Source organism: Balaenoptera musculus, chromosome 6 (genome assembly GCF_009873245.2).
Source record: "Balaenoptera musculus isolate JJ_BM4_2016_0621 chromosome 6, mBalMus1.pri.v3, whole genome shotgun sequence".
Classification (NCBI taxonomy): domain Eukaryota; kingdom Metazoa; phylum Chordata; class Mammalia; order Artiodactyla; family Balaenopteridae; genus Balaenoptera; species Balaenoptera musculus.
The window spans coordinates 70,907,971-71,171,223 of NC_045790.1; the positions used below are offsets into that span (position 1 = coordinate 70,907,971).

Genomic DNA, 263,253 nt, shown 5'->3' on the forward strand with positions numbered 1-263,253 from the left:
CAAAGATCTTCAGATGTCTGATCCTTTGTCAGTTTGCCTCAGTTCAAGTATCTACTCTGAGACCTTCAATGACCGCTTATCCTAAATCAGTATTCTGTTCTTCCTCCCCATCAACCCAGCCATTCTCTATCTGAAATCACCTTGTTCATTTGTTTCTACCACTAGACTGTAAGCACCTTGAGAACAGGGGCCTTATTTGTCTTGCTCCCCATTCCGTCAGTTAGGATAGGCTAAGTTTGGCTTCAGTGACACACAAGCCTCAAATCTCCCTAGCTTAAAACAATTAAAGTTTACTTCTCACTCATTGTGTATATCCATAACATCTCAGCTGATGGTTCACTAGTACTCAGGCTGGTGGAATAGCTACTATCTGGAACATTGGTAATCTTCCTGGGAGAAGAAAAAGAGCACTTGAGGATCGTAAACTGGCATTCAGTTGCTATGGCCCAGAAATGACTTTTATGAGTTTCACTGACAACCCATTGACCAGAAATAGTCCCAGTCCTTTCAAGCACCCGTGAGGTACGGAGAGGCAGAACGATTTGATTACTAGCACCAATGACCACAGCCCTCATATTCCCATTACCTATAATAGTACTTCAACATTGTAGACACTTAGTAAATATAGAATTAATTGATTAATATATTCTGATACTAAACAATTGTGCCAGTAACTGAGCTACTACATATTTGTCACTCAGAAGGACAGGTTTACCACAAACTATATGACTTTGTATAATTTTATAACTAGAAGAGACTAAAAGAGGTTTTTACCCAATCCCCTCAGTTTTATAGAAACTAAGGCCCAGAAGACTTAAGTGTTTTTTCCAAATTTCTACTGTTACTTTTCAACAGTGAAAATCTGACCAAAATATGGAGTGTTTACATCACATTGATGATCCCTAAACTCTAGTACACTATTTTGCCTCACCTTACAATGTTTTTAAATCTTCACAGCTCTGTAGAAGTTTTCAAAAGTCATGATCACTTTAACCAGTACTGGTCGATCTAAATCAAAGGCATTGTGGAAAACTCTCACACTGTTAAAACGGCATGTAAGACCCTTGCCACACACCAGGATATAGGATAAACAAGAGTGTTGGGTGTAAGCTTGATCTACTTTAATCTGAACTTTTTATGTCACAGTGAGTCATATTGTGCCTAACCACAAATATATTACTGGGCATAATTTGCTGAACATTCTTTTTCCAGTCCATTGAAAATTTATCAGATTTTCTTTTTCAAGGGTTATTAAGGAAATAAAAAGACTAAATTTATTATCACTGAACTAGTAAGCAGCTGAGCTTCAGCATGAACATTGTAGTGTAAGCTTTTGACTTCTTATTGTCCTAAAAATAGGCTGGAGGGTCCTTCATGGCCTGGTCTTTGTCTACTTCTCCCAGCTGGTTTTCTATGCCCACCATGGCCACCACCAAAATGTGCTTCAGTATTTCTCCAACAGGCAGTACTTTTCTTGATGCCACATGTTTGCTGATAATGGTTTTCTTTGCCTATGCAATGACTGCCTTCCTTCCTTCAAGTCCTGGCTGATGTGACATCTCTCAGAAAGCATGTCCTGATTCCCCGTGTCTGTGGAGATTGGGCATCTACTCTTTGTGCCCTTTTGCATGTCCCTTCTTAATTCAGACAAGCCAGAGCTATAGTATGTCTAGGATAATGCCTGGCCCATGAAAGAGTTTACAAAAATAAGAATTCATGGATGGATTAATGAATGAACGAATGACTTACTGACTCTGATATGCTATATCATATTGGATTTATCACCTAGTATTTTTCTCTCTCTTCCATTATGTAACATGTTCCTTAAAGGCAGGGACTGTATAGTATTTATTTGTCACTGAATCAGTACCTGTCGTGGCAGTCAGCACAAAGAAGGTGCTCTGTAAATATCTTCCAAAGGGCTCTTAATTTATGAAATCCTCACAGTAATATTTCAGAAGAAATAGAGTTGGAACCAAGACATATCTAAAAACCATTTGTGAAGCAAAACATCTGGTTCACCAAGGGAATTTAACAGTTCAAATGTGGTTTTGGTTGAAATGTTTACTAACAGGCTTTTCTAAAATGTGTTTTTGCCATTGAAGCTGAAAAGAAAAATTGTTTTAAAGGAATTAGGACATTGAGTGTTAAAAACATATCTAGCCCTTATTTAAACTAAGACAGTGATTGTCAGTGGAAATGTTTACAGGCAAGGTTTCAGCTTCACATGGTTTGAAAATGTTTCCTTAGGTGAAAAGTACTTAGAGATACTTTAAATGGAAGGAATTTTGTTTGCCAGCTTAGCTACTAACATCATTTCATTAATGTGAAAGTAAAGAACAATATTAATTTCATATAATAAAAAAAATTAAAATTAACTCAATGTAAGTATAAAAATAAAAAATGAAACAAACATATTAGTCCCCATTCTTTAAGCTTAATCATCAATCGTAAAGCACTGTAAAAGGCAGTTTTAAAAGAATCTGAAAAAGAATATGTGTATATATGTATAACTGAATCACTTTACACCAAAAACTAAACATTGTTAAGTCAACTATACTTCAATAAAAAATTATATTTTCAAATGCCACTTGATGAAACACCTTGTAGAATGATATATACAATATGATATAACTTACAGTTTCTACAGATATAAAGGCGTACATCTGTATGAATTAAAGGCCTTCAAAAGTATACAAAAGATACACCATACCACATATTGTTATACAAATCAACAGCCATGGGTCCCTCAGGGAGGGAGGAAAGGATGTGGAACTTCAGTTTTATTCATAATATTTACATTTTCACACAAATATTTATATTTGTATTATTAGTAAAATTATAAATTACTGTTTAAAATATCTTTCAATGATAAAGTTTTAATGGGAGTTAAAATATGAGATGAGTGATTACACTGGGTTTTAACATCCCTTCCATCCTAAGATTAAATAATTTTATTAATTTTGTACTTCTGGAGGGAATTTAAAGAGAATCCATATAGTTAGTTGAGTTAAAATAAAATGTTTCTTTTTATTTTTACATTTTTTTAAAGTGTCCAGATGCTTCCTCCAAACAAAAAACAAAGTATAATTCTGACATAATGATATTTTGTTCTAAAACTATTTTTATCTTATTTTGATCCACATTTTCTTATAGTATGAAAAATTGACTTCTTCAGTATACTTTCTTCTGTGTGTGTTTTTCCCAGTTTCTAAATGAACATCTGAAATATAGAAAATAAGATAATAAATCTCTAATTGTATTTTCAAAACATTTACCTAATTTAAAACTTTTGATCATTATAAATAGAGTAGCCATTATAAATAGAGTGGCATTAATGACTATCCATAAAGAAATATTTGCATGAATTATGATGAATCCCCACCAGGTAATATTATGCCACAATTAGAAAGAATGCATCAAACTTATATCAATTAATTTGAACAGACTTCCATGGTGTATTGTTAAGTGAGAAAAGTAATATTTAGAGAACAGTATTTATTGTCTATTGCTGTATAACAAAATACACCAAAACTTAGTAGTTTAAAGCAACAGCAATTATTATCTCAGAGCTTTTCTCTGTCCAGAAAAAATCCAGGCATATCTTAACAGGGTCCTCTGCACTAGGTCTCTCACAAGGTTACAGTGGAGACCTTGGCCTGGGTTGCAATTATCTGAAGGTTCAAATGGAGTGGGATCTGCTTCTAAGTCCACTTAGTAGTTATTGGCAGGATTCAATTTCTTGCAGGCTGTTGGACTGAGAACCTCAATTTCCCACTGTTACCCAAGGTCACCCTCAGTTCCTTGCCACTTGAATCTCTTCAGAAGGGAGCTCACAACATGGCACCTGGCTTCTTCAAAATGGGAAAGCAAGAGAGTGTGCCACAGATGTAGAGAACAAACGTATGGACACCAAGGGGGGAAAGTGGTGGGAGGTGGTGGTGTGATGAACTGGGAGATTGGGATTGACATGTATACACTGATGTGTATAAAATAGGTAACTAATAAGAACCTGCTCTATAAAAAATAAATTAAATTTAAAAATTAAAAAAAAAGAGAGTGTGCCAGTGAGACAGAAATCAGTCTTTTATGTTCTAATCTTGGAATTGATATGCCATAATGTTTGCCAGGTTCATTAGAAGCAAAGCACTAGTTCCAACCCACATGCAAGGGCAAGGGATTATTAGCCAAGGGTATGAATACCAGGGGGAGGGATCATTGCAAACCATTTTTGAAGGTTTTTCTCCCAAGTTTAATATGATACCACTTTTATTAAGCAAATAATACCAAAATCCACCTTTTATTATACACAATTATTCAAGTCACATATACATGGAGAAGATGAAGAAGGCTATTCCACAGGTTAACAGAGGAAATCTAAGTAAGAACTTATTGGGAAGAGGCAAGAAATAAGAAAAAAAGAGACTTCACTACAACCACAATAACAAACAAAAACCATGCATGATATGATCTATGTATGTAAAATTATATGTATATGTGTATATGTATATGTGTATCCATTATATATTGTTAGGTATTAAATTTTAAAACAAAGACTATCAGAGCTTTAAAAAAAAAAAAAAAAAAGCCTGAAGTCACCTTGTCAGCCAATGGAACACCCCACAGTGAATAAAATTTACTGAGTGGTTGTCTGAAGAAGAAAATCAGGACTTTCTAATATAAAGGTAGCGTTAATGGTGGTTATATCGATCAGGATTGAAAACTAAACTCTGAGAAGGACTAAATGAGTCCATAGGACCATACACAGTTGGTTACACATTTCCCATTGTTCCCTGGTCAGGAAAGAGGCTTTAGTTAGGTCCACTCAGGGCCCAGTATCCTGGAACTTCAGCTGGTTGGACCCAGTTGAGCTGAAATACAACATTCAGTTTTGTTACCTCAAAGCCCTGTAAAGGGAAAATTTTTCCTTATTTTTAATCAGGAAAAAAGAAGCTAGTTTGCAAAGAAATGTACATAGTATGATTCTATTTTAGTAAAAGCAGAAGACAACAAACCACCTATATTTGATGCATGTATGCTTATATATATTGGTATAAGCATAGTGCTTTGAAGGATGGGAAGGTAGCCCTAACTACCTACTACTAATAATAGGTGAAAGTACTAGTTTTTCATTTGTACTGTATTTTCCTATGTAGTGTGTTGTTTCCTGATGAGGTGACAAACAGTCCCAGTCTGCCTAGGACTGAGAAGTTTCTTGGGACATAAGACTTCCAGTGCTATAGCCAGGAAAGTCCCAGGCACCCGATTTCTTGGTAATGACAAACATGCGTTACTTTTGTACTTTGAAAACATCAAATAGAGACAAAGACACTTTCTTTGGCTGAATTTAATAATTTTGGAATGTTCTGAAAAAAGTTTTAGCTCCTTTAAAAACTTTTAATGGGCAGTGATGCCCTGTGGAAGTTCTTTTCTGACTGGAACAGGAAGCAAGGCCATCAGCTGAGTATCAGGATAGTGAGGCCATGCAGGTAGTTTGAAAGGAGAAAAAAATGGGCTGGTCATCTATGAGGGGAAAAGTGAGTTGATGAGGGAAGTGAGGTTGGCTTGCCGAGCTATATAAGGCCCTGTTGTAGTTCGAAATCATGGATTTGAAGTGAGATCGATCTGCAGAGGTATGTCCTTTTCCCCAGCTATGTCCAGCTACACAGGCAGAGCAACTGGGCCACCACAGTTGGGTTTATCTAGGGTTGGGGTTTTGTTAAGAGGGTGATAAAGAAAGAGAGGGACCAGGTGGTTGAAAATATGTACAAGGGAAAGAGCATGTTGATAGTCCATGGAGTGTAACCTGATATACAAGGAAACGAGGATGTGAATGGGGATGAGACACAGTGAAAAGGCGGTGGAATCAAAGAGGATCGTGGAGCAGAATCTGGGGAGGTGGAAAACCAGAGGGTGTGAGCCAGAAGGAGAAGCATGGTGATCAGAGAGAGAGTAAGAATTATGGTGTCTTGAAACAGAACACTTGGCTGGGCTTCTTTTCTGGAGGATCCAGCTGGGGCTCTAGGTTATAACCATTCTGATAACAGTTACAAATGTCAAATCACCAGTGCTGATCAGTTGAGAGGGAGATGATAAGTGATGCAATTGTTGGGGATGACAAGGACCCAGAGCAAATGAAGGTGAAGAGGCAAAGGAGCTGAGAGGCCACTCCTTATGTCAATAGTAAAGAATTTCACTGTCAAGATTAGAAGAGTGGTAAAGGCCACAGACAAACAAATAGAAAACAGTAGAAATATCACAAATAACAGAAGGAACGACATGAAGTGACTGAATGATTTAGAAATGATACAAGATACTATTTGAAAAGGACAGTTTTGAACCACCGGAAAATTAAAGCAAAATTAAGAGCAATTAGCACTCATCAAGGCAAAAAAGACATTTTATAGGTTATATGTACCCTTCATTTGAACGACTGTCAAAAAACAAATGCGCGTCCTATGTGGCCAGGAGTTATGAAGAAAACAGAGACTGCCTATAGATGATAGCAGCTAAAGTGGTAGATAAGTGGCATGAATATCACTAGGGTAAGCAAGGTCACCAAATATTTCCTTAGCTGTTACCTTTTAAACCTTTTTAGACACAAGACTTACTGGTTACAGAGAAATGAGGAATATACCAAGTACATAACAAATGCTGATATGCTGATTTCTCAGTGAAGTATAGTTTTGTAGGGAGAACGCATTTGGGTTCCTCTTCCTTGCTAAAGAACACATCTTTCCCTCTCTGTTAATTCATGTCTAAAGAAAACCTACTCCCTAAGTCTAAAAAGGGAATCTGCCCCATGGATGCTACCTACCCAAAGTGCCTATCTAAACCAATTAAGCCTCTAGCAGGCCTATTCTCATTTTTACTCTTTGTGTGTGTGAGTGATAAAACAGCACAGAACTATTGACCAAATTTATTAAATTTCTTTAAAAATTCTAAAAAATTGTGGTGTCTTAAAAAAGAACGCTTAGTTGGGCTTCTTTTCCAGAGAATCCCATGGGGACTGTAGGTTGTAGCCATTCTGATAACATGTCCAAATAATAACAGAGTGGTTCCTTACCCTGTCAAATCACCACTGCTAATTTTAGAGACCCAGATTTCCTACAGTGAACATTTAAAGACCCCCTAACATTTGGAGGCCTTCTGTAACATTGTATTTTTCTTGAAAGAAAAGGTACAAAGAGGAAAGATATATTAACCACAAAAAAAGATAATAATGTGCTCTGAAAAATACAAATTGTTATTTAACCAGAGGGTGTAAATCTCCAAGGAAGCTCCTTAAAGAAACTGTTTACATTTATTTTTTTTTTTATATAAAAAGATTCATCTAACAATGTATTACAAACAAAAACCACAACACTGTTGATGGTCTCAGCTGGCGTGAAAGGATAGAATGGGGACCAATTTATTACCAACTGGTTAAAGAAGTTATAGGGCCCAGTTCCAGGGAGAAAGGAGACAGGAGAGGTTGAGGGCATAGAAAGTAGGAAACATTTTCTAATCATCAAATATGAACAAGCTTTGTGCTTGGCACTTTACAGAAATTTTCTTATTTACTAACTAAGTTTATGGTAAAACTAACTTTACGGTAAATAAGCAGGTGTGCTGTCAAGGAAAATGAAGCTCGGTGAATTTAGCAGATTGTTCAAGGTGACACAGCTCATAAAAGGTAGGCCTTTGTTTTATCTGGCTTCAAGCCACTGAAAGACACATAAAGAATTCACCAGAGATTTTTACATCTTTATTTCAAAAACCAAGAAAACACAAATGGGAAGTAATTTTAAGGCTCTTTCCCCTGCCCCTGCATATTTACTTAGATAATAATTCACAAAGTCTAAATACACTAGCCATGTGATTTAACTTCAGTCAATTTAAGGTTGTTAGGCTAAGTGGTGCTTTCTATGACTCTTTCTGACCCTGAGCTATATGATGTTATTCCAACTCCCTGCAACAGGGGGAAATGCAGGATTAAATGCGCTGATAGTTAAAATTAAGGGATTACCTCAGTGTTTATAATAGTAGCTAGTGGACCAAACATAGCCCTCAGTCCTGTATTTATGGTCAGAATTGGCTTGAATTTGACAAGTTCTGCCACCTCTAGTTTGCTACAGGCTTTACTTCCTTCCTCCTCCCTACTATCTTAAACCCAGTCAGATTCACATATTTATGTTACCACCTGCCTGACCCTTGGAGGCATTTGAGTTTGTATCCCCGGACACAGTGCTGCAGAGTTCTTCCAGCTCTCATACTCTGTGATTGTTTGATTTAGAATTACTGAAATAGTACCCAGAGCCATCAAAACATTAAAGAAAAAAATTCTTAAAATTTGATATGAGAAAGGAATTTTTTTGTACGGCAACGACTTCTAATCTTCAGAAGACATCAGTACTTGCGGAAAAGGAAAATGTGAATGTGGTGTCTCCTTAGCATTTAACTGGAGTGAAATCTTTCTATTGTAATCACATACCAAGCAATCAGTGAATGTCTGTTAGAAATAAACGATGTGGATGGCACTAGGCTGGACCTTGAGAAAGAGACAAAGAGGCATAACATATGTCTGTCATCATCCAAAAGGAATAAATATATTTTTTGTTATAAATTAATAGTACATCAGCCTTTAAATATACTGTGTGACTCAGTTCCTGAAAAGTGGCAGATAGATTTTTTTTTTTTTTTTTTGGCAGATAGATTTTTAAATACTAAATCAAAATTATGGTTCCCTATAAAATGAATAAAATCAAGGAGATATATTTTGGGAAGTCAAGAAATTGCCGGGCATATCCCTTTTGGCCATACTGAATTAAATGAACAGCAAAATAAACGGTTTATGAGAAAAGCGGATGTTTTTAAGTTTATGAAATAAATTTATTCACCATGCCCCAGAGGCTCAATAGATGAGCATATAATCATTAGCTGTCTCATCCTTCATCTTCTCCTCTCTATTATGAGAATTCTTGCCCAGAAAGTCAGATTATCCTCTAGGTTCCAAACAGTACGCTTTTCTAATTTTGATGATACCAGGCAAAATTTGTCTATCTTGTCACAAAGGTGAAGCTTGTGACCAAGGCCTGTAATCTTTTGCTAATGTGCCTGATAACTGCTATCTGAAGAGTAAGCTTCTAGAACAATGACCCACCACATAGTAAGTGCTCAGTAAATACTAGATGTTTATAATTTTTATTATCATCATGTCATATTTTGGCTCTAAGAAACTACTTCTTCATTATGGGGTTCCTAGTGTTGTTAACTGATGTTTTCCAAATATATCATTTTACAGTTAAAATACTTGGGGAATCTCCAAGTTTACAGAGAAAAAAAAATCAGATTATTGATCAGTGTATACATGTCAAAAGAAGTGGATACTGGCCAAGAAGATGGTTTGCATTACTTACAGCTTAGCACTCTATGCTTTGCGGGTCTCTAGACGACTGATCTACACAGCCACCATATAGCCTTACATGTTACAGTACTCAGCTTAAACCCTGTCAATGTAAAGTTAGCAAATAGCTCACAAAAACATTAGAAAGTGCTAATGTCTTCATATATTCCTCAAAGAGGAATATTTCATCATAAATAAATTGGGAACGAGGTATAAGGATAGAAAGCGATAACAAATATGGAGTGAGGTAAGAGCAGGAGTTTAGAAGTGGAACTTTCCTGTGGACTGTAGTTGATATTTGTTGATTGTTCCCATAGCCGCATGTGCTTCCATATGTTATCACCGCTGTTGTTTTTCAAGTTCCTTGTCTGCGTTCGCCACCGTACTGTAAGCAGTTTGGCTATGATTTTGCTTACTCATAGGCCCTTAGGCCTTGCAGAGATCCTAGCACGCAATGGGCTAGTGGTACATCATTGTTGAATAAATAAATGAATTAAATTGCAAATATTATATTCGTTGTTTAACTGCGAAACTGATCTTGTGAAAATTCATTAAGACTGAAATTGAGCTTTATGATCTCAAATTCACTATTCAACAGGAAAACATTTTTGAGATCTCTCCTTTTACTCAAATCATCATTTATATACCCTGACTGTGAAATTCTCTACACTCTAATTTTTTGGAAATCATTTGTTACAGGAATTTCAGCTAGACATATTTGAATTATCACAGGCAATAAAACCTGTTGTAGACTCAGAGTCAGAAGGGAGCATCTGACACATGAAAGACCCTGGGCCAGCTGCTTCATGTATAACTTTTATTAATCCTCATAGCAATCCCATAAGGAAAGCACTGTGATCCCATTGTGCATATGAGTAAACTGAGGCTCAGCACAGTAAAGTTAGCCTGAGTTTAAACAGCTGGTATGTGGAGTGGTTAGACTTCAAACCAGATCTCCAGTTACAAAGTCCATCCTTTTTTCATGATAACTTGCTAAATAAACAAATAAAATTCCAGTGAAAATATGTCAATCAGGTTTATAAATACAAAAAAAAAAAATCGTAACAAATGTAATCTAATGATTTAAAATGAAGGCCCAGCCTTAGAGTACAAAATCCATTGGCTTTAATTCAAACTACTACTGCTAAATAACCTCACTGCAGGAGTGAAAGCATTTTTCCACCATCTGAAAAGTCCAATTCTGTAATGGACATTGATATGATGCATTGGTTTTTTGCTATCAGAACCTGAAAATTATTTTCCCATATTTTGAAAATAATCTCTTCATAAGGTTAGAAAAGAATATGACCTTGTACAATGTTTTCAGGTGTAGTTAATCAAGTATCATAATTTTTGACTACCAACATTTACTTCAAAATAAGGAAAGAAAGCTATTTCCAAAGTCATGCTTTCTCTAGAACCATTTCCATTTTCAAATTAGGAAGTAAAAGAGTTTTTAAAAGGTCGGAAGGAGGGACTTGAGGAATTACTAGGCATTAGTGTTAACTATATGCCCAGCACTTGACTGGATAAAGATGCTACATCTGTGGAAAGATGAGAGTTGCAACTATAATAATTACTGGGAAATGTCTATCATCCCTGAATTCTCTGTTGAAATCCTGTTCAGAGAATTGTCTGTGTTCAGCTCCCCGACCCTCGGGAATCCTACAGCTCTCCCTCTGCAGAAGGTAATATTGTGCTTATCCATGGAGAGGAGGAAGTTAATCTGCTGAGCTGTTGTCCTCTTCTTTAAAAACACCAAATCACTGACAGTATTGATTTTTGGCTCTTTATAAAACTTTAACTCTTCAAAATTTAATATGGAGAAACTAACGTTTAAAAAAAATGTTTTTAAGACCTTTCTTTTTGGACAACCTCAGTGCTTTAAGGGTAAACAAGTATTTTGTAAATCGGTCCACCAAATGACAAGCCAACAGATTTGAAGCCAGCTGTCACCTTTGATTAGTCACACCCATAAATCCAGCCTGGTACTGGTATCGTTCCCAGTGTCCCTGCATCACAGACAGGGTACTGAAGGGAGTCCATCGAGGGAGGGTGTCATTTCCCCCCTTTTTAGAGCATTTTATTTGGAAGTCTGAGGCATCACTGTGTTCTGTGGATTAAAATCTCCTTGCAAATTTTCATAAGAGGAAATTGATGACATGTATTCTTTTTTCCGTCCATATCTCAAATTGTTCACCTTTCAATCCTATATTTAGACACTAGCCCTAACTAACTCTTTAATTCTAAAATTCATCAATCCCCAACAGTATAATACTCCTGTTTTGTCCCTCCTCCCGCAAAAGAATTCTACCTTCTTGTTAATAGATCTCACAGGCTTGCAACATTACTAAATAAGGTATAATAACCAAAGCTGAGCCTTTATGTTTTACCATCAATATGAATTTTAAAACACTGTCATCAAGAAAATCATCTTCAAAGATATTTTCTTGCATGCTTAAGTACTACTGCTGAGATGAAACTAAAGTGACTGCAGCAGTTCTGCTATCCTGGGCTTTTTGGTGTTCTGATTCTTTCCTCACTAGCAGAGGCAGTGAATTTAACACTCAGATTTGCTCTGACAGGCTGACAACTGATATCACAAGACCACAGCTAAGAGTGGTTTATTACTTTTAGTGGGATTTATTTAATTCAGTCTCACAGCCTGAGGGTGGGGTGAAGATTTAACTTGAAATTAAATTCCAGCAGGAGACCTTTTAATATAAGAAAAATGGGCAGAAGGATAAATGACATGCTCAATTGCAGTGAATTAAAAAAAAAAAGCCTATATTTAACATGGAGAAAAAAAATTCCACAAAATCATTTCAGTTGTTTGACAGATATGGAGAGAAAAAGTGCAGATGAACCAGTAATGATGATATAACTTATAAGAGAATAATCTAAAGGAAAGTTTTTGACACACTAGAATTTCTTCAATCCATCCAGGGAAAAAAATTCCTGTTTATGAATGCTTTCCATCAGTGTCTGGATAAGTTGATAAGAAATCCCAAGTGTTCTTCTATTGTTTAATGTTAAACTATACAATAATTCTGGATAAAATAGTAGAGTTTAAGCAAAGCCATGGGTAGGAATTACTGTTTTTTAACCTGAACACAGGGAATACTTATACCCTAAAATTTGGTACATGAAAGTGATATTCATTTATATTAAGGGGCTGAGAAAAGTGGAGTTATATTGTAACAGGTAACCCAGACAGGGTCTGGCCAGTTTGGAATACTTAAGGCATATTGAATAGTTAAGATCATGATCCTCTGATATAAATATAACTTACATGGAGAAAAGGAGATACCTCATAGTCAGTAGATATTTGAATATCAGTGACGTATTCTGCTTTCTATGGTAATATCTTGGTGGCTTGGACCTCCTTTTATAAAGAAAAAAATGACTATTTCATAAGAGTATGTTAAAGGTATATCTAATTTTGAGGCAGGGGAAATCAATGCCAAAGAAAAAAGTAGAATATAATAAACAGAATGGCCATTTGCCTCACTCTGTGTTTAAAGACTTTCCAGTTTATTCAAGCTTCAGAAATATGTTCCAGATCACAAAAGACCTGGGTCCATCAGCACAGTAGCCAACCTGGCCCTGGACAAAATCACAAAGGCCATTTTTGTTCACTAACCACATTCTGCTTTTTTTGCCTCTCTATTCTCTTCTGGAACCTGAAGTTTTCATGGCTCTCCAGGAAGCCCTCTTCGAAACCCCACACCCATTTGCTAAGGAGGAGTTCTGCTTCCCTCTTCCTCATAAAAACCTGGGCTATATTCATTGGTTCTAAGTGGTTAAAATATCGTCAAATGATTAATAAGTGATAATAGGGGGTCCCCTATTTTCTTGGTTTATGGCATCCTTGATTGTCTCAGTAATTGTTTCACAGCATCCTTGCGCCAAAACAAATATCCTACAGTTCTGTTTATTAAATACTTAGGTCCAAGCACCTTAATAAGCATTTATGTCCTAAAAACTTAACACCTATTGGACACTTCACAAACTTCTCAAATTGTGGAATCGGATTGAACTGTACCACTCTCATTGAAAGGAACATAGCAATCGATGTTGAAAATGTTAACTACCTTGAGCTAGTAGTTCACATTATGTCCAGCAGATGTTACTGCATTTTTCCTGAATTTTAAAATAGCTTGCAGAACACCTCTTTGAATTTGCAGTGAGGCCTTACGTGACCTCAGTGATCAGTATGAAACTATGGGCTTAATGTGTTATCTCTATTAACAACTCTGCATTTCCACAGAGATGCTAATTGTTTATGAACTATCTGTTGGTGCCAATTTCACACAGTATGGTAGACTCAACTAGGAGAATATTTGGAGACAGTGATTCTTTTGGTAACTCTGATGTCACCACTCACCAGCTTCTTAATTCATGGAATGATGGTAAAACTCTAGTCAGAAGCCATCACATTCTTACTGGTTTATCCAAAGTCCTAAGACAGCAGGGGCAATTCTACTCACTCCAACCGACTTTCAAATTATTGACACATTTTTAATAATTCACTACAATTCCTTTTCTTTAGAAAGGGTCTGAGCAGTAACAGTCAAACCTCTGACCCAATGTAGGAATAAGCCCTCCTAAGTTAAGTAAACCACAAACAATGACCATGACCATTTGGAGAGCAAATATTTACCTATCTCTGGCTCCCAGCATTCCCCTTCCTCCTTTTGCCTACCCATCCAATATGGACATACAGGATACAGTGCATTGAGCATCTTTTCCTGTTAGGATCTGTGTTCCTGTGGGACTGTTTATCCCTCAAATTTGCCCTCAATATGTTTCCTCTACCAGAATCTTACTTGTATGAATTTGAATGCCTTCAGCTCTAAGTAACTTGATACAAAACTGCCTTAATCCAATGGCTCTTCATCCTTCCATGAGCTTTTGTCTTGTCTTCTTCCTAAGTGAGCTTCACCCTCATACTGGTATCTGAAATGCCTACTGTGGCTCTAGGACTTATGGCCATGATCGGTAATTCCCGTAAGAGAGAGAGGGTCATTTCCAAAAGCTCTTTCAGAAGAATGAGGAAGAACTTTCTCAAAAGCGCCTAGCAAACTTATTATATCTCACTCATTTTTGGTACAATGACTTTTTCACCCCAAAACTCATTAAGTAAATACACTTTAAGATGTGGTATTTCAGACAGAAGATGTTTTCCTGTTTACTAATATTATTCATAAGTGCACATTAAGTGCAGGATAACCATCAGCCAGCCCACAAACAGACTGAAGAAATAGTGCATAAAACGATGTAGAAAGAAAAATGCCCTTTCAAAGGATGACCCTTTCCACCTCTTCTCACCTACCACCAACCACTTGGAAGTCTCATTTCTTTGGTTAGTTATTATAATACATTGCATTTAAGATACAAACTGTATGTATTTGCACTTAAGTGATTATTTCCTACTTACATAAAATTGTTTCCATTGTTCAATGATGTTTGTTTGTTTCTATTTGTGGTATGGGATGGAACTGCTCATAAATTTCCCTATTAGAATTAATAGAGGTTTTGGTCATTTAACAGCTTTTTACTTAGTGGTAGGTTTTTCAGAAAAGAGTTAAAGTCATTGAACAAGGGATAGGTGTATACTCAAAGCAATTTACTTCTTAGGTGATTTGATAATTGAGATATCACCATATTTTTTTTCTACAGTGAAGTTAAACTGAAGGCCCATCTGCTGATGAATAGTATAACCAGATTTTAGGTTAATTAGCTCCCAAGTGCCCTGTATGTATTTATACCATCAAAAATTCAAAAGGTACACATTTGAGTGTATCTGAAACTAAAACTCCCTTATACTGAAATTAGGTGTGTGCGTTTTACAGAGCCCCTTCTCTGCCAAGTAAATAGTCAGATGGTAGAGGTGTGCTTTTACAGATATATTCTATGGAAATTTTTATGCTGAAAGTTACTTGTAAGGAATGTATTAAATATGTTTTCTTATCTTCAGATTCCTAATAATGATATAAATGTTTATTTCTTCTAAAAATCCTTATATTGAAACACCCTAGAACATAAGCTCCTTGAATGAGACAGTGCATCTTACAGAGAGAATCTGAGTCTCAGACCAAAGAGTATAATATGCAAAAAACTCATTCTTTTTGACTTGTAATTCAACTCAATTTCTATTGTATTTCAAGCCACCTTCCAAACAAGCTGGCAGGATATTTTAATCTCATTCTTGTCCCCAGGATTGTGTCAGGATTCTGAGGAATTTATTCAGTGCCAGAACATGAGAGGAAGGGACAGATTGTTTCCCTGAGTCATCTGACCACACATTTTCACTAACATAATCATTATCCCAATCCAGGAGCTCTTTACTGTGCCACACTGAGGGGCACAGAAATCTTTGTGCAAGGATGTGACATCCCTGAGTCCCCTTACTACTTACCCAAAAAGATCTCTTCCATCTGCTGAGTGATGCTGGAAAATGCCTCTGTGGAAGGTTCACCCACATGGCTTAAAGAGTGAACCCTGTTATAAAACAGATATACTAATCAGAAGAAAAGCTGTAAAGAGGCAGCCATTTTCTAATGGTGTGAATTAGTGCTAGATTTTTTTCTTAGGAGCATGTTGAGACAAGGAAAGATAACAGTGTAAGTTCCTAACCAAGAAAGGAAGCTGTTCCAAAGTGCTGGGCTCCCCACATACCATGCTTCTCATCCTCCTGTTTTTTCACACACAACTTATTGATTTTTATTTAAAGCCTAATAACCTGGTAGATGGGGGTTGTTTCCATTTCCTGTTGTCTTTATGTATGTTTTTAACAGAAAGTTCTTAAGTTAGAAGTTTTTAAATTTAATTCATGTGGGTACCTTGATATAATCAATTCTTTAAAAAACCCAGTCATTCAAATAATAAATAATAAGCTCATTATTACTAATTTCAGGAGAATGTTGTTTCTAGATTTTTCCAATGTTTAGGGTTTTCTTTCCTTATGAAAAGGCCTAATTCTCAGCGCGCGCGCACACACACACACACTCTTTCCCTTTCCCTCTCCCTCTGTTTCTCTCTCACTGAAGCCATAAACTAAGAGACTAAGAAGTCACCATGTGGAGATAAATGTGAACATATTGGCTTTTATAAAGGAACTGAAGCAAAGAGGATAAATAAGTTATGTATTTCAGTTTGCTTTCAGTAATGGAAGATTTTTGACTGAAAATGGAGAGTAAGTTGTCTAGGGTATTAGTTGCAATTGAAATACAGTAGAAATCTATTTTGAATAAGTCATGAGAAAAAGAACAATGTACAAAAATAATTTATGTTTTAATATAGTGTTTGCATTTATCTACCTTTTACAATTCATACCAGTTCTACAGATTTTTAATATACCCTGAAAAAACTAATTAGGTCACATGATTTCCTCTGCATAGGTTAGCTACCTGCAGAGCAGCACTTGGCAGGAGTGCATCAGCCAAAAGTCGGGGCAACCTCAGAGTTTGTAGCAAGGGAGATCTGTTTCATCACAGAGCTTTAAGTATTATTGCTTTCAATTTTTTTCTTCTCTTGCCTCACTTTTACAGCCCAAAGATTCTTTATACCTTCTAAGCTACTTGCCCATAAGTGGTAAATTTAAGTCAATAATTATTTTTCTATATTCCTCTTATAAATTTCCACTTGAATCTTATCTCAAATTCCTCTATTTTTCTTAAGATTGTTAAAAATGAATGAAGACTTTGGAACTATATTATAAACTAACCTGGAAAGTAGCCACTCTGATTTAGGCTCTAGTATGGTGCTGGCCAAGACCAGCCCTTGGTTGAACTAAAACCATAGGCAACATTCTCTAGTGATGGAGAGATTGGTTGAGAATCTTCGGGTTCAGACTCTTCTTGGGGGCACCAGGCATCGTAGCATTCCATTTACATGAGAGTATGCTTATTTCATTGGGCTAGAACTATAGCTTGAAAGGGTCATTACCTCACTGGTCAATTAAAATTCAAATATTCCAGGAACATAAATGCAATAATAAAGATTAGCAAAATTACTTTTGACATGATGGCTAAGTCAATGCAGGGCTCTCTCTACATAAATGTTAATGAAAGAAGGGGTGCTATAGCTTGAGGATCTGTTGAGGAAATACATGTTCAAATGTAATGCTGAAATGGAGAGCTGTGTAAATAGCAGCACACAGGGCACAAAGGTCAGGAATGGAGAGGCAGAAGAGAAAATGATGGATGAGCTTGACAGATGGCCTGTGGTACCACAAGATGAAAGTTGGTGTTTACCCCATTTCTTCATTGGATCACTTGTTCTTTCTGAGCATGACTGGTGTCATTGATGGTCTTCACTGGAACTTCTCCTATTAGTTGCATCCCTGATCCAGGCCTAGTTTGCCTCAGCTCACCATCTTGCCATATCAAATATAATGAATTAACTTCTCTCCCAATTATCTTCCCAGTGTATAATAGCTCGCCACTTCAAAGTGAGCCTACTACTGTAGTAAAATCAGACAGTGTAAATCCAAACTCACACAGGAGAGACAGGATTTAAAGACTAGAAAAGAGTTTACGGATGATGTTCTCTTTAATCTAACTGTTACTCAAAACTTTCCTAGTAATGATATTCTTCCAGTCACCTAGGGAAGAAACTTTAGTTTTCACTCTTCTTTCTATCTTATTTTCACATCCATCGCTAAGTCTCAAGCCTTTTTGAGTCTGATTTCCCAATATCTCTTACTTTTGTCATTGCTTTGCCATTCCCACTGAATCTACTCTGGTATAATTAACTAGCTCATCCCTAGATAGCATGGCTAGTTTCATGAAAGAGCAAGGTCTTTGGAATTAGGTAAATTGGAGTCAAATTCCAACTCTTTCACTTGCTAGGTACGTAATGTTGGGCAAGTTTGTTCATCCTTCCAAAGTTAAATTTCCTCATCTATAAAAAGGGACTAATATTTTCTGATAGAGTTGTTAAATTAAATAGTATATAAGAACTATTTGGGATATAGACAGTGTGCAATATATGTTAAATATCTTCTCAAGTTGATCTTAAAATAGTGCATTAATGTTATTACTTCCTTAGTCAAATTTATGTCGTTATTCCCAAATACCTTGAAATAACCTCCAAACTTCCTATTCTGACATCGTTAAGTCCTCCACAAAATGTTCCCCACTTTCCTATTCAGTGAGGGTGAAGTCCTTCTACTCTCCTACATCAGCCTTCAGCTGCAGCCAAGGTAGAGTTCTTGCTATCTGCTGTGTCAACAGCCTCAATCTGTGAAAGCCCAATTTTTTTTTTATTCCCAGAAGAAGAAAACTATTTTTCTCCCACTCCCCATTTCAGGCACATCTTACAAGTAACTTAGTACTTCTAGATTTAGCACTTCTAGTACTTGTAGACTAAAAGCTCCTCCAATCACGTTAGATGCAAGAATAATCTTTTTTAGTAATTAAGTATTCAGCCAAGTGCCATAATCATATAATGATATTCACTTTGATTATCTATTTGAAAAATTCTCCCCACTTACCTCCATTTCTAGCCAGACTAAAACTAAAAGAGAACAATTAAACAATATGGAAGAGGAGGCTCAATCATTCTGTCTGAACTTTGAGAAAGACTGAGTAGCTAGTCCCCAATCACTCCTCAACAGCTGAGAACAGTAGTGTATTCATTTGTAAGAAGAGATATAAGATTTCCTTCTTATACTATCATTAGAAATACAATTGCAGAGTTTCCAGGGGGGAAATCCACACTGAAGCCTAACGGAGCCCACGAGGGACTTCCAGTTCAAGGGAGAGTCCACTGCTGCCCAGAGGCAAAGTATTCATTCTCCACTGGAAGCTGAGTATAAGGATCTCCAGGGCTGTTAAATTGTACAAAAATGTGACCTGAGCACTTACTACAGCAGGGCAAGTAGGAATTGTGGGACATGTAGACTCTTGTACATTTGGAAGTGGGAGATGCCGCATAGATAACGGTTTAAAATTCTAGGTCACTCTATGACCTATGGTCACTCTATAGTTAGCAGATTAACCACCTTTGAATTTAATTTGCAATATGTCTGTAATCTTTCAGAAACACTAGTTTAAAAACCTTCAGTTTTTGCCCAGTTACTAATTTAGGTACATCTACATTCACAAACTCTGAATATCTTATCTAAAGGTGAACCATGAACTTTTTACTTAAGAGAGCAAGAAAACAAGCTTGTGAAAGGGCTGTGCAGTACTCCAGATAGTGCCCCAAAATACTGTTCCTCAAATACTGTAAAAAAAATCCATTCCTCTACCTAGAGCTTCCATGATACCAAACACTGAAAGAGAAGCCTTGATTTGCCTCATTCTGTGCCGCTGGGTCATTTCTAGATAATCAACTCCTATATTCCTTGCCTTATGTCCTTGTATGATACAGCCAGTGTCCAACATCCCTCAGAGAAGCTCTGAAAAATAGTTTAAACAATCTAAATCAAAGGGGAGAAAGTGTCACGTGGCATGTCACGTTTTCATTCATTTCTCCCTCAGAAGGGGTGCATTAGCTTAGACTTCATTTCTTTCAAGGAGTAAACACTCAGACTCCTAAGCTGGGTTCATCATCTCCCCGAGGGGTTTGCGTAGCCCACTGTGCAAAACTCTGACCTAGGAACACAATACTTCGGATTGTAAATATCTGTTTATTCATCTAAAGCTCTGAGACCCTCTACCTTTCCTCACTCCCGCCCTAAACTGTAATCTTTGGGGGACCATTCCAGTTATCTATTGTTGTATAAAAAAACCACACCAAAATTTAATAACTTAAAATAACTACCATTTTATTGTCTCACAATATCATGTGTCAGGAATTTGGACAGGGCTCGGCAATTTTCTCGTTCTGTGTGCCATCAATTGAAGTCTCGCTGGTATCAGCCAGTGGATGGGCTAGTCTGAAGAGTCCAAGCTGGCCTTTCATTTGTCTGGTGTCTTAGAGGGGTTGTTTAGAAGACTTAGTTCTGCTGATATCAACCTCTGGAGAGCCTGCAAATGGCCTATCTTCACAGTGGTCTCAGGATGGCAGGACTTCTTCAAGGGTGTCTCAGGGCTTTTAGAATAGTTGTTCAAACAGGCACAAGGAGAAACTGCATGGCTTGTTATGATCTACCCTCAGAAGTCCCAGACTACCAGTTCCGTCTTCATATTGTTCAAGCAAGTCACTAAGACCAGCCCAGGTTTGAGAGGAAGGAAGCCAGATGCTAACTCTCAGAGGTAGAAAACAAAAAATTTATTTTTAGTGTACTTTAGGGACTTTCTTTCATTTCTTGAATCCTTCTTATACTTAATTTTTTGAACACATATTTTTTGAACCCCACCCCCTAATGTGTGCCAGGCACTGTACTAAACAATGGAGATAGAGCAGTGAACAACTAAAAGGAAAAGACCTGCTTTCTTGTTGCTCCTCTTTCCATCCTCTGCACTCCAGCACCAAGCACAATGCATGGAACATTATAGATGCCCAATGCATATTTGAGGAACTCAACAGGTAGGGTTAGAGAGATGTAGGAACGCACAGCTCTTCCCTTCAGGAGTGTTGAGAGTGAGGTGACTGAGAGGGAATAAGGAACACTACTTTACTATTTTGACTCTTTCCAGGCAACTGTCATATCTTCTAGTGTGTTTAATGAGCATGTCTACACTGCCAACCCAACCAGGTCCAAGCTGAGAGTTTGCCACTCCCAATCTATCATCCATTTTAGTGTAATGTATACCCTAGAAAATGTCTTTGTGACTTAGACTGAAGAAACAATATTTAGGGTCCAATTCTACTTTTTCATTTTTCCAAGACTTAGATGCCTTTGTCTTATTGATTAAATATTAATGGTTATGCAACTTCCCCTCTTCATTACCAAAAATCCACTAGAGTATTAAATTATAATGATAGCATCTGTATACACCTCTGAGAATAAGCTGTGCACGTATAGCCTATCCAGGATATTCTTGGGTCTTTATTCATTTTATTTCTGTGAGCTTTGTCTTAAAATGACTTGGGGGAATTATATACAGTGTGGGGAATAACCTATCAGTACAGGTTCCTTTCATATTTTTCTAAATGGCATAATATATTTCAGTGTTCATGCATTCCCAAAAAAATGAATTGCTCTGACAACATGAACTTAAGACACAATTTTAATGATATATTTCACAAAGCGTGATGGGATGTTTAATATAATGTAAAGGTAAAAAACTTACGAAGTTTTTCAGAAAAGTCACACCATCTTTATAAGCGATTATTTTAAGCAAAACTCTGTTTCAAAGGAATTTACAAAGAGTGATCCTCTTTGTTGTTGTTGTTATTACAGTAAGGTTTCCTTAATATAGGCAGCTTTTTTTTGTCTATAGTGAACTATCACCACAAAAGGGAGTACTCAGTGTTGGAGAAATCCAGCTCCCTTATTAAAATAATTTAAGGCAACTTTGCAAATAATAAGGCATGTTGATAAGGTCCACTATATATACTTTTTTTAAAGTTGCTAGTAGATGCTGTCCAGAATGAGGGACATGTCTTTTTTAATTTCCTTTTTCTTCACAAAAACATGATTCTAACAAGATGAATCCTTCTAAGAACAAATTTTGGACATTTAAGTAATATGTCATGTAGTGATGTACCTTTCCAAGTGGAAATAACATTCTATTTTCTAAAAATTCTTCTTAGAGAATACAAAGAGAAAAATCTAGTGCTGAAAGCAAACTCTGCAAAAATGCATGTTCAAAGAGCTTTGATTTGTAAAAGGGTAAGAACAAGATTGCTCCAGAGCCCTTCACACTTGTAGTAAATCAAACTGCATATATATATATTTTTTTCTATGTAACAACTCCGTTTCACTTCTTTTTATCATCTTTATGAAAATATTTTTACACATGGTTAATAGAGAACTTCAAAGAAGAAAAAGTGATTATTTTCAGAAGTTATGATTTACTAGAACCAAATATAATGAAACAAATTAATATTAATATATCATTTTTAACCTCTATTTCTCTACCACTGAATAAAATGAAAGTAATATGAAGTTCTGTTCACTTCATTTCAGTTTTGCTTTATAAATTTGCAATGACCTAGTTGCCTCTTGTGTAAATACCGTGAATTATTAGGTTAATTATCCCTAGACATGTGGCATGAATATCATAGATGATAATAGATAAAATGGAAATAAATTTGGACTTTTGTGTAAGAAGAATTAAATGCTCATCTTTATAGAGATGCAAAGATTAATATCTTGTCATCCATAGACACTTTCTGAAAGAATCAATAAAGGATGTTCATCAGCAGAGTGAAAAATGAACACAAAGGAGTTAAATGAACAATGTATAATCACAGAACTTGCTAAAAATATGTTGGTAAATTTAATCATACATTCATTCAAAGGAACAAATATATTTGTAACTAAAAAATTTATTCTTGTGAAAGGTGTGGAAAAAAGTCTAAACAGCAAGAAGTGGTGTATTTTTCAGTGGGTAGTTAAAACATGAAACATTTCTTATATTTTTCAGAAGGATGGAGATACTGAATAATTTTGGACCTTGTTAGAAAATTTAATAGCTAATTGTGTAGTTAAAAAATTAGAGTAAACATTTAAATAAGAATGATGTATATGGTCTAATACCAATTTATATGAAATTTAAAAACCAAATAGTACAATATAGTACTATGGGCACACAAATATGCAGTAAAATATAAAAGACAGTCAAGAAGGACACATGCCAACTTCCTGATAGTGGTTATCTGAAGGAGAAAGTGCTATTTGGAGACAAGTTGAAAAATAGCTAAAGCTGATATGGCAAAAGTTAACATTTGCTAATACTGGATACAAAGGAGTTTGTTACATTCCTTCTCTGTGATTTTCTCCTCATTTGAAATGTGTCATCAAAAATAATTAAAAATACATAAACTGTTTTTTGAAAGAAAAATTTTATTCACAATTTACTTATTCATGTGTTTATACCTTATCCTGTTCAAAAGGGATATATATAATGGAGCTGATACATAACAAAAATTTATATTTGATATATTAATAGCAACGATTATTATATTTTGTAAAACAAATAATTATAAATCATGTGGAATCTTATCCATTTTAAAGGTAAAATCAGTAAAAAAGCCCTAACTGACAATTGACTTATTATTGAAATATTTACAACATATTTAAGTAATTGAAAATAATGATGATATTACCATTATTATTAATATTAATATTATTCATTATAACTAGTTACTCCTTTGAAGCAACTTCATAAAGTGGAGCAAGGATCACAGGTGGAATGCCTAAATTTCAGATTACATTATTAATACAGAGATAAGCTTAAAGAGTCTTTTAAAATGTGGAGTTGTGTGTAGGTTCCTTAAATCATTCATCTTAATGGCCAATTGACTGAATGGAAGCTCTAACAGCAGATAAGTCAAACTTGAAATCACTGACATATGCTTGAAACACACGTTTAGTTCAGTGATTGAAGGAAGACCTGCATGTTGTAGATGTCAGGTGTGTGGATGGTAAATGGAATTTTTTGTTTTAAAACTTTGTTATAATCTTACATTAATGCTGTGGATGGTGAGAAGGAAGGGGAACAAACCTCTGAAGAGATGGGGAAATTTGCCAATTTCACTAATGTTACTGAAGCCTTTAATATTTCTTTAAAAGTGTTTAGACATGCAAACTCCTTCTCCCTATGTAGTCTGTATCTTAGGAAACTAATCTAGATCAGTCCAATAATGGCCGTGACTCATTGCTGTGACACTAAAATGCATGTTCCGTTATTCATAGTCCTTTTTTAAAAATGAATAAGAGCTTATTAACTTTTTCAATTATAGCTATATCTATTGCGTTATACCAATCTAGTTTGAGAATACAATTTAGTGAACAGTTCTAGGCTGGCAGAATCAATAGTTCACCACAATGTGCTTAGTCATGTCTATTAAACAGTTTGTTTACTGGCATCCTCAAAACCTGGTCAATTAGAAATTTTTCAGCGTTAGGGATCTGCTTTTCCCACGGAAAAGAAAAAAAAATCTCATTAGACATGGTCTTTTAATTAAAAGCTATTAAGTACCAATTCCTTCTAACTGAAGCAATAATTTTCAGAGAAAGAAATCTTTATTAAGGGATGAGTCCTTACTTAGTTTGAAATGGAGTCAAATTCAGCTATTAATAATAAAAATTACTGTTAACGTCATTAAAGACCATTTACCTCCATGTTGTATTCTAAATCAATGCTACTAGTCTGTTTTATTTTGTTTTAAACATGTGTGATAGTGCTGGCAACATTCGTCAGCCAAATTTTTTCAGTGGATTTCACTGTTAATCATTGCCCCCTCTTTTTTTTTTTTCATCCAGAAACTAGTGGGACGTTTCTATTGCTTTTGCATTTCATTCCAAAATTCTAACTCAGCAGAAAGCAAGGCAGATCCACAGTGGATTATTTAACTCAACCTGGGGGTGAAGATGGGAGGGTAGCTTAGATTGAAAGTAAAAGTGTGAAAATGCTTCAATCGCTTGTATGTTTAACATCTCCATTAATTAAATCAGCCTATTTCTGTGAATTCATTTTCTCAGTGCAAGTGGCAGAGATATTACCAGACAGAAACTGGTATAAATCCCATGCAAATGATTTTTATTGAACATGTACTGTGCACATTTTAGGGACTGTATTCTACCTAAATAATGCAGGAGCATGTGACGCCTGCCAAATCCCACACAATGTTGAAACCCCAGTTAGTGTTTTATCTTTAAAGAGAGAGCTCTGCGTCCTTTTGGCAGCTGATGAGTTCAGATAGAAAACATGCCAGCAGTGTGGACCGATGCATTATCACACGCACACCCCTGCCTCATCATATGCCATAACATTGGCAAGCAGAGCCCAGAGCTCTTTAAGAACAAGAAGAAGCTCATAAATAATGGTTGAATCACACAAGGGATAATTAAATGAGACAACTGAATGCCAATGGACTTCCCAGCGGAAAATACTCCTCAGTAAGGAGCATTCCTGCGTCTCCTTTCTTTTTTTTTTTCTTTCTCAGTTTTAGTTTTGACTAGCAGTTCATTACTGTAGATACTTTTCAAATGGGAGTGTTTAAAAAAATTGTCAAACTCTGCAAAATATTTTGAGACATTTTCATATTTAGGAACATTTCTTCAATGTAAATAAACATATAGATATATTCTTATTCTTAAATATTTAAGCTTTAATCTCACCATTCTAATGACATATACCTGTTTGACAAACCAACCACAGATAACACTCCTGAAAAGCAAAATGAGAAAATTCTGTAATGTACAAAATCTCACTGAGTTGTGTGTTCTATAATGTGAGTAGAATTCATTCATTCTTTTCATTTAGGATAAATACACATCAATGTTATAGCTGCCTCCTCATTCTTAAAAAATGAGATTCACAATGAATTTCACTGTTTCTCCACCAACCTCCTCTGAATTCTTTTTCACAAATTCTTAATGTTTCTGGCTTGACAGCTTTGTGCTAAGGTTGACAGGATATTTTTAGTATCCCAAGTATTTTAAAGGCTTGGAAAAATGTAGCTCTGGTTTGCTTGTTTATGAAATAATATTTAGCAGACAATTACAGTTGGTTTAATATGCATTCATTGCTGTCTTAGGGAAAAAAATGCCTCCAGGTTTTTTGGCAAAACGAAGAGAAATATGCATGCTCTCACACTGAAGGCACTCAGAATGGGCCATGCTTGCTGATCACTGAAGATTGTGCATCTTGCAACAGTAAATGGAAGAAGCTATAAAAAGAAGTAAATCTAGTTTAGCTCTACTTCTTGATCAATAGAAGGAGCCTGGGATCCCAGTCCTGACCCATTTTAATTTAGTAGCAACAAGATAATCCAGCATAGCAGTGCAAAGTTGCACCTCAGTTTCAAGCAGGGCTCTGACAAGTTATGTGAAAATCCACTTTGTCACCTCAGTCAGTCATCCAATATTTATTTAGGATCTATAATGTGCTAGGCCCTGTAGTCAGTTCTGGAGCTAAAAATGTAAATAGAATGAAGCTTGTCACTGCCCTCTTGGTGATTACTATCCAGCAAGGAGAACAGACATAAAGAAATAATTAAGGGATCGATAGTATCATTAACAATATCAGTTATGCATTATTCTAGCTTGAAATATAGAACATAAATCTAACTATGATGAAACATCAGACAAAGCCAAAGTGTCATCAGTCTATTTAAAAGGAAAAAAGAGGACTATTTTTCAAAAATATAAAATTTTTAATAGACAAAAGAAAAGCTGTGGAAATTTTCTGAATTAATGAAGACTAAAGATATAATTAAATGAGCCTAGACTGCATCCTGTCCTAGAAAGTAAGTTAACAAAACTGACATAATGGAAAACCCTCAGCTTTCCACCATCTGTATAGAGAAAAACCTAGGTCTTCCCTACTATGTCTTTCTTTCCTGTGAGTCTCCTTTACTACTCACACAAAACACTTTACTTCCAGTCACCAAATGTGTGGAGGTTTTTCTCCATACCACCAAGAAATTCTCAGGTACCAGCAGGGTGTCCAAGAATTCAACTCAATTCTGACACTATCTACCCAGAGATAGCATCAGCTCCCACAGGTTAATAGTTCAGTCCCACAAGGCTGCCCCCGCCCCGCCACTTCAGATACCAGTCACAAATCTGTGACTTCTGACCAACTGGTTATAGATTGGGAGGTTCCAATGACCCCCTTCCTTGGGTCAAATTAGTTTCCTAGAGTGGCTCATAGAACTCAGGGAGACACTTACTTAGGTTTACCAGTTTATTAAAAGGTGTGATAAAGGATGCAGATGAACAGCCAGATGGAAGAGACATGTAGGGCAAGGTATGTGGGAAAGGGAGCAGGGCGTCCATGCCCTATCCAGTCACGCCACTCTCCCAGCACCTGCATGTGTTCACCAAGCCAGAAGCTCTCCAAACCCAATACTTTGGGGATTTTATAGAGTTTCATCATATAGGCATAATCGAACCTTAACTCAATTTTCAGCCCTTCTCCCTTCTCAAGAGAACGGGGAGTGGGGTTGAAAATCCCTAGCTTCTAACTGTTGCTTGGTCTTTCCAGTTATTAGCCCTCATCCAGGAGACCATCCAGAATCACCTCATTAGAACAAAAGACAGTCCCATCACCTAGGAAATTATAAGTGTTTCAGGAGCTCTGTGTCAGGAACAGAGATATAAGACCAATATTGGAACTAGAGAGCCTTCTACTGTTCTTATCACTTAGGAAATAAGGATTTTAGGAGCTCTGTGCCAAGAACTGGGAGCAGAAACCAACATATATTTTCTGTTATTTCATAAATGGTAATTAAATAAAAGTAATGAATTAATATTAAATTTACTGAAGCTAGTAAGTCCACTGTGGTTATGAAAGAGAATATCTCTAAAAAGATACACTCTGAAGTATTTAGGAATTAAAAGCTATGATGTATGCAACTTACACTCAAGTGGTTCAGAAAAATAATATTATGTATGTGTGTGTTGTGTGTTGTATGTTTGTGTGTGCGTGTAAGACAGAGAGAGAAAGAGAGAGAGAGAAAGGGAGAGAGAGAGAGAGAAGGGGAGGAGGGAAAGGATGCAAATGATAAAGCTAATGGGACAAAATATTAACAATAGGAGAAATCTGGGTTAAAAAAAGTTTTATTTACTATTCTTGCAACTTCTCTGTAAGTTGGAAATTATAAACTTATAATAAAAAAGTTAATTGACTGAGTTTATATTATGTGCCAGATACATAGCCTAATTCACTAATAGTACTTACCTTACCTTTCTATAGAAATAACAAAGATGTTTGTTTCAGTCCAAATTTACCTGATAGCCCCATGTCCAGAGAAGTACGTAGTTGGTAATTGCATTAGAGAGTTCAGAGTGTTTCCAAGAGTTTCCAGTTCTTTTGCAATAATCCAGCTAATTTTCACCCACTACTTCTTTCATTAATCTAAAATTAACTTTTTTCTTCTTAATATAATGAAAATTTGACAGAAACTTATCCAGGTAATCACCATTACATCTCATCACTATTTTTTAAAAGGTGTGTGTGTGTGTGTGTGTGTGTGTGTGTGTGTGTGTGTGTGTGGTGCTGGGGGTGTTGGGGGAAGGAGTTCATGTGTTTATGAATTCACTCAGTTCTTGAATGCCAACTTCTGTTTTGGTAAATGATACGATATTACAAACCACATCGAAACTTTGTGGTTTAAAGAAAAAACAACTTTTTATTATCTCTCACAATTCTGCAATATAAGCTGAGCTAAGTTGAATGGTTCTTCTGTCCCCATGGTATCAGCTAGGAGTGTAGTCATTATGCTCAATGTACCATGCTCAAGATAGCCCATTCACATGGCTAGCAGGACGTGTAGCTATGGACTGGAAGATCAGACTAAAGTGCCGCCATTCTCCTCCATTTGGACTCTCCACACAGTTTGGCTCATAGCATGATGGCTGACTCCAGCAAATTTCATAAGTCTAGCCTTGGATTGTACACACCGTCACTCTTGTCACATTCTATTAGTCAAAGCAAATCATAGGCATAGGCCAAATTAGATGGAGTCACAGAAGCAAAAAGCATAGTATTTACTATTTTACATATATATATTCTGTGTATATATCATTTATTATATGCTATTGTATATTTTATATATATATAAATATATAAGTGTATATATAGAAAAAGCACACTATTTACTATCATATATATTTATATTCCTTCTAACTTCCCTGGCCAGTAAAATAGGTAAATAAATAAATAAATAAAGCTAAAGACATTGGAAATAAAAATTTGTAATATTTGCAAACGGTTGGATGGTTTATGTAGAATATTTAAAGAAATCTACAGAAAATTATTAGAATTGTTACAAGAGTTTAGCAAGTCTCTAGGGTGCAAGGCCAATATCAAAAATCATCTTTATTCCTATGTACCAACTAAAGAATTTGAAAATTACATTTTATGAGTACAGCATTTAATGTAGCATCAAAAATATTAAATATCTGGGAATAATCTAACAAACGTGAATACCTCTAACAAAACTACAAAACATTATTTTAAAAGGCTAAAGAAGAACTGAGCAAATGGAGAAATATATCATGTTCATGGATTACAAAACAATAGTGTAAAGATACCAGTTCTCACCAAATTTATTTATAAATTCAATTCAATCACTGTATGTGTGTGGAAATTGACAAGTGAATCCTAAAATTTGTGTGTAAATGCAAAAAGCCAAGAATAGGTAAGTCCAAATTGAAAAAGAAGAAAATAGAAGTAAGTATTGCTGCACCAGGCATTAAGACTTATTTTAAAAGCTACAGTAAGAGTGTGGGGTTTTGTGCAAGGATAGCTAAATCCATAACAGAATAGAAAGCAGAGATCAGGAACAGATGCACACATACATGGATGCTTGAATTGTGATAAAAGTGGTAGTGGAGAGCAATAGAGGGCAGTCTTTTCAATAAATGGTGCTGGATCAATAGGCTATACATATGGGGAAAAAAACTTGATCTCTTCTTCATACCATATATAAAAATCAATTTCAGATTAATTGTAGAATTAAACATAAAAAACAGGAAAGCATCTAGAATATAATGTATTAAAATAGCTTCATGATCTCAAGATAAGCAATGATTCTTCTAATATGATACAATGATCACTATATCTAAAGAAGTATCTTGAAAATTGGCCCATATTAAGATTATGAACTTCTGGTTACCAGAAGTCACACAAAAAATGTGTATAGGCAAGCCACAGAATGGGACAAGATATTTGCATCACCAGGAAAAGGCTTGTATCCACAATGTATAAAGAACCACAAATCCTTCAGTAGAAGACAAACAACCAAAAAGAAAAAGTGAGCAAAAGACTGGAAGAGGTACTTCACAAAAGGGGATATAAAAACGACCTGTAAATATTTGAAAGGATGCTTAACTTTAGTAGTTATTATGGAAATACAAATTAAAGCCATAAAACAGATGACAGTACACCCCCACCAAAATAAATAAAATTAAGAAGATTGACAGTGCCAAGTGTTGTTGAGGAGGAGCACTGGGAACTATCATAAAAGGCTGATGGAAGATAAATTGATACAACTGGAAAATAATTTGACAGTATATGCTAAGGTTAAATGTAAGCATATCTAATGACACAGCAATTCCACTCCTAAATATATGTCCATATAAATGGATACATGTGTCCAGCAACAATAATTTCATAGCTGCATAATTTGTAATAGCCCCAAATGGAAAACAGCCCTAATGTCCATCAACAAAATTGTCATATAAATTGTGGCGTATTCATTTAATGGAATACAATATAGCAAAGGATATGAACAAACAAGTTAACACACCACTACATGGCAAATGTGATAAAAAGTTAAATAATAGGACTGTTAAAACATTAAAAGCAGATTAAATTAAATTATCCCTATGAAGTGCCCATTATTTGGACTCTAAGTATCTCAAGATACCAAATGCACTTCACTATACAAGTGTATCATGGTTACATTTCTTTTATTTCTCTCTTTTTTTTTTTACATCTTTATTGGAGTATAATTGCTTTACAATGGTGTGTTAGTTTCTGCTTTATAACAAAGTCAATCAGCTATACATATACATACATCCCCATATCTCCTCCTTCTTGCATCTCCCTCCCACCCTCCCTATCCCACCCCTCTAGGTGGTCACAAAGCACCGATCTGATCTCCCTGTGCTATGCGGCTGCTTCCAAATAGCTATCTATTTTACATTTGGTAGCATATGTAAGTCCATGCTACTCTCTCACTTCGTCCCAGCTTACCCTTCCCCCTCCCTGTGTCCTCAAGTCCATTCTCTACGTATGTGTCTTTATCCCTGTCCTGCCCCTAGGTTTTTCAGAACCTTATTTTTTTTTTTTTAGATTCCATATATATGTGTTAGCATACAGTATTTGTTTTCCTCTTTCTGACTTACTTCACTCTGTACGACAGACTCTAGGTCCATCCACCTCACTACAAATAACTCAATTTCGTTTCTTTTTATGGCTGAGTAATATTCCATTGTATATATGTGCCACATCTTCTTTATCCATTCATCTGTCACTTGACACTTAGGTTGCTTCCATGTCCTGGCTATTGTAAATAGAGCTGCAATGAACATTATGGTACATGACTTTTTTTGAATTATGGTTTTCTCAGGGTATATGCCCAGTAGTGGGATTGCTGGGTCATATGGTAGTTCTATTTTTAGCTTTTAAGGAACCTCCATACTGTTCTCCATAGTGGCTGTATCAGTTTGCATTCCCACCAACAGTGCAAGAGGGTTCCCTTTTCTCCACACCCTCTCCAGCATTTATTTGTAGATTTTTTTGATGATGGCCATTCTGACCGGTGTGAGGTGGTACCTCATTGTAGTTTTGATTTGCATTTCTCTAATGATTAGTGATATTGAGCATCCTGTCATGTGTTTGTTGGTAATCTGTATATCTTCTTTGGAGAAATGTCTATGTAGGTCTTCTGCCCATTTTTGGATTGGGTTGTTTGTTTTTCTGATATTGAGCTGCATGAGCTGCTTGTAAATTTTGGAGATTAATCCTTTGTCGGTTGCTGCATTTGCAAATATTTTCTCCCATTCTGAGGGTTGCTTTTCATCTTGTTTACATTTTCCTTTGCTGTGCAAAAGCTTTTAAGTTTCATTAGGTCCCATTTGTTTATTTTTGTTTTTATTTCCATTTCTCTAGGAGGTGAGTCAAAAAGGATCTTGCTGTGATTTATGTCATAGAGTGTTCTGCCTATGTTTTCCTCTAAGAGTATTACAGTGTCTGGTCATTTAGGTCTTAAATCCATTTTGAGTTTATTTTTGTGTATGGTGTTAGGAAGTGTTCTAATTTCATTCTTTTACATGTAGCTGTCCAGTTTTCACAGAACAACTTACTGAAGCGCTGTCTTTTCTCCATTGTATATTCTTGCCTCCTTTATCAAAAATAAGGTGACTGTAGGTGCGTGGGTTTATCTCTGGGCTTTCTATCCTGTTCCACTGATCTATATTTCTGTTTTTGTGCCAGTACCATACCGTCTTGATTATTGTAACTTTGTAGTATAGTCTGAAGTCTGGGAGCCTGATTCCTCCAGCTCTGTGTTTCTTTCTCAAGATTGCTTTGGCTATTCAGGGTCTTTTGTGTTTCCATACAAATAGTGAAAATGTTTGGTCTAGTTCTGTGAAAAATGCCATTGGTAGTTTGATAGGGATTGCATTGAATCTGTAGATTGCTTTGGGTAGTATAGTCATTTTCACAATATTCATTCTTCCAATCCAAGAACATGGTATATCTCTCCATCTGTTTGTATCATCTTTAATTTCTTTCATCAGTGTCTTATAGTTTTCTGCATACAGGTCTTTTGTCTCCTTAGGTAGGTGTATTCCTAGGTATTTTATTCTTTTTGTTGCAGTGGTAAATGGGAGTGTTTCCTTAATTTCTCTTTCAGATTTTTCATCTTTAGTGTATAGGAATGCAAGAGATTTCTGTGCATTAATTTTGTATCCTGCTACTTTCCCAAATTCATTGATTAGCTCTAGTAGTTTTCTGGTAGCATCTTTAGGATTCTCTAGGTATAGTATCATGTCATCTGCAAACAGTGACAGCTTTACTTCTTCTTTTCCGATTTGGATTCCTTTTATTTCTTTTTCTTCTCTGATTGCTGTGGCTAAAACTTCCACAACTATGTTGAATAATAGTGGTGAGAGTGGACAACCTTTTCTTTTTCCTGATCTTAGAGGAAATGGTTTCAGTTTTTCTCCACTGAGAACGATGTTGGCTCTGTGTTTGTCATATATGGCCTTTATTATGTTGAGGTAAGTTCACTGTATGCCTACTTTCTGGATGGTTTTTATCATAAATGGGTGTTGAATTTTGACGAAAGCTTTTTCCACATCTATTTAGATGATCATATGATTTTTCTCCTTCAATTTGTTAATATGGTTTATCACATTGAATGATTTGCATATATTGAAGAATCCTTGCATTCCTGGGATAAACCCCACTTGATCATGGTGTGCAGTTGGATTCTGTTTGCTAATATTTTGTTGAGGATTTTTGCATCTATGTTCATCAGTGATATTGGCCTGTAGTTTTCTTTCTTTGTGACATCTTGTCTGGTTTTGGTATTAGGGTGATGGTGGCCTCGTAGAATGAGTTTGGGAGTGCTCCTCCCTCTGCTATATTTTGGAAGACTTTGAGAAGGATAGGTTTTAGCTCTTCTTTAATTATTTGATGGAATTTCACCTGTGAAGACATCTGGTCCTGGGCTTTTGTTTGTTGGAAAATTTTTAGTCACAGTCTCAATTTCCTTGCTTGTGATTGGTCTGTTTATATCTTCTATTTCTTCCTGGTTCAGTCTCTGAAAGTTGTGCTTTTCTAAGAATTTGTCCATTTCTTCCAGGTTGTCCATTTTATTGGCATAGAGTTGCTTGTAGTAATCTCTCATGATCCTTTGTATTTCTGCAGTGTCAGTTGTTACTTCTTTTCCATTTCTAATTCTGTTGATTTGAGACTTCTCCCTTTTTTTCTTGATGAGTCTCCTAATTATTTATCAATTTTGTTTATCTTCTCAAAGAACCAGCTTTTAGTTTTATTGATCTTTGCTATTGTTTCCTTCCTTTCTTTTTCGTTTATTTCTGATATGATCTTTATGATTTCTTTCCTTCTCCTTGGCATTTTTTTGTTTTTGTTTTTTTTTCATCTTTCTCTAATTAGGTGTAAGGTTAGGTTGTTTACTTGAGATGTTTCTTGTTTCTTGAGGTAGGATTATACTGCTATAAACTTCCCTGTTAGAACTGCTTTTGCTGCATCCCATAGGTTTTGGGTCATTGTGTTTTCATTGTCATTTGTTTCTAGGTATCTTTTATTTCCTCTTTGATTTCTTCAGTGATCTCTTGGTTATTATAGTGTATTGTTTAGCCTCCATGTGTTTGTATTTTTTACAGATTTTTTCATGTAATTGCTATCTAGTCTCATAGCGTTGTGGTCAGAAAAGATACTTGATATGATTTCAATTTTCTTAAATTTACCAAGGCTTGATTTCTGACCCAAGATATGATGTATCCTGGAGAATGTTCCATGAGCACTTGAGAGGAAAGTGTATTTTGTTGTTTTTGGATGGAATGTCCTATAAATATCAATTAAGTCCATCTTGTTTAATTTGTCATTTAAAGCTTGTGTTTCCTTATTTATTTTAATTTTTCCTTATTTATTTTCATTTTGGATGATCTGTCCATGGGTGAAAGTGGGGTGTTAAAGTCCCCTACTATGATTGTTTTACTGTCGATTTCCCCTTTTATGCCTGGTAGCATTTGCCTTATGTATTGAGATGCTCCTATGTTGGGTGCATAAATATTTACAATTATTATATCTTCTAGGATTGATCCCTTGATCATTATGTAGTGTCCTTCTTTGTCTCTTATAATAGTCTTTTTTTTTTAAGTATATTTTATCTGATATGAGAATTGCTACTCCAGCTTTCTTTTGATTTCCATTTGCATGGAATATCTTTTTCCATCCCCTCACTTTCAGTCTGTATGTGTCCCTAGGTCTGAAGTGGGTCTCTTGTAGATAGCATATATACGGGTCTTGTTTTTGTATCCATTCAGCCAGTCTATGTCTTTTGGATGGAGCATTTAATCCATTTACATTTAAGGTAATTATCGATACGTATGTTACTATTACCATTTTCTTAATTGTTTTGGGTTTGTTTTTATAGGTCTTTTCCTCCTCTTGTGTTTCCTGCCTAGAGAAGTTCCTTTAGCATATGTTGTAAAGCTGGTTTGGTGGGGCTGAATTCTCTTAACTTTTGCTTGTCTGTAAAAGGTTTTAATTTTTCTGTCGAATCTGAATGAGATACTTGCTGGGTAGAGTAATGTTGGTTGTAGGATTTTCCCTTTCATCATTTAAAATATGTCCTGCCACTCCCTTCTGGCTTGCAGTGTTTCTGCTGCAAGATCAGTTGTTAACCTTATGGGGATTCCCTTTATGTTATTTGTTGTTTTTCCCTTTCTGCTTTTAATATTTTTTCTTTGTATTTAATTTTTGATAGTTTGATTAATATGTGCCTTGGCGTGTTTCTCCTTGGATTTATCCTGTATGGGACTCTCTGCACTTCCTGGACTTGATTGACTATTTCCTTTCCCGTGTTAGGGAAGTTTTCAACTATAATCTCTTCAAATATTTTCTCAGTCCCTTTCTTTTTCTCTTCTTCTTCTGGGACCCCTATAGTTCGAATGTTGGTGTGTTTAATGTTGTCCCAGAGGTCTCTGAGACTGTCCTTAATTCTTTTCATTGTTTTTTCTTTATTCTGCTCTGCAGTAGTTATTTCCACTATTTTATCTTCCAGGTCGCTTATCCGTTCTTCTGCCTCAGTTATTCTGCTATTGATTCCTTCTAGAGAATTTTTAATTTCATTTATTGTATTTTTCATCATTGTTTGTTTGCTCTTTAGTTCTTCTAGGTCCTTGTTAAACGTTTCTTGTATTTTCTTTGTTCTATTTCCAAGATTTTGGATCATCTTTACTATCATTACTCTGAATTCTTTTTCAGGTAGACTGCCTATTTCCTCTTCATTTGTTAGGTCTGGTGGGTTTTTACCTTTCTCTTCATCTCCTGTGTGTTTTTCTGTCTTCTCACTTTGCTTAACTCACGGTGTTTGGGATCTCCTTTTTTTAGGCTGCAGGTTTGTAGTTCCCATTGTTTTTGGTGTCTGCCCCCAGTGGGTAAGGTTGGTTCAGTGGGTTGTGTAGGCATCCTAGTGGAGGGGACTGGTGCCTGTGTTCTGGTGGATGAGGCTGGATCTTGTCTTTCTGGTGGGCAAGACCGCATCTGATGGTGTGTTTTGGGGTGTCTGTGACCTTATTATGATCTTATTATGATTTTAAGCAGCCTCTCTGCTAATGGGTGGGGTTGTGTTCCTGTCTTGCTAGTTGTTTGTCATAGGGTGTCCAGCACTGTAGTTTGCTGGTCATTGAGTGGAGCTGGGTCTTAGCATTGAGATGGAGATCTCTGCGAGAGTTTTCACTGTTTGATATTACATGGAGGCAGGAGGTCTCTGGTGGACCAATGTCCTAAACTCAGCTCTCCCACCTTAGAGGCACAAGCCTGACACCCAGCTGGAGCACCAAAACCCTGTCAGCCACATGGCTCAGAAGAAAAGGAAGAAAAAAAGAAAGAAAGAAAGAAAAAAATAAAATAAAATAAAATAATTAAAATTAAAAATAAAAAATTATTAAAAATTAAAAAAATTTAAAAATAATAACAAAAAGAAAGAAAGAGAGAAATCAAACCAGAAAAGAAATCCACTAATGATAACAAGCACTAAAAACTATACTAAAAAAAAAAAACAAAACAAAAACAGATATACAGACCCCTAGGACAAATGGTAAAATCAAAGCTATACAGAGAAAATCACACAAAGAATCATACATATACACACTCACAAAAAGAGAAAAAGGAAAAAATATATATATCTATATATATATAAAAAGAAGGAAGAGAGCAACCAAATCAATAAACAAATCTACCAATGATAATAAACTCTAAATGCTAAACTAAGATAAACATAAAACCAGAAACCAATTAGATGCAGAAAGCAAACCCCAAGCCTACAGTTGCTCCCAAAGTCCACCGCCTCAATTCTGGGATGATTCGTTGTCTACTCAGGTATTCCAGAGATGCAGGGTACATCAAGTTGATTGTGGAGGTTTAATCCGTTGCTCCTGAGGCTGCTGGGAGAGATTTCCCTTTCTCTTCTTTGTTTGCACAGCTCCTGGGGTTCAGCTTTGGATTTGGCCCTGCCTCTGTGTGTAGGTCACCTGAGGGCATCTGTTCTTCGCTCAGACAGGACGGGGTTAAAGTAGCAGCTGACTCGGGGGCTCTGGTTCACTCAGGCCGGGGGGAGGGAGGGGTACAGATGTGGGGCGAGCCTGCGGTGACAGAGGCCAGTGTGACAGTGCAACAGCCTGAGGTGTGCCATGTGTTCTCCTGGGGAAGTTGTCCCTGGATCACGGGACCCTGGCAGTGGCAGGCTGCACAGGCTCCCGGGAGGGGCAGTGTGGATAGTGACCTGTGCTCGCACACAGGCTTCTTGGTGGCGGCAGCAGCAGCCCTAGTGTCTCATGCCCGTCTCTGGGGTCCGCGCTGATAGCCACAGCTCGTGCCCGTCTCTGGAGCTAGTTTAGGTGGTGCTCTGAATCCCCTCTCCTCCCGCACCACAAAACAATGGTCTCTTGCCTCTTAGGCAGCTCCAGACTTTTTCCTGAACTCCCTCCCGGCTAGCTTTGGCACATTAGCCCCCTTCAGGCTGTCTTCACGCAGCCAACCCCACTCCTCTCCCTGGGATCCGACCTCCGAAGCCGGAGCCTCAGCTCCCAGCCCCCACCCGTCCCGGCGGGTGAGCAGACAAGCCTCTCAGGCTGGTGAGTGCTGGTTTGCACCGATCCCCTGTGTGGGAATCTCTCCCCTTTGCCCTCTGCACCCCTGTGGCTGCGCTCTCCTCCGTGGCTCCGAAGCTTCCCCCCGACCCCCGCTCACCCCCCCGTCTCCCCCAGTGAAGGGTCTTCCTAGTGTGTGGAAACTTTTCCTCCTTCACAGCTCCCTCCCAGTGGTGCAGGTACCGTCCCTATTCTTTTGTCTCTGTTTTTTCTATTTTCTTTTGCCCTACCCAGGTACATGGAGAGTTTCTTGCCTTTTGGGAAGTCTGAGGTCTTCTGCCAGAGTTCAGTAGGTGTTCTGTAGGAGTTGTTCCACATGTAGATGTATTTCTGATGTATTTGTGGGGAGGAAGGTGGTCTCCACATCTTACTCCTCTGCCATCTTGAAGGTCTCCTTCTTTACTTCTTTAGTAAAATGACCACTTTTATGCTCACTCAGTCTCTTGTCATTACTTTGAATCTATCTGATGCCCCTTTAATCCTCTGGCCTTAAAGAAAGGTGGTCTCAGGTAGGGACAAAAGACTCCATGAACACTGACTATGGGGCAAGTCTTAGTTAGGATCTGCAGACTAAAACCAATCAAAGAGCAGAGAAAGTTTCTTGGGGACTTAGGACTTAGCAAGAGAATTATCCATCCCGTCGAATAGCCAAAGGGCATAGGGTACAGGGCATGGGTGCCAGAGAGAACTCTGAGTAAAAAATGTGCAATACACACATGATAATGCTTTCCTATTTTGGAGTCTTGGGAAAGAAGACAAGCTTTTGGAAATGTACAGACAACTGGAAAAGGAGATAGAAGGTTCCTATGGGGTGTCAACAGTTTCATTATATGTGATTCAGACTGTGAATGACAACTCTAAATGTTCTTTCATCCACATCTGGGAAAGTAAGATTTGTACCCAAGAGATTTAAATACTGGTCAGCCTGTTTTAAAAAATAATCATTGATTATTTTGACATATAGTTAAGGCTATATGCCTTAGAGTCAGAGTTACATATGTTGTAATCTCAGCATTTTGTCAGCTGAGCATTTTTCTAGCTGTGATGTTGCTAGCTTAACTAATATTTTTTTAGGTCAAGTTTTATCATCTCTAAAATTAGTAAAATAGTATCTACCAAACGGAATTATTATAAAAATTAAAAGAGATAATATATGTAAAGTACATATTACAGTGTTTGCTAAAAAATAACTACTGAATAAAGGCAGCTATGATCCAAAAGATAAACATATTCATACACACACACACACACACACACACACACACACAAATTCAAGTAGCCCAAAGTCTCAGGAGACAAGTTAACACTTAGTCTTATGAGAAATGTAAGCAGAGGTTTAGATTTGTCATCCAACCAAGGCTAGGGGCTGGCCATCAAAGAAGAAATTGTTGTACTGAAGAAAATGGAAATTTTTGTGACTCCAGTGTGCCATATACATAATGGCATAATATACATAATACATATTACATATGCTATGTAATATCACAATGCTTTCCCAATGAGTTGTGCCAATCAACAATGCCACCAGCAATTTATAAGTACACGCATTTCACAAAAACCATGCTTACAAAAGTTATCATTTTTTTTAATCTTGGCTAGTTTTCAGTCTTTTAGGAGATGTTTAGTTAATTTTCATGACTTTAGGAGATCTTTGATTAATTTTCAAATCTTTAGGAGATATTTAACAAGCATTATAGAGCTGTTCAACTGAACCAATCACTTTTCATCACTGGCATAAGTTGATGAGGCTTATTAAGCAAAGAGGTGAGACAGCATAAGAAAAATTTTTGTCCTCTCAAATGGTATAAACTTAACCTACAAGCTCATAGAGTTCTGAAGCTCTTTCACAAAGCATTTGCAATTATCTACAAAATGTGCTTCCCAAGAACATTTTGAAAACTCAAAATTAGGGGTTATTTTCACACTTCCCAGTGTTTTTAGGCTTTCACTGGTTTTTAAATTAATGGAAAAAGTGTGACAAAACAAACAGAATTTTTTCTTATGAGAACCTGCTTGAAAGCCCATTGTGCTTTTTGACAGTAAACACCAGGTAGGAAATTCAAGGGTTCTTTGAGGTCCGCACACACAATTTCTTATTTACTCTTAAAGAATAGTTTGTTAGGAAGTTTCTTTATTTGTAGTAATGAAATATGTCTAATCATCTCAAAAGCAGAATAATCGTTATAAGTGACAGTTATCTGACAAAAAGGATTAGGCCTTAAGAGAGAAAAAAGCTGAATTTAAATAGTTCATGACAAACTGTTTTGCAAAGGAACACTGAATATATATTGAAATATTTATGTGTGTATGTGTGCACGTGTGTATGTGTCCACATACCTACACATACATATATATGTATTATTGCTACTGTCTGCCATCATTTCTGGCCACAATATCTGTGATTATGGTTTTGATATCACAGTCATGTATAAACATACTATGATAGTATTTTGTCATTTTTTCCATTGTGTAGAAGGGGTGTAACAAGGACCCCCTATGCAGCTAATAACTTCCAAGTATCTTAAGAAACCCATCACAACACTGAATTGCTCTTTCATTTTCTGTTTAAAAAGAGAGGAGAAAGAAGAAAGGGCACATGAAATCTATCATCATGCCCTCTACAATTTACGTGAAACAGCTCAATACTGTTGTCACCTGAATAATGTATGACCCTCTCTACGACTCTTAAAATAAGTCCATTTCTTGTACAGTTATTTCTATTCTGTGGTAACTTACCTATCATTCTTGAAAGAGTAGCAACAAGGATAAGTTTGGTTTTTAAGGCAACTCACATCTCTTGTACTTTAAGTATGGTGTTGAAGGTGTTACTTACTAGATCAAACAGAATCCCCCTTATGAAAACATCTTAGAAAAATGTCTTTCAAGTCCTGTGCCAGTAAGAACTGAGCTTCTTATCAATAACTTACTTATTTTCATCTCAAGAACCATGGTTGTATTGTAAATAAATGATTGTATCGCTCTCTTTGCCTTGTCTCGACACCGAATTCATGACCCACCTCTGACCAACTCTATTAGACCACACCTCACAGCTACTGTGAACAAAACATACATATGAATTCACTTTATTTTTCCTTTCTTTACACTTATTTCCTTTTTAAAATTTTACTGAAAAAAATTTTAAGGTCTCAAATCCTTCATGACAATGCAGGATAGACATAAGTGGAACAGAACCACTGAATATGTTACTAATATATTTCACTTGTGTATCTATATTGATTAAACATCTGTCTTTCCCAAATAACTATGAGAGATATCAAGATGAATTGAATATGACTCATGCCTCAGTTTTGTAAGAGACACATTTACATGAATAAGAAGAATATTAATGTGTAATAAGAATATAAGAATATTAATATCTTGTTATAAAATTAAATGGGATAGTATACTTGGCATAGAATCTAGCATAAATGCTCAATATATTTTAGCTGAATTCAATAGAAATTATATTAGAAATTGACTTTTTAAAAATTTTATTGAAGTATAGTTGATTTACAATGTTGTGTTAATTTCTGATGTACAACAAAGTGACTCAGTTATACATATATATATTCTTTTACATATTCTTTTCCATCTGGTTTATCACGGGATATTGAATATAGTTCCCTGTGCTATACAGTAGGACCTTGTTGTTTATCCATCCTATGTATACTAACTTTCATCTGCTAATCCCAAGCTCCCAACCCTTCCCTCTCCCATCCCCCACCCCCTTGGCAACCACAAGTCTGTCCTCTGTGAGTCTGTTTCTGTTTCATAGATATGTTCATTTGTGTCGTATATTAGATTCCACATATAAGTGATATCATATGGTATTTGTTTTTCTCTTTCTGACTTACTTTGCTTAGTATGTTAATCTCTAGGTCCATCCATGTTGCTGCAAATAGCATTATTTCATTCTTTTTATGGCTGAGTGATATTCCATTGTGTGTATATATATATATACACCACATCTTCTTTATGCATTCATCTGTCTATGGACATTTAGGTTGTTTCACTGTCTTGGCTATTGTAAATACTGCTGCTATGAACATAGGGTTGCATGTTTCTTTTTGAATTATAGTTTTGTCTGGGTATGTGCCCAAGAGTGGGATTGCTGCAACATATGGCATCTCTATTTTTAGTTTTTTGAGTAACCTCCATACTGTTTTCCATAGTGGCTGTACCAATTTACATTCCCACCAACAGGGTAAAAGGGTTCCCTTTTCTTCACACCCTCTCCAACATTTATTATCAGACTTTTTAATGATGGCCATTCTGACTGGTGTGAGGTGGTACCTCACTGTAGTTTTGATTTGTAAGAAATGGACTTTTATGGATAAGTATAATTTGGATATTTTGATATGGGAAGAAAAAATATCCGGCACTACAAAAAGTACACAAAGAAAAGGAACAGGGGCAGGAAATCATTGTAATGCACAGGGAAGGATGTGTAGAAGAGTTTGACTAGATCCTATGGCACCCAAAGAAAGTCAATTGGAAATAGATTTGGAGTGGTAAGTCTTGATGAAAGAGTCTGATGACCAATAATGTCTTCAGGCCTTATTCAAAAACTATGGGGAATATTTTAAGGTAAAACCTTAAAACCTTGTTTAAAAAACAAGGACATATAATCAAATTAATTGGAGGACAAATAAATTTTTAAATGAAAGTAAGTAAAAGATGCCAAGTGAGATGACTAGTACAGTGTTCCAAGTAAGAGGTAATGAGATCTAAACTACAGTAGTTACAGAAGGAATAGAAAGGAAAGAACGGCTGCAACATATTCACAGACTGTAGATACCTGAGAACTTGGCAACATTTTAGTTTCGGTGTAAAAATAATGGGAGAATTCAAAGTCTGTGGCTTTGAATGTAGTTGATAATCAGCATTCAGTGTCATCAAAGGTGATAGGAAATTAAGGAAGAAGAAAAGAGATGAGGTGAATTGATCAATTCAGATTGGATTAGTGGTATATGAGATACCAATAGGATATGAGAGCTGAGGTGCCAATGAAGTTGGAAATGGAAGCACTTAGAGGAGGGCTTAAAGTGGAGGTAAAGAATTGGTTGTCATTTGCATGGTTAAGCCATTAGATTAGGTGAGATTTATCATAGAGCAAATAATGAGAGAGAAAAGAAGAAAGATAAGGATAGACCCTTCTGGTTGAAGGGCAGAACAGCACCATAAAGAGAGCAAAAGAGCACCAAAAAGGAGCAGTTGAAGTAGGAGGAAAACCAAAGGAATTTGGTGCAGCCCAAAAGATGAGAGCACTCCATTCAAATGATACAATTTTCATTCATCTTTGGCTAGTATTATTTTAATTAGAGCTTGATGTAATTGGGGTAAATTGATCTTCCAGAAATAATGTCATTGGAATTTCCCCTGAATATAATAATTATTATGTCCTGAGATCATTTGTTTTTCTCTTTTTTTTCTTTTCAGCATGGAAAGTTCAACAGAAAGTATCTGACTCTCTAAAGTATGTTTCAGTTTCAGTAGTCATAAATAGTACTGCAATGATGAATTAAATTTTTTTCAAGAGAAACTAAATTAAATCATGGCATATACAGTGTAACTTTTAAAAAACAAGTTTTATGATATTACTTTTTATGATATTATTTCCAAATATTATGATATTACTCTCCCTCCACTAATTCATTCTCTAGATCATTTGTGACAAATAAGTACATTTTACATTTTATCTGACTATTTTTGCTTTAGTTTGTACATTTTGGCTTCAGATTTTCTTCACTTCCAAAAATCTATTGTTCTTGTTTAGCATTAGGTGAATCATTTTTATCAGTATCTTCCCTTTAAAAGTCTGTTTTTTCTTTCTTCGTACTTAACTTGTAGCAGACAGTTAAAAGAAAATTAAAAGGAGCATTGGTAGTAAATGATTAGTTATTACAGTAAGCTAAGATCTTTAGAATATACCAGCCAGTGGGGACCAAGAAGTTCATGTAAATATTAAAACTCTGATTTCACTATCTACCTCTCCCAACCAAGTCCCCCACTGTTATTTTTGTTACTCTTTGTATACACTTGGGCTCATAAACAGCCCTCTCAAGTCCTTTCCCCCACTCTCTTCCATTGCCTGTAACTCTACTTTAGGGTCACACCTTTCTGTTGCCACTCTGTGAATGCCCTTCACTATATCAGAGCCTCCTAGTGCATGAATCTCAAGTTGTCAAAACAGGGGCATATTCCTTTCACTCATCAATACACCAAAAATCAAATTATGTTCCACAGAAATGAGGAGAATGCCTATTGGGCTCACACATAGTCCATTACACCCAGCTTAAGAATGGACAATATGTTCTCCCCAGTTTTCACTTGAAGCACTCATTCCAAAATTCCTCATTATAACCTCTCTTCCTTCTAATTAAAATCAATCATCCAAATGTATGTTTATAATAACATCTTAAAGCTTATGATAAATATACCTTAAAGTCATAGTAATCAGATCAGAGGGAATTGACACAAAAAGATCAGTGAAACAGAATAGAGTCCAAAAACAGACCCATTTACATATGTAAATTACTGTAAATATGGTGTATCAATTCTCTAGAGAAGAGATTGGATTTGTTACTGTTTGAGGGGTTTTGTGTGTTTGGGGGATTTGGTGGGGGGTGTGCTAGCATATATTAAGAAAGTCTTACCATAATCCAGGCATTATTCTAAGTATTTTTCATGTAATAATTTATTTCATCTGTCTCGCAATCCTATGAAGTAGTCAAATTGTTATCCACATTTTGTGATGATGAAACAGGCACAGAGAGTCTAGTAATTTACAACTACAAGCAAATAGCAGAGCTGGAAAATGAACCCACACATTCTGACTCCATACACCACCTAGGAAGATAGATCAGACTGCTACCTACACCACAGCAAATAATAAGAGTTCAGATTCTGAGCCAAGCCTAAAGTCAAACTATAAAGTATGAAAATAAAATAGAGAATATTCATACAATCATGGGGATAAGGAAAACCTTCATTAAAAGATACAAAACCCAGAAGCTAAAAGGAAAATGTTTTTACAGTCATTACATAAAAATAAAATCTCTTACCAAAAAAAAAGACACCAAAATAGATTAAATGATAAGCTGCAGACAGAGAAAAAATGTTTACAACTTATTTGTTTGTAACAAAGGATTAATGTCCATACCATAAAAGGGGCCCCAACAAGTCAGCAAGGAAATGATAAAGATAAACACTACATAGAACAAGAATTCCTGAAAGCCTATAAACACATAGAAATTTCTTCAACATCAGTAGCAATCAAAGAAATGCAAATTAAAACAACAGTGGATTATAAGTGCTAAAAACTGAAGAATGACTCTAGATTGGTGAGGATAAGGGAAATAAATAGTTTCATAGATTATTTGTGGTAATCGAAATTGGAGAAGGACATTTTGGAGCCTGGCCATATCTACCAAATGTTAAATGTTAAGCTTTAGACCTAGTAGTTTTACTTGCTATGGGAAAAAAAGCAATTTGTAGAATATCATATACATTATATGTGTAAAATGTAATGTAATATAATATAATATATACACAGACACATTTATATAAACATATATAAAAGAAAACTAAAATTTATGAGTATGATATTTTGTATCTCTATGGTATCAGTTGTTATTTCTCCTCTTTCACTTCTTATTTTGTTTATTTGGGTCCTCTGTCTTTTCTTCTTGGTGAGCCTGGTTAAAGATTAATCAATTTTGTTTACCTTTCCAAAAAACTAGTTCTTGGTTTCATTGTTATTGTCTATTTTTTATTTCTATTGTATTTATCTCCTCTCTGCTTTTTATTATTTCCTTCCTTCTGCTGACTTTGGGCTTTGTTCTTCTTTTTCTAATATTTAGGTGGTAGGTTGGTTTGTTTATTTGAGATTTTTCTTGTTTCTTGAGGAAGGTGTGTATCACTATGGACTTCCCTCTTAGAACTGCTTTTGCTGCATTCCATAGGTTTTGGAAAGTTGTGTTTCCATTTTCATTTGTCTCGAGATATTTTCTGTTTTCCTATTTGATTTAATCATTTACCCATTGGATTTTTAGTAGCATGTTGTTTAATCTCCACATGTTTGTTCTGTTCCCGTTTTTCCTCCTGTAGTTGATTTCTGGTTTTATACCATTGTGGTCAGAAAAAAATGCTTGATATAACTTCTATCCTCTTTAATCTGTTGAAGCTTTTCTTGTGACCTAGTACATGATCGAGAACATTCCATGTGCACTTGAAAAGAATGTGTATTCTGCTGTTTTGGGATGTAATGTCCTGTAGATATCAATCAAGTACAACAGGTCTATGTGTCATTTAAAGCCACTGTTGCTGTATTTATTTTCTGTCTGGGTGACCTGTCCATTGATGTCAATAGGATGTTAAAGTCCCCTGCTATTAATGTATTATTGTCAATTTCTGCCTTTATGTCTCTTAGTGTTTGCTTTATATATTTAGGTGTGCCTCTCTTGGGTGTGTATATGTTAAAGTATGTAATATCCTCTTTTTGTATTGATCCCTTTATCATTACATAATTAATGTAATTAATATCATTACATAATTTCTTTGTCTTTTGTTATAGCCTTTGTTTTAAAATCTATTTTGTCTGACATGAGTATTGCTATCTCCACTTTCTTGTTTCCATTTGCATGAAATATCTTTTTCCATCCCCTCACTTTCAATCTGCATGTGTCTTTAGCCCTCAAGTGAGTTTCTTGTAGGCAGCATATTGACCAATCAGTCACCCTATGTCTTTTGAATGGAACATTTAGTCCACTGACATTTAAAGTGATTTTTAATAAGTATGTACTCATTGACATTTTATTACTTGTTTTCCGGTTGTTTTTGTAGTTCTTCTCTGTTTATTTCTTTTTCTTTTTGTTTCTCCCATTGTGGTTTGATGATTTTCTTTTGTAATGTGCTTGAGTTCCTTTTTTATGTTTGGTTGTGTATCTGATGTAGGTTTTTGATTTGTGGTTACCATGGGATTCATATATGTTGACCCCTAATAATATCAACTTGATTTAAACTGATAGTTGTTTAAGTTCTAACACATTCTAAAAGGTCTACATTTTTTACTCCCCTCCCCCACATTTTGTTTTTGATGGCATATATTACATATTCATGCTTATCCCTTTACTGTTTATTGTAGTTATAGTTACTTTTAAATTTTTTGTCTTTTAATCTAAGTGATCTTAATTAAGTTATCTTCAATCCTTACTATATATTTGCTTTTCCTGTTGGGATTTTCCCTTTCCTGTATATTCTTCTTTTCCATTTAGAGAAGATCCTTTAACATTTCTTATAGGGTAGGTTTAGTATTGATGAATTATTTTAGTTTTTGCTTGTCTGAGAAATTCTTTCTCTCTCCTTCTATTCTAAATGATTATCTTGCTGGGTAGAGTATCCTAGGTTGCAGATTTTCCCCTTTCAGGACTTTGAATAGATCATACCACTCTCTTATGGCCTGCAAAGTTTCTGCAAACAAATCAGCTGATAACCTTACGGAGATTCCCTTTTATAGGACTCTGTTTTTCTCTTGCTGCCTTTAGAATTTTCTCTTTATTTTTAACTTTTGCCATTTTAATTATGATATGTCTTGGTGTGGGATCGTTTGGGTTCATCTTGTTTGGGACCCTCTGTGCTCCTGTACCTGGATATCTGTTTCCTTCTTTAGGTCTGGGAAGTTTTTAGCCATAGTTTCTTCAAATACATTTTTGATACCCTTCTCTCTCTTCTCCTTCCAGAACCCCTGTAATGTGAATGGTGGCATGTTTGATGTTATCCAAGAGATCTTGTATGTTGCATTCATATATTTTTTTCTTTAGTCTTTCTATCTGCTGTTCTGATTGGGTGATTTCCATTATTCTATCTTCCAGGTCACGTATGCATTCTTCTGTGTCACAGTCTGATGTTCTTTGCTTCTAGAGTGATTTTTATCTCAGATATTGAATTACGTATTTTTGATTCGATCTTCTTTATATTTTCTAGTTCCTTGTTAAACTGATTTGTGTTTGGATCAATTCTCTTCCCTAATTCAGTTAGCATTTTTATTACCAATGTTTTGAATTCTTTATCTGGTAGATTGGTGTTTCTGTTTCATTATTTATTTTCTCAGGGGTTTTCTTTTGCTCTTTCAATTGAGAGTAGTTCCTCTGCCTTTTTATTTCACTTAACTTTCTCTGTCTCTATGAGTTTGGTTGAAACAGTTATCTACTGTGGTCTTGAAGGAGTGTTCTTATGTGGGAGCATCACTATGCAGGCTGTGCGTGCCCAGTGCCTTCAGTGGGAGAGCTGGATTTGATGTGGATGCCAGACACATCCTTCTTCAAGGTGTGCTGGCAGCTATCACCTTGGTAAGTGGTGTGGCTCGTCATGGAAGAGCTAAAGCCTGCACAGGGTGTGAGGCATGACTTCCTCTCTGCTCAGTGGCTGTCACCACCCTCTCAGGCTCCAGGGATGGGCTCAAGCTGGGTCTGTTCTCTTTAAGTGTGTGTTTTTCCTCCTCCCTGCACTGGGGCCTTTGCCCCAAAGGAGGGGAGTGCTGAAGCAAGTGGGGCTCCTGCACTTACACAGATCTGATGCTCCGCCTATGTAGGTGTCTGTGGCTCCACTCAGAAGCAGCCCATGGTTGCATCTTCACCCAGATCTAGTGCTAGGCTGTGGCATGGAGTAGGCAGGGCTGGAGTGTTCAATTAGCTGGGCCTGGGGAGCACAGCGAGGGAGCTGTGGGAATTCCAGCAGCTGCGCTGCCATCAGAAGTCTGGGCTGCTTCTGTGATGCTGTTTGAGTCGGCGCCAACAATGGTTGCCGCTCCTCCACCTGGGCTACACCCTGGGCCCCTGGGTTGCCTCTGTCCCTAGACTGAGTCTTTTCTCAGGTGCTGGCTGCCCCATGTCCAGTGCCAAGCTGTGGCATAGAGTGAGCAGGGCCAGCGTGTTTGCTCGGCTAGGGATGGGGAGCGCGACAAGGCAGCAGCCATTAGGGCAGGCCTCTCCCTGCCCTGCCTGGTGGCAAGCCAGCACCCGAGTGCTCCTCATGAGTGGAGTCTGGGCTTCTCTAGCTTTTCTGTGTGTCCCAGCAGTTCTCCAAGCAGCCAAGGGTGCTCATCCCCTACACGTAGGACCCCAGGACTGGGATGCCCACTCTGTGGCTCAGTCCACTCCCTGCCCAGGTCGAGTGCTCACCTGTGTACTTTCCCTTTTCCTCTGGTTCCCGTCCCGGGGCACAGGTCCCAACCTGATCGCTCTTCTTCCCTTCCTCCCCGATTACGTGTGTAACTTTCTTACAGCCTTGGTTGTACAGGGATCCTTCTGCCAGTTCCCAGGTGGTTTTCCATGAGAATTGTTCCATACGTAGATGTAATTTTGATGTGTTCATCGGAGAGGTGAGCGCCATGTCCTCTTACTCCGCCATCTTGATCTCACGTCTAAAATTTATGAGTATAAATGTAAAGTGAAGTGTTTTCTAATAAATGCACTAATATTTTAGCAGTGGTTCCTGCCGGTGAAAGGAGAGGATTGTGGAGGAAGGGAAAGGGGGTTGTAATTTTTACCCTCTACACTTTAAATTATTTGAATTTTTCATAATGCATATGTGTTTATATATCACTTGTGTTATTTAGATTTTTAAAGAATAAATCTTGGTTATTTAAGAAAATGTCAAAACTAGGTTCTCATGTTTGCAAATATAACTGTATTTCACAGTTTTGCCATTTGCTCTCTCAGTTTGCTTTCTCTGAGACTATTTACATAATCCAGACAGAGTTAATTTAATTTTTTCAGCCATATTTACAGTGGTCCACTTGGGTAGTACACTGTGGAGGAAGGTCAAATCTAGCCCAACTTGTGAATAGTCAGAGGTTTTATTTTCACTCCTTTTCTCTTCAACCCTGTCTATAATTCTGGTATCTCTAGTGCTGTGCCTTCAGTTGCCAAGGCCTAGCTGTGAGTGCCAGGCCAGCTCCTAGCAACACCAAGGCCCATTGATAGCACCAGGCCAGTTCCTCACTGCCAAGGGCCCCTTTTCTCTCTCTCAGAGAGGACAGTGAGCTGGCATGCACCTTTTACCCTCTTCTTTCCACTTGTTCCTGATGTAATGTAGGAGGTAGAAAAAATATCTTGAGGTCTCCAGGGAAAAAGCATGAGGACAAAAACTATACAGTATCCTATAATTCCTGGGAACAGATAAAAGACACCTATGTCCCTGATGGAATCATGGAGACACTGTACTGGCTGGCTTACCTCTGGCATTCTTATAATGTGAAACAAACAAACAAACAAAAAAAAACCTCCCTATTTAATTCATCCACAGTTAATGGTCTTTCTGTGATTTACAAACACCATCCTTACTTATATAGAGCTCCAAGTGGAAATTCAGGGAAATGGGGTGGAATTGGACCAGGCTCTGACAGCTCCTCTCTGTCCACAAGGGTGGCTCCCCTATAAATCATGTGGCAGCAGCAGTTGGTTCAGGAGTTCTTCCTCCTCTCAGGGGAGAGCAAATGGAAATAGCTGAGATTGTTTTACTCTCCTTCTGTTCTGCATTATCCCTTAGAAAGGGCTACAAAAGGAGTCCCTACAGGAATGTATAATATACTTGTGCTATTTTGCCTGCCAAACCCAGTTTTCATTTGGTGAAATTCTCCTCCCACATAATTCCAGTGGGAATTCCACAATTCCTTCACCCCCTTGAAGTTCTACAAGGACCTACTCCAGACCCACATCACTGATTCAAGGTTGGGAACATGATGCAAGCCAAGCCGGCTGGTGTCAGATCTGGGACTTTTGCTAAACTGTTAGAAGAGATACTCTATTTGCATTGAGTTCGCTCAGGTGGTAGAACATAGGCAAGAATATCTGGTAACTATCTTTACCACCTCCTGGGTACCTGAAAAGGAAGTTAACACATAATAAGGCAGATTTGAAAGATGGAAATGATATTATGTGAGGTCCTAAACCCAACTGTACTCAAGTTCTAGCCATAAGCTACTAAATTCTGTTTTTCTCAAACTAGTGCTATTTTCTTGAGTGTTTGAGTGATAATTGTATCACTTACAACCCACAGAATCCTGATCATGCAGATATACCACAGAATAGCCTTTCCTTGACAATTAGAATTTCAGTAAACCATGAACAGGGAGGAATGGGTGAGAGGAGTTGTGTCAAGAAACAGATTAAGACTCATCATAATTGAATATCGGGAGCTTTCACATCCAGGCATACCTTGGAGATACTGCAGGTTCGGTCCCTGACCACTGCAATAAAGTGAATATTGTGATCAAGTGAGTCACATGAAGTTCTTGGTTTCCCAATGCATATAAAACTTACATTTATACTTTTTTGTAGTCTACATGTGCAATAGCATTATGTCTAGGAAAAAGATGTATATACCTTAATTTTAAAATACTTTATTGCTAAAAAATGCAGACCATCGTCTGAGCCTTTAGCACATCATAATAATCTTTTTGCTGGTGGTGGGTCTTGCCTCGATGTTGATGGCTGCTGACTGATCGGGGTGGTGGTTGCTGAAGGTTGAGGTGGCTGTGGACATTTCTTCAAATTCTCAAAGTAAAGTGGTCAGTGGTTGCCATGGATTCAGAGTGGGGGGAAAGGGAGAGAGAGATGAATAGGTGGTGCACAGGGGATTTTTAGGATAATGAAACTATTCTGTATGATTTTTAGGATAGTGCAAGTGTTCTGTAATAATGAATACATGTAATTACACATTTGTTAAAACCCATAGAGTGTACAACACAAAGAGGAACCCTAATGTAAACTATGGATTTTAGCTCATAATAATGTATTAATATTGGCTCATTAGTTGTAAAAAAAATTACCACACAAATGCAAGATATTATTAAAAGGGGAAACTGTTATGAGAATGGGGGAAGAGAGACATATGAGAACTCTGTACTATCTCCTCATTTTTCTGTAAACCTAAAACTGCTCTAAAAAATAGTCTGTTAAAAATAATAATTTTAATGTGGTTCATGAAATCATCTTTTCAGTAAATTCAAGTTTTGTTTTTTATTTAGTTTGCTTAATTTTTTGATTTTAAAGTATTTTTGTAATATTCTTATAAATTTAAAAGCAAAATTATATAGAGCAATGATTTTGCAGGCTTATGTATATCTTAGAATATTTTATAGAAACATTCCTAGTTAAGTAAACATTTGAATTTTAGCAATTTTTATTGTCTTTGTAATAGAATTTACTCAAGGTTTGATCTCTGTTGAAATACATTGGTGAATGAAATGGCAGATTTTATTTAAATCTATATTCATTGAATTTTTAAATGCATGGAAAAACCTGTAAATGTAGTAATGGCTTCATAATGTCTGCTTTTTAAAAATAATTCCTTTTTTCCTCCCTAGAGTTTCATCTCATTCATTTGTAACTACATCATCCACATTTTTCTGTCAAGTCCAGTATCCTTGCAGGCACTGAGATCGCCCACTCACCAAAGTCCACAGGATCAAAACCTTTTTGCCTTTTCCTTAGGTATCTTAATGTTTCCATTTACTATCCTTTTGTCATTGCCAAGTTCTTCAGTCCTTTAGGGAAAAAAAAATTCTTCTTTGGAGACTGTAGATCTTTCTGAGAGCTAATGTAAGGATCTATTATTGCCCACAAGAGGTAGCCTACCAAGGCAAAAATATCAGTGTGCAGGCAGGTTGCTAAAGATCTAGCTATTTCAGCATTTAAAGGAAACAAACATAGAATGAACCAGGAAAAAAAAAAAATTGACTCTAGAGACAGGTAACACGTGAGAAATATGAGATATAAGGTAATAAACTACCCTTGATTGAAGGCAACTATGAAAAATTAATAGCTTATTGCTATTTCCTTGATAGCTCTTCATTCATACATGCTCTACTTTAATTTTAAAAATTAATTAAATAACAACTGTTAAGCCAGATGAGTATGGTTGGTTTTGTATAGTTAATTTTGAGCTCAGTGGGCTTGAAGTTAAAATATTTATTTGGTGGTCTGCAGTTAGCTCCCTAGGTAAGGGAAGGTGCTGGCACCTTTTAAATATTATCATCACCGCAGTGTAGTCAGGTTCTCTGGCTCCTTCTAACCAGTAGGTTTAAGGTGGTTGCTAAACCAGGTCCAGCACTCCTGACGCCAGCACTGCACCCTCTGCTGGACACTTGTTCTTCCATTTCTAAATCTGTTGGGACAGGAAATGAATGCAACCCACCCCTTGGAGTGGGGGGAAGAACACATAGTTTGTTGCCCTGAACCCCTCCACTTAACCATTTCATTTATATCCCTCCAGTATACCCAGAAGCAAAGATAGCAGATACAAGATTTCTAAGCAAATACCTACAACTGTTTATCAACTTACCTTGAGTTTAAATACATGAAATCATCCTAGCCTTCTCTGGGGACACACCTGCTCATGTGTTAAAATATGACATAACCAATTATGTTCAATGCCATACTTTTTTGCTCTATCTTGATTACACAGAGCTTTGAGACTTGTGACCAGCAAAAATTAATTCTTCTAAAAAACAACTTTTTTTCCTATTTCTACTACACTCTGAGCGGTAACAAACCGGTCAAATGAAAAAAAAAAAGTTTCACTTGAATGTTTCATAAGTTTTGTAAACTCACTGGTGTTTGAAATTTTTTGTCTTTTTTTAAGATAGTAGCTGTCTCATAGTATTAATTTTATTATTAAGTTTAAGTAATTCCCAAATGAACAATATTAACTTTACCAAAACCTAAAAGAAGAAAAAAAAGCTCATAAAACAACTTAATTAATGGCTATGTTTTACTTTGCAGTAAAGAAAAACAAAGTCCTTTGTGAAACTTTTTTTGGGGGACTGTGAATATTGCCCTGTAATATTAGTTTCATATTTACATGTTGTATATAAACATAAGCAGAAAAGCCCATCACTCCCTTTTCCCATGGTAGATCAAAGTGGTCAAAGATAGGGACTGGTAACTTAGGGGTGCCATTACGAGGAAACTCTTGGTACCGAATTGCCAAAATACAAACAAACAAACAAAAACCCAGGTACTACTCCTCAGGAAACCAGGCAGTCAACTCCAGTCCTAAGTAATCAGTTTCCCTTCACAGAAGCCAGTAAGCACAGCCAAACAAACAATGAAAGTTTCCACTGCCCTTGCCCTCCTCCCATTTTTTCCTCCCTTCTTCTTCCTTTTCTGCTCTCCGTCTTTATTCCAGCCCAACTTTTCCTTATTTTTCACAGACTGACTAATCTGAAATATGTCCCGCTAAATACAGAATAACTATTAGTTATCACTTTATTAAAGACACGTGTATACCTTCCCCCATTCTCTCAAAACTTTTTTAATCCCTGAATTCTCATTTCTTTTCTCACACTTTATTTTCACCTTCTATCTCACTCTCATATATTTTTCTCTCTCCCTCCTCTAAGTCCTGGCTGTTGATGTGAACAAAATTTACATTCAAATAAAACAGAAAGCTTTTTTTTCCAGATTTTCATACCAGCTGACTGAGATTGTAAGCGTACCACTTGGGAATTAAGATATACTTTCTTCGAGTTTTTAAAAGGCATATTGATTTCATGCCTTTACTCCCAGTATCCCTCCAGAGAGGAGGATGGACTTTTCGAAAATTGGTTTGGATTGATAAAGTACTTTGCCCTTATTTAAAGAGCTCATCTTGCATCAACCTCTCTTTTCATTCACTAAACAGATTCTGCAGCCCTCCTCATCTGAGAGAATTAGGCCTCCCTTGTCTGCTTTGATCCAGAAAATCATGCTTTCATTAACACAAACATCTCCTGATCTCTGCCAGTGCACTTTAGATTTTCAAATTATGTATGTGCATCATTTATCAAAATGCTGTCAGGCCCCAGGTCTGCCAGACATTCAAACTGGGAGATCCCATGGCATGTATGTGGATTCATTTTAAGGGAGGGGCGTGGTGATTGAAATCTTGGTCCCTAAAGTAGCTGTAGTTAGCTGCGTATTCTTTATTTCAAGGAAAGAAATGTGGTAGTAAGTACCAAGGATGAGCTCTCACATCAAAATGCAGATTCCCATCTACTCCTTTGAGCAATAGAAGAGATTAAAAACAGCATTTTGTATTGAGAAATGGTATGACTTTGGTGAGTAAGTCGGAAACAGCAGAAAATCATGAAAGGATCCAAAAAGAAGGGTACATTGTTTTTCAAGGAACAACCATGCGATTGAGAACTAACTCTTCAACAGAAAAGATGTTAAGACAGAAGACAATGGAATGATATGAATATGGTGTGAAAAAAATTTGGCAACCAGTGAAAATATCTTTCAAAAGTGAAGCAACATAGAAATTTCTGGATCATCAAAGACTAAGCACACTCATCAAGCAGCCTACATGAAAGGGCATGCTAAAAGCAGTTCTTCAGGCAGAAGGAAAATTATCCCAAAGGGAAACACAGCAATGCAGGAAAAAATTATATATGCTAAATTTGGGGCAAATCTGAAAGAATACTGACTATACAAAATAACAATAATATTTTAAGGGTGTTAAAATATAGGTAGAATTAAAATACATGACAATAATAACTAATGTCACCTGGAGGGTTGAGGACAGTTAATAGAGTTCAGTGTCCAAAAGTCTCAGCATTGACTGGAGTGTGGTAAGAGAACTAACTTATATTCATTCTAATGATCCAGGAACACATGTTTACTCTTTGTGGGAATTACTAAAAGAATAGTGAAAGGATGTGTAACAAGCATGCCAATAGAGGAAAAATAAATGGAATGTTCCAGAATTTCTTAATTCAAAATAAGGAAGGAGAAAAAAAAGGTATCATAAAGCAATTGGGAAGTATCAAATTGAAAATAACAAATAATGTGGTAAATATTAAATTAGTTTATATTTTGTGCATTCATTGATTGTTCAGAAGTAGCTGGGAAGTGTTATGGGCAAACAAAATCTAATTGACCTGAACTGAAAAATTTACTGTTGCTAATTCATGAAATAGTTTTTCTACAAGGAAATTTTTTAAAAAGGTATCAATAGTTGATGATTTTTGCATGATTATGATGCGAGAAGCGTTATGTTAATATATCCCATTTTATTCTTTTGAGTTTGTTTATAGGCCTATTATGTATATTTTTTTCAAGTGAGTTTCAGGCAGGTTAAATACCAACTCACACTGAAAACAGCAGATCTGGGAACAGAAAACAATTTTTGTTTATTTTTGTTGTTGTTTTATTTTACTCCAGAATTGATACCCTTAATCATCACTATATATGTCAATTTTCTTGAAAAGAAAAACTTAATGTTCCATGCATTTTTTAAATGCAGCCATAATGCAACATGGAGACATCACAGCAAATGTGTGAAACAAGTTTTCAAAGAGAAAAAAAAAGTATTGTTTACATTGGTGGGGAGTTGGTCCTTTTTTTTTTTTCCAGGGGGAGGGAGGAGAGGAAGGAGGGGAATCAAAGATTCTGTCCCAGAGAGGGGGAAAGGTGAGATTTGAGAAGGGAAGGAAAAGGTTGTACCTTCATAAGGTGGGGCGGTTTGGGGTCAGGCCCTAAACATCATCCTGCTTGAGAATCTGTCGGAGGAAAACAAGTCAAAGGGAGCAAAAAAAGGAGCCACTAGGGCCAGAGGCAGGACAAGAAATGGAATCTTAGGGGGCCAGGGTAAATGGGGGGGATTCAGGGACTAGACATGCTTCCTGGGGGTGGGGGGAATGCAGCCACAGTGTCTCTGCCTTCCCTCTTCCACCCCAGCTCCAGCCCCGGCCTTTTCTTTTCATACCTCCCCCCACGACAGAAGTTGTGGCCCTGGCCATGTCATCGTGTTCCTGTGTCCCTGCATGTTCCCCACCCTTCACCCCCTCCTTTTGCGCAGACCCCATTACAATAAATTTTAAATTAAAACCTGAAAAAAAAATCCCAATAATTAGTCCAAGGATCGGTTCATTGAACAAACTTTTCCTAAGCATGTGCTAAGTGTCAGGCACGTGCTAGGCCCTGATGACCTAATACAAAAACAGCAGAGATTTAGTCCCTGCCTCATGGGGCTAATAATAATATTAAATATAAATTAATGTACTTCCTTCATTAGATAATAATAAGAGAAGACAAGCAAATAATCATAAATTTGCTATGTGCTATAAAGACCACAAAGAGATGCTCTGATAAAGAATTATCAGTGAGGGCTCTTTTAAGTGATACAATGAAGGAGTATTTCTCTGAGGATGTAACCCTTAAGCCAGCAGAGCTTTATAATTCGGGTAACTATATTTTATATTGCTCAGACTGGAACACTTTTGAGAATGAAAGGGGGCACTTCTGATAATTATGCAGGATGCCATGGCAAACCAGAATATGTATGTACCCTCTTTCTAAACCAAAGAAAGAAGTATGGGTTATTTCCTAAATGCAATTGGAAGACACTAAAATGTCTTGGCAAGGGAATATTGATTGTTTGAGTTACATTTTTAAAAGTCCTCTCTAGATGCCAGATGGAAAACTGATGGACTAAGGGGCAAAAATGGAGGTAAAGAGACAAATTCTGAGAACATGGTACCCATCTAGGTAGGAGAGGGACAGTGGCTTGGATTGATAAAGCAGGAATATAGAGAGTAGTAGCAAACTGAAGATGAATTTTGCAGTGCATCAACAGCTAAGGTGAAGTTATATAACATATTATATTTGCATTTTAATTCATATTTTAATAAACACACAAGACATTTTAAATATGGTCAAGTGATCTGGAAATGGACTTTCTAACAGCATTGTGATATAAACATGAAAGAGAAATTGTTCACCTGTAGCAAAAAAAATCAAGTTAAAAAAAATTATCCACTAAGCAGCTTCCGTTTCTTCTCTATCAACTCCAGTTTTGAGTTTTTTGTCTAATTCATATCCATTTGTAAGTTTCTATACATTTGTTTATAAAGACTATTAATCATTTGTGCAGCAATATTTTTTCCAGCCTATTGTATGTATTTTCACTTTGTTTTGGGGGTCTTTTGTCATTTAAATTACTCATTTTCTTAATTTGTGTATAGGAAAAAAATCTAATTTTTCCCTTATAAAAGCTGAGTTTCCTAATTTAGAAAAGTTTGCCCCATACAAAACATTATATAAGTATATACAAAAATATAATTCTGTTATTTTATGTATTTGCTTATATATGTCATTTAAATTTTTAATTCATTTGAAATGTATTTTTGTATATGATCTGAGAAATCTGGCATTATCCATCACATTAAAATGCATCATATTTTTCAATCTGAACTGAAATTCTACCTTGGTTTTTATATAAAGTCCTCATAGTCTTAAATCAACTTCTGTATGCTCTGATAACGCTCCATTATGTATCTGTTTCTGTGCCAATATATTCTACTTTCATTGGAATGACTTTAGAGCAAGTTTGGTAAAGGAAATTCCGTGTACTCATCTTTTTTCCCCCTCTGGTCCTCTTGAAAAAACTTCTTCATTACACACATACACACACACACACACACACACACACATACACAGAGTATTATCTACTTCTTGTAAATAAATCACAGTACAAAATGTATGACACAAAATGTTTTAATCCCCATTCTCTCTCTAATTCCTCCAGTTAACCACTATTAAAATGTTAGTGTATCTCCTTCCAGTTTTTTGGCTAAGCATTTTTATACATCTAAATTCATTCTAGACTAATCTTTTTTTTTTTTCATTTTTACTGGTGCCAATTTAATTCAGGCCCACATTATCTATAACCTGAAATATTTATTGCAAAAGTATATCATAGACTCGATGGAACTGAATCAAGCATTAGATAATTATTACATAAATTTTTTCACAGTATCCTTTTATTTTCAAAGTCAAAATTCACTGATCTTTGCTTAATGGCATTTAGCAAATAACTAGTTTCAGCTCTGGAGTGTGTGAGCATATAGTACTGTACTGTGAATAAGAGTTCAAATGCTGATTTATTTATTTACAAGTATGCTTTAAGCATATACTATTTGCCAGGCAAGATTCGAGATTCTGTGGATTTGGCACTGAAAAAAATAAAATCAAGAAAGACCCTGCACTCAAGGAACTTATATTTTAGTGGCTATATCTAGGTTTGAATCCTGGATCCAGCATTTTTAGATTTGTGATCTTACACAAGTTACTTAACTTTTCTAAGCCTCTATTTCTTTATCTGTTTAAAAAAAAAAAATGCTGGGGGGGCAGTGATATAATATGTACCATGTAGGCTCTTTTAAGAAATAGAAATTAGATAGCCTGATAGATCATGAGACTCATCCAAAAATATTAGCTTTTTTTCCTGACCTGTATATTGGTCCTTTTTTAAACTTACCTCTTACCCCACGTATTGGGGTTCATTTTGTTTTGGTCCTTAACACTTTTTCCAATTTATTGTGAAAAGAACCAGCTAAACATTTTTAATATTTGCTCTTTTGTTTTTCATTCTGAAAACTTGTTGAATTTGCATCCATACTTAAAAATGAAGCAAAATTTAAAGTACTGAAAGATTATGAAGACTCTCCATCTGGGAATAAAATTGAAAATAGTAATAAATATGAAAACAACTAGATTTTGTTTGCTTTTATGATTATGTAACCAAACTCAAACATCATTTTTTTCTTCCCCAAATTAGGAGAATTTAAAATGAAAAAAAAATCTCTCCCCTTTCCCCTCTCTCCCTCTTCTTCTCTCTCTCCTATTCACTAGAGACTAAGAAAGAAGAGATCTTATTCAGGTCTTTGCTACATTTCTGGTTCACATCCAGTGGACAAAGAGTAGAAAGGATTCATTCAACCAGTAATTACCAAGCGCCTATAAAATACCAGGAGCTCTTCCAAACCTTAGGAAAATTCTGGCCCCTGCTCTCAAGGAGCCTACCTTCTCAGTGGGAAGCATAACTCTGCTGCATCTACTGGGGCAGAGGTTGCTGCCTACCTGTGAATACACTTAGAGTTACAGAACAAGCTGGAGGTAATCGGGACAATTTTCAGCCTAGTAGAAAAGTCTGTATACTTGAGCATCTTTGCCAGTCTTTCATTCAGTCTTTTCTCAGATTCCTTCAGCAACAGGGAACTCAGTACTTCACCTTTTCCATTTTTAATAGGTTCAAACTTTAAAAATTCTTATATTTTTCTGGCTTTTCCAACATTTAAAGGCAGCTTTATACCTGTCTTTCAACTTTCACAGCCACACAGCTTCCCTAAACTGGGCTAAAAACACCCAATCTTTAAGTCATTCTAAATGTAATATTATCAGTGTTGCCAATATCCCCCCAAGATTCATAGTTATTTAAAAGAGTTTTGGAACTTCCCTGGTAGTCCAGTGGTAAAGAATCCACTTTACAATGCAGGGGATGCAGCTTCTATCCCTGGTCAGGGAACTAAAATCCCACATGCCGCGGGGCAACTAAGCCCTCACGCCACAACTACTGAGCTCACGCCTCAACTAGAGAGCCCATGTGCCACAACTACAGAGCCCACGTGCCCTGGAGCCCACGTGCCACAACTAGAGAAGAGAAAACCTGCATGCCACAACTAGAGAGAAGCCCGCTTGCCGCAGCTAAGACCCGACGCAGCCAAAAATTAAAAAAATAAATAAATAATAAACCTTTAAAGAAACAAAACAAAACAAAAATAAAATAGTCTCTATATATAGACTGACCAGCTCAGAATATAATGAACCATTCCTTCCTATTTTGGTCCAAGCATTTTAGGATTGAAATACTGTAATCCTAAATGCCACGGTCACCCTAAGTGGTTGGCTCATATTAAACCTTTGGGTCTGTCAGGATACTTCTCGTCATTATTACTCCATGGGCATACAGCCTAACCTTAGGGGTAGTGATATGTGGGGAAAGCAGGTAAGCAGGCAAGCCTGAGTGAAACTATATCAGTTCTTGAGACTGAGTACAGTCTATGTGACTTACTGATTATCATTTAAACTTATCAAAATTTAGCTGTCAACTAAGAACATCCTTCAGGCCCAGAGCCAAAAGCAGAGTTTCAAGCTTATAGGAAACCAGACAGTTCCATAATTATTCAAATAAAATTACTGACACTGAACTTCATGTGATCAAGGATATTATATTAATATATTATTATTATGCCACTTGAAATATGGATATTTGCTGGCAGATGGGTTACAAAAACATAAGATTATAGATAAGTATTTCATGACTTCTTGAAAAATGCTGATTATTTTAATTTAAATCCTGAATATTTATTTTACATAAATAGGTTCCATTCAGTTGAAATAATTTGAAAGTTAATAGAAACACTCAAGACTAGGTTTTTTAATTTTTAGGAAGATCCAAAATGTCCCAGATCACCACATTATAACCAATGATCAACATTTATTCCACTCTAAAATAGATACTTTGCACCACCATATATGTAATACACATACAGTTTTGAAAAAAATGATGTAACATAATTGTCTTTATTTCAAATTAACAGTTTTTTCAAAAGTGTTCAGGAGAGATTAATAAATATGTGATATAGTTCTAAGGAAAAGTATGCTTGGTTAAACCCACAAAGCAAAGGATATATAAAAATATGTAGAAGGAGAAAAAAGTACTTTTAATATACATTTTGACTATCTTTTTAAATAATTACAGTTATTATAGCAGTAAAAGGAAATTTCAGTGTTCAGTAAATGTTTAGAAATTTAGGACTAGATGAAAGAGTTAAAATTCTTGAACTTTGAAATTCCTCTTTAATGAGAAATAGAAATCTAAAATAATGACAGCAATAATAATTATAATGTTTACAAAGGCTTTGGAATTTTCAATATTCCTGTGTCTCTGCTTGAAACATAAAATTAAAATGATGTAGTCACAATTTGTTTCTTGACTATTTTATATTCAGTAATTTTTAATGAAGCAACTAAATTAGGCATAACTTAGTTCAGTTTTAATGTAGTTATGATGAATATATTTTACTTGATTAAAATGATAAAACTAGGGAGGCTTAAATATTATCTTAAAAGGTTAACTACTGTGTCAATTACAAAATCTAGGGGAAAGGTAGTTATAAGGGAATAACTATTCTGAACAGTAACTTCCTTTTGTTCATTTCATTTCATTAAAGACTCAATCAACTTTCACTCTTAATACTAAAATTTTCCTAAATTACACATTGGCTTGCAAATGGAAGGGCATACAGCAGGGCTAAGTCAATTTAACACTAGTGAAGATTCAGAAAGTAATCCATTTTTATTTAATCGGGGTGGGGGGGTACTACTTGGCAGCATAGGGTGATCTAGTTAACTAAATAATCGCCAATTATACATTGCACTTTGTGTTACATGACGTAATATAAATAAATACCAGTAAAAATCAAGTTATTCAGGTATCTAAACAATGATGAGGCCTGCTCTGCCAACAGGTATGCTATAGAGTAGAAGCCTCAATGCCTTAAGACTGAGAAGATTAGGCAAATTTTTTCACCTGTCTGTCTGTTAGGGTGACCAAATTAATCAAAGTATTTACAAAGTTCCCTACGGGAAGTAAATGTGATCATCTATGTAGTATGTCCAAGTAGAGGAGGAAACTTGAAAAGGAACAGTTTTGATATATGCATTAGATTTTTACCACAATACAAATAAACGGTCATAGATGACAATTTTCACCTCAGGAATACAATAACTACCTACGTTTAATTGCCAGACCCCTCTAAATAGACAAATGTCTTCTAGTAGCAACTACAATAAACAGTTCCTCCCCGCTAAAGCCCTGCAACTTCATCAATAGCACCACACAATCATACCTTGTAGCCTCAGCCAGCCCTTTACCTTGCATCACTAAGGTAGCCACACTGCCATTGGGTCTGTTATCACTGAGTCGTATGGCTCCACGCCAGTTTATTAGCAACTCCAAATGCTGATAAAATCAATTTCGTCGATAAAAGAAAGCATTAAAATTTTGTAAAATAATTTTAAAAAGCAAAAGAGATCTCATTGTTTTGTTTATTTTGTTTTTAGGACTGGGGCAGGAAGCATCTAAAAGATGGTTTTAAAGGAAGAGGACGGCTGCTTGCATGGGACTGCATTTTAGTTGTGCTCAAAGTGATGAAAGTTGATTTGCATTATTCTGCCACTAAAACTGAAGCGTCCCGCCCGGGGAAAGCCCCGCCAGACACGCGAAGTTTTCCGAAAATGGACTCTGCGGAGAGCTGACATAAATTCACAACTAACTATTCGGGGCCCGCAGGTTTTGCGAGAGAGGGAAGCATCCAGGGACCCGGAGAGCCCCGCGTCCCTCCCTTCCAAGGACTCGTCAGTGCCCCCTCCCTCCTCCTGGAATGCGAAGTGAATGTCACCTGCAGATCTGCCCGACTCTATCGGTCCCTCTCCTCCTCCTCCGCCCAGTTCGGACAGTCTCTAATGCCCAGTTCCAGCCCCGGCCGCCTTCGGCTCCAGTGTCGTAATCCCCCGCCCTTCGCCTTCAAGCCTGTCCCCCGTCGTCCCAGCCCCTCCAAGAACTGCCAGGCGCTGATTGGCGGCGGCGCTGACAGGAGGCGGGGCCTGGAAGTCCCAGCCAAACCCGCCCTCGCGTATAAGCCCCTTCTCGGCTCTCTCCCCATCTCTCTCCTCTCTCTTTCTCTCTCGCTCCCTTCCTCCCTGTAACTGAACAGTGAAAATTCACATTGTGGATCCGCTAACAGGCACAGATGTCATGTGAAAACGCACATGCTCTGCCATCCACACCGCCTTTCTTCCTCTTCTTTCTGTTTCCTTTTTTTCCCCTTGCTCCTTCTCCCTCTTCTTTGTAACTAACAAAACCACCACCAACTCCTCCTCCTGCTGCTGCCCTTCCTCCTCCTCCTCAGTCCAAGTGATCACAAAAGAAACCTTCTGAGCCGGAGGCGGTGGCATTTTTAAAAAGCAAGTACATTGGAGAGAAAGAAAAAAAGAAAAACAAAAGCAAAACAAAACCCAGGCACCAGCCAGCCAGCACATTTTTTTCACCCCTCCTAAAAACAAACAACCAAACAACCATCAAAACAGTCACCACCACCATCATCAAAACTGTTAACATAGCAGCGGCGGCAGCAAACGTCACCCTCCGGCCACGGCGTCCACCTAAAGGGATGGTTTTCTCAGCAGAGCAGCTCTTCGCCGACTACCTTCCTCACTCGTGCTGAGCGGGATTTTTGGGCTCTCCGGGGTTCGGGCTGGGAGCAGCTTCATGACTACGCGGAGCGGGAGAGCGGCTACACCATGCGAGGTAAGCGAGCCCGCAGGCACCGTGTCTCCCCGGTCCGGCCAACTCCAGCCAGATGGGCGATGGGGGAGGGGAGCGCACCCAGCCGAAGAGGAAAGAGGTTGGCGGGGCGCAGTTACTGAGTTCGTGTTCGCAGTTGGGCTGCAAATGGCCTGGGCGTAGAAAGTTGTGGGAAGGTGTTGATGCCTCTCAGGAGTTCTGGAGGGACACGGGAGGGCGCTTTTTGGCGAAGGGGACGACGCTAGTTGCTTCCTCCCAGTCCTTGAGTTGTACTGTACCATTTTGGGGTGTCACTCTCGGGTGCGGATGCGAACGCCGGTTGGAGGGAGAGCCGGGAGAAGTATGCCTCTGGGCAGAAGCCGCTAGAAGCGCCGGGCGCGCGGCGGTCGCCGGCCCGGGTTGGGCGCGCGGGGCGCACGGGCAGGAGGCCAGGTGGCCAGGCGGGTACACACACTCTTCAGGTTATGAGGCCCACCAGCGTCCAGGTCAGCGGACAGTGTCCCTTCGTGGGAGTGGTAGGCAGAGGGGGCGGTGTCGTGGGACTAGACACAGATTCCGGGTTCGTCCCCTGCGCGCGTCCCTCGCGCCGGAGCTGCGCCCTGGCCAGGTCCGCGTGCCCGAGCCCGCGCGGCCCAGGGACGAGCGCCATCCTGAAAAAGTTGTGCGGAGAAAGTTCCAGAGGATAAAAGCCCGCGCTACCCGCGGCGGGGAAGGCTCCTTTGTCAAAGGACCGCTGCGGGAGGCGGTGCTGGGTGAACCTTCGGGCCAGGACCCCCAGCGGCGACTGCGGTGGCAGGTCCCCTGGGCTAGCTGGCGGCGGTGGGGTGACGCGCCGGGGACAGGGGCAACACACTTGTTCCGGCTGCACTTTGGGCTGCCCGGGCGGATGGCCTGGCCTGCTTTAGGGAATCACTTGGTCCGTCTCCTCCCCTGCGGTGCCAGGACCTTCACGTTTCCTGCGCGCTGTGCCCAGAGCCGCTTTCCTCCACTGTCTGCTTGGCCACAACTTCACTCTTCTCTCGGAGAGCGGGCCGGGTGCCCGCGTGCCATGGGGATAAGTGCGAGCCTCGGAGCACCCGCCGCCCCACACTCCCCAGTTTTTCTTTCTAGCCAATTCTGCGTTTCTTGCGGTGGGGCGGGGACGGGGGCTCTCCTCTCCTCCTCGTCTGTCCCTCTGGGTCCTGGCAACAGAAAGGTGGAAACGGCCAGCTCCGGACCTTCCTATATCCCTGAGCCCGCGTGACAGGTGGACTAGCAAAGAACTTGGGAGAGTTGGGCTGCAAACACTCATCGCCTTCCACTCGGCTGTGTTCACCTCCCATCCACATTCCCAATACCTATTGAGGAGCGTCGGGATGGGGCATCGGGCATGTTCCCCCTGCTCCGCTCGAAGTGAATCCCGAGCCTGGACGCTAGAGCAGAGACTGGGTTAGCCAGCTAGGCGCTGGGACGTGGCAAGAAAGGGAAGGAGGAGGAGGAACAGAGAGGCCGTCCATGGAGGTGGGTGGGAGGGAGGTAGCTGAAGCTAAGGGACAGAGACGTCCTGGTGAAATGGTCTTGATTGACCTGCATACTAGTGGGGGCCCCGTGAGTGCGAGCTGGTTCCAGTTTAGTGTCCCGGTTGGGAGATTGGTCACATGCTCCACTGCCCAAATTCTTTCAGGAAACTATACTTGGGTAATTGGCGAGTGCAGAACCTTTAAGTAAAGGACGCCCTACTCTTTGTTTTTGTTTTTCTGTCCCGTCGCACCACCATCCTCTCTCCTTTCAGTTTCCCCTGCTCCTTTCTGGGGTAGCTAGTTCGTCCAACCCCTACTTCTCCCTTTCCAATCAATATTCCTCCCGTGGCTGAGTTCTTATGTTCTGGAGGTCTGAAACCATGCGCCACGTCAGTTCCAACCCGGCACTAGGGCCTGGGGCCAAAAGCCATTCACTCTCCCCTTAAATTGTAGAAAACAGAGGAGTGTGGGACAAGAGTGGGTTGTAGCTTGATCGCACTGCTCCTGAAGGAGCAGTTTGCCAGCGACAGTCCAGATTCGCCAAGGCGCCCACTTCGGGGACTCGAGAAGCTTGACGCCAGGTGCTGCCTCTTACTCACCTTGAGAAAGAAGTCGAAGCCTACTCCCCCCACCCCCACCCCACAGTCCCAGAGGGTTCTAACTTAAGACAGCTCTCAGGGGGCCTGGGGGAACGCTCTGGAGAAAAATCAACCTTAAAAGGTGGCGGAGTCCTCTCTACCTCCTGGGCTCTCCGTTCTTGACCCTTTACTGTCCCTCCTCTGCCATCTCCGCGCATTTCCTACAGACCGTGCCCTCCCGCGTCATCAGAGGTGATTGTATAAGGATGGAGAAAACGTCCAGGCTACTCAGTCGTCTTACGGCAGTCAGGGGTTGAACTTGAGTGTGAACTTGAGAAGTGAGAGCGGAAACGAATCAACTTTCTCTTGTGCCTGGGCTACTAAGCAGTCTATATTGGGGGAGGGGGCAGTTTTTGAACTCAGCTTTACAGTGCGCCCACTCCCTTTCCCCCTACACACCATACACGCGCGCACGCACACACGCGCGCGCACACACACGTCCCCCATCCCCGGGTGGTCCCAGTCTGTTATTCAGCCTCGGCTCCACGGTTTGCATTTGGCAACTCCACTGAGTCAGGGCACTTGGCACAATGCAAACTTGGTCCAGGATCGAGTGGTCGCCCTGGGGACCAACACAGTAAACCCACCCCCGACCGCCGGACTCCACCCCGCCCCCGCCAGGTCTAGGATAGTTAAGAGACTTTATCCCGAGGGAAGCTCTGTGGTAAGAAAGGGGTTAAGAGGCTCTGATCCTTAGGTCATTGTCCTACCCCATGGCTGAACTGAGTCGGTCCCCAGCACTCGGGGATGGCCTGGGGCGGAGAAGGGTGTATTTGGTGGCGCACAAAGCCTTTCACCCTTTGTCTGCTACAGAGTACCTACCACATGAGGTCTAGAGATGCTACTTCGTAGATTGCATTATTGAAAAGGATAACTTATGAATGCGGAAGGGAGGACTTTTAATTGGGTCCGTCCATAGGTGAGAAACAAGTGAGCCGAGGTGTGGATTTCAAGACTCCTTCCTGGGAAGCCTGCCAGCTGTTTATTACACAGGAGCACCGAAATGGTCGGATTTTTCACCCTGCCTCCGCAGAAAACCCTGCTTCCAAAAACAGGGGCACAGATGTCGTTGCAATCAATAGGTGATTGTGGCTCCGGCGGATTAGAAATCTGGTTTTATCCTTGCTGTAAACAAGGATGGGGCTTGGCTTTTCTAAAGTCCGGTTTTCATCTATTATTTTCAGGTAGTTAATTTTTATGAACTGCTAACTTTAGAAAAGAAGCGGCTTGCTCTCAGAGGTATGGCAAACCTTGGGAAGTCTGGAGCTCTGAACGTCCTGCCGGCCAGGCCTTTAAATTTCCTAAACCTGTTCTAGATCTTAATTTCTTCCAAAAATTCCAATTAAATATTTCTAACCAACATTCCACCTCCCACAATTAAAAACATTGGTGGAAGGACATCCCTGTCAGTAGTCATTAGTAATTGTTCATTAAGTAATTATCAGTAAGCTGTCTTTATAATCCAAGAAAAGTAAACATTCAAACAGTTCAAAGAAAAATCCTAAAGCTATATTTCAAGTATTGTTGAAAAAATATATAGCCAGAAAATTGTTTTTCTTAGGTGGTTACATCTTGGGACTCTTTCCTCCCCCACCCTCAACATCCTGAGTGAATTTGTAACAAGTATTTTAACACAGAAGGGCTTGACATCCTGGACTTCCGGTATACATATTAGTACCATTAAGGCTTTTAACTTTTCTATATTTTCAGATAATCAGGAATTGGGAAACCAGGATGGAAATAGAAAGGGAGAACTTTGAGCAGCAGGCTTCATAAACATGGGGGTTACAAGATTAAAACTCCTTTGTAGCATTCATTTAAAACTCACAAGTCCTGGATGTTCCATCAACAGCAGTATAATTTGCTGTACTGTTTAGAAAAACGTTAAAGGATTTCTTGCATCATTATTAAAGGGGTTTGTGTGAAGTTTAACTTTAACATAACTAACATGTTTATTTTATATTCAATCAAAAGAAATGTCCACATTTAGTTATTTTGGTAACAATTTGTTAGACACTAAACTATTTACAACCATAAAAGCAACTATTCATGTGTGCATGCAATACAAATACACTGTATTTTAAATTTACATGTTTCATACTCATGAAACCTAATTTTACAGCAGCAAAAATTTTCCAGCACGAAGAAAATATTAAGTTTCAGGGTTGGTCTTCGTGAACATGGCATTCCAGCTGTGTAATAATTCCTACTTTTATTTTTCCCCTAAAAGTAGCATATGCAGAATTATCACCAGGATTTTTAAATGATTCAATACAGGCAGTTTTCCTAGATAAAAAGACAAGTAAAACTTTTTTTCAGCTTTATGTAGTTTTTATACTTTTTGATACAATAGTGTTAAGAAATAAAAGTGTGAATCACAAGGCATTAACTAGATTTTTTCACTGCTATGAATAACATACCTCTTATTTAAAGTACATATTATAGCATTCAGTTAATACAGAGATTAAAATATTCTAGTAAATTATTAAGTTTTTAAATTCTTTATATAAGCGTCTGCTAGTTTTCTGCAAATTTGTAAATAAAGTGAGGTTTTAAATTGTGAACAGTAACATCAGTGCCACTGTACCTTGGAGAAACCTAAGCCTTACAGGTAATTATATGAAGATATAGGAAAATTAATGCCGGAGTTAAAACCATCAAATTTTAGCCCGATTAAAACATATCAAAAGTTATGAACACATACGTTATTAGTGCAAATTTATTAGTGATTGAGATGACTTAAAATAGGTATATTTTTCTCATTCTAGTATTATGATGAGACTTTCTTAAGACTAAATCATTTCTGTGTCTCTTCCATAAAGACAAAAACAGGCTTTAAATTATATTGCCGTTAATTTTATGTAATTGACATTAACAAAGCATTTTATTGTGATAAACTATACAGAAAAGTAAATATTAGGAATGGAAATTTTGCTTAATAATTAATATAAGGTTTTTTAAATTCTAGATATAGTTTTACTATTCCAACCATTCTTACATAAAGGACAGAAATTAAGTAGACAAATGAAATAAATCTTTTGTAATGTAATGCATAATGACCTTTGATAAAATGAGCACTCTACACATAAAGTATTATTCCTGTAACTTTGTAATCGTCTTCCAATTACAGCTTCGTGCAAATATTTATCTTACTTTGACTAGAATCTGTGACTTAACAGAATCCCTAGCAGATATAATAGCAGTCTTTGGAGGCGTCTGTTGATACACACTGATACACAATATGTATATGTATGTGCCTATAACCACCCACTCAGACAAGAAGAATGAATATTTGAGAGAGAAAATCATTCTTATCGTTGCTTTCACAATCCACACTTCCAAATTCAAACATATATAGAGAAACAGAAGCAACTTTCCAGAGCCTTCAAAAAGAAGAAATGAATACATGTGGTACTTTAGTCCCATTAAAACAAAACAAAACAAAACAAACAAACAAAAAAACTCTTAACAGCATTTATTTATAAATAATCTACACAAAACTCCATTATACTACCTAATGATAATTAGAGGGAAAAGGAATCAAAGAATTTAGGACTGCCAAGTAAATAAAATATTCCGTCTCAAATTAAGCAACAAATTCATAGATAACAAGGCTTATGCCATGAATTTGAAGGATGTCTCCTTTGTAGCAAAAGACAAAGGGAGCATAGAGGAATAAATATTGATTGAACTAATCATCTGATGAATAGAAATGAGATTTACCAGTGCGCCAATATAATAGGCTATGTTAACTAGTTCTTTCATAGCGCATATGCTGCCCTTTCAACCCCTGACCCCATCCATTTCAGTTCTTAATGAGGGAAACCACAGGTGTTATAACGGCATTTATAGAGAATCAAGCTAAATATAATAACCATGTGGTTAACTAATGGCAGTGGGGAGTGAGTTCTTATGAAAGGAAATATTGAGATCGTAGTGTCACAAACAAAATTATTATGCATTGCAAGGCACTTAGAATTTTGGCTTCCTCTGTTCACCTTTAAAATATATCTACATGGCCATCAATATTTCAAGTCCTAGATTTGTTGTCTGCAACAAATAATAAGTGCAATTTCATTAATGGTTATCTGGAGAGTTAAAAATAATATTCAAAGTATATTTTATCTACGTTGTGTAATACCTTGCATAGCAAGCATTTAAAACATTTAAAAATAACTCTTAAAAGGTATAGTATTTTCTACTAAATGTAACATGCATTTTTCTTGGCTAGTCCTTATTTTATAACTATTAGAAATAGAATTTACTTTATGATAATTATTACAACGTTATGGTAAACTTTGTTTTAAAATTCAGTTGGGATGTTCTTGGCTTAGGCATGTTCCTAGAGAGGTCAAAATAAACATGTTACCTTTTGCCAAAACATGAAACTAAAAACTCGTTCAAAAACCTGTTCTTATAAAAGAACATAGGTAATTTGCTTTGACTTAAGCGTGTTCACCTCTGCATGTGAATATTTTATTAACTGGGTGGGTATGCTGACTTTGTAAATTACTTAACTAAAAAGGGTATTTATTGGTGTCATTTTTTATGTGTGATTAGTTTTCATATCATGTGGCCCTGGGTTATATTTCTCAAATTCAGTGGAATTACAGACATCAGCAAAAAAAAAAAAGAGAGAGGTGGGGACAAATAATCTGGTTGATCACCAAATTATGTTTTTTGTTACTAGTCTGCTTATTGCTTTGTACTCATGTAAACCCAATGTCCTGGTACCGTGGGACATATGAAAGATTTGGAATGCTTAAAGAAAACTTACATAGATTTTTATTTCATAGTAAAGCTTTTTTCCCAGTGAATGTTGTGACAAGTCAATTTTAAATTATATTTAAAAAATTTTTCATATGACTGTCTAATAAAGCATCCTTCTTTAAAGACTGTTACACCATTACCTGCATTTTATTAGGATTATGTTGTAATCATCGGACAATAGCAGATATACAGTATTTTAATATTGAATTAGAAGTACAAAAGGTCCTCTCTGAATTTGGGCACCAAGTTATCCTTTAAAAAAGAAACAGCAAAAGCTTTTTTAAAAGGCCTTGGCATTTGTAATCATTACTTAGCATGGAATAAATGAGTATTACTGGCTGCAATAAAAAGTAGAATATTATTTTATTTTAATCTTCCGACTAGTTTTTTAAAATATCATTTTTAAATACAAATTTCTCTCCCTATTTGGAACCAACCAAGCTTGATTCTCCCCTGTTCTGAAAACTTTGTCACACTCATTGATCATCTCATTTCTAGGAGTCCAAATTAAGATATTCTCTCAAGAATGGGAATAAGACCATCTTCCTGAATATTTCAATTTTCAGTTTTAATTTTAAAAGGGACAGACACAAAGATTTCATCTTCTGCAGCCACGTATATACTAATAGAAATGTATGTGACTCACATTCATTTATCCATGATTTATTGAGCATCTAGTCAAAGTGAGGCACAAAACTGAGCCCTAAGGATGCCCAAGTTGATAAAACATTAGACAACTGGTGAGGTCAAAGCTATGATCAAAGTGAGAGCAGAACAGAATACAGTAGGGATGCTATCAGAACATCAGAATAGCTCTCACAGGGGAAGTGATGTTTGAGATGGGCCTCTAAGGATGCATAGAAGTCTGTCTTTTGGTTAATTTATTCATCATAAATGAGGTTTATTAAATTATTGTTTCTTGTATTTCACAGTTGCCTTTTATAGTAGGTGCTAGGTGAAATTTAGTTTATGGAAGTAGAACTGTTCCAAAAAGAACATATCCTGATGTAGAATAACTAGTAGTATTGTTCCCAAATAAAACTCTTACTAGTAAAATAATTTTCAAGTGACAATTTAAAAAAGAAAACTCTAAAGTAATTCTTAAATTGCAAAAGGAAAATGTACAGAATTAGACAAATATCAGAGTGGGGAAGAATGTAACTTGCAAAAAAAGAATCACTAGGAAAAAAAATATGGGAAAATACAATGTTCTTATACATTTGTTTTTATAAGAGAAATTCTTATCTTTGTAAAATAAGGAATAAGGACATGGCTGATATATATTGAGTTTCATTTTCTTTAACATTTAAGGCATTACCTGAAAATAGTGATATCTACTCTAGAGAGTATCTTAGATTACTAGATATCAGGAAGAATAAAATCCATTGAAGTAATAGGACATGTCAGCAGTGTCTGAGGGCAATAGTGATATTCCTCAAACTTTTCCATTTCAAGAACTTGGATGTAAGATTGAACTCTGAAAATTAAACTATAAAATCAACAGATAATAGTCTTGCTGACTTTTGAGTTATTCTCTCCCTTAAGCATATTTAAAGATGGAGACATCCAGGACTCCTAGGTAGTAACAGAAATGTGAGTGTGAGAAGCAACTATTGGCCATGTCCATCCTAGCACCATCTATCTATAGGCAAATCGCTGATTAAGCTTAAAAAATAGTATCTACTGCAATTCACAAGTAGACTCTTCATTTTGAAGTGATAATTTGACTTTCTGGTCTTATACATTAGCTCTTGTGAGCTTAGTTAACTTGAATCCTCGTACTAAGGTCTAATCTACTCTGAAACACTGGTGAGATCAAGTTTCTGAGCCTACAAAACTGAAAACCGGACCCTAGACTGGGGAGAATTCACAAAGGTGAATGTCACCATTTGAGACTTCCAGGCAGCCAAATCGCCACTCTTGATCATAACCCTCCGCATTAGCATAAACCTCAGCTTCAAATTTCTATACAGTGAGCAAGACCACATAGCCATACATTTTCAGTCTTGAAAAATAGATACATTTTTTTTTAAATGCTATTCTTGTCTGCTTACATTCTTTTTTTTTTTTATTTATGTATGTATGTATGTATGTATGGCTGTGTTGGGTCTTCGTTTCTGTGCCAGGGCTTTCTCTAGTTGTGGCAAGTGGGGGCCACTCTTCATCGCCGTGCGCAGGCCTCTCACTATCGCGGCCTCTCGTTGCCGAGCACAGGCTCCAGACGCGCAGGCTCAGTAATTGTGGCTCACGGGCCCAGTTGCTCCGTGGCATGTGGGATCTTCCCAGACCAGGGCTCGAACCCGCGTCCCCTGCATTGGCAGGCAGATTCTCAACCACTGCGCCACCAGGGAAGCCCTAGATACATTTTTTAAAATGCAGATTATTAACTGGAATTTATTAGACTAAGGAATGGTACTTTTTTGTTGTTGCAACATATTCTGGTAACATAATGGCTACTGTACTTAATCTGTTTACTTCATGGAACTGGAAGAATTCAAGAAGTGGCTGACTGACCCCATTTTTTGAGGCTTTTCTAAAAAGGTGAAAGGTTGGAAGAGAGGGCACAGAACCGCCCCTCTAACTTTTAGGAGCTTTGACTGAACAGTTATTAAATAAGGCAACTGGTTTTCTGGACACTCCCTCCCTCGCTTCTTTTTTTTTTTATATTTAAAATATTTTAATTTATCTGTACCGTTATATTTAGACATCACAATACAGTACTCAGCTTCAGACCTAGTTAGGTTATCAGGTTAAACTGAAAAGTATACTTGTTGACAGTGCTTTCTATTTCAAAAGGTGAATATAATACAAAACAAAAGAAAAACAAAACTAAGATTAGTATCAAGTAGAAGTATGAAATGGGAATTATTTTTCTGAAAAATGGCATTGGAATGATATTACAATCTGTGATTCCATTCCTAACTCTGTAATAAAATCTGGCCTGTCATGTGATGGGTCACACCATTTATCTGAGCTTAAAAACAAATTTCTCTAAGTTTAGGTGATAATAAAAGGACAGTTGTGTAAAAGGACAGTGATATGATCAGATTGGTCAGAAACTGCAGTTAGTTAAAACACAAAAATCAACAACAAGAAAAAGCAGCCTTTAGAGAACTCTGAAAACCAAGAACATTTTAGCTTATATCTGCCTCCCTCACTTCTTATTGTGGTTTCTCTGGTGCTCATCTCTGGCACCATATGTTATATGACAGTGGACACATATACCCACTTCATGTTATGTCTGGGCCAATGTGTTTTTTCTTGGTGGTAAATATAGATTGAACCTTTGGAGAACAGTGGTTTACTTGAATGCCATATGTAATATGAATCTAGATTTTTTTACTCTGGCTTTTATGGAAATATATTTACTAAGTAAACACTAAACCACTATTTGATCTTTCCCTTAAAAAGGCTATTTAAAGACTGTCTTGTTAAATAGGATCAGAATGTGTTCTTGCCTATAACTGATTATGAGGTTATGAAATTCAAACAGTAGCACTATTTTATTTGCCTGAATAGTGAAATGAAAATAATTGAAACTATTTATCAAACCACATTTAAAATATGTTTAATTTCACCTGTCCAAGGAATGGATCGCACAAGTGCTTCATATGGGTTCCATAACACTGGATTAGCATAAAAACCCATATTCCAAGTTGCCAAAGTAAAAGTTTCATTATAGAGCTTGAGCCAGAATGAACACTCCAATCATAGTTCACCATCCAGCAGCTGCTGGCTGCTAGATTCCGGAATCAAACAGTAATGTGCAAGCTTAAAGAACTCAGGCATGTTCAGTTTCTAATGAGTAATTGGCTATTCTTATCATTGTCAGGTCAAATAATAAAATTATTACATACAGCATTTCCTATTAACTTGTACATAAGTTGTGCCTGGCACATAGCAAAGGGATTAGACTTTTTTTCTTTTTAAGAAGAAACCTTGTTCCAAATTTCCACAGTTGTTGAATATGAGCAAATGCCACACAGTCTGATTTGAAAAGAGGAACATTTGTTCGGGAAAAACACATCGTATCATTAAGGTGCAGTGCTTCTTGACAATAATTGTTTTAATATTTTGGATAAATTCATTTAGAAATTTTTAGGGTCCTATACTATTCATCAGTTTGCTCTAAAATTAAATTTAAAACAAATGGCCCAATATTCTGTTTTTTTTCTTTTAAATGCTGACTACTTTTGAAAGGCAATCCTAAGCACTTTCACCCTTGCATGTATATTTTCATTCCTGTCATTTGAAAAAATAAAAACCTAAGTACCAAAGGAACAGGGCTTTTGGAGTATCTTTCCAAGGACAGCTCAGAAATATCAATAATAAGAATGCTAATAAGGTAGCATTAATACCCTTCCAATTGTGTTTTTGTTTTATTTTGTTCTGTTAACTAATATCACTAAAAGTCATTTCTGGATGCCACCCGTGTCACAGTAAATTAAAGTTTATTTGATTGGTTTTAGAAAGTGTTGTTTTGTATTGAAATAAATTAATTCCTGAAATTTTTTCCACCGAAATTTCATTAATGATTTCTGAAAGGTTACCTAACATGGTTGACATGAGTGTTGATTTAGAGTCAGAGATAGACTTTCTTTTATCATAATACAATGACCAAAAAGTAAAAGAAAATATGTGACAGAGTTGTAGGTGACACTCCCAATAGTGGATCAGATTTAAATATGATTCAACAAATCCTGATTATTGAGTACTTACAATGTATAAGAAGCGATGCCCTCTAAGATAACAGTCTCAGGCACAACAAAAGTGGTTTTCTTATAAAATTCCTAAAGAATTCCTTAGATAATCTTTGTTTCATTTGAATTTCTGAAATGTCCAGTGTTGATTATACCCCTTTTTCTAAATATGAAAATATATGATTTGTCCATAATTATTTGTTAAAAGAAGTTGAGACCAGAGTTTGACTTCAATCAAGGGCTTTTGACGCTGAGTCCAGTTCTATTTTCATTACTCTGTGCTTTCTCTCTTAGGCTATGCTGTACTATTTTTTACCATCCCTGTACCCACAGCAGACATCACTCATCAATTATGGCATTAATACTTGTGAAGTCCAGATGCAGCCTGTACTACCATTTGACCAGTATTGGCCCTCAAGATAAAACTTGGTACCCAAACTCTCATGAGTGTTTTGGCCATATAAAGAATACATATTAATATAGTAAAACTATATATTTCATCCAATCACAGGATCCTCTTGGACAAACCATAGTTCTCCACAGTTCTCACTCCTAAAATAATGATCATGACATTTACCAATCTCAGGAAAAATTAAAATATGTATTATGGAAACATCTACAGATTCTGAATGGAAACTGTCCAGTAAAAATAATAGCAAGTCAAAGTATATATAGTAAAAATTTTTGTGAACATAATTATTGCCTTGAAGATTCTGAAATTTAATTTCATAAATTTAAATATGTCTCCTTTGACAGAGATTTCATATTTTTAGTGAAATTACATATTTATAGATGTTTCCTCCACTAAGATCCTAACCTAGCTGCCTCTAATTTAAGGAAAGAAACAACTTTATGGGAAGTAGCTCTAAAGACTGTTTATGTCTAAATACAAAATTCCTCTTTATTCAATAATCAACATACACTTGCCTAATAGTTTATGTTAATTCACTCATTTGTCCCTCAGCTTGTCAATTCTCTCCTCTGGTTTTTATGTTTGTTAAGAGGAGGGTTATCTATCTTTGGCCATAAGCATTTCAAACAAAGTAATGGGTTGAATAGCCAAGCATACCACCATTTATCTGAGTTTAATTAATTTTGTCTGATTGATTGGCTGGAATTGAAAGTCTCAGCAGCACACCATTTATATCAAAGCCCTGTTATCGTCCTATCCAACTCTGTGTCTTGTACAAGCATAAAGTATTTTCTTAAGGAAAAAACCTTGACAACATTAAGAGGGTGCCATGTCTAATTGTGCTCAGCAATATGAAGGAAAAAAAAACAATTAAATTTGACATTAATTCTGAATAAATGTAGAGTTCTGCTTCTCCGCAACAATATTGCAATTTAATGTGTTTTGCATTTTGGCTGAAACATAGTATCCCTTACATTGAGCTATCACTTATATGATTAATTTTTATGCTTTCACATTAAGCTCATTCACATTTCTTTAAAAGCATATTTATTAGTCCACTGTTACTGATTTTTCAGACCTCTTTTGTGTAAGCTGTGCTGTACAAACATAGCTTGAAACACCAACCCTACCCTGCCGTTTATTCTCCGGGACTCAAATTGATCTTATTATATAATGGTCCTGATTCCCACAACTCGACTAAATTTGACCACAGATACTATTAGAAAGAAAATGGACTGCATCAGAGTCTGCGCTGCGTTGTCTTCATCTTGCATCTAGCATCTAGTATGTTTGATAACATCACACTGGAAAAAACTGTAGGCTTATCTCAAGTGATTCTCTTTGTTTTACCTCATGTAAAATACCTTCTGTGCTTGCTCTTTTAGAAATAGTGGAATATTTCTTTCTACTCATTAATTCTGTCAGTCTTTGCACTGTAGCTGCTCTTAAGGAAAATTCTGAAAACAATTTTAAAGGGAATTCCGTAAACCTGGGAGGAGCTGACAGATGCAGTCTCATCTCTTTACAAATGTAATCGCAGGTAAAATTTATAATAATGTCTTGCCTGTGTTGAGTGCTCTATAGTTCTCAGCGAGCTTCTGTAGACACCGTCTGGGTGATGCACAAAGCATCTTGTGAGATAATGCAGGACAGGTATAAATAAGAATGTGCCCTGGTAGCTAAGGCAAAGAAAACCCAAAAACAGAGTGCTTTTTTAACAGTTTAAAAATGCAGTTTCAACACCTTAAAAACAGTCCCACAAAACATAAACAATTGTTTTATAAAAAGAAGAAATATAAATGGCTAACAAACAATTGGAAAGAAAGAGCTCAACTTCACTTATTAAAGAATTAAAACAATATTAGTGGCATCTTCACCTGTCAAATTGTAGAGGGTGTGATGAATTGGACACCCTCATATTCTATAGTGGGTGTTTATATTGGTACAGTCATTGAGCCTAAACCCTTAAAAATGATCATACTCTTTGGCCCAGTAATTCACTTTCTGGGAATTTTCCCAAAGGAAATAAAGTGTCAAAATAATTTATTCCTAAAGTCTTGTACCTAAAGATTTGTTATGGCCTCATTATGATATTTTCAACAATACAGGGAAACTTTTGTTGTAATACTCTTTACCAGCACACTTTCATTTAGTATGTACTCATTCTTATACTAGTATGTAGTCACCGTGTTTAATGTACTTCACTAGTATTAAATGTTTGTATGTATTCGACAATGTGTTTTAGGTTCTAGGGATAAAATGGTGAGTAAGAAAGACATCATCCCTGACATCACTGAACCTAAATACAAATAAAAAGTTAAAATGCAAAATTGCATATACTATATGATCCAAATTATATAAAATGCATAAAAAAGAAATTAAAGCAAATGTATAAAAATGTCAAAAGTTACCTTGAGATATTATCAGGTAATTATTTTCTTATTGCTTTTTCTGGACTTTCAAAAATTTCCACACATTCTCTGTAGATTAGTCTGTAGATAAGTGTCACAGTGAATGCTCAATTACTCTGGCATAGCAGTAAGGCTGTCCTTTATCTACGACTCATTGTATTTTAGCTCACGCATTTGCCTGAGGTCAACTTGTATGATAATAGGGTTAAGGTTGAAGGTTTAATGGCTCACTGAGAAAATTAACTTATTTAATACTTGTACAACTATTCACTCATTCATCACCAAACATTTATCAAGGGCCTATTATGCACCAGGCACTCTCCTAAGTGCTGAAGATACAAGGGTGATTAGAATTCAGTCCCTTCATCTGAAGAGCTTAGAGTCTAGTCTTCTTGAAAGCCATATGCTGTAATTTACAATAAGTACTGGAAATAATAATAATAATATTCAGTTAAAAAACTTTCTCCATCATTGGGAAACAAAGGGTTCTGCCATATTAAATTCTTATAAAGAATAGTATAACATTGCTGTTTTTGTCTCTGAAGGCTCATATTAATGTGAGAAATATATTACTTTAAATGTTCAAGGAAAGATCAGGATACTCATATTGAAAAATTAATCAACTTGCCTTCATTTTACCTTCATTAAACTAACCCATATTTATCTCCTGACAACACTGGTGAGCTCTGTAATCCCTAGAGATGTTAAAGAACACCAACACAGATATACTCAAGTCTCAAAATATAAGAGCTGGAGGATGAATTCATACCTACTGGTGGGGCTGTGGGAAGCTTTTTTAAATATTCCTATGCTCTGAGATAGATGAAGAATCTCCATTTGCCTTTATGACTGTTGGGAACTCATTGGTACTTGTAGGGCAGAATTCAAGTATGATATTCCCTGCTAAGGTAGTCTTCTTTCATGTGTACTCATCCCCCTGAGTCAGTGGTTCAAAACAGGTGGAAATTTTGCCCCCAGGAGATATTTGGCCATTTTTGGTTGTCACAATTGAAGAGGTGCTACTGGCCTCCAGTAGGTAAAGGTCAGGAACGCCGCTAAACATTCTACAATGTACTGGACAGCTCCCCAAAACAAAGAATTATTCTGCCGAAATGTCCGTAGAGCTAAGATTGAGAAACATATGAAGCCTTTCTAAATGGAATCACTTTACAGATCCTCAGTTTTCCTACTGTATCCTCTGAGAAAGCTGGCCCCTCTTTTCCTCCTCTGCTTTCACAGTGATCTCACTTCCATTCCACAAAAGAAAGACTGAGCTCTCACTTATTTCAAATTGTATTATGTGCATGGTTCCCAAGATGGCAAAACTTGCATTGCACTACAACAAAGGAACGATTTGAAAGTTTGATTTTGATGCTGAGAAAGTGAATAATTCTAATGAAAGGGCAAAACATCCTTTTAAAAGTCAGGTAGTTTCTATTTCTTTACTTCCAACAAAATTGAAGGAAAACCTAACCAAATTGTCAGTTGTAGATCATTAAAGATAGTTTTTGATGATAGAATGCTATGTGATTTGAGGCATAGATTTCAGAAGGAGTTTAAAGAAGTGATTAAACTGCTTTGGCAACATTTTTTCCACTTCCACCTACATATTTATGTGAATACGTTTTCAACACTTACATTTCTAGAAACAAAAATAGGAATAGAAGTGATTCTAAACCCCATTACATTCTAGTAGTAAATAATAGACAAGCATAGGTACCAGAAATAATTGGAAAGGAAAAAAAGCCTCATCTGGCTTATTAAGAGATGAATTTCCTTTAAATATTTAATTTTATGTTTAGTAAATATAAGATTTGTAATATAATTGTGTAATTTTTATTGACTGTGATTTAGTGACAATGATAACAATAAATCAATCCAGAAGGAAAGTTAAAACTCAGAACTTGTGTTCATAGAGGAAAAATGTTAAATTTAAATATATATATGTATATATATTTTTTGTTGCAGAGAAGTATTACCAGGTGATTAATAAAACACTTTCAAATATGAAAATTTTGACATTAGAATAAAATTCTGTGGGGAGAGTGAAATGAAAGTGTGAATTTAAGAAGAAAAAATAGATGTTGAAAAATTTCTAGGAAGAGCTTATTTATGATTTTCTTTTCAAATGTATGATACAGATATCAAAACATTTTGAGATTTAGATTCCATTAATATATTTAAAGAGCAATTCATCAGTTTCATTTTAAAATATAAAATCTAAAATGACTCAGAAACTACATCCCTTGCAGTGATATAGTATGCACTATATAGTCTACTTTTATAGTAATTCTAGGGTGAAGGGGAATGCTCCAGACCCTATGATTCCTAGTCTATGGTGCTCTGCCATGCTTTTTTTCAGGTCCATATTAACCTGGTATCATAATTGCTTAGGAACTTCATTAGATTGAGTACCTAGGCAACAACTATTTCAAACTCTAAGAAGAACCAAGAACAATAACCTGTTCTCCATTAACTTTTTCTTATATAACTAGGCACAATCATATCTGAGAGGCTTTGGACAATAACCGACTATTTATTCCACCCAAGTTTCTGAAGTGCCAGTTTTCTGTAGAAGTTCTGGATGACCACTAACCTCAAAATCAACGACCATGAGATAGAAAGAATACCCTACTCAAAAAAGAGGTACTTCAGTGCATTCTACTAGACCAGGGGTCTGAGAAGTTTTTCTTTAAAGCCCCAGATAGTAAATATTTTAGACTTTATGGCCCACACAATCTCTGTCACAACTATTCATCTTTGACATTGAGGCACAAAAGCAGCCATAGTCAGTATATAAATGGATGATCGTGGCTGTGTTCCAATGAAACTTTACTTACAAAAACAGGTGGTGGGCTAGATTTTGGTGGACAGTTGTTTTGCTGACCCCAACTCTGGACTCAAGTCCCTGAGGACAGGATCCATGTCTTATAGAACTTAGTATTCCCATCACCCAGCACAAAATCTGACATCCAATAAATGTTGAATAAATGAGTGAAAGTATTCAAGCCTTAAGGAGATAATAGTATATTAAAAATATGCTGAAATACAATGCAGTACCAGGCAGCTTGGCCACATTTTAATAGAATGAGTGTGTAGTACATTATTTATACACATTGCCAAATTGAATCATCAATTAATATTTAAGTATAACTCCTTATATATTTATTTTCTCTATATTTTAACCCCTTGGTGTCAGACATCTTTGAATCCCCAACTCCAAACTCAGTACTTTATCCATGCATAACAGGTAATTGAAACTTCAAATTAATTATGGATGAGGAAAGGTAACTCAAAAAATGACCAATTAACTAACTGACAAACCAATATTTTGCATATCTAGTATATTCTGAGAGTTATGTAATTGTTGGAAGCAATCCAATGAAGAAAATGTATTTATTTAAAAAATAAATACTATGTAGCACTTATTATGTGTCATGTTCCTGTCTAATTCCTAACAAATATTAACTTAGTTAATCCTCACAGCAACTTTATAATAAAATAGTGTTTATTATTTGGTTCTTTTGATAGGTGAGGAAACTGAGCTATAGAAAGGCTAAGTATTTGCCCAAGTCACACGTCTAGTAAATGGCAAAACTGAGATTCAGACCCAAGCGGGCTACCTCCTGAGCCTGTGTTCTTAACCATTGCAAAATGCTGTCTCTTTTCTTGAGAAGTGAACCCCTGAGGTTTCAAAAGGACAGATGTGAGTTGTTAACTAAGAATACAACAATATGGCATTGCCAAAGGACCCCTGTAACAGGTGAAAGCTAGATGAGTTCAGAAGTGAGGAAGGTCAGTGTTACAGTGATTAGGATGAACTTTATGGGAAGTCACTTGAACAGAACCTTCAAATTGTGTAGAATTTTATCAGTAAGGAATCACAAGAAGCTTTTCCGGTATAAAGACAGAGTAGACTAAAGCTTGGGGACAGAATTGTAAGGCACAAATTGTGTGTGTATACCACCCCAAATGAAACAGTGTAAGAGAAGAAACTAACATGTACTCTACTCTCACTATGTGTCAGATACTGCGTTAGGTCCTTGACCTCACAGGGTGCAATTTACAATCCCAGGCATTAAAGTGGGACAATCAGGTTCCAGTCCAACCTCTATTAATTACTGTGTGGCCTTGGGCAAGTTACTTAACTTCTCTGAGCCTCACATTATTTTGTAAAATGAAGATGAATACCTACCTCATGGGGTTATTGTAAGGGTTGAATTACATAAGTTAACATTATAAAGTACTTAGCATAGTGCCTTGGTATTTAGTCCTCATTGAGTGGTTTATTATTATCTTGAATTTTTATTGTCACAAAAATAGTGAAGTGCTGTTATCTCTATTTTGCAAATGAGAAAGCTGAGGCTCAGAGAATCTCAGATCAACATCTATAGCATATGTATAGTTTTCCAAGTACAGCAGGCTTTCCAGAGAGTTTTCATTAGGAAGTAGAGATTTGGTTAGATAGAGGAAAGAATTGAGAGATGCTGAAATATCAAATGAAGAGTTTTGTTGTACTGAGTTGAGAATGTTGCGGATCCATGTTTAAACATTTGGAAAACCCAAGTCTATGACGAATCCTTGTTTCAAATGTATCTTTTGATGATTTAGGGATCACTGGAGAAAAAGAGAAGTCAAGCGAAAAGCAGAGAGGCGGTCTGGAGACTTGGTCTGGCATATGCCAGTGTCAGCAGGCTTAGCTAACGTCTCAGTTGCCCCCCTAAAACCTGCCTCATAGTAAGTTTCCTCACTCTCACCTAAGAGGTCCTAATACACCTGGTGAACATGATTTCAAAACATTAACTGAGCACAGCATTGCCTCCAGTTGCAGAGAAGAAACTCAAAGATTGTTATGATGGTTAGATGGGTTTTTTTCCTTACACTCATTTATATTTGTTTAGCACGATCTCATTGAAAAACTTACAGACACAACAATTACCAGATACAAACTGCAATGTTTCCCCACATACCATCTCGCTGAATGTTATTATATCTATGGTGTTTTTTTCATAGCCGTGGAGGGTTGATCTGTTCTTGGGGGGGTTTATGAAGGAGCTCACCACTTTTTAAATGGGAGCAATCCAATATTTAGTTATATTTACCACGCAACCTTTAAAGATCCCACCAAGTATCTAAAATAGTTGGATCTTTCCTCTTCTTCCCAGTAAAAACTGTACTTTCCATTAGAAAAAAACTTCTGAAAAATTGCATCTGAATCTACTTTCAAATACACACCTGCAAAATGCATGTACAATCTTTAAAAAAAAAACCTCTAATTCTCCATTATTTCATCTTAAAACAAATGAATGCTTGTACTCATCATTTCGTTTTTAAGATTCCCATTAGGGGAGTCATAATTTCAGTGGTGTTTTCTGCCATAATGGAAGTTACTGACATCAAGAGATCTAAATTGTGAAACTTATGTAACTTGTACTATACTCAGCCCAACATCTTATGGTCTAATTAAATACAAACTGAGTCAGTTGGCAGAAAAGTACAGTGTTATGGTACAGATATTAGCACCTTGTTAGCAGTCCAAAACCTGCTTTTTCAGGCAGAACTTATTTCTGAATGTGAAGTTTTATACATACATATATATATAGATATAGATATAACCTGTAATGTTTGAAAGGCATTTGATGAACTTATATTTGAATCCAGAAAAAAAGTATTTTCTTTCTGGACATTTTTAATTGCAAAAAAAAAAAGAAAGAAAAAGCTAGCCTAGTACTCATAAACACAGTGGGCAGTTTCCAAACCATGATTTTAAGATAAGTGATTGTGTAACATGTATTATAAGTGTGTTATAAGGCTCATGTTCCCCTGGCATTTATCTGTATTTCTTCTTCATCATCATCATAGCTAATTCTTATTGATCCTTTACTACGTGCCAGGCACTGTTGTGAGCACTTTATACTAATTACCTTACTTACTCATCAGAATAAGTCCCTGAAATTAGTCGTATTTTTTAATCCTCATTTCACAGATGAAGAAAATGGAGCATAGAGAGGTTAAGTAACAAGGTCACCCAGTTAGCACCTGGAAGAGTGGGATTTGAATCCAGGTTTTAACAGCTGTGCTCTCCCTTCTCCCCCTCACTCACTTATGGCCACAGGATGCTGCAAGCTGATTTCCTTCTCTTGGTCTGTCTTGTCTGTCTCAGAGGCCCTTCCTAGGGTGCACGACCTTCAGATGCCCCCCTGGCCCTAACTAACACAAAGCGAGGTGAAAGGTCTGGGGAAGTGATCTGGTTCGTCTTCCTCTTACACAGTATCAAAACGTCTCTCCTCAGCACCATTACCAGAACATTGGGAATGAGAGGATGATCATTCAAAATCACTTGAAAACATGTCTTTCTACTGTAAACATGCATTTTTTAAATGGCCACCAATAATCATACGCCACACCTAGCCCTGAAGCAACCTGTCTTATGGCTCACACCCACGTGCAAGCAGTATGCAACACAATGACAATTTGCTGTCTCGCGAAAGACAGACTGTCTTCTGGGGATTCAGTGCAAAGAGTTCTAGAATTTATCCAGGAGGCATTTTGCTGCCCCTGACTGTGCACCCTTGGTAAGTCACTTCTTGGGCCCTGCCTCCTCATCTCTAAATAAGAGTGTCTCCAGGGTCCCTCCAGCTTTCAAAATCCATGGATAATACCTTGTTACATTGTTATCATTGTTGGTTCTCAGTTGTTTTATTTCTTGAGGGATCAGGGGCTTTTATAGATTAAGTAACCTTTTCCAAACCAAACACGTATGAGGTATGCATGCTGGGATTCCACTTCAGGACCATGTGATCCAGAATCCTGAATCGGGATGTTCTTTGTGATTCTGAAATCCAACAGATCTGTCTCCTACCCTATTCCTGGTCTCCAACTAATTAGAATTATAGTGAATTTTTACATAGTCCCATATCTTACACTGTACCAGTAATACAATATTCAGTATGGTAAGGGTCACAAATAACAAAAGAAGAGTCTGATTGTTCTTGAAGTCTATTATAAGGTGTATACCACTGAGAAATTTAGCCTCAGGAACACTGGTATCCTGGTAAATGAGTTTACCAAATCCTTTCCTAAGAATAGGTTTTCATAGGGATTTAAGGAGAGACCTCAAGGGCCTGAAAACTTGAACGATCCCTCCATCCCCTCTAGATGGAGTCGAGATGGGGTGAGCACAGAACAGTTGTGCTGAATTAAGATAAATATCCTACCTACTGCACAGTTTTGCTGAGGGCTAGTTGGAGTTTGTGCATGTGAGCGCGTGTGTGTGCACGCATGCGGGAAGTATTTAGAGAAGTCAGGGTGGGTAGCTTGTGTGGGAGACGGGGGAATTCAATGAAGGGAGATACTTTAGCCTTTCCTTCAAGTACATCTCCCTCCTGAGTACATTTACTTCCATCACAATGGACTAGAAGAGATCCTTGCTTAGTGGTGCAGAACCCTTGAGACCTAATTTAGCTTTTATAGAAAATTCAAAAAGAGAGACGGCACAAGAGCAAGAGAACAGAACAAAGATATGAGTTTGTACAGGGAATATTGATACTTCTGGACTGCCTCTGTAACTCTTTTAAAAGAAATTTTCTAAGTAAATGCTGACTTAGACTTTTCTGTTAGTGGAAAGCCTGAGCGCCTCCCGTGGAACAATGTGCTGCCCGAATCATCTTTACAATTCCCCACAGTCCGCCGTCTCGGAAGCTCGGGTTCATTGGTTTTTGTGCTGTGAAGGTCAGCAAACATTTTGGAAAAGTAAATTTTCCTTTTTAATTTTTTAAATGTGTCCTCACAGGGATGCCCAGAAATAGGAAAGTTACATAAATGCAAATTAAAAACATGCCCGACAAGCTGTGCCTGTTTGTCCCGTTGATCATTTTTTTATTCACGTTTCCCAGAAATTTCCAAAAGCATCACCACATCCTTTGTTAACTACATATCAATTAAAATACCTCTGAGACGCAGGTACAATAACACCCTATTTATTATCCTTCAACAGCGAAAGGCCTACTTATTATTAACTGCCACACATAGCACACGGAGACTTAGAAACAGGGAGAGAGGGAAAAAAAAGCCTGCCCTTGAGCATTTCACAGAAGATGAAGAAAGACATTTTTTCCAATGCTGTAGAAAAAAAAAAAGTCAGCCGCTTAACCAAGCAATCAGTGGGAGGATCAGACCAGAACCTAGACATTGTTATTCCTTCTCATCCACTACAGCCACAGAGTCTAATAAATTGTCGTTCACAAGCAATTTTGCTGCACAAACATAAAGTTATTAGTGCAAAGAGCCCAAATTGCTTTTGTGGATGGCTGTAGCAGTGTAGTACTGGAAGTCAGAATGATTTTAAAAAGAAAAAGAAAAACTGTAACCATTGAGCTTTGAAATTAAGAGTCTTTCTGCCCTACTTATTTCCCCAGTCAACTGGGATTATTTTCCTGCCCCTCTGAGTCTCAGTTTCCTCACCTGTCCAATAGAAGACTGAGACCTACTTCATTGGATTAGGAACAAGAAGTAAATGAGTCAATAAATATCAAATCTAGCAGGTACTTAATTAGCAGTATTATTATTATCTGACAGACAGCAATCATACACAATATTTGCACTTTAAAAAGTTGGTCCTAAGTAGCTACATTCCATTTAATATGTCGCTCACATTTCTAGGGCTGGCTTGCTTTTCTGCATACTATGAACCTCTCTGTTCTGTTGATCTTGCATCTTGTCTGATGACAAGCTAAAGCATGATCACTGACCCTAGAGTCTTTCACACTCTTTAGTCTATTTACTAACTATAGCACCACACCATTTAGGCTTGTTGTATATGAATACAAAATAAATGGTAAATTCTGTGCTTTAACAGCTTAATTAACCAGGTTGAGGTGTTAAATGGAAGCAATGACCTGTATGTGACTAACATATATTTAGTTTATTGGGCAACTGGATACTAAGTGGCATTTCCTACCAGCTAGAAAAATACATCAACATAAAAACTTCCCAGCTTCTAAATTCTGCCATTAACAAAAACTTGATTGTACCACTGCATTAATCACCAAGCTTGAGCTGAAACTCCTATTTTTATTCTGGGAAGATGATTTATTCAAAATAATATTTCATTTAGGGGTCTGATCATAAGCCCAAGATGATTCAGATGGTGAAGTCCAGCTGTAGCAACAACAGTATCATCCAGAAAAATAACCACATGTATATTGAATCCCTTGAAAGTTTTCCATAACAGATCTAGGGATGATAAATCTTGCAAACTCATTCTATAATTAACTAAAGTGTTCCTTTTCCCTTACCGTAATCCAAAAGGATTAGCCCATGGCCTTTTGTTGGATAAATCAGGGGGTCATAATTTACTCTGCTGTGCAAAATTAAATTCAGATTTTAAAATTTAATCCAAAAAAAATGCCAAACACACACAAAACTGAGCCTTTTCAGAAACTTTAAAAGAAATCTTCACAGCAGATTGACGTTTCACTAATGGACAATATCGTCATACTAAATAGCACAGGTTTCAATAGTCTATTTTAGAACTTTTTCATAGGAATCTGCTGAAACCTCATGATCATGTCATCCAATTATTGAGTCGGTAACATGGGTAAGCCAAGAGAGCCAGGTTTCTACAGTTTATCCCTAATCTTGGATTGTCACAAGGCTGATTTTTCACCATTTTATCCCTATTGCAGAATATAGTATCTGACACAAATGTTGAATAAATGCACTTAGGAAATGGAACCGTACCTCGTTTCCCTATCTGTAATAGTATTAAAGTACAGTTAACCCCCTTTGGATGGTTTACTATGAAATTATAAGGATGGTAAAGCGACATTGCTGCAATGCTCCAATCTTTCATAAATATGCTTCTTGTGTATTACCTCCTATATCTCCCAATTCCTGCTCCTGGCTGCAACAGACCTTGATTCTATTCCTGTCTGGCTTTTGTTTTCTGTTGTCACACCACTGATACATTCAATAAAAATTTATTGAGCAGTCACTTAAGACCATTTTGCCACAAAGCAGAAGATGGGTAGATGGGTAGATGCATGGATGGATGGACAGATAACTTTCTCTTCAGAGAACATTTATAGTTGCTGAATTTTAGCAGCTTGCCTTTAATTTCAATTTTACATTTTCAGCTCTCTAAAAAATGGATAATCTTTTGAGAATTGCATTGTGCTGAACTTATTGATTTCCACTGGGCATGTTGATTTCAACTGAGCCTGTTACTTGATACATCATTAATATAATAATTGAGATGAAGTATTTTTAGATCCAAAGTAAATGACATCAAAATTTTACAAGCATTAAAAAATAGAACTTAGAATTCACATTCTCTCTAGGAAATACTGAGCAAATTGATTCTGTACAGTGATTTTATTGCATTATTTTCTGAGTTATCTGTACATAGGTCAAATAAAGGCTGAGAAATTTATTTCACATTATTAACCCAAGTGCTGATCACAAGCTGGTAATACAGCAGTGGACAGGTGTTTGCCTCAGTAAGGATAAAGCCTAATTCTTTGATTTTGCTAAGATAAATCATTTAATGCAGTGCATTGTCTGTGACTTGCTTCCCTAGAGGATGGTGCTGATATTCAGTTCTTTAAACTGGTTACCAAAAAGAGAAACGACATAAATCAGAATCTGTGTAGGCTATTCTTCACAAGGAACAACCTGTAAGCTGAAGTCATTGTTTGGCTTTCCACTGTACCCAGATAATAAACGAAAGAATGGAGGGAAATGTTTTGATGAATAGGGGCTTCACTGAAAATCACTATTAACCTAAAAAAAAGGGAGAATGCAAAATTCATGTGAGTACCTCTTTTCTAGCTTTCAGCTCTATCTCTAATCCTTATTAACCTAGCACATCATGCTGATTTATAGGGTAGGGATGATGCCATTTAAGTTTAGGTGTTTAACAAGCAGTAAGCATTTGGTAGATATTTCTTGAGGTTTGACTCAGGTTGTTAGCTTTGATTCTCTCAAATTTTCTTCTCTGTAATAACCTTTTAATTTGCTAAAGTCTTATGTTTTCCCTTTGCATTCTCTTACATATTTATATCTTTTTGCTCCCTGTCATTTCTCAGTTTTTTCATCATTTCATAGCTTGCCCCCTTGGGATTCATACCTTTTCTCTCTTTTGTCATAGTCCTTTTCGTCTTTTCTACCTCTACCTTTGGCAAAAGTTTATCACAAGTGCTATTGGACTAAGGGAGAAACGATCTCAATATCTCCCTCTCATACTTTCATAAACTGGGTCAGATGCAAAGTATATTTGTCACACATCTGTGTTGTTTTACATATATAAACCTTTCACAACTAGAAAACTCTAGCCAGAGTGTTCAAAATAAAATCTTCAGCCTTATTGTTAGTGCCCCATAATCAAAAGTTAAAACAAAAAATCACCTGTGATGTGTTTCCAAACTAGCTTTCCAACTGGACTCTTTCTAGGAGACTGTTAAACCAAACACTTTTTTTTTTCTTTTTATAAATTTATTTATTTGTTTATTTTTGGCTGCGTTGGGTCTTCATTGCTGTGCGCGGGCTTTCTCTAGTTGTGGCGAGCGGGAGCTACTCTTCGTTGCGGTGCGAGGGCTTCTCATTGTGGTGGCTTCTCTTGTTGCGGATCACGGGCTCTAGGTGCGTGGGCTTCAGTAGTTGCGGCACGCGGGCTCAGTAGTTGTGGCTCACGGGCTTAGTTGCTCCGCGGCATGTGGGATCTTCCTGGATCAGGGCTCGAGCCCATGTCCCCTGCATTGGCAGGCGGATTCTTAACCACTGCACCACCAGGGAAGCCCCCAAACACTTTTTAAACTTAATTCTTTTAATAATAATAAGTAATCTTTTGTTTCCTGTTGAATCTTCCTTCTACAATCAGTATTAGTGTGGCAGAAAATTTTGATGAGTTGATTATGTAGCTGAAGCTGCTTGGGTTTATACTCAGTCTTTAATTCCTGAGCTAAGAAAAACTCTTGAGAATAACTCAATGGTACTACACACCAGAGTTTTCAATTGACAGCATGGAAATTATTGTCATGACTTCATTCATTGGGTCGACCACAAATTTTTTAGCAAATATTACATGCCAAGACCTGTGCTAGATTCTCAGGGAGAAAGCAGAATAAAGTAAAGATCATGTTATATGTAGAGAGTCAGAGATACTGCCAGCCAGTAATTACAGCACAGTGGGTATGCCATGGTGAGGTTTTACACATGGGGCTAAGCAGTCATAGGGGAGGGGACTTAATCTGCCTTGAGTCTGGAAAGGCCCGAAGAAAGGTACTATTCCTTCAGAGGGAGGAAGAGTTAAGACTCAACCCAAGCAAGAGCAATGTCTGAAAAGGGATTGAGTTTGACTAGATGTGATGGATAACGAAATTGGGGAAACACTTGCTAGAAATAATTGATACCACAGCTATATCATTATCATCTCCTAGATACTAAGTCTTAAGAGATCTTGAAGGAAATGTAAAGGTCTTGACTTCTGATGAAAAATGGATTAACTTTGTTTTTTGCTGACCTTTTTATTTCCTTCCCATAAGATCAGCTGGTGATTTGAATACATGCATGAAAACGTTCAACTAATTTATAGGAGAAGATAATGTTTCAATATTTATTCTATTGTTTGCTCAAACAACTCCTGTGGTCTCATCACTACTTGCATAATGGAAATACTTTCTTTTAACCACTACTGATTCTTTCCTTGTCTGGTAATCAAAGCTTGGATCAACCATCATAGCTCAAATATGGAAAGCCAAATTCAAAAAATTATAATATTTGTCTTTATCTTATATTCAAACAATGTAAAAGAAAAAAATAGTATTATATATCCTGCAAAGATCACATCTAGAAACCTAATGATCTCTCAAAAATATTTTTTCTCGGAAAATGTATCTTTGGTCCTGATTACATATAATAAAGAAGACTTTTAGAAAGAGAAATTATTACTTTTTACCTTGGATTTGCCGTAGCACAAAGCGAAAGGTATACAAGGTTTTCAAAAATTACTCACTAAGTTATATTTATTTTCACTTGAAGCTGAGTGTACTTAGTGATCTACATCCCAAATGCTGGTAAATAAACACAAAAGATAAACTCCTGATTTTCAGAAAACAAGCAATATTTCATTTTTGTCCACTGAGTGGAGAAAAAAGAGTGTACTTATGTGCCATAATCCCTGCTGTGACTGATTAAATCCTTTGTAAGTAAAATGTAGAAGTTATCAAGGGTTGGAGGTTATATTGATTTTTTCATTACTAGCTAAAGGCTTGCATGCCATATGAAAGGAATTTTAACATCAAGGCAGGGAGAAGTCGTGTTTCTGAGATCCCTTTTTAGAAATCAGTAGGAAACGAAACAGCTGTATAGTCTAGTTAATAAAGTCGGGCAATAGGGTGATAGAATTTTATTTTTATTCTTTTTTAGAGAAAACTAGAGATTTATCTTTATAATTGGTCAAATAATCTTTAGTTTCCCATCTTGCATTTCACATCTTATTAAACCAGCCAGGATTTTCTTCCTGGGTCCCTCTTAAAAGGAAAAGAGGATACCATACCCACACATTAGAATGTTTACTCTCAACACAGCAAGTGAGCAGGTATGTGGGAACCCTGATTTCAATTCATATGTTCCCATGGCAAGATGAGAAAATTTGAAGAATACTTGTTTTCAGCTTTTATAATAAATATAGAATTCTACTGTTTTGCTTTCCGTCCCCATTCTAGCAGCCCCCTGATGAATGTTCACCTTTGCTTCTTGAAATATGCAATGAAATTAGAATCTCTTACTAAAAGTATCCCAGGTGATTCCAATACAGACCTAGGGCTGAGAGACATTGAGAAAATAACTGCAAACAAATTGTAGTTGATCACTGAATTTTCAAAAGTAAAAGAAAAAAATTTGCAAAAGAACTAGTAAGAAAATACAAGATGCGGTACAGTGACTTTAAGAAAAAGTAGAGTTTGCTCCTATCTAATTTACAACTTCACACCTACTCATTTTCACAACAAGAAAACCAAAATGGACTATCGTAGACTTGCCTAATTCTTGGACTCACTCAAGTTGTGTTCAGCTCCTGGCTTGCATCAGAACTACCAGGGAATTCATTTAAAGTGCAGATTACTGAATCAGAATCTCTAACTTAGGGGCCCAATATCTTGACAACCATCCACTTTACCAAAGACCCCAAATGATTCTACACTATGGCTTGCAACTCATTACTCTAGTTAACTCACACACTTTCCCCTTAGGAAAACAAAGACCTTACTTTTAATTTCTCAATTCAAGCAACCAAAGAGAAAAAGCATGAAGACTTATTCAAACTCAGTTGGACAGTCTGCCATGGTGATCCCTGCAGGGAGCTCCAGTTTGTTCTGCATGGTGCATCTGCTTTCTCACCTCTGCAGACCAAGACTGCCACAATTCCATGGGTCCTTTTCTTCCAACACTTGTTTCTCAGAATTTCTCATGACTTTTTCATACAACTGAGGATGCACATGTGAGACATCCAATACATGTTTCCTGATGATTATCAAAAATTAAAGTTTGTGCCAGAAATTTGGGGAAGGTATATTTTCTTAGATGTGCAATGTGGTGGCAGCTGTGATCTGTGGTCTTGCTGCCATGATTTCTGTTTTTTTTAATTATGTAATTATAATTAATTTCAGAATTGCTATAATAAAAAAGAGACACTTAGGGCAAAGATGGGAGACTCATGACTGATCAGAAGAAAAAGCAGGCAAATATATATATTTCAGAATATGTATTTCAGAAATGTATGCTTTAAAACCCAAAAATCAAACTGGACAGTAAACAACAACAAATACCAATCAATCCCCACCTTCAAATAAAAGACAAAGACAGTAAAGATTAAATGTTAGAGAGGAGACATTCTGTGACACTCTGGTAGAACCAGGGCTGATGAGTTGAAGTGCCTAGAAAGCAAATTTCCATTCGTAATAAGGAATAATGGTCTAAGAGAGTTGTGTTGGGCTCTTTCATTGACATGCTCAAGCAGAGCTTGGAATGGTTGACTTTCCGGGCAGTTTAAAAACGTAAGCCTCACTGAATGGAAGACTGGGATTAAAGATCTAAATTCCATTTCCATGTTGACATATTTACAGCAATTCACAAAACACAATTTGGAAAAGACACTCTAATTAATTAAAGCTAACCATAAAACTCAGGAGAGTTTGGACCTAGAAACTGTAAGCATAGCAGTTGACCATTATTTGTTGCTAGTAATACAGTATGAAAGGACTTTGAGTATTATTCAAATTTTAAATTAGAAATTTATTCTCAAGCATTTTTTAGATAGAAGGCAAGGAAAACTTTGATTACAGTATGCTACTATGAAAAACAAGATGCTACATTGTGAACAGTTATAAGACTCATTCATTTCATAAGTATTTACTAAGCATCTATTATGTGCCAGTCATTGTTCCAAGATCTGGGAATACAGCAGTGAACAAAAGAGAGCAAAAATCCCTGCCCTAATGAAACCTACATTCCAGAAGAGAGAGACAGACAATTTTTTTAAGTAAAATCTATAGTATTTGTGATGGTAGTAATTTCTACAAAGAAAAATAAAGCAAGGAAGAGAGATAGAGGTGCTAGCATAAGAAATTTCAGAGAATCACTATTTTTCTGTCTATATAATGAAAGTATAGCCACATTTATTATTGCCAAGAATGATTTTAGAATTTACAAACTCAGTCATTTAGTTCAACCCCCTCCCCCCCGGTTTTGCAGAAGAGAGAACAGAGCCTGCAGAATCTCAAGCTTTGTCTAAGACTTCCAAGGCCTGAGTTCAAGTCTACTCACACAAATGCACAACATATCATGTGCATTTTTTACGAGTTTAGAAATTGTCCTTCAAATCCATTTTGTCACTGCAAACGAGGCCAGACTTTGACTAAGAATATTTTCACTCTTCCAAAATATTTCTCTGTGTGTATATCTCCCCAGCAGCATGTTTATAGGGTAACTGGTCGACTTCATGCACTTGAAGATAGATAGCTGTTAACACCATGTTGTGAGTGATGACGTAATTTCACATGATTTCCAAATGGAGTTTCAGAGCTACTCTTCCAAGACTGAGATCTATGTAGACTATCAACAGATGACCATAAATATAGTTTGCTATAATATATTTTTAAACTATCTATCTGCTTTTAAAAGACACTCCAAATCTGTCACTTCCTTTTCCCTAAACTTCAGTGACATAAAACAAGAGATCATTTTTCTATTGTGGCAAGCACCAGAGAGACCTTGAAGGAAAAGGTGAGCAGGAAATTACCCTGCTTGAGTAAAACTGTAATCTACATAAAGGGACTGGGATCTGTCCCTTATCGTCCAAGTGTTGAGAACACTTTGAAAGTGCAGTTATTACTACAAGTAACTGTGAAAATACTATTCTCCTAGTGCAGCTGCTCCCTTCATATTTGCTTTACTGAAAAAAGAAAAATGTTTATATGGTTAGTAATGCAGGCCTCAGGCATCAATGTCTCAAGTGTCTCCTAATCTCACCTTGCACAGACGTGTGTCTGGTAGTGGGGAAGCCGCAGCCCTAGATGTTTCAGTCCAGGATTTAGTGTGCCAGGCCAATGTCTTGTTACTCTTTCCACCTGTAAACTGTGAACAAATGAGAGCAAGACAGGGATTGGCTGTGGATACACCTGAAGCAGTTTCATACTCTGTGGGTATAATTGGGCTTTCAGTACCTTTTAGGGACAAACTGAAAATTATTTCTTCTGAATGTAATATGTTCTTCTTATGTAGTATTACTAAAATTATTTTCTTCTTCATAGGTAATGTTGCATTCACATTGATCTAAGAGCTACTAGGTACTAGTTCTGTGTGCTTTGTTCTAGGTTTTGTTGCACTGGTGAGAATACTAACATTTGTTGTGTGCCTACTCTATCCCAGGCATTCTGCTAGGAGATTTACATTTGTTATCTCATTTCATTCTCACAACAATCACATGAAGTGGATACAGTTATTACTGCCATGTTTTAGGTGAGGCTATGAGTATAAGAGAGGTTAAATAACATTCCCAAGGTTACCTACTTAGTGAGTGTTGGAGCTAGGATTTAGATCAGCAGTATTCAAATTCATGAAGCTTCTTTCATCAAAGTGTTGACTGAATTCTCTTTACGTGACCACTTTTTCCAGGGGAATTGCCATGTTTTCTATCCATGAAGATGGTTAAGAAATGGAGGAAGTATTTTTGCAAGTATCATATATTTCATAATTAAGAAAAAATTCTTCATGCTGTCATAGAATTTGAAATCATGGACTTTTACATGATAATATTTCTTTTCTTCATAAACGGAAGAAATATTGTAACCCAAGGACTTCTGAAAGTTGATTTTTCTTATTGGAAAAATGAGGAAAAAAGGAAAGAAGTGTAGTTTGTAGTGGCAAGAGGATTGAATAGAAGAATAAAGAGATAAATAAAGAACAAATAAGCTGAGAATAGGTAATACAGAGCTAGAAAAAATATAACGCTAAGATCACATTTAACAGTTTAGTCGTTAACCACAAAAAACAAAAACCTCTCCTTTGTCTCTGCTCCTTGTAGAATCCCTGCATATTTCTCCAATATTTAAATTCTTGACAGTTAAGCCTTTCTTTGCCTCAACTTCTCATCTTTAAAATGGGCATAATAATATCACCTGGCTCAATGCCTTATTGTGAGAATTAAAATAGTAAACGCATTTAAAAGAGCTAATACAAAGTATGTTTTAAAGTGTTTTGAATAGTGCCTAGTACATAGTAAGCACTCAATGTTGGATACTGTAAGTTTTATTATTACATTTCAGTATGTAAAAGAGCATGATTACCTAGAAGAATGAAAGCTAATTCCCTAGTTTCTATTTTAAATATGAGGATTTATTATTAAACTGGTATATCTTAATTTAGTAACACTTCAGAGCTGTATCAAATGAAAGTGTATGAGACTCATGGCATGCTTAGGCAACAGTTTAGTGTAAATACTCCGTCTCTCACCCTAAACTTATAGGCACTCCATGTTTCTTCTGAAAACTGATCTTCCCTTTCTGTTTCTACAAATCTCTAAGATATATCCAAATTCCAGCCCAAGTATGATGAAAGGTCATACACATAACCAAAATATTTTCCAAATAGAAGTAAAATCTTATCTTCATTAGATTTTAGTGGTTGGGGAAAAAAACATGATTCTATTCACTCCTTTTGAGAGTTGACTGTAAATTCTCCATCTTTACTTTGGGTTTAGCAAAATCAAAACTGTCACACCAGATATAGCCTGAATTTGAAGCCAACTAAAGCCCCAACAATAAAGTGAACCCCATATCTTTAAAGGTAACACCAACCAAGTTGTGGATGCTGCTATGAAATCTCATAGCTTTCTGCAGGTAAAATTGGCCATATGGCCACCTGAAGAGGAAATTTGTTCTTTCTTATTATGTAGATCCAGGGACGCTGGACCAAGCAGAGGAGAAATTGTCAAACCATGCTATTTATGCCGGTAATCAAAGTCAGACAGAAACACCAATGGCTTGTGGCCTGAAATCATTCATTTTCCTCTATCTCACTCCTCTCTGTAGAAAGAAATTAAGGACATCAGCCCTTCTTCCTGGCCTCAAGATGACTTTATTTCTAATATGGACTAATTGTTCATTTCCCAGTGAATACTTGAGACATTTTCAAATGACACCTTCCTTCTTATCATCCCCATTTATTAAATGTGATTCTTATCCCAGAAGTCAGTTTATTTATATCTTTTCCTTTTTCTTTGTTGTTTCATAAGGTACTAGACTATTCTACTGTTAATCTCAACATTTCTCCTGCAACATAAAAATAGTGCTCCCTTAAAGACACTATTTTTCTCATGAAGAGACTCCCAGTACATGGGAACACTTCGCTGGGCAGGACGTTTACTTTGAAGCAGAGTTGTCAGTCATCGTGAATGAGCTCACACTTTGTTGAAGGTATAAACTGACAGCCTAAACACTGGGATTTCACCGATTACTGTATGTGACAATGACTGATCAAGGTTAAATGCTAGTTTCAAGCTTTCTTCTTTTTGAGATGTAGCCATAACCCTGAAGCTGCCAGTTCTAATAGGTGCAGGACTCCACCTTCAGACTAGGGCCATATGCACAGCCGAATCAAAAGTGTCCCCAAAACTACCAGTTGTCTACGTATTACATCCAAATATAAAGTGAAGATCTGAAGGTACTGGGGAGACTGAATGTCTCTCCCTGAGGGAATGGTGTTCCCGTTTCAGAAATACCAAGATTGTAGTTTTATGCCATTTTATCCCCCTGTGAAATGCAGTTCTGTCACGAGATCAGTTTATAGGGCTCAGACATCTTAGGTTGAGACATCTGAGATACAGATATGTATAACCACTGCATAATTGCCTTCTTTAAATGAATGACGATCAAGTTTCATTGTTATTTGGCTTCTTTAGTATACAAAAGAAAAAACAAGCCCTACATCTTTTATGGTATCTTTTTTTGAAAGATAAATATATATAAGTCAACTCAGAAATGCTTTTCTCTCTCCACCCTTCCCCACTAAAATATGAGTGCAAACATGCTAAACCTTGCATGGGAATTTTTTTATAAAAACTGCTAAGTCTTCTTGCAGATGGGGTGCAGTTTATATGGAAGGGGTGATGAATTCCTCATCTTGAAATTCACGGTGTCAAAATTATTGCCATTTAAAGTCATGTCTTGAAAGTTTTTCATCGGAATTAATGCTATGTGATGTTTGAAGCCCATGAAAAACCTTCAGTGTTCCTTTTCATCTAAGCTGACACACTGTCACACTGAATAAAAATAAAAGAACATATAATGCTGCAGAATTGTTTGCAATCAGAAATTTTCTTTCAACCTTACCTATCCTTGATCAGCTATCCGTGACCTCTACAGTCAATATTAGTTTCTAAGAATCAAAACCTGAATATTTCTGTAATTCTTTCCTGTGCTTTTCTGCACATAAGGGAAATGACCAAATGTAAATGCAATCCTATTTCAACAGCAGTCACATTAGCTAGAAATGTATATCTGTGAAGATCACTCAAAAATCTAACCAGTTCTTCTCCCTCCCCCATTTTTTCCCTTTTTTTCAGTGATCATGTCTGATATTCCGCCCAAAACATCACTCTGAGCTTAGTTTTTATTTTCTCTCTCAAGTCTCATTCACTCCTCTTGGTCTTTACTCCTCAAAAAGTCTGATGAACTCATTATTACTAATTAGAAGGAAGAGTGCAATGTTATACTGTACTTTTCTAGGACTGTTGGAGGGCTGCTTTCATTACTTGGTTTCCCAGGTACACATCATATTCTTTAAGAGTAAAATTCTTGCCTTCAAGATATACAGTGTCCTTCAGAGCATCAGTATTGAACTTTATATTCAGGAGACTCTCAATAAACATGGATAGCATGATAACAAACTCCATAAATACAAATGGCAGCTGGTGTGATAAATCTCACTGGGTTTTTGTTGTTGTTGTTAGTTTATGGTTTGGGCTCATTTTGAATAAACTGTCCTCATTTTAAAAACAGGAAACTTCTGAAAAATCCAGGTGTCCAGTTTCTCTTTTAAAAAGTCAGGAGCTTTGGGCCTCCATTCTCACAGGGTGACCACTGGAACGGAGGAGTGGCTTCCCTCCTTAGATGGACATTCACTCTCTATTCCCGGGTCCCTCTGCACTTGCCTCACTTATTGCACTACCTGCCTAGCCATTTGAGTTTGGTACCTCTGCTCTGCACACATGTTGTTCAGAGTCTTTCTTTTTTTATTTATTTATTTATTTATTTATTTATTTTTGCTGTGTTGGGTCTTCGTTGCTGTGCGAGGGCTTTCTCCAGTTGCGGCAAGTGGGGGCCACTCCTCATCGCGGTGCGCGGGCCCCTCACTATCGCGGCCTCTCCGGCTGCGGAGCACAGGCTCCAGATGCGCAGGCTCAGTAGTTGTGGCTCACGGGCCTAGCCGCTCCGCGGCATGTGGGATCCTCCCAGACCAGGGCTCGAACCCATGTCCCCCGCATTGGCAGGCAGATCCTCAACCACTGCGCCACCTGGGAAGCCCGTTCAGAGTCTTTCTAATCAACTTTATAGAATTACCTCACAAATGCAATTTCCCCGTGAGGCAAAATGATAGATGCTTTCCTCCGATAGGATCCAGTCATTGTCAAAACGTTGTTCTTGTGGTTTTCCTCGTATTTATGCAAAATTTTGCAGGACTCTTCTTTATCGTTCTACAGGAGTCCTTATTCAGCTGTTCACACTCTGGGAATATGATGAGATCTGCACTTTTGAAATGTTCTGTAAAATGTCCTGAAAAATTACTAACAGTGACTGTGACAGCAACATCTCCACCTGGAATAGTGCTAATGGCAGTAAGATGGTAGTGGAGTCCTTTCAGCATCCCTGTTTTCATCACAGCACAGTTCTCCAAGGGTTAACAAGCTCTGATGCTTATTATTTTGTTGTTTTATTTTTTTTTAAAAATCCGCCCCCTAACTTTTAAACAATTCATTTAATCTGGATGGGCCTGTCAAGCTTATTTAAATTGATTGCAGGGCTGAATGTCAGTCGGGAAGGTAATGGCACCAGCTCTTACAAGATTGGCTTTGTTATTATATCCATGAGCTACAGTGGTTATGATTCTTCAATTAGGAGGAGCTTGGAGAAATGTTTTAAAAAATTTTAATGTGTGCATTGCTGCCAAAATTTCAGACTTTTAAGAATACTGATTTTTGTTTTCTTACTAAAAAAATTAGAAGGTGATAACATTCTTGAAAAAAAATGTTGCCCAGTGAGTTTGGTAGAGCGCCCATTAAAGATGGACACTTTGCCATTGACTCATTGTTTTGTCTTGTAGTGGATAGGACACCAATCCATCCAAAAATTTGGTGGCCACTATGGCACCTGCATTACTGATCTGTTGACAAAATTATTCATTTCTCCTCTGGGTGTTCTCCTGCAGACTGAATTTAAATGTGACTTTCCTGATGAAGTTCCTCCTTCTATTTCATAAGTATTCCTTTCCTGTGTTTGCTGTTTTCTTCCTGTTGTTAAAATGGCCAGGTTCATAAAGGGATAAAGAATAAACAAAATGCCTTTGAGCACTCTCTTAGGGAGTGAAGAGCATTCTAAGAAAGAAGTTTCCCTCAGATTTGGAATGCTGAATAGAGGTTGATTGTCAAAGGGCACCAGTTAAATATGATTGAGAATGGCTTGATATTATTTCTTTGATCTTATTTCTTTTTCCTCTCTTTAATCCACATGAATAGTAATGAACACAGCTGAGTGAATGAACACAAAGGCAGATAAGCTACTGTGCACATTTTATACCCTCCAATCTAATGAGCACATTGTCTTTAACATCATTAATGAGTTTTGCAAAATCTGTCATATTTTCATAGCACACTATTACAGCTTGTGTAAGGGTCATTTGACCATATTTTGCCCTTGGCACCAGAGTGCTGGCTTAATTTTTAATTACAAATGCTAATTCTAATTAGCAGGCCTGGAAAAAGTCAGAATGAGTTCTGTGTGACCCTGTCCACCCACTTCTGCCCCAGATGCTAACTTGAACCCCAAAGCCCCAATATATGAACTCTCCCTGTGGTGCCTGAGAAAAGATGCTGAAGTAGCTGCTGCACCCCCTGGGGTGAATATGGAGTCAGAGAAGACTTTGATGTAATGATGACAATAATCTTTTCACTCTGCTGTTACTGTACCCCAAGGTGGCTATGTCAGGACATCATTTCTTCTTTTTCGGTTTTTTCAACCACAAAACCAGACTCACGATTGGATTTGGCAGCTGCCAAGCTACCCTAATATAGCAGCAGACGAATCCAGGCAAAGAACAGATCTATCACTGTATCTGACTGATCTTTCTGCTTATGCACGGTGACAAATTCTCACCTCTCCATATAGATCAGGCTCTGTAACCAGTCAGTCACGCATAAGTTGCGACAGCACATCACAAGACTGGCAGTTCGGAGCCCTGGAGAACAAGGTGAAACATGCAGTTATTTTACACGAAAACGGCAGTCTTTCCCAAAGCAACATAGAAGTATGTGTGCGTGTGTGTACATCTTTTACAAAAAGAGACATATTGTTCTCTTCACTTTATTAAAATACATAGAGAAAGGAGATGAAAAAACAAATCTTTGTGCTGCAGAAGAGGGATTTACATTTTCCATTGGCTGAAGACTACCCAGATTTCTTTTCCCACCTGCTTCTAAGTTACTCGGAGTGGCTAAATCAAGGGAGCCTCTGGCTGATGAGGATCTGTGTTCATGTTGCTGGGATTCCAGTGCTGTGGTTAGGATGACAGATGAAAAAATCTTGGGATAAAATTTCCAGTCTTTGCCCTCCTATTTCCAGTGAAATGTACTCTCCAGAGGCTTCTGTTTACTCTCTTGAAATCAAAACCTCCCACTTTTATCTCTCCACTAATGAACTTTGAAAAGTGGCTTTGGTATTTACATGGATTTTAGAGAAACCCCCTTTGTTGTTTTATGGTAAACATATTCACAAAATAAAATGCCTGGCTGCGTCAGAAATGTTTCAAAGGATGAGGTGGAAATCATTCTCATGAGCTGTCCAAATTCAGAAGGCAGTAACTTGCTAATAAAAGAAATCTATTAATAATGTGTGTATGTTGGAATTTATAAATAGGAGGTGCACGGATTAAATGTATTTTAACATTAGTCATTTATAAGCAACTAAATCTAAAAACAAATGACTTGATAAATAAATATTATAAGATTTTAGGATTGTTGTTGATTATCTCAAAAGGAAGCAAAAAAAGAAAACTATATCTAAAAAATAAATTTACTGCACAGTCTCATAAAATATAACAAATTTCTCTGCTTACATAAAGTATTAAATTCTTCCATTAAATTTACTTCCACTAAGAGAAGACAAGACCTTATTCAGGTTTATTCCGGTTTAGATGGTTAAAATAACACCTTGTCTTTAGGTTTAGAAAAAGGGGGGAGTCAGCTGTTATAGTTACTGTGCTTAAAAGGAACTAAGACAGTACATTGAAATTGAGTAGGAATTCAGTATTTGATGATGATGATGATGATGATGATGATGATGATGATGATGATGATGATGATGATGATGATGATGATGATGATGATGATGATGGAGGAGGAGGAGGAGGAGGAGAAAAGTAGGAGGAGGTAAAAGAGGAAGAGGAGATGAGGGAAATTATTTTAACTCTGACATATTTCTATAGGATAATATACAGAGAGGACACTATGTTAGCAAACTAATTCTTTGAGTTCATCTAAGTTCTTGAAAATACATTAACTGAAATCCTTCACCTCTTTGGGGGACATTAAAATACGATTTGTTCAAATGCTTGGTCAATTAAGATTATAAACAACTCAAAATCTCCCTTTCTCTCACTTTCTGTAGCAAATCCAGTTGACTATCATTTCAATCCAATTGCTCACTCTGATCATCCTGCAGTAGTAGTAAGACTACATCAGTAACTTCAAGATTCCAAAAATGGATTGTATAGCTGGAGTCATTTATAAAATTGTTCCCATAGCATGAAAAAGAAAAAAAAAAAACTGAAATTCTTAAGGTGTAAAAACTACAAAGAGGAAGTATCAGCTGACCAACTAGCCCAAGGTCACCTGGTAAGACAGTGATAAAGATGGCAGTTTAATATCTGCCATTCAAAAAGCTTTTAACTTGCATAGAAAAGGAAGAATTTTTAAGCTTTCCTAAAATGTGTGAACATCCCCATGACCCACATAAGGAAGAATTCTCTGTTATATTGATATTGAACTTCTATCCTTCGCACATACAGTTTACTTATTTGAACTGATTCCCAGAAGTGTTGGGAGATACATATAAGACAGGTAAAAGACCCATTTTACAAATAAGGAAACTGAGCCCCAGAAGGTTAAATGACTTAAGTTATAGAACCAGTTAGGAACAGAGGTGAAAGAAGAATGCAGACCTTTATTCTCCTAATTGTTTTCTAGAACACCGCAATGCCTCCTTCATCATTACCTCTTCCACATGCTTCCTGGCACAAAAATCTGTTTTTGCTTAGGGGATATGAAAAATAAAGACTGTACATTCTCTTACTTACGTAGTAAACAGAGGTGAATGAAGCATTAATGTTTTAAGCCTCTGAAATCACAGACATTTTTCTGCACATGGCTTTCTAGTTCTTAAAGGGTTTATTTTTTTTCCTCTTACTTTTGTCTACTCAAAAGAATGTCCCCATAGAGTCTCCTAAAACTTGAAAAGGCTAATTTGTTTCCTCCACATGAAACCCTTGACTCTGGTTAAATATAAGAAATCTTCAAGCAGGTGTTTGTTTTCTTAAAAACAAGAATGACATTTTAACTTTATTCATCCTTCTTCAAAAGTAAGCATTTTATTCATTAGTTCAAAATGAAACATTTTCAAAGACCTTCATTGCTGACTAGTTTCATGCCATTTGGAGTTTTAAATGTCATTTGATGAGTTTTAGCAGTACAGACATGGAAATAATAAGATTTTTGTTAACTGGTGAAACACACGATATTCTTGTTCTCAAGAAGAACACTTGGATAATTTTAATTAGTGAAAAGAAATGTTATCACTGGAGAAATTTATCTGCATTTGCCCACTGTTCACCCTCTCAATTAAAAAATTAAAGATGAATAAAAGAAAACTCTAGGATTTGGAAAGCAGGGAAAACACTTTCAAGAGACCATCTATTTGGTATAATTTATTGTGAAAGTGCTTCCTCTGTTAGTGTTTGGCTTCAGCAATACTATTATAAATACTGTGTACTTCAATTATTTATTAATAATTATTAATTATTCAATTAGTATGCAAATAAAATGGGACTTTCGGAGGCATTTATAAATGTATGTATGTATTTATTGTGTGCAATCTACTTAATAAAATAATTTTTGAGTAGCTTACAATAGAAGACAAAGATGCAAACAATAAAAAACAAGGTTAAAAGGAAAAGTTAAATAGTAAAAGGGAAGTAATCCAGTCATGATTAAGAGTATAGACTTCAGAGTCAGCCAAACTGCGTTTGAATCCCAGCTTGGCTGATGACCTTGGACAATTTACCCAACCCTGATCCCCAACTCCTTAATCTATAAAGCAGAGATAATAATAACCACCTCAACGAACATAATGGTGGCTGCTATTGTTTTTATTCCTGAACTGTCTTTACTAATGGACTCTATTGCAATTAAACACAAAAATAAAATTCTGAGCTACACTCTCCTCCGCAACTCATGATTATATAGAAATATAAAAATAAATATGAACTAAAATTACTTTTCCTGTGAGATGAGAAAGATCAAGTCAAATTGTACAACAAATTCTGTAGAATGGTATCCATGAATACGTTTCATATGTTGTCAGTATCTATGAAAGTACACAATCAATTAAGAGCTACAGCAGAAAAATTTAAGCAAACATCACAGATAACCACATACATTTATTCTTAAAGTTCTAGTTTTGCATTAGATTTCATTTAGAGGTTGCTGGTTTCTCTTTGTAACACCCCTTGAAATGCAGTGTCCTTAGAGAAACTAACTCCATAATGCCATGAAAATGAATGCACAGCATTCCAAGATTGGTTGTGGTTTGGATGAGAATAAAAGAAACAAAAAACAATGTAAAAAAAAAAAAAAACCCTGCTCACTTTGAATGTATATATTTATATAGAGAGATTAAACTGGGACTTTCTATTAATAACTTCAATAAATATTTATTGAAAGGGAGCCACTGTTTCTAAGTGTACTGGGCTACAGCATCAATAAGCCAGTCAAAGTCCTCACCCTAACAAAGCATTTTATTCATTAGTTCAGTAAGGGAGACAGACCATGAACAAATAAACATGACAACAAAAATAATACAAATGGCATTTATTGATAAATGCCATGAACTAAAATAAAGCAGGGTAAAGGAATAAAATAAAGCACGGTAAAGGAAACCAGGGGTAGTGGGATGGAGCCACCTTTTACCATGAATTCCATATGTGGGTTAAAATAATATACCATTTTTCAAGCACAATTCCAGAAAAATCTTAAGTTTTTTGGTTAAATAATCAGATCACCTATCCACCCAACCCCTCAAAAAAAAAAAGTTTTTAACGAAAGCAAAGTAACTTTGCTTCTTGTTTCAGCCCTTAAATCATCTCCCAGACACAAAAGCAATCATCGTTCTCTAATTTAAAACGGTAAGGAGGGACTTCCCTGGTGGTCCAGTGGTTAAGACTTCCCCTTCCAATGCAGGGGGCGCAGGTTCGATCCCTGGTCAGGGAGCTAAGATACCACATGCCCCTCAGCCGAAAAACCAAAACATAAAACAGAGGCAATATTGTAACAAATTCAATAAAGACTTTAAAAACGATCCACATCAAAAAAAAAAAATCTTAAAAAAATTAAAAATAAAATGGTAAAGGAAAGAGTGTTTTATTTAAATGAGAAGATTTTTTTCATCTGGGTGTCAGAAAGGGAAGGCTGGAATAAAAAGGATTTACCAACTACCCTTGGAACTTCTTCTTCCAGCAATATGGCAACTAAATACCTTCCACTGTAAACAACTAAAAATGTTGGATACTTTTAAAAATTATATCATTGTTTGTTTGAATTATAATTCATCAACACAGTTTGAAAAAAATGTAAGAGGGTACCCACTGAGACCACCTTCTCCTACCTCTGCCCCATCTGCTCCCACTGTGCCCCATCCTGCCTCCTCCAGCTTATCATCTGCGTCTGTTTCTTGTGTATCCTTCTATTTCCTAGCTATGTGACATTGGGCATGGTATTTAACCTCTCTATGCTTCAATTTCTTTATCTACAAAAGTGGGGTTAGTAGTATCTGCCTAAAGGGTCTTAAATGAGGATAAATTGGTTTGATGGTCTTAAAAATATCTAGAAGAGTTCCTGACAAATCAAAGTGTTAGGTGCATGTTTGTTAAGTAAATAAATCAATACATACAGCAAATAAGAAAGTATATTAGTAATTTCCTCCTTTACTGTACAAAAGGTAGAATGTAATATACACTATTTCGTAACTTAGCTTTTTTTCACTTAATATATCTTAAGTATTTTGTGATTAGTACAGAGAACTTTCTGTATACTACCAGATCACCTATCCGTTCATTTTTACAGCTGCATAGTATTCCATTGAATAGATGTACCATACTTGGTTCAGTTATTCCTTCATTGATCATTTGAGATGCTTCCAGTCTTTTGCTTCTGCAAACAATGCTCAATGAACAGCCTCACAAATATATCATTTTGGAGGTGTTCTAGGAAAGGGGCTGTTATAATTTTGGAGTGTGTTTAAATCGTGAGAGAGATTTTCGAAGTTTAAATATAAAGTTTTGTGTGGAAAAATATGCTTTCCCTTCAATAAACTTATAAACATACCTAATCGAGAACAAGAGAGGGAAGGAAGCATGTAAGTTGTCTTTCATCCCCAAGCCATCTGCCACCCTTCACAGGCTTCCATTTTGAGGCCTATAAGGGGGTGGGTGGGGAGTTCAAAAGACAGTATTGTGATCTTAGGACCTTCCCCAAATGGGGAGTCTAATGAGACCCCCACGTAAAATTGGGAAGAGCCAGGAATGTCTCAACCTTGACATTAGAGGCAAAAATATCTTTCTTCAGAATTAATAACCATGAAGTAGTCCTCATGTGGATTTGCAGCCCAAATTTATACTGCTTACATGGGGGTTGAAGGGAAGCCCAATCTAATCCAAAAATGTATTTTAAATAATTAGTAGTACCCTCAGGTATCTAATAGAAGCAAATGAAATCCTCTCTGGAAAATGAAACTTCAGTCCAGACCTCAAAGAATTCACACAAAGTTCTAAGGAATGTAAGTTAAAAATCAAAAATAACCAAAACGCTGAAGGAAATAAGATACTCTGACAGAAACACTAGACAGAAAAACTATATTCACAGAGACTTCAGATATCGGAATTATAAGGTCCAAAATATAAAATCAGTGTGTTAACTATATTTCAGAAAATAAAAAGTGATATATGATATGTGAGTAATCAATGAGAGACAATAAATAAGACTGAGCATATTTGAAAAAAAAACTTGTAGACATAAAAAATATATTGATTCAGAAGTCCAAGGAATTTTAATTTAAAAATAAAAACCTTACATTGATGGAAGAGGAAGCAAAGGAGTTGGAACTGTTGAAATAACGTATATATGTTCAAATAAAAACAAATCGAGTCTGTAGATAGTATCTCCCGAATCGCTTGTAAAGTAATTATACTTCAATAAAGATGTTAAATAAATAAATAAATAAATTTTAAAAAAATAGCTAATATAATCCTCTATCAATGATCTTTAAAAGAGAGTTGGGAGATGTTTTCCTTTGTAGTAATGCAAAGAAAATTAATATCACTTCATCAGAGCATGAAAGGAAATTTCTGAGAAACACAGTCTCAGCTAAATGCATATAATATGAAGCCTAGTTTCATCTGTATGTATAAACTAGGATGTGATGTGAACTTGCAATTGAATAGAGCACCTTGAAGCTAGACTCAAACTGCTAGAGGATTTTGTTGCCAATCCCTTGACCTAGGGCTTAAATTGGATGGAATCTTTCAGGATATTGTGCTAGTGTCTCTCTTTGGTGGAGAAGAGCCAGTGAAATGTACTGTCAACGGACACAATACCTTTTCACTTTTCTTATTTTGTCTTCATTACTAGGCCTCTGCCCCCGCCTCCTCCAAACACTCTCAGGCTTGCCATTTACCTCGGTGCCTCTATTTGCTCCATTCTCTATCATTATCCTTCTGATTTGAGGACACAGCTATTGATGTTGATTGCTATCTGGTCACGTGAGGGAGACTGAAAAGGCCCACACCTGTACAGCAAGCCCTTTTTTCTTCACACATACACACACAGACACACATGAAGACTGTTCTTCAGTTTCCGTCCTGTAAATTGTTAAAGCGAAAGATGGGGGAAGAGATGTGCTCCCTTGATTGCATTATAATTTTCTAATTTGCATACTGTGGGTCTAAATAAGTAAATAAATACAGACACTGTGGGAGTGGTCCTGACTTTGAGGCCTAGTTCTGTGGTAAATTACCATTCATCTTCAGAGCCTGAACCTCTTCTCCCACCTCCCTCCATGCTTACTCTGCTCCCTCCAACCTCTGCCTCAATAGGCTCTCATGCAATACAGTAGCTCACAGAAGTCCTTGACTCGGGGCCGCATCACCATCAGCCCTCCCCTGGGTTTTTTTACCATGCACATCTTGGCAGGAACAGGTACAGAGATGCCTCTCTCCTCAATGTGCACAGGGGTCCTGAGGGTGGAAGGCTCCCCCCCACCCAGCCAGCTCCATCAGCTGAGTCCACCCCAGCCTGCAGAAGGATGGCAGATGTCACAGCTAGCTCCCCATCATTCAGAGGAATAAATATAAACTTTGAAAACAGATCTTTAGAAGTTGAATTCAGCATGGCCACTAACTAGTTGTATGCAATGGGGAGAGTGGGGGCGGGCAGCATTTAACTCCTCAGAAACTTATTCACTTCATCTTGAAACTGGGATTAGCCGTACAGGAAATTGTGACACTTAAATGTGGAAATGTACTAAAAATTCTTTGGAAATTATCATGTACTCCACAAAATGTGAATTCTCCTCTTCTCCTTCTACTAGGAGTAATACTGTAGTGACTTTTGCACCCATCCAATCTCTCCATTATTTTATACAAAAAGGAAATCTAGCCCAGTGGACTCTTTGAAACAACCCAAGTCAATGTTCACAGTCAATATATCTAACATGATCATGACTAAGTCATTCTCTGTTCCAATAGATGGACAAATCCAATTCTCCAATTTAGGTGATCAGAAGAGGTTTTGTAAAATGATAATGTCTGAGAAAACCCTTTGAAAATCAGAGAAAGAGGTAAAGTACCCTTAAGAAGAGGAACAAGCTAGGGTAAAGGCAGAGAGATGAGAAGTTGTAGAAAAATAGTCTGGTTAAGCTGGGCAGTTCCTCTAAAGAGAAGAAAGTTCCCAGCTCAAGTGTTTTGAAACACTTCATACATCCTTTTTGGAGATTTACAATGAACATGAGAATAAACAACCTGCAATATGGAAATTAGAGTTTACTTACTTGTATTTTACCTGAAAATCATTTTTTTCAGGGGATATATGTGTATTATCATTAGCATGAACCAATGATAAATAGATTATCGGTAGAGCTTTAAATCAGGGAGACAGCAAATTCAATATTTTGTTTCAGACATATTCATCTAACAGAACGTAAAGACATTAAAAAAAAAAAAGAGAGATACTAGGAACAGAAAGATATTTACAGGTTGTTGTATTAATCCAGGAGAATGGTAGTAATGAGAATTTTCCTACTTATAGGAAAAAAAAAAAAAAAAGACAGACACAAAGACATGGCAGAAGGAGAAAATGTGGGCTTTGGCCTCATAAATTTCAAACTGGGACTATGGAGAACAACAATGGGTTTGATTTTAGATATGGTAGATTTGATGTTACAGTGAGAAAATGGTAGAAATTTGGGTTTACACCTAGAAGGCGAGATATGCGAGTCTGAGGAATCATATTCAGGGCAGTCATTGTTGAAATTGCTGAAGCAGCTGCTATTTCTGATAAAGGATATAGTGAGATAGGAGATGAAGGCTGAGGTAGGAGCCGTGCAGGATTGTCTTCATTTAGGAGGCAGGAGGAAGAGGTGCTAACAAAGGATGCAGCAAGAAAGAAAAGAAATAGTGTAGTAGTCTGTCACAGAAGCAAGTGAAAAAAAAAGTGGGGGAGTGGTTAGAAAGAGGGCATAATCAGTGGCATCATAAATTGATGCAAGTTTCAGGGAAGAAGAGAGCTGAGAAAAAGCTACTGCCTTTAGTGATTAGAAGGTTAATCACTGACAAGCCTGGAGGGAAAATATTCTGAGACACAACAGACAGACTGCTGGGAGCTGAGACAGTGGTTCTCAGCCCAGTTGTGCGTTTGAATCACCTGTGGATTTGTTGATGGTGGTTGTTGTTTTTGTTTAATGCATGTAATCAGAACCCACAACCTAGAGATTCAGATTCAGATTCAGATGGTTTAGGATTGGACCTAAACCTCTTGTGAGTGAATTAGTGGTGATAAAAATAGAGGAAAAGGCTATGTTCTGAGAATTTTGACAATGAGAGTAAGCAAAGAAGAATATCAGGATCAAAATTTGTTGGATAGTCTTGGTTTATTTTAAGAGGAGAGATCTATGTATGTGTGTAGGTTGGTAGAAAGGATGAAAACCATAAGAAAATACGTATGAGAGGAGATCCCTGTGAAACATGGCCCAGAGGAAGGGAGGAAGAGATGGAATTTGAGCATGGGCATAGAGCATGGCTTTAAATAAGAAGTTTTTTTTTAATTTATTTTTTATGGCTGTGTTGGGTCTTCGTTTCTGTGCGAGGGCTTTCTCTAGTTGCGGCAAGCGGGGGCCACTCTTCATCACGGTGCGCGGGCCTCTCACTATCGCGGCCTCTCTTGTTGCGGAGCACAGGCTCCAGACGCGCAGGCTCAGTAATTGTGGCTCACGGGCCCAGTTGCTCCGCGCCGTGTGGGATCTTCCCGGACCAGGTCTCGAACCCGTGTCCCCTGCATTGGCAGGCAGATTCTCAACCACTGCGCCACCAGGGAAGCCCAAATAAGAAGTTTTTATCTTCCTTGGAAGAAAGAAGAATAGAAAGAAGAAGGGTAGGTGAGGCATATTAAGATTTAGAGGTAACAGAGGCAAGAAGATAGGTTAGCTAAGCTTTAATAATTACAAACGTTGAAATTAATTTCTAGACCCAAGATGGAGCCACTCATGCCAGGGGTACCAGGTCAGCAATCCAAAACCCTGATAACTTTCATGACCCTGTAAATGTTCCCCTTAACCAGAAACTCAGTATATCCAGTCAGCTAATCCCAAACACTCTGGGCTCTATACTTATTTCCTTGTTCCTTCTTACCCCAAAGGAGGTTGACTCTGAGGCCTCAGCCAATCAGATATTTTCTATTTTTCTCTTCCTTGTTCTTTATTCTTTATCCTATAAAAGACTCCTGCCTTCTTCCCCATCTTGCAGTTCTCCAAATGGAGACCATCCGCTTCATGAAGTATTAAGTAAAGTTTGTTTGTATCACCTAAATTGTCTTCTTTAATCATTTTTTAAACACAAACCTGTGAGTTAACAAAGGACAAAAGATCCTCTGCTGACAGTGAAGGAGATAAGATTAGGAGGGAAGAACCAAGATTAGAAAAGGTTTGTCACAGCTGATGTGGGAAATTCTAATAGTAGACCCTAGAGGCTTGTGATTTTAAATAGGATGGTCAGGGAGGCCTCACTGAAATGGTGAAATTTGTGCCAAGATCTCCAGTTGGTGAGGGAGTGAGGGATGTGGATATCTGCTGAAAAACATCCCAGCAGAAAGAATAGCAAAAGCCCTGAGGTGAGAGAACACCTGATGTGTTAAATGAACAGCAGTGAGCAAGGAGATAAGGTCAAAGAATTAATAGGGGGAGGAGAGGCAGTTATTCCTATAATCCAGGATTACATAGGACTTTGTACACCATTGTACAGGACTTAGTTTTATCTTGTGTAAAATGGGAATCCATTCCAGGGTGGTGCAGAGAGTTGATATGATCTGACCTACATTTTAAAAGCATCCCTCTGGATGCTGAGAATAGGCTGAAAGAAGGCAAGTAAGGAAGCAGGGTGACCAGCTAGCAGGCTAGTGCAATAATCCAGGTTACAGAGTAGAGTGACTTGGACCAAAAATGTAGCTTTGAAAATGGCTTAATTTTTTTTTAATGTTGAGTGTCCAATATACTTTTTATAGAAAGAACCAAGAGAATTGCTGGTGGATTGAATGTAGGCTGTGAGAGATCAGGCAAGGGTGACTCCTTATTTACTTAGCATGAGCACCCAGGGCAATAACATTACCAATAATGGGATGACCATGGTAGAGGGGGTTGGAGGAGGGGGCAATCAGCTGTTGTGTATGAGTTAGCTGTTGTTATTGTGACTTTTCTTGCCATCACCTTCCCTACTCCCAGACATTACTTTTTGCACTAAATGGTATTACCTTTATGAAGATAACAGGTTAGTTTTGTCTTTTTATATTTAGAAAGTATTTTCACAACTTCAGCTTCACTGAAAGAGCAATTTCTGTTGGCTGAGAAGTGTAAAAAATATGTAATTCCAGGATAACACAGGGAAACCATATACTGGAAATGAGCTTTCTGGTTAGAAAAGATTTTCTTTATCCCATGGAATTCAGTGTTTTTTGTCCAGATTAATTCTTTTTAGTGTTTCTTATTTTGCAATTTATTTTTTTAGAATAAGTGGATTTACAACATAATCTGAGCTGCTGCTTACAGCTATACAAACAGTGCACTGCACCACTCTGGGGCCACCATTGACACTGTGGCCTCCTCCTCCCTGGAGCGGCACATGGCAGCTACCCTGAAAGCAATGTCAGCTTTAAAAGTAATAACTAGTCATTGCAGAGAATGTGGACAATGCAGAAGTATTCGAAGAAAAAATTAACAAAAATTAATGAACACCTTGGTGAATTTTATATTGGTGAAATTTCTTCCAGCCTTCTTTTCTATGCATATGTTATATACTTTGTTTTTTAAAATTTGAGATTATACTGTAAACAAATTTAGTATCCTATTCACTATCCTACTTTTCCATTTAAAATATTCTAAGGATTTTTTTCCATGATCTTAGTTATTTTTCATAAACTTGTATCATAGCCCATACTATGGATAATGGAGACATCATATTTGTTTAATAATTGCACCATTATTAAATATTCATGTTCTTTCAAATAAAATCTGTTGTATATAGTGCTACTTAAGTCCTTTATTTAAATCTCAAATTCTTTAAGTCTTTGACTACACCAAAATGGCAATACTGGACTAAATGGCTTCAGTATTTAAAGACTTGAAGTTGTGCATGTTCACATTGTCAGCCACATCCTTTAAGACTGTTTGTCTCATCTTCCACTGTAAGAGCATGTGCTGTTTCTAATTCCCTTCCCTTCTGGCCACACTAAGTAATTTCACCGATTTGTTATATAACCGCCAATTCAAAAAACACAGTTATCAATATTTTCTTAAGTATTTTGAAATATTTTATATCTTCCCACTGTTAATTCCTTTGATGTTTTAAAGGTAGAATTTATTTTAGATCTTGAGTATTTTTTCCAAGTAGAAAAAAATATATATGCTTTTAAAACATGATAAAAAGAAAAGTACTTAGAACGACCCATGTAGATGGCAGTAAAGAACAGAACTCACTTTTGAGAAATATACCCTTTTCCAGCCCTAACCACTCCAGATCAGGGGTAGGGCTTGGGTAACTGTAAATTTTGAAAGCTCCACCAGTGGTCTTTTTGCCTAGCCAGGGTTGAGAACTACTTTTCTACTAGTTTCTAATGGAAGAGAAGTCGTTTTTATTTCTAGCTCTCTGCAATTTCCTCTTAATTGGACAATGCTAACTTTGGTCCCTTCCACCTTTCAATTACCACTTGATAGTACATTTGACAGAAAAGGCTGTCACTTCAAATTGTTTTCTCTTCTCTTCTTATATAACTACTCTGGAAGAAAGCAATTGTCGGGGCAGTCCCATATGCTGGTCATAAACGGCAAAATCTAAAGGGCAGCCTAAAGAATAAATACCTGTTAGACGTGATCTCTTCTATGAACATTTAGAGCTGCACTGTCCAACATGGCAGCCACTCCCACATGTGGCTGTTGAGCACTTAAATGTTGCTAGTACAAATTGACATGTTCTACAAGTCTAAGATGCACATGGATTTTGAAGACTACCCCAAAAATGTAAATTATCTCATAAATAAATTCATTAATAAATTTCACGTTGCTTGCATGTTAAAATGATGCTATTTTGGCTATGTTGGGTGAAATTAAATGTATTATTTAAATTTCACCTGTTTCCTTCTCCTTTTTTTTAAATGTGACTACTAGAAAATTTTGAATTACATGCGTGGCTTGTATACAATTCTGTTGTACAATGCTGATCTAGAGATAAAGCATGCCCACTGAGGCAAATTAAATTTATTTTCACATTGTGGAAAGTTTCCACATCTAAAAGTATACAATGTAATTAGAGACTTAGAGTAGATAATTTAGTTTGGTTTACTCTTAGGAGTATCCATGGTGTATATAAATATCTCTCAGAGGAATTGCAACACAAAAAGTTTGTCCTGAAAAAAAGTGTTAGTGGTTACCTGTTGTTTGATTTTCAAAAGTTTATTGTGGAGTGCTTTTCACAACATGAATATTTTTTAATTGATTTGATAGAACTACCGAAGATTTTTTCATGCACAGAATTTGGCTGTTATTCAAAATACATTTAAAATAAAACTTTATCTCTTTTTCTGTTTCTTGAAATACAGACTGGCCACGGGGTGGCCCAGTTGTAGCCTAGGAAGATAGAATACTGTTAAAGGCATATTAAAGTACTGTTTCCAGAATGGAATCTCTGGGAAGCCAGAGCAGGCAAATAAGCCAGCCTGGATGCAGTAAACCTGACAGGATTGTTACAAAACAAACTTTGGATGAAGCACAAGCCTGACAATTGGAGTTAGCAGCAGACTCTGCAAGCAGCGACAGCATGGCAGTGTGGGCAGGCTGTCTGTTGGACGCTCCAGGGCACACAGCAACACAATCACCATCGGTTGGATGTCCCCAAGCCCTGATTACTGTCTCAATCCACAGGATAATCCATGGTGCAACTCTGGAAGAAAGCAATGGTCTCTTTGAGGTATAAATCTCACAGCCAAGTTCAGGGCTATGCAGTTTGTTTTCTTCACAGGTATCTTTCTCCAATGAAAGCAATGCCTTTCCTGTATAAGAACGTTAACTTTTCAGTATCACATAAGGTGAGGCAACAGAATTATGTAGAACATTAGAACTGGAAGGGGCTTTACTAGATAACCCAAGGACATTGATTAGTGTCATGGAAAAAAAAAAAAAGTCCTGAGAAAAAGAACAGGTTTAAATATTTAAAAGAATAGGATTCTGTTCTTAAATGCTAATATGCATTATGAATCTTCAAGTTGAGGGAATGGTATATGGCATTTTCCAAACCTTTATACCACACCCAGTGGAGCCATTGTTCTGAGCTTCACAATTTGGAAAACTTGAGCTAGTTCCACCCACTTATCTTCCAGATGAGGTAACTAATGTGCAACAATTTGTCCACAATTACAAAGCGAGTGAACAGCAGAGTCCAGGGCTCATTCCCGCAAGATAAGCATGTGTCAGAACTATGCTCAGTAAGAGATTTTAGCATATTGGTAAATAATGTTGCTACATATCTAGAGCTGCCTTTTTAAACTTTTTTGACCAGGACCCACTGTTAAAAAAATTTTTCCTCATGACCCAGTATACACACACACACACACACACACACACACACACAAACTATGCATACAAATGAAACTGAAGTGTCATAAAATAGTGCTTACCTTTACTATGTGTGCTGTACTCTGATATTTTATTTTCAGTTTTTTAAATGTTGGTTGTACAGAGAATATATTTGTGAGAACATTGGAAATTTGAATAATCACTGTGATGACATTGAGGAATTTATTTTTAGATTTGATAATAATTTTGTAGTTGTATAAATAAAGAGTGCTTATATTTTCTTATTTTTAGATGAAATTATATGATGCATGGAATTTGTTTCACAGTAATTCAGGAGGAGAGAGATTAGGTGAGGTATAAAATGAGATGAGATTGGCCATAAAATGATAATTGTTGAAGCTGGGAGGTGTGCACATGTTGGTTCATTATGTTATTTTTGTCCACTATTCTATATTTTTGACATTCCTCATAGTAAGTTTTTAACTTGAGACAAAACATATGATCCACGGAGAAGATTTTACAACCCACTGATAGATAGTGACCCATAGTTTGAGGCAACACAATTTAGAAGAGGAAATCTTGTCCTGGGAGCCACTTTTCAATGACTAACTTGCTTGAGAAATTAATTTTATTTAAAAACTAAAGTATAGTCTTAACACAAAGTTACACAATAAAGAAAAGAGAATTTGCCACATTACAAAATAGAAATTTCAAGTGAATTAAATTTTTCAAATAAAAGTTGGAGTCACTAAGTGTTTTGGCTATCAATGAAGTTATTATTTTTTCTGTTAATCTCCATTTATAAATTCTGTTAATAACATTCATTAATGGAATTATTAATAATGATGGAGAAACTTTGTTCACTCTTTTATGTTGACCAGACCATAAGGAAAATATTGTATTCAATGCTGGGACCAAATTTTTAGAGGATATAAACTAGGAGAGCAACCAGTGTAGTAAGAGGGCCAAAGTCCCACTATGCAGGAGGCCATTGAAAGAACAAGGGATGGTCAGATTAGCAAAAAAAAGATTTGTGGAGGCAATGCTAAGTAGCTTCCAAAACTTGAAGGATTGCCATGTGGAAGAGAGATTAAACTTGTTCTATAGGCCTCAAGGAGTAGAACTGGGACCAAGGGGTGGAGGAAACATTGGGAGAAATTTGGGATCACAGAATAAGGCAGAAATCAGTGCTTTCAATATGGGCTGATTCTGAAGTAGTGAGAATCTCGTCAGTGGAAGTGATTAAGCATAAATGGGGTAGTCATTTGGCATGGATTTGAGGGGGGGTGGTGAGGGAGGAACTTATCTTAAGAGCCTCATCTTACTACCCATAACATAATGGTTAAGAGCACTTATTCTGAAAACAGACAACCTGGGTTTGAATCCTGACCATGTACTTACTGGCTTTCTGACTTTAAGCAAGTCAGTTAACTTCTCTCTGCTTCAATTTCCTCATTTGTAAAATGTGAAATATGATGATGTATTAATAAATAAGGCACTTAGAAAAGTGCCTAGCATGTAGTATATCCAATACACATGTTTAACTAGGTTAATGTAGGCTCACGTTTCTATACAGAGCAAAAGAATTTCTCCTATATCATGTTTATAATATCATTTATCCATGAATATATTGAGCATCTATCATGCACCATGCACCTTGCTAGGCTCTAAGGATAGGGTGACCATTATAGAGCGAGGATTCCCACCATCACAGAACTTACATTTTCCAGAGGAGATGGATACAGACACAGATAATGAAGATATAAATATCCAACAAGAAAATTAGCCAGTAACAAGTGCTGTACAGTTGACGTGAGATGATATGATTGGGCAGTCATGGACAGTCTCTCCAAAGATCTGAATCAAAGGAAGGACTCAACCCAGAGAGCATTTCAGACAGAAGGTGCTGTTGGTACAAAGGCCCTGAGGAGGAAACCAACTTGGCAAGTTCAAGGATCAGAAAGGTCACCGTAGAGTTTAGGAAGCCATGGGAACACAATCTAAAGCAGATGGGGTTGGTGAAGGGTAGGAACCTGAATACGGAATTTGGACTTTATTCTGAAAGAAGCAAGAAGCTGTTGGAGGATTTTACAGAGGGGTAGGGAGCAGAAACAGAAGCAATTGTGGGTAGTCCTGGTGAGAGAAAATGGCTTAAACAATTATTTTTTTATCCCTGAATCTACAGCTACCAGATGGAACTTAAGTAGTTTGTCTCTTTTTTCATTTATATTTCGGTTCTGAAACAGATCTACATTTCATGTACTTACATATGTGGAAATCCAGAATCATAAACAAATATTGTTCATTCTAGGCAAGAATGTTCTTATTTGACAGATGAGAATTTTGAGACCCAGAGTAGTGAAATGACTTCTCTATGGTCACATTTTGTCAACAAGAGAACTAGAACCAGAATTAACGTCACATGATTTACCAGCAACTACACAGACCAGCACTTATTTACCAAGAACTAGAGTCCCATTCAACAGTGATTATCAAATTTATGTACCAAACATGATTTTATTTTATTATTATTTTATTATCTTTATCTTTTCCAGCTTTATTGAGATATAATTGACACTGGGCAAGTTTGTGCACAGTTGTGCAACATCATGCAAATCAACATGTTGATTTGCTACACTTCTATATCGTAAAATGATTACCACTATAGCACTAGCTAACACCTGCATCACATCACTTAATCACTATTTTTCCATGGTGAGAATATTTAAGATCTACTCTCTTAGCAACTTTTAAGTCTATAATGCAGTATTATTAACTATAATCACTATGTTGAAATGTATGTAACAGACATGATTTTAAATGCAAGAAATAGATAAAAAGAGAGAGCACAGAGTCTATCAACATGGATTTATCAACAAATGAATTTCCAGCTGTGTCTTTGCAAGTCAATTTGTACAGCTATGATGGATACATTGCCAATTTTTAAAAAAATTCATCTTTCACTTTCAAGGGGACACTTGTCATCACCTTCTGTTTTAATTATCAAGCAAATGATTTCAATGAAAACTGGAATCTTGTGATTTTCTACTAAAAGCGCAGGAGGCTGAGTTATGACCACTCCTTAGTTCTCTTGACCCAGGCACAAACAACATGCAACTGCTTAGAGCTACCGTAAAATGATGTGTAGCCCTTCAGAACTTGCAGATCCTTTGGAATCATCTAGTTCAGTAGTTCTCAAGAGTGGTTCTCTGTCCCAAAACATTGGCATCACCTGGGAAATTGTTAGAAATGCAAATTCCCAGGCACACCAGCCCCCCCACCCTGAGACTTGCTGAATCAGAAACCTTGGAGATAAGGCCCAGCAATTTGTGCTTAATGTAAGACCTGTAGGTTATCCATCTTGACCTGTGCTTAAGTTTGAGAACTGCTGATCTGGATCAAATTCTTTATTGCAAAAGTGAGGCAACTGAGAACCAGAGAAGTTAAGTGATTTGCTCGAGATGACCCAGCTTGTTAGCATCTAAACCAGCACTAGAACCTGGGCCTCCTGACGCCTCGTGCGGTGCATTTGCATTTTGAACTGGACTTCCTTCCTTTCTCTACAGTTGCAACCCAAGAAGCTCAGGTTGGGCCCAATCGTCATTGCTTTTTGTGTGTGTCCTCCTATCCTACATCAGGGAAAGGTATGTTTCACTGAAGCACCTGGGCTCTTTCATTTCTTTTTGGACAGTTGCAGGCATTTGTTGTTTGGAAGCTGCATAAATAATGAGCAGGCACAGCCAGCCCTGTTTAGCCTCGGATAAACCTTAGAAGGGAGTGTAGAGCTACCTGAAGTCCAGCCTCTTCCAGATGCAATTTGAATAACTTTAAAAAAAAAAAAAAAGGAATAGTAATCCACTCTCTGTTTTCACAAGCATTTATCTGATCATAGCTTCAATACAAGCTTTCTGTTTGTTTGTTTGTTGAGGAATGAATTAATACAAAGGTCCCAGTAGAAGTGGAAAGATAGTTGAAATACTAGCCTGAAAATTCAGATGACCGGTGACTATTTGGTAGCACAAGGCCATAGCAGTGTACCCCCTGCTTTCTTTGCTAGTAAGATGGTATTACGAATTCAGTCCCCACTAAAAAGAGATCTTGTCATCCTAGAACTTTACCTGGCATCTCCTTTCTATAGTCGTTAATATAGCCAAATACGATACAGTTACCCCAGTGGTCGGGTGGTGTTTGTGGCAGGTGTGATGGCAAGTGCGTCTGTGTGCAAAAGAGGTGAGCAAAGAAGGAGTTTGACAGAAAAATGGGCAAAGGAGCAAACTGATGTTGGGAATTGGCTATCTGAGGAAATCAGTCATTAAAACTAGGCGCATGCTAATTGTACAGCTTGGTCCCCACTCGTCCTCCCTCATGGCCTCTTCCCAATCCTGTTTATTCTCCTAAGCACTGAGGCTACAGCCTCGCTGACCTCTTATGTAAGTTTGAAATCAGATCTGGCGTGTGGTTTGTTTTAGCCTGTCACAGACGCAGGGCACTGTGTTGCCCTGACAAGGCTGTTCAGCATAGCATATGACTGTAAATCTTCTTTTTTATGCACCACAGTGGGGACCTTTGTCCTAGCAGTGATTTAGCGGCTTTTATTAGCCTGAGAAGCAGCCAGTAATCAGGAAACGTTTAAAGTGGGAGCTTGCTCATGGAGAAGAATCCAGAAACCAACGGCTTTTTAAAAATTACTTTTGATCGAAGAGAAATAAAACCTTAATAAATACAAGTGTATTATACGTTTCCATTTTAAATCTGTTATCGCTCAAAAAGATCCACACGTGATTTAGCAAAGACTTGAACTCACAACTGTTAAAATTTCTTTAAAACTCTGCGTCTGTCAAGTCATGAAGCAGGGAGTTGTTATTTAATTTTGAGTTTTTAGAAGTATGTATTTTGAAAGAATTTGGGTCTTGGATGGCAGCTCTGTGTATGTTATTCAGATCCTGGAGTGGACGCAGCTTTCAAATTCACTGTAATTCCAATTAGAGCTTGGGCTCAGGGGTTGGCAGCAACTGCAAATAAGAACTAATAATGTTTCATTCCACTACTTATGTATTCTGCAAATGTGTTCTTGACACGGTAGTTTGCATATGATGTCAGCGTGGGAAAATAAGAAGGTATTAGCATCTGTAAGCCCAGCAGAAATTTCTCAAGAGAAGTCACCACACAAGCTCTTACACCTGATTCCACAATTTAGGCATTGTGTGTTTGCATTTTTTTAATGTATTTGGTGATTTTTTTTATTAGTTGAGTCATAAAATATCAATGGCTCTTTATTTGTGTGTATTTGCAAGTTTTTAATTCACTTTCATTGAGATCAAGTTTTCCATTACAAATTGGTGGTCTTATTACTTTCTGCCCTTGTAATTTTTATACAGATAAGAACGAATTATTCTTAGAAATTTAAACATATATGTAGAGTCATCAATGTGAAGGCTTTTGTTGAAATGATTTCTGTAGGTTCCTGAAGCTATTTGTGGGAAGACAGAAGCATTATATGAATTCAATTCACTTATATCTTATACTTATTTTATTGGTATATGCTATTGTAGAAACACAAGGGCCTCTGCTGTAGGTCTTAGAACCCTCTGGGTTAGTAAAAGAGTGTCATATGGCACTAAAAGAGTAAAATGAGCCTTTCAAAAGGAACTCTTGCTTTTAAAATGTGGCATAAATGATCTTATCTCCACAGCAAGGAGTTTGATCCTGATTCACAAAGAGCTGGAGTTATGTAGCCTAAGAAAAGTGGAGGCCTGTCCATTTATCTGAGGATTTGGGGACCATCACGGTGACCAGGCAGGTTGTTCGGGAAACAAAGCCCACCCTTCCCTGCATTATCTGATGGCATAGATGGTCTTATATTTCCCAGATAATTGCACCACACACTGTTTTGCTTTGCTGGGTCATAGCAATTGGCTGATCTGCCATGAGATAAATGGAAAAAAAATCACCAGGAAAGTCATTCCGTTAAAAGTATTTACCTATATGCTGTAGTGGGTGCTTTGTGTGGTGGAGAGCATGTGGCCAGGATGGGGGAAGGGAGGGAATCAGAATGAGTAACAATCTGATAATGGTGCTGAATGGGGCCCTAGAAATATTTTTGCAACAGATTGCTATTGCTACAATAGCTGAAACCCAGAAATTTTGTGACTTTCTTCCAGTGAAATGGTTTGTTAATGCCAAAACCTGGAATGGATTTTGGGGAGTTCTGACTCATATCTTGATTTTTTTTTTCTACCATGACTATACTACCATGTAGTAGATACTGTTCCTTGCCTACCCATTGCCCCCTTTTCTTCTGTCTGCTAGAACCCCAGCCTACCCCACCTTTTCCCCCCCCCTAGGGACAAGCTCTTACCCCATTAGTACAGAAGACTCAAGCATAGTTGATCTTATTCCCATCCAGAGTCTAAATCAATCAAACAAACCCCTCCCCTTTTCCTGAGTTTGGCCCCAGAAACTAGGCTTAAGCCAGTCATCACAGGGCACTCTCTAACGTCATTACTGGCCCAAATAAACTGATAGGAAGGACTTTTATCCCATACATGGGGGAGAGGTTCTCTTGTCCTTCCACAGACATGAGTAAGGAGGCAGGTGGCCCCAGTTGCTGCTGGCAGCCATCTTGAAACCATTCGGAACACCAACTTGAGAAAGAAGCCTTCCACACAGAAGAGGGCAATGCCAAGAGAACAGCCTCAATCCTAATGGTATTGTGCCTTGCACTTGGCCTGCCTTTGGATGTTTTAAGTGACTTAGTAAAATTTTTAATTGTTTCAGCCAATTTAAGACAAGGTTTCTGTAACTTGCAGTTGAAAACATCCCATCTAATCTACACTAATGTGTTCAGATATATGAATATACCTGATATATGTGATTTGTACTAGGGAAAGGATTGTGCTTTGACAGAAGGTCCCACTAATATTGTTAAGACAGCCTTCTAGAACTTTGTGCTTAATTATGGTAATGCCAGAGAACTCTTTGTGACATCCCTCACAACTCAAGTAGCTTTAGTGTACAAATTGCAACACATAGACGCATGGAGACCAGAATTCGCTCTTGCTCCTTACTTTTAGTTTTGGTGTTGATTTATTAACAAGAAGAAAACACCATGCTTGATATCTTTCAGATTACTCATATTAGGAACATTTATTGGTCCATGTTACATTTTCCTATAAACTTTAATTTTCTAGAACTTAAGATGTGATAACCATTATACAAAGTTTTAAAAATATTGAAACTCAAACAAAATAAAAATGACCTATTTTCACCTAGTTTCACCCTCCAGAGCAAACCATTGTTGGCAGAGGATCAGATATGCTTCTACTCTTTTATCAAGGGGTACATATTTTCCTTAATATTTACATAATTGCTATTTTTAACTAGTTTATTTTTCACATAATGTGGACATCTTGATTAATGTTATATTCCCTTTGAATTATAACATCCCACAAAGCTACCTTTTCTTTTGTGGCCACTCCTCAGGTAGCTGCATCCAGTTTGTGTGCCTACAGATTCAAAGGATATCCAGTTGAGCCTAAGCAGGAGCAGGTGACTGTGAGAGCTGGGAAATGCTATTCAGCATTGATAAGAAGATTCACTTTTTATCATAAGCTGCCTTCATTCCCTCACTCAGCACACCCTCGTATGGAGTGAATGGATAGGCATACAGGACCTCCAGGGTTCCCAGTCTACTGAGGGAGACAGACTGTGAAAATACCATGGCAGTACAATTGAAGTAGGTAAGAACGTAGTGCTGAAAAGAAATAGAAGGGGAAACAACTAGAATCTGCAAGCCACACTTCAGGAGCTGTGCAAGTTTGAGTTGTAATGTAGTTTTATGTAAGGCTTAATACTGGTACTTGCCAGTTTTCCAGGGAGTTGAGCTCTAGAAAGATAGAGACGGAGAAAGACAAATACCATATGATCTCACTTATATGTGGAATCTAAAGCAAAATGAAACAGACAAAAAAACAAGGTCATAGGTACAGCGGACAGAGTGATGGTGGCCAGAGGTAGGGTGTGGAGGCAGGCAAAATGGGTGAAGGGGGTCAAAACGTACAAACTTCCAGTTATGTTATGCATTATGTTATGCACCTGAAACTAATATGCTATGTGTCAACTGTACTCCACTAGAAAACAAAGACTTGTTACTTGCCAGTTATTCTGAGACTTTAGCTCTAGAAAGTATCTGAGCACTTGTCTGCTGTCCCCCTTGGAGGAAGTTCACTAAAAGCAGACACATGTAAGTGGTCATTATTAGTAACAATTATTAAAAGAAAATTTTGGGCAGAGTGTGGCTGACCCATTTAATTAAGACTTCAGCTTCTTGAATTGGAGCATGGTTGTCAACTTTAAAATGTAATATTTGGTAGTCATATTTTCCAAATTCAGGGCATGGGATTTGATAACCACCATGGGCTAGTGGGTCAGAATATATGAAATTACTACTAAGTTGAAAAACACAAGGCACAGGATCTCTATAAACTATATTTTCTGCATATTTATATATTTTGAGCAAACCATTTTATTTACCTTCTACACCAGAACACCAAGTAGTGGCTTCTAAAACCCTGAAAGAGACAGCATAAGTCTTCAGACGTGGGTTCCCCAGATCCAAGGTGCAGAAATTAATGATAGGCAGATACTTCAGAGCTGCTCCTGCCAGAATGTGAAAATGAGGCTGGTATTGTGTGGAGTGACTGGGTGCCAGCCTGCCTACCTGTGACCCATGAAGCCCGTTCCCAATATCCTTGGGCACCATCTTTCCTTGGCTCCTTTTCTCTCTGTGAGTTATTTTTTATTTTTAATATAGCCACAGTTTCACCTTTGACTTTGCACAGTATTGATAGAGTAGAAAGTTGTTAAAATTTAAAAACAAATCTAGATCTTTCAGACTGGAGTTATATATACAAAGACAGGACCTTTGGGCTAAAGTTCGCTCAGGCTAGATGGGATAATAATAGTAATATTCTGGTTTTCTATGTCATCTTCCCACTAAAGAGATGAATGCACCTTGATAGCAATATTGAAATATTCATAACATTTCCATAAAGTGGATTTAATACTGTTATCTTACCTTGTTTATGAGGAAACCAAGACCTGCTTCTTTAGAGGCATTGTTCAAGATCGTACAGAAAGCGGCTAAGTTGGGACTTTCAGGGACACTAAGGAAAGATTTAAGAATTCCATGTAAATTCCATACAACCACATTGCAAACCATTCACAAAATCCCATTTGAATGTATTAATATTGGATTGTCATATGGAGTGAATCCTGCTTGAAATTCACGTGTCTCAAAGAAAATTATAGCAGCAAAAGTATTTGAAAAATGTTAAGAGAATTGGAGCATTCGTTTTCTCTACAGTTCACCCATTTCTGTTCACTATTCTTCACTGACATATGGGAACCTCATGGTGTGTCATTTAAGGGTAAAAATCTATCTCTAGAAGTATCCTTTGGCTATTTCCCTTACAGGCTAGTCTACCAAGTTCAAATTCTACCAACTTCAGGTGCAAGATATTGTTAATCTATTGTGTACTTTTGAGTATGGTAATGAAAGCACTCAGAATCCAAGGTACAGTGTAAAGGATTGTGGCACCATCTCTTAAATTTTCTAGCAACATAAGAATGTTATCCTATACAAAGCATGTCAAAGAGCACTGTGGCTCCACATATTAACAATATTAACAATTGCTATTCCTTGATCACAGTCAACTCCAAAGCAGTTTATTGAACTGAAAATATTAGGGGGGAAATTATGATTAGGGTTGTTTATTCATAGATTTAAGAGTATATATATATATATATATATATATATATATATATGGGTAAATCTTAAAGTAGATTTAAAAGATCTTGGTCATCTTTTTGAAATGTGTCTAATAATATGTGAATTTAACCTAAATATGTTTCAATATTGCTAGGATGGTATCAATGATTACCAAAACTCACCTATAATTTTTAAATTACTTGCCCCACTAAAAATCAAAAGTAAGACACATAAATGATTCCTTCCTACATGCAGTCTTCAGTTTCTCTTACATGATCCTCTCAGAGCCATGGAAATGTGCACCGTTTGCCATGATGCTGTCTGAAAATACATCTGTTATCAGGATTAGGCCTGAAATCCAGTATGAGGCAATGGTCTTAGCTTTCAATCTGTGGAGCAGATATATGAAGCTATTATTCCTCAGCCCCTGAGTCAAATTAAAGATGATGTTGCCTACAATAGATGCAATTTCCTTTCCATTCTTGTATAAGAGAATAAACCATGCTCTTCTACATACTTCCAACGGATGGAACCAGAAGAAGAAACACTAGAATCAAATTACGGAAGTGGAAATCTCCAACTCCCTGGGATGCCTTCATTGAGTCTTTTCCAGAAATGTGAGAAATAGACTATTTTTGCTCAAATTACCCCTCCCAGCATTGTATGTCTTTCTATCTCTTGTTCTAAATGGCAATCAAAAAGAGGAATGAAATATCAGGTGAAACAGTGAATAAAGTACCACATTCCCTTGAGAGGTACTAAAAGTAAATATCTTATTTTCACATGAATACTATGAGCCTAAAGAATCATGCTTTGACTTCTGTCTGTAACTACCAACTAAATGAGTACGAGTTTAAAATCTGAAACCTTTTATGTCTGGTATAAAATAATATTTTAGACTTAACGTGCCATGTTTGTGCACAAAATTGGAAACACTCAAGATAGAATTGTAATAGTTTTATTAGGAAGAATGAATTCCTGGTAATATTTTCTTTTCTATTTTGAAATCATTTTAGACTTACAGAAAGGTGCAAAAATAGTACAGAAAGTTCACATACACCCTTTACCCAACTTCCTCTAGTGTTAACAATTTATATAAGTACAGTTTTGTGATCAAAACCAGGAAATTAACATTGATACAATACTATTAACTACATTACAGACCTTATTCAAATTTCACAGGCTTTTCCTCTATTGTCCTTTTTCTCTTCCAGGATCCTATCCAGAATCCCACATTTCATTTCGACGTGCCTCTCTATTCTGTGATAGTCTCTTAGTCTTTCTTGTCTTTTGACCTTAACACTTTTGATGATTGCTGGTCAGGTATTATGTAGAATGTCACTCAATTTGGGTTTACTGATGCTTCTTCATGAATAGATTGATGATATGCACTTTTGGCCAGAATATCACAAAAGTGATATTGTGTCATCGTCAGTTTATTATACCAGAGGCTAGTGCATGATGTCAATATGTCATATTGCTGATTGTATTCTCTTGGATCATTTGGTTAAGGCGGTGTCTTCCAAATCACTAGTAATCTTGATTCTGCTATCCTTGAGCCAGTGAAACCTACTGTACCCAAATTGTTTCGTATTCTAATCTGCTATCCTGTTGTACACCCAATTATATGTTAGGTGTGACTCTATATCTTATCTATAAGGATCTGCTAAAATATTACTCTTGGTATCTCAAAGTTAGATCCAGTGGAGTAGGAACTTAAGCGAAAGACTTCATTATGTGCTGTGACCCCTGCAATCTTTTATGTGTGTGTGTGAATAAATTTTTATGTACGTAATACATGGCATCACATGATACACTTTATGCCATGAATATCAAGAAATTTATAGATTTCCATTTGTTTGTGAATCCTATCTGAGAGCAGAGATAGGGTTCTGAATGCTTTGGGAAGTACCTCTACCACTCTCCTGCTGGTTTACCCCCTCTTAGACCTGATGAGCTAGGTGGCCATCTTTTCTTCTCACCATCCCTTCACCATGATGTTCATGTGGCTCTGAAGCAATGAAAGGTTGAATGGTGGGATCATCATTTCTTAGTAGACAACAGTTAACACGGAGATTAGAATCCTTATCAGTTAGGGTCCTGGAAGGAATGAGACTGTACACTCAGCTAGAATTCTTGAAATGAAAACTGATTTTAAAAGTTATTTTTTATTTTGAAAAAAATTCTGATTTACAGAAAAGTTGCAAGAATAGTACAAAGTACTCCTAATGTGCACTTCATCCAGATTTCCCAATGAATACTTCATCACGTTTGCTTTTCTATCCTCTCTCTCTCTCTTTCTCTCTCTCTCTCTCTCTCTCTCTGTGTATATATATATATACATATGCATTACTGATTTTCCCTATTCCATTTGAAAGTCAGGTGAAAACATAATGTTCCTTTACTTCCCTAAATATTTCAATGTGCATTTACTGACAAAAAGTACATTATCTCATATAACCACAGTAAAATCATCAAAATCAAGAAATTAACAATGATAGATTACCATTATGTAATGCACAGACCTTATTTATATTTCACCTATTTTCCCAGTTATGTTCTTATGGCAAAAAAAATAAAAATCTCCTCTGGAGTCCCATCCAGGATCACACAGTGCATTTAGTTGTCGTGTCTCTTTAGTCTCCTTTAATCGTGAATATTTCCCCCAATCTGCTTTTTTTTCTTTCACAGCATTGACATTTTGAAGTGTAAAGGCCAGTTATTTCGTAGAAGGTCCCTCAATTTGGTTTTGTCTGATGTTTCCTCATAATTAGATTGAAGTCGTGCATTTTTGACGGTAATGTGTCTTGAAGTAATGAAGAGACAATGTACACAGGCAAGGGCAGGGTTAAGGAAACCAGCAAGGGATGCAGAGGCATTTACAACTAGCAAGAGAGGAAGTGGTTATGCCCCTGGGGGAGTCTGTCATGAGCTAGAACTAGAACCTTGTGGGGATTGGAGTGGGGTGGGAGGCACTTGAGAAAAGCAGTCATCTTAGAGGAAGAGAGACACTGCCAAAGCCGTGCCAGAGCAAGGTGCCTCCCAATGGCCGAATACAAGGAGCAGCCAAAAGATGAGGAAGCCTGGTGATGTAGTTCATAAATGCCAGCCCTGCTGTGGCCCAAACAAGGCAAAGACAAGCAGAGAAATGGATCTGATAGGCAAATAGAGAATAGCCACTCCAGAATTTAAAACTCCCAATTTCTCATTCTTCCTCATAATCAACACAGACCATTAACCTACAATGCATCATGTTCTGTACAATAAAATACAAAGAATTCTAATCTATGAATCAGAAAACCTGGACTCAGTTGCTAGCATAACCTCTTTCTGGCCGTGTCATCTCAGGCCAAATGCTTAGCCCCTCTGAGTCTCTGTAAAGTCAGTGTCCTAGCATCTGTCCCTCTCCTTCACAGTGTAGTTGCGAAGATGATTATCATGCTGTATGATAGGTGTAGGGCTATGAAGTTAGCTGCAATTAGTTAACTTAGAGCAAAATAAGTGAAGCATAATAATCTGTGTTTATGCCTCGTGTTCAGTGACAATGCCTGTGCCTCTTTATTAGAATTGTTCTCCAAAGAAACCATTTTCTCATGTAGTGTGCCTTTCTTGCATCTACCATATTACTACTTCTGAGTTGCACAAATCATAAATAGCTATAACTTGCAAGCCCACCATTTTCTCTCATTTGGGGATACTACTGAAAAGAACTGAACTCTTTTAGACTGGTTTGTCCCTTGTTTTCTCTGTTTTCCTTGCCATTTTGCATTTCTGTTGTCATTACTTTGTATAGTTGACTACAGTTCTTTCAACAGTCAGTAGATATTTGGTTGGTGAAAGGCAGATAGAATGAATATAAACATGGTTTTTATGTATCATTTCTCTTTAAAAAATAGCATCCACCAGGATTCAAAAGGAGAACTTAGAAATGGAAAGAAAATTTTTAAAAATTGGATGAGACAAAGCACTGATATGTGGCGATTAAAAGGACCTCAATCTCAGTTCTAGTCCCTTTTTTTTTTTTTTTTTAAGAGTGTAAAGATACCAGGAGCTTAGGCTTGGATTCGTGGCTTTCTGGTTGGCAGCAAACATTCAGAACATCTTTCTACTTACATCTTCTCAGTGTGTTAACATTGGTTCACTAGCATCTTCAAGCAGTGGTGGCTCTCATAAAGAATGTATCTTTAACGTAATGGGCACTTACCAGATACAGGGCAAGAAAATAAGGCAACTCTTTAAAATTTCCTATGTTACTGATAAATCTCTTTCCATAGTGGTTCCTATTTTGTGTTACTTGAATCAGGTATTCAGGACCTAATGACATAAATACCAGATATCAGGATAACTCTCAGCTGAAAACACCCACCGTTTGCAAAGACACACCACAATATATTCACTCAGAAGAGAGCTTCCTCTGCAAAATCCATTTATTCAAGAAGTTGTACAAATAAAACTACTGCTTGAGAAGTACTAGAGAAAACCAACAGGTTTCTCTTAACTGTTCCTTCTTTGGTTTAACATTTAGCAACCTTGGGTGGGAGAAGAATGAATTGTTGAGACATATCCACATCAAAATCAAAATATTGATTAAAATCACATAAATGATGAATTTGGTCACTGTTCATTGCCCAGTTTTCACTTTAGCAGGCTAACATCAGCATCAGACTTCATCATAAGCAATCTGTATCTTTCGAGATCAGTGTGATTTTGTTTATTTTAAGACACTCCACTTTGTGGGCGTTCACATGACTTCTAAACAGTTAAATTTAGAGAATGTGAAGTCAAGTAAGATGAAGATTACATTTCTTCAATAAGTGACATGTAAAAACTTGTCTTAATATCTTTAAACATGACTTTCCTTAAAAAGCATTGTCTTTTTCATATTTGTTTAATTTATTGTCATTGTTGAAAACTCAAATATTTTGTTGCAGTGTTTTTTTAATATAAATTTATTTTATTTATTTTATTTTTGGCTGCGTTGGGTCTTCATTACTGCACACGGGCTTTCTCTAGTTGCTGTGCACGGGCTTCTCATTGCGGTGCGTTCTCTTGTTGCAGAGCACAGGCTCTAGGTGCACAGGCTTCGGTAGTTGTGGCTCGCAGGTTCTAGAGCGCAGGCTCAGTAGTTGTGGTGCACAGGCTTAGTTGCTCCGTGGCATGTGGGATCTTCCAGGACCAGGGCTCGAATCCATGTCCCCTGAATTGGCAGGCAGATTCTTAACCACTGCGCCACCAGGGAAGCCCTTTCATAATTTTCATTTAAGCTTTTCTGCTTGCATGTTGGCCAAATAAGTCTCTTTTGGGTTATATATGATTGACCTACGGACATTCTGTCTGTGAGATCTCCTAGTTTTATCCTTTATACTTAGACATAAGTCACAGTCCCCTACATGACATTCTCTTACACGAATATCAGAATTGCTTAATTTGAATGAAACTTCCCTGATTACTAACAAGTGCTCTTTGAATAAAATGTTCTGATGATCTCCAATCCCAAAATTCCCTGTTAAAAAAGTTCTGTAAAAATACTTCATGTGTCGTAATCTTGCTCTCAAGCACTGAAAAGCATTAATGAAAAAGACCGTCGCCATCTATGTACTTATCTGTTGAGGAGGGTGGAGTAGTATCCTACCCAGGGGTAAATCTGCATCCCTTCTTTTCTGTCCTTTACCAACCCCTATCACTTCAAACATTGAAGAGTGAGAAAATGGTAAAATTCAAGACCAGGGAAATGCATTAGCCAAAATATTCTCTTCATTAATGTCTTTCATCAAAAGGTTTTATGGCTCTTCAACTTTTCCCACCTTTATGAAATCTAAACTTTTTAAGTTAGAATCTCAAAATAATCCTACTTCATACAGCTGTTGCTTATGCATGTGCATTTCTTGTCATGTTTTAAGAACATTTTATGTCATTTTCCATTATTTTATTAGTAGTATTAGTTTTGTTATCTTCTCTATACTATCAATAGTTTTATATTTCTACCATCATTGCTTGTACCCCGCCCCGCCTCAAATCTTCATCTTCTATAAGTCTTTAAGGCTTCCTAAGTTAACTGGAGGAAGTGGGGAAGATATAAGGTTAACAACCCCAATGAAATCAGAGAAGTCATTAGTATTTCAGTAATTCATCCATATTGATGTTGTCACTTGATATGAATTATCTTTCTATGTGGAACCCAAAATAATCCAGAAGTTTCTGCTTGAAGGGGTGAGTCTGTGGTTTACTTTTGGTTTTCCAAAAGCTGTTACTTACCTGCCTCATTTGGGACAAGGGATTTCCTCTATTTGAGGAGACCCTCAAGTCCCAGGAAAGCTGGGTAGGTTCCAAAGAAGGTGAAGCAGAGATTAGTCTGAAACAAAATTGAATTGGACCCTCACATTTTCTTCTTAGTAACTGAGCTCTCATAACCAAGAGGTTAAAAGGAGAAGAAGTCAGAGCAGGTAATAGCAAGGAATGAAAAGTAGATTTCCCCAATATGTTGGCTCTCAGGAACAGGAACATGAGAAATGTGGGGGGAAAATGATGATGAAGGTCTCTACAGAAAATAGTTTTGATGTGTACCATCTTTTCCAAAGCAGTGACACATATCCAATTTAATTCAGCACCATAACTCCCCCTCTTTCTGAAAGTTTGCTGCCAGTCTTAAAGAAAACAACACCTCTCATAAAATATAAAGACTCAGCAGTCCTATTTTCAATACTCTGAAACAGCATATCCCTGTCCTTGAGTGAATGGGTGCTTTTATTCAAATGTATTGCAAGTATCTGTGCTTCCTTTGGAATGGAGTGTCATGAAAGAAAACACATTTTGGCCAATTACAGAGCAAATATCAAAAACTGTCAGATGACTTGTCATAAAGCTTTTAAGCTTAGTGTCATTTTATTTTTACAACCCAGGGTTTTAACAACGCAGAAGCTTTCTATGCGTTCATTAACCATAAATCTGTAATTTAAAGGTACGAATTCTCCTGTTTAATAATCTAACACATAATTTCCATTAAGTATTTTCCATTTCTTCCTGCTCTCAATACTCCAAATAGAGTCCAGCTATTCCAAACTCATATGACACTTTTCACATATTAAAAGCCTGCAGTTTTGCTGAATAAAACAAAATAAAATAAAATTCAGCACTGGACAGCACTGCCCAAAGCTGCTTGATTCAGGCGAAAAGTATTCTGTTTCCATATTGGCCTGTAGCATGTATTTATGTAAATTTTCTGAAAATAGGAACCCAACAAAATTATTGTGATTTTGTTTTTAGGTCATTACATTGGGGCTAGAGAGACATCACTTAATAATGGTAAAAATTAGCAAAATAAATATGACTATGAGAGTAGCAATCACTTATTTTTTCAAAAAAAGAAATAAACTGGAAAGTTGTGTTTAAAATGTTAGAGTGATTTGAATTAGCATTTTCACCTAGAGTGCATGAACACCTAAAATCTATATCTAAAATCATATTTCTAAATCTAAATATATATTTAATTAATTTGCAGTTGCCTCTGGATATTTATAGTATTGCAGTTCTCCAGCTATGAAAACCCCTCATCTTTTACCAAATAGTGAAAAAAAGAAATACTCTTTTAAGAACATATCAGAGATATACCCCCAGCTAGAGACATTCTGTTGGATGTATCACTGTTAAAGATTTTTGTTACCTGAAGACATTCTTAGAATGAATATAAACTATTGAGATGTTATTGTATGAATAAAGCACACATAAATCTACTTCAGTCACAACACACAAGTAGAAAAAAATTTAAGGGACCACAATAAAGTGAAATTATTATTATTGTCCAGTTTTTCTTGGTTTTATTAATGAATACAATGACATATTCGCCGTTATTTCAAGCATTGGCTTATAAAGTTCATATTTATTTTTCTTAGTTTTTATAAGTATATGAAATTAATTTTTTGATTTTGTCGTTAAAAGGACTGTATTCGAAGGTGTTAGGAATGTGTATATGGAGCAGTCACAGTCAAGGTTTATTAGAAATTTTGGTGCTGATTTTGCTAAAGTTTATTATGATGATAGTTTTAAAAATAGGGCCAATTGGAGAGTGTTTATTGCACAGAAAAAAAAGGTAATAACTACTTACATTTTATGGTGTCTGGGGATAAGATTATTTCATAAATTCGATGTGTTGCATTGAAATAGCATGGAGAGACCAGTCACCACAGATACTTTACCTCAATGGTAAAATGTGTGCTGTTTTTGTGAGCCGCCACTTACCCTGGAAACAACCTGGAGGCCTCAAAAATGATGTACAAAATTAAGAAATGTTGACATTTTTGTTTATAAATAATTTTTAAATACCTCAGGGAACAGATAAAAAAGAAAACTATATACTACATTTTGCACAAATATAGCTCTTTGACAACTATAATACAAATGCAAATTTCTCTTTTTTTGGATGGATATAAATAAAGCCAAACCTCCAGCATATTCTATCAAAAATTCAGCTATATGTCTTCTCTGCCAAATATTTGGAAACATTTGAAATTTTTATTCCTTTCTCAGCTCTCATTAAAGTATTTGATTAAGATTATCTTTTTTTATTCTCCCTCCCTCTCCCCCACACCTTAAAAGGCAGCAGCATATACATTCCAATAATATAAAACTTCAGTTGATATTTTTTAGCTAATAATAAATACTATGTCAATCTTTTTTTTTTTTTTTTTTTACATAAACATTTATTTACAGGAAGAAATGAGAGATGTGGGTGAAGGGGAATGAACTTGTCCCAGCTAGAGGGAGATAAGGAGGGTGAGTTAACTCTTGGAGAAGGTGCTGTCGGGAGAAGATATGTATCTTTTGCTGTAAGAGGAAAATCCAGAAAATTATCATTGAAGGGTTATTCCTTTTCCTTGCATTTCCGGAAAAACAAGCCTCTTAATATCCTATTTTCTAATCCACATTCATGTGACATCTTTTTCTGAAAGTGAATAAAATTGACTTCCAAAGAACTTTGCTTGCCCAGGGGTGACACACCTTCTATGTCAATCTTATACACTAAAATCCTTTCTTCCCTGGAATATTTTTTGGTAATGACATAGCGAACAATCAACAAAATAAATATAATTCCTTAGAAATTAGGGTTCTTTCTAATAAAAAGAATTTCTACATGAGCTTCTGTCAAATAGCTTTGCTCCACACTTTCTCACTTTTTAATGTGTCATTACATGCCATTATTTGTTAAATTAATAGAATTCTGCATACAGGCCTATATGTGCTGAATGTGGAAATGAATATGTATTTGTCATCATTAATGTATTTGAATTTGGCTGATATGCCCATAAAAAAGCCTACAGCGTATTTGCATAATTAATCATAATATTATGATAAACTCTTTCAAGGAAAAAGTTGGTCTTACCAACACAATATGTTTATTTTTTTAACCTTGTATATTCAGAATACATTTGTGAAAAGAACTGGAGGTAGAAAAGACTGACTTTGTCTTCATGAAGAGAGGTGAAATGTTATTTTAAATGTTATTTTAACATTTAAAACACTTTAACCTGGTGTTTTGCCAAAAAAGAGTATTTATGTAATAAACATTAAATATGACTGGTACAATTTTGAGGGGCAAGAGTATCCTATCCTTTCTAACTTTCACATAACAGATTTATAGAAGGCAGTGTTAATTGGGTCTACAGTGTACTATACATAGCCCATGTATTGTGTGTGTGTGTTATAAATGTGCCTATTTCTGTAACTCACCAAAGTGTTAATAAATAGTGTTCAATATATATTCTTTGCTTAACTCTTATTCTCCCTTCGAATTATATCACCATAACATACGTGAAGGTTAATAAGTAAATGGATCTTTGCAAAGAATATTTAAAATTTTTTACTAATATTTTAAAAATAAACTTAGAAATGTGTACATGCTGGGAATCATACTATAGGTATAAACGAATAATAAATAATGATATAATAATAAAGTAATAATAAATGTTTTTTAGATTGATGGATAGAAAGAAAATTCATGAACAAAATAGAAAATAACTTAACCTATAGGGAAATGCATGCATTAAAGTTCTTCCCCAAGGCAAGTCAGTACAGTACTGTAGTTACTGGTGACATCATGTGGTTGATGTTGGTATCGACAGCAAAATTAGAGTTTCCTAAAAACAGTTAAATTATTTAGCAAATTTCATGTTGTACACTTTAAATAATCTTACAATTTTATTCATCAATTAAACTTCAATAGAGCTGGAAAAAACTACTTTTCAACAAAATAAAAGACTTTAAATATATATAGCCTAAATGAAATTTGAAACAAAGTACTTCACCTATATCATGACTAATAATCTGTCCCTCAGATTATGCACTTCTTTTAGAATAACGTGGTATGCAAATAATTGTGAGAACTGATGAGTTACAGTACCACGTGCAGAGTACACTGGGGCAATATTTTTTTACTACGGCATTTGCTCCTTTCCATTAAAAAAAAACTGACATTTTTAATTACTAGAGTGGAGGAATAGTTGTTCTCTTCAAAAAAGGGTAGAATTCTTTATTCACTATCTCACATTTTTACTTGAAAAAATGCCACCATTATTAAAAGCATTAGAAAACTAAATTTGTATCTTTTTTTGCTTAAATTACCTATGATATTTTAATCGAATATTATTGTTTGTGTAGAGCACCTATCATCTCCCAAAGTTTAGAAGTGTTTAGTCATAATTCCCTTTTCAGTTCATAATAGAAAAAAAAGTGATTTTTGTTTAAACTTTGAACTTAAAAATTCCTTAAATGAGAGTGCTGGTCTCTACCTTTCAGTGTCATGCTCCTGTAGTTTGATGCAGTGGGAGGTTGCAGACATTGTTGTAGCCCTCTGTTCTCCTGGAGGAAAGGCAAGGCTGAAGCCCAGCCCCCTGTCGCACAGGTGTAGTAAGTACTCACTGAGCCATCTTCCTCCAGCAGAGCTAAGAAGTGATGGTTCCTTCAGTCAACATTCGCAGTCGTCCCCAGCTCTGTACCTCTCCCTCCCACCTGTGGCTCTTACCTGGTTCCCACCTACCAGTATGTTGCACAATACAGAGCCCTCTGGGGATCCTGCTCTCCCTACTTGGGGAAGGATCTTTAAGTTCTACCGTATCTCCATCAGAGATATCAATTTGCGACTTTTGCCAGGGTTCAATGAAAGCAGGTTCCCTGGAGGAACTCTCATTGTGCTATACGATCCTAAATGAAAAACTCCCTTTCTCTCTCTCTCTTTTTAAAATTCAAGCCGCTAAATTCAACGGGATGGGGAAGCACAGATAACATCTACTTATATAGGCAATTGTCCCCGGTTTTAAAGGAAAATGGGAGTGATGAGCGCCGGTATTAAAGAAAATGTTATTGTCAGTTGTGTCTCAAGACCAAAGTCGCAGGAAATGCAATCTTTAGTTGACTACAGAAGTGTCTTAAAGAAACCACAGGGATGAAAACTCTTTTTCCTGAGCCTAGATGACTGAGGAAATCTAGGATGTGCCAGGGACTGCAATGCAGGCTATTTTTGGAGAGAGCCAAGACGTGTAGTTGCTGCTCATCGAGAAAGATGCCCTACAGTGATAGCCGGTTATTGAACTAGTGGCATTGGCAATTGATGAGGCGATGGTATCATCCTTTAAGCGCAGGTCACAGGAGGAAAAAAGGGTGATCTTGAGGGCAATGAGATACAAAACCAACAGAATCACACTGCCTTTGCCCAGAGCTAAATTAAAACCAGTAAGGAAAAACCCCTTGGAATATTTTTCCTTCTGCACTTGGGGCCAATCTTGGGACTAATTAGCTAAATTCAGCTGAAATCCTCTTTTTTCTCAGTAGGTTTCACTTAAATTACCTCATATGTTTTCTCATCCAGGTGTGACATGACAATGTTAAGTTCAAAAGTGTTCCAATGCCACTTTCTAAAATACATTCTCAATTTTCCCATTCATGTACGTGGCACAAAGGACAAGAACTTCTAGAATGTGAGGAAACTGCTTATCGAGTGACTATTCAAAAATTAGCAAATTGTAGCTGAATTCGAAGGAGTAATTTTCACCCTTCAGAATCTTTTGATTGTAGATTACCAAGATCTCACCTCTTTGGTATTAAATTATTTTGGTAATTCAGTCAGAAGCCCCACTTTCCCAACCTATAAAACATATAATGTGAAATAAATGTAACGAAAGTTTCACATGTATTTTGATTACTGAAAAGATTGGCAAGTTTTTAAATGTGCTTTTTCCACAGCTTAACTCTATTGGTCTTTTACTTTTTTGAAGAGAGTACGTGGTGGCCATTTTGGACATTTAATTAACTGGTACATCTTGTAAAGAATTCAAGCGTGATCTGTAACTGTTTTAAAGGGGTCCCACGTCAGACACTGACGAGGGGCCAGTCAGCCACTTGTGAGTGTCATTTGTACAAGTGGATTTTCCCGTTCAATTTTGGTTCCACTCTAAATGATGACTTCAGCGCTTGAATTTATTCCACGGAAGGCCAGGAAAACACTGTATTCTCTGAGCTTCATGTGACAACCTTCAACCAAAGGCTGAGCTTTTGTTGTGAGAAAAACTGGGCCTAATGATTGCAGCAAACAGGGTTGGGATTTTTTTGGTGTACTGTATGTGACTGTGACAGTGTTGACATTAAATCAAATTCAATTAGCATGGGCTTGCTAATGACTCACACCACCTCAGAAAGTAGCAAGGACAAAGCACTTGGCAAAAAATTTCCAGGTTACAGTCAAGGTTCCAACTCCTTTTGGTGGCTTTTCAGCGCCACAGCTAACTGTCAGCTTGTCTCCATAGATGAATGTTAGAGAACTTCACTAATGAACCCCCTGACACTATCTGTGTGTGATGAGAGGGAAGGGGTAGGGAGGGCAGGGGTACATCTGTCCTCAGGTGCTCTCAAAGCAATTTCGAAAACCACTGTGGCTCGCATCGAAAGAAACAGCGACTGCGTCCCTAGAGGATAAGTTGGCTGGACAGGGTATCAAAGCTGCAAGGGGAAATAAGGTCTGTGGTCAGGATAGGGTTTCAGTAAAGCTAGAGGCACCCTCTCGGAATGCGTGGGAGGCCAGGCCATTATCTGAGCAGTATTTTAAAGGAACAGAGGAGCCATTATGATACCTGCACCACCCCAGCAAGACGAAGACGATGTCCATTCTAGATAGCCATGGCTTTGATTGACTGCCTCCCCATTTTTTCTTCTCCCTGATCGACTGGCAAGCTCATTTCATATGTACCCCCTCCCCCAGAAGGGGGCAGGCGGTATACACCTCTTGCTTTGCTATCAGCAAACGGTCCTAGCATTGAGCCAGTTTTAGGAGTCCTCTGTAAACACAATGTTGAATAAATAAAGTATGATCTTAATGTAGAGAATGAGTTTATGAGAGAAAAAGCCAATATCCTGCCGTATTGTTATCTCATTTTAATACTTCAAGGTGGTTTCCTTGAATGTTTAACCTCAAATTATCTTCTCCCTTTTATCTCATAGATATTTTCTGTTAATATCGTTTTTTTCTATCCATTTAAATATACTGTTAATAACAATGCATAAAGTAGCATTAAAGAGCTCCAAAAAGGAAATACAATAAAGCATGGTCTCTGGTGAGAACACCCGTGTTTGTTTAGTCTTTAGGCATATAGCATGGTCCACATTATAGTGCAACCAGATTATTGTAAAAGAACAAAGCCTTTCAAAGTCAGAATTGGGCAAAAGCTTCAGCCTTCCTGGATCGTCTATACTGATAGATAAACTTATCATGTAAAACTGGAACTTGGAAACACCACAAAAAAGCCCCAAAGTAGCCATACAGTTGAGAATCCAAGCCTACAGTGAGGTGATTGTGAAATTATCAAGAAAAGAAGAAATCTTCCAATTCTAGTGCCTTTGAGATTATAAACAAAGAAAAAGATAGGGAGCAGTGCTCTAGAAAGGAGTTTTCATGTTAGGGGGAGTTCCCCGCATATACTAGTGCCAATCACGCTTAGTACTAAGCTCATCCGGGACTGAAGCCTGGCACGAGTTGGGGGGCAAAGGAGTATTTGTTCAGAAGGAATACAAAGTAAAGAACTGAAACAAATTCAAATTACTCTAAGTGTGTCTGTGTCCTGATCCCTGTAGAAGTTGATTGAACCCTGTGGAAAATGGTGTGGACACCTCAAATACCTGGACTGGTGCAGAAATGCCTCTCTGTTAATAACAACTGCAAGATCACCTTCTTTATGCCTCTACTCTAAAACAATCACCTTGTTCGCTCTTTAAAATTACCCTGTAAAATAGGTATTATTCCCCTCATTTTACTAACGATCCCGAGGCTCAGTGGCAGTTCTAGAATTTCTCAGTGGACACGTCCCCCTGGAAGAGGCAGTTGAGGGACTTGTCGGGCTGTTTTCTTAGCAGGCACACTCCTTTACCTTGAACGGATTGTATATTCACATGGCACTTGCTTAGCACTGCTACTCCCTTAACCAGAGAAGGTGAGAAACTTTTTCAAAGTCCACCGGGTAGTATCATAAGTAGTAGAGCCAGGATGATTTGAATCCATCTGCCTGACACCAAAGTCTGTGCTCTTACAGGTGGCTTGCAGAATGTGCCATCAATGGTAACTTTATTCACTGTTCCAGGCTTCCAAAACCATTGTACACGTCTGGACATTCACCCAGAAATAGGCTAACTGTTCCAAAAGGCCCAATTTTTAAAGATCTGACTGCCCCAGCTCGCAAGGCAGTTGACACAGAAAAAACGTTACGCAGTTTCCTCTCTTCAAATGTGGGATGTGCCGCCTGAAGTATTGCACACATTAAAAGTCAGAAGGGGGAGGGATAAGGAGCAGTCTCCCTTCAGAATGGTACAGGGAATATTATATTCCACAGAGTAGGAAGGACAAGTTGGACACAGACTTTTGTGAGAATCAAATGAGATAATGAATGTGAAAGCACTTTGTAAATGAAAAGACACTGTGAAATGTAAGCTTGTGTTATTAATAATAATATGATTTCTCTGCCTCCATTCTTAATGAAATAATGGTCTCCTTCAAGGTCCCTAGAAGCAAAACCAAAGGCGTGTGTTTCCAGAGAAACAAAATGTAAAGGTAATTGTGGATGTTTGATAAATATTAAACAGCCTCACGATTTGTGGGAAGCTTCAAGTATGTGATTAAGTTGCAGGTGATAGTAAAGGAAACCAGCATGATCTTTAATTATAAAATACTTGTTAAGTTTGATTCCAGTAAAATGCAATTACCTTGAGACTTCCGGTTATATCTCACAAGAGGTTATGTTCTCAAGATGAAAGCTTTTGTGGATGGATGTTAGACTCCATTGTTTTGGACCATCTACACCGGTCTCGGCTCCTGTCTGTAACAGCTAATCACCATTAACTTGGCGAGCCTCGCAGGAATTCCCAGTTGTATGCCAGCCAGTCTGTGGCCCGCCCTGAAGTATGGAAACATCACAGAAGTGGGGATAAGGGCAACAGTGGCAGACCAGAGCATTAGCCAAGCTTAAGGAGAAAGGGACTTACAGGGAATTCAAGATTTCATAGTGGACAAAAGAAAGCTCAGTAGGAGGGAGAAAATGGAATTGTCCTTGTATGTGTCACCATGATTATAATACAAACATTTTTTTAAGTCTAGCAAGGAAACCTCTGGATTACATTTTGGAAAACTGCCCATCTGTCTGTGTAGCTTCGTTTTAAATTGAAAATTTTAATCAGTGTCTATTTTTTTGAACCTGCCAGTGGAAGCAATTGACAGGCTGAGAAAATGCTATTTTGAAAGCCTGTTTTTAGTTTCATACTGGTAGGGTTCCAAAAGCCTTTTAATAAGAACATTCGTATATAATAATAATAGCTAACATTTAACTAGTGCTTACTACATGCCTTGTACTAGCAAGTGCTTTATATGTCTTAACTCAATACTCATAATGAACCCCTGGGGAAACTGAGGCACACTAAAGCTATGTGATTAGTCTCACTAATGTGATTGTCTCTGGTCACATAGCCTATAATGCGAGAAGTCAGCTTCTATGTCCGGGTGCTCTAGATGCAGAATCTATGCTCTTATCAACCACATCTTACCACCTCCCAGGCTAGTGCCACAGACGTTTCTGGTGCATACAAGTTACAAGAAAGGCTACGTGTATGTGTATCTATGTGGTCTGTGTATATTATGTACTGAAATAATTGAATTTTGCTGGTTCGTTTCTATGTTCTTCAGTTTCTTCCTGTACAATTGACTCCATCACCTGGATTTAGTTTCTTCACTAATGTCACAATGGTTCTGTAGAAGAGTCCCATCTCCTTTTTAAATGGATTTGGTGTCTTTTCCCTTGCCTGCAAAATTATTACTGCCTTAAATTAGAATCGGGAGCTTAGATGCAGGGCGACCATCAGCCTGCTTTTAGGAAACCTCCTGGTTTTTTTTTCTCTTCATCCTACATTTGCTTTAGGGAGTAGTAGCAGGCTTCACAGGGCGTGAGTCTTCACGTGAACATGCAAGTCAACAGGCAGAGTAGTTTGTTTATTTCTGTTTGAGAGAAGCTGGGTGCTCTGGACTGTGAGGTGAGTGTTAGGTCACCTTCAAAACCAAGAGCAAACACTTCCTCAGGGGAAGTTATTAGAGGGTGATACCCGTTCTGGATACGAAGTGAAACTGAGCAGACTCATTAACCAGACAACCTGGTTTAAGTTCCAGCTCTCCTACTTTCCAGTTATTTAGCCTTGCTGGTCGCCAGTTTCCAACTCTGTAAAATGAGAGTCATAACACTGTAGGTTTGCTGTGAGAACTGAATGAGAACCTGCATCAGGTGCCTGTCACTTGGTAGCTGATTAATTAATTTATAGTGACAAGCAATCATTTGTTTCTCTTCAATTTGGTCCCTGGACTAAAGGGAACCTAGTAACCCTCCTTGGGGATGGCTCCACAGCTCCCCAGACTCCAAAGAATCTTAGCAATCCCAAAATATTATCTGGCCTGGCCAGAGAAGGTATTAATCCATACCCACTCTCCCATCATACAGATAAGGAAATTCAGGACCTGGGAGGGTATATGGCTTGTTCAAGATCAATACATCTACAAGTGATGAAGATAAAATTGGAACCAAATACTCTGCCTTCCTTCCGGGGGCATTTTTTTTAATACACTTGTTGTCTTTTCTGTACTGAAAGTCTAGGCCAGTAGGGGTCAGCCAAGAGCAATTCTCTTTCTAAACGTTTAGCTTTGATTCCCGTGACCACCAAGATCATAAGATAAAAATAGGGGTTCTAGGAAAAACAGGAAAAGTGTAGGTTATAAATAGGCCATCAGATGCTCACATGAAAAAGAGAACAGTAACAGTTTACAGAGAGCACACTTAAGACCCAAACTGAACGTATTCTTTGGGGATGATCCTTTCGCCACATTATGTGGTTCAGTGAAGTATATTCAGGTCCAGGGCATGAAGGACTCCGCGAAGTAAGCCAGTTATGAGAACCAGGTGATACAGGTGTCTTGCGAATGGATTCTTAAAATTGTTTGTGCCATAAAGTGCAGTAAAAAGATTTTATTTTGCATATTAAAAGTTTACTTAAAGTAGTAGATTCTCTTAAAGATACCATATTAATGCCATATACCATTGACTTAGCTGAAATGGGACAAGCCCTTAGTCCTTCTACACTATTTCCATGTGAACACTATTATGGTTAAAATCACATTGGGGTTCTCTCTTTCCTCTGAAGGCCACCTAACTCATTTGCACAAGTTCTGATCGCCAGTCAGGTCCCGGGCCAGTTGATGTTGTGTTTGAGCGTGTCCTCCTCCCTTTCCTTCTGCCTGCCCTGCCCAGCTTCAGCTCAGCAGTCAGCGATTGTCTGCATGTGAAAAGAGAGCAATCCCTGACCTTGATTTTATATACATGAGAAGATGGATACCTCTTCCCAACAAGCCAGTTTATACACTGTGTTCATTTTCTATATATAAATATATACATGTTATATAGAATATGAATATTTTTAGCTGATTAACTTATCTTTTGTGATTTTTCTAATGCTTATTCCACTATTTCCTCACTAGATTAAGAAACAACAATTTACATTTAGTACATAATACTTTAGTTTTATAAGGAATTTTCAATTTTGACTTTTAGCAAATCAAGCATGGAACTTAAAACTAAATAGTTGTAAAATGCCGAGCACTAGCAAAACTACTGTTTATTTATTTAAACATTAAAATAATGATTTACACATGGCAGAGTATACTTTACCTTTTTTCTTCTCTAGTTTCTTTCTTCCTTTGGTTTGTCTGTTTTAGGTTGCTGCCAGCATCTTTTAGCATTGTTAAAGGGTTGAATTTCCAAAGACTTTCCTCCCTAAATCACAGCACAGCTAACTGAACTCTGAGGGATGGGCCACTTCTTTTCTTATTAAAAGCTATAATGTGGCCATGTACAAGAGTTGAATTAAGGCACAAGATTAAAATGTTGATGGTAAATAAATCGGAGATAGAAAAGTAGATTTGTTTGCCTGAGAATGTAAATTGCAATCCTGAACTTGAGAAGCACTTTTCCTAACATGTCACATTCACTGAAGTGGAAGAGAGTATTTTATAAAACACCACCTGTAAGAATTTGAAAATGCTAGATTTTGATTTCAACTTGTGTCAGTCCGCCTTGGCTCGCTTCTGTCCGTGGGCAGTCCCTTTGGGTAGACTCATTTGCCCGAGGAACATTGGAAGGCATTTCAGAATAACTTTAAAAGGCTTTTATTTAAGAAGTGAAATTTGGAAATGGCACAGATGTAGTAAGCCTCAACAAGAGTATAACCAAAGGGATAAGGAAATCATCAATTTAAGATAAACTTCCCTGTGACACAAAAGAGTCTCCAAAAAATGCATGAAATACATGTGAATTTTTTTCTATGCTAATTTGCTAAGCCAGTGTCACCTGTTGCCAAGATTTGCATGAGTATTCAGAAAAGTGAAATTATTCTGGTCATCTTGCTCCTTTTTCCTCCCAGTTTTGAGATATAAGTGACACATATCATTGTGCAGGTTTAAGGTGTACAGTGTGATGATTTCATACACATATAAATTGTAAAATTATTACAATAAGGTTAGTTAACACATCCTTTACCTCACATAATTACTATTTTGTTGTTGTTATGGTGAAACTATTTAAGATCTATTCTGTTAGCAACTTTCAAGTATACAGTACAGTATTATTAACTATAGCCATCATGCTGTACATTAGAGCCCCAGAACTTATCCATCTTATAACTAGAAGTTTGTACCCTTTGAGCAACATCTCCTGCATGTCTCCAACTCCCCAGCCACTGACAACCACCATTCTACTCTGCTCCTGTGAGCTCGGCTTTTTTAGATTCCATATGTCAGTGAGATCATACAGTATTTGTCTTTTTCTGACTTATTTCACTGATCTTGCCCCTTGATTGGGATCCAGAATCATCTTTCCAAGAACTATTGCCTAGAAAACAGTGTAAAACCAACACTGAAGTCTAATTCATGGTGGCTCTGGGAAGATTAGAAAGAGAATGTCACTTGTCTTACCTGTTAACTGCTGTTCTTCCAAAAGAATTCTATAATAATTTTTAAGGAATATACTATTTTTCCAAGAAAGGAATTAAAGCCACCAAAATTTATCCATCAAGGGTGGTAAATCAAGCAGCTGGTTATATCTTCCTCTGGGGACCCAAGGAAACTGCTGGTCCCAGACAGTTCCCAGAAACAGCTCAGGAAGGTGGCAAGAACACTCTAGGTACCAGTGATTTATAAGGATATCACATTACCTTGGGGAAGTCACTGAAATAAATCATGCCTCAGTTACTTTGACTGCATAATGGGAATTTCTATAACAGCAAAAGTAGTAGAGAGGAAAATTTCTTTAGTAAGTCCACAGATAAGTAAGTGAAGGTCATGGCTCTTTTAGAATCAAATACTCCATTGAATCTCCAGATGTGAATGAAGTTTTGCTCCATCAAGCTGTGGAAAGGAGCCAGATGTTCAGGTGGCTGAACATCTCACTCCTTCCCTCTACACTAAAGGCTAAAGTCCCTGACCTTGGTAGCACAGAACCCCAGAGAACCTACATAACTCCTCTGGGTCCCTAAGTGGAAGTAAGGATGTATTACTAGCTTCTGTCTTCCCTCAGGAAAATTCACCAGCATCTTAAGAACTTCAGCTCATTCCTTCTTAAAGATCCAGAGTAAAGGCTTATGCAGTCTCAGGCATTTAAAATGTTACCATGCCATAAAAATCAACTATACTTCAATTAAAAAAAAAAAAAAATGGATCGTGGCCAAAGGTGGGGACAATGAAATAGGATCCAGGAGGTCTACTCTTTCTTGAGCTGTAAACAAACATTTTCTATGTGCTCCACTCCATCAGCTGATTAATAAAACTAAGACTAGTTTCAAGATAGAGCTGAGAAGAGGTGATTTACTAGGGAAACCAGATTTGTTTTGTTTTCTTATCTCCTATCCCAGGAACTTAAGATCAAAGGAAGGTTCCTATTAGCAAGTGAGGTTTGCCAGCAATAAATTGATTGCCTCTACAACCTCACCAGAATGACAAGAAATATCTCCATCTGCTTGAAAGGGAAAAGTTTGCAGACCTCAACCCAAAATGCAAAGGAGCAAGAGGCATTAACAATAAAATGTGAGCTCACATCCTCCTCTTTAAATATTCCACTCTCCCTTAAAGTGTATCTCTATTAATCTATTCAAAGGCCCCAGTCTGTGTAACTCACAGCGAAATTCTCTGAATGAAGTGATGCCCCTGAGAGCCAAACATCATTTGATACTGAATTCATGGCTACTGGTAGGCATTAGAACATGGGACATTCCTCTGATGGACTATTTGATTATATATTTTATGCCATTATTTCTCTAAAGCTTTAGAAACTCAAAGACACCTGCTATACACTTTATAAATGTGTAGATTGTTATTTTACATTTTAAAAAATAACATTGTTATTTTAGTTCTTAAAGTCTGTACTCATGAAGCAAAACAAAGAATTCTCACCCATGTCAATCAGTTCAAAGAAAAAATCAGATTCCTTGGATTTGTGGTGACAATATAAATATTCTATCATCTATTCAGTGTCTATTTATATCTCCTCTTGAACTTCCCAGCACGGATGAAATATTGCATTCCGTCCGAAGAAGTAACACTCAAAATAGCATTACATTTTAAGTAGAATGGGAAAAGTTTATGACTGGTTTGCTTAGGTTGTTAGGCCATGACATTAATACGACCAGGATTTAGGGTTAAAATTATGAGCCTGTTAGCCATCTGGGTTAATTTACTCCCTACTTGTTTTCTAAAATCAGTTTCCAGCTGGCTTTTGTTATGTGTACAAAAAAGAACTTAGCCAAAAGGGTAAATGGACCAGTGGAAATTGTCACTGATATTAGAAAAATGGCTCAGAGCCCATGCCCTAATAATGGCAGGTAAGGAATGACAGTGCCACTTAAAAATGTGAACAAATTATTAAATTGAAGAGACTCCTACAAAGGTTACAAATTGGCAGGCTGCTTGACAGATACCCCCAACAATATTGTTTTGTTTCACCCCTATAGTGTTTTTAAAACGCCTGAATCAGTTACCAACATTCAAAAATTAGAAGGTATCACACAAAATCCTGGGTTGCCCCTTGTGTCTATAGTCCTGCCTAGCAACAGTCAGCCGCATCTGAGCAGCAGCTGCTTCTTTGGACAGAGCGTGTGCTTACTAGTTCACCACAGTCCCCACCACACCCTACTGTCTTGTGCTCATCTCCCTTTAACCATGTATGTTACCTACCCAAGCCTCAGACGGTACTTGGGCTTGTAATCTCCTGAGGTCCTTATATACATAATACAGTATAAACAGTTGTAGGATCTGAGTAGTTTATCTTTGGGGGGAAAAAAGAAAGACCCACTCATTTAGTAGGTGTCAACATTTGCTTTGAAATTATAGAAAAGTGAGAGCTGCTGTATCGTCAAGAGAAGACTCAAGAGCTTGTACTACTATGGCTGTCTTGCTCATATCTCTGCCTGGGTTTGTATGTCCTACGGGCTCTATTCATGCATAAGCAGCTGTGTGACACATGGCTGGGCCCTAGTGTGTGCAAATGATGGGTAGAGAATGCATCTCTAGCTCCCTCTACCCATCCTCTTTCCCCAAAAGTCTGCAAGGCTTACCACTTCAAGAACGGACACAAACCTACTTTCCAGTCCATAGATGTGCATCTAGGGCTCGTGCCAATGTTTCTCTTTAGAAATTTACTGTTGCCTCAGAAGATGGCTAATAAAGCAGCTTATGGACTAAAGAACTAGCTTGCACCCACTCAGGCAATTCCCAAAGCTGCACATGCCCCAACTGTCTTCCCCAAACATCCTGACAGTCTCTGTGGATCTATTCATGTTTTCTGTACAGAGTCCTGAAATTGTTTATATTTCCAAATATTTATTATCTATTTTATTCGATTTACTAATTCTACAGATAATCATTTATCTGCCAAATAATTGTTTTGTCTAGTCAAATAGAATTCCAAAATTTACCCCCAGGTTAATGATCTGTCAGTTACCGAAGACAAGCAATGCAAACCACCACAAACCAGCTTCATCCTTCCTGGATGTGAGAACATTGGCCTATGGCTGAGGTATCACATCTAAGGAGCAAATACGATTTAGCTGTAAACCTCTCTGCTTTTTGAGACTCTGATGGCCGAATCGAAACACGCTCTATGTTAGTTCTGGTGAGCAGTCTACAAGTTAAAGATGTCACTTCCTTCGGTAAGGCAGAATTCAGCATTTGCCCAGCCAGAAAATAAACTCACTAGGAAACGGGTTGAGAACTTTGATGGCACTGCTCAAGTTTGATAGCATTGCAAATGTTGTCTTTGTGTAGAGCTGATTCAAACTGAAACTTATCTGTGAGGACTCTTATGATGGTGAGGCGGCATTTTGGAGGACTTAGCTTGTGCTGTCCCTCTTTGTGCCAGTCTCGATGACCGTAAACACTCTCTCCAACCTTGAGACTCTGGCTGGACAGGCTAAGAGTTGTAAACCACTAATTGCATTAAATGAGCTACTACTGGTAGGCTCAGTGTAGTGAATCATACAGAAGTTTATTCCCATCTTCTATGCAATCTTACTATTTATATAAGTTTTGTCTTATTTTTTTAGAAAATACTGCTGTGTCATTTCAGCAGCCTGTCCATCAGCAGTATGATGGAGTGGTGGAGAGTTTCTTTGGAGTCAGTCTGCCTGGGGTTGTACTGGCTATGTGATCTTAGGCAAGATATTTCTCTTCTCTATGCCTCAGTGTCCTCATGCAAAATAGGTTTAGGGAAATATAACCACTTAAAGGGTTATTGTGAGGATTAAATGAGACAATAAATGAAACAATGACTTACTTGGTACAATGACTGGCATATAGTAAGCACTCACTTAAATGTTGATTTCTTATTATTTCTCTGGGAAGCATAGTGTGCTAGGCTCTAAAGAGAGCAGCCTGGGACTTTCACGGTGCCATTCATTGCATTGGAAAGGTGGTCTGTTGATTCAAGAGTCTACTCTTCTTCATGTCAGCTCAGTATCACAGAGGACAGAAGCCATTAAGGACACACTCAGCTAGACATTAGTTTATTCCGTTTAAAGTCATTGTTCCTTGGTAGCGGAGACACGTGCTCTGCAACAGTTCTAATTCTCTCTTCAGTGACTGTGGTCACAGACCTTCAAACTAATGGAGCTTTAAGCAAAAGGGAAGCAGAAGCAGAATTAGTCTGGGGGCTGCCTTCAAAGTGAGATCGCCAGAAAGCTGCTTTCACTGGGACTGGCTATCAGTGGATATGAAGCTAGGTTGTTGCATATGAAACAGCCATACATAAAGTGTTTCATGTTGAAAATGACGATACACCCAGGGCTCTGGTGGACTAGGTTCCTATTCCCCTTTCAATCTCAGCGCTAATGCAATGGCCCAATCGGAGACCCTCAGGGTAAGAACGACAGTCACCCAACCTGTATATGCACAAAGTGTTACCCGAAGACTGAATAAATATTATCTTGTACAGATAAATGTAGACGCTTTATTCAGTGCATTGTAGCTGTGAATCCTCCCTATCAACAGAGTCCAAAAGTACAGCTTCGGATGGATCTGAAAACCTGCCTACCCTAAGCATGTCTTTTTATTCCAGATTTTGGAAACCACTCTCCTTAGCCTAATTTCAAAAAATACCAGGAACTAAAAGAGTAATATATGAAAATATAAAAGTGAATGGCATTCTCCAAAGGTTGAATAACCATATTCTATACAGAGCTTTTATAAAGACTATAAGCAAGTGTCTGCTCTAGGATTTTTTCAGCCAGATCATAAATTATTTGGGGTTTATCAAACTGAAGATCTCTTGCCTTTCAGTAATGTTGGTAAGCCTCTTTGCTCTCTCTGAATTCTAAGTGTTAGAGGGAACGCAGCTGACAGCTACAGACTACCCTTTGCTTGTCCTAACCATTAGACTATGAAGAATCGCCTCATGAGTACTATACTGTCAGTTAGTGCCTTCTTCTTCCAGCCCCGCCCCCTTAAGAAGCTATTCACGTTCAGCTTTCAACTAATACTCTTAGGTTTGTGCATATAATCACTCTATGGAAGTTTGTGAGCACTCGACTTAAAAAATCTACACATTACTCTTTATTAAAAAAAACAACAACTATTTTTAGAACACTTTTAGGTTTATAATAAAATTGAAAGGAAGGTACAGAGATTTCCCAAACACCCTCTTCCCACACACATGCCTAGCCTCCCCCATTACCAGCATCACTCCCCAGAATGTTACATGTTTTACCAAGGAAGAACCTACATTGACACATCATAATCACCCAAAGTCCATAGATTACCTTAGGGTTCACTCTTGGTGTTGTACACTCTATGAGTTTGGACAAATGTATAATGACATGTATTCATCACTATAATGTCATACAGAGTATTTTCACTGCCCTAAAAATTCTCATTCCCTCCCCGCCCTACAGACACAGCACTCTTTTTCACAGAGGATATTAGCACCGAAGAGGTCCATAATTTACCAAAGTGTCAATGATACACAGATGCCAATGGCATATGAAATTCTAGAACTAACAAGATAATTTATATTGTAGAGAAATATATTTCACTTATTTTTATTTGTATTAGTGATTCAGGGAAAATAAAATTGTATGTGTATGAGTGTGTGTGTTTGTGTGATATGTGTGCATTTTCCTAATATTTTATTTTAGAAATAATTATTCCTGCTTCTGTGTTATACCACTCCACATGGACAAATTTGGAATCTTTTATCTGCATCTGGCAAATGTTTTTATTTATGTTTTGCGATGTACTCAAATTTAGAGCAGAGATTGTGAGAGAAACTCTAATAATATGTACTAACATCACTCAGGAGATTGGTCAGAGTAAACAAAATTTTTAACTTTGGTTTAATCATGGAATTAACAACATAGCCCTCTCCTACCTATGTCAGTGGAGAGGCATTATTCTGTTTCTTTATCTATTGCTCCGTATTAAAAGTCTTATCTAGCATCCAGTGGGCTCCTAACCAATGTGTCCATTTTCTTGGTACCAACATTAGCTGCTAATACCTTGAGGAGCAGACTGTTTGACTTTGGGTTTCGCATTCCCCATCAATAAACTTATCAACAACTTCATCTAAGCTGACAGTGGTGTGATAAATGATAGGAATACTTTTAAATTAATAAAGATCAAATCATTGAAGGAGTTTAGCCTCGGTTGATTCACGGTGCTCTGAATGGGTGGTTTCAGGATTTGGGTTTGCACTGGTCAGAGCTTTAATGCCCAAATCAGATAAAACTCATATCAGCTCTCTCCTGACCACTTCCCAGTGGGACAGACCAAATTCTATATTAAAAGTTACGGTTACATGAGAACTTTTATCAACTCTGAAAATGAGAGAATTTGAATGGTTTTTATTTTTGGAATGATTCAAGAATTGCCAGACTACATGGATGAACTTGGAATGAGCCACTTGCCTACTTTATGTGTTATTGTTGCTTTCTGTGCTTTTCAGTCGTATATGCTTTAACTCCATCATAATAGATAACTGAGTGTGTCACTTAGCCTTACTGCCCATTCCGTGGGTCAGCTGGGTGGTTGTTTTTGTCTGAGCCAGTTTAGCTGATCTCTGAAGTCAGCTGACAGTTCAGCTGGGAATGACTGGTCCTGGATAGCCTTACATGTCTGGCATTTGGGAAGATGGGTGGTCAAAGGGGCCTCAGCTGGCATGACTCATCCTCCAGTACAGGCTAGCCTGGGCTCCTTCACATGTGGTCTTAGGGTTCCAAAAATCAGCAATAGAGAGCAAGTCCCAACACATGTCAAACCTCTGCTTCTGTCAGATTTGCTCTTGTCCCATTGGCCAAAGCAAGTAACATGGGCAAGACTAGAGTCATTGTGGGAGACACTCCCCAAGTGTGTGGATATAGAGAGATGTGAAACTTTGGGTGCCATTGCTGCTAATATTAGAATTCTGTTCAATCACTGGGCCTTTTCTTTTGAAAAATTATTCTAATATAATTCTGCATAAGTTGTCACTAGTTCTTATCATTTCTGCCCTTTCACGCAGGGCTCTTAGGTTACAGGATTCTATGTTGCTTGTAGAATTTTTATTGAAAATAAGGCTTCTTTGGATTTAGAAGACAACTTTCAAAATATTCAAGGAAAGCAGGAGGATACAGTGGCAAAAATATGGGACTAGATCTAAGTAGGCATGCTTTTTCACCAGCATGATGTGGGGTGAGTGAGATAATTAGGACAAGTCCCTCCCTTTCAGTGAGAATCAATTTCTTCACCTGGAAAATGAGGGATTTGGGCTAAGCTTCCTCCTGACTCTGATATTCTACAACTATAAGATATTCAGATATATATAACAGTACCAAAATTGATACTGTCCTTCAATAAACATATAGATATATTGCTCTATAAGGAAAATATTGACCTTGGCAAACTCATGTTAATAAATTTTGATATTTACCTCAAAAGAAATCAATACCCACTTTTTATCTACACATAAAATAATGCTTTTAAGATCCAAAGCTAGTGGTGGAAATGAGTTCACCTCTAATCCTAATGAATGCATTATAAACAATGTAATATTATTATAGATCATCATTCATTATGGTTGGATATTCTTTGATTTAGAACAAGGGTATTATACTCTTAATTCATCATTCAGTTAACTTTTCTTCTGAAGGAAAGATAAAAAACATTTCTCATTCTTTTTGGGCCATTAGTACATGAAATAGTATATTCATTACATAAGAACACTCAGAGCTTTTAAGCTATCAATGGAATCTTGTTTAGTCAGCTAAAGTACATGTATTACCTTGTTGTATGGGTACAAAGTGATTCAAAGCAAGATATCTTTTAATCCTCTGAGGAAAACAGTTGTATATTTCTCTGGCCTGCTTTCACTGTTAACGTTTCTTATTTCTTCTTGTTTTCCTTTGGATTTGGCACTGACCATTAGCTGAGATTTTTTTTTCTAAACAAGGAACCCAGAATGAAATGAAGGCTTTATGTGCCTGTTTGGCAAATGAATTATTCTACCTGTAATTTTTCTTTAAAATGAAATGCAGTGTTAACATTCACAGAGTAGTACAGGCAGGCCTCATTGGACATCTCATTATAGAGCATCTTAAAAACATCCCTTTTAAAAATTATCCATGTTTGAGGTCAGAATATTCCTTGGAATCATTTGTCCACAGTTAGATTCAATATAAGGATTTAGTAATTTTGCAAATAGACAGGAAGGGCAGAAATTGAAATTAAGGAAGTGGGGAATTTTAGTAGTCGGATGAAAGAATTTGTGGTCCTAATTTTAACTGGGTTTTTGTGTCTCTCTGCTGTTTCTTCCATTACTGGAACATAACTGCACAGGTCCCCTCTTACCCCATGACTTACAATTTTCTCTTCAAAACAGGGTCCCACACTCAGTAATAAAGCCCAGATGAGGACTGGATTCAAAACCTAATTTTGTCACCTACTAGCTATGGGACTTTGCACAATCACTTTGTGAGCCTCAATTTCTTTATTCTTAAAATGGTGTCAAGACCTAGCACACAGGACATTTGTGAGAATTAAAAATCATTTGTTGTATGGACTGCATCTAGCAAATGCCTAGTACTCAGTAAATATTAGTTTTCTTTTCCATGCTTTCCTTCTATTTCTCCACGTCTATGAAACCAAATTTTAAAGGAAAAGAAGAAACCATAGGACAAGGGCATCAGAGGGGCTTCTCGCACGCCCTCCTACATATCCCCACTCTCTCCTCTCTCAGGGACCTGCTGAGCGGGCACTCTCTGCAAGTATTTTCTAGCCCACAGACCAGAGTGGGTCTCCAGGTATGCACTCCCTGTTCTTCTTGGCTGTATTTTGCACACTTGCTATTCATTCATTCATTATAACGATTGGCTTTCTATGGTGGCTAAGAACATGGACTTTGATGTCAGACTGCCTAGATTCAAGTTCCACCTCCTCCACTTACTACCTGTGCGAACTTGGGCAAGTTACCTAATATTTCTGTGCCTCGGTTTCCTTATCTGTAACATGAAGATGACAATATTACCTGCCTCAACGAGGCAATAAAGTGAGAGCACTTAAGATCCTGCCTGGGACATGGTAAGCTCCAAGTAGTGGTAGCAGTGATAGTAGTAGACATAGTAGCACTAGTACTAGTACTAGTTCTAAGAGTACTAAGGAGTCCAAGTACTAGGAGTCCCTGCTGGACCAGAACAAACATCTCTTTTATTCACCACTGTATCCTCAGTGCCTAGGTTTCTCTCTGGCACATAGTAGGCACTCAAATACATTTGTTGACGACTGATTACTTATGGATCAATTACGAGTCCTTCTAAAATGTAATATTAATTATTTTATCAGTTACGTATAACAGTATTTGCTACTAGTCTAGGAGTTGTAATGCTTGAACCTCAGCTAGATCTTAGTTCAAGTCCTTATGCTACCACTTACATGTTACGTGACTCTGGGAAATTTTCTTAGCCTCCATAATCTTCTATCCCCTCACCTGTAAATGCTAATCATACTGACTTGCACACAGTAAGCTCTGTCCATGGTTTGCTGTCATGTTGCGTGAGACCTCTGGCCCATCCAGCTCTGTATTCTGTCCCTCACAAAACACCAAAGGGTATTTTGGAGAGTACAGTATTGCTCTTCAGGAGTTATTTGTAATTTCACTTTAGAAAGCTCCCTATTTGGAGAGATTTGGGTATTTTAAAGGAAATTCCAAAGCCAACTGAATGTCAGTGAAACAGGGGAACAATGAAGACACCTTCCACCAAACACTAGAAAGCACTGAAATTTCTAGCTGGATCCAGTTCTGGTAAAGTGGACTTTAATGTAGACTGAACTTCTAAAATTCAACTACCCTTATATTGCCTTTAAAAAATGGCCCAATCTTCAACTGGGACGATCTTATTTACAAAGCATAAGTAAGAGACACAGACGTAGAGAACAAACGTACGGAAACCAAAAGGGAAAGGTGGGGGGGATGAATTGGGAGATTGGGATTGACATATATACACTACTGATACTATGTGTAAAATAGATAACTAATGAGAACCTACTGTATAGTACAGGGAACTCTACTCAATGCTCTTTGGTGACCTAAATGAGAAGGAAATCCAAAAAAGGGGATATATGTATATGTATAGCTGATTCACTTTGCTCTACAGTGTAAATTAACACAATATTGTAAAGCAAATATACTCCAATAAAAAAAAATATCTACCATAAAAAAAATGGCCCAATCTTCAACTGGAACCATGATATTCAAGGCATGTGAATAAATGGCTTTCCATTGTGTGTCAATATTTATTGAACAGGCAAAACATCATGCCCTTCTTTTTGTTTTAATATTTATTTATTTATTTTATTTTATTTGGTTGTGCCGGGTCTTAGTTGTGGCAGGTGGGCTCCTTAGTGGCAACTCGCCAGCTCCTTAGTTGCGACAGGTGGGCTCCTGAGTTGCGTCATGCATGTGGGATCTAATTCCCCAAGGATCAAACCCGGGCCCCCTGCATTGGGAGCATGGAGTCTTGACCACTGGATCACCAGGGAAGTCCCCATGCCCTTCTTATTAATTTTCTCTTTAAGATGAAGAAGTCCCTTAGCTTTAAAAATGTTTTAAGAGAACACAAAAATTACACACACTCTAGTTACAAAGAAAAAGAAACTTCAGGTTTATGGCAAATATTGTAAAACCAAGCCCTAAAATTCTAATTTAATGTGGATTACTAAATGGACTTAGATCATAAATTCTTGATGACTAGTCTGATTATTCATTTTACTGCCCAAAAGTGTGATGGTTGAGATAATAAATAGGTGCTCTCATGGAATTTTAAATTGTTTTTCATATAAAGCATGTTTTTCTCAAAGCTGGATTTACCTAAATTCACTGACAGCTGGAAGCCAATTGTATTCACATTAAATTGTTTACATCACAGAATTCCAGTAGATAGATTAAGTACATTTCATTTATTAATGTAGAAGAGACCCTAACTCCTGTATTTAAGCAAATATGTTTCTCATCATTTCTAATGCTTAGAGAGGGTGTGTGTGTGTGTGTGTGTGTGTGTGTGTGTGTGTGTGTGTGTGTGTGTGTGATATAAGATGATAGTTGATTTTTTTCTTTTGACAGTGTGTCATTTTTTAGGTTTGTTTTCTGTTTGGTTTTGGAAAATAGGAAGTGGATTACTATCTACAATGGCCCAGATTTTGATAGTTCAGAAAGTGACCGTAGCCACATATTCACTTTCCCTGGACCTTCCATCTCCTGCTTCAGCGTTCACACATCCCTGGAAAATAAAGAGTAGGAATGCAAAACTTTAGGAATGATAGGACGAGGATTCATTTTCTTGCTAGAGAGAGTATAGTACCTAGAGTAGAAGAATTGATTAGAAATGCAGACTCTCAAGCCCCATCCCAGACCTACTGAACCAGAATCTGCATTTTAAAACGTGATTTGTGTGAACATTAAAGCTTAGGAAGCCCTGTCCTAGGAGGTCCCCACACTGTGGCCACCTCCAACCCCCAGGATCTTTGGAGTATCCCTGTGACATTACAGTAGAATTTGTAGAATTGGAGAGTAAGAAACAGCTGAGGGTGTCTAGAAAACGTTCGCCTTTCACTACTCATTGCCTGAACAAATTTTCTAGGGATAGGTGACTTAAGGGCTAGTGAAAGTGTGAAAGGGGAGGGCCCCAAGGGGGAAAGCAGATACTACCTGTTTGTAATCTGAGAAACCAGACCAAGGCTGGATAGTAATGGTCAGGAACATGTCTCAAAACCTGCAAGGGATGACAGGAGGCACTGCAAGCCTATCAAGGATGTTCCAAAATACACAATTCAGGGGTGAAGAGAGAGAGGAAACTGGGGGATGCTGTAGTGACAAGTCTGTGAGGTGCTTGCTGAACCTGAGGAAGGTTTTCCTTGTGTCTGTAGGCTGTTTCTTGAACTGACGACAGTCACAGCAGTTCTCTACCTCTGGTACCTTTAAAGGTCCACCCAGCTTCTTACAGTGACCAAGTATAGCCCTTTGTCCATCCATAACTCAACTATCTGGCAATGTCATTTCCCCTGATATACATCAGAAATTTAGCTTAATTCAATTCAATACATATTTATTGATTGCATGTTTTAGGCACCATAACTATGACTCAATTTTTTTAATTAAAAAAAAAGAACCTCCAAATAATCAAAATAGGTGACCAAGTTTATTACTAAAGCTCAGAATTCTTCCATGTAGAACCAGGATAAGCCTAATTCTGAGCCTATTTTTATTTATCTATTTTATTCTACTGTACACACAATTCCAGCAAGTTTGGTTATCTGATTTCCAAGTCCTCCACAGAAGGAGTGAAAGGACAGGGCAGTCAATGCTGTTCCTACAGGAAAATGCACTGATCCAGCCAAAAGAGCAACAGATTGTCCATAAATGCAGGAACAGAGACCTATTAAATAGAAGACACAAGAGCTCAGAAAGCACAGCCCTCTGGAGCCATTTTTGTGTAGATACAACATTTCCATGTACCTTGTAAGACCTGGGCCTTGATATGTTACACCAGTGCAATGGACTCTTAAAAGGGAACTGAGTCTTCACAGAAAGTTACATCATGTCCAGAACACTATTTTAAAGAAAAATGAAGGGAATTTCCTGGTGGTTCAGTGGTTAGGACTAGGACTCCACGCTTTCACTGCCGAGGGCCTGGGTTCAATCCCTGGTTGGGGAACTAAGATCCCGCAAGACGTGTGGCACGGCAGAAAAAAGAAAAGAAAGAAAGAAAAATGAAAATTATGTAACATATTTTAGAAAGTTCTCCATGCAAAGAGTCTCCAGTAGAAAAATCATGGTGCTTGAAAGAGTAACCCAGCACTTTAGGGGAATTTGCAAAGGCTCAAGCTATAAAATTCTGGATATGTGAGGCTTTAGTATGTTTTTAAAAGGATAACATTTACTTGATGTAATAACAATAAATTGAAATAAGGAACATTGTGTCTGATGGACCCTAATTTCTACTCTCTACCTTGTGCATGAATGAGACTTTTACACCAGTTGTACATTTGTGAACATCACATAGCATTTGCCTGTCACACTGAGGATGCAGAGCTGTCAGCACACTCTTCTCATATTTCAACCCTTATTTCTAAGTTCTTGAGTGTTATTTTCAATTAAGAAGCTGCAAACAAAAGGACCATGACCCTTATTTGTCTGCCCCTTAAGGAATATTCAAAAATAGAGATACCTAGGGGAAAATCTACTTTAGGTGAACAAAATATGAAACTATTAATTCTCACAGAAAAAAAATAGCGATATCTGAGTGTAAAGTATCATGGAAATTATATATACAATCAACACATAGTATGTATATTGATTTGGTGTATTTAATACAAATATATATATAATATCATGTTGCTATACCCACATACTAGAGAAACAGAGAACTGGGAAAATGTCAGGAAAAAGTTCATAAAAAATGCACTAAATATTTAACAGTGTTTTTTCTCTGGGAAATAGAATTACTTGCATCTTTACTTTCTTCTTTACATCTCTGCATTCTGTGAAGTTTTTGCAAACAACACGAACATGCACACACACACACACATATGCACAAAATACTAGTATTTCCATTTGGAAAGAAAGGAAGAAAAGGCAAGAAAGAGGGAGGGAGGAAGGAAGAATGGGAGGGAGGGATGGAGGACTTGGAGATTGAGGGAAACTGGTCCATTGATCCCCCAAGTGCCACTTAGCCTGTCAGCTTCCCTTCATCCTTCTCAGTACCAGGATGTCCTGCCCTTTTATTTATGAGGCTTCTCTGTCATTGCCATTGGTTATTCTACACACCAGTCTCTGAGACTGTTCCTTTTTGGTAGCTGATAAAACCCAGGTACTAAGAATAAAAACCAGCCTAAAGCCACAAAGCCAGCCTTGGGTACAGCCAGAGGCTGAGGAACCTTCACCAGTTGGGTCACTCTCCCAGCAACACAAGGTTCTCTGGGACTCTCTTCTGTTCCATATGTAGTCAGGTTGTTTTCCTATTTAGAAACACACCTGTGAACCAAAAAACAATCCTTGGCTCATACTGATGGTCACCCTGTCATGGGTTGGTGCAAATGAGGACAGGCTGGAGAAAGAGAAGGCTTGGGTGCAGGCAGCCTCTCGTTTGAAAAAGCTGCCCTGAAGCCCATTCATTGCTCACCAAAATAAGCAGGGCATTAGTCATCTAAAGAGGTAGTTTTATTTTTTCACTTTTAAACATACTCTTTCTTTATATGCTGTTTAAGACTAAACAGTATAAAACGGGATTGACATTATGTAATTACTTGCCTTTTACACTGTGCTAACTTAATTTGCTTTTCATTCTCAGGTATTTAAGAGACCATTATTTTCCCATCAGACTTTACTGTCTGTCAATTAAAGCGTTAGATGGATGAGGCAGAGAGAGAATATTGTTTGGAAAGGTTTCAGGTAGACATATTGAAAATAACAGCTTTATACCACTTTCCTTTCATCAAAGTCAGAATTTTTTTTGCCAGTTTACCAGTTCATGTGATACCCTCTGTGCATAATATGTTGTTTTTTGGTTCTGCTTACAAATCAAAATGGCATGGTCATTATATAAGTCCTAGCATTCACAACTACATACAAAGTAGGTCTCCTCTCTATGGGAAGAGTCAGCAGATGGGCATCAGGTTTAGCACCTCGGGTTGTTTGAAGGTCACACTTACACTCTTGGTGCACCTAAATTATAAAGCATGTTCTGATGGGGACCACTGGCTGTGCTGTCCCTCTGTTTTGCCAGGTAAATTTCATCAGGTGCCACATCCCAGCTCCACAGAGCCCATTTCAATCACATGATCAGAGATGATTCATGTCCAGGGAAACATGGGTTTTGAGTTGCTTTAAGAAAGGTGTAATGACCCGAACAAAAAATGCAAGTCACTTTTCTTCTTATCCACTCTCATTTTACATAATAGGAGTCATGACACTGAGGTTTTTCCACCTCGTACCTTGAAACCCAGTCATTTTCTTTTTCTCTGTGTCATTATGGAAAACATCTGTACTTTTAAAGTACAGGGAAATCATAGTAATTTGCTCAAGAACTGTGGAAAGAGAAAGGATCCAGGACAAAAGTAGAGACATTTGTCAGTTCCAGAAAGCATTTTTCAGAAAAGAGAACTAACAAACCAAAAAGGTCACGATAAGCACAGCCAGATAGCCTGCACCATTAAAAAATTAATAGACTGTCAGTAATGATAACTCAGGGGCCAAAGCAAGAGAACAGCTTGTGCAGTTGTTAATTGCAAAATATGATTATTGTGTGTCATGGCCTGCTTGTCAGAATTCATGGTTCTACTTCTGACCTGGAAAAGTAAGTCCCTGGGTCTTGAGCAGGCAGTAGGCTACAGGTTGTTTCAATTACCCTAATCCTGGGCTTAGAGCACACAGCGGTTCAGTGAATCCTTCTCCTCTCTGTTCTGAGAGAGTAGCCCTGGAGAAGACAGGACTGTCGCCGATCAGATTCTACCTCCAGGTTAACGCTGAGCTCACTCCAGATTCGGATCAACAGTCCCTGCACAGTTACTGAGCCCCATGCCTGTTTGTAAGAGAGGCGTGTGAGATAACCACATGCGGCTGTGTGAATTTAAAGGTAAGGTAACTAAAGAGAATTTAAAACTTACTTCCTTATTTGCATTAATCACATTTCAAGCCCATATTGTATGGTACAGATATAGAATATTTCCATTGTCACAGAACGTTCTACTGGACAGCACTATAAAATTAGAAACTCTTGCCGTCTTAGCATCCCCCCCCAACCCAAGGAAAAGCTGAGGAAAACAGGACTCCTTTAGACCCCATAGCATTAGTTCTCAAACTTCAGCATGCATCAGAATCACTTGGAGAGCTTGTTAAAACACAGTTTGCTGGGCCTCACCCCCAGGGTTTCTGACTCAGTAGATCTACGAAGGGTCTCTCAGATTTGCATTTCTAACAAGTTCCAGGTGATGACAGATGCTCCCGTCACGGGTCCACACTTTGAAAACCACTGGTCTGTAAGAAGTAGGAGTAATACCAGGAGGGTAACTGGCATGCAAAATGCACTTGACTAATAAATTAGAATACTCAAATTTGTCTCAGTTCAGTCAACACACATTTACGGAGTACCTCCTATATGCCAGGTACCAGGTTAATTACAGAACTACAAATATCAAGACTGATTCTATAACGGAAAAGGAGTATTACCTAGAACTACACTGTCCATTACAGTAGCCACTGCATGTGGCTGATGAGCACTAGAATTATGCACCTAAGAAACTGAATATTTAATTTTTATTCATTATAATTTAAGTTTAAATATTAAAGCAGTGTAAAGTATTTTTCCATTAATCACAGCGATATAGTTTTGGCAGGACTATATTTTACTTGAACCATTGAAAATTTGACATCCAAATTGACACATAGGCGTTCAGAGACTTACTATGGATAAAAAAGTTAAATATCTCATTAGTAATTTTTATGTTGATTACATATGATAATATTGGGGATATATTAGGTTAAAGAAAACATTTATTGAAGTAGTTTTCACCTGTTTCTTGTTACTTTTTCAATGGGGCTACTAGAAAAACGTTAAATCACACATGTGGTTTGCATTATATTTTTATTGGACTGTGCTGATCTAGAACTTAACTTCAATCTCTTGGACTATTAATTGCCCATCAATCAATTGGGATCCTGGGTTAGAGGGGAGGTGTGGTAGGTTAGTGATCTCTAAAAGCCCTGTAAGGCTCCAAAATCTGTGATTCTTGCCAAGACTAACTGCTAGGAGATGATCTTTCTTCTCTGCTTTTCCTCCAACATTGGATAAACCTGCCAAATATCTCCCTTTGAATGCCATGACAGCCCATTCTCCATCTGCAGTTGAGAGAAAAAGATGATGATTGAATCTCCTTAAGCCACAGAGGACTACATGTCAGGCCCACCTACCAATACCATATACTTTCTAACTGGGCTGCACTTCTTCAACATATCCCTACAAAACCAAGTGAGAACAGGCTTGTTTTTGTTGTGCATAGCAAAGCGCTGGCCTCCCTCCCAACTCTAAGCATCCTTTCTATCAGACACAAAAATGCCATGAATTGAAATGCCAACTATTTATTAAATGGCCTCCAAGGTCAAAAACATGGATTTGCTTTTGCCATGTACAAATGAAATTTTTAAAAATTAAAACAATATACCCATGTTCATTGTAGCATTATTCACAGTAGCCAAGATGTGGAAGCAATGCAAGTGTCCATCTATGGATGAACGGATAAACAAAGTGTGGTATATACATACAGTGGAATATATTCAACTTTAAAAAAAGAAGGAAATTCTGACACATGCTACAGCATGAATGGATCTTGAAAACGTTATGCTGAGTGAAATAAGCCAGTCACAAAAGGACAAATGGTGTATGATTCTACTTGTATAAGGTTGTCAATTTTTTTTAATAGCTCTTTATTGGAGTATAATTGCTTCACAGTACTGTGTTAGTTTCTGTTGTACAACAAAGCGAATCAGTCATATGCATACATATATCCCCATATCCCCTCCCTCTTGAGCCTCCCTCCCACCCTCCCTATCCTACCCCTCTAGGTCATCGCAAAGCACCGAGCTGATCTCCCTGTGCTATGCTGCTGCTTCCCACTAGCTAACTATTTTACGTTCGGTAGTGTGTATATGTCAATGCTACTCTCACTTCGCCCCAGCTTCCCCCTTCCCCACCGTGTCCTCAAGTCCATTCTCTATGTCTGTGTCTTTATTCCTGCCCTGCCACTAGGTTCATCAGTACCATTTATTTTTTTGCTCTATCTCCATGCTCTGGCTCTGCATCATATCTGATCTTCATCTTGGGTCCTAACGACTGAGCCAGACCATGGGGTAAACTTCAAACACCCCAGAAACCCAAGCTATTTTAGAAACAGCTAGCTGTAGAACAGTTTTGAACCAACTAAGGACAAGGACCGGCCCCAGACAAATTGTGGAGGGGTTGAAAATTTTCTTTAGCAAATTTCTAACTTCCCTTCTTATCCTGCCATCTCCTGCCTGGTCTTATGTCATCTCCTAAGATAGCCAACACTTCCACTGCTTCAAAAAGACTGCTTTCCAGTAATGGCACTCAGGGCAGCTCTAGACATATCCCTCTCCCCTTCTCCATTAAAACTTACCCATTCCATGTCTCCTTTACTTATTACAGCTTTGCTAAGCTTCTGACCTCTGAACAACTAATTCACATTCAGAAGAGCAGTGGCCCCCTAGAGGTGGTTTTATTCTTAAAAGTAATTCCTTAGAGATAGCATTGTCTTAAAGGAGTAAATGATCAAAGGGGAAATTACAGACACAGGGCAGATCAGAAATGAGATAGTTTCAGACTTGTTGTCTTTAGTCAGATTATGAGAACAACTGTCTGTACATCTATAGGTGAAGGTCATATTCAAAGTGAATAAAAGGAAACCTTAAAAAAAAAAAAAAAGGAAACCTTAATTTTACCACTGAGATGCTTTGGCCACAGTGCTGAAACTTGGGATGTAGAAACCTTCACAGAGTCCCTTCTGAGGGCAGTGGGTATCCCTCGGATCACTAATGGGCCACATGGCCTGTCATCTGTAGTCACCATTTCAGGTCATCCTCTGAGCCACCGCTGGTCCCAGACCTGTCATTTGGTGCAACGTGAGGTGAACCGAGTTGAGGGTCTTATGCTGGCTTTGGTACAGTTTTCTTACTGAAATAGAGTCAGATATCAAGATAGTAAAAGATTTCAAAGATGACTTTCAGAACTAGAAACATTAATAAATTGAAATCTTTTTTAATATATTTATTTATTTATTTATTTATTTATTTATTTATTTATTTATTTATTTATTGGCTGCGTTGGGTCTTTGTTGCTGCACACGGGCTTTCTCTAGTTGCGGCGAGTGGGGACTCCTCTTCATTGCGGTGCACGGGCTTCTCATTGCGGTGGCTTCTCTTGTTGCAGAGCACGGGCTCTAGGTGCAAGGGCTTCAGTAGTTGTGGCACGCAGGCTCAGTAGTTGTGGCATGCAGGCTCAGCAATTGTGGCTCACAGGCTCTAGAGCGCAGGCTCGGTAGTTGTGGCACACAGGCTTAGTTGCTCTGCAGCATGTGGGATCTTCCCAGACCAGGGCTCGAACCCGTGTCCCCTGCATTGGCAGGCGGATTCTTAACCACTGCACCACAAGGGGAGCCTGAAGTCTTACATTGAAGTACAAATCTTATTTTATGTACAGTATCTTCTTCATTGACCGTAACTCTATCGTCCATCCAGTACAGAATTAAAATAGTGCAGACTTTACCAAAATCATGGGAAACCCTGAAGACTATTTCCACCTAGGGTTGAGCAGATTTCCCTTCAAAATTATAATTTTCTTAGAGTAATGCTTTTGGTAATTTTCATTCTGCAGATACAAAACAAATAAGGGCTAAAAATTCATGTTAAGTGGCAGGTAGAAGCCAATGTGGGTTAAGTATGTTATTGTATTATAACATAGAGGTATCAAGAGGCCATTTTTTACTTAGCTTTTGCTATTTTGAGAAAATAATAATAATCAGTGTCAGAAAGAGTATAATGAGATAGGGATGCTCATAACATGTCAATGTTTCGAAGAACCTTTAAAATAATTATACCCTTTCTCTTAGCTATATCTTTTGTAGGAATCTAAGAGAAGTAAACAGATGTGCATTTTATAATAGAGAAAAGAATGTTAGAAACAACTTAAATATACACTTACGATGAAATTGAATATATTAAGGCAAACCACATGCGGAAGTATTACATATCCACTAAAAGTAATGTTTCTTTGAGAAATTTTAACAACTTTTATTTTTTTTAATTTAATTTAATTTTGCATAGAGAATATTTGAATAATACACATACAATACTTTAATGGTTCAAAAAGTATTCAATTAAATGTTCCCTTCTCACCTCTAATCATCTCCTTAGAGATAAACAGTATTATATTACCAGTTTCTTCTTTATCATGCCAGAGATATTTTATGCATATACAAGTTCTAACATATGTGAATAAAATGTTTGTTTTCCCTTGAGGGCACTCATATTAAATTTGTAGCTTTAAAAGAAAGTAGCACTCAATTCCAAGTATCTCAATTCTTACAATAAAGCTTCCTATGAGATTTCCAAAATTTTCATTGTAGAAGAAGGTCTTAATACCATGTGACATTGCTAGAAATCCTATTTGCCCACCTGTCTTTAGAAACATTCTGATTAAGAGCAAAAGAAGTAAGGAATTGTAGTTATGCAGGCACTTTCCCTCCAAACTCCTAATAACCTGTTATAGTTTGGTGGGTGAATGGGAATGAATTAGTTTTCTTCTCTCTCAGCCTAGACTATAGCCACTAGAAGACTATACTTCTGGTATAAATGTGCAGAACAAGCAAAGTAACCCTCCAGTCTTGGCACAGTGACAAGGAGGAACCATATTCTCATCTAAAAAGCAAGACTAGATCTTGAACTTAGCTCATGGTCAGCAGAACTGTCTGCTGGCCACCCCAGCGCCAACTATTCCCACTCTCCATCATGCTGAGGCCAGAGGTCCAGCTAGCCCATCACAGTGCATCCAACTCCCATCCTGGCCCTCCATCAGCACCACTACCCTCCGTGTGCTTAGAGGAAGCTTCACAAGCCCTGGAGAGCAACCTTCACCCACTGTCCCCCCAGGCAGACTAAAATGTCTTCCACTATGGCTTTTTGGTTGAGATTTTGTACTTTTTCCTCAGATAAAAATCATAAAATGTAAAACTTGTTATATAAACTATTTATCGAGTTTCTGGATCCAGCACATATTAAGCACTCAATAATTTTTCAAAGAGCTGCCTAAATGAATGAATTTTGTATTGTTTCAAAGGCTATTTTTTAAAGATGTATGAATGATGCCTTTTGGCACTGCATATTGTATTAAATAAAAACAGCGCAGGTGGAAGTTCTTGTGGTGAGAAGAGAATTTGGGAGTGGTGCTTAAGAAAGGTTTGATGCAGCATTTGATTCTAAAGCGCTAATGATGACAGGATACAGAACATGCCAAGTGGTGGTCTATCCTTTGCGACTGACCTTACTAACAGACTGTTATGTCTCTAAGCCATTTTGTCTGAACTGAACCAGACATGCAGAGTGGAAAAAAAATTAATGATGCTTGAATTACATAGCACCTTTTCTTTTTCCTGAAGAACCCCAGTGTTTAGCCAGCAATTCCTTTCCTTGTATCTGGTTATTTAATACCTTTCCTTCTGTTTTATTAAGAAATTCTTCACTATGTAAATTGGTTTCATTTATAAATGGTGAACATTTAAAAATTTTTAAATGTGCATGGTAATGTACATAAAAATGTGTCATATAAAGTATTATTATTTATGATTATTATTGCTGTTATAATTAGTATAAAAATGACAATGTTTATAATGTTCTCCTGAAATAACAGGCAACTTGTTAGCTGGATAACTATGAGTATAAATGAGCAGTGGCCTGGGCAGTGAGTGTGCATTTGATAATTTATTGCTGAATTAATTGGTAGGTGTAATTTTCCGTCACGAAATCATAAGGAATAAGTAAGAAATAGCTTGGGAGATGAGGTCCCTTATGCAAGTAAGAATGCATGCTCTGTGGGACAGCTCTTCTTGACATCTGTGCCAAGTCATAAGAGTTTCAGTACTGAGCCCCAAAACATATATGTGGGTCTCTGGGAGGACTCTCAAACTCTAGTAATGAGGACAATGCAGGTACACAGCATGCCTGGGTATGTGGCTCTTTTCTGGCTCAGGGGCAACAACCTCAGCTATGGGATAGGCAGTTGTCATGCTTAATAATGACCACCATTTGCTGACCACTTTTTATGTGCCAAGCATGGGCCAATTACCATACAACAGAATTTCATTTTATTCTTTCAGCAACCCTATGAGGAATCATCACACTCGTTTGATAGATGGGGAAACTTAGATGCAGACAGGTGTATCATCTTGACCAAGTACGCATCTCTTAAGTGGACTAGAGCATGAGCACAGGTCTAAAGCCCATGCCACAAACCGGTATTTCTCAAAGTGTGGTCCGCAGTCCACTGAGAGGGCCATCAATTCCTCCAGACCAGCCTTGAAATAAACATGACATGCCCTTTTTTACAGTTCTTGAAATAGGCAAATGAGAATTCCACACAGTTTCATTTTTACATAAGACTAAGGACAGAGTTCGCTAGTAACTTATTTGGTGGGTTACAAGGAGTTATTAAAGTGTTGATATTCAGAAACTAAAATTAACATGTTATTATGTAGTTTACAGATGGCTCTAGTTTATTATTCTGTATTTTCATAAGATTTCAGACTAAGATCAGATTGTAAATTTGCTACTTTATGTATATTAGTCAGGGTTCTCCAGAGACACAGGACCAATTGGATATATAAAGAGGAGATTTATTATAGAAATTGGCTCACACTGTCATGGAGTCTGAGAAGTCCCACAGCATGCCATCTGCAAGGTGGAGAACCAGGCAAGCCTGTGGTATAATTCAGTCCAAGACCAAAGGCCTGAGAACCAGGGCAGCCAATGGCATAACTTCCATTCTGAGGCCGAAGGCCTGAGAACTGGAGGGCCAGTGGTGTAAGTCCTGGAATCCAAAGCCTAAGAACCAAGAGCTCTGCTGTGAGAGGCAGGAGAAGATGAATGTCCCAGCTCAAGAAGAGAGAGGGTATTCGCCCTTTCTTGCCTTTTGTTCTATTCAGGCTCCCAACAGATTGGATGATTCCTGCTCACATTGGTGATAGCATATCCTATTTACTTAGTCTACTAAATCAAATGCTAATCTTCCAGAAACACCCTCAAAACCACACTCAGACACAATGTTTTACCAGCTGTCTGGGCCTCTCTTAGCCCAGGGAAGTTGACACATGAAATCAACCATCACAATATGTAATCACACAGATAATTGGAAATCCACTAGAAAGTGGGAACAGGTCAGGTGGGAGCACTGCGAGGTCTTTGCCTTGCTTAAGTGTGCTACAATAAAAAAACGTTGAGTACTGCTGTTTCAACCATTATGCTAAATGGAAGGGGAGAGAGGAGTGTCTTAGTCCATTTGGACTACTATAACAAAATACCATACCCTGAGTGGTTTAAAAACAACAGAAATTTATTTCTCACAGCTCTCGAGGCTGGGACTTTGAGATCAAGGCACCGGCATTATTGGGTGAGGGCGCTCTTCTGGGCTTCGGACTGCCAGCTTCTCACTGTATCCTCACGGGGTAGAAAAAAAGAGCTAGCTAGCCCTCTGGTCTCTTCTTATAAGGGCACTAATCTCACTCAGGAGGGCTCTACTCTCAAGACCTAATTACCTCCTGAAGACCCCACCTCCTAATACTATCACATCAGGGGTTAGGATTTCAACATATGAATTTTAGGGAGACACAAACATTCAATCCACTGCAAAGTTTATTCGTTTACATACGAACTGCAGAGCATGCTGGTATTATTTTCCTATACATGGAATGGGAGCTTAAGAACAAAGTGTTATTTTGTTTTTCTCATATTCCTATAATTTACATAAGATCCTTTCTTTAAAAATGCCCTATTGTTATTTTCTGAACTTATGATCTAGACTCTCAAATAAGGCAGGACACATCCAATGCAGATGATTAGCTCTGTTTTCATTTTCACATTGATTCATTTTGTGAGTAAATATTATTTGAATCCTTTCCTGTTTTAATGTATCCTAATCATTCTGTCTTTTTCATACCCTAAGCAATATAAACTTCTCAGCAAAGTCATTTAGTCTCTCTTCAGAAAATCAGAATAAGCACTTTTCTGAAACCTACCCAAGGCAGCTGCTACTCCAACACATCACCCATCAACTGCCTTTAGCAAACAAAAGATAATTTTTAGATTCCGAGCATTAACTATTCTTGGACCCATTAGCTGCAAGGGCATAGACAAATTGGGTTATTCAGTCTCTGAGCATTTCTGTCACAGAGTCAAAGATATATATTATTGTCCTTTATTTATTTATTTATTTATTTATTTTTAATATAAATTTATTCATTTATTTAATTTTTGGCTGCATTGGGTCTGCGCTGCTGCATGCGGGTTTTCTCTAGTTACTGAGAGCGGGGGCTACTCTTCGTTGCAGTGTGCGGGCTTCTCATTGCGGTGGCTTCTCTTGTTGCGGAGCACAGGCTCTAGGTGCGTGGGCTTCAGTAGTTGTGGCACACAGGCTTCAGTAGTTGTGGCTCGCAGGCTCTAGAGCACGGGCTCAGTAGTTGTGGTGCACAGGCTTAGTTGCTCCGCGGCATGTGGGATCTTCCTGGACCAGGGCTTGAACCCGTGTCCCCTGCATTGGCAGGTGGATTCTTAACCACTGCACCACCAGGGAAGCCCCCGTCCTTTATTTATTGAAATATTCCCGCAGCATTCATACCATACTCATCTGAAAACTTCTTTAGCCCATGGGATACGTTCTTAATTTTCAACCATACGACAATAATTCAATGTTGATTCCTTCAGATCATCCAATTATTATCTAATAGTAAGTGTGGTGGTGCAAAATAGCAATTATTTCTACTTGGGGATTTTGTCTCAGCCCAAGAAAAAAAATTGCTCAAATAGGGTAACAAAAGAAGTCTTTTAAGTCTTTGATATGACAATTATTACTGAAAATTCCTCGGGCTTTGTTGACCTCCATAGCGGCAATATTTTGATAATGCTTTTCAAGCAGTTTGAAAATAACTTCAATTTACCACTTAATAGTGCTTAAGACAGCAGTTTGAACACCTAATAAGTATTAAGGATAAAAAACAAAATATAAATAAAATGGAAGGGCAGATGCTACTACATTCGCTAAATTGTATCCACATTCAGTATTTTACCCTTTGTTCTGACAAAATAGGGTAAACCTCCAAGTTTTATACAGTAACCCTTTAATCCTAGGAAGCAAAGGGAGAGATCATCATAAACATGTATTTCTCTTTGTTCCTTTTTTCTTTCTTCAGGGAGACTGGAGTTTAAATCTTTCATTCACTCCTGAAGTAACAGTCAGCATGAAGCACAGCAAAAGTACTAATGATACTGAGTAAATATAGTAATGATGAAATGCCAACCCAGCCTAATGTCATGATGAAAAGGCAGAAAGAGAAAATAAGTGACAATTCTTTTCTCAGACAATTTTTTTCTCATTCAGATTTATCACAGGTAATCAAATGTCATGAGGATTAAGAGGATTGTAGATAGGCTTTAGAACCAAAAACTTACGGTACTACTGGTCAGTGACCTCCTGTGGACCAAGTCTCACCCCTAAAAAACATTCTAAGGAAATTTAATCCCAACAACAGTGGCATGCTCTGTTTTCCACATTATAGGCAGTATGTCCACCATGGCGAGCACCAGATTGCCCCTAGCAAGGAGATAACCCAGTGTCAGTCAGCTCCTTAGAAATGAGAGGGAAAGGCTTGTGTAATATGCAGTTCATCTTGATTTGCAGTGATCATGTGCTGAAACTACCGGGTCTGGAAACATAGGCCTTCAGGACTTCTTCAAATAGACAAAACAAGCAAAACTTAATAATCAGTAAAAAGTACGGCTTTCTTGAAGTGCTCCTAAATATCACTCACCCTTGTGAACAAGCCTACATAATGTGTATGTCATTTAGAGGATGGGCTTAAATGCCAAAACAGATGTGGATCCACCATTATTAACTGGGTGATCTAAGCCTTTGTTCTCAGGCTTTAGCAGTCATTAGAATCAACTGGAGGGCTTCTTAAAACACAGATTGCTATAACGTTCACTCTTAGAGTCTCTGGACCGCACCTCAGTAGATCTGAGGCGGGCCAGAGAATTTGACTATCTAACAAGGACAGGGGAGTCGGAGGTGACGCTGAGGCTGCTCATCTGTGGACCACGTACTGAGACCACCACGGCGAGGTTCTATTCCTCATCCCAGCTGTGCCTCAGTTTCTTCACCAGTTACTCAAGAATATTAACACCTACCTCTCAGAGTTGTTGTGATCAATAAATGATGTATTGAAAGCTCTTAACGCGGTGCCTGGCACATATGAAGTTCTCAATCCGTGCTAGCTGTTGTTACTGTTTAATTCTGTGGACGCTGGAGGATTCCAAACATGAAAACAATGAATGGCTTGTTGTGTTTACTTTGATTGCTTCTCTGGATTTTCTACTTTTAACTTTTGATCAGAGTAAACGCCTGTTTTCAATATTGAGTTAGAAATGAAAGATTTTTGTTCTTCAAGGATGCTAAATCCACATTTAGTTTGGCAGCATGATCTGTTTATGTGGTTTTACATTCTTCATTTGTTTCTCACTCTGTGCCGTAAAATATTCATGATTTTGGTTGGCTGTAAGATGCCTTAAGATGTCCCAGGGTGAGTGAGGGAAAAGAACCGTGCACGGTTCTACCTTGTAAGATACGTCAGGGACAAATTTCTTTCTACTAATGCAAACTTGGACTGCACACAGAGGTAATGCTACCATTTTTGGACTGTCCACATTTTTAAGTTAATTGACTGTCTCTGGTAGTTAAGTCGTCTCTTGGTAAAGATGTGCCTTAGAAGATACAAGATGAGAAACTCAACTCTTTTGCTGACTTTGGAGCAAAACTGAGTTGGATTAGCATTAATGACTATATGTGAATTCTTTCTGACAGAATTGCCTGGTTCTTATGTAAATTGGTATATATTGTTGGTGCCTGTGTACAGAAAGAAAAAAGAAGAATAGAATCTAAGCCATAGCAATGTATGACAGAACCTAGAGATTTAGGGTTAAAAATCACTGATGGTTATAAAAGGAAGAAATTATTCTTTTTACTTGATGACCACAATGGAGGAAGACAAGACTTTTGAGTGGTGGGAACGGTTTTGCTAGAAGACTCTGAGCTAGCATGGGTGAAGCTCACGCAAGAGTATAGAGTGATATGGGTCTCAGGTGCAGCAGCTTATAGCCTTGTGTCCTGGATTAAAACAATCAAAGTTCATCATGTGGTGTTGCATATTCAGCACCATGTGAAATTACTGCTGTCTCCCATGGCACCAGATAACAGTAGTCTTCATCATATACAGGCTTATGAGGGAGCTTATTGGAAGTCAACTTCCAGGTTAAGATACCTTGGGAAACATTCTTATGGTATCGATTTCTTTGCATATTTTTAAGACTGGTGCTTCCACCACTCAGGAGAAATACTTTCATACCATAAGGTAGAACAAGAGTCATTAAGACAGAATTGAAGTTCGCCACTGAATAGGGGGTACAAGGTGAAGCTTGCCACTTTAAGTAATTGCGGAAGTCTCCAGATGAATGATATATTGCAGATAACAGATGTGTTTCTTCTTTGATGATTCCTGGTGAACTGGAAAGCTTCCAGAAGATTAGAAATAAGTAAAATGTCCCACATTGAAAAGCAGGCAGAGAAATATAAATTATATATAGACAAGTATTTATACTAGATAGATAACTACACATATACATCTCTATATGTATGTATATAAATATATATATGCATATTTACATATATGCTCTATAGACATTCAACAGCAAGACCTTAGAACAAATTATAGACTAGAGTCATGGGACCAGGGAGGTAAGGTTGTGTCACTGGCAGTCATCTTGTGCACATCAGATAATAAACAGTGACAAACTAACCTCATAGCACTTTTTGATAGTGTTTAATATACTGATAACTCCAATGGAACAACACAGACATCCTATTTTTATTTCAGCAAGGCTTGTGGGCATACCACAGATATGGAGGAAATCATAATCGATTGATCAGGAGGAGAATGCAATAGTGAAATTGGCTGTCTTGCAAAGTGCTGAACCTCCCGTCATTGAATGTAACCAAACAGATGCTAAATGAGAACCAGGGAAATCTCTTACTCTTCCTGCGTAGTGAGCTTACATACTGGAAGTTCCATAAAGGAAGGTATTTAACTAAGTTACTAGAATAGTTTGTACACTCAACAAACGTATTTGCTGAATAAACAAACGTCAAGATTCAAGAAGGAATTGGATTTCAGCCTTTCCTAATGTTCAGATCTCAACTCTTAAATAGCTTTGATTTCTATTGAATTAGATATTGTTTGCTTAATGTAAAAAATATTAAAGGCAAGATAATGGAGACAATAAAAAGATTAGTGGTTGCTGAGAGAAGTGGAAGTGTGGGAGATGAATACACAGAGCACAGAGGATTTTAGGGCAGTGAAAATATTCTGTATGAGATTATAATGATAAGTACCTGTCATTACGCATTTGTGCAAACCTAGAGAAAATACGACACCAAGAGTGAACCCTAACGTAAACTATGGACTTTGGGTGATTGTGGTGTGTCAATGTAGGTTCATCCTTGTTAAAAAAAAAAAAAAAAATGTACCATTCTGGTGAGTGGTGTTGATAATGGGAGAGGCTACACATGTGTGTGAGCAGGATGTATATGGAAAATTTCTAGCTTCCTCTCAATTTTGTTGTAAACTTAAAACTACTTTAAAAATATAAAGTCTTTTGAAAAATATTCCACATTTTTAATGAATATAATTACTTGTTCCCCAAAATCTACCTTACATATTTTATCAATATGATAACTCATGTAATGAAAGGAATCTAATTTTACTTGATACTGGGAAGTTTTTGTTGTTAATTTTCTTAACTTTTAAAACCTGATGTGTTGGAAGGAAGCTTAGGAATGTATTAGTAAATGAGCAACCAGGGCTCAGGATTTCTGCCATTTGAATTTTGGGTTCTATTACTAATGTCATCCAGTAAGAGTATTGCTAGTCTCAAGGTTATATTGTCTATATAACCTTCCCTTGAATGGAAAATAAGTAAGAGCACTGAGGAGAAAGTGCTTGGAAATGTAAATGGTTTTTATAACATGGGTTTGAACCAAAGTTAAAATGTTTGCAAGCTCAGTTACCAGAATAATTTAGCTACTGATTAAGGCACTAATCACTACTCTATACTGCACCAAAATTAAATGGCTAAAGTTTCTTAAATGGATTATACAGGATAAGTGTCCCCCAGGGGATATTTGACAATATCTGGAAACCTTTTTGGTTGTCACAATTAGGGGGTGATGGTGGCATCTAATGGATAGAGGCCAAGGATGTTTACAATTTTGCTGTTGAGCAATAGCATAAATGATGCATTTACAAAACCATCAGTAGATTAATTCATTCAGCCTTCTGAAGAATGTATAGTTTTGACTAAATGAAAATATATATTTAGGGACTTGCCTGGCAGTCCAGTGGTTAAGACTCCGTGCTTCAACTGCAGGGGGTGCGGGTTCGATTCCTGTTTGGGGAACGAAGATCCTGCATGCCACAGCAAGGCCAAAAAAATAAATTAAAAATTAAAATATATATTTAATTTTACTAAGTACCCCTCAGAAACCTGAAGCAAATGCAATTTTTACAGAACAAAATGTTAACATGACTGGAGAAACCCTTTTCACTGCTCATCAATTTAGATAAAATGATGCCATTCAAAGTCCACAGCCATGAAGATAGGGATTCCACCTTGCTTCCTACTATGCTCTCACCAGCTATGATTTTAAGGGAATTAAATGTTTATTAAGTGCCTTCTGTATACCAAGATACTGGCTTATATGCTCTCCCATATGTTATCTAATATAATTTTTACAACAAATACATGAAATAGTAATTATTTTCCCTGCTTTATAAATGAGGAAACAGTGGTGCTGAGAGATTAAGCCACTCCCTAAAAGTGCATCGCTAGAAAAGGGTGGAAATAGAACCCTGTTCTGATGATTCCGACACACCCTGCTCCTCTGCCTCTACACCCACTGTAGACTCTAAAATGTATATGAGTATTTAGTCATTCTGATTCATTACTCAGAGGATAAACTGATGAATGGATACACAAATTCTATGCAAAGACTTTAGTAGGAGAGTTTTCCGAGTGGTTTGGAATCAAGGTAAGACTATATATACATACATGATAGCTGATACTTACTGAATATGTATTGTCTTACTCTGTTCAGGCTGCTGTAACGAAGTACCATAGACTGATTGACCAGGTGGTTGATAAACAACAGAAATTTGTTTCTCTAGAAGTTCTAGAAGCTGGAAGTCTAAGATCAGATTGGGTTCCCTCTTCCATGTTCCAGACTGTCAACTTCCCATAGTATCCTCACATGGTGAAAAGAGAGTGAAAGAGCTCTCTGGGAATTTTTTATAATGGAACTAATCCCACTGATGAGGGCTCCATCCTCATAACTTAATCACCCCCAAAGGCCCCACCTCTTAATACCATCATATTGAGAGACAGGATCTCAACACATGAATTTGGGAAGACACGAACATTCAGTCCATAGCATTTACCATGCTTCAGATACTGTTCTCGGTGCTTTCTACGCATTTTCTCTTTTATTTTTCAAACAGCATAACAGAACTCACGAGGTGGATACTATTATTACCTCCATTTCACAGGAGTGTAAACCGAGACTCAGAGGGGTTAAATACCTTGCTCTAATCAGATAGCTGTTAAATAGTAAAGCCTAGATTTGTATCCAGGCACTGAAACTCTGAAACAACTACAGTTGTCAACTGGGGGCTATTTTGTCCCCAGGAGATATTTGGCAATATTTGGAAACCTTTTTGGTTGTCACAGCTATAGGGTGATACTGGCTTCTAGTGGATAGAGGCCAAGGATGTTTACAGTGCACAGAATGGCTCCCAGAAAAAGGAATTATCCAGCCCCAAATGTCAGTAATGGCAAGGTTGGGAACCCTGCTGTAGGACCTACCTTCAGCATTTCTCTGTACTTTTCTGCCATTGAATTGGGGCAGAATCATGGAAATAATGAATATGACATCTGACATTACTGATGATTAATTCTTACCTGTACTTAATCTTACACCACTTTTTCATGGCAATGTTGATTTTAATATATAACAGCATTATGTTATCTAAATTACATCAAAATTATCTTGGCGTCTTCTGTAAAATAAAAATGTCTCGTCTCACATCCAAAATTTCCTACTAAATTGGTCTGCAGTAAACCTCCTGGGAATCAGATTTTTTTTTAAAGTTCCTCAAATGATTTTTAACATGCAGCCAAGTTGTTTTGAGAAACGTATAAAGAAAAATAGCAGAGATTTTTAAAGTACAGAACACTTTCTAGTCTCCACTAAAGTAATACAGTAATGGCACACAGTCACTGAGTGCTTATTTTGTGCCTAGGACAGAGCTGAATACTTTACAGGAATTACCATACTTTAAATTCTTCAATACTTCTATCAGGTAGATGTTCTTATGGCCATTTTTACAAATCATGAAACTGAGGCATCAGAAGATTAAATAACTTGTCCAGAGCACACCACCAGTATGTGACAGAGCTGCCAGTTAACTCTAGCTTCTCCTGGTTGGAAAACCCACGCTTGTAAACCAGTGACTCTGAAACATGAGTGTGATCAGAGCCACCTGTAGGGCCGTGAGGACACAGATGGCTGGACCCCACTCCCACACACCCACATCAGAGGTTCTGAGTCAATACGTCTTGGGTGGGGTCTGAGAATTTGCATTTCTAACAAGCTCCCAGGTGATTCTGCTGATGCTGCGGTTCTGGGGAACTATAATTTGAGAACCCCAGTGCTAAAGAGGGACGGTTTTGTATAAAATCAAGCTCTCTCTCTTTTATGACACATCTTTTGTTTAAGAAGCTTCACCTCTCATTTTTCCCCTGAATCTTAGGAGATTTTTTTTTAAAGTACTTTTCTGTCCCACTAGCTTAATGTCTTGTAATACCAGGGACAGTCTAAGTACCACATTGGCATGACAAGTGTATAATAGTTGCTGCCTACAGTGGAGTGGGGTGAAGGGAGAGCCATCCAGGGGGAGAGATCAACACCCTCTTGCCTCCAGTGATAATACTCCTAACCAGAGAAAAAGAAATCCAAACAGGACAAAGAAGACACCTAAACCAATGGGAGAAAACTCCAAAGTGGCAATTAAATGCCTGACATAGGGGATGAAGGGAAAGGTAGTAGATTAGAGGAGAACAGGAAATCAAGAGAAGTTTTTTGGTCCAACCTCCTTGTTCCTACACTAAGAACCAATTATGATTAAATAAAGGGCAAAAAGAGGTAAGAGATTTTTTTCTTAACCTGCTCTCATCTCCGCTAAGTAGCAGCAAGCAAATAAGTGAACATGCCCCAACGATGAGCTATCAAAGTGAATCATGAGTTAAAGGAAATGGTGGGAGTAGGCGGTGAGAATTATATATGGTCCCCCAGTGCCACAGTCAATCAGCAGGAATACACTCACCCACTAACAGACTCCATACATTTTATTGAATCTCTACGAGACGTTGAGAGAAACACAAAGAGAGGGTTTTATCCCTAAGGAGCTTACAGTCAAGGTGAAAGGTGAACATATAAACAGGATTAATGAAGAACACCAGGACCAAATGAGTGGCAGAGACATTGGAGCCTAGGGTAATCACTATGGTTTGGAGTGGGCAGGGGATGCTTTGCAGAGGTGATGGGCGTTGAGCTAGGTCTTCAAGAATAGGTCAGATGTGGGTAGTTGGAGCACAGTAGAGAGAGGCCCTCAGCAGGGTCAAGGAGGAGAGAGGAGTGTCATGGAAAAGGCAGAGAAGTGAGGAATTTGGGGCAGACTTTCAAGGTCGATGGATGGATTTGGCCCTGGATCACAGGGTAAGTACCTGAAGACAGGGCTGACCCAGGCTGCAAAAAGCCAGACCAAAGAGGAGATTGGGTTTGTCTTGTGGACCCTGGAGGGCTGGAAAGTTTTTGATAAGGAGAGCGGTGTGATAACACTATAACTCTAGGTAAATTCCAACCATTTCTTCCTTTCTTTCCTGACCATAGGCCCCTTATTCAGGCTGGATTCCCCCCTCGTGCACATGCTTCTATCTCCAATCCTGCCCTTTGTTTGTGGGGCATGGGCAGGCTCTCTGCATCAAGGTGCCATTGAGTCTGTTTCAGCATTCTTTGGTACCAATTTCCTGGCTCGCCAGAGCAGGAGCTGGATTTTTTTTCAAGGCTCAGGAGGCATGAGGAGGCATAAGTTTCTAACCCAGGATTTGGCTTCCAGCATCCTATGAATGGTGCCTATAAATTTCAATCCACGCAAGGTAGCAATTACTAACCTTTAAGTAGTTCACAGAGAACAATTCACCCTCCCCATTCAAATGGTAACACATGAAACATTTGGTATCCCCCAAGTCTGTTTACTTTCTGACTTAAAAAATGGTTTTAAATAGCTTTCTTACCTATCCTCATTACCAACAGGTCTTCTAAAAGTATTATTCCTGCTATTATATAGAAAATGACAATTATAATGGAAGAATTTCAATAGGATTAAATCCAAGATTGTTTTGTTGTTGTTGTTGTTTCCTTTCTCTTTCTTTTTTTGGCCGAACCGTGTGGCATGTGGGATCTTAGTTTCCCACCAGGGATCAAACCCGTGCCTGCTGCACTGGGAGCGTGGAGTCTTAACCACTGGACTGCCAGGGAAGACCCTAAATCCGTATATTTTGAATACACACTGGAGTGCGAACTCCATCTTATTTGTTTCCCAGTGTCTAGTACAAATAATATTAATTATTAATTAATATGTATTGGCTGAATGAACAAATAATAACCAGAGTCAACAGCCAAAATGCATGTCTCGGAGGTAAGCAAAGGCAAGAAGATTCATTTTCAAGTATATTTGCTGAATTTCCAATATGTACCAGACACGGTGCTAAGGACTTTCACATTTCCTCCTCATACAACTCAAGTGGGCAGATGTTATGATCTTATGTTAGAGATATGTAACCTGAGGCACAGAAAAAGTTTAGTAACTTACCCAAGAATCCCAAACCAGATGTTCTAATTCAAACTCCAAGCTTCTGTCCTTGAGTTTTCCCCAAATTTATCTAATTATAGCAAATACCTGACTGCTTATTACTCTAGCTTCTCAAGCTCTCCTCAGAAGATTCTGACTCAGTAGTTGGTGGGGGGCAGGAATCTATGGCTCTGGTGATTCTGAGAAACATTTCAGGGGTCTTCAGTCCCAGCTGCCCATTGGAATCATGTTGGCAATGTTTAAAAACTCCACACGCCTTGGCCCTGCTCTAAACAACTCAACAGGAAGTAAGAGAAATCCCTAGGCCTCGATATTTTTTAATTCTCCAGATCATTCCAGTGGGCATCCAGAGCTGAGAACCACTGGGCTCAACTCTACTATACTGACAATAATATTTAATGGGTTTACCCAGCCTCCTCTAAGCACCTCTCCACCCCTTGCCTTTCTTCTCATACAGTGTGGGCCAGGAAAAAGCTGAGATACTTAAATGAAGAGAGGAACCGAAGGGAAGGAGATCAAGAAACCATTTGTGACAAGTGATTAGGGAAAAAAAATGAGAGCTGTCGAAAGTGGTAGGGGGAGGTGAGGGGTGAAGAGACAGGTTTGAGATTCATCACTGAAACAATTTAGTAACTCTAAGCAAAAGTTACATAAAGCTGACACTCATGTGAGCATATTGCTCTCAACTAAAGATCATGCTCTTTTCTATGGAAGTCAAAGCAGTTTTTACAAACTCATATATTTATCCTTCCTCGTGACAAGGCTTGAAGATCAGAAATTGTCTGGGGAATTCCCTGGTGGCGCAGTCGTTAAGAATCCTCCTGCCAATGCAGGGGACACGGGTTCGATCCCTGGTCCGGGAAGATCCCACATGCCGCGGAGCAACTAAGCCCATGTGCTACAACTACTGAGCCTGTGCTCTAGAGCCCGCAGGCCACAACTACTGAGCCCATGCACCACAGCTATGGAAGCCTGCGCACTCTAGGGCCCGCGTGCCGCAACTACTGAACCTGCATGCTGCAACTACTGAAGCCTGTGCACCTAGAGCCCGTGCTCCACAACAAGAGAAGCCACCGCAATGAGAAGCCCCCGCAATGAGAAGCCCGTGCACCGCAATGAAGAGTAGCCCCCGCTCGCCACAACTAGAGAAAGCCCACGCACAGCCAAAAATAAAATTTAAAAAAAAGAAACTCTGTGTCTTTATCGTTCTTATTTTACAAGTGGGAGTACTGAGGCATGCTGGGAGAATGAAGTCCCCAAACTGGTTCCCAGACTTTGTTGCCACCTCTGCTGTAAGGTGTGCATATTTTCTCTGCCTGTAAAATACTCATGGGCATAGACAACTACAATCCGATATTTGGGAAAACAGGAATATGGAATACCTTTATGCCATTCTTCCTCCCAAACAATTGGAGGATCAAAAACAATTGGAGCAAATTAATCTGACGGAAATTTATGTTATACTTTGATAATCAGAAATAACTTCAGTTACGTGGCATATGCCTATTGGATCTGTTTCCAAAGGGATGAAAACAAAGGAGAATCGAAGTGCAGAAATTGTAGGTGTCTATTCACTTCTGGTGGGAGAAAATGACGTTTTAAAACTGCTGATTGTGATCTAGCAAGTGCTGCATTCCTTTGTATCAAAAAGAAAAACCAGTGTTCTCCCTCCTGCCTTCCTCGCCTGGGCAGCCCTTCACCCTCACTTAATGAAACGGAACAGGTGATGCCTTTAACTCCTCTTTCATTTAATCTCATTAATACAGTCTGTTGGGATTCTCATTGTAGGATAACATAGGGACAGTCGCGTTAGACCTCTAATGAAAAGTGCAATATTTTTCGATTAGACTTTTAATTGCTACGTCAAAATGTGTGAGGATGAGCTCAAAACCAAAGCTGAGGCCACTGGTGAGTTTTGTATTTTCTTCTTTCTTCTGACACTTAGCTATACGAACTATCCTTCAGGCAAGACAGTACATGTTTATAAGCTCTCGGCAAAATAAAGTGATGGCTAAGTGCGGGAACAATAAATTATTTTCTGACTTGAGCATGTATATAATAAATAAGTCACTCAGCCTTTATTTTACACTGGAGAACGTATTTATATATAAATATTATTATATCCTAGAGCAAATTACCAAACATAAGTTTTGAGACTGAATTCATGTGGTCATCTGCCCATTACACTAACATGAGGTTAACAGTGTGAACGTCCATGTCACAATTTTGTCGCTTTGATTTTAGCCATTGCCATTACTATTGTTAAGGTCATTTTACTTTTCTAATTTTTTTTTAAAAATTGGTTTATCAATATATTATGGCAGGCACTTTCCCATATGTAAGAAGTCTGTTTTCAAAAAAAATTCTATTTGGTTGAATGATTATTAACAGTCAGGTGAATTATGTTTGAGTTTTTCTTCTAAATTTTTTGTAAGTAAAGTAGTATATAGTTCCCTAAACACACATTATCTCATAACATAGAGAGATTTTTGAGCATTCACTTTAAAAATATTTCAGAGCAACATGATGCATGATTTGTTGCCATTTTTTTTGTTAGTACTAGAACAACAGTTGGAAATATTAACATGTAAATTGATATAATTGTTCGTTTCAAATCATATAAGCCTAACAATTGTTCAAAAAAAGTTACTAAGCAAATTAAAACTCCTAAAATGTTATATTAACTCGGAAGTACATTTTTCCACAATGCTAGAGCTTCCTAGTGCCTGTATTTTTAGAAAAGAATAGATATTGTTTCAAGGCAATTATTCACTGATTCCAAAATATACATATTTAAAGACTTTATTCATGAAATAAGCCATTACTAGCAGATTGCAGTTCTGACATCAATGGAATCTTTAAACAACTATTTATCCTTCCTACTGACAGATTTACTCAGGATATTGTTGCTATTGTTGTTTAGAAATTAATAACACTGGACGTATTAATGTCTATGTACTTAATCCTCTTTGGGTCTGAATTACAATTAGCAGAGGCTGACAGGTAAACTTAAATGTTCCTTTCTCCCTTGATTTGGTGTTAAAAAAACAAAACAAAACATGAATTTGTCTTCTATTGTAAAATTACATAGAACACAGTTTAATTTTAGGAGCTTATACGTGTGTGCGCGCATACACACACACACACACACACACACACCTCATTTTTTAAATGAACTGTATGAACAAATGTGCCTTTACATTTTAAAGAGAACCAGATATTTTACTTTCCTCTTAAATTTTAGTGGAATTAAAAGGAATATTCCAGATTAAAGCTGCAGCTTTTTTTCAAGTTACTACAGTAGAAATTTTAGTGCTGTGCTTAGCAACTGGTTTTCACCAGTCTTTTTCCTCTATTATTTCCCCCAAAATAAATATTTCTGCTGCTTTGAAGTAATTCAAGCCTCTAAAGAAAATACTCAAAAAAACTCCACTTTTTCCTACCAATTTAGACCACCTGGTAGCATCAAAATGCCTTTGGTAGAAATTAATGTATAAGAAACACAACTAACGAATGGAGCAGCCGTAAACATCTCCATGCAAATGTTGTTATAAACTATCAAGCAATGATTATGAATTTGCTGCTTGTAGAAAAACAGTTGAAACGAAACTTGTGAAAATGAAATTTGAAAATCAGGGTATCTGTTCTTAGTACTTGGTCATCGTTGTTCACAGAACTCCCTCACCAGCTTACGTAAACACTGAATAAAGCTGTTAGGGATTACGTGCAGCATGATGGATCTGATGAGCTCAAAAATAAGATAGCTTGGGTCCTATAATATTTAGGATTATGCTGGTAATCTCTTTAGGGAAAGTGTGCAGTATCAGCAGAAAGGCACTTTAGTCTTCAAGGGAGCTAGGCACTCATAATTCTATATTTGTTGGGTGGCTAAGCCTTTGCCTACCTTGATATAGGGTCTTTGTGATGTTTGGAATAGGGTGAAATTATAAGAAAGGGCTTACTGGAGTGACATCCCAAGTTACCATTTTACCCCTAAAATAATTTCTGGTGCTGCATACAGGTGAGAATACATTCGTTTAAATTCTAAGTATCTCCTTTTTTGAAAAAGGCTGTCTATATAAGGATGAACTAAACCCAAACGTGACCTCTGAACTTGTTCTTGTCTCTAGAGATGAAATAAAAATTAAGATTGTCTTTTCAATTCTATAATTTCTTTTCAAAATTCAATTCAGAAACAGTGGAGACTGAGTTGCAAGTTTGCTAGAACATAAATGATATAAAAATGTAATTCTCAATGCAGAAACTTACTATATATTTTTCTATTGTAGCATTGTCTATGTTAAAAACAAAATCAAATCTCTTGCAGTTAATCCAAAAAATGAGTTCCTAAAATCTGAGTTCTTATAGAATGATCGCTGGTATCCAGGTGTTCTCCCATAAGTGAAAGATCCCTCATGTCATGTTGGAGTGCCCATTCAAATGAGTTTTTCCCTACATCAACCCTCTGATGGCAAAGGAAGTCTTTGGGGCTAATGGTAGTGATTGTTCTTTTTCCATTTCATTCTCTCTCTCTCTCTCTCTCTGACACACGCAAAACTGGTGTAAATATCTTACCTATATTCTAAAGTTTGTTTATGTAATTATTTGCTGCATCCATGGCTAAGGGCATGTTTAAAAAAAAACAGAAGTGTTTGTAAATATGTAAGAGGGTTAAATTATAATACTGTTCAGTTTTTGACCATCCAAGCAGACTGTAGGACATTATGAGCCAGTTAAATCAAGCTCTTATTACATTAGGAAGAAAAATGTTAATATGGTGCCAACATTCTGATCTTATATGGACGTCGTCCTCATGGGGGACAAGAATCCACCCAAGTATCTCATGCAAAGATGAGATGCCACGTTTATTTCACAAGGTTTCTCTTTTCAAGAACGAAGGCATTGAAATTGGATTCTGATCACTGTATTTTAGACTATGTCCTCATCTTTGCCCCTGTAGTCTTGGTTTGTCTCTTTTTTAACACACTTCAAGAGATTTGGTCTTTCTTTACCGCCAAGCAGGAAGAGACTTTTTTTTTTCTTATTTTCAAGTTCTCTGAAAAAGTTCTGAGAACTTCAGGAATGGTCTCCACCATGTCTATCAATGGAAAGAGTGAGAAATAGTACTGTGTCCTTTCCACCCCACACTTCAGTTGCTTAGGGTTTTCTCGGTGTGTATGGGGGTTGGGGGAGTGTTAATTAGTCTTCCTGTTTCAACCTTTGAATTGTTTACCTTCAAATATATAATTTAGTGGCTTTATTTTTATATTTCTCAACCATGTCCCTGTTAATTGGCCTTTTCAAGTATTCTTGAAAAGAATGTAATATAGGAACCACATCTTAGAGCACAGTGAACAGTGAAACTGGGTTGAACCACATGAAATCGCCAACGTTGACTATCTCCTTGCACAAAAGGATGGCAAATTCATATGGTTCAATATGACATATGTGACTACAGATAAAAGCATGATTGTTTGATAACTCTAAAAGAATTCTGCTACTATTTATTTTTCATTTAACCCCATTAACTAGCCTGTTTACTTTCTAAGACCCAGCTCAAAAGCCACCTTATCCGTCAAAGCTTGCCAGCTTTCCCTAGTTGAAATCAATGTACTTCTTCTTCCAGGTTTATTTTAGCATTTGTCTCAGTCTGCCCTGTGTCGAGGTTATGTAGACCTGTGTGGGGTTGTACAATCATTTTATTCACTTTGGAGATAGAAACTTGGTTTTGCATATATCTGTGGCCTAAAACAAACAAATGTTTGCTCAATTTCCTTTGCTGGGGCTGTCTCAGAGGATTTTCACTACCTCCATCAAAAGAAGCACTTTGAGTGATTCAATTATTTCTAATAGTTAATAGAATTTTTAGTACAGTGTTAGATTTACAGAATAATTGAGCAGAGTTCCATATATCCACCCACCCTCTCACATACAATTTCCTCTATTATTAATAGCTTGCATTAGTGTGATATATTAATGAACCAATTAATTAGTGAACCAATACTGACACATTATTATTTACTATAGTCCGTAGTTTACATTAAGGCTCACTCTTTGTGTGGTACTGCTCTGTGGATTTCTATGAGTTTCGACAAATGCATAGACATGTATCCATCATTACAGTATCGTACGGCACAGTTTCACTACCCTAACAATTCTCTGTGTTTCACCTATTTATCCCCCAAACCTGGGACGACCACTGTTTTTTTTTTTTTTTTACTGACTCCAGAGTTTTGCCGTTTCCAGACTGTGATGTAGTTGGAATCGTACCGTATGTAGACTGTTCAGACTGTCTTCTTTCACTTAGCAACATACATATAAGGTTCCTCCATATCTTGTCATGGCTTGATAGCCCATTTCTTTTCAGCACTGAATAATATCCCATTGTCTGGATGTGCCATAGTGGGTTTATCCACTCACTTATTGAAGGATGTCTTGTTTGTTTCCAGTTTGGGGTGATTATGAATAAACTTGGCATAAACATCCATTTGCAGGTTTTTGTGTAGACATAAGTTTTCAACTCACTTGGTAAATACGTAGCAACACAATTGCCGAGTCATATGGTAACACCATGTGGCTGTGTAAGAAACTGCTAAACTGTCTTCCAAAGGGGCTGTACTATTTTGCATTCCCACCAGCAACGAATTCCCTTTGTTCTGCATCCTCGCCAGCATTTGGTATTGTCAGTTTTTTTTAGATTCCAGTCATTCTAACAAGTGTGTTGTTTTAATTTGTGATTCCCTAATATAATATGACATTGAGCATCTTTTCATATGCTTATTTGCTGTCCGTATATCTTCTTTGGTGAGGTGTCAGTTTTGATCTTTTGCCCAGTTTTTGAAGTTTAAGAGCTCTTTGAATATTTTACATACAAGTCCTTTATCAGATACGTGTTTTACAATATTTTCTCTCAGTCTGTGACTTGTCTCTTCATTCTCTTAATGCAATTAGATTTTTAACATAGAAAAGCTGTATTTTTTCACCTTCTGAAAAGAGGCTTTTTTGCTCTTTTGAATTTTTCTCCAGAGAATTAACTCTGCCTGGTCACTCTGAATCATCTGTGTGACCTGGTGCGTGGAGTTTCTCCATCCCTGCCCTCCTCCAGTGAAGGTGGTGCTGCATAAACTTGAATTTCCTATTGAAGTTTTCAGCTAAATGGAGACTAGAGAAAGGGGTTCAGAAACAAATTGAGGAACTAAAGAGAGACAAGTTTTTTCACTGCAGCACAACGACTGCTGTTTTCTTCTTTTTATAACTGGAAGAATTAGCTATCAGAGAGGATGCCTGTCTTTTTTTCTTATATAAAGTTCTCTTCACAGTGAGTTGGAGCTTGAGGGCAGGTACCCTGAGAGTTAAATTGTAGAAGGTCTTTCCTTTCTCTCTTCCAGAGCTTCTCAAATTTTACTCTGCATATGCATCGCAGAGGTTCTCTTACAGTGCAGATTCTGCTTATGTTGGTCTAGGGTAGGACCTAAGTGCCCACATTTCTATCAAGCACCCAAGCAATGCCAGTGCTGCTGGGCAGGGACCACACTTTGCGTAGCAGGTCTCAAGACAGCACCATGATAGAGGAGAGGAATGAGATGAGTATCCATCACGACTGTAGAACTCTGTGTTAACTAATCTGCTTCCGTGAGATGGGGCGGCATTCCAAATGTTCCATTTCCAGAATTACCATGGCTAGCTGAAATGAGTTCATTTCTGTTTCAAACACTGTTTGACCTTCTTACATTTAACAAAAGAAGTAAACTTGGTGCAATTCCATTTTTAAAATAGAAAAACTGTTTTTTTAATCTTCTCAAGAGAGGCTTTTTCACACTGAGGATCCAGAGAGTGAGCTAGCAACCAGAACCCCAAGAGGGAGTCCACAGAAGAGGGAGGACACGCTACCATGCAGTGTTGTAACATGAAGAAGATGTAGGCACAGCTGACAACCGTTAAATCTGCAAAGGAAACCGGTACACTGGATGTTCATTACAGTAACGCAAGACGTTTCTGGGAATACTCTGGCTTCTCTTTCTGGGAATACTCTTTCTTCTGCCTTGGCAATTAATGACCAGAATTTTTTGTAACTAACCCTTCAATCGTCTTACTGCCTTTTGAACAAAAGAGAAATGCCTGAAAGACAATAGCAGAATCTGCTTTTCCAGAATCCTGTAAAGTTTTTAATTTCCCGTAATGCCAGTGAAATTAAAAATTCCATCAATTCTCATAGCAGCTAAAACTGTAATTACCTGGACATCATAGAACATTTCTTATCAAATTTGAATACTGCCCTGGGAGCTTGTTACAAAGCAAATTCTGATGCAGTTGGCTTGGGCAAGTCTTGATAGTCTGCATTTCTAACATGCTCACAGGTCCTGCCGATGCAACTGGTCTACAGACCACACTGCGAGTGGTCATGGGAGACATTAACTGCTTTCAACCTGAATGATGTCAGGTCCTACACACACATTATCTCATTATAATTAACACTTTGACAGGACAAGATGTACTTAATGGGAATTAATTCAAAAATTATGAGTTTAAAACCACGACGACTTATAAAAGTGATTTGCTTTGCTTCCAAGGGGGATATTTAACTTATTATCAATGATGCTATTAATGATAATACTAATTTCTGTCATTGTTCTCTGTTGGTCTTTGTTGTTCTCATTCTCTGTTGTTTCACTCTTCTGGGGAGTCAGAGTAAGCAAGCAACTCTTTAGGGGTAAATGCTAATATGCAAAAGATAAATCAACTCCCTTCATGATAATCCTATAATTTATGCCTTTGGAAAAAATCATTTTTTGCCATTATCATATGATAGTAATTTTTTTCTTACTGTAGCTTCCAATGATATACAGTGTAGGGAATTATAGTGATATAAAAATAAATGGTAACTTTAGATCATTCAGAAGCTGTCTATCAGCTGAATAGAACAGAAAGCTCACACAGACCACCACCCAGAATGCTACAGAGAAGAGCTTGAGAAGAAAGAGTGACCCCAAATACTGATAGATGTGAGGGCATTCCAGTAGGAATTAGAGTGCACTGAATTTCATGCACTATATTTGGTATTTAAGCAGGACGCTGGGATTAAGATACTGTGTGCCCTGATGAGATAAACGAGAACACAAACCTTATCCAATATCTGGAATCTTTTCAAATTACCACATAACATGGTATAAGGGCAAAGGCTCAAAGACTTTTACTTTTTTCCTGAGGGTCTCATTTTTCCACACTTTCATCCCACCCCAATCTTGGGGCTATTTTCTGATAAATCAAAGTTACAGTGGAACCAGATTTCAGGAATACCTGCTTCATCTTTTGGGGCTGTTGCTCTGTGATATCACAGAGTTTTGTACCTAATAGAGGTAGATACTTAATCTGCCAATGAGAGAGGAAAAGAGTACAAACAGGGATTTTAATTCGGATTTGCCACAAATGATACATGAGATACAATCTAAGTAGGAGATACAACTTGGGCTACTGAGACCATCTGCAAAAAGATTTTTAACCAAAATAGTCATCTGTATTGGAAATTTTTACATCTGCAAATTGTGCTTCACTCAGACATTAAGAGTTCTTCCTGCACTGCCCACTTTTAGCATAACTGTAAAATTCTGGGAAGGAGGAACTGACAGGCAAACCCAGTGTCCAGAAATGGGAGTTATCCTGGTTATGAGTAGATGCTTCATATTTCCCTTAAGAAAACAAAAGATGCTGCAAGTATAGCCCCCAAACAAAAGCCAGGAAATATAGAGAGAACTACTGGTCACTCCTTAGTATTTTCAGATTCTGGCCTTATCCCAGGATCTTATTTCCTTTGCAGGTGGCTTACGTGCTATGGAGAATTCCTTGTTAATAATTTGATTCATTTAATTCTCAATGGGAGCCTTTTATCATATCAGAATCACCAGGGGGCCTTTTTCCACTCCAGTCTTGAGATTTTGATTTCTTCTCCTCACCCCAAATATGGAAAATCAGTATTACTTAAAGCCTCTTTCATAAAAGGGAGTGTCAAATCTTTTGGTTGTACTGAAAGAAAAAAAAATTAGGACTATTGCTTTAAGGAGTTATAAGAATTCTCTTTCAGGCTCCATAGAAAATATTTTAAAAGAAGTATGACCTGGACTCTGTCCTCAATGGATTTAAAATGGCCAGAATATAAAAATGGCCGGGTTGAGGTATAAGAGTTGGAATGGTAGGAAAGGAGAGCCATAGGAGCTCACACAGTAAAAAATGTTTCCTCCAACCAGAAAGTACGTAAAAGGTCCATTATTACTACCATTCCTTACGGATGCTTTTAACAGTTCAGGTATTTTGATGAATCAAAGTGATTCATTTTCTAGTTAACTCATTAGCCCGGATTAGTTTATTTAACCTTGATACCTGGTGTCACAGCTGGGGCTTCTGAAGGAGTAGAACTAAAGATATGTATATTTTGAGAAGCAGGGAGAATGAACAGCGTGGTGGCTTTGTGTGATGCTGTGTTAAGGGCCCCTCAGCAAGGAAGGGCCTTCAGGAGTACTCCAGGGTGAGAACTGCCATCTTCAAAGAGGGAGACAAATTTGGATTGCTACTCTGCAATCGTTGAATAGGACCTGCCTGCCAAATCAGGGGATATTAAGTTAGTTGTACTTCATGAATTATTCTAATATGAAGTAAAACATCAAATTATTTTAAATGTTCCCTGACACTCTTTGATGCTATAAGAATATCATTTCCAAAGAAACGATATATGGTTGCTTTTATAAACAAAAAAATTTAATTGGTAAATAAAAATTAACTACAGTCTCCACAAAGGCTTACCAATAGAAAAATGTAAGTGAAAGGACAATATAAGAAATTGAAAACCTGATGAGCACATCTCAAGCCATCTCTCAGGGCATTGCAGCCCATCTAAATTTGTCTCACAGAGGCTATTGTTGAATTAATCTATGAGTCCAGCAAAAGTATGGAAGTTGAACTCCCTCCTCAGCCTCTATCACCTTCATTGTCACAGCTGGTGAGGTCCAAGCCACCAAATCCTCCCTAGATGTTCAGTTTGAAACCACGATAAATAGCTTGTCACTAGATGTGCAGTCACCGAAAGACAATCGCACAGGAAATGATTACTGGTGTAATGGCAAGACATTTAGAAATGGCAAACATTGGAGCAATAGTGTGATGTGTTGTCGTAATTAGTGTCTGAAATACCCTGCCTTGAAGATGTGCTTTATAAAATACATAGTGTGAACTGTGAATCTGTAGCTCAGAAGCAGTTTATTTTAAATGAGAGAAAAGGAAAAGTATTCGTACTTTAAATTATTTAAATTTATCTTCACCTATAATAAATCTCAGATGATCTATTCTGCCATAGTAGGTAAAAATGGTCATAGATTTTCCAAACTGATAACCACACAACAGGCTTACACATATACACTTTTAAGTGACTTCTTTCTCTTTAAAAATACTGTTAAAATGTTTATGGTTCTTCAGGATTACATGTTGAGCTAGAATTATAAGTATGTATAAATATGCAGATGCTCTATCGAATCATTCCTTATCCCATTTGTATTTCCGAAGTTGTGTAAGATAACCTTTGTGGCTTTCCAAAACATCTTCTCACACCCCAGGGGGCAAATTACCTCTATTTTCATTTCCTTTAGACTTAGATCATTTTATAATTAAGAACTTATTGAAGCAGATTCTCCCCATATGTAAGTTACTCCCTGGGGAGTAATTTATGCAAAGAGCACCTCTGACTTAATATCATATAAACCTAACAACTGTACAATGGATACCTGGGATTTTTAGTCAGTTTTGTAATCATTGTAAAAAATCCACAGTTGGAAAGGTTACACTGGAGAAAAAAAAAAAGATAAAAGATAAAACCTGGTACAGATAACTTATAGTGTCATTTGTTTGGGTTTTTTAATGATTAGATTTTTTTTAATAAAGGAATAATAATGTGGCTTGTCATATTTTTTGTCCAGAAACATCAGAAATAACGATGTTTTTGATGGTGATGATGAAGATTGATATTTTGTAGCTCTTTACTATTTGCAGGGTACTTCCACATAAAATATCTCATTTAATCCTCACACCTCTATGAAGTTTGTCAGCTAAGCTTTACAAACCAGGAAACAAGATCAGAGATTGTTTTCTTGGTCATGGGCCCAATCATTAACAGATTAGGGACTAGAATCCAGGGGGACAGAACAGAATAGAGTGACATCAAATCTCATTTTTTTCATATCCCAAAATTCTGAAAACAAATCCTAGTTCATATATAAAATCAGAAGCAAATAGAAACACTTAGTCTAATAAGTATTTTAGTTGAATTTGTCTCTTCTCCTGATATTTTTATCATTATCTCTTTAACTGGTGCTATTGGAATAATATAGGAATTCAAAATTGTATTTGTATTTTATCTTTGTGAGAAGCAGAGAAAGGGTTACTGAGTGAAATCTCAGGAAAATCAGCTAATTTCCCGTCATCATTTCCCGAGTCACCTCAAGGGCGTCATTAACCACCTGGATCCTCAGTTTTCTCATATGAAAAATAGGGACATAACTGAATTTTTTGCTTATAAAGATGATTTGAACTTACTGCGAAATATTTAATTTAAAAATTTTAATGTGCTCCCCGAAAGCTAAGTATTATTTTTTAATGAAAACAATAAGAAAAAGAGGGTTATGTCTTGCATTTATTTGTTTTGTATATTCAAGGGTGAGAAACTGTAGAAAAGCATCCAAGTGGCAGATTGATGTATAAAGCATTTTGAAGCTTATTTTGCATAATTATTTTAAATTGGGAGCAGGAATAGCAGATCTTCCTACTGTGTATAATTTTAACAACACTGAGAATACTATCAGTGACGTAGGAATTACTACATTCTAAATAAAGTTTATATCATGGATTCATCCATAACCTCAAAGCTGGTGGCTTAAAATCATCTTTCCAAGAGGTTCTATACACGGGTGTCTACAAGACATGACACCAAATTGCACACATGCAAAATGGAAATTCCATGCCCCACCATATTCCACAAAGGAATTACCTTACCAACCAACCATGTATGTCAAACCTACTATTTAATCTTACACCCAAGGCTAGGAAGCTAGAAGTCACCTTTGATTCTTCATCAGTTTCCACCTCTGTATCCTTTCTTTCTTTTATCTTCTCACCTCTTCCATTGAGCTGTCTTTCTATTTGCTTCTTCCTCTCCATTTATCCTGCCGCCGATGTAATTCACGCCTTCAGCTCCTAACACCCAGGTTAGGAATAGCCTTTTAGTTAGTCTTCCATTTGTTTCTGGTTAACCTGCCAAACTCACCTTTCTAAAGTACCCAAACCATCACTTTCATCATTTCTTCATTCACTTCTTTGATTCCTTATGGCCAGTGATGTCAGGTGAAAATTCCTCTGCCTAACTCCCAAGAGCTTGATAATCTGACATCATTCCCTCCATCCAACCATATGGCCCAAGTTTCCATTAGAACCAAGTTGCTTGTCTCAGTGATCACAAGCCACAGTCATTTGGGGCCTCCTTCATTCCATTCTGCTTGCAGAAATGCCTTTTGCCTTGTACTTCCTACACAGTCTTCAAAATCAAAATGTCTTCATCTCCAATGAAATTATTTCAGTTCCTATTGAAGTAATAGTACCCATATGCTTTATCATTTTTTCCCCTGATATCTCCATGTATTCATTTTGTTTTATTGATTAAATTATTAGCGTCATTAGTATATCTTATCTTGTGTCAACAACCTTTATTATTTTAGTGGATATACAGATGCTTAATAAATATTGAACTGATTCTTCACTGGCATTTTCACAAGTAATCATTCAACCACTTAATGTATAAAGTCACCTCCACCCCTTCCAGTTTCCCTTATTTACTTATGTAAAATAATATTGAAATAAGGCAATGTGATCATTCTCAGTGACTTAATATTTGAAGTGCAAAATAAGAAAACCAAAGCCACAGGTTCAAGGGATTTTTAAGTCACACTGCATGAAGGTCAAGTTCAAAAAAAGGAGAAAACAGCGAAAGCAAAAGTTTAGAAAACTTCTGGTCCCTGGTTATATTTTTTAGTTTGAGGAAAACAAAACAAACAATGGTAAATGGATGCCTTTTACTTAGAAGAAGCAGCTGGGGGCCGTTCAAATAGAAGTGGGTGATCTCACAGCCCCACCCCCATCCTAGTGTCTTCAAACACTGAGCCATGGCGGGGAGAGGTGGGAAGGGAGATAGGAGGGCGAAAAGAAAACAACTCCGTAAGCTCAAAAATGTCTGTTTTCCCCTTTCAGCACAAATTGAAGTGATACCATGCAAAATTTGTGGCGATAAATCCTCTGGGATCCACTACGGAGTCATCACGTGTGAAGGCTGCAAGGTATGGGACTTTAACTCAGTACTGCCAACAGCATCCGCGTTTGCCTCAGGCATCTGTGTACTTCACAGTGCAAGAGGTGACACCTTTTGAAAGGCCTGCTAAAGGATTCTTGTGCCTGCTGCTGACACTCAGGAATTCTTGCTTGGTGGGTGGGTGGGTTGATTTTCTGTTCTTCGGCCTTTTACATTTTTGTCATTGTCTAACTCATCAGCTGGTGCTTAAAAATGGATTAATATTTAAAAGCTTCAATTATTCACATTGACAGAGATATAAATACTGATTTGCTGTTTTAACAGTTTTATGTCCAGTAAACTCCAGCACATTTATATCAATATGAAACGTTAAAATAAAGATTATAAGCTAATGGCCCTGTAATTATTTATCTGCTTGAGAAAGCTGTCGAGATAGCAGTTGCAATATGCATGTGACCATCCTTTATTCTCATGTTCCAGAAAAATAAAAGAAAACTGGAAGCATGGAATGTTAAAAGTGGAGCAGATAATCTCTGATCAGTTAAAAATCATCTGCCCCAACTTCATCAATGAGATCCTGAGGTCTAAACAAGATTATGTCATATGGCCAATGTCACTAATCTAGTTAGTGAGAGAACGTGGCCAAAAACATGTTTCTTTGTTTGTTTTTCATTCTCAGTCTAGTGTTCTCCTCCACAACAAATCCAACCAATTCTTCCAAAGACAAACTAATTCCTATGAGCAAGTTGATTTTTAAAACACAAAGCTGGAGGAATAGCAGTTAACATAGACTTAATCTGAAATAAGAGAAATTTGAAACTTAAGAGTAAATGTTTAAATTTAATCCTTAGAAGGAAAGAAAGGGTGAGAGACTAAATGTCAAGGGGGAAATGAAAACAGTTCTGCAATTTTAAAGGGCAGTACGTAACCAGAACAAATGAAATGCAGCCATAGTCCAGGAGGGGAAAGTGATAGACAGGCAAAGTTATTGGCAAAAGCAATTATATTTTTGATCAAAGATGCAAGCAAAGTGAATCATTAATTTAAGGTCAGTAAACTGAAGGAGATGCGGCACAATCAAAAATTCTAAGAACCAACTTTAATCTTATAAGACATTCAGATATAAATGAAACAAAACGTACTGTAACTCAAATAGTCATGCTATGTGAAAAATTGGCAGTGTCTTCATAATAGTCTCAAAAATTATGATTCCTGGAATTGAAACTGGAGGGAAGAAAAGAAAAAGGACTAAATGAGAATAAAGTAGGGGAGGGATGCAGAGGGGGCAGAATAGCATGAATGTCCTAACCCATCAACATACTGACTGGCTTTAGAGGTGATTAACAATAATCCATCTTTGAACATCATGAGATGTGCCTTGTATTCTGTTCTTCTGCAGACCTATAATTAAGAATTGCACGTTATTCACCTTAATGCAATTTTTTCAACTTATCCCAAGAAACGATAAAGCAAAATTACGAATCAGCAATTTTTTACCCTCCTAGGATAAGTTATTACTTCCTCTGGGCAGATAGACAAACAGTTTTCTTCATAAACACTAATAATTTTGTTTTCATTTTTTTAACTTATTTTTTATTTTTTTGGCCATGCCACGTGGCGTGCAGTATCTTATTCCCCCAACCAGGGATTGAACCCATGCCCCCTGCAGTGGAAACACAAGAGTCTTAACAACTGGACCATCAGGGAATTCCCCTAAATACTAATAATTTTGGAATCAGACCCCTCTCCAGTGAAATCACTTCCACCGTGTTAGTTTATTATGCAGTTTTAAGAGCTCTGGTCTAGTTTACACAGTACCCATGAAAAAATGTTTTGTAGCTCAGTGTCAAAGTAGAAATGTTTTGTGTTTCATTGTATAAAGCTGTATTTAGAAAATGTCTGATTTCAAAATATGAGGCTATGGTCATGTTAAGGAACTAAACATCTTAAGCAGTGATTTCCAAAAAGATTTAACTACTGAACAAATATATTCCCACAGGTCAATAGCCAAGAACGAGTATTTAGCCTCCTGTCATCTTTTCTATTTAAAGAAGGAATCCAGGATCAAAGAACTTATGCTGTTATTTTGAAGCATATTCTGAGGTTTTAGTCAAAATGACACTGTACACCACACCACTTTTTTTTTATTTCATGGAAAAACCCACTTTTGTAAATATGCTACATTTTTCTCCAAATAGCAAACTCAAGAAATTCTGCTCAGAATAAGATATCAATGTCAGTACATTTAGTATCAACCTCTGAATTTTCATAATACTGTTTTCGGATCAACATAAACAACCCATTTTAAATAACATCATTTCCGCTTGTGCACTTATTCAAATTCCTTTTCATCCAATAAAAATTTAAAGCGAAATCTCTTTTTCATGCCAGAAACCTCATTTGCAGTAATGAGCAACAGATAAGCAAGAAATGCCTCACAATTAATGTCAAATTGGCCTTAAATTAGGGCTGTAGCTATGACTTCAAGAAGTCTTTTCTGTCAACTCCTTTGCTAAGTGGCACTTAAGAGTTATCCACAGGTAAAAACCACACAATTCTTTTGTAAAATGTAAATTCCAAGTCGTCTTCAATCAAGACCGATGAGCTGAGGTTATGCCTTCTGACAGCTTTCACGGTATATGAAGTACATAATTTCAACCCCTGGGGGCTTAGATGTGATCTCTTGTTTAAGGGCTCCATGAGTTCATGCGAACTGGCCAATTGGATATCTTATTTTGCCGCCACTGGTTCATTAAATAAATAATACGCATGGATCTGTGGGGGCAAAACTAGCTCTTGTTGTTGAATGGCTTGAGGATGACAACCACAAAACCAATTGGCACTCCTCTCTAAGGAGGTACTTGGCCACTCTTCCTTTTCTGAGGCTTTTCATAAGGTTGGCCAAGCTCTCTGTTACAGTGCCTTGCCAAGCCATATGGAAGCCTGAGGCAAAAGGAAAATTGATAATTTTAATTCTGTTTTTATGTAAACTTTTGGGGAGTTTGCATTAATGTTGATTTTTAACATGTAAAATCAGTGTTAAAATGTTTATCCTGAGTACCACATCTTTTGGCAACCCTTAAACGTGTGACCAAGGTGATTGCCTCACCAGTCTCACCCTACTCCCAGCCCTGCACTACCCTCCCACTGATAGTTGAGGAAACTGTTTGACAGAAGTCAGGTGGTCTCTTCCAGGCCTCTCAGCGAGATGGGCATTGCGTGACCATCCTGGACCTTTTCTAGGCTTCCTCCTTCCGAGAGATGATAGTACAGGATATCTTTTCCTAAAATTTCTCTTGGTAAATCTATTTGTAGATCACTGCTTTGTTTGTAGCACTTTGCACTTTCGCTGTATTGTAATTCAAGGACAAGGAGTGATGAGGGAAACTAATTAAATAGGTGAATGAATGGGTGAAGGATACTTTCATATCTCTGGAGAAAATGTTTATTTACCCCAGTGGGATTTTTGGTAAGATAACTAAGGTGGGTGGTATCCAAAGAATTAAAAAAATAATAGACTCAGCTGTGGGTTTATTTATACGGGTGATGTATGGTCCAAGGCAGTTCATTTTGTACCAGAAGGACCTAAACGTACTTGCATGAAGACCTCCTAGATCGCTACAGCCTGAGGCCAAGCAGAGAGCATTCATTCAGCTTTTACTTATTGTCTGTTTTTTACTGAGCAGTTTTTATACCATATTTCCTTTATTCAAAGATGTGGTTGACTCTAAGGTACATCACTGGTTAGAAAAACAACCTTCCAGATACATTCTGGCCAAATACAAAAATTTCCAAATGGATAAAAATGCATCTTAGAAACTAGGAAGATAGTGGCGCATATTGAACCCACACTACTCAGTACCCAGAGTTCCTCACTCCCACAGCACTTGTGACATACGCCTGTGTTATTGTCCCCATGAAGTTTTGTCATAGGTGACACTCTCCTCTGCCAGTCCCTTCCCACTGCTCTCTGTGGGCAGGAACTCTATTCTACTTTGCATAGAACAGCACAGATGTCTTTAGTACACATTGATTGAATGAATGAATGAATGATACCTTCATATCTCTGCAGAGAGTCCAAATTTTCCCCAGCAGAAACATCTGTAAGCAGTCCAAGGAGAGGTAGCCAAAGAATTTTAAAAAGTGAACTCAGTTAACGACGTTCACTGTAGAAAATGTAGCCATCATCTCTGTTAATGGTCGCTTCTTATAAATTTATCTCCCTCCCATTCTCTTTCTCCCTCTAGGGATTCTTTAGAAGGAGCCAGCAGAACAATGCCTCTTACTCCTGCCCGAGGCAGAGAAACTGTTTAATTGACAGAACCAACAGAAACCGTTGCCAACACTGCCGACTGCAGAAGTGTCTTGCCCTAGGAATGTCGAGAGATGGTAAGGCATCGCCTTCTTATTTCTTACTTAAAGGCTTTCAAAATAGAGAGCTAGTGGGAAGCAGCCGCATAGCACACAGAGATCAGCTCGGTGCTTTGTGACCACCTAGAGGGGTGGGATAGGGAGGGTGGGAGGGAGGCGCAAGAGGGAGGGGATCTGGGGATATATGTATACGTATAGCTGATTCACTTTGTTATACAGCAGAAACTAACACAACATTATAAAGCAATTATACTCCAATAAAGATGTAAAAGAAAAAAAAAGCTTTCAAATGTATGCTTTTTTTTTCATTCAAAATTATTTAATTACAAGGCTGGATAACTGAAAAAGAATTTTCCATTAAAAACAATTTCAGAGCTAGAAAGTATAAATAATATACTGGCTAACAGGTATATGTCACTCTAGGGCAGTGACATGATTAAACAGAAATGGCTTGAATCTTATGGATGCATCAAATGGATGCTTTGCTGGAGTCTGTTTAAGCTGCTGGAAGAATTCTAGACAAAGGGATAAGAAGAAAAGAAAACCACATGCTGGCAGTGTATTAAGAGGAAAAGTAAGAGCAAATAAATATATAGTATTGCCTATAACATAGGAAGAAAGGAAAGACTTTTCTGTAGCTCATGGAGCAACCTGTGCTAACTAGGTTGGGTGAAAGCCACATAGTCCTAGATCTAAAGGTGACCACTTGTCCAAGTTTGCCTGTGAATGAGGGACTTCCTGGGATGTGAGATTTTCTGAGCTAAAACTGGAAAGTCCCAGGCAGACCTGGACCACTTGGTCACTGGGTAAGTCTGACTGGTGCACAGGTTGCTTGGTACGTGGAGATGCTAAGGAACAGACCTTGCTTCTGTAGGAAGCCCAGAAGCTCCATTAATGGATGTGGACTGTTGAGAGGCATGATGAAGATCGAAAAGGCTGTAGCAGAGCTCCATGTCTTAGAAGGATTCTATAGATGGTGTCCTTTTCAGAATAGACTCAAGTGTGCACTCCACCTTCACGCCCAATCCAAATGGATGGCTTGGCACCCCAACTGAACTTCTTAGATTAATGAAAGAGGACAAGTAAACTCACACAAAGAATTTCATCTAGCTTTGTGTCCATTTTTAAGTTTTCATCTAAACGAATTCTTTCCCCACTGGCGTTGGCCGTAGCACTCCTGTACTGGATTATGAGCAGCCCTGTCCTGGGGCCATTTCTGTCTTGTTCCCGCTGTAATCCTCAGGGTCTGGTTAAAAGCAGGCACCTAAGTGTTTGTTGAATGAATCATGAATTCTCTTTACCTAGAGCCTGAGACACAGACAAAGCCCTTGATACTTATTCTCTTTATGTGAATCACTGTGGATTCTGTGTCTCTGGTCACACTCCCTGTAATGAAGTTCAAGGCAGTGTGGACCAAAAAAGAAAAAAAAAAAAAAAAAGAAATACTTCTAGATTTTAAAGAAATATAGATAATTGGCATGCACTATCTCTTGGTATAAAGGGATTTTATGAGTTATTGAATTAAATGCGGGCCTTTTAGTCATTTGGATAAATTTAGCTCTGCATAGATGGTATCTAAACATATACACTACTTACATCTTAGCTTGCATTCTCCAGATAGTTGCATCTTGAATCTTTGTTTACCATTTCTCTAATTTCCAACCCACATAAACTTGTCTTGCACAAAAGTATACCAATGAGATATATTTAACCCCCAAAATAAAAAGAATCTGACGTTGAGCCTTCCAGTTTATAGGTAGCTTCTAAAGCTACAAGATGTAGGTTTCCAAAACTTTTCTATGTATCAGCTGATTTTGTTTGTTTGTTTTTCTAGATTTGCTAATCACATACATTTACTCTTAGGGTAAATTTATAGCCCTGTGTACTTGCACATAACTAAAGTGAAGAAAGTGGAGGGTGGAGGTTAAATGGTTTTCAGAATTTCTTTAGTGAAATTCTGTGGGAATTTGAGTTGATAATTTTGCACTTCATTTCTGTAATATGGAGGCAGCATAATAATTGACACTATCTGAAAAGTTCCATTAATAATTCTACAGAGAGACTAAGCCATTGAGTATTTGCCTTTGTTGCTTCTTCCTACAATAAAAGGAAGTATCTATTTGGAAAGAGAGATCATGTGGGTCTGTGCTGGTGAACAGAATCATGAGCAAGGGATGGGCATATGGTCCAAGGCAGATTCAGTGATGTCAGCCCACAAAATCTAAGAGGTTGTCTGAATCTCATGACATAAAAGAAGTATATTGTCGGGGCGGGGGTTGGGGCGTGGGGATCATTTATGGATAGAGCTGCAGTCTCTTCTCAAGGGGGAAGAAATTTACTACAGCATAAACTTCTGTGCAAGAAAAAGCAAGATAGTATCTAAGGATGCTGAGGATTAAGAATAATGATCCATCTTAATTTTAGGTCCAGAGACAGTCTTGAGGCTTCCAGGGACATCTTTCAAAATGCCTCCTAAGCATGGCTTGTGTCAAATTAATGGTGAGGAGAAATGCTCAGGAGTGATAATAGCGGCTGGGAATGAGGAGAAGAGGCTTCAGCAGAAGAAAAAAAATTATTCTCTCTAAGGGAAAACAAATTCTTCTTTATTGTTTATATAGAGGAAGTTTGTTATAAGCCTTGAATATATAGGGTACTTTAAACTAAATAAGTCACACTAATACCTGGGAAGCTAAACAGGTTTTATCTCCTATTGATAAGTAATGCCTAGTATGTGGTATCAAAGGATTATGAAGCCCTGAGGTTTTGGGTAATTAGCTATGTCTAGTAAGGGCTCAAGAATGAGAGGTAGTATGTGTCCTGCCACTAATTTATTATACCTACCTTCTACTGATGAAGCAGATATTTTCAAAGTACTTTAGCTGTAGTACCAGTAGCCAAGGTAAGATGCCCTCACACCTAACTTCTATATACACACCACCCAGCTTCCCTCAGACATAGAGTAGCATCTTCATTTTAATATTTGCATTTGTTTTCTGTCAGTCATGCCTGGCTCCAAGAATATTTACTTCACCATACCTGGTCACTAAAACAATATGACTGCTAGTAGATGGCTTGATATAACTGTTGACTCCACTGGACTTTCATTCTCTCCTGAATTTCAGCTTCTATAGTGGCGTATTAGTCATGGGAGATATATGAGTAGACAACAAACTCAGCAGTAACAAATTTGTTCGAATTTAGCATTGGCAAAGAATCAAAAGTCAAATCCACTTGGAATACATACACATGTGTTTATGTGTATAAAAAGGTGAAGGTATTGCATGTATACATGTGTGTGAAGTGATGGCATGCATATGTGCACTGAATCTTCTCCACCATTGTATTTATTTCTTTTTTTAACTGGACCCTTCACAAATGTTAGTTGCCGGAATCTTCAGTGTCAGTTGTATTAGAAATAAAAAAAAAAAAAAAAACAGAAACATTTTGGCATCAATAGGAAGATATTGCACCCCAAAGAAAAAACATTATACTCACCTTGCAATAATGAAGTATGTGTCCTCCTAAGTGACATGCCTCTATGAAAAAATGGAAGCTGCCCTACATGGGCAGGTGTCACAGATTTAGCTTCTTGTTATCCAGAATGGCATTGTCCAATATGTTATCCACGTGTTGCTATTTAAATTTAAGTTTAGATTTATTACAATTAAATAAAATTTAAAATTTAGTTCTTCAGTCACACTAGCTATATTTCAAGTGCTCAAAACCACATGTGCCTTGTGGCTACCATATTGGAAAGTGCAGGGAACATTCCATAATCACAGGAAGCTCTGTTGGAAAAGAAGTGAAGGGGAAGAGAGAGAATATTTTAAAATTATGAATAGGGTTGGGTAGACTGAATCAGATTTTTTTCAACAAATCTTAAAGCACTATAAAAAGGCATAGCCTTGAAATTTTAAAGTTAAATTAAGACTAGTTTCCTTGATAAGTAGTGAGATATAAACATAAAGAATTTCACAGCCAAAGATAGTAAGATAAAATAATTTCCAAAAGGACTATGGAAAGTCATAGATGATAGTTCTACAACGGGGTTCCTCTTGATACCAAAAACATGTGTCTAGTAGTCATGTGGTAGGAAGCAGAAATCTTTGAAGAAACATCATCTTTGTTTTATAGTTACTCCAAAAACTTCCATTCCATTTAGAATCCCACAATTCAAATAGATATGAAAAGATTTCCAATACTTTTGCGTAAAATGGTTCTTTGCTAGTGTGGAATCAAAATGAGGGTTAAGAGCATATCATGAGCAAATACTATCATCACTGAATATTTATAAAGCACTTGCAATGTATACAAATTGTGCTGGTTTCTTTGAGAGCCAGCAGTTTAACAAGAGGCTGTCTCCATACTCAAGTGAATCTCATTAACAGAATAATTCAAGTTTGAGAGGGTCAAACACTTAAAATGTGTGCCATTCTGATTAATGGGTAGTGGTAAGAAGAATGCAAATACTTGAAAATATAATAGTAATATAGCCTTTGTTAAAATAGGCCCATGAAGTCATTTGTAGAGACGTGGATGGACCTAGAGACTGTCATACAGAGTGAAGTAAGTCAGAAAGAGAAAAACAAATATCATATATTAATGCGTATATGTGGAATCTAGAAAAATGGTACAGCTGAACTGGTTTGCAAGGTAGAAATAGAGACACAGATGTAGAGAACAAACGTATGGACACCAAGGGGGGAAAGCGGGGTTGGGGGGGGAATAATTGGGAGATTGGGATTGACATATATACACTAATATGTATAAAATAGATAAGTAATAAGAACCTGCTGTATAATAAATAAATTAAATTAAATTAAAAACATAGGCCCATGAATACAATAAATGTATTTACAAATAGTGACAAGAAATTATTTTTATATCAGGAAAGTTCAGTAAGTTTATTTTGCCAAGTACTATAATTTTTTTCCAAGTATGTCACCACTTTTATTACTGGAAGGGGCATAAAACTGAAACACTGGCTCATCAGTGTTTCTGAAATGAATGGAAAATTTATTCTAAAATAGTATTATAGTCATTGTCAGCAAAGTCCTTGATTTAGGATAAAGCCTGATAATTCCAAAATGTTGTGGAGCTTTAAGATTTTTCTTTGAAAATATTTAAATTGCTCAGTGACTTGATAAGTCAATTTTTTTGGAAGAGGCATAACTATTCACCATTGAGTGGGTTTTCGGGTGTTTACCAGGGCAAAGAGCTTGGCAGCATGCTTATTTGACACTGTTAGCTTTGATTGTGAGGTCTTATGGTTAACAGCAGAATTCTGAACCTAAAATTGTTCAGTATAGGGTCCTGACTGGGCTCATTTCCATATCTGCTGTCAGCTACAGGTCAGTTCTACAGCTCTCCTGATTGTAGTTGGCCTTGCCTGAGATGGTTCTGCTCTGTTTCACATATCTTATCCTTCCGCAAACTAGTGTAGGCATGTCCTTTTCATGGTGAGGCACTCAATCACACAAGCACTTTTTAAGCCTCTGTTTGTGTCACATATGTCAATATCCCATTGGTCCAGAGCAGATCACATGACCCTGAGTCAAGGGGATGGAGCAGGATGCCTGCACAAAATGAAAGGGCACTGCAAATTTACGTGGGGTAGAGCAGGCAAATAGGCAAGAAGCATCAGGGTTATTAACGCAGTCAACCTACCACAATGTGTATTTCACCTGAAGTGTATAGACATCTAAAGCAAGGTTTAGGTTTGGAAAAAGGTTTAAAAAGAGACACTACATTTTTGTCTCCATGTCAGAAGAGTTCCTCGTTCTTAATTTTTTCTCCCTATAAATTTTAAATGAATAAATGCAAAACTATTCTACTAAAGTAAGTCAGAAAGTAGGTCTACTCCAGCCAAAACAAAAATCTTAACCTACAGCAGTAGACATAAATTTTGGATTCACCTCTCTATCTCTGTCACAAAGAGCTGTTCCGAATCTACAGGAATGCAAAGGACAGGGGGTGAGCAAATGGAGAAGCATGTGACATTTCTTGGGGGGAAAGAAGTTTTTTCTGAATCAAAACTTACCATGATTTATTTTTTTCATATACTAAAAGGGTTTTTTCCCCCTAGAGAATGATATAGAGTAAATTATTTGGAATGATAAAGATAGAAAGCTTTCTCTAAAAGCAACTACAGAATTCTGTCCATGGACAAACTGAAAATACCACTGCAGTTAGGAAGCAAATATATTTGTCTCTGAGAAACAGAATTTAATGTCCTGTCTCTACAAAGTTAAACACAATGATTCAAAACCCTATAAATTCCATACATATGTGTTAGCATACGGTATTTGTTTTTCTCTTTCTGACTTACTTCACTCTGTATGACAGACTCTAGGTCCATCCACCTCACTACAAATAACTCAATTTCATTTCTTTTTATAGCTGAGTAATATTCCATTCAATATATGTGCCACATCTTCTTTATCCATAGCCACATAGCACAGGGAGATCAGCTCGGTGCTTTGTGACCACCTAGAGGGGTGGGATAGGGAGGGTGGGAGGGAGGGAGACACAAGAGGGAAGAGATATGGGTATATATGTATATGTATAGCTGATTCACTTTGTTATAAAGCAGAAACTAACACACGATTGTAAAGCAATTATACTCCAATAAAGATGTTAAAAAAATAGAAAAAAAAAAGAAATAAAGGAACAAAATCATAAAAAAGAAAAAAAAAACCTATAAAAATGACAGCTGAGGTGGAATGGGGAGTTTGGTCTGGATTAACCTGATTACTTGTCTTTATTCAGAAAAATTAGTGGATAATTGCCACTTGGTTTTCCTACTTAGGCAGTGTCAGCAAGCCAGAACAGAGGTTTTTAAAGATTAAGGAGATAGGAAGAGTTTGGGCTGCTCTAAATCCATCCCTCACATCCACAATCCAGCAGGCAGAAAGGAGGAAAATGGCGAGCCTCAGGACACACACCTGCATGCAGCGCTTCCATTTACTCCCTGTTAGCCAGAACTTCATCAGAGAGACACACCTGGCAGTGAGGGAGGTTGGGAAATGTGGTCTCCATTCTGAACAGCCTATGCTCACATAAACTTTGGTAGCTCTATAACCACTGGAAAGAGAAAATGAATATTGGAGGAATATTGGGAGGTAAAACGGCAGCTGTTTCACAACAAGAATCTCTTCTGTGGGCCCTTGGTGCTGGAGAGTTCTTAAGCACTTCACCATTTAGTCATTCTCAGAAGTTATTCTCATCAACTCTACTGACTGAATCCAGAAATTGGACCTATTTCTACTCTCCATGTTCTTCTTCCCACATTCTCTGAGCTCCCACCACCAGCCGGTGACGGGAACAGTGTCACAAAAGAAAAGAAAGCAGAATCTCAAAAGGGAACCTCTAAGTTTACCATAGTCCCTACCATTAACATGAGCCGAACGACATCATGCTTGATGGTTCAGATAAGGTGGCCCCTCGACTCCGGACGTTCCCAGCCTTAAACGGGAGTTGACAGCATGTGAAGCAAAATGTCTCGATCCACAACAGTTCAGGAGGTTAACCTCTATAAGAAACAGTGAATTCAGATCAAAGCATCTTTGTATTACTCTGTGACCACTGACAGAGCCTCTTTCTCCTTCTTCCTCAGGATGGTTAAGGATTTTTCCAGAAGAGAGGGGCAGTATAAAACTTGGGGACGGTAGAATAAGAAAGGAAGGGTTACTGTTGTCTCACTTGCTGGGTATTGTATTCACAAAATTGCTATTTTCCAAAGATTATTTTCATTTGATCCCAAAATCCAATCGAAGGCAAATGATGTGCTTTACTTGAAATTGTGTTTCTCACCCTGCTCCACATCCTTGGTCTTACCCAACATGCTATTTAGAAAATAGTGAAATAATAGGGTCCTATCTGGCAATCTAGAAATCCTAGTGCTTAGGAGGGAAGCTAATAATGAGTGTTGGTCTACATTTGAATAGGTACTATGTGGTAGTTTTGGGTTTTTGTGAATTTTTTTTTTCCCCGCAAGGAAGAAAGAATGAGGAAAAATGCCTGCTAACTTCGTGTCAATGAGAAATACATCTGTAAGTGTGTACATTTCTTCCTAGCTTAGATTTAGTTCTCACTAGGCACATAAACCAGTGCAGACACCCGTGAATATAACCTTTCATCAAGTGTGGAGTGCAAACGAATGGACTCTTGGGCTATGGTACTGGGACGTTGTGCGTTTTATGTTGAGGGGGACAGCCATCCACGGGCCCTTGGACTTGAGGTGGTTAACGGGAATGAGAACCTCAAGCGCTGTTTTCTGCTTTTGTCTCCCACCCAGCTGTGAAGTTCGGGAGGATGTCCAAGAAGCAGAGGGACAGCCTGTATGCGGAGGTGCAGAAGCACCAGCAGCGGCTGCAAGAGCAGCGGCAGCAGCAGAGCGGGGAGGCGGAGGCCCTCGCCAGGGTGTACAGCAGCGGCGTCAGCAACGGCCTCAGCAGCCTGAACAGCGAGGCCAGTGGCACGTACGCCAACGGACACGTCATGGACCTGCCCAAGTCCGAGGGTTATTACAGCGTGGATTCCGGCCAGCCGTCCCCTGATCAGTCAGGACTTGACATGACTGGAATCAAACAGATAAAGCAAGAACCCATCTATGACCTCACATCCGTACCCAACTTGTTTACCTATAGTTCTTTCAACAACGGGCAGTTAGCACCGGGGATAACGATGACTGAAATCGGTAAGTGGAAATCTCCTTCCAGCTCATGTTTGGAAATTCTACTTTGAAATTGCCTTGGTCCTGTTTCGTAAGATCATTTTCTTAGGTCTAAGTTGAATTGCTTGCATTGATGTCTTCTAGTGAGAAAACGAATTGATTTTAAAATATCGTCTAATAACTGTCACTGTTCCCATGGCCCATAAAATTTATTTCAAGCAAAGGAAGAAAGTAGAAATCATAAATAGAAAGATGCTATCTGTAAAGAACAGATGCTATCTGTTGAATTTGGGTTCATCACTGAAGGGAAAATGTTATTAGTATAAACAAGAAAATTTCAGCAAGTGTTCAAAGTGATGCTATTAAAAGTGAAATAGCTAAGGGATATAGAAGCAGTATGTAGTAACTGAATGAACAGGGTTCCAACTCTCCATCTAAGATAACTGGGGACAAACCTCAGTTTCCTTCTTTGTAAAGGCAGAGGGGTAGACCAGAAGACCTCTAAGGCTCTTGTAAATCTGAATTCAAGAATTCTACGTGGGAATAGAGTCTGAATTACTGGCAATAAAAAGAGTGTAGTCTGGAATGTTACAGAAGGGCAACAAATAAGCCCCTCCGAGCAGGGCAAGTCCCAGGCACAGTTGCATCGGTTGCAGGCCCTCCTGCTTCTGCAACGTCCTTCTTAAGGAGTGGTCTTCAAGAGTGCACTCTCTCTTCTGACCTGTCGCAGCTTTGTTTTACCCTGTTAAGCTTAGGAGTCTGGTAACCGTCTAATCGGTTGATTGTATTAACTAATTGCTGTAAAAATATGGATGTAGGTTTAACACATTACCCTCCTGGGTAACAGAGCTGCATGTTAACAGCGGCCCGGAGGAGCTAGCAGGCAGTGGCTACAGCAGGCGTCATGCAGTACTTAGTGCACAGGGGAAGCAGTGTGGAACTCGGGAGTCCTTGAGGCTTCCTCACATCTTGCCCTGAGAGGTGGCAGAAAAGAGAGGTGAAGAACCAGGCTACCTGAATTCAGATCCTGGATCTGTCGCCTATTATTTGAGCTGAAGCAAGTTTCTCAGTCCTGGTTTGCTCATCCTATTTTTTTTTTTTTTTCCTCAATAAATGTTAGCTCACAGATCACACAGTTGTTGTAAGAATTAAATGAGTCAATACTTGTAAAACAGAGCCATGTTTGGCACTCCGCAAGCGCTCAGTAACTCTGAGCTGTTCTCACTTGTCCACCACGTGTTCAATCACCTTCTCTGTCTAAACTGTGAGTAGGAGCCTAAAGCCTACGAGTGTTTTAAATAAAGTTGATGTGAACACATAACGAAGGACACGCCATATGTATCTTGGCTACTTCTACCATCTGGTTGAGGAAGAAGTGACGTGACACAGTTATAAAACCTGAAACGTTATTTTTCTCTCTTAGCAATTCAGCCTGTGGCAGGGAGTAAAGAAGTGGTTGACATAGCACCTGTGACAACATCCACAACTGAGAGACATAGAAAACTACACATCAGCTCTAATAACAAAAATATTCATTATGTTGCTCTCCTTAACCTGTGACTATGTCGCAGGCACTTCACACACATTTAATTTTCACAAGCATCTTACATGATAAGTAAAACTGTTACTCCCATTTTATAGATGTGGAAACAGAGGCTCAGAGATGTCTCATGACCTGCCCAGGGTCCTTTGGTTACTAAATGATAGAGCCAACTTCCATCCCAGGCTGTCTGATTCTGGAGTCCTTGTGCTTATCCATTATCCTGCTCCTTGCTATGGGCTTAGTATTCACAAACTGCGTTGTCAATCAATAGGGGACAATCTGTTTAAGTGGAGTCACTAGGTCTTTCCAAAAGGACATGTTAAAAGGGAAAGGAAATAGGCACCATTTTTTGCTTTTATCCTACTTAGTATCTAAGTTCCTGAGTTTGCTATTGATTGGGAACACATGTTTAAAACATACTGAAACAAAAACAATTGTTGGGCGATCTGATCCATACCCAAAAAGGAAAGACTTCTAAGAATGCAGAAATCACAATTTCTTTGTGATTTAGAATCAGTAGGAGGTATTACAGAAAGAGAACTACAGCCAGAAACATGAAGTTCAAGTAACCCTACCCAGGTCATTCTCCTCCTGGCCTTGAGTCTATTCCTCTATGAACGAGAGAAACTCCAAATGCATCCAGATTTTCTACACACACATTGACCCCAAAATGAACTAGCATTTATTTTTGTTACTTATTTCAAGATACTATTAGTCTTTAGAGATCTCTAGATCTGCCTTAAATTTTGGAGGTTTCTTCCATCAGACTTTTAGGGATGCAATTAGGCTGTCCTCCTAGTGCTCTCAAATTTAGCAGTCTCCTAAGCCTAAGTATTGCCTTGGTTCCCATTTCGTTAAAACGGCAATGCCATCTAGTGGACACAAACTCCTCCGAGTGTCGAATGGAGGTACCTGTAAGAGCCACAACAATGAGATGCACTATGCTTTCCTGCACCATCCAAAAAACTGCCATTCATTTCACTAAAGCACTAAGTCCATAACAGTCTAATTGGGCAGGAGGGCATCAGTGGTGTAGTACAGAAGTTAAGAACTTTGGTTCTGGAGTCGGACTGCCTGAGTTCAAAACCTCATTGTTCCTTTTCCCTCAGGCAGTTTACCTAACCTGAGTCTCAGTTGTAAACCTGAGATAATAATAATCGCTACCTGTGAGTGTGGATTAAATGAGTTAATATTTGAAAATTCTTAGAACAGCTTCTGTCATGCATAAGCCTCATCATTATTATTATTATCAATATAATTGATATTATAATGGTATTAATCTCATTATTACTTAATAACATTCTTGGTCATTACCTAATTACCTGTTATTGAGCCCCTAATGGTGCCTAGCAATATTCAACTCTTATAACAACCCTATTATGCCTGTTATATAATTATTCGTATATCCATTTTACAGATGAAAACATTGAGGCTCAGAAGTTATAAAACTTGTTAAAAGCAAAGTAAGCATGTGAACCCAGGTCAAAGTAACATCAAAACTATATTAGTTAAAATAGTTAAAAACTATTTTAACTATATTTCTTCCCATCAAACAAAGGGAGCCGCTCACAAGTTAATGGCATTCCCACAACAAGACTTGCTTGGTGTTTGCTGCCTACCTGACGTCCTACTGGGAGCTACAAAGGAGCTTACAGAGGGTGCATGCTGACATTTTGACTTGAGTTGATTAACAAGGATCTATACTAATCTGGCTGGTGACAAGTTGTCATAGAAAGAAGCCTGTGCTGACAAAATAGAAAATGTGGGGAATTCCCTGGCGGTCAGTGGTTAGCACTTGGTGCTTTCTCTGCCAGACCCCAGGTTCCATCCCTGGTCAGGGAACTAAGATTCCGCAAGCCACACTGCGCGACCAAAAAATAAAATAAAACCATTAAAAAAAAGAAAAGGAAAAAAAGAAAATGTGATCTTAGCCACATTCTGACTGGGTGAATTGAAGGCTATATCACACGAGATAATTTTTTAACATCACTCTTGGCTGCTAGAAGTACTGATCTGCTTCCTCTCGTTTCTGAGAGAAAAATGAAATTGTACAACCAGATCATGATTCTGATTGGGCCATTGTAAAAGCAGATTTTTTTAAAAAAACAGTTTTTGGATTAGCCCATACAGAATACAGTCTTACAGTTTTGAAATTTTAATAAAAATGCATGTTTAAGAACCGTAAAACAATACTAGCAACAGCATGCAGATCCCAAAAAGTCAATTAGTTGAGTGTTATGAGTCAGGAATATTCCCCCTGAAGAACCAAACTTGTCTTTCTAAAAGTGCACCAAAGGAACTACAGACTTCTAGGTTCAGGAACCCTAATAATAATACCGTATGGATAGACAGAAACAGAAAATCCCTTCATGCACATTAGCCAATTTAAGCCTCCTACCAGTGCCTTCAGGTGGGAAGTGAAGAAATCATCCCATTGTGCAGATGAAGAAATTAAGGGTCAGAAAGAGTGAGTGATTTTCCCAGGCACAGAGTTAGTTAAGTGGTAAAGCTTAAGTTCTTATGTAGCTCATTCTACTACTCTACACTTCCAGGCATTCTTTCAAAAACATACTCTTTTTTTTTTTTTTAACATCTTTATTGGAGTATAATTGCTTTACAATGGTCTGTTAGTTTCTGCTTTATAACAAAGTGAATCAGCTATACATATACATATACCCCCATATCCCCTCCCTCTTGCGTCTCCCTCCCACCCTCCCTATCCCACCCCTCTAGGTGGTCACAGAGCACCGAGCTGATCTCCCTGTGCTATGCGGCTGCTTCCCACTAGCTAGCTAGTTTACGTTTGGGAGTGTGTGCCAGGCACTCAAGGCAAGGAGAACACGGTTCCTGTCCTCACCGTCTAGGAAGCAGGCATGAAAATAAATAACTGCAGGTCAACGCCGTGTATTCTAAATCCTGAGCATGACGATACCACAAACTCTCCTGCAGGTGAGGAAGATGGGGGGTATTGCTTACTCTGTGCCACAGCTCTTATCAGGAATGTTTTATTCCCATAGTCTTGGGACTCGAAAAGAAAATGTGGGTAAGCAAAGAGAAAAACATGAAACATTTCCAGAATAATATGCTTGGGTTTCTCAAAATCCCATAGGACAAAACACCATAAAATAAGAGAAGGGCAAAAGTAAGCTGCAAATTAATATTTAGGCATCAAGTTTAACTGGGTTTAGCAGGAGTTTTACTTCAAGCTGGCATGGTGGAGGTGTTATATCTTTGCAAATAAAATTTTGCCGTGGTTGGTGGCAGGGAAAGGAAGCTGGCTATAGGAAGACTGGCAAGCAAGCAGAGAAAGAAAATGGAAGGTCGTGTTTTTGCTCCCCCACTATAGCCCTCAGATGGGTTGGAGGATTCTGCAGGACTAATACTCTTAATGAAAGCTCATTTAAGCTCCAAGATGATTGACAGTGTATCCATGAGGTACCAGACAACAAGACAATTCAAACAGCCAAACAACATGCTTTTACAAACAGGGAAAAAATCCATCAAATTAGTTTCAGTGCTAAGGGGATAGATTGCCTTTTACAAACATTATCTGAGTTTGCTGTTCAGTAATTTTCTCTCCAGATAAAGACAATGAAATGTGAATTCATTGATCCCTCCTGTGTAATCTTAAATGTAGATTTACTTTCATATTCCTTTTGTGGTCTATTTATGGAGCCTGGAATTTTAAACATCAAAAATAGAAATAAACCTCTTTTTTTTTAGCAAATTCATCTATTACAGAAGCTGAGTATTAATAGAGGAGATTACAAAAAGGGATTAGCCTAAAGGTGATCTAATCCCTGTAATGTACTATTTTTTTCATCAAGGCTACGTGGACACATAGAAGGTATTTTTAGTGCTGTTTTATTGGGGGAAATTCTGTAAAAGTTTTTGGTGTTTCAGTTGTTATTTATTAAGAACCCCAAGCAGGTGCTATGGTCATAAGGCAGCAGCTTCAATGACATACACTTTTACAGGTAAATATTTTACAACTGCTTAAACCTATTAAGCATATTCAACTACTCACTCAGCAATGGTACAGAGAATAGAATTTAACTGCAGCTATGTATTTCCTATGTCCTCTGGGGACACCTTTATCAAATACAGGTAGGCATTCAATTTAGGAGCAAGTGCCTAGTAAGTCATTAAAATGAACAAAAGTAGACTAAACTAATGAGAAAAATCATTCAAGCAGTAAGGGACATGAAAATCCAGTGTCTTAGTTCTTTCTTTCTTGCCTTGAGGGAAGACATCTTGTGAACTTCCATTGTCATCTGACACCCCTGTCACCTTCACCCAAACACAGGTCCTATGCAGACAGTTTAGGGAAAGGACATTGAAATTGGGACTCCTGATGGCTAGTTCACATACTAGCCATGTGAACTTGTTCAAAATTAGTTCAGCTTTCTGGAGCTCAGTCTCTTCATCTGAAAAATAAGGCAGATGGGCTCAATGACTTTGAAGGATTATGGTTCTCCCAACTCCTGGTGGGAGCTTTGGCCATGTGCACAAATATTCCCTTTGTTACAGCCACTTCCCAAGGAGAAGGGCAGGGTAGTGGAGAGGAGGGGAGGGGACTTACAGGCAACTAGGCAATCCTGACCGATGCTGAAACAATTGTCTCAAGGAGTAGGACCACACTTGGGAATTTCCATGGGGTGGAATGACCCTGTCAACTATAAAGTTAATAACCACAGTCACATCAGAAGTGTGCACCAGCCTCTTCTCTTCATCCACGCTCCTAAAAAAAAAAAAAAAAAGAACATCAAGGACAACCAGGAGCTGATCAATGAGAGGCTGGTGGCCAATCTCAAACCATCCCTAGTTCATGTACAAAGTAAAGAGTGAGCCGCTGTATGGATACTTCAGGGCAAATCGACCCGTCCTCTCTGGCCCACTTCAACCTGACCACCTCCCCAAACCCCTGTTGAAAGAAAAAGGGGGACAAAACAATAAAGATATGGTCTTGACTGAGCCCCAGGCCTACCCAGATCACCTTGGTCACTTGAGAGGGATTTACCTGACTCCTCTGAAATTTTCATACTACCTTGTTCTCTGCTTCCCATAGACTACATCCCAAGAGGCTGCTTATTTCCAGAATCCTGTCTTCTATCTCAAAAAAAAAAAAAAAAAAGGAATTGCCCAAGTGTGGGGACTGGGCTAATCAATTCAATTTGTCACACTTCTGGGATCTTTACCATGGTCACAACTATAGTATTAACTAGTCCATGGCCATGAAATATTCTGGAGCATCCTGGGACAGAGGACACTGTAGTTCTTCCCTAGAGTCATTCAAATCCATATCTTTCTAGATATCCTTTAACAACCTGAAAAAGATGTCTTAACTCACCTAGTAATATGTTGTAGTCACTCTACTGTCGTGCTCAGTGCAATGATTCTCCACAACTGGAATAAATGGCATAATGTATACAAAAGCACTTTGTGACCAGCAAGGCTCTAAACATATATAAGCATGATTTACATCCTAAGCAATACACACATATATGCTCAGTTGAAGTACTTATAAACCTGCATATCTATTTATAGTACCTGTATGCAGATTAACCAATATATGCTTGTACTTCTGTCAGTACAGCTTTCCTTATGTGCTAGCATTCACTGGATTAGGTAAATCTTTTAAATCACCTTTTCTATTTTGAGTTGAAATTGTGCAAAACTGATCTTCCTCAGTACACTTCCCCTGGAGATACTAGTTTGGGATTAATTTTCAGAATTCAGAACTTCCTAAGAAGAGTCTAAAATCCACCAACCAAAAAAAAAAAAAATGCTATTGGGAAGCTATTGGAAAACCAATTCCAATTTATGCACTCAGTTTCAAAAGCCATAGTAGATATGAAATATTCTGCAGTAAGGAAGAGGGAAGGAGATTTCATGAGGTTCTACCTATGACTTATTGAAGGAGGGAATGTTTATGCTTATAAGACAATCTCTGAAACAGCCCCACTGTTGACTAGTATTTCCTGCATTGCAAGCTTGACACTTACTCTTAGAAAGAGCTCTGAATCACTTTTCCACTGACTGGGGTGAATAGGTACTGCTTTAGCCACATTTTCAAACACGTATTTTGGGAAAAGAGCTGGTTGGGGTTAAAATGCCACATAGGCTATGGGACACAGAAATGTCAATTGATGGCCAGGTTGATGGAGCTTGATACACTTTGGTTTTCATTACCATGTTATACAACCAACTTAACAGGCTCTCTCTGCCAACCAGTACAGGATTTATTTCTGTGATACTTACAAATGTGGGGAAACCTGTTGGAAATGTTTCTAGCTGGAAAGACTTTTTGTTTATTTTATTTTAGGATGTAAGCTATAGATAAGGATATATGATGATATACCCTTACTATTGAGAAGAAGAAATTTATTATTTAAATCTGAACCCTATTTATGCAGACTATTGTGGAACTGCTATTTGGTTTTCAGACAGGTTTGTTCCAGGAACATTTGGTGCTAGACTATTTAGAAAACACTTATTTTAAAGCATTAGTCAATTAAATGTATTATTTAAGCAATCATTACTTTTAAAAAATTTAGATTAAATGTTTGAAAATGTAAAAATTGCCTCCAAAGATTTCTCCTGAATTAGTTCTTCCTAAAGGTCAGAATTATATTGGCTACATTTCCAAAAGGGGGTAAGGTTGGGGAGGGATTGCTTCTGTTTAAATTAACGGTCAATCCATATGTCAAAAAAATCCAAATAGTAAAGGTCAATCCTAATGATGGCCGTGAGCAATTTCCGTAATTAGGTTTTCATCATCTGTGACCCGCTAAGTGTCCTTTGGGTAATGTGTGGAGGTGTACTTTTTAAAAGAGAGTAGGGAAATATTTTCATGGGCTCTAGATTATCTTGTTTTTGTTTGTTCTAAGACACTTCAAGTACTTTTAAGACTGTGAGCTGTACTCCCACCTTCTGTAACTCTGCAAGACTTCTCCCTCCTGAGTCAAAAGGAAGAGAAATTCCTATTTAGCCCCTTAGACTCAAGTCGCCATGCTTTTACACAGCCCTTAGAAAATATCACTGCTACCAAATCTTTCTATGGATAGAAGATCAAACCCAAAGAAACTAAGACTTTAAAATGTTAAGTGACTTCCCAAAGGGCATGAAATAAAAGGCTCAATGGGTTCATATTGGCTTCCTCCATCCTACAAGCTGCTTTCCTTAAAACTCACCAATTCTAGGGCATTGAAGTATGTTGATCTTTTCTGATTGTTCTGTGAAGGAGGTCTTTTACTATGAAAGTTAGCTTCAAAAGGTAATGTTTTTATAATATATTCTTAATTTTCTTAGCTAGTTTGTAGAAAGGGAACTGTAATTTCCCCAAAACTAGACATGCACTATTGCAATGAAACAAAACACTTGTGATCCAAGACAGCTTTCCACTATTAAATTATTAAGAAGGCACCCTCGTAGATAGTTAATTTGTTTTGCTGTGTATGATGTTTTTTCCTTTGGATATACTCTGCTTAAATACAAATGCCCTATGGATTATTTCAGTTTTTCTTTCTGCTTTAGTTTCCGTTTTCTTACTTCCTATTAAAATGCTCTCACCTGAACTTCCTGAAATTTGATAAGATTTTAACCATTTTATTTATTAATCTGTTCATTCAGTCCTTTCCCAGATATTATTACTTGTAGTATTAATCTGATTTTTTTCACTGTTTTTCTCTGTGTTCATATTTTATTGAGTTGTGTTTTATCACATTTTCATCATTTTTATAGTTAATAACAATCTTATATTTTGTTAATGTATTTTTCTGAAGCACTTTAAGAACATTTTGGTTCAGATCTACATGAAGTAAAAATCAGTTATGCCATTCTCTGATGTAATAATTGGCAATAGAATTTGTTTGAAAAGGAGACCAGAAGCTTTCCTGATTCACTGGTAAAAGAGTAATGAGTGGTTGGACATTGAAACTGAGCCAACAAATAAGTTATGGATTCTTTATGGCCCTAAATTCTTCTTTAAAAAATTTGAAGAACTTAAATGCTGAAAATATTACCTCCCTATTGAGGCTATGGATCACTAATAGATGGCTGTTTTAAGCTTAAATATTGATGTTTTTATGCTGGTAGCACAATTCTATTTATGCCCCAAAAATAATCATCTCTAAATAGAGATTAGAAAAATCAGAAAGTTCTCGAAAGTAACATTGTCCTCTCTGACAGTCATCTGTTACACACTAACCAGCAGACTTGTTCTATTTAATGACCAAAAACTTATAAAACTGGTAGTCTTGTTGTCAAAAAGACAAAATGCACACTTGGTTAAATGTTTCACCTTTAAACCAATTGTTCTAATATATTAGAGTTACTGCCTCAGAGTGTGGATTCTGAAGAATCTTGATATTCTGAAAACCTAATGCAGGCACTTAAAACTTGCCTTGAGCAAGTCCATAGAGATATCCTGCCATTAATTCAAAGCGAATCCCCTAAGAATTCCCCTTTCACACTAGTAGTATAAACTAAACAGAGAATTGAGCAGTTCTCTAGATCCTTAAGGCAAGTGATAAATTAAAAATTCATTAATCATTTTGATTGAGGCTGAGATATAGTATTATAAGAAGAATACTTCCAAGTTTAAAAAAAAATCCCTTATGGAGGAAAATGAATAGGGGGTATAGTTCACCAAGAAGAAACCGTCCTTTCTCATGAGGAAAAAAAAAAAAAAGGGAGGGGGAGGAGAAAGAATTAGGGACTTCAGATGCAGCCCCCTCTAGTGCTATATATAGCTTTGAGTCTCAGCTTTCTCGCCTTGATACAGTTGGGCCACGGGTGCTCTTGGTAATAACACTGAAAGCAGCAGTTTTTAAAGATATACTCAACTTTCCCCGCTCCCAGGATGTGGGATTCTAATGAAACCACCCGTGCAATCCGTGTCTGAGACACTGTAGCCTTTGGAGAGCGCCATTTGCTGAAATGTCTAGTGAGAGCTAAAATAAGCCCCTTTGGTGGAAAAAACCCGCTGAGTGGTTGAAATCAGAGCTGCAGAAGGTCACTTGCTATTTTAGTAGCTGCAAGCTGGTCCACATTTTATAACATTACAGTTATAAACAAGAAATTGTCACCTTACTTGTCAGTTTACTTACTTTTCACCAAAATAAGCAGATGTAGCCTTTTTTCTACATAGTACTAGGCAATTTAGATGACTTCTTTCCAGACTTTGCTTTTCTATATGAATTAATACTTAACAAAATTTATTTTTCATATATTTCTTTAATATTACTTCAAAATATTATTTTTACACAATTAATTTACACAAAATATTATTAATATTTACACATATCATGCACATCTCAACCACCTGTAAATACTTTAAGGAGGGACTTCCTTCCTACTTCTTTGATTTATTCCACAGATCACAGTGATGATTGATGAGGATCACAGTGGGGGGAGGGAGCCAAAGTTTCAGAGAGAGACAGGAGACCCAACTAATTTCTGGAATTATTTAGATACAGTCCATTTGGAAATGAAGGAAGGAGGTTAGTTCCAGCCCCAGGGTTCTACAATTTTTGCACACACTATTGAGAATTGCCATCAATTTTATTCCAGTTTTCCCTTCAAAAATTTAATTTCTCTCTTCTTATTGCCTGTCATAAGTGGATTTAAGATTACCGCTAAAGCTTCTAGGGAAGTGTAACAATTTTAACAATATTTTTTGATGTTTTTCATCAAAAATGATAAAGTATATTTGCCTATATCAATTCTTTTTTAAACCTCTTTATTGAGATATAATCGACATACAAAAATCTGTCTGTATTTAATGTTTACAACTTAATGAGTTTGGAGATAAGTATACACTCATGAAACCATCACCACAACCTATGCCAAAAACATATCTCTATATCAATTATTTTAAAGATTTCTAGGATTATTCTTTCATTTGAATCACATGTTGTCATTTCTATCTCATGAAGTTACAAATTCTATTAATTAGTTATAAGTCTTGGGTTCCAATAAGCCTTCCTTCAAGAATAGTATAAGGGTCAAAGTCTAAAAATAAAACAGCAATTTTATGGGAAAAAAAGAGATGCAAGAGAAAGTGAGAGCAGGATATTTTTCATGAAATTAACAAATAGAAAATAAGGATCATGGACTTACTATTAACCTATAATTACACACCCAGTTTTCCCTTGCCAGCATCAGTGTTTACATTTCCCCTCATCATGATTGAAAAGGAATGACTGGACTGAGTATATAAAATTGTTTTTCTCATTCCTTGATGTTGTTTTATTAACTATCAAACAGCCCACATACTCTTAGTGAAATGGACAAAGCTCTGTCTCACTGATACATACAGAATCTGAAATACTGAGGCGATATAGCTGCATTTTCAGGTCCACTTAAGAAATCTCTAGCCTCATCCCTGGTCTCAGGAAAAGGAGAGTGTAGAGTCCATGGGCGTCACCTCTGAAGGTGGTAGAATTTCCCATTATTCAGTCATCAGGGCCATATTTCTGTTGCACCCATTATCCCAGCACAGTGCGTGCTGACTCCTTCTTCAACATGTGCTTTCTGCAGCCCAAGCTGGTTAAAGGATCCGACCAAAACTGGGCTCTGAGAAGCAACTGCAATCCAAATCAGGGAAACGGATGAAGGGTGTGCGATTGCCCAGAAAGATTCCATATCCCCTGTTCTTTTACCTCAGTCTTTTTGTCTGGACTTTCTCATGTGGTTGGTCCCTAGAGATGACAGCGTTTACTATTACCTTTTCTATTTTTCCAGGCAAGGACTCTTGAAAGTTCCTTTGGCTCCCAGCACGAACTTTGCATACTGTATTCATTGTCTCTCCCTTTTGTCCCTTCTTTTTAAATCCTTCTCCCCTTTTCACAACTGCAGACTCTCAGTCCAAGCAGACCATCTCCTCTTATGTTCATGCATCTTTCTAATCGACAGAATGAGCCTTCAGGCCTTGCTCCCGAGGGACCAAGTCTAGCTTTACTGTGTGGTGTACTGACCCCCAGGCCTGAGCCTTGAGAGGGTCAAGTCGGTTTTTGCACGTGGCTCACCTTTGCACTGCAGACCCATGAAAGGAAGTGGAGAAGGATCACTCCTGCTACTGCTGCTACTGTGTCTTAGCTTTCATTGATATATGTCTTATCTCAAAAAGAGATCTGCCTTTTACGTCTCACCACAAGGGTATGGGAAATAATTGCCCATGTTTAATGTTAAAGCCATCATGAGTGCTTAGGCTTTAAGATCATCAAACAAAGGGTCAGTCTTAGCTTTCTAAAATCCTTTGTCAAATAAAGCGGGAAACGAGGGGACGAATGGATGGATGGATATTTTCAACATTATATTTACTAACTCAACATTGGCTGAGTACCTACTATATTTAATTCTCTCTCTCTCTCTCACACACACACACACACACACACACACACACATACACACACACACCCTGCTGGTCCTATGCCTCCTCCTTCAGAATTCTCCTGAATCTAGCCCCTCCACTCTGTCTCTGTCATTCTCACCTGTTCTAGAAGCTCCTCATATCTTGTCTGTGTTTTTCACAACAGCCTGATTAATCTCACTTACTCCTTAATGCCATCTCGTCTTCTTTGCCGTGGCCATTGTCACCCTTTTAAAACAAAAAACTGACCATGTCACCCTCCTGCTTCACAGCTTCCACTAGCTCTTAATCGCCTACAAGGTAAAATCCAAACTCCATGGCCATGCTTACGCAGCTGTTGCATCTCCAGTCACAGTGTCTATCCCTAGTCCCTTCCTCCCCATCTCTTCAATGCACTCTGTATTGCAAACACTACAGACTTTTTGCTGGAAAAGACAGAGCTGATTTCAACTCCATTTGTTAGCTCTGTAAAAATGGGTCTAAAGTCACTCACTCTTTCTGAACCTCACTTTTTTCCTCAGTCAAAGGGAAATTGTTTGTAAAAGGTAAGGATTGTAAAGATGTAAAGTTTAATGTCAGCAGTTATCTAGCTCAGAGCTAGTTTTCTCTCTGTGCCCTTTCATCATCCCCTCTGCCTGAGGTCCGTCTTTCTCTTCATGTGACAAATTCCTGCTCAGACCCAGGTCAACAGGCATCTTCTCTGTGGATAGTTTTCTGCCTTCCTCAGACTGAGTTAGTTACTTTCTTCTTTGGGCTTCCACAATAGCTCAGGGCATTTGTTACGTCATGATATGACATGATATTATTATAAGATCCTTTTAAGAAAAGAAAATGTCTGTTTTTAAACTCTGTACCTTAACTTGGTATATAATAGCTTCTCAAAAAGTATTTGTGAACATGTGAATGAATATATGAAGGCACTATGCTGGGTTCTGCAGTCCGTCTCTTGAAGAACTCACAATCTGGAAGGGTGTAGAAACATCCATTCAAATAAGCTCAGTGGGAGTCTGACTGGAATAAAGGTTCAGTTGGGGGTGGAATTAAAGTGTAATGGCAGCTGGCCCTTCTATGTGAGGACACAGGGAAGCAGGGAAACCTTCTCCAGGAATGGCCATCTGAGCTGAGTCCTAACGCATCCATGTGGATTTAACTTTCAATTTTGCTTAATCTGCCCACATGTTTATTACATCCACTCCTCATACCCCATAGAACCCTAAACTTTGGTGGCAGAAGGCCAGGGAATTCTTAAACCTTGGCCAGCAATTCTCAGGAGATATTGTAAAGGAACAGATAAAAAAAGTTTTTCATAGTGCAATTTTGAGTGCAATTGTAATTTTGCTTATAAACCCTGAAGCCTGTAAATTACTGACAAATCGGTATATCTTTGAAATGAAAACAGACTACACCAAGAAGATAAAGGTTTGAAAACTATAGAGCCATAAAAATCTTATGTTTTCATTATATACCTACTGAGGAATAGATATGTTTTTTTAAGAGTCTAAGTAATTAGACTGCCCAAATGAAATTGAAAAATGATGAACCATGACATACCAATCTATTTTAATATGATGTATAGAATATTTCCTGCCCTTTATTACAACATAGGAGGATGTTCAATAAATTTTTGAATATAGGATTTTTCAAAGAAAGGATTTTTATAGCATGATAAGCAATGAAAGTCTAGAAATGCTCAATGCTGAATCCAATAGAGCATAGCCATAATCATAAGTTAGCATTTTGTAGCATCTTCTACATCCATTAGTTTATAGTTCTGATTGAACAACTCTAATAAATATCGAAATATCCTCCTTCAGTAGCACTGATTCCAAAATTAAATAGCTCTGTTTCATCTCCACTGGGTGGTCAGATTCCTTCCCTGATGAAAAACTATGTAGAATGTCCTAATAATGACAATCGTGGCTACCATTTATTCAGTGTTTATAATGTGCCAGGCAATGGATATATGAGATTTTTTATTTTGAAGGTTCATTAGAAGCTTAAGCTTACATTTTTTATTCTCTATATTACTAAAACTCAATTTATTTCACTCCATATATACCAGAAGCTTAGCAAGGTAAAAAAAGAAAACGGTACCTAAGTACTGCTTTGAGAATTATCCTGGAGAAATGAAATATTGCTATTTAGAAAGAACAGAAATTGCGTTTAAAATGGCACCACCTGAAACACAAGAAAAACTCCATTTCTATATGAGCCAAGAGCAGTTACCAGGCAGAAAATTTGGTCATCTTCATTCTACTCACATCCCACTTACAGAATTCCTAAGTACAGAATTTCAAGATGTCACCTTCACGTGTTCAAATAGCAGAGGGGGGATTATGAGGGGACCTTCTGCCAGCTCTATCCAACTTCGGGGGACTCACTGCAGGTTGTTAAGGAGAGCTCTTATGTCTGGTTCTATCACTCAACTTCCATACCTCGAAACCCAAAATAATCGATATTTAAGATACAGTACTAAATACAACCCATTTGGAATAAATGGCCCCCCAAAATTGATTGTGCTTATTTCTACTTTTTTTATGAATAAAACCATTTGATCTTTTTTAACTTTTTCAGGGAAACATTTTATCTTATGAAAAATTTGGAAGAAGAATATAAGGGCCCTCATGACCCAGCTTCAAAATTATCACCTCATGAGTCCATATCATTTCATCTCCCTCTCACATTATTTATGGAAGATATCTACATGGTTCCAAAGTCAAATCTACAAAAATAATACCATCAGAGAAGTCTGGCTTCTATCCCTGTGCCCCCATTCTCTTCTCTTTCCTCTATAGAAAACTATTTTTTTAGATTATTGTTTAATCCTCCCTTTTTAAAATATAAGCAAAACATTTATATTTCAATTCCTCCTTTCTGAGATAGATAAACACTGGGGATCTAGTGATTTTCCAAATATTTTAAAGTTTTTGGAGTCTACACTGACTGTTACAGTGTGACAAGTGTTACAAGACTGTGAGTGGACTTTCAGGCCAAAAATCAAGAAACATGGTACATGGTAATTTGTATTTATTTTAAAAATAAATATCTATTTGAACACTTTACAACTTTAAGACCCCAGTTTTGTGACCAAAAAGAGGAGGAAAAGGCAGTTAATTTTGATTAAAAGACTGAAAATTGAAAAAAAGCAATAAAGAGTTTGTCTGGAGATTTTCAAATAGATAGTAACGTTAAAGACATGCTCATACAATTGGAGTATCTCCAAAAGGCATTCCTACAGGAAACACATTAACAGCAGGTTTCCTTCCACAGAGTGGGATTTTATTCACAAACCCTCAAACTGATATTCTTTCTCATAGATCGAATTGCACAGAACATCATTAAGTCCCATCTGGAGACATGTCAATACACCATGGAGGAGCTACACCAGCTGGCGTGGCAGATCCACACGTATGAAGAAATTAAAGCGTATCAAAGCAAGGTACTCTGGGAAACTACAGGAAAGTTTTTCTGTGATTTCTCTGTTTCTGGCTTTTTCAGCCTCTGCACTGTTGACATTTCAGACTGGACAATTCTTTGCTGTAAGGATCGCCCTGCACATTGGAGGATGTTTAGCATCATCCTTGGTCTCTACCCACTGGGTGCCAGTAGCAGCCCCTCACCCATAGCTGTGACAACCCAAATGTCTCCAGATGTTGCCAGATGTTCACTGGGGGGCAAAACGACCCCGACTGAAAGCCACTGCCCTATTTGAGTGACAGGGGAGACTGTGCCCACATCAGGTGATCTTAGGACATCTCATAGTGGTTTCTTGCAGCCAGGCAAGGAATAGGAGCAATTGAAAAAGTCATAGCAGGAATAATAGCTGCAAACTTACGCTACAAAGATACGCAACAAAGCATTCTGAATGTTTTTTCTTGCCCTACATGTTTAAAAAGGACCAAAGGAAAAAGGGACAACTCACCCTACATTTTTACTGTTACTATTTTGATTATTTTTGTGTCCGTTAGAGAAGGTTTTAAGAGAAGGAATTTGTTGCTGTTTTTGTTGTTGTTGTTTTGACTCACATTAATTTTCTACAGGATTGAGATCCATAATCACAAAACCTACCAGTAAATGAAATTTTAATAAAATATATAAATGTATCTATATCTAAATATATGACTACAACATACTGATTTTTCTCCAGTGGAATAATTAAATGTTACCACTTTTATATGAATAAGGAGACAAAAGCATAGGTATTGTTATGGTCAATAAAAAACAGAATTAACACATAACTTGGATTTATGTTTCCCATTCCAAAGAAAATAACCCAAGGATCAAAATACATTTCCAGGGTTCTATATTACTTAAGAGAGTGATTTGATTTGATGTCTTTTCCCTTGAAATTTTTTTTGTACCAAAAAGCAGTCTCCATAAGTTCTGGGAAAAGAACACAACATAAAAATATTACAGATTTAGTGTCTGTCAGGTACACGTGGAAATAATTTTATGGAAGCCTGTGAATGAAATTGCTATTCCTCAGTGTAAGAGTTTGATTTTACAAAATAGACTAAGAGCTTGAGTTTGTTTAGGTGAGGAGAAGGAGGCAAAATAATAAAGAAACTATAAATGCCTATCTTTTTGTACTGTTGCAATATTTCCATTATTTTAGCCTCATTACTTTGATAATTGCGGTGTATCAAGGTTCAAACAGGTCAAAGCAATATCTTAGAAAATATTGCCTCTCTTCTAAAGGTGGGTAAATTCCTACCATGGACCCCAAGTGACAGGTAAGCGCCAGTTAGGGCAACCTTGAGTATTTCACTGAGTCTCCAAGTTGTTCTTTGCTCCATGTACATTCTGTGTTTTCTCTCTTGAAGTCCAGGGAAGCACTGTGGCAGCAATGTGCCATCCAGATCACTCACGCCATCCAATATGTGGTAGAGTTTGCAAAGCGAATAACAGGCTTCATGGAACTCTGTCAAAATGATCAAATCCTACTTCTGAAGTCAGGTAAGCAAGAAGATTCATGGGGGGCCTATTTTAGACCAGGATGTGGTTGACCCTTAGCTTGCTGTTAGTTCTAGAAAATCCTCCATCCAACATGTAGCTCATTTTTACCACCCACGCTGTCAGCCAACTCCCAAAGGAAACTCTCAGTAATAAAAATGCCCTGATAGTCATTCAGTTCCCCTTTGAAGTCAAATACAATTTTGCTTATTGAAAGTGGAGCTATTAATTGTGGAGGTTGAGATACCCAGCTTGACAGGCAGTGCTAGTAATTAGCGTGTCAAGGTGGCTGAATTGCTGAGCTGGCTCTAAAATGTACTACTTGCCTTCTGTTGGGGGGAAAAAAATCCAGGCTAGCTGAGCTCTGCCTCTGTGGTCATTTCCAGTCATTTTAATGAGGATAGCCTGCAGCCAGAATACACCGGGAGAAACTCACTCTGCTCTAATCCTTCCTCCCACTTCTCCCTCACACTCTCTGACACACGCACAGTCACTTAGGAAGCAACTCAGGAAACTTTGCACATGATTGACCTTGCAGCTGCCATTATCCAAACAGGAAAAAAATGTATTTGTCTTTTTTGGCCCCCTTTGAAAATAGAAAATAAGAACCACTATGGTGTTCATGTGAACCTTCATGGTCCTGGGCTATAGCAAATAATAATAACATAATTTATATATATGCAATAACATACATATATATGTTTATGTTTACCTGTGACATCTCTTTTAATCTCGTGTGCTCGTAATTATTTCCATCGTATAGAAGAGGAAGCAAAGATTCAGGGCAGTGAAGGGCTGTGTTCAATACCACATAGCCAGTATCTGGCAAAGCTGGCTTATTTTTTTTTAATTAATTTTTATTGGAGTATAGTTGCTTTACAATGTTGTGTGTGTTAGTTTCTACTGTACAAAAAGAGGTGTGGAGAAAAGCTGCCTTTTGAACTTGAGCCAAATAAAATAATTATTCTAAGTTGCTGCTGCTTCTTTACCAAATGATTAAAGTGTTGGTGCAAATCTTGACTCAAACATTAACTTGATGTATTAGTTGCTGGATAAAAACAATCCCAAAACTTAGTTCAAACAATGATAATCATTTATTTTGCTTCCAAAGCTACAGTTTGAGCAGGGCTTAGCAAGGGATGGCTTGTGGTGTTCACTGAGGCAACTTGACTGAGGGCAGGAGGACCCACTTGCATACTGGCTCATGTACATGGCTGGCAATTTGTGCTGGTTGACAGCCCAGAGTTCAGTCAAGGCTTTGGGCTCAGGGGGGCCTCAGTTCCTATCCTCCACCGACTGCTTGGACTTTCTCACAGCATGGTTGCTAGGTTTCAAAAGTTAGCATTTCAAGAGAGCAAGGCAGAAGTGTGTAGCATTTTTCTGACTTAGCTTCAAAAGTCCCATAGGGTTACTTCCACTGCACCTGTTAGTCAAGGCAGTCATGTAGGTCCACCTGGGTTTAAGGGTAGGAGACATGGAATGTAGAAGAATGTAAGGGGTCAAGGGAAGTGCCTTCCATATTGTAGATAGTGAATAAATGGTACCTATTATTGTTTTTCTCAGAAAAGCATTACTTCAATTAATATTTTCAGATTCCTTCTTATGCGTAAGCCCCTATGCTAAGGTGACATAGGAGGGAAAGCAGATACATCAGCAGAACAAAGAAATAAAACACAGACATAAATATACATGGCAGCATTAAGAAAGGCACCAGGGGTACAGTTGGGTACAACATGGGTGTAGCCAAATCATCTATATGATGTTCTCATGCAAATTTCTGACTTCTGAGCCTGGGTGTCACCTTCCAACACACTGTGGGGCAAAAGCCCATTTCTCCAAAATGTGGAGAAACTTTGCAGTACTTGCTCAGGATGTCAGTAAATGTTCAGAGGGAAAAACAAAGGTAGTGAACTAATTAATTTAATAAATATTTATTAAGCACCTACTATGTGCCAGGGACTTTTCTAGGTGATGGAGATATAACAGTGAATACAATAACCACAACTGCCTATGGCTGCAGATGAAGGTCCTGCCACCACTGGGCTAACAGAGAACTCAGAAATGTTAGGTTCATCAGGGTTGAACAAACTCCTTCATGTTGGGACTTCAACAGCCTTTGACCTGTGAATGTTGATTGTAACTCCCTGGAGTGGATAATGTTCAGCCTTTTGCCAAAACTTATTTGACCAAGAAACCCTCATTTCAAAGATACCAGGACATAAATGGTACCCTCAAGAAACATCCTGAAGGTGTCCCTATTGAAGTCATTGTATGCAGAAATATACATGCAGTGTGTTAAAAACTGAGGCAGAGAACAGGTTTCCCCAACAGCAAAACTTCTACAAAAGTTAACAGACTGAACTTGCCTGCTGCAAATTTCCTTTCTGGGCCACTTATCATCACCGGTGAATTTAAGAGTTGAAACTAACTTCATTATCAGTCAGAAATAGGGGGGAAAGTATGCTTCTGAAGAAAATGTTTTTGCCCTTCATTTTAGTCACCTTTAAAGTACATTTTGTCTTTAATTCCTCACATAGACGTCAAGAGAGCTTTATTTCTAACATAGTTCTTTTTTACTTGGGAAGGAATCTTGAGGTGTTTCTGAATGTGTGTGTCTATGTGTCTATGTGTGTGTTTTAAAGTTTTTTAAAGTCTCTTGACCTATATGCAGTAGTAACCTCTTTATATATATATTGTGTGTGTGTGTGTGTGTGTATATATATATATATATATATATATATACACACACACACACACACATTTGAAATTTTTTTCTCATAGGTTGCTTGGAAGTGGTTTTAGTGAGAATGTGCCGTGCCTTCAACCCATTAAACAACACTGTTCTGTTTGAAGGAAAATATGGAGGAATGCAAATGTTCAAGGCCTTAGGTGAGTTCACCTTTGATGATGACACAATTTTATTAACTACCATCAGTTTCTCCACTAAAAGAAATGCCTTGATTCTCTAACATGACTTAGTATCTCATTATTCAATAAGGGTTGGACTAGGGGAGCCTCCAGTGTTTCATCTAACTCCTCTGACTTTACAGTTGTGCCTCCAAATATAAAAGGAAGGAAAGAAACGTGGACCCTGTTGACACCAACATGCTTCATTCAGAAATCAACAAAAACTAATTCTAAAGAACTGGGATGCATTCTAGGCATTCTTTGTAGGATCAGTTTTTCTTTTACCTTCTAGCTTACTGCTTCACAAAGTATATTATGTAGACCACTGGTGGTCCATGGGTGACCTCTTAAGTTTCTTATGCAAATTTATAATCATTAGTTAAGATGCTTAAAAGAGGAGCTCTTTCATTTGTTTCGCACCCAGGGTAGTGACTTTCCCCGTTAATTCATGAAGTTCTGGGAGCACAGATAGCGTGGCTGCTGACCAGCCCAAAATGATCCCCAGACCATTCTTGTGGGAGGGCAGGACAGAGTCGGTCTCTGGAAGTGTGTCATTCACATCCAGTCATCAGTGCACGGCATGGATAAGAACGTTAGCAAAGATGGGCTGGTGCCAGGAAAGGTTTTAACAATTGACAGTGCCATTTGTTCCACATCCTGCCCACGGACATCAAAGAAGGCCACTGCCCTTTCACCTTTTGTGCTGTCAGTTGATATGGCAGCCAATGGCAAATCCACCGGGGCCGGCAGTGTTTCCCTCCTGCAGCTGATACACATCCATGTCATCTCCAAGGCTAGATTTTCAAGAAAGGAGGAAAAACCTTGGCAAGCAACTTGGGTATATTTCCAGCTTCATAAAATAAACATTTACCAAGGATCCGTATAGGGATGAAGCATTATTTTGCCAGAACTCACAATGGCTAAGCAACTGACCTGCGAGTCATTCATTAGAAGGTAAACATAAATGAATGTTTGCTCCTCAATCGAATTTCCAGGAAATTACCAAATTTGAAAGTCACTTCATCTCCATTCGCTTAGCTTGAGGCCCCTGGACATCCTACATTGCCAGTGACATCCTATAAGTGCCACTAAGACTGACAGCTCATGGCCCATTATACATGTTTTAGGTTTTCTATGAATGCTATGTCTGTGCTAAAGGATCCCCAAATCACTAATTTGAAATTTTTTAGTTGGAGCTAATTTCAAACTTACAAGATTAGATTGGGGTTATATATTCCCGGTTGGATATTACAATGGATGCACACCATTTCTATCTGCCCCTCATTGGTAATGTTGACTTTCATTACCTGGTCAAGATGTTGCCCAATTTTCTCATTCTATACTCACCACTAAATCATTTGTTATGGTCAGGAACTTAGAAATATTTTTTCTGTGTGCCTAGTATGCAAATCCTTGAATAACTTCTTGATTATGGGACTTTTCTTACTGTTGTCCCATTCTGTTCAAGTATTTTCATTTAATTTGCTTTCTTTTATAGGTTCTGATGACCTAGTGAATGAAGCATTTGACTTTGCAAAGAATTTGTGTTCCTTGCAGCTGACTGAAGAAGAGATTGCTTTGTTCTCATCTGCTGTTCTGATATCTCCAGGTAGGGAAGTCTGAGGTCCTTACCTTTTTAAAAAAAGAAACTGTTTTGCCATCTTTAACATGAATTGCATCTACCTAAGCCAAGGTGCTCTGAAGAAACTTTAAAAGAACTATATTTTCTTTAGCAAGCTTGTGATATTTTTGGACAATTCAAAGGAAAGTAGCCTCAGGTTAATTTAAATATCAGTTTTGTCCCAAATGCAAGAGTAGGATGTGTGGTAAGGGTGACTCCAGATTCAGAAAAGCATAATCATTTCTTAACAGATAAATGAAGACAAATAGTGGCCTGAGTTATAACTAAGTTCTATTTTGATTTTAAGAATAAAGGACATAGACAAAAATGTCCAGTTAGGTGAGACTTAGTAGAAATATACCTGAATGAACAAGCCAGCATAGAGACTAAAAATAAGTAAAGCATATATTTTCTCCTCTTTAAATATCTCTTTCATCGGTTTTTCTATCCAAATTAATGTTGGCGTTCTCACTTCAGGCAAATGCCTCTTTTTTTTTTTATGCAATATTAGAAGCTTTAAAAGGAGGTAAGGACAGCAGAGGAAAAAAATGGCTCTTACTAAAGACTGGTAAAGGAAGAATCTCTGATGTGGTGGTAGACATTCTAGGACAGGCTCTGTCACCAGGTATCTGTATGATCTTAAACACTTGACCCCTCAGAGCCTCAGTTTCCTCACCTGTAAAGTAAGAGGGTTGAGCTTCATAATAATAAAGACCTCGTCTAGCTCTGAAATGCAGTAAACAGCAAAAAGTTTTCAAAGAAGGTAAGGTATGACATTTATAGATCAAATAGCACTATAGCCATTGAAATTCTTTTTAAAAGTATATGCTGGCTTGAAAATGTATGGAATCCTAATAAATGCATGGCTCAACCAGAATGAAAAGTCAGAGTTGCTCATTCAGTCATCTGTTCAGTTAGATTTGGGGTCAAGGAATAGCAGTTTTATTGACAGTTCTCTATGAAAAGAAAGACACATTCCTGGTCATTTTTATGGTCAAGAGACTCATTCCTTCTATAAACCGTTTATCTCTAGAGACTTGATCTTTTCTTATACCTAACATTTTTCAGTGAGGCTGGAAGAAATTAATCTTCCCTGTGATGGGACATGTTGACATGTCACTCTAGCTATGTCTACCCATAATACGGCCTTTACACATTGTATCTGTTAGGCTTTATTTACTTATTTTATGAGGATTTGTATGAGGATAAATTTTATGAGGATTTTTAAAATTTGCTTCTTTTATTTAACTGCTTTATCAAAAACGGAAATTAGTTATCAATTGGCATATCATCACTAACAGTTTCTTTTGTGGCTTTCTCTAAAATCAAGCTGTTCCTCCAGGCTTTTTCCTTTTTCTTTTTCTTTTTTTTAACCCTAGAAAGTTTCCCAGACTTGGCAGCACAAAGATAAAAGGAAGAAGTGACAAGCAATATTTATTTCTGGTAGCAACCACTTGCCAAATAATTTTCCTCCTACCGTTTTCTCATTGCATTTGATTGCTCCCATTGATTATAGTTCAGTTGAAGATTAGTTCTAAGCCTTTGAGTCTATGATGAGGGAGGTAGTTTCACTCTGGTTCCTGGCTCATCAAAGGAAGCATTACAAAAGTCACTGTCCTCGTAGGTATGTGTGTGACAAGTCAGTAAATTCCCAGCAGCAAATATTTAAGACATGGTATATCAAATCTAAACAATCCATGAAGATAACTGCCCCAGTTGGAAGGCAAGCCTGCTTCTTATGAGTTAGAAATCAGCTGAACTATGAGCCTTTTTCTAGGAAGAAATGCTAAAGCCATCAAACTCCACAGAGTTTGGAAGCATGATATTTAGCTTATTCTACCCAGTGGGGAATCTTCCAGCCCCGGTCACAGACCCACACTCAGAGGCTTCTGCAACTCCAAGATACCTTGTTTGCCACCCTGGCCTAGTGCCATATTCAAAAAGAGAGGAAAGACAGTATTCCAGCCTGTGTAGGCGCCATCGCATGCCAGACCCCACCCTTCCGCCCAAGTTCTTGCCATAATAGTTACTGTCTATTCAGCTCCAGATAGTTTAGGGAAGGGAGAGGCAGGGGAACTTAATGTATTCTGATTGACAATTGTCACTGAAGGCTTTTGTGCTCACTTACGTAAGGGTTTGCTTAACTGTTGGCTAGACTTGTCCTGGCCCTGTCTAGGATTACAGAATCGAGTTTCTCACCTGACCTGAACGTGTTCAGAAGGATCGTGTCCAAGTTCTTTTCCATGAGTATTTGTTCAGCGTTTGGAGACTCTAGGTGTCTCTTCATTGAAGTTTCAACCTTAGGCGTTGACACTGGGCTGAATTTTGTCACCATGGTGTAAAGCGTCTAGGAAGAAAGAAGGACGGAAGCAGGGAACAAAGAGAGGGAGGGAGGGAGGAAAGAAAAAAGAAAGGAAAGTGGGAAAGGCTAAAGGAAAGGAGGGATTATCCTATCTATTATTTAAACATTCAATGTAGAAAAAGAGGACTCAGGATTAAATTTTTTAATTGATTCATGTTGATGCTATATAAATTATAACTTAGCTTATAAAAGGGAAGGGAGATTCCGAATTCCAAAAACACTCCTTTACAATAGGTTTTCTTCACTTCTATAATTCATTTCTTCACAAATCATTAACTTACACTTTGAAAGAAAATCTAAGCATATGTCCAGAGAAAGAGTAAGAGATGTAAATTGTCACAGACAATAAGACACATGGAGTTTCTTTGAACCATTGTGTCTTTACCTCCACCCTGATTCTGTATGTCAGTGTATTATACATTACTGTCATCATAGAATTGCTTATAAAATATTTTAGAAAAATAATTACATGTCTTCAGAAGCAATTTGGAACTAATTTGAAATGGGTCTGATACTCAGCACTTATATATATGTAGGTGAAATACAACAAAGCTTACATTCTGTCCCCTCCTTACCCATTCTTTTCCTTTGTCAGACCGAGCCTGGCTGATAGAACCAAGGAAGGTCCAGAAGCTTCAGGAAAAAATTTATTTTGCACTTCAACATGTGATTCAGAAGAATCACCTGGATGATGAGACCTTGGCAAAGGTAGGTCCTCAGACCCAATGTCACTGAAAGAGCCCAGTGAGCTGAAGAGGGCTAGTCACATAAAGCACGGGACATTTCTCAGCAGCAACAATTTCTGAAGATTACCAAAGGTTGCATAAATTTTGAGGTGCACATTTTAACAGGGAGACTAGGAAATTATAATAGATTGAGAGGACAATGACTTTGGTAGGGAAGGATGGTACTGATGGATCTGAGCCACAGGTAGAGGAAGACAAATCATCAAAGGACAAATCAAAGACACATCTTTTGTTTTGAAGAACAAAGGCTTGAAGCAAGGAAACAAGTCTTCAAAAATCATATGTGAAGAAAGAGGAGACTTTGTGTCAGGTCCAGGCAAAAGAATGGGTAGATTTTTATTCAAAATGAGGAAGAACTATAAAATGACGAGAATTGGGGAACAGAGGGTAGACCACTGTGTGAAGGAGTGAGGTCCCTGTCATTGGTCGTGTTCTTATAGATACTGCCTGGTTTCCTTTCAGGTATGTTGTAAATGACAGTCCTACCCAGAGTCAAAGATTAGACTGATGTCTTGTAAATTTCCCTTCAACTCTAATCTCTTCAACTCTACTCTGGGATTCTTTCAAAATGAAGTATCTCCGGGGCAAAATGCATGTGCCATGCCATCTATTTCGTGATTCAACTTAATTAAAAATAGTGATCTTTAAGAAGAATACTGAGAAAAGTTGTTTACCAAAGTAAAATGATCATAAGAGGACAAAGGAATTTTCTAATGATATTCAGTGTTATTTTAGATTCTAAAGTATCTTAAATTTCTTAAGAATTGGAATTTTTTTAGAGGTTAAACAACTAGGAAATGGAGCCTATCCTTAGTTAAAGATGATAGGAATCCTACTCTTTATATTTTTATCATTAAAACCCTCCCACTCTGCTCTTGAAGTTCTTTATTTTAAAAAAGGGGGGAAGACTCTGTTAGAGATACTATCAGATTTTACTTTGCACATACAGAGTACTGCTATAAAAAACCTCCATGAGTTAAATCTGCTGCTTCATTATGGTAACATTTTGTTAAAATTAACGCATCACTAGGAAGAACATTTCTACACTGTAGAGTGATAATTCTCTTTGGTGCAACTTTTCACTTATCATGTGGGCAAGGACAAATCTCCTGCTCGTCACACCTCAGTTTTCTCCCAGGTAAGAGCAAAACTTCTACATACATAAGCAAAACTTCAGATACACTGGGCAGAAAAGACAGTAATGTGGATGTACGCATCTGTCTCTGTAATTGCTCCATAGCATATATGCATAAATACATCTGGTTAGTTAATGTGGGCAGGGAGGATGTTTCCTGCATTTGGGATCTCCCAAAGACTTTGGTCCCCATATTTACCACCCTAAAATTAAGAACTTTATAAAATCCAGAGTTAGACAAAAGTTGTTGCTATTCTGCTTAAGGGGATCATCTTCTTGTCAGAAAACCATGGTTTCATCATCTCTAAAATGAAGATCATAATTTCTTACTGCTATAGAGATGTGTAGGTTCAAATGAAATATTTCCACTGCATAAATTCTAACAACACACTGTGACACGGTGATTATTACTTCCCAAGAGAGCAACTCTCATGCTTATACCATTTTCAACCACCTGGTATCCTGGTGGTGGTCTGAGGTATTTGGGGTAGAAAGGAGACAGAGAAATTGAAGATGAAAGATATTTAATAGCAAGAAAAAAAATTAAAACACCAAGTAAAGTCAGTTTAACTCTCTTTTCTCCATCCTCAGTGGGAAAAGTATACAATTATTTTCTTTAAGTTTTTTTTAAGTATAATTAACATACAACATTATATTAGCCTTAGGTGTACAGCAAAATGATTCAATATTTGTATATATTGTGAAATGAACACCACAGTAAGTCTAGTTAACATCCATTCAATTCTTTTCTTATAGAAAGAGAATGTTGCAAAGCTGGGAATCAGAGAAAGCATTAGAGAGGATTATTTCTTATATAAAACTCACTGGAGCCAGATGACAAAGCATTGCTTCCACTGATCATGTGTGGATTATTGAGTTTTTGTGGGGACCCTTTGCTGTAACAGTCATCATTTTGATAGGATGTTCTGTGAACTAATGTGGAGGGACCATGAAAAGGAATGAGAACTGGATTCTCATTTATCCCAGCTCTGGACCGTGTGGTTTTGCATAAGTCACTCCATTTGTCTAAGTCTCAGATTCAACTGTCGTGTCCTGGGGAAGAGAAGAGGGTGAGACAAGTCTCTTGAGTTCTGACTGCTTTAATACTTTAAGGACAATGGTGCCATTGACATATAGGGACACCCTCTCATCAAACCCACACTCCCCAGAAGGAATAAATAGCTTTATTTAAATCTAAGAAAAACTATTCTACCCTCCCACAGATTCTTTTCATCTTTTCAGAAATTTCTTCTTTTCCTTCATAGTCATGGAGCTCTTCTGCCTCCACAACGCCTCTAAAACAGTGACCCCTCTGGGGAATCTGGCGCGCATCATGAAACTTATCTCTAGAAAAATGTGCACATACCCAACTGTTGCATTCAAGTCCAGCGGTTCAGGTTACATCCCCAGTAGGTGGGGTAGATCTGCCTTCTGTGCAGTGTGCAAAGACTGTTTATGCCACCGACCAGTGTGACCCTGAACAGGTGGAGCAGACTTAGGTGAGGTGCAGGGTTCAGACATAGTCGTTAGATTTCGTCCTAAAAAAACTGTCTCCAATACACTTTCTGCATGCCCACTTCCTGAAATTAAAGTTCAAGTAGCAATGCCTTATACTTTTGACCAAACCTGGACCTAGTGAAGATTTGAAATTCAGGAATTCTTATCCATTAACTAGAAGGTCTCAACCCCTATATGTTAATCAGTTTGTTTGTTTGTTTGGGGTAAAAAAAAAACCCTATTAAAGAGTCTAGTTTCCTCTCCTCATGACCATAATGGTAACATGGACCATATTTATAATAAACCATCAGAACCACTGGCTGCTTAGTCACCTTGGACAAGGGACTTAACCTCTCTGTGCCTCAGTTTCCTCATTTGTAAAATGTGATTAAAGATAGTATCAATGTCATATGGTTATTTTAAGGACTAAATGAGATCAAATATAAGCAAGCCGCATGCTTCATCACAGATAGTATGTAAGTGCTATTGTTGTAGTTGCTGTGGACAGAAGAAGTTTTGTTTCAGCAGGGAAATGTTTATCCAAGAAATGGGTATATTTGAGCTAGTCACTCATGAATGATGACTATTTCAAAAGATGGAAGTTAGGGGTTTAGGGAGGTGGAGTATGACATTCCAAGTGATGGGGGCAATGATATAGATGTAAGAAAGTATAAGGTATACGCAGGCTATGAATAATAGTTAGATTTGGCTGGATCCTGGATGTGAGAAGCGAGGAAATGAGGTAACACTGGTCACTTTCACTAAAGCTCGTGCAAAAAAATACATATACATGTAATATGTATAGAATGTATGTGTATATGTATATGCATGTATACATATATATTTTTAAGCCATATGACTGGGGGAGGCAGCCCATCTGTTCTCTGGGCTTCAGTTTTCTTGTCTCCGAAATGAGGAGGTGGGCCTGGCTGGTCGTTAACTTCCCTTCAGTATAATATTCTTTGACTCTAAAGAGAAAAACAAAGGTTCCTTCTGATGTCTTCTTCTGCCTTCCAGTGCTCCATCCCGTGCGAGTTTTATGGACTCTTTAGATGTTCTGCCGCTACTCTAAGTGAATAAATAGACGGATTTCTACAAGTCTTGCAGATTCCATTAGTACTATGGTAATTGAATTTAGGGTGATATTCCAATCCCAAAGCTGTGAAGCACACACTGTTTATAAAGCCTGCGTCCAGGGGTCAGCATTCCCATCACGCTTTCCGTTTCTAGCATAACAATAACAAAACTGCATCATCAACAAGGGGAATTTGTCTTTCTACTGTAAAGTACCAGGTCACTAAATAAAAGCTTAGAAGAGGGAAGGCTTACACAGCCCTATTTTACACGTTTATAATTGAAATATTACCTGAAAGAAATCACTCCTGGTCACTCTCACTTTACTAGTGCTATTAAGATACAGATTTAGGAAAAAAAAACAGCCATGTGGACTTATAGATAGGGTCTACGGAGCAAGCACTGATTGAGAGATTAGTGAAAACTGCCAAGCGTCATTTACATTGATTTTCATTGCTCAGTGAGATCTAAAGAGACTATGTCATGATTAATAATGGGATGTTTATGCCTGAAGCCTGATTATTCTTCGTTCAGGACACTAGGTGTCACATTAGAATTCCTAGTAGGCGGGCCTAGGGATTCATCAATTTAATCTTAAACAACACAGTCTGTCCAGTCAGCACTTAAGGGGTCCTAGTTCAGATGATGTGGCCTTGTGGTCTGAGCCTCCTCGTTCCCCTTCATATTTGGTTAGGAATTTGTTTTATATTTAAATTTTCTATACTTTCTTAAAGTATAACATACATGCTGGAAGTTCCTAAATCGTTAAGTGTTTAGTTCAGTGAATCATCACAAAGTTAACATACCCGTGTAACCACTGCCCGTGTAAAACTGGGCACTCCAGAAGCCCTGCTCAGGTTTCCTCACATGGTATATACACTGTAAAATAATGCAAGAGTCAAAATTATAAAAAACAGTTCAATAGATCATCCAAGTTTTTAAATTCCAAATCGACACTCAAGAAACATAGCTTTCTCACGGAATAGTTTTCTACTTCAACCTACATGTATATTGAGTATGTACTGTATACCAGATGCAAAGAAGGGAAAGGCAAATAACACGTGGTCTTGGCCCTTTACCGGTTTCCTTGAGGGATTCCTGTGAGAGACCAGATTATTTCAATCCATTTTAGCCATTTATAGTTTGCTGGCATACACTACAGGTCCAACACCCAGAAATTTCAAGGGTTGTCCATCGTACTAATGGTCTATAATAAGAAGAGAGGTTTTGATGTTTCTCCTCACTCATCAAGTTGCAAGTCGATGTATTAGTTAGGGCTCTTGGGTTACACATAACAGGAACCAACTCACACCAGGTAAAGCAAAAAGAAAATAATAAACTAATGGAGAGAAATCTCATCTAAGGCAAAAAATTCAGCCCCCATTCAGGAAACACTACGACAAGGAATTAGGAAGCCTTCAGAATTCTCCATCTCACAAGTTTATCTCTCTTTATGTATCTACTTCATTCTTCTCCCTCTCTGAACACCAGTTTTCTCTGCTTCCCTGAAATATGGGTAGCTCTTAGCTCCTTAGGTCACTCATAGTTTCTGCTACATTTAGAAAGTAACTTGCTGGCTCTCCGTCTGATTCCAAATTCCAACCCCAGTTAAACCAAATGTCCACTTCCACTGTAGTCAGCGATTGCCTGAGAAAACATGCCATACAGCGTGGATGCCAGCATGGAGTAAAGATGGTGCGAGAGGGCTGTGACCTGAACAGATATCTCCAATTTAGTATTAGAAATCTAGGCCAAGTGTCTAGGTTTAGCTGAACAAAAACCCAAAAAAGAAGTGAGTGGGGAATTTCCTGGCGGTCCAGTGGTTAGGACTCCGTGCTTCCACTGCAGGAGGCACAGGTTCGACCCCTGGTCGGGGAACTAAAATCCCGCATGCCGCACAGCCAAAAACAAACAAACAAACAAGTGAGTAGACAAGAGAAATGGATGCATGTAACCTCACTTAATGTGTCCTGTCTTTATCAGTGCTTCTGAAGTTTCTTCCACATTGATCAAGCCATTGTTCACTTCCTGCTTCAGGTTGGAGGGCATCTTGATGGCCTGGAAGCCCACATGAACACAATCCTTAGTTTTCTCCTCTGCATGTTCCATTCTTCCAACATCAAATGTACCAGTTATAAAATTGTGGGTTTTCTCATAAAACCACCCTCTGGAAAGAAGCATAGGATTATTATCTCTTCTCCAACAGCTGCTTTTTCTTCTTGTAGACCCCTGTAGGTATAAGCTAAAGCTTTCTTCTTACAAGAAATGTTTATCATAAGAGAGAGAGATGAGTGTGAAAATGCCTTTTTATAGACCGTCTGTCTACTCCTGCTATGGGGATTATTTAAACATGAAGAAATTTCATGATGATTTGAAATCGACTACCCCCTCCATCTCCAAGTGCTTCTGGATCACCACTCCAGCTGTTTAAAAAGTTGTTGAGCCATTAACTGCTGCTGAGGCCTCTCTGAGCTCCCTTTGACTTGGGGGTCCCCCAGCTGCAGTACATAATATTAATGAGCAGTAAGTGAAGTGACTGCCTGATGCTTCCCCCACCAGGCCCTTCTGGGCTCTGACAAGTGCTGCCGCTGCTTCCTCATGGCCTCCTGGCCCATGGTGCCTCCAGAGTGATGGGTGCCCCTGTCAGCACTTCTGTTTCCACAACTAACCGGATGCCTTGAAATCAGCCCCTCCTGAGAGCACAGAGGTTGGGGAAGCTCTTTGTCTTTTTCGGTGTTCTTTGCTCAAGTGGTCCCAATGCTCTATGACAAAAAGCATTTGTCACCATTCAACCCATTCTACAGATGAGCGACAGGGACAGGATTGAAATCCCCTAAAAGAGGGAACTAGATCCTGAACCAGACTTTCTTAAACCTAGTTTTGGGAAGGAAAGAAGCAGGAGTCCATATTTACTTTCCCAAACCAAACACGTGGTTAAATATTTCCAATAAATGAACAACTGTGGAATGATTTTGGCCATCCTCTTATACATTTAATTTTTCAACCACCCATTCTCTAAAGGAGCAGGAAACTGCTTTAAGAATTGTAATACATAGAATTCTACTTTATGAATCACAGTTTACTAAATGAGCAACTTACTTTAATTGCTACAAGAAAATGAAAATCCATATGATGTTGCTTTTCATTTCAATACAAGTAAATGGCTGATTTTCCCCATGCATTAACCCACAATATACAGAGACTCAATTTTGGGTGCTTGGTTAGCGGCTAAGCTGGTTTCTTGCCCTCCATGTTACTTGGCTGAACAAGCATGACCTTGACTATTTCTCTCCTTGAGGGAAGCGTTATGTGGGAATGACACACGACATCTAACACAGATATTGCCAGGATGGGCCAGGCACTCCATAGATAAGTTTGTGTTGACTCATTTAACTCTTACAACAACCCTCTGAGATAGGGACTGTCATAACTGACATATGACAGATAAGGAAGCTGCGAGGTTAAGTGACTTGCCCAAGATCACACAGCTGTAAATAGCAAGTCTGGGATTCAGACCCAGACAGTCAGGCTTGAAAGCCCATATTTTTATCACTAGACTAATTCTCTTTATGTAGTATTTGTGTCTCATAGGGAACTCAGGAAATTTCATTATTTGTCTCTCACCAAACTAATAGAACCAAGCAAATGAAACCTTCCCTCTCTTGATATGATAACTTTTTTATCGGCCTCCTGAAAAGAAGCTAACTTGACACCCAGTTACCGGGACTATTTCTAATATGATAAAGAATTTACTCGTCAAAGAATTTACTTTGAAAAACAGTTGTAAATTTATGAGATTCAAACCTCTTAAACAGTGTTTCTCAAAGTCTATTCTCTGGACCCAGTGCACCAGCATCCTCAGGATATTTGTTTCAAACATGAAATCTGAGCTCCACACCTAGATTTCGTGAAACAGAATCCCTAGGAGTGGATCCCGTAATCTGCATTTTTAGGAAGCACTCCAATGGTTCCGTGCACATCAAAGATTGACAAGCATTATAGAGTTGCATCTGGATGTTTTAAGAGCTCCACACATCGTCAATTCAACTGCAGATGATTATAGAAAGCTTTCAAAGTCTCTCTGCGTTCAGTAGCTATTTCAGGGAGAATTGTAATGTGCAAGAAGTGTTCCGAAATTGTTGCAGTCTCCTTCTGTGTGAACCAGCCGGTTAAGAAAGCTTGAATAATTTCCCAAGGGACTCTAGTTAAAGTGGACACTTGTACACTCTTTACCTATGAAAATATAGAAAAGACACGGCTTTCCACCCTGGACTCAAAGGGAATCTTTCAGAATGGGATTCTGATAATTTTTCTTAAAACCTTTCGAAAGACCGTAGCAAAGACTATGAGACCTAGCATAATCTGACCAAGCAGCCTCCCCAGTTTTATCCTTGAACATACTCACCCACAGCTCCAGCAACGCTGAACTTCCTTCAGTTCTAACAGCACCGATGATCCTGGAACATATTATATACCCCCCAGCCCCAGCGTCTAGTTAGCTCTCCCTCTCCCTTCAGAGCCCAGCATAAATGGCCCTTTCTCAGAAGTGCCTGCCTTGAAGCAGTCAGAGCATTCTCTTATCTACCACTTGTCCTAGCATCATTCCTCCATGGCACTCACCAGTTTTTCGGTCTGCTTTTGACTGTGTGGTCACTTTATTCATCTGTCTTCCCCCACAGATTATAAGCAACAACAGTACTGTTTTGTGAATTCTGGTGTCTAGTAGAAGTGTCTGCTACCAGTTTAAATACCTCATAATGTTGGAGAGAAAGTCCTGATTCTCAGTCTAAAATTTAACATCCATTCTATAAAGATTTCATGATTTCTTTTTTCATTTCTATCCCTATCATTAAATAGCAGTGGAACTAGAAAGTCTGAACCCCAGACTTCTTTATGTGTTCTAGATCCCTTTAATGAATATGTCAACAAGTCTAATCCTGATGCTATTTTTAAAATTGCTTATAGTGTGGTTATATAGTCATTAGTTGTTGAAAGGAAAGTTAATAAAAGAGAGGAAATTTCTTATTTTGAAAAGCCACAAAGTAACTAATTATCTATTTCCTCCTTTACTTCAAAGGCTGAAATGGTTTCTTATTATTGAACAGGGTAGGGAGCGCAGTGAGCCTAATTGGTGATTAGATGGGTTTTACTTAATTTTATTTTATCATCACTTTCAAGTGTACCCTTGGTCAGCTGTATGAACTATCAAGCTTATCGTTTGTAAAAGTATTATCTATATGAGAACATTTCTTATTCCCACAGTAATTTGATCACAATGACATTTGGTTTTAAGCAATTTTGACACTAAATGATGGATTCTAAGTGTTCCGAAATTATAAGTGTGTCAAAAGCTAGAACTGTTCAGAACCTAAGACCTATATAGCATTTAACAAACTGTGGATATTTTAAATTATTAAAACACTGTCTTCTGGGTATTTAAACTCAAAAAATTACATTCTACATGATACTTATATATCAAAACCTAACAATTATAAGTGGATATTCTCCCATGAGTTTTTGAAACACCTCCTTAAGGAAGCTGAGTGCCAGTGACTTCCCAAATTCTCCCTTGATTAAATATAGGTTTCATTTTACTCATTACGGTGGGAAAGGATTAGAGAGCTACCGGCAAGCTAGTGACCTTGACAGAAAAGCAGTCCAGATCGTTGTGAATTACACCTCATATGATTTAGGTTACACCTTCCTAACACTGTCACCTCCCAAAACTAAAAAATCTGATATTCACATCATAAAAAAATCTATGGGAAATGATAGATAATAATATTAGCTAACAATTGTATTTCATGCCTACAGTATTCTTAACACTTTCATACGAATTTCCTCACTCAGTTTACACAACAACGCAATGAAGTACGTGCTATGAGTAAGCCCATTTTACAAATGAGAAAACTGAGACATAGAGGATGTCACAGCCACACGGCCATTTAGCTATTTTAGAACCAGGATTCCGACTCAGTCAGCCTGCCGAGAGAGCACCCCTCCTAACGATTAAACTAAACTACCTCCCATACCTACTTTATATAAGAACAGTGAATTAGGAAGCTTGGTCCTGCTTTCTTTCCTTCTCTTTATTTTCTCGTTAGAGAGTCAGGGAGGGAGGTGTTTTGTTTGTTTTGTTCTAAAGGAGAAGCTGAAAGTGAGCCTTCTTTCTTTTTGAACATCTTTTTCCAAAGCCAGTTCCCTTCATCTGAGGCCAGGAAGGACACTGATTCAGGAGACAGAGCACTAATGAGCTTCCCCCTTTGTCTCCTTCCCTGTCTCTCCACTCTGCAGTTAATAGCCAAGATACCAACCATCACGGCAGTTTGCAACTTGCACGGGGAGAAGCTGCAGGTATTTAAGCAATCGCATCCAGACATAGTGAATACACTCTTTCCTCCGTTATACAAGGAGCTCTTTAATCCTGACTGTGCCACCGTCTGCAAGTGAAGGTGACGAGTGAACTGTCTCATAGTCATGGAATGCAGCACCATTAAGACAAAAGCAATGTGTTCATGAAGACTTAAGGAAAATGTCACTACTGCAACATTAGGAATGTCCTGCACTTAATACAATTATTTTTCACCGCTACAGTTTGAAGAATGTAAATATGCACCTGAGTGGGGCTCTTTTATTTGTTTGTTTGTTTTTGAAATGACCATAAATATATAAATATAGGACACTGGGTGTTATCTTTTTTTTAATTTTATTCAGGTATGTTTGGGGAGACAACTGTTTATAGAATTTTATTGTAGATATATACGAGAACAGAGCAGTACTTTACATGATTACTTTTCCTGTTGATTGTTCAAATATAATTTAAGAAAATTCCACTTAATAGGCTTAACGATTTCTATGTTTTTAGATAGTTGATGCATGTATAAATTTGTAGCTGTCTTGGAAAGCACTGTGCATGTATGTAATGAGTATATAATATCTGAGAATATTATATATGACTATTACTTATACATGCACATGCACTGTGGCTTAAAATACCATACCTACTAGCAAAGGAGGTTCAGTCAGGCACTATTATGTTATTTACCTTCTGTGTTATATGTTACCTTTATGTTAGACAATCAGGATTTTGTTTTCCCAGCCAGAGTTTTCATCTATAGTTAATAGCAGAATGGTACCAATTCAGAAACGTCTACAAAAGAATAAATATAATGCACGACCTCTGTATAAAAACTCTGTTTCGATCAATGACATCAAAGCCTTGTCAAGATGGTACATATTGGGAAAAAAAAATAAGTATTTGGAGCCATTTTCCTGTTTTAAGAATTAGGCCACAGATAACATTGTGGAGTCCAGGGCTTTTTTGACCAAACAATAGATATTTCCACCAGGACACATTAAACAGTTTCTTTTCTTTGGATTTCAAGTTGTGAAAGAACCTTCACTTTGGTGCTTATTGTATCTTTAACAGAGAAATACAGTCTGTAGATTATGACCACCAGCAATTTTTGCTAATAAAATTAGAGGAAAAGAGTAGGTCAGAGCCCAGGGTCCTAATGCCATTTCATGCAAACATTTTTCTAACCATTTTTTTTTTTTCAAAGAAGAGGAAGAAAGAGAATATACAAAGTAAAGAAGTAGTTCTTTACGTTCATTCTCTTTAATAAGTTTGTTAGAAAAAGCAGCAATAAAGGGGGAGGCAGGACTTTCTACGTCCTTCTAGTCTGGGGTCTCTAATTTTTTCAACTCCAAAATGCGGTATTATAAAAATATAGCAAAACCTTGATAGATTAGAATAAAAGATCTGGGTTATTCTACGGAATACACCTCAAAGCCAAAACTATTTCCTGTGCCGTTTGAAATTGCATCATCCATCTAGCCGGGGATTATTTTTTTAGCAACATTTTAAAGTACAGAATGCAAGAGGTGAGATCAGGATTAGACAATTTGGATTTCCTAGTACTTCCCCATTCTCCACTTGCTCACCAATCAAAGCGATCACCAGAAAAGCATAAATTCCAGGGAGTTTGTTCTGCCTGTGTTCTGGAGGCCTTATGCCTTTGGTCTCATTTGATCCAAAATCAGATTTTTTAAAAGGGAGCTAGAGAAGAGCTTAGTGTATAAGACAATGAAAATTATGATCTCCTATAAGTATAGCCTGGCCATCAACTCATGAAGACCTGCCCTTTTCTCCTTGTCCAACACACACACACAAATGCACACCTGCTTGGTGAAGTTTCCATCAGTGGAAACTTTGATTTTTTTTTTTTTTTTGATCTCTTATGCTCTCCTGAAGTTAGATGGTTGAGAGCCATCTCCATGATGCCACAGAACTGCTCACTGATGATCAAACAGTAGTGTTAGTCTTTGCTTTTAGAAAACAGAGTCTTTGCCCACATCATGATTGATGAATTCCAAACCAATAGGGAAAAACAAAAAGGCTTTAAAATAATGAATCTCTTTCTCAACTACCGTTATATTCTATTAATTTAACTACATTGAACCAAATTACCTTCAGTGTCTAAGAAGACAGCTGTAGACTGCTTATTATGCTGCTACAGGGACTCAGTTCTTTTTGGTGTAAATGTCACTCCCGCTAGCTCTTTGTATAAAGAATTAATTCCAAGAGTCATATTTCCTTCTAATGGAAAGATTACTTTACTGATTGCTAGGAAAACAGGGTAATGGAAGGCACTCAATTAAACCAAACCATTTCCAAATGCAATGTATGTTTTATGATTGGCTTGTGATAGGCGATGCTTAATGTGTCTACTTGGTGCTTCCCTTTGAGCTTTGAACTTATGTCAAACTTTGTTTTCATTGTTCTGTTGGCCTAGTGTTTCCAATTGTCAGCCTGTAATTCCTGCTCAGTTGCAAAGGGAACCATTTGTTTCCTCCAGTTTACCTTAGAGGATTTAAATTGGCTCAATTGATGAAGTGGCTGAGAATTTCTCTTCCCCCGTCCCATGGGTGATATAGGAAAAAGATTGTTCCCCACATTTGCCTCAGGAGGTACTGGATTTGAATTTGTGTCGTTTCCACTAGTGCAAGCATTTCACTGGGACGGCATGAACCTTTTGAAGCTAGGGGACAGGAAACAGCTAGCAACTGAACCAGAACAAAACAGTGGAAACCAGTACACATTCAGCCCCCTTCAGTTGAGAAAAGAGATTTCCATTTTTCGCCACAGTTGCCAAATCTGTCCCTTGAAAGAGAGCCAAGTCATGTTTTCAGTGGTAACAAAGTACCTTTAAAAGCTGCCCTTTGAACATCTCCTGTGACTGCATCTCGAGGTATTTTGAAATTTCAGTTAAGAACAACTTTCTTTACCACACGCAATCTTTGTCCCTGCCCCATGAAGACTCATGAGTGGTTGCAACACATTCATGATAAAATGTGCACTGGAAGAAAGGACCCAGGATCTGTACTTTTCACTTCAAACTTCGTAAATGACAATCACTGCTTGATGCAGATGTTGCACTGTATTCACTCAGGGATGTTTTGTTTTTTTTTTTTTAAAAAAAAAAAAAAAAAAGAAGAAAAAAAAAAAAAGTACACCAAGAAGGAAGGAGAAAAAAAAAAAAAAAAAACAGGAAAATGACAACAAAATGTAAATGGCATAAATTAAATATGCCAGTGAGAGAACCTCTCTGACAAGGCTTTCAGACCAACGAGCAGTAACTTCATGTTGTAAGCTGAATTTACTTTTACTATTTGGACTTGCTGAAAAGTTGCTCATGAGTAGGAATAATTTAGTCTCATTTTCTAAAATCTGCTGAGAGCCAAATGATCCAGCTGCCCCATCTATAGGAATATGTATCTCCCAGAGAACCCAAGCTTCCTATCCAAGTCCTGAGCAAGCCATCTCAGCAGCATTCGATGAACCTGACAACGGAGGTGACCTGTGGTCTGTAAAAAGAAAGGCAAATTTTGGAGGCAATATAGGAGAATAAGGGATTCCACATCTGGCTTAACATCTCACATCTACCCCAACTCTCCATGACTCAGGTCCTCTTTGTATTCCTTTTTCTGCAGCTCTTTTATCCCCAAAGACTGAAAGCTGAGGGTGGAGATGTATTCGACAAACATACCCTTTCTGGATTTCCCTTGTTTTAATAGTGTCTTCAGGGCTCTGGACTAAAGGACCACTGAGTAGGTGAAAACAGAGAATATAGTGGTCTCTTGGGTAGACTTCTTTGATAGAATCTAAAAGACTCTGGATATTAACAGTAGGTGCCAGGGAGGCATCAGTTCATTTCCTATCGTAGCTGCCTGTTCAACACATAACTTCACAGCAGTCAAGCTCAACTGCTTGGAGGAAACCTCGCACATGGATAGTCAACTCAGGCTCACTTTCTACAGTCCCATGGGTACCAGACTTGACTGCAAAAGCAATTCTTGTGTCCCAAGGACGCAACTTAACAGCTTTTTTCAAAAACATCAGTCAGCTGCAAATGATGTCAGTTTTGTTCCATGTTCTTTGTTTCCATTTATTATAGAAGCAAGGAAAAATTCTACTGCTATTGGAAATTAGAAGAAATAACTTTTTCATGATTCTTTTTTCTCTGTAGTTTCCAGTGGGTTACTACGATTGACAGTAAATTCAGGCAAGGATGTCTGTGCCCAGACAGAACCACCGTTCAAGAGAACAGCAATAACTTTAAAGTGTGCATCTGTAGTCAAACTTTGCACAAAGTCCCTCTAAAAAGAGGGGAAGGCCCACCATCTGCTTTAGGTGAAGTGGTATTTGATTTTCTGTTCCCAACTGCTAGTGCAAGCAGCAACCTGATATGGGAAACCACGTGGGTCTTTAGACAAGAGTTGACAACCATTTGGGGTTGGTGGTAGGGGAGTGTCTCAGGACCAGAGGTACATGTTCATTTAAAGCAAAGGTTAAAAATTCCAAAGTCTAAAAGGGCCAGGGAGTTGATGCAAATGAGTGAAGCAGACCGGTGGCAAGCTAGCAAGGAAATGCCCCAATGAAAAGGGGCATCCAACAGTCAGTTAAAGCTGAAGTATTGCTAAAGTTTCTAAATCTTATGCAATCTCTTGAGTTGTAAATGTCAGTTGATGCAGAGCTTAGTGCAGACCAAACAAATATGTCTCTGGGCAGAAGGTGGTCCACGATTTGCAACCCCTGGTTTAAAGCAAAATCCAATCTAGGGGCCTGTTTGGCTGGAGCAAGTCTGGCCAGATACAACTCTGGATGATGTCAGTCGGGGGTTAGGGGTCAGGAGATCTTGCTCTTCTGATTCTCAATTTCGTTTTCATATTTGACCATCACTGCTGGAATATATAGTAAGAGGTCAGCTTTAAAAATGGCAAACAGTCTAAAAATGAAAATAATTTAATGATGGCTTATAAAAGACACTTCCATCCGTTTTGCCCAAACTCCCAGCTTCATAGAGCCAGGTGGTCAGTTTTCTTGCCGCTTTTTTTCTGAAAGTCCAATGCACGATTTTTATGCTTTTGAGTCTCAGTGTGTTTCTTTAGATGTGTGGCTTCATTATCTACGAGTTCTTACTTTTCCCTTGGTTGTAGCTAAAGAATTCATTCGATAATCACAATAGCATAGTCCTCCATTGTTATGAAGTGCGGGACCATGGACCCCTTTGCAGTGGATGGGGGTTGTCTGTTGGTGCACTTTTTTCCCAAGCTGCTGAAATTCCTCCGAAGTGAACCGGCCATAGTAATCTTTGCCTCCTGCATGATTGTAAGCACAACCTCCAGTGGATCAGACAGAGCAGCTCAGTGATTGTTCTTATGGCCAAAAATAAAGCACAAGTTTACCGGAATTGAATAAGCCCAGTTGAGGGAAGCGCAGGGAATGTGCATCCCTGCTGGGCAGCATGATCCTTCTATTAAACCATGCTCTTCATTTGCCCACCTGGGTCACGATCAGATGCAGACACACACTAGGTATGTCTGAGAAGCTCCAGATCCCATCTCCAAGCACAGTACTGTCTGCTTCATCTGATTAACACACACACACACAGGAATGAAAACTACACCTATAGAAAACTGAGTATGTATTGTAGAAATGTAGAGGAAAAATAAAAATATTTTTTCAAATGTAATTACTTTTAATATATGCTTGTGGAAGGTCTAATACAATGTATGCTGTCTCTGTAATTTTTTCTGTAAATAACCAGAGACAGTGAATACACTGATTTTTCTATGTCTCTGTTTAAGCATAAGACTTTGTAACAATTTTTTTAGAGGGGGAAAAACCAACCAAGAGCGAATATGTACTTGCTTCCTTTGTGCGTGTTACGTACTTCTCAGAAACTGGTTGTAACAGTTTAAGCATCTTGACTGGTCATTGGTGTTAAGTGTACACTTCTTTTTGTAAGACAGCTGAGAAAGGGACAGGGCTGTCAATTAAATCTGCTCCAAAGAATCTGTATTGAAGATTGGCCTAAGACCTGCAAACTCTATCTGAACTAGACAACATGAAAAAGGAAAGTTTAAAAAAATACGTTGCCTAAGTCCTCTTTCCTCGTAGCAAATGGCCTAGTCCATATCCTTCCTGCATGGAATAGCTTAAGGAAAACAAACTCTGCTTTCTGATGAACAAAATATTTTTGTACACAGTTATTTCGTATTAATAACCCCAAGGTCAGACCACTCATTCGCTGAAGCCATAACTGACCTTTACCAAATAAATGTTGTCAAGAACCTGGGGGAGGGTTGGGGAGAGACTGAGAGGGAGGAAAATTGAAGGTGTCATGAGCTGTAACAACACAGGCAGGAGCAAGTCTGATGAACCTGATGCTTTTCCTGCATCCCAAATACGAGTTTAAAAGGCTAGTATTTTATGATGACCGATTTATAATTTAAAAAAAAAGATATTTAGATTTAAATGAGACTTTCCAATATTTTTGAAATCCCTGACAATAATTCCTTGCTTTTAGGGTTGAGAGAAATGATTTTCATATACTTCCAACATTCAGAGATTTAATGTTTTTACCTTAGCTCCAGCTTACGCGTGTAAAATGGAGAGCAGCGCTGCGTCCTCCAGCGTTGAAACCATGTGCTGTTTAGGGCTTAGCTGTACCTACCGACCACTACTGCACCTGGAATGTGCAGCTTGTGTCTCTTACTAGCATGCACGTCATTGCTGGCAACACACACCAGGTGCATTGCCAGACGTATGTAAAATAAAAGTATGCGCTCTAAAAAGCATAATAATTATTCTTTTTTAAAGGAATAATGCCTCCTATAGTCTTTGATTTTTCTGGAGCTTAATTACATTATTACATGTATTATTATTGGCCTATAGAGGCAAAAGGCAAACTACAAATAAACCCAGTGACATATATAGTTTTAAAATCTACAATTTTCTGATCTCTCTCTCCTTGTTTAACATGTAAGGCCTAATTTCTGTGTACGTGAGTAAAACTGCAGCCTGAGTCATTTAGGAAGTAAGCATTGAGTTTTTTTATTATAAATATGCTAGAATAAAACAGCACTCCCTAACAATTAAAAACAGAGTTTTATATTACTTTAGAATGTAATAGGTTTTTGTCCTTATTTTATGTCCTGTAAATTATTAGTTGAATACTGTTAGCATTCCCTGATAATGCACACATGATTTCTGAATGTTTTCTGTAAATGACAATCAATGTTTATGAAGTTCCCTCCTTTAATGCTGAACAAAATTAAAAGAAGGAAAAGAAAAAAGTCTTGCCTCATTTTCTTTTTCTTACACAGGAAACAAGGAGGCTGTGAAGAAGATAGATTTGGCTTTGAAAACATTATTCCATGGGTTCCAACTTAAAGAGTTGCCCTTTTTCTAGTAAATACTGGGTAATTTTTTTCTGGAAATTCTTGTGTCCTCATGGACTTGGCCTGAGTTAGTAATGCTCATTGAGAAAAGACCCAGGCTTCATTCTAGCCAAAGAGCTTACCAAGTTGCAATTAAAATGAGAGCAACACTCTCAAAGATAATAAGTAAAATCAAGCTAATAGCCCTCCTTTCCTAGAACTTTCACAAAACAAAGCCCCTGCTAGCAGAATCATAAGCAACTCCTCTGCTGTTGAAATAAGTTACAGCAGGTTTGAAATACATGAAAGTTTTCAGATAATAATTAATGATTAAGTCTCGATCTGATTTTTTTTTAAACAAATCATCATCAAGCTGCTCCAACACCAAAATCAATGCTCACCAACATATGAATGCTCTGAGTCTTATTTGAAGCTGTAGTCAGAAGCGATTGAAGATAATTACATACTCACAGTGATGTTTTCAAAAAAGCAGTTCTAAGAGGTGATGGCAATTTTTCAGGTGCTTGGTAGTTGTTGCAGGTTGGGGTCCCTAGAGCTGAGATGTTCTAAGAAAAGTAGTTTAAAGCAAGATTTAATAGATTTTAAAACTAAAACCACTGGCCCATATGACAGGATGAGCATCAGAAAGCTTTCTGTAGAGTCTCTCCCAACTTTAGTCTTTGGAACCAGTAGAAACCCTTGCAGTACGTATGTTTCAAGCAACTTCTCAGCTCAAAACATCCAGATCCCCTGTGGACCTGAAACAGAACTGCACTGATATTTCTGTTAGAGCACCACTTGTGTCCCTTGGTTTCTAAGATGGTCTTCAAGTGACCAGAGACATCAAATATATCAACACAACCTGTCCCAGGCTCATGTCAATTGTCACCAATAGGTCATAGAACTCTTTACTATAAAGTCATCTAAACTTTTTTCAGAAACCTAGATTTAAGCAGCATTGAAACTCAAGATGAAATTTACCATTTTAAAAATTTAGGTTGAACCATATAAGATGACAATTATTAACCTTTGATAGTGTTACCAAAATTACGAACTAAGCCCTTTTTGTGCACAAAGCTTTGTTTCATTCATAGATCCTCTTCTTTATTTAAGAGTAAGAACTGGTAACATGTTCCCATAATCACACTAGGCTCATGTGCATGAGGCATTTCAGGTATCAAAGGAGTAGCCAGGGTTTGGCCTCATACTCCAACGACAGCAGCTCCTTGACCAAAATAAAGATAAGGCAGAAGTGAAGCAAACCCTCTAATGCCATCTTGGTAGGAAGGTGCCTCAGATTACCGAGCCACCGTACTATAAAAGTTTTCTCTGTTTTCCAAACTTGAACTTGCTAAGCTTAAGTGGGTGAGTAAAGATTATTCTAAGAGACTACAGAATTCTTGATGGCTATGCCTCACAGATCTTAAATCTCCCAAGTTCGTGGAGTAGGGCATGGCATAGCGCAAGCATTCAACAAATGTGGCGACTATGTATTGGGGTCCATTCTCCTTTTGTCATTTTAGCTTCCCTACTATCTATTCCCTGCCATCTCACTGGTTTTGCCCTTGAGCAAATCATCCTCCAGCAGAGGCACCAGATATAGACATGCTTTTTACCGTAAGAAATGAGAGGGGAAATGGTAGCCCACTGGCAAAGGGCATTGGAAAAATGCTCTTTCCCTTCCTTTCTCCAAGGATTTAACCAAAAGCAATATGGGAAGGAGCCTGAGTGGCTAAAAAGGCTGGACTTGCCATGTCCCTCTCAAATCTCCCAGTCTGGTTATATCAGATCACAAAGTCTCAGTCAAAAAGAAGAGAATCTGGAGAACTGATTAATTCTTGAGCTATATCACTGCACAAGTAAGAAATTTTAGAGAAGGTACTACTTTTTAAGAGATGGAACCCATTATAGCTGTGACCATGTGTTCCTATTGCCGCAGTCATAACAGTGGGCCAAATGTCATCTTAGTCACTGGATACTTTGCATGTGGCCAGAGATGAGGGAAACGAGAGAGCTTGCAGGATTACACAGTAGGTTTGGATGGGCCAGGCCTACCCACATTCCATGAATCGGAATGAATCCCACAGAACCACATAACAGTAAAGGTTATGGGAAATGTAGTCCACTTGTGTGCCATGGGAAAGGGAAATCAGGTTGGGAAACACTTAGCAGTCTTGACACAAATGTGAAAGGAGTCCAGGAAAATCTCTAATCTGATTTCCTATCAGATACTGCAACAAACATTTATCAACAAATATTTATTTCCACTAATATATGCCAGACACTAGGTACTGGGAATACAATTGTGAAGAATGACAGATATAGACTCTGCCCTTATGGAATCTATGCTCTAGGTCCAAGAAAGGTGGATATACAAAAGGGTGAAAACTAATACAAATAACTATAAAAGATAAACTTTATTACAACTGTTACACTAGCTACAAAAAAAATTACATTGTGTTCATACAGGTGGTCACTTATTCTCTATTTAATTCTACTCTTGAACTCATTATCAACCCATCATAGCCCATTCTGGTGTTTTTTGTTTTCTTTTTTACAATGTTAATTATTTTATTAATTTCTTAATGGTGAGACAAAAATCTTCCTTCTCTTATCTTTTATCCCCAATTATAGCTAGCTCTGCTCATTAAGACTAAGCAGAGCAAGTGTATGTCTAGACCGATTTTGGCATATCAACACCTTAAATAAAACAGATATCTCTTTCACTCCTCACTCCCAGTCTTCTTTTTTGCACATTAAAAATCATCTGTTATTCAGACATTCCCCACAATGTAATCTGCTCATAAAGACAAGTGTTGTTCACTTGAAGAACCTCATCAGAACAACCAATAACACAAATCAGTGACATGAGAATCAATCGGACATCCTGTATATATCAGCGATGTCAGTCATATGTGCATTTAGAACATGGCTTTTACAGACACTTACGTTTTAAAATGTAGGGGTTTTAATTATTATTACTATTACTACTACTACTACTACTACTACTACCACTATGATGATGATGATGATGCAGGTATGGTGAAGCAGGTTTGTTACTGACAGTTCCCAATTAGAGAAAAAAGAATGCACAAATAGACACACCTCCTCCTCTTATATAGTGTGGATTCCAGTGATATTTTGTAATTTCCCACCTATTCAATGAGATGATGACACTAAATTGATTTCAAGAAAATAAAGGTATTCCTCGAACATCTGTATTTATGAAGACAAGTCACACAATTTGTTCCTAATGCAAAGAAAAGGGGTCAAAGTAGCATCAGAAAATAACAGGGCACAGAGAAGAGAGAAAGTCATTTGAAGAAAGCTGTAAGAGGCATCTGAGAGGTAAATGGATTAAGTGGGAATTCTGGAATTCAAATATGGCTGCAATCCCAAACATACCTTCATCCTTCCATGCACTTTTCCCAGGTGCCAATGACCCACTTATGTATTAAACATGAAATAAGAGAATTTACAACACGTTCTCATAGCCAGCTAAAAATATTTAACCAGGAGGATGGAGGATAGAATTAATAATCACTTTATAGCTTCAAGTAGCAGCAGAAGGGATTTGCCAAATGGCAGGGAAGTTTTACTGGAGCTATGATCCATACCGAGCTACCATGTAGTATCACTGAGAATTTGTTAACAACTTCTTTCTGTGTACTTCCCATCCTTGCCACACTTTACAAACAAACCTAAAGCCCTGCAGTTCTCTAGCATGTTCAGGTAAAATGCCATTTGCCCTTTCCCCTTTGGAAAGATAAAACATTTTAAGGTGGGATGGAGCTGATTAAGTGTTAGGGGTAGGTTAGTGGGGAAAGCAAAGTCGGGAAAGACTTTCCCCAAATAAATAGTAACTCTGATGACCTTCAGTCTGCAGAAACCTTAAATCCCACATCCACATCATTGGTCAGGGAATTCTTGTTCATTACGCAGTGAAATTCCCTGTGCACAACCAGACAGATGATTAGATAAAAACATGACATGCCCAGAAACTTGATTTTTTTTTTTTTGGAGGGGAGGGGGGTCTTGTGCTTAAAGCCATTGAGCCCTAGGTGTTTCTAGTTTTTGGAAGAAAAATTCATAAAAAATATTAGCTATTAAAATAATTCCCTCCCCCCAAATAACCTTTTGGCACACATCTTAATTCTACATCATCCAACTGAAAGAAAATCTTCATCTTTATTGATTTTTTAAGTTAAAACTAATTATTTCAGGATAATAAAAAAGGGGAGGTCTCTCTAAATTCTCCTTTCCAAAGCACTGTTCCTCCCTGAAATTAGGAATTAAATTCTTAAAAGTAATTTTATGTGAACTTGTGGAGACTCAACTCTCAGGTAGCTAAATGGCACCATTCTGTGGGAAGTATTCTTGTATTCCTTAGCAAAATTTAAAGCTCTTATCTGGACAGGTTCAAGGTAGCAGTCAGATTGCTCTTTCTAATTCCCATTCCAAAGAGGAGTCCCAGATGCTATCTAGACAGTTCCATCCAACTTCCAGCTTTTACCTCACTCACACCTTCACCTGCCCGCCCAATCGCCCTCAATGGACTGTGCAGTAAAACACTTTTTAAAAATAGACTCTTCAAAGAAAGAGCCCAGATGTTTGCTCAAAACAACCAGTAAATTTTTTCACACTACTTTTTTTACATTAGTTTTTCACAAAGATTGTATTAGCTATTTTTCTGTTTGTCCCCAAAGGTCAGGGATAACAATTTCTAAAGGCAAGGCATTGCGATCAAGTGTAAAAGAAAAATCTGAGAGGTAAAGCAGAAAGGAGAGCTGAGCTCAGGCCCCACATCCCAAAATCATGTCTCTTTCCCTCATCCATTCAACAAACATTAATACTTATGTGCTAAGTATTATATCAGATCCAAAGGATAAAAAGATGGCTAACATGGTCCCTGTCCTTGAGGTTTTTCATAGTGTAGCAAGGGTGGCAGACCAGCAAACAACGACAGTGACACACATCACAAGAGGTGTTTAGAGAGAGGATTCTGGTAACTGTAAAGGGGGTGCAATTAAATCTACTTGGAAATAGTTGTGGGAGCAAAATGGGGAAACCTAGAGAAACAGTGCCATTTGAAATGAGCCCTGAAGGATGACAAGATGTTCTTCCTAACAAAGAGTATTTCTAGTAGTGGAAGAAGCATATACAAAGAGAGAGAGAGAGAGAGAGAGAGAGAGAGAGAAAGGCTAGAATATGAAGCAACTGGCAGCTGCATTCCAAATATTACCCTCAGACATGTTTTGTTTGGCTTATACTTAATTAGGAAATTCCATATAAAATTGGACTCTCCAGATTCTTTTATTAAAAAAAATAGAAGATCTGGCAATAATATTCCCACATTCTCATATGGAAAAATTGTTCCTTTGAGGACATGTTTTCCCCAGTTTTGCTCTTTGCTCATATTTTACCAGCCTGGCTCCTTAGATGACTGAGTACATGGTGAACAATGATGAAAGATCAATGGAGAAAGGGTAAAAGTAGGCTAGTTACGAAGGCTCTGGAATCCTGCCTGAAAAGCTTTCTGAAAAGCATATCTTTAACTCGGTGTTGCTATGACTATGCCCTCATAGAACTGGTCATCCACAAGCTGGGTTTTCCTTATAAGTCTTTTTTAAACATTGGGACTGGTTGCCACTCATCTACATTGATGAAAAAATATATGCTATTTATTATAATCACAACTACTTGCTCTGGAAGACAATTTCTGTTAAGTAGAAAACTCTCCATTCTATTGAGACTTAAGAGTTTTGGATTTACAAGTTTTGGAGAAGAATTCAAAGTTCCCAAGGCTCTCCAAGAGGAAGGAAGTATATGGGGAAACAGGGGGAGAAGACACCAAGAAAGGAGCCAATGAGACCATGAAACTTAGGTACAGATGGGCCAAAGGATCCATGAGAAAGTCTCAGTGGCAGGATTTTAAGAACAGGGATGGTAAATGTATGGTTTTAGATTGTTTTCTGCTTGGTGAACAATATGGCACCACCACCTCCACCACGACCCCCCCATCCACAGACTCCTCATTTTCAGTAAAGTCAACCTCAAAATGGTTTATGTGACCTTGAGGATTCAAATACCCAGAAACTCACAGAAATATTCAGAAGATGCTTAGATTTCTTTAGTTAGATGTTAGATGGAGCATGGAATTGTGTGCTTAATCTAGATCTCATAAAACAAGAAAGCCCTACCCAATATTAAGTTTATACTGGAACTTAATAACTGATGAAATAATATTTAAAAGAAAATTTCCTTATTAAATTATTTTATGACTAATCTTAATATCTGATAATAATGTATTCTTTTTCTGTAAGGAGCAACATGACTCCCAGGAGCTCTGACACCTGAACACATGTGATGAGCATGAAGCAAGAGACTTTCTGAGGCTCTCCACTTCCCTAATTGGGAAATGATCCATGGAACTCAACCTAGGAGAAACCAGAGGGTACTTCCTCCAAGCCTCCCCTTGCCTTGTGGGGAGGTAGTGCCCTTGTAGGCAAAGGCCCTGGCAAGGTCTATACTAGCTTGCCTGACTGCCCTTTGTTAATGAGCACAGCTCTACCTGCAATGGAACTGAATTGCAAGGTCTCACCAGCTGGTGAAACAGCTTTGGTCTATAATTCACCTCCTGGCTCCTGGTTCTTATGTCTGATGAATGCAAATCCCCAAGCTTCTCATTCTGAACGGTGCCTATAGTAAAGCTTCGGTCTCACAGTAAATCATCAACTCATAATCCTGCCTTCAGCTGGAATTAAATGTGCCCCTCAGATTTCCCAGTCTGGAGACTCTTGCCAAGACAACAAAGGAAGCATCTGCTCAGCTTCGTGTTTGACCAAAATGACCACTGGGACACATGTGAACCAAACCTTATGAAGCTGACAACCTAATTGGGGTAGAGGTGGGGAGAAGACAATAATCCAATAAAGCAAAGAACTGTATCTTATACCTAGAATCAACACAATAAATATTTACTGAATTGATTAATTAATCCAAGAAGATAAAACAATGCACCTTCGAAACACAAAAATTACATTGATTTTTGCAACCATCAATGCTAGAAGACAATAAAATGCTATTTACCAGCTTTCAGGGAAAAAATTTAAAATTTATTATCCAAGAATCCTACACTCCACCAACTTCTTGTTCCTATGTGAAGATGCAAAAAAATCATATTCAAATATGCAAAATTACAAGAGAATAGTATCTATATACCTTTCCTGGATAAAGAAGAAGAGACTTTTCTAAGACGTTTACCAAAACACTGAAAGATGAGCCAAACACAAAAAAAGAAAATAGTAAGAGTTAATAGTGCTTACTATATGCTAGGCACTCTCCTGGGTGCTTATAGTAGTTCATTTAAATCTTTCTGTGAAAATCAATGAAGTTACTACTATTATTATTCCCCATTTCCAGTGAGGAAGATGAGACATAGAGAAGTTCACTTTCCTGCTCAAAACTGTACAGCCAACAAGAGGTGGCACCAGAATTTGAACCCAGGCATTCTGGCTCCAAATTTCACACTCTTAGCCTTTACACTATACTGCTTTTAATAAACCTTTAAACTTAATTACAAAAGTTAATTGATAAATTTAAATAATTACTTCACTTATTATTACAAAACTAAACACTAAAAAAAAAGTTTTTGTTTCAAATAATACAATGCAGAACCCTAGAAATAATAAATGATGATTAAAATGTAGAGAATACATCTTTAAAGCAAAAATACTAAACTCATTGCCTATAAAGCAGAATCGAAATTAATTGTTTTGATTTTGATATGATGATTAGATATATAGGCTTAAGAATGTTCTTTAAAAAGAGCTTTAATGTAACCACTAATAAAATATTTAAAAGAATGTTTAGCTTTGAGTCAAATCAAACTTCCATGGAAGGCATCTAAAAATGTTAGATAGCTGGCAGGGCAGGAGCCTCAGGGCAGCAGAAGCAGCCCCTTGGCCCAAGACACCTGGAACACCAGCCTGTCCTGCCTGTCCCCTTCCCTGGCCTCTAGAGAAGTAGAAAAGACTCATTAAAAAAAATCACTTGGAGTTCTGGTCAAAGATGGTGATACAGAAGGCTACTGAACTCCCTTCCTCCCATGGACACACCAAATGTACAGGTACATGTGGAGCAATTCCCTCTAAGATAAATCCATAAACTAGCTGAGCAACACCTACACATAGGGCAAATGAGAAAATACCCACATCAAAACGGGGGCTGACCGTCATCCTCCCTGGAGACCAGGGAATCCAGAGGATGCCTCCTCCACTTTCTCCTCTAGCCCACCACAAATCACCAGTATCTTCCTGGAAGGAGCTTGAACTCACATCTGTGCTCCAGTTTTTGCAGCTGTCACCCAAGGGATGGGCCCCTGGATCTTCTGCCTCTGATAGCCAACGGGGCTTGCATTTACGAATCCCACAGGATGGTAGAAAACAAAGACGCAGTTCTTAACAGATGCAGAGTCACCGCACACACACAGCTATACACTCAAGCCAAGTACAGAGGGCACAGGCAAAACTGAACACCTCCCAGTTTCTCTCTGGAATGTGCTCAACTTCATACTTCCCAGATGCTACCTGAGGGCCCAGCAGCCAATCAACCTGCATGTAGGTGCTGACTGCCAACCTCCCCCTTAGGACACTGACAGGTCTTGGCACACCCTCAACTACTGGGAGGAACCAAGAACAAAGAAGGTGGCTTGGACACTCACAAAGCTTTGAGAGACAGCTAAGCGCTCAGGCCAGGCTGATTGACAAGGTTCATCTCCTACATGAGATCATTCTGTCAAGACTGGGAGAGGGCATATAACCAGAGAAAATCATAATTCAAAAAGACACAGGCACCCCAATGTTCATTGCAATACTATTTACAATAGCCAGGTCATGGAAGCAACCTAAATACCCGACAGACGAATGGATAAAGAAGATGTGGTACATATGTACAATGGAATGTTACTCAGCCATAAAAAGGAACGAAATTGGCTCATTTGTAGAGATGTGGATGGACCTAGAGACTGTCATACAGAGTGAAGTAAGTCAGAAAGAGAAAAACAAGTATCATATATTAACGCATATATGTGGAACTTAGAAAATGGTACAGATGAACCAGTTTGCAAGGCAGAAATAGAGACACAGATGTAGAGAACAAACGTATGGACACCAAGGGGAGAAGCAGGGGGTGGGTGGTGGTGGGATGAATTGGGAGATTGGGATTGACATGTATACACCAATATGTATAAAATAGATAACTAATAAGAACCTGCTATATAAAAATAAATATATAAATAAAAACAAAACAAACAAACAAACAAAAAGCCTGGGAGAGGTGGCTGCTTTACCTAATGCATAGAAACAAATACAGAAGAAAATGAAGAAACAGAAGAATATAAATAACAAGATAAAATTCCAGAAACAGACCTTAATGAAATAGAGATAAGTGGTTAACCTGATACAGAGTTCAAAATAATGGTCATTAAGATGCTCACTGAGGTCAGAAGAACAATACATGAACAAAGTGAGAATTTCACTGAAGAGAAAATATTTTTAAAGTACCAAACAGAGGGAATTCCCTGGTGGTCTAGTGGTTAGGACTTCGCACTTTCAACTGCTGAGGGCCCGGATTGGATCCCTAGTCGGGGAAGTAGGATTCCCACAAGCCGCGTGGCAAGGCCAAAAAAAAACCAGTACCAAACAGAAATCACAGAGTTGAAGAATACAATAATCGAACTGAAAAATTCAATAGAAGGGTTCAACAGCAGTTCAAGCTGAAGAAAGAATCAGGAAACTCAAAGACAGTACATTGAAATTCATCCACTGAGGAAAAAAAAAAAAAAAGAATGAAAAAGAGTGAAGATAGCTTAAAGGATTTATGGGACCATAAATTTGATCAATATACACATTATAGGAACCCAGAAAGAAAAGAGAGAAAGGAGTAGAAAACTTATTCAGAAAAATAAACAGATATCCAGATCCAGGAATCTCAGAGTTCCAAATAATATGAATACAAAGAGACCCACTCTGAGACACATTATAATTACATTGTTAAAAATTAAAGACAAGGAATCTCAAAAGCAGCAAGAGAAAAGCAACTTGTTATATACAAGGGAACCCCTCATAAGACTATCAGAATATTTTTCAGCAGAAATTTTGCAAGCCAGAAGGGGAGTGGAATGATACATTCAAAGTGCTGAAAGGAAAAACTGCCTACCAAAAAAATTCTAGCCAGCAAAGTTGTCCTACAGAATTGAAGGAGAGATAATGAGTCTTCCAGACAAGTGAAAATGCTAGATAAAAGATGTAAGATGTTTATTCCTAGGTATTTTGTTCTTTTTGTTGCAATGGTAAATGGGAGTGTTTCCTTAATTTCTCTTTCAGATTTTTCATCATTAGTGTATACAAATGCAGCATTAGAGATTTCTGTTCATTAATTTTGTATCCTGCTACTTTACCAAATTCATTGATTAGCTCTAGTAGTTTTCTGGTAGAGTATTTGGGATTCTCTATGTATAGTATCATGTCATCTGCTACCTAAGGAGACAAAAGACCTGTATGCAGAAAACTATAAGACACTGATGAAAGAATTAAAGATGATACAAACAGATGGAGAGATATACCATGTTCTTGGATTGGAAGAATCAACATCGTGAAAATGACTATACTACCCAAAGCAATCTACAGATTCAATGCAATCCCGATCCAACTACCAATGGCATTTTTCACAGAAGTAGAACAAAAATTTTCACAATTTGTATGGAAACACAAAAGACCCCAAATAGCCAAAGCAATCTTGAGAAAGAAAAATGGAGCTGGAGGAATCAGGCTCCCGGACTTCAGACTGTACTACAAAGCTACAGTAATCAAGACAGTATGGTACTGGCACAAAAACAGAAATATAGATCAATTGAACAGGATAGAAAACCCAGAGATAAACCCACATACATATGGTCACCTTATTTTTGATAAAGGAAGCAAGAATATACAATGGAGAAAAGACAGCCTCTTCAATAAGTGGTGCTGGGAAAACTGGACAGCTACATGTAAAAGAATGAAATTAGAACACTCCCTAACACCATACCCAAAAATAAACTCAAAATGGATTAAAGACCTAAATGTAAGGCCAGACACTATCAAACTCTTAGAAGAAAACATAGGCAGAACACTCTATGACATACATCACAGCAAGATCCTTTTTGACCCACCTCTTAGAGAAATGGAAATAAAAACAAAAATAAACAAATGAGACCTAATGAAACTTAAAAGCTTTTGTACAGCAAAGGAAACCATAAACAAGAAGAAAAGACAACCCTCAGAATGGGAGAAAATATTTGCAAAGGAATCAATGGACAAAGGATTAATCTCCAAAATATATAAACAGCTCATGCAGCTCAATATTAAAAAAACAAACAACACAATCCAAAAATGCACAGAAGACCTAAATAGACATTTCTCCAAAGAAGATATACAGATAGCCAACAAACACATGAAAGAATGCTCAACATCACTAATCATTAGAGAAATGCAAATCAAAACTACAATGAGGTATCACCTCACACCAGTCAGAATGGCCATCATCAAAAAATCTACAAACAGTAAATGCTGGAGAAGGTGTGGAGAAAAGGGAACCCTCTTGCCCTGTTGGTGGGAATGTAAATTGATACAGCCACTATGGAGAACAGTATGGAGGTTCCTTAAAAAACTAAAAATAGAACTACCATATGACCCTGCAATCCCATTACTGGGCATATACCCTGAGGAAACCATAATTCAAAAAGAATCATGTACCACAATGTTCACTGCAGCTCTATTTACAATAGCCAGGACATGGAAGCAACCTAAGTGTCCATCGACAGATGAATGGATAAAGAAGATGTGGCACATATATACAATGGAATATTACTCAGCTACAAAAAGAAACGAAATTGAGTTATTGGTAGTGAGGTGGATGGACCTAGAGTCTGTCATACAGAGTGAAGTCAGAAAGAGAAAAACAAATACCATATGCTAACACATATATATGGAAAAAAAAAAAAAAAAAAATGGTCATGAAGAACCTAGGGGCAGGACAAGAATAAAGACGCACACGTAGAGAATGGACTTGAGGACATGGGGAGGGGGAAGGGTAAGCTGGGACGAAGTGAGAGAGTGGCATGGACATATATACACTACCAAATGTAAAACAGTTAGCTAGTGGGAAGCAGCCGCATAGCACAGGGAGGTCAGCTCAGTGCTTTGTGTCCACCTAGAGGGGTGGGATAGGGAGGGTGGGAGGGAGACGCAAGAGGGAGGGGATGTGGGGATATATGTATACGTATAGCTGGTTCACTTTGTTATACAGCAGCAACTAACACAACATTGTATAGCAATTATACTCCAATAAAGATGTTAAAAAAAAAAAAGATGTAAGATGAAATACAAGAATATCTAGCTAACAAATTCTGGCTCAAGATAAATAGGACCAAAAGACAGCTATATCGAATGACATAGAAAGAAAATATAAAATTATAGAAATCAGTCAACGTAATAATTTTTTGTGGCAATAAATATAACGAGTTTAAATTCCCACATCAAGAGTCACCACAGACTGAGTTTTTTAAAACACCCCCCCACCACCACCAAAGATGGGCTTAAAAATAGAAGAATGGAAGTAGATATTTAGGGAAAACACAAATAAAAAGAAGTGCAATCCTTATGAGTCAAAACATTCGGTAACGACAAAACGTTAGCAAAATAAAATTAGAGATGAGGCATCTAATTCAGTCTTATTTGGGGAAGCCGGTAAAGTTTCCCAAAGAAAGTCGTGATGTTTATTTTGTTTGCTCACCCACTACCTCAATTCGTTTTCCATCCTTCACTGTGCTCAGTGAGTGCCTCCATTAATTGAAATTTAAATCAATTGCTTTCAAACCCTTTTCAAACTCTCTTCACAGATGCTACTGCTACCAATACACACACACACTCGCGCACGCATGCTCACACAAATAACTGAAAAAAAGTTTCACAAAACGATGCTTATCTTTACCATGTGTGAATCCCTCTGACAGTTTCTAATATAATTTATCCTATTTCTTCTTTTTCCTTTTTTTCTTAAGATATCTAACATTATTAGGCACCAGGGAAATACAAATTAAAACTATGAGATACCACTACATATGCTATTCATGTCTAGTAATAAAAAGAATGAAATCCTTATACACACGATCACACGGATAAATCTCAAACACATGTTAAGCAAAACAAGTCAGACACAAAAGGGTGATTCCACTTATAAAAAATTCAAGAACAGGCAAAAGATAATCTACAGTTATAGAAATCAGCATCTTGGTAAGGGCTGGAGAATGACTGGAAAGAAGCATGAGAAAACTTTCTGGGATGACGGAAATGTTCTCTATCATGATCTAGATGATGTTTGTATGTGTATATGTGTTTGTCAAAATTTATCAGTCTGTATGATTAATATTTGTGCATTTGACTATACATAAATTATACATCAATAAAGGAATATTAGCATTTTTTAAGAGGCTAAATAAGATTTAGTCATCAAAGAGAAAGTAGGGTAAAAAGACTCCAAGCACAAGTGGCAGCACAGCAAAGGCAAGATGAAATATAAGGCAAAGAATACCATGACCTACATCTGGAGAGGTAGAGGGCACGTGTACGCCACATTTGGAAGTTTGGACATTATTATATGTGCCATGGAAACCCTCCTGTGGAAGAATGACGTTAATAACATTGTCAGATTTGCATACATGACGTCAATCTTCTATCAATGTGGAAGATGTAGACAGGCATCAGGGAGGCCATCTGGGTGTCTTAAATATGTGTTTGTTGGAGGAGGTAAGGAGGGTGGGTTTTGGCAAAGACT

At 37.7% G+C, this 263,253-nt stretch overlaps 1 protein-coding gene and 1 long non-coding RNA gene across 4 annotated transcripts; one reads left to right on the forward strand and one right to left on the reverse strand.

The window, feature by feature from the left end:
• Positions 1-63,441: 63,441 nt before the first annotated feature.
• RORB (RAR related orphan receptor B) lies at positions 63,442-242,862 on the forward strand. Its single transcript, XM_036856610.1, has 10 exons — positions 63,442-64,007; positions 193,342-193,427; positions 197,647-197,788; positions 206,067-206,468; positions 222,679-222,800; positions 224,185-224,317; positions 227,096-227,203; positions 228,720-228,830; positions 231,800-231,912; positions 241,951-242,862. Exons 1-10 carry the CDS (start codon positions 64,001-64,003, stop codon positions 242,104-242,106), a joined length of 1,380 nt encoding a protein of 459 aa, XP_036712505.1. The 5' UTR covers positions 63,442-64,000; the 3' UTR covers positions 242,107-242,862.
• Positions 233,752-238,291, reverse strand: LOC118897421. Of its 3 annotated transcripts, XR_005020431.1 has the most exons (4): positions 237,612-238,291; positions 236,463-236,535; positions 234,452-234,561; positions 233,752-234,138 (listed from the first exon to the last, which is right to left on the reverse strand). It is a non-coding gene; the product is annotated as an uncharacterized LOC118897421 (long non-coding RNA). The 3 variants fall into 3 exon arrangements; XR_005020430.1 differs by having other exon boundaries at positions 233,752-234,561; positions 237,617-238,291; XR_005020429.1 differs by having other exon boundaries at positions 233,752-234,561.
• Positions 242,863-263,253: the final 20,391 nt, after the last annotated feature.

What these genes read in the sequence shown, in the direction of transcription:
- RORB (XM_036856610.1), top strand. An exon ending in GCAAATGTTCAAGGCCTTAG is followed by an intron (nt 227,204 to 228,719) that starts GTGAGTTCACCT and finishes TTTCTTTTATAG; the next exon opens with GTTCTGATGACCTAGTGAAT. An exon ending in TGCTGTTCTGATATCTCCAG is followed by an intron (nt 228,831 to 231,799) that starts GTAGGGAAGTCT and finishes TTCCTTTGTCAG; the next exon opens with ACCGAGCCTGGCTGATAGAA.